The sequence below is a fragment of the Natrix helvetica genome (assembly GCF_964273705.1).
Source record: "Natrix helvetica genome assembly, chromosome: 4".
Lineage (NCBI taxonomy): Eukaryota > Metazoa > Chordata > Lepidosauria > Squamata > Natricidae > Natrix > Natrix helvetica.
In genome coordinates this window covers 158,859,563-159,147,920 of record NC_138550.1, presented here as the reverse complement: position 1 = coordinate 159,147,920, position 288,358 = coordinate 158,859,563, and positions in this window count along the sequence as shown.

The window sequence follows — 288,358 nt, the reverse complement described above, 5'->3', positions numbered from 1 at the left end:
GGATAACACTAGGTCAGTGAGCGCGGGACAGGTTGTATTTTCGGGGAAACACGGTACCTAGGCATTTTTTACATCGGGCGAGCCCGGGATCCTTGCAAGGGGAATGGGACTACGTGTGCAGGCGGCTCCTCAGCGCACAGCCTCAGATTAGCAGAGCCGCGATCCCCTTCCCCTGCACACATGGTCCCATTCCCCTCCTTCCTGAGGCAAGATGAAGGGGACCGCGGCTGCGCTGATTGAGGCTGGAGCTGAAGAAACTTCTCCATTTGGGCTGCGCCCCTGCGATCGGAGCAACCACGTGGTTTGATGACGTCACCAGCCTCACAAGTCATAAACGTCACTGCACGTCACTGGTATTAAACAAATACAGGAGTAACACCTGACCCTTTGTTTCAGCTAGAAAGGATAGCAAGTCTTGAGGCAGAAAGGTCGGCAGTTTGGCAGTTCAAATCCCTAGTCTCCTGCATGAGCAGGGGTTGGACTAGATGACCTCCAAGGTACCTGTTTATTTATTGTTTACTGACAAGTTCTCATTTGCTCATTGAGCACCAAACAAATGACAAGTACTGGGACAATTTTTTTGCATCAAAATGCATCGAGTACCAAATTCGAAGAGTTTAAAAGCAGTCTGGTGCAGAGGTACCACTATCTACTTAAACAGGCTCGGGTAATCTAGGTCTACCTTTAAAATACCTTTATTACAGTCTTTTACCAGCCTCTGAAGTAAAAAGTATAGTAAAAAAGAGAAATAGTTTTAACACAACAATTTGTTATCGGAGAAGGGGGGGGGGAAGTAATAGGACTATAAAACAACATATCTAATTAAAAGTTTTGCACAGTTGTATAACTTGGTGAGGATATTTGTTCATCTGATGTGTGAGTGTGGGGTTAGCATCCCTCAAAAAATAATAAACATAGAATTTATCTTTGTGGGCCCCATATTTGGAAATGAGTGATCAGAGAAGGTTTGAGGGCATCATAGAAAGGGTACCACAGGAGAACATGAAAGAGAGTTTACACACACACACACTCACACACGGATCCACAAGCTCAAAGTCTCTGCAAACATGAAGTCCCTTGAAATCTTCCTGCCAGTAATGGTGATGGGGAAGGCATCAAGCTTGGTGTTAGTGAATCACTTTGATGGTCTAGTAGTGAAGGCACCAGGCTACAAAATAGGATACTGTGAGTTCTAGTCCTACTACAGGGATGAAAGCTAGCTGGGTGACTTTAGGCCAATCACCAAGAGACAGTGAGTTCTAGTCCCAATTCAGGCATGAAAGCCAACTGGGTGACTTTAGGCCAATCAGCAGGAGACTGTGAGTTCTAGTCCCAACTTAAGCACAAAGCCAGCTGGGTAACTTTAAGTCAATTACCAGGAGACTGTGAGTTCTAGTCCCAATTTAGGCATGAGAGCCGGCTGGGTGACTTTGGGTCAGTCGCCCTCTGTCAACCCAACTCACATCTCAGAGTTGCTTTTGCGGAGAAAATAAGGGGAAGGAGCATTTGATATGTTTGCAGCCTTGAGTTGAGTATAAAAAAATAGAAGGTAGATAGATAGATAGATAGATGATAGATAGATAGATAGATAGATAGATAGATAGATAGATAGATAGATAGATAGATAGATAGATAGATGATAGATGATAGATGATAGATGAAAGATAGATAGATAGAAAGATAGATACATAGGTAGGTAGGTAGATAGAGATAGAGAGATAGAGAGATAGAGATAGAGATAGAGATAGAGATAGAGAGATAGAGAGATAGAGAGAGAGAGAGAGAGAGAGAGAGAGAGAGAGAGAGAGAGAGAGAGAGAGAGAGAGAGAGAGAGAGAGAGAGAGAGAGAGATACCCATACTAGACAACTTGCAGCTGTCTAATATTTGGCGGAATAGAAATTCTGATGCACCAGAGTTATAACTTTGGCAATCAGTATCCCCAATTCTGTCTTTTACTATTGATTCGGCCTTGTCCAGGAACAATTGGTCTAAATATTCAGGCACAAGACCACAACTGCAAAACTCTGCTATACAGATATGGTGCCAACGAGATTGGTAATTGTCTATCAGCAACAGGCCTGTAGGGCAAAACATGATTCAAAAACTTGAGCTTATAATCATAGTTCAGGCCTGAACTTTGATACTTGGCATGTTAGTTTCAAGCCTCAATACTGCATTGAAGGTACTAAACAAAGTCCTAAGAAAATTTGATGGAATGGCTTCAAGTTTGTGAATGGGTCAAGTTGAATCCCAATAGTTATGCAACTCTTCCTAAAACAATCCTGAGGTTATGTAGCTCTCTTAACAAAATTGGGATATAACCTAGTAGCTTCTAAGAAGCATTAAAATGGAAAAAGAATATTCTTTATGAAAGCAGCCTACAAAGGGTTGATTTTTCGAATTCTCTCAAGCCAAGGTCGCCTTATAATTCTTTCCCCTTTTTTTCCTTCTGATTTATTTCCAGGTGAAGCCTACGTGATGCTACAGCTGCCAAGCAGACCATTGCACAGGCGCTGTACGCGCCATGCATGTGCTCGGAAGCGCCGAAGGCTGTAAAGACAGGTAAGGAGCACGGGCGGACTGGAGTACCGTACCGGAACGGTACCCGGTGCTCTGAGCAGGCTCCGGTACACCCATACTGGGGCGTACCGCCTGCAATCCACCACTGAAGTGACCATATGCAGTCACTTGTGACTCAATTGGTGCCTGAATCTCATGCGGCACAGCTGTTCCAGGGAAGGAGAAGAAGGAAAGTTGAAGTACAAAGAGAAAGAAGTTCTCCTGAAGTGCCTTCTCTTCAATGTTGCCACCCTATGACAACAACAACAGAAATGAGAACACACAGATAGCACCCACATTCTGAAGCCAAAGTCTGCTCCCTCCAATAAACTTTGCTTAAAATGCTGCTGTTTATGCACGATACATTGATTTATTTTATGCCACCCACTCAAATGCAACGGAGCACGTTCTTTTGATTAAAGTTCTGCTAAAAAAAAAGAGAGTATAATTTTCTGCCGATGTGCCACAGCAGTTCACAGTGTACTTTCTTGACTACAATGGGGAAATAAAGAGATGAAATCCTTCACCGCCATTTACCCAATGTACTGAAATCTGTCTTTCCTTTCTCAGAACAATTCTTTTGTGAAAAGAATTTTGCTTCTGTTTCTGTAGCCTTTTCTTGGAGCTCTGAAGATTTTCTTTTGAATCTTATTTGTTAGTGTTAATTGTTGCAGCCAATGGAGAGTGATATTACTTGATTTAAAAAAAACTGGGCATGTCTATCTCTTGTTCTGAAACCTTTCCAGATGTTTGTACTTCCCAATCAGCAGACCTTAATATATGGAGTTATTGACTTATTAAACATGACTGTGATCTTGCATTAGTGTTCAATATTGGGGGAGGGGGGGTTCAGTTACCAAGGGGCATGGTGGGCTTGTGGTTAAGATACCTGATTTGTCAACTGGGAGTTTGGCAGTTCGAGACCAAGTACCACATATTGGGTGAGCTCTGTTCTTGCCCCAGCTCCTGCCAACCTAGCAGTTCATAAGCATGCAAATGCAAGTAGATAAATAGGTACCGTTTTGGTGGGAAGGTAACAGCCATTCCATGTGCCTCACCATCAGAGGTGGTATTTAGCAGGTTCTGACCAGTTCTGGAGAACCAGTTGCAGATATTTTGAGTAGTTTGGAGAACTGGTAAATACTACGTCTGACTGGCCCTGCCCCCATCTATTCTCTGCCTTCTGAGACCCAGCTGATTGAGAGGGTCTTCCCCTGCCACGCCCACCAAGTCACGCCCACCAAGCCACACCACACCCACCAAGCCACGCCCACAGAAACAGTAGTAGAAAAATTTGAATCCCACCATGATGCAAATGCAAATAGATAAATAGGTACCATTTTGGTGGAAAGTTAACAAGCATTCCATGTGCTTCAGCATATAGTCATGTCAGTCACATGACCTTGGAAGCCCCTTTGGACAATGCTGGCTAGGAAATGGAGAGGAGCAATACCTCCTAGAGTCAGACACAACTAGGCATAGGAAATCTTTACTTTTTTGACCTTGGAGTCCTAGTGGGTTGAACATGGGCCAGCAGTGTGCAGTAGCAGCAGCCAAAAAGGCTAACACAATCCTGGGCTGTATAAACAGAGGCATAGAATCAAGATCATGCGAACTATTATTACCGCTTGATAAAATCCTAGTAAGACCACACCTGGAATGCTGCAACCAATTTTGATCACCATGCTACAAAGAAAAAAGATGTTGAACCTTTGGGAAAAGTTCAGAAAAGAGCAAGCAAGATGATCATGGTCCTCGACGTACAGTACAACCGTTCATTTAGTGGCTGAAGTTACAATGATATTGAAAAAGATGATCAGCATTTTTCACCCTTACAACCTTTGCAGCATCCCCACGGTTGTGTGATTTACATTCAGATGCTTGACAGCTGACACACACTTAAGATGGTTACTGTGTCCCAGAATCATGTGGTCCCCTTTTGCAACCTTTTGACAAGCAAAATCAATGGGGACACCAGATTCACTTAACAACTGTATTACTAACTTAACAACAGCAGTAATACTAGTTCCGTAATGGCAAACCTGTGGCACGTGTGCCACAGGTGGCTTGCGGAGCCATATCCACTGGCACTGTTCGTTTCTGAATTTCAGGTTAGCTTTTGGGGCCCATTTTTCATCCTCCCCATGCTCCGGAGGTTTTCCTGAAGCCTGGGGAGGGCGGATACCCCATGGGGGAGTGATGCACACATGCGCAGGGGGCTGTGTGCACATCAGTAGTGGGTTGCAGGCGGGTACCGTTCCATTCCGGTGCTCTGGAGGGCTCACCCGCCAGCCCGAGCTCCTTATCTGTCCTTTAAAGCCTTTGGCGCTTCCACGCATGCTCATGGCATGTACAGCACCTGCGCGATGCTCCGATGAGCAGTTGGAGCATCGCCGACGCTTGCGGAAGCGTCGCTGGCAGCTACAACACATGCGCATGCCGGGCGCGTCCATGTGGGCGACGCCGGGCCCGTTCCAACTGTACCGGTTGGAACGAGATCCGGAACCCACCACTCATGCACATGTGCAGGTGGGTGGGGCTCATTGCATTGTGTGTGGGGGGGGCACGCACGTCCGCTATCATGCACACACAATTTTGGCATGTGTTTACAGAAAAGTTCACCATCACTGTTCACTTAACAAAAGTAATCAAATAAGGCAGAACTCACATACGTTTTGGGCTCAGTTGTGTTCATACATTGAGGACTGCCTGTACTATAGAAGAGAGTTAACCCAAAATTCTCTTCCAGGTTGGGAGAAATTTTGAAACCAAATTTTCTTTCGTCAAACTGAATGAAAACTGATTTTTTTAAAAAGACATGAGGTCCTTCCATATGGTACTGCTTTATATGCAAAAGGTGTTCGGCAATGAATTAAATCTTGCACGCATTTTATTAACGCAGAGAATCAGACCAGATTCATACACAGACTGGGTCAGGAGCAAACATATAGGTCCCACTAGGTGTATTATAGCTGGTCAGCCAGATGTTTAGTCTGGATCTGGCATTTTTATCCACCTATTGAGTTCTTCCCAAGGACCTGGCATAAGTAGATGTTGTTTCATAATGTTAAAGGTATTATTGCAGGGTGTAAGCAGTTCCAAGTAAAGCTGCCTTTTGAAATTGACTCATAGTGAGTTTGTCAATGCCAATGATGTTCAAGTGGTGCGCCAGATGTTTTGGGATTGCACCCAAGGTTATTTGGGTGCTATCTTTGCTTTCTTTTGCCACAATAGTCCTATTTTTATTTGCAAGCCTTTGCATTTTCTGATTTTCTCCAGTTCCTTCTCTTCTATTTTGCTACTACCTACTTCCGAGGGCTAAGAGAGAATGCCTGGTCCAAAGTCACACAGGTGGCTTCATGCCTAGGGTGAATGTAGAACTCATGGTCTCCTGTTTTCTAGACTGAGGTCTTGACTGTTACACCAAATTGGCTTTCTTAAACAGTTGGAGCCACTTGAAAATTCCAGAATTAGAATTTAAATTGATGGACAAAGCATTAAAAAAAAACCCCAGCAAAAATGGTTTTCCAAAAGTCAGCGTGAAAACTGGAAGGCAGACTCCATACTATTTGTCTACAGACCTAAACTACAGACCTATCAGTCTGACCTCAATACCAGGAAAGATTCTGGAAAAGATAATCAAGCAACAAATTAGTGAACATCTAGAAGTAAACAAAGTAATAGCCAAAAGCCAACATGGGTTTGTCAAAGACAAATCATGCCAGACTAATCTTATTGCATTCTTTGACAAAGTGACAAAATTAGTGGACCAGAGGAATGCCATCAATATAGTTTACTTGGACTTCAGTAAGGCATTTGATAAGGTAGATCATAACCTATTATTAGATAAAGTAAAAGAACATGGGTTAGACAGCACCAACACCAGATAGATTCGTAACTGGCTGACCAACCACACTCAACATGTAGTCCTCAATGGAACTGCATCTACATGGAGGGAAGTATGGAGTGGAGTACCCCAAGGCTCTGTTTTAGGCCCAGTACTCTTCAACATCTTCATCAATGATTTGGCTGAGGGAATAAATGGGGAACTCATCAAATTTGCAGATGACACCAAGCTGGCAGGAACAGCCAACACTCCAGAAGATAGGCTTAAGATACAGAAGGATCTTGACAAACTTGAACATTGGGCACTATCTAACAAAATGAAATTCAATGGTGAAAAGAGTAAGGTTCTACATTTAGGCAACAAAAACGAAATGCACAGGTACAGTATAGGTGGTACCTTGCTCAATAGTAGTAACTGTGAGAGGGATCTTGGAGTCCTAGTGGACAACCATTTAAATATGAGCCAGCAGTGTGCAGCAGCTGCCAAAAAAGCCAACACAGTTCTAGGCTGCATCAACAGAGGGATAGAATCAAGATCACGTGAAGTATTAATACCACTTTATAATACCTTGGTAAGGCCACACTTGGAATACTGCATTCAGTTTTGGTTACCATGATATAGAAAAGATGTGGAGACTTTAGAAAGAGTGCAGAGAAGAACAACAAAGATGATTAGGGGGCTGGAGACTAAAACACATGAAGAACGGTTGCAGGAACTGGGTATGTCTAGTTTAATAGAAAGAAGGACTAAGGGAGACATGACAGCAGTGTTCCAATATCTCAGGGGTTGCCACAAAGAAGAGGGAGTCAAACTATTCTTCAAGGCACCTGAGGGTAGAACAAGAAGCAATGGGTGGAAACTAATCAAGGAGAGAAGCAACTTAGAACTGAGGAGAAACTTCCTGACAGTTAGAACAATTAATCAGTGGAACAGCTTGCCTCCAGAAGTTGTGAATGCCCCAACACTGGAAGTCTTTAAGAAGATGTTGAATAGCCATTTGTCTATAATGGTATAAGGTTCCTGCCTAGGCAGGCGGTTGGACTAGAAGACCTCCAAAGTCCCTTCCAACTCTGCTATTGTATTGTATTGTATTGTCTGAAATGCTTCCTACCTTTTCAGGGTGTTGGACTATGTCAGGAGATTTAGTGGTTGGAACACTAAAGTCTACAATGGGCCAGAACACACAGTTGTGGTTGATTGGTTGGAGAGTGGTGATTGCTGAGGCAATCTATGCTCTGATTGGTTGCTGTTGGTGTAAAGGGGGAGTTTCCTTTTCCCCCATCTTTTTCTTCTGAGGTGGACGAATCCGGGCCATGATAGGCTGTGGAGTTAGCTTGTGGGCCGTCCCAGAGATGGCGCAAGACCACCCCCTGCTTTCCCAGACCAAGCCATGCCCACCCAGTCGGCTGTGATGACCAGGCCACACCCACACCAGCGCCCCAAGGGCAAACAAAATGACGCAGCCTGCGACGGGATGGAGGTTGATACTCCTTCTCTATATGCTGTTTGATTTATATCATAATGTTCCTCTGTTCCTGGCTATCTTGTCTGCTGTAAATACAAATGTTAAATAAATTTATTTATACAAAACTACAAGTTCGCGTCAGTGCCTCTGACTTCATTTGGGCAGCCTGCTGCACCATTCTCTGACAGACTAGAACAGGGGTCCCCCCACCTTTTGCACCTCAGGGACCTCTAAATTCATCATTTTAAATCCTGTGGATCACTAATATGACCTGCCTAATAGCCGGCTGGGTGGGCGTGGCTAGGTGGTCATGTGACTGGGTGGGTGTGGCCAACTCAATGTCACTCAAATCCCCTGACAGCCACTCCTCGCTTGCCCACTTGAGCTCCTTAGGGCCCCAACAGGAAGCAGTTGCTGGAGCTGCGAGAGTTGGCAAAACAGCTGGCTCAGTTCAAACTGGATCTGACCGAGAAGGAGGCTCAGCAGAAGCACCTCACTGAGGACTATAAGCATAGGCTTTCCAAGCAGAGGGAAGACCTGCGGGAGTGCAAGGCCACGTACCAGCGCCTGGAGGCTCAGCAGGCCGAGATGGTCAGCCAGTTCCAGGCCATGATGCAGTCGCACTGGAACGAGGCCCTCCAGCTCTTTGCCACCAGCGACGCTTCCCTCCTTCGCCCAAAGCCCCACACCAGGAGGCTGAAGTAGACCTCAAGTTGGAATTTCTGCCCTGATCTGACCCACACAAAAACACCCCAAAGGGGAGACTCTCTGCAGCAACACAAGCATTCATTGCACATATCCGGCCCAGGGGCCATAGTTTTGAGGACCCCTGATTTAGTGCAATATAAAAAATGCAAATAATTTTTCTGTGGACCACCAACATTTTCTCATGGACCACCAGTGGTCCACGGACCACCCGTTGGTGACCACTGGACTAGAAGACCTCCAAGATCTCTCACAACTCTGTTATTTTGTTCATTTGGAAGAGCAACACAGATGATTAGGGGACTGGAGGCTAAAACATATGAAGAATGGTTGCAGGAACTGGATATATCTAGTTTAATGAAAAGGAGGACTAGGGGAGCCATGATAGCAGTGTTCCAATATCTCAGGGGTTGCCACAAAGAAGAGGGAGTCAAACTATTCTTCAAGGCACCTGAGGGTAGAACAAGAAGCAATGGATGGAAACTAATCAAAGAGAGAAGCAACTTAGAATTGAGAAATTTCCTGACAGTTAGAACAATTGGTCAGTGGAACAACTTGCCTCCAGAAATTGTAAATGCTCCAACACTGGAAGTTTTTAAGAAGATGTTGGATAACCATTTGTTTGAAGTGTTTAGGGCTTCCTGCCTAGGCTGGAGGTTGGACTAGAAGACCTCCAAGGTCCCTTCCAACTCTGTTATTCTATTATATTTCCAGACCAAGTCAATTGCCCAGTATTGCTAATAGACCTGAATTTGAAAGTCACCATCTGTATCACACAGCAAAAACAGCAGGGATTGATAAAGTAAGCACGTCAACATCACGATAACTGCCTGGCCAAAGAGAACAAAGCATCCAGAAGCTAAATATAAAAATAAAAGGGAGACTCTTACTAATAGATTTTCCCTTCCACCTCGGTCTGAATAACTGATCGGCGATATGTACTCTATACACAAAAGTGCACACGGGCTGCTGCACGTATTTAGCAGAGACTGGCTTCATATCTGCTAGATAAGCCCCAGATTTATGAGAAGGATCAATCTTGCAGAAGGCTGTTTGGGTCCTCCTACACAATGAAATCTCCCGGCCTATCAGCTACAACTCCCTTTTGCTGTGTCTCCACGTCACTGGCCGATGCCGTAGCCTGAGGATGCTTCAGAATGGATGGCTTTATTTGGAATGAGATGAGCACGAGCCAGTAAAAAAACATTAATAATGTCTGAACTCCTGGGCAACGACCACCGGCTCCTTTCTTGAGTTCTCATTAGGTCCATGAGAGAATTTGTGGCTTGCAGAGAATCACCTGGGGGGTGGGGGGTGGGGGAGAGAAAGCTGCTGAAACTTACGATAGTCTAGTAGATAGTGCTTCGTGTATGGATTTTAAAAAAAAGATAATTCCAAGATTTCTATTACATTTCAGGATGATTGATTCAAGGGGGAGCTATTTATATGCTTATTTACTTGCTGACTCATCATTGTCGTCATCTTCTTCATCATGGAAAGACTGAATTCGACGGCTGTTTATTCATTCCTTCTTCATAGCTCTTTTCTTTTGTTTTTAGAGCCAGGGTCTCCAACCTTGGCAACTTGAAGACTTGTGGACTTCAATTCCCAGAATTCCTCAGCCAGCTTTTCTTTGCTGTCTGAGGAATTCTGGGAGTTGAAGTTCCAGAAGTCTTAAAAGTTGCCAAGGTTGGAAACCCCTGTTTTAAAGGTAAAGGTTCCCCTTGCACATGCATGCTAGTCGTTCCCGACCCTGGGGGGGGGGGGTGCTCATCTCTGTTTCAAAGCTGAAGAGCCAGCACCCGTCCGAAGAAGTCTCTGTGGCTATGGGGCCGGCATGATTAAACACCAAAGGTGCATGGAGCATTATTACCTTCCCACCAAAGGTGGTTCCTATTTTTCTACTTGCATTTCTACTTGCTTTTCAACTGCTAGGTTGGCAGAAGCTGGGACAAGTAATGAAAGCTCACTCCATTACGTGGTGCTAGGGATTCGAACGGCCGAACTGCCGATCTTCTGATCGATAAGCTCAGCGTCTTAGCCACTGAGCCACCATGTCCCTTTATCTTTGGCTTTTACAGTGTCTCAAAGATGTTTAGAGATTCAAAAGCAGGGAAGAAATTCTATGATCAGAAATTGCAGGTTAGGCTCTTGCTTGACTGTGATCCCATTTTGAGTCACAATAGTGTTGAGACTCCTTGTTCCTCTGCGTCAAGGATTTCCAACCGTAGCAACTTTAAGACTTGTGGACTTCAATTCCTAGAATAGCAATAGCACTTAGACTTATATACAGCACTATCTGGGTGGTTTACAGAGTCAGCCTCTTTCCCCTAACAATCCGAGTCCTCATTTTACTGACCTCGGGAGGATGGAAAGATGAGTCAACCTTGATCTGGTCAGTATTGAACTCCAGGCTGCGGGCAGAGTTAGCCTGCAACACTGCATTCTAACCACTGCACCACCAGGGCTTCCATGGGTGGCTGGGGAATTCTGGGAGTTGAAGTCCACAAATCTTAAAAGGTTAGACAACCTGGCTTTATGTAGAATATTTTCTTACGTGTCTTTGTCTACCATAGTTCCCACAAAAGTGGAAAAGGGCAGAGACAACCAACCCTGAATTTATTTGAACGACTTGTCAGCAGAAAGTGTATTGAGGACTCTCATTGAATTCCTTCGGGTCAGCAGTTATTTGAAAGCTTCCATGTTTTACAGAACACGATGCCATTCCTTGGCATGGAAGTAGAAGTAGAAGCTACCAGCAACCTGGTTTTATTTGAAGGAGGAGTAAATGAGTGCAGAGAGGGAAGTTGATTAATTACGTGCCATTGAATTGATATTGATTCTTGGTGACCATATGGATAGGTTTTCTCCATAATGATCATTCTAGCGCTAGCTTACCGAGGCTTAACTATAAGGCCTTCGTAAGACCACACTTACCACAATACTACTTCCAGTTCTGGTCACCACAATATAAAAAAGATGTTGAGACTCTGAAAAAAAGTGCAGAGAAAAGAAGACTAAGGAGCTGAAGGCCAAAACATATGAAGAACAATTACAGGAGCTGGTCTAGTCTAATGAAAAGAAGCACTGGGGGTGACATGATAGCAATGTTCCAATATATGAGGGGCTGCCACCAAGAAGAGGGGATCAATCTATTTTCCAAAGCATCAGAAGGCAAGACAAGAAGCAGCAATGGAAACTAATCAAGGAGAGAACTAACTTAGAAATAAGGAGACATTTCATGGCAATTAATCAGTGGAACGACTTGCCTTCAGAAGTTTCTGATTATTCCATCACCGGAGTGTTTTAAGAAGAGATTGGAGAACCATTTGTCTGAAATGGTATAGAGTCTCCTGCTTGAGCAGGGGGTTGGACTAGAAGACCTCCAAGGTCCCTTCCAAGTTTATTATTCTGTTAATTTGGTTCTTCAGATCTTCCAACAGTATACCTATCACAATTGCAATTGAGTCCTTTCTGCTGGTTGTTCTCTCCTTTCCTTCCATCTTTCCCACCATCAAAGCCTTTCCAGAGAGCTGAATCTTCACTTTATGTGTCCAAAGTAGGACAATTTGAGCCTGGTCATTGTGCCTTGAATGACAACTCTGGATTGATTAGTTCAATGAGCCATTGGTTTCTTTTCTTGACTGTCCATCATATTCCTTCCAGCACCAAAGTTGAAAAAAAACCAACACTTTTTTCTAGCCTCCTACTGTTCTGACTGAGACTTCCCAAGAGCATGAAGCAAACTCCTTGTCCTGACAAAAACCCCTTTTATTAATTTCCTGTGAATTCTGCTCATTCACAGCCAGCAAAGTCTTTCGAGAGAGGATTTACAGTCACAGACCTTATCTGGCTTGGAGAGTTGCCAGGCCGATAGCTGCAAAACTTGGCAAGGGGTCTTGGAGAGTCATGAACCAATTAAACGAACTAGTTGTCTCCTGCAAACTCCACTCCCATTTCGCTCCTCTTTTATTTCCTCTGGGAGGGGCCATTCATAATCCACCTGTGGCCTTATTCCCAAATTAACCCCTGTTCCTTAGCTGTTCCCTTCGTCTGGCAACTCTGCACATGCGCACACTAGGAACAGGCTCCAGCTATTCATGTGCCTCACTGATGTCTGCTTCTGAAGGCAGCTGATAACTGTCAGACGGCTCTGGCCCCCTCTCTGCCACCGACCCAGAGCCCTCATCAGAGCCTTCTCCAGACTCCAGGACTGGCCCATGTTCCTCCCCAACCTTCTCACTGTCCTAATCTGCTGCCAGTTGCGCTGGCTGCTGGTGGGCCATAACAGCTACTTCAATTTTGCTTCCATAGAACTAGGAATAGTGTTGCTTGCATGATACTGATCTCATAGGCAGATATCAATCAAAGGATTTTTAATAAAAGAATGAATGAATACCCAGTGTTTAATTGTGTCACAGCATCTTTATTTTATTATCACTGCTGTTATTTAGTGTAGCACTGTGACTGATATGTAGAAGGGAAACGTCTGATTTATAAAGATTAGAACATTAATTAAACTCTTATTGTTGCTATTAGTCAGGATGGTATCTTGAATATTAAACGGCCAGGAATTTTATCAAGAACAGACACGGATGGTTTTTAAGGGTGCTATTATCTCAATAACATGTAAGATAGCACTCCGCTGAATGGCGTTCAATCACTCTACTGCGAAAATACTTGAAAGACAGTTTGAAGCTCTTTGTCATGCCAATTTTGATTCACGTTTAAAATCCTTGAGAACAGATCAGATACTATCCAAGATAGCATTTTAATTAATTAAAGCATTAAGACGTGCAGGGGCTACTTTAAAAAAAATGTTGATCCAGTGGTTATGACAGGAATTAACAGACCAGTTTGTTGCTCAAGCTGGACATTGTGAGTTGAGAGAAAGTGACAAGTCCAAAGTCACTCAGCCTACTTTCATGCCAAGGCAGTGTGTATGTATATGTATATGTATATGTATATGTATATGTATATGTATATGTATATGTATATGTATATGTATATGTATATGTATATGTGTGAGTGTGTTGTGTCCCCCCCCCCCAGCGATCAGTGGAGCTGGTACACAAGTCGGACAGTGAGGAGGTTGGGGAGGAGCATGGGCCATTCCTGGAGACTGGGGAAGGCTCAGACGAGAGCTCTGTGTCAGAGGCAGAGATGGGGCCAAGGCCATCTGGCAGTGATCAGGTGCCTACAGAGCTAAACAGCAGTGAGGCAGAGGAAGAGCTGGAGTCTGTTCCCAGTGTGCACATGCGCATGCGCAGAGCTGCCAGAAGAAAAGAACAACTCAGAAATCAGGGCAGACTTGGGAGTAAAGTCACAGGTGGAAGGCCCCTCCCATAGGAAATAAAAGTGGAGCGAATAGGGACTGGGCTTTTGCAGGAAACAATTCCTTAGTTCGGTCATTAGATTCGTTTCAGGAGTGTGAAGATCTGTCTGTGAATCTCAGAGACTCTGCGCCCAGTTTTTCCTTGCACAGCACCTCATTTGGACAATATTTACATGGCAGCTTTCCAAGCTTAAGTCTGTAGTCATAAATATTCCTTTGAAAGACTGTTTGCCAGGCCTTGCTGAATGTGAATGAGAGGAATTCACATTCGTTTAATAAAAGGGGTTTTGTTGGGACCAGGACTCTGCCTCGTGCTTTTTGGGGAAGCGTAGGTCAAAACAATATGTCTATGTGTAAGTATGTTTTCTATCCTGCTCTATGCAGTGGAGAGTTGGTCTCTGACAGAAAGCTACTTGAAGAGACTAGAAGCATTTGAAATGGAGATTTACAGGTGGCTGTTACGTATAAGTTGGGTTGACAAAATCAGAAATGAGGTGGTGATAAGCCACCTGGGAAAGCAAAGAGAAATCATCAAAGCTATTAAAAAGCGAAAGCTGGAATATTTTGGACATGTGATGCAACACCCAGAAAAATATGGCATCCTTCACCTAATCCTCCAAGGAAAGATTGAAGGCAAATGAGATCCAGGCAGAAGGAGAACATTTCTTGGTCCAGGCAATGAAGTCCAGGCAGAAGAAGATTTTGGCTTCAAAATCTAAGGAACTGGTTTGGACAAAACTTAGCAGCACTTTTTCGTGTGGCTGTCAGGTGGCCGTTGATAAAAATAGGATTGCCAAAATGATTGCCGATGCCCAACGATGGATAAGAAGAAGAAGATGTTTTTGTGAGACGGTGGCTTCAGTGTCTCCTTGACTTGAAAAAAAAAGGTTATGCAAATAAGAAACTAATGTCGTAATCCCAAACATGCCAATTCAGAGATAAAAGCCATGATGTTGGATGTATTTTTAGAATCAAGTTGCTAAGCCTTTTCTCATTTGTGAGACATTTAATACAGAATTTATAAAAGAAGAAAACTGAAAGAAAGAGAACACAAGACTAGAGGTAGGTTCGGGCTGGATCGGGCAATCCAGTAGTGGGGGCAGCGGGAAGCTCCATCCACCCGTCTGGATGCTTTTGCGCATGCAAACCAGTAGTAAAAAAAAAAAAAAAAACCACCACTGCACAAGACATATACAGGCAGCCCTTGGCTTACGCCCATTTATTCTGCAACCGTTCGAAACTATCATTAATGAGAGATCCAACCTCAAACTAAGGAGAACAACGAGAAGAAATGAATCGGTGGAATTGCCTCCAGAAGCTGTGGATGTTCCAACACTGGAGATTCTCATGAAAAGATTTTAGATTAAGAAAAGAGTGGACTGGAATGGTATAGGGCAGTGATGGCGATCCTTTTTTTTCCTTGGGTGCCAAAAGCATGCATGTGTGTGCCGACACCCATGATATAATGCCCCCCACAGGCCCCACCCCTATGCAGGCATGTGTGACCCCCCACGCTCCCCCATACATATGTGTGTACAGCCCCCACTTTGGTGCTAGCAGGCCTCCCTGAAGCCTCCTGGCCCCCAAAACGGGGCATGGGGTGTGCCACATCCCCCCACCCCCCGTGCATGCACACATGACTAACATCACCCTGCGCATGAGCACGCATCTCCCAACAGACACCCAAAAATCAGCTGGCTGGCGGGAGGGGCACTGCACACGCATATGCCATGGAACTGACCTGGCGCCACCTCACTGCCAGTAGAGATGGCTCCGCACACCACCTGTAGCACGCATGCCATAGGTTCGCCATCATGGGTATAGGGTTTCCTGCCTGAGCAAGAGGTTGGACTAGAAGGTCCCTTCCAATCCTAATATTCTATGTTTATGTATTCATGGAGGTGGGGATGGATTAAAAAGTATATACACATAAATATGTGTGCATATATACATATACCCAGGCAATAAAGACAAAGACTCCTATTAAATAATATTGATCCCAGAGGTACTAATTGGAAATTAAATAATAATAAGGAAGTTATCCCAAGTTCAATCTCTGTCCTCCCCAGGACATCATGTCATCATCATCATCATTGATGATATTGCCTATTAAGAATGAAATCTAAGCAATGAAGATGGAAACTGACACAAGAACAGGTAATCCCTAACTTACAACCATTTTTTGGGTGGTGAACATTCAAAGTTATATTAGCACTTAAAACAGTGACTTATGACCGTTTTTCATGGCACCATCCCCATGGCTACGGGATCAAAATTCAGATGCTTGGCAACTGGCTCATATTTATGACCGTTGCAGTATTCCCGGGGTCATGGGACCCCCTTTTTATGACCTTTTGACAAGCAAAGGCACTGGGGAAGTCAGACTCACTTAACAACTGGGTTACTAACTTAAGAACTGCAGCAATTCACCTGACCATTATGAGAAGAAAGGTCGTAGAAATGGGTGGGTGGGGGAATCACTTAACAACTGTCTTGCTCAGCAGCAGACATTTTGAACTCAGTTGTGGTCGTAAATCGAGGACTACCTGTAGCCTACGTGCTGTAGCAGAAAAACACAGGAAGTAGTGGTTTTAGTAAAGAAAGAAGATATTGTCTTGAACATAAAGTCTATTTATAGCCAGGGAGGTTTTTCATTTCTCTCTCTCTCTCACTGATACATGCACCTATGCAGAGACCCCTATTCACCCACATAAGTGTGTGGGTTGTTGAGAATATAAAGAAAAAAATAGAGGTGTTTTTTGACAAAAAATATCTACCTAAAAAACCTAGAGATAAAGTTTCGGTTTTACTACTTTTATTTTCCACAGCTACGTATGGGACACATCTGGTGGCCAGAGACATTTTTGGAAATGAAGGCAGCACTGCATCCTGGCAGCTTTATAACATCCCTATTTATTGACATAATTTAACTAATATGTATTATTAAACAATATTTAGGGAGAGAAATCAGATGGGGCAGAAAACCTTATGCATTCCATAAATGAGCATCCTATTTGAGATACCTCACTTAAGGTAAAAGTAAAGGTTCCTTCACACATATGTGCTAGTCATTCCCGACTCTAGGGGATAGTGCTCATCTCCATTTCAAAGCCAAAGAGCTAGCGCTGTCTGAAGACATCCCCGTGGTCATGTGGCCGGCATGTCTAAATGCCAAAGGCGCATGGAACGCTGTTACCTTCCCACCAAAGGTGGTTCCTATTTTTGTACTTGCATTTTTTACATGCTTTCGAACTGCTAGGTTGGCAGAAGCTGGGACACGTCACGGGAGCTCACTCTGTTATGCGGCGCTCAGGATTCGAACCGTTGAACTGCCAACCTTCTGATCGACAAGCTCAGCGTCTTAGCCGCTGAGCCACCGCATCCCCTTATACCTCACTTAGAGACCTGCAAAAAAGGGAAGAATATGCTTTAGCCCAGGGGTGTCAAACTGGCAGCCCGTGGGCCTGATGTGTTATTCACAGGCCACGCCTGTGCTCCATGAATGGGAAAAACGTTGTAAAACGTCATGTGATGGCAACGTGATGCTGCAAATTTGACACCCGTGTTTTAGGACATCTAGAAGGTGATCAGAATAAAGCTCTGAGGTCTTGTTTTAACATCCCTTTTCTTCAGACACAGTAATTATATAATTTCAAGAATGGCACCATAATAGGTAACTGACACTTTATGGTAGTGGATCATAAAAGAATCTGTTTGGTCAATGAGTTAAGGCTAGAAAGCAGGAATCTGTGCGTTCTCATTTCACCCTAGGCATGAAAGTTAGCTGGGTGACTTTTGGCCAATCTCCAGGAGACTGTGAATTCTAGTCCCACCTTAGGCAGGAAAGATGGCTGGGTGACTTTGGGTCAATCACTAGGAGACTATGAATTCTAGTCCCACCTTAGGCATGACAGATGGCTGGGTGACTTTGGGTCAATCACTAGGAGACTGTAAGTTTTAGTCCCACCTTAGGCATGACAGATGGCTGGATGACTTTGGTTCAATCACCAGGAGACTGTAAGTTCTAGTCCCACCTTAGGCAGGAAAGATGGCTGGATGACTTTGGGTCAATCACCAGGAGACTGTAAGTTCTAGTGCAGCCCTAGGCATGAAAGGTGGCTGGGTGACTTTGGGTCAATCACTAGGAGACTATGAATTCTAGTCCAACCTTGGGCATGAAAGCCAGCAAGGGAATCTTGCACTAGTCACTCTTGGGCCAAGTCATTTTGCAGGGTTGTTGTGGCAAAAATAGGAGGAGGCAAATGTTTTGGATATGTTCACTATCTTATTTGTAAAAATGATAAAGGTAGGATGCCAACAAATATGAATGATGGAGAGTTCTCCCATTCTGTAGAAGTCTCTCAAGCGAAGTGAAGCATTTTCAGATCCAAATCCACTCCATTATATCTTCTTCCTGTTTACTTTATTGAGCAGGAGATACGACTTCCTATCCATGTGAATGAGCAGCAAATTTTCTCTGTTCATATTATAGTACCGTGATGGCGAGCCTATGGCACGCAAGCCGTCACCCCAGCTCAGCTACACTGCGCATACATGTGCACCTCCTGCCGGAGAGCTGATTTTTTGGGCTCTTCCGTGGGGGGTAGGGGGTGCAGGGTGCCCCCCTGTGGCTGCAAGGAGGCTTACTAGGCCTAAAACGGGGCTTGGGGGTCATGCACTGATGCACAGAGGGGCGAGGGAAGCACGGGGTGTGTTTGTCACGGACGCATGCAAGGGAGGGCGGGGCACACACGACCGTGTTGCACATGCATTGCATCATAGGTGCGGGCATGCTCACACAAGCTTTCGGCATGCGACAACAAAAAGGTTTGCCATCACTGTTATAGTCATTTGAAGAAAGCATTTCAATAAGAGTTCAGAGGGACCAGTAGTATAAGATTCTATCACATTCTGAGTCTATTTCAACATTCTTTGTTTCTATGAAAGAATGGAACATGTCCTCCTGCTGTTGTGACAACGAGGTTCATCTTGATGGGTTCGCAGAAGCTCAGAGAATATATGGATTCATTGTTTCTAACACAGTAAGCTGTAAATGCTGCCCAGCTTTTCAATAATTTTCAAATCATGTCGCCTCTCGCTTTTGATATTTAAATACACATTGACGATTGATTTTTTTTCAAAATGTAGCCCATCAATATAATTTATTGATGTGATCCTTAGCCAAGGTAGCTCTTCAACTTTCAGGAGCTTAAAACTGCCATTGCAAAATTAGAATTGCAAACACACTGATCATTGTTAACCATATTGGATGGTGAATCCCCAGTTTTATCTCAGTGTAATTAGAACAAAAATGTCCCGTGGTTTTTTAAAACATAACTTAGAAAACTGTCCTAAACAGTGCACTCAACATCTCCTGGAACACATGCAGGGGATCTCTGTGGTCATGTGGCTGGCATGACTAAATGCTGAAGGCACGTGGAATGCTGTTACCTTCCCATCAAAGGTGGTCCCTATTTTTCTACTTGCATCTTTACATGCTTTCAAACTGCTAGGTTGGCAGAAGCTGGGACAAGTAACGGGGGCTCACTCGGCGCTAAGGATTTGAACCACTGAACTGCCGACTTTTCTGATAGACAAGCTCAACATCTTAGCCACTGAGCCACTGCATCCCTCTGTTGTACATAATAAAATACAACAATTACACTCCGTAATATGGAAGTTACAGTTCTACGACTACAGTCTAAACTTGTGTTAATCTCTCCCCCCTTTTTTTCCAGTTCAGTACTTATCTTGGGATTGATTCCAATCAGTTTTAGACCAACTGCAATCTCAAGTCAGTTTTCACAAGCAACAAGAGAGCTCTCCTCTTCTTCTTGTGTTTAATCAATGAATTAATGCATACAGGGATATTTGCAATTCAGATGAAAGGAGGGGGGAAGTTGCTTTGCTTAACTTTTATTTTGATAGGGTGGAAGAGCAGGGCAGTGGGACATTAATCTCGTTAGAGATAGCATAATCTGTGTAATTTCTTTGGTCTCCCCTCATTGAATTACCTAATTATGCTTGATCCAGGAACAGAACAAAGGCTTTCACTTTCAATGAAATTTGACTAGTAAGAGAGAGAGATGGCAAACATACTTCATTGTACAGAGACTGAATACATTTATGTTAGAAGTGTTGAGTTGTTTATGTTACACCAAAGGAGGAGAAGGTTCATCTTCAGATTTACATTTAATTAAAAGCAATCTGGTAACACCTCTTCCGCCTATTTTAGAGGTGTTACCAGACTCCTTTTAATTAAATGTAAATATATGAGCTTGGTTATTTTCTTGTTTCATTACCATACTAGGTAACACCATCAGTGGTAGTAGGGTAGTGGGATGTGGTCTCATTTTATATTCTTATGCCTAAAGATATTTGCCCATGTAGTAGGGTTATTTTGCTATTATCCTTCTCATCTTCTCATTTCTCATCTTTTCTCATTTTCTCATCTTTTCTGTTAAATTCTCTTATTGATATCTTACAATTTATCAATTGTTATTTGTATCTTATGATTAATGATCGTCACTGTGAGTATGATCTATAACCTATCACTTGTTGTTTATATGTACACTGAGAGCTTATGCACCGGAGACAAATTCCTTATTTGTCCAATCAAACGGCCAATAAAGAATTCTCTTCTCTTCCCTTCCCTTCCCTTCCCTTCCCTTCCCTCCTCTCCTCTATCCTATCCTATCCTATCCTATCCTATCCCTGTTCTATTCTATTCTATTCGGCTCTATTCTATTCTACTCTACTCTACTCTACTCTACCCTACCCTACCCTACCCTACCCTATCCTATCCCTGTTCTATCTTATTCTATTCTATTCTATTCTATTCTATTCTACTCTACTCTACTCTACTCTACTCTACTCTATTCTATTCTATTCTAGTAACTTGTCCTGTCAGTGTTGGTAGGAGAGGTCTTGGTGGTTTCTTGATTCAGCTGTTGTTTATTGCTAACTGTTTTGGCAGTTCCTTGATTGGGTTATTGTTGTCTTCTTGATTTTGGCCTACTGTTAACCTTAGTCTTAATGATGATGTTACCTAGTCCATCTTCAAGTTATCCATTTTCAGCAGCTCTTCATAGTCACAAATTACATGTTAAAATCCCTTCCATTAAATTCCCAGGCTATTGTAAGGGGAAAAGAGAAATAAATGAATACAAACAATATTCAGGGCACTAGTCTCTTTTACTTAGAAGTGCCACCATTGATAAAATTGATTCTGGGAATTTGCATTGGACATAACCTTATCTCATAGGCTGGAGACTTCCCAACAACGTTTTTTTTTTGTAAGATTGCAATGAAAGTATAGATTTAATTGGAGACGAGTTAATCCTGCATGTTCCCTGACTTTCAAGACTTTCCCTTTTCTAAGAAGAGATGAAAGGTAGGAGGAGGAGAGGAGAGGAGAGGAAAGGAGAGGGAAATAAGAAAGGGGAAAGGAGAGGAAGACATGGAGGGAAAGTAAGAGTAGGAGAGAGGGTAGGAAGGGGAAGAAGAGAGGAAGAGTGGGGGAGAGGAAGGGGAAGAAGAAAAGGGAAAGGAAAGAAGAAAGTAGAGAAGAAGGAAGTGAGGGAGAAAAGGGAGCTAAAGCAGGGTTTGGTAAAACAAGATAGGTGTACAGGATGGTAGGTAAAGCAATCCTGATTACATATTTAAATCTTTTGATGGAGAAATGAATTTTTATAAATGATAAAGGATAACACACAATGTTAATAATAAGTATGAGAATGTATATTGGTGAATGTATGTATGAGATTTTTAAAAAACGTTTTTTCCAAAAAAAAAAAAAGATTTTCCCTTTTCCTAAATTTAGTGGGAATTGGGTTTAGAAACAAAATGGGTATGACCTGTAGCCATCCAGAGGTGACTGAATTTCAGTTTCATGGACCCAGCCAGTATCGATGCTACGTATGTATTGTAGCTATTATTATTACTATTTTTAATTTGTTACGGCTGCCCCGCTCCAGTGGGTAGTTTATCAAAACCAAATAAGCCTTTAAAGTAATTAAAAAAAATAAAACAAAACAGGACAGGCTGAACTTAAAAAAACAGCCATAACACTAAAAACACAGTAGGTCCCCCCGCTCCAACACATTAACCTTAAACCTAAGAAGAAAGTCAGATGTTAAGGACTTTCCAAAACTCCAGGAAAGCAGGTGTGATCCATATCTCTTAGGCAGAAGGGTGCCTGTCTACAGACTGGGGACAACCACCGAAGAAGACAATGTTTAATGGAAGGGACCTGGACAATACCTGTTCTGGTTAATGTAGAAGGATAGAAATGATGGGAGGTTTGGGGACACTCATATAACCAAGCCTTGCTCCATGAAGGAATTTATAGCACTTTGAATTGTACCCAGAAGCCAATTGGTAGCTAATGTATCAATGGAAATTGCCCATTGTTGTTTATACAGCTGCATTTTGAACATCGCTTCCACATCCTCTTCAATAGCAGATTCCTGCAGATCATATTCCAATAAAGGCAGTCTCCAATGTATGACCACAATTGAGCCCAACATTTCCATTGCCCTATTTTACCATCCCTTTCGCCACAGTTGTTAAGCGGCTCGCTGTAGTTGCTAAGCGAATTATACAGTCATTAAGCAAATCCGTGACTTTCCTTGTCGGACGTTCTCTGGGAATGTCACAAATGGTGATCACGTCACCCTGGGGCAGCGCAACTGTCATAAATAGATGCCACTTGCTAAGAGCCTGAATTTTGACCATGGGACCATGGGAATGCTGCAATGGTCATAGGTGTGGAGAAAGGCCGTAAGTTACTTTCTTTCAGTACTATTGTGACTTCGAATGCTCAAGATCCAGCTGTAGTCCAATTGTGAGATGACCAGGATACGAACGATCATCTGAAGCACCTCCTGGTTGAGGAAAGGGCACAGGTCCAGAGGTGGGATTCGGCCAGTTCAGACTGGTTCGGACGAACCAGTAGTTCCGATGATCAGCTGAGAATGAACCGGTTCGCTCCAACAATCAGGTGAGCCCGCCTGCCCATCCCTGCGCTCTATTGACCTATATTTCCTTTGTTTGATGCCCACTTGATAAACCTGGCAGAGTGGATTGCCGCATCTCAACTGTTTTACTCACCGGGGCTGCAGTAGAAGGTAAGTTTTGGGGCTGTTTTCAAACGCAAAGCGCATGCACAGAGAGCGCATTTCCACACGTGTGAGCTAAGTGCGTGCTCAGCAAATCGGTTGTTACACCAGTTGAATCCCACTACTGGGCACAACTGGTACACAACATGAATCCCTGCAAAAGTCCTCCTAGATTTAGCTGCCACTTGCTCTTCAAGTAGGAGCTGACAGTCCAGAACTACAAATTGTGTTCCAGTCTTGAAATGGGTTGGGAAGGTTGCTTTGCAGTTTGCAGTGGTACCCAGGACCAACAGGGCAACCTCCCAGAGTAGGTTAGAAATAAATGGAACAGAAGTTGCCTTCAGAACAGAGGGGGTATTCAGCAGCTTCTGACCAGTTCTGGACAACCGGTAGTGGAAATTTTGAGTACTTTGGAGAACCAGTAAATACCACCTCTGACTGCCCCTGCCTCCATCTACCGAGTCCCAGCTGATTGGGAGGAAATGGAGATTTTGCAGTAACCTTCCTCTGGAGTGGGGTGGGAATGGAGACTTTACAGTATCCTTACCCTGCCACGCCCACCAAGCCATGACCACAGAACTGGCAGTAAAAAAATATTGAATCCCACCACTGCTTCAGAAGTTGTGGGAGCTTCATCTTTTAAGAAGGGATTGGACTGCCATCTATCAGAAATGGTGTAAGGTCTTCTGCTTGGGTGAAGGGTTGGACTAGATGACCTACAAGGTCCCTTCCAACTCTGTTAATCTGTTAATTCCAACCCCGCCATCCCCCAAACAGGGTGCCATTTTAAGGAAAGCCAAGCTCTGTGTTATTATTGCACAAACTTTCCCAAATTAGATTGGGGAGGGAAAATACCAATGTACTGCCATTGATTTGCTGAATTGGTAGTTTTAAAAATGAATTTGAAGTTGATGAATTGTAAGAAGCCCTTGACTGATCAATGAACTATCTGGCATCTGCCCAGGGAATGTAAGCCTGTAGCCCAGCTCAAAATCCAGATGGAACAGGACATTCTGGACTGTCGTGGGGATTTTTGCTGCGTCATCGATTGTGGTTTTAGCTATCCTGACATTCTCTTCAGCTGCTTCTCGCCCTCATTTTTGCTGCTCCTGACAATATCCTACCATAGTTTATATCTTTGTTCCTTATCCATTGTGAAGATGAAGACATTACTATTGGGTTCAATTCAAGAAGGGGAACAAGCAACAGAGCAACTCCATCCACTGCCAGGACTCCAGTCAAATGCAGGCTTTTAAGGAAGAAAAGAGGAATGACATTTAATACTGTAGCTCTAGATAGATATGTTTTTCCCTTTTCCAGGCAGGAGAGAGAGGTGCACATAAGGGGGCGGGGGCAAGACAAGATACTGGAAAAATGCAGAGAGAAAGGCAGGAATCCAAAAGGAAAGGGCCTAAGGATTTGAGAAAAAAAACAATCACATTCACAGAGGTAGTTTTGAAGGAGAAAAAAAAAATCACTGTGTGAGCAAGCTAAGTTAAATATGTTTAAACAGAAGCTGAACAGCTCTTTTCCTGGGCCTTAAAGGTGCTCTTTCAGAAAGCAACAAGGCTGTTTTTCCTCTTAAGGAAGGAGGAGGAGGAGGAGGAGGAGGGTAAACCTCTAAGAGCTCTCAGGGAGAGTATTAACAACCAGATGACTGTGGATATTCTGTCATCCAGGCCTTGGTTGTCCCAGAGGTACTTTTTCAAAAGGCAACTGGACTTTTTCCATTTTTACTTAATACAATACAATATTAGAGTTGGAAGGGACCTTGGAGGTCTTCTAGTCCAACCCCCTGCCTAGGCAGGAAACCCTATATCGTTTCAGACAGACAGATCTTCTTAAAGACTTCCAGTGTTGGGGCATTCACAACTTCTGGAGCCAAGCTGTTCCACTGATTAATTGTTCTAACTGTCAGGAAGTTTCTCCTCAGTTCTAAGTTGCTTCTCTCCTTGATTAGTTTCCACCCATTGCTTCTTGTTCTACACTCAGGAGTCTTGGAGAATAGTTTGACTCCCTCTTCTTTGTGGCCTGAGATATTGGAACACTGCTATCATGTCTCCCCTAGTCCTTCTTTCTCTTAAGCTAAACATACCCAGTTCCTGCAACCGTTCTTCATATGTTTTAGTCTCCAGCCCCCTAATCATCTTTGTTGTTCTTCTCTGCACTCTTTCTAAAGTCTCCACATCTTTTCTATATCGTGGCAACCAAAACTGAATGCAGTATTCCAAGTGTGGCCTTACCAAGGCATTATAAAGTGGTATTAACACTTCACGTGATCTTGATTCTATCCCTCTGTTGATGCAGCCTAGGACTGTGTTGGCTTCTTTGGCAGCTGCTGCACACTGCTGGCTCATATTTAAATGGTTGTCCACTAGGACTCCAAGATCCCTTTCACAGTTACTACTACTGAGCAAGGTATCATCTATACTGTACCTGTGCATTCCGTTTTTGTTGCCTAAATGTAGAACCTTACTCTTTTCACCATTGAATTTCATTTTATTAGATAGTGCCCAGTGTTCAACTTGAAGAGGTTTCGCTTCTCATCCAAGAAGCTTCTTCAGTTCTGAGCTAAGCCTTCCATTGTCCCCACCATCCTGCCAGAACCAGTGAAGCTTCTTGGATGAGAAATAAAATGTCCCCTCCTCATTCTCCTCATTTTGAAAGAGCACCTTTGAGATAACTGTAACCTTGATGCAGAGGTGGGCTGATGCCAGTTCAGACCGATTTGGGCAAACCGGTAGTTCCAACCATTAGCTGGACACCCCCCCTCCCCGCCTCCGTGCTATCCCATGCTATATACCTCACTCTCTGGCTCGCTCACCCCGCCCCATCCATGTAGCCTAGTGGTTGCCCGCAACTCCCCAAGATAATGTGCTGGAAGCTGGGCACATGAAATCACCGTGTGTTTGAAACTGCCCGCAAGTACAAATGAATCCCTGTGTGATCGCGCTCATATTTTCGGTTCTAGTTAAATTATTTGAAGCCCACCTCTGCTTGGATGACGGAGAATCTCCACAGACTCTTAATTTGGGATGTCTTAATTTGTGTTCTTATACCAAGCGGGGTTTAAATAGCGTCTTCTGATTTCATAACTTTGTGAATTCCTGGGCTGAGATAGATCAGTATAATATTAGCAGCTCTAAGAGATAACAAAAACAAAATACCTCTAAAGTTATTGCCACCTAAGGATTCTGCATCATTCTGAAGGCAGCAAAGGTGGGGTCCTACTGGTTCGTCCCGGTTCGGCTGAGTAGCTGTTCTCTTGGCAGCGCTGTAGATGCTGCCATCTTATTTTTTGCTTCTGCGCATGCGCAGAAACAGTTTCTTTTAGTACTGTACATGGGCATAGTGCACATGAAGCCCTCACACAAAACATCCATGAGCAAGCCAGCAGTAGCAGTAGCCAGAACCCACCCCTGGAAGGCAGCCCAAACCTCTGGCATTCTCACAATCAGGCACAGCGGACAGAAACTCAACTTGGTTTGAGAATTAAACTAAAGATAAAGCATCTCCACTGGGTCTTATGTTTTCCTGAAAACACTGCGAAAAGAGAAGAGGAAAGAATTGTTAGCAGCAATGTAATAATGCACTCGGTGTCATATTGCCCTGCCAAAGCAATTTTTGGCAACTCGAATAGTAGTTGAACGCCGATCATCTTTCATTTATGCAAAATAATAATAAGAAGGAGCAATTTGCTCAACAGGCCATCAATTGTGTGTGACAACAGCTTCTGAAATTGATACCTCTGCTCCCTGTTATACCCAGACAGGGATCAATTCTAGTGCCAGCATTCTGAATCACTTGCCATATGCCAACAAAAGGCAGGGTGCTTATATGTGGTTTGAAGAGGAGGAGGAGGAGGAGGAGGAGGAGGAGGAGGAGGAGGTGGTGAATGAAAGCAAGGTTTCTAACTTGGAAGGAGTATGTTGAAGGCTGCAAATGACTCTCTTTTCCAAAACCAGTGTGGGCTCATAATTCCAGATGTGTTTCTTTGCTCGATGGTCATATTTTTATACTGGCATATTCAGCCAGGATGGAACGAGGGGTGAAATGCTACCAGTTTGGACCGGTTTGCCCGAACTGGTAGTAAAAATGCCACCGGTTTGCCCGAACCGGTAGTTTAAAAAAAATGCTTGTGTGAATTTGTGGATTTTTATTTGAAAGCTTCTAATTCAACTTCATTTAGCCCAAATTATTTCCAAGATGCAGGGTTTTTTTTAAACTTCAACTCTTTGGGATGTATTTTCAGATGCCTCCCTTGTCTGGAATAACTGAAGTTTTAATTATATTTTTCATACCAGAATCTAGAATTCTGTTTACAAAAGAGAAATCCCACTGCCACCCACTTTAAGAGAAAAAAATTGAAAATTGTGATAGGAACTTGGGGTGGGGGTGGGGGTGGGATAAGGTATGAGGTAAACCGAACAGGTATGCAGGAATATTGAATAATTTCTGTATCCAGAAAAAGCTGTATTCAATGTTTAAAATGAAACCTATTTTCACTGGTTAACAGGAACAAAGACTTAATAATACGTCTCCTTCACAATTATTTAAATAAGATGATGTAGCATATTTAATAATAAATTAATTCTTCTTCGCTCTTTAATTAATTTACTCTCAGGCTTACCACTAATGATCTAAGCAATAATAGATTATTAAGGAATGTTGCCTTTCCAACAGGGAAATGTGGAATTAGCAAAGGGATTCTTTTGCTAAATTCGTTAGACTTCTTTCAGTCAATAAATAATTATTGTTTTATTAGGGGAAAATACTTGTAGGGATTTATCTAAGTAAATATAACTGAAGTTAAAAATTTATGTCCATATTTTCAATCATGATTTTTTTTTCCGGTGGAGGATACGGTATTTTTCTCATTTCTGATAATGATAATCTTCAAATGTTGTTAGATGCGAGAGGCTGGAATAAGACTCTCAAAGTTCAACTTTGTTATTCCAAATGCAAATAAATAAATAACATTTGGATTGATGGGCCTTTGATCCATTTGACATTTCAAACCCAAACAGAACAGCTGTCTGCTGAGTTTCTTTAGAAAAAAATCAAAGTAATGAAGACTTTCCATTTAGTTCCTAGGTATGCAAGACTCCATGGGAATTTGCAAAATTCTCTTTCAATGAAGACAGTTGGAGCTGAGACGCTTTTATAATAGTGCCTGTTGCATCTTTTATTATTGATTTTCATCCTGCCTTCATGTTTCTTCCAACACTCAGGGATATTTATACCAGTAATTTTTTTTTAAAGAAAATAAGAGCATGGAACATAAATTAACTCTAGCAAGGCCAAGGAGCTGTTGACTTGATTTTCATACTTATAACTGTTGTAGCATCCCCTTGCTCACATGGCCATGTGATTACAATTCAGATAAGCAACTGGCATGTATCTATGATGGTTGCAATATCCCTGGGTCATGTTAGTGATTTTTTCTAAAAGGCAGCTGAACTTTGCTTTTCCTTGAAGATCTTTCACTTCTCATCCAAGAAGTTTCTTCAGGTCTTCAGTTCAGTTCAATTCAGAACCAAAGAAGATTCTTGGATGAGAAGTGAAGCATTTTCAAGGAAAAACGAAGCCCAGTGGCCTTTTGAAAAAGCATCTTTAGGACATCCTTGACCTGGATAACTGACAATCTCCATAGACATTCAGAAGAAGCTTCTTGTTGAGCCTCCACATCCTGCTTCCTCCTAAGAGCATCTCATTTTTCCCAGGATTAATTTCAGCTTCTTCTTCTCCCTCATTATTGAAATTAGGCGATATTGATTGCTTTCTAGTTAGAAAGTTGGGAGCAGTAGATTTGTATTATTTTTGTGTCCTGTTCATTTAAGGACACCTTCATTGAATAAAGATGGTAGTTGCAGGATCCAACCTGAAGATGGGCTCTAGCATGAGTCCAAAAGCTTGGAAGACAAAACCTCTGGTCCCAGTGACCCACCCAGATTGGATTCTGCAACATTATCTCGGGACGCTTACATTTGCCTTCATTTGCAATGATGGTCGTTATGAGTTAAAGATCTGGGCATTATCTAACAAAATGAAATTCAATGGTGAAAAGAGTAAGGTTCTACATTTAGGCAACAAAAATGAAATGCACAGGTACAGAATAAGTGGTACCTTAGTAGTAACTGTGAAAGGGATCTTGGAGTCCTAGTGGACAACCATTTAAATATGAGCCAGCAGTGTGCAGCAGCTGCCAAAAAAGCCAACACAGTTCTAGGCTGCATCAACAGAGGGATAGAATCAAGATCGCGTGAAGTGTTAATACCACTTTATAATACCTTGGTAAGGCCACACTTGGAATACTGCATTCAGTTCTGGTCACCACGATGTAGAAAAGATGTGGAGACTCTAGAAAGAGTGCAGAGAAGAGCAACAAAGATGATTAGGGGACTGGAGACTAAAACATATGAAGAATGGTTGCAGGAACTGGGTATGTTTAGCTTAAGAGAAAGAAGGACTAGGGGAGACATGATAGCAGTGTTCCAATATCTCAGGGGTTGCCACAAAGATGAGGGAGTCAAACTATTTTCCAAGGCACCTGAGGGCAGGACAAGAAGCAATGGGTGGAAATTAATCAAGGAGAGAAGCAACTTAGAACTGAGGAGAAACTTCCTGACAGTTAGAACAATTAATCAGTGGAACAACTTGCCTCCAGAAGTTGTGAATGCCCCAACACTGGAAGTCTTTAAGATGATGTTGGATAGCCATTTGTTTGAAACGGTATAGGGCTTCCTGCCTAGGCAGGGGGTTGGACTAGAAGACCTCCAAGGTCCCTTCCAACTCTGCTATTGTATTGTATTGTATTATATTGTATCTATTTTAGACCTTAAAAATAAAATGTGGATTGTTTGTGGTGGATATCAGGAATTAGAGGACTGGAGGTTAAAACATATGAAGAATGGTTGCAGGATCAGGGTATGGTCTGGCAGACATGAAATCCTCTTACCTTCGCTAGCAGTTCAGAACTGGGAGTGTGCACTTGCTTTGCTCGTGCACAGCACTTCTGTGCATGCGCAGAGTCTTCTGCGCACACGCAGAGTGTCTGTGATGATGTCTGGGCAGGTGGGAGGAGCCTGTCACCACTACTACTGGTTCGCCTGAACTGGGGTGAACCTGCAGAATTCTACCTCTGATGTCTAGTCTAACAAAAGGGATGAACTAGAGGTGACATGACAACAGTGTGCCACAAAGAAGCCCCTGAAAGACAAGAAGTAGGAAATGGAGACTAATCAAGGAGAATCTAGTCTAGAACTAAGGAGAAATTTCCTGATAGTTAGACCAATGAACTAGTGAATTTGAATTGAATTTGAATTTATTAGATTTGTTAGCCGCTCCCTCTCCACGAAGGGACTCGGGGCGGCGTACAATAAATAAAAACACATATTATACAATTAAAACATTTCATGGAGGAGGTGTCAAAATCGCATAGTACAATACATAGGAATAGTCATAATAAGATTAAAATTAAAATACCCCAATATAAAATTACAAATTTAAAAGATTGCCAGGAGGATAAAGATGAAACTATAATTGAGCCAGGCACTGCTTGCCTTTAAAAGTTGTGGATACTCCAACACTTGAGATTTTAAGGTATTGATTAGACAGACATTTGTCTGAAATGGTAAATGGTTTCCTGCTTGTGCATGGGGTTGGATTAACAGATCCCCAAGGTCCCTTCCTACTCCTGATAATCCAACGGTTCTGGAAAGTCCAGGTTGGTCAATCTTAGTTTGGAATCCTTCTCTTTTCTTTGCCTTGTATTACAAATGGATTAAAAATCACAGCTATCTTCTGATTATCTGCTGATATCTCAAAGTTGAAAGAGGCAAAATCCACAGAGAAACGATTGATGATACATTTTTCCAATTCAGTTGAGACCCTGAAGGAATTATCAGATTGCACTCAACATTTAAGCTCCAACTTAGTTACTTACTTACTAACTTGCTGTATCCAGGCATTCCCTATTTTTAAACACTCGAATATATTTTCACTTTACCTCCTAAACCTAGGAGCCAGGCCTGCATAATTTATAATTTTTGACAAAGGCTGACATTTCAAATCAATACTAATGCCAATACTAACGATTTGGGGTTGTAGGAAACTGCCTTAGCCCCCAGTCCTGTCATTGTTTCAACTAGCCCGATACTCTTTATATGAGGTGTAGATAATCTGATGTCCTTCAAATGTCTGGGACAACAGCTTCCATCACCTCTGACCATTAATTTGAGTATGCACAAGACCATGGGACATTGCAATGGCCATATAAATGCAGCCCAGTTACCAAGCAACTCCTGTGTTTTCCCGAAAATAAGACAGGGACTTATTTTCTTTTGACCCTCCAAAATAAGCGCTTGGGCTTGTTTTCGGGGAGGTCTTATCTTCAGGAAAACAGGGTATAATGTGATCGTGTGAGAATGGGAAAATGTCCAGCTCTTGAAACTCAAGCCTTACATATCTTTTGGGAAGTCCCAATCTCCAGGCCACAGACCAGCACCGTGCCACAGCCTGTTAAGAACTGGCCATGCAAGTGGCAGCGAGCACATGAGGTTTCATTTGTGCAACCACAGAATTAGGTCACATGCATGAACATCTCCCCACATCCCTGCTGCCATCATCACTTCTGCTGCTGGTCTGTGGAGCCAGAGAGGTTAGAGACCCCCTGATGTAAAAGATGAAAAGAAGTTGAGACTCTAGAAAGGTTGCAGAGAAGAGCAAGAAGGATAACTGAGGGGCTGGAGATGAAAACATATGAAGAACAATTGCAGGAATTGCATATGTCTAGGCTAGAGAAAAGAAGGACTAAGGGAGACATGATAGCAGTGTTCCAATATTTGAGGGCCTGCCACAGAGATTGGGGGGGGGGGGGGCGTCAACCTATTTGTCAAAACACCAGAAGGCAGGGCAAGAAACAACAGATAGAAACTAATCGAGGAGAGAAACAACCTAGAAGTAAGGAGAAAATCCCTCATAGTGAGAACAATCAAGCAGTGGAATAGCTTGCCTTCAGAAATTGTGGGGGCTTCATCGCTGGAGGCTTTGAAGAAGAGACTGGACAGTCATTTAGCTGAAATGGTATAGGGTGTCCTACTTGAGCAACGGGGTTGGACTAGAAGACCTCAAGATCCTTTCCAACTCTGTCATTCCATTTTATAGTGTCAGACCACAAAGACAGTCCCCGAAGATAATACATTATATGAATTATACTAAATATTTGAATTGGTTGCCTTTTCCTCCTAAACACTTCCTTACCTGTTTGTTGCGTGACCTTGGAACATTATACACTAGCATTTTATACAATACAATACAATAGCAGAGTTGGAAGGGACCTTGGAGGTCTTCTAGTCCAATCCCTGCCTAGGCAGGAAATCCTATACCGTTTCAGACAAATGGCTATCCAACATCTTCTTAAAGACTTCCAGTGTTGGGGCATTCACAACTTCTGGAGGCAAGCTGTTCCACTGATTAATTGTTCTAACTGTCAGGAAATTTCTCCTTAGTTCTAAGTTGCTTCTCTCCTTGATTAGTTTCCACCCATTGCTTCTTGTTCTACCCTCAGGTGCCTTGGAGAATAGTTTGACTCCCTCTTCTTTGTGGCAACCCCTGAGATATTGGAACACTGCTATCATGTCTCCCCTAGTCCTTCTTTCTCTTAAGCTAAACATACCCAGTTCCTGCAACCGTTCTTCATATGTTTTAGTCTCCGGTCCCCTAATCACTTTTGTTGCTCTTCTCTGCTCTCTTTCTAGAGTTTTCACATATTTTTTACATCGTGGCAACCAAAACTGAATGCAGTATTCCAAGTGTGGCCTTACCAATACTGCATTCAGTTTTTTCTTTGCAACAATAACAGAAAAAGTAATAGAACATGGCAATTGGCCTATGGCCATAATGGCGAACCTATGGCATGCGGGCTACATGGGGGACAAAGAGCCCTCTCTTCAGGCACGCGAGTGGTCACCCCAGCTCAGCTCCACCCCGTATGCGTGTGCACCTCCTGCCGGCCAGCTGGTTTTGGGGTCTCTGCCACGCATGTGGGGGGAGGGTGTGGAGCGCATGTTTGAGATGCACACACATGCACTGGGAGGCAGGGCGCATGCATGGCATCGTGCATGCAAGCCTGGGGACAGGGCACATGCAGGGCATACGCGTGGGGTAGGGGAGCATGCAAGGGGTAGCACACCCATGCGTCGGGCGCACATAGGGGTTCCCTGTGCATGTGTGTAGGGTCACATGTGCATGCATGGGGGGGTCCCCATTGTATAACCTTTTTGGGCACTGGGTGCCAAAAAGTTTAGCCATCACTGGCCTATGATTTTCATTTAAAGCTTCCTTCAGTTCTTACTCATCTGAAAGTTAGGGATGATCTGGAATTCAGGCAATGGCTTTATAAATCCCCAATTTTCATTTCAGCGACAGCGTGAAAATGGAAAGTTTTCTTAAGCTCCTGGCAAGGAATCCGGTTGGCTCTCAGCACCCACTCATTAGCTCCCATTAATGGTAATGGGAAGAGTGCTGCTCGCCCCTGGAAAGGGAGGATATCAAGCTCTCTGTTGATATATATTTATGAACGTAGATATGTTTATTCCTTTAGCTAATTTAAAACCCGTCCATCTGTAGTCTTAAATTTATTCATTAATGCCTGCAAATTGAAAGAGGCAACATGGAGCCAACATTAATTTAGAAGGAGCAATCTGATTATGCGATGAAATATGTCAGTCATAAGCTGCAAAATGAAGGCTGCAATTTCACTTCTCCTACCGTCGAGATTAGAAAGACACAAGCTGGGCTATTACTCCATTGAGATCAATGGTTTGCGGGGGGTTGGGGGAGGCAGGTAGAGAGACACAGGTTAAAAATTTATGGCACAATTATCAAGGGTGTTATTAATGTTGCCAGCTAGCCCCCACCCCCACCCCCAATTATCTACTATAGCCCTTTAGTAAAACAAATGACTTTCTTATGAAATTAAATTTATGGAACGATCACTGAGTATGGAGTAGAAGAAACACCTTGGCTTGCATATGGGGAGGAGGGTGTGAGGTCTTTGGTTTTTCTGGATCATCAAAGGCTGCCATATAAACTGTGATAAGAGTTCCATGAACCAGACAGCCCATTTCATGAGAAACAGAGGACAGCAACATGAGCCACGACCCAGGAAAAACGATATTTCAGTCTCTATAAATCTGTAAAGTGGGGGATCTTGGAATCTTAGGGGACAACCAGCTAAATATGAGCCAGCAGTGTGCAGTGGCAGCCAAAAAAGCCAATGCAATCCTAAATTGCATTAACAGAGGGATACAATCAAGATCGAGTGAGGTACTAATACAACTCTATAAAGCCCTAGTAAGACCACCTAGAGTACTGCATCTAGTTGTGGTCACCACGGTATAAAAAAGATGTTGAGACTGTAGAAAAAGTGCAGAGAAGAGCAACCAGGATGATTAGGGGACTGGAGGCAAAACATATGAGGAACGGTTGCAGGAACTGGGCATGGCTAGTCTAGTGAAGAGAAGGACCAGGGGAGGCATGACAGCAGTCTTCCAATATTTTAGGGGCTGCCACAGAGAGGAGGGGGATCCAGCTATTTTCCAAAGCACCTGAAGGCCAGACAAGGAATAATAGATGGACCAAGGGGAGATTCAACCTAGAAATAAGGAGGGATTTTCTGACAGTGAGAACAATCAAACAATGGAACAGAAGTTGCCTTTGGAAATTGTGGGAGCTCCATCACTTGAGACTTTCAAGAAGAGATTGGACTGCTGTTCGTCAGAAATGGTGTAGGGTCTTCTGCTTGAGTGGTTGGTTAGACTAGGTCAGTGGTGGGCAACCTTTTTTTTCAACTGAGCCAAATCTCGCCAAAACCACGATTGAAATTTATTTTGAGAGCCACATTTTTAAAACCGAAAATACATAGGATGGTACACTGTTTTTAGTTTCAATAAACTCTGGCATTTGAAGCATGCAAGTCTTAAAGCTGTCAAGTTGCAAGACCCTTGCACCCCTAACCCTTTAGAAAAAAAACCAGGGGCCTTCAAACCTGACAGCTTTAAGTCTTGTGGACTTCAACTCCCAGAATTCCTCCTCCAGTCATGTTGGCTCAGGAACTCTGGCATTGAAGCATGCAAGTCTTAAAGCTGTCAAGTTGCAAGACCCTTGCACCACTAACCCTTTAGAAAAAAAAACCCAGGGTCTTCAAACCTGACAGCTTGAAGACTTGTGGACTTCAACTCCCAGAATTCTGAGAATTGAAGTCCACCAAGGGCATCAATCATATTAGCCCAGGGATCTGCAAAATTGGCTCTTAAGACTGGTGGACTTCAACTCCCAGAATTCTGAGAATTGAAGTCCACCAGTCTTAAAACAGCCAACTTTGCAGACCTCTGTGTTAGCCCAAAGCCTGGCGCTGGGCGGGCCTTGCTCCCCCATTGGTGGAGCCCCAAGAAGCGAGGAGGGAGAAAAGGAGACGGAGGCCAAGGAGCTTCCCCCCCCCCCGCCCCCTCCCAGCAAAAATCTAACCGGGGAGCCGGGTGGGCAGTAGCAAATTAGCCGATCACGCCGCGTGGGCAGTAGCAAATTAACCGATCACGCGGAGTGATCGGCTAATTTGTTACTGCCCGCCCGGCTCCCCGGTTAGATTTTTGCTGGGAGGGGGCGGGGGGGAAGCTCCTTAGCCTCCGTTTCTTTTTCTGCCACCTCGCTTCTCGTCCCCGCCCGACTTCAGGATCCTCCCTAATCATTGTGGCTCGAAAAGAAAAAAGGGAAAGGGGCACTTGTTTTGAAGTGACCGAGAGGAGGGAGGGGAGCGGGCGCCCGGCACACAGAAGAGCCGCATTAAAATGTGTAAAGAGCCGCATGTGGCTCGCGAGCCACGGCTTGCCGACCACTGGACTAGGTGACCTATAAGGTTCCTTCCAACTCTGTTAATTTGTAATCTTTAGCTTCTAAAAAGCTTTGGCTTCCCATGTTTTTTGTCTGTAAAGGAAGGGTGGGAGAGATAGAAGAGAGTCCTTGGTGTCCTCTGAGCTTGGTTGTTTGCTTGCAGGCATTTTATTAGCCAACTGGGTAACATCATCAGTGTGAGTGAGTGTGAGGTTTCCTTCCTGTTTATGAACAGTATTTGTTCTGTCACTGTTGATGGGAGTGTGACCTTCTCCTTGCTCATTTCTTCTCTGAGGTATTAATAAGGTAAAGGTTCTCTTCACACATATGTGCTAGTCGTTCCTGACTCTAGGGGGCGGTGCTCATCTCCATTTCAAAGCCAAAGAGCCAGCACTTTCTGAAGACGTCTCTATGGTTATGTAGCCAGCATGACTAAACAGCAAAGCTGCACAGAATGCTATTACCTTCCCACCAAAGGTGGTTCCTATTTTTCTACTTGCATTTTTACGTGCTTTTGAACTGCTAAGTTGGCAAAAGCTGGGACAAGTAACCGGAGCTCACTCCATTATGTAGTGCTAGGGATTCGAACCACCAAACTGCCGACCTTTGGCTAAGCCTCTTAGCCACTGAGCCAACGCGTCCCTGAGGTATTAATAGTTGTTTGATTAACGTATTTCTTGGTAGGAAAGACCAAGCCAAAAGTTTGTTATGTCACGGTGGCGCAGTGGTTAGAGTGCAGTACTGCAGGCTACTTTTGCTGACTGCTGGCTGCCTGCATTTTAGCAGTTCAAACCAGATCAATTAAAGACGAGTGGTTACATTTACACAGCATGATAAACTTGGTTAGCTTTAATCTTGGTTCATTGTGGTTTAGCACACTCATTATTTAGTGTAATCTATAAATAACCTTTAAAGATTGTGTGGGTGGGTTTTTCCACATAGAGTACACAACAGCATCTTGTTTGGTTTGCATTTCTCCACCAAATTTGCTGAATACACTGCATTTTTATAGAAAGTTTATAGGAAAACTGCATGCATTTTAATAAAGCAGAATGAAGACCTTTCTGTAATGAAAGCCAGGCATTCGATGCACCAACTCACATCGTTTTTTTTTCCTTCTTGGTATCATATGTTTCAGAATTGTGTTCTGACACTGGATACATGTGCTAGGACTCTGGACTACGCCCTGCTACTGATTAACCATGTTTGTAGTTTAATTTAACAACATTGCACACCATGTTTAGAATAATAACCACATGCTCCCCTATTAAAAGAACTGTGTCAAGCAAACAGCCTGGTGGAGACCTTCGTTGGGAAAGCTACCGCTTCCTTACTGAAAGTGTGAGGGTTGTAAATACTAACAGCTGTGTAAACAAAGAATGCGGGTGTAGTTAAGCCATAGACGTTGACCACTTACATAAAGAACTTTGCGTCTCCCAAGATACAATATCCTGTGGTTTCCCTTTTCCCTAGCAGAGAAGACCACAATTCCTCAGACTGCAATGGTAAGATGGAGGTAGTTAACCTCCAACTTACGTCATGGTGATCACTGAAGTACTTGGGTATAATTAGTCTCATAGACACTGGTTGGAGGATATGCACAGAACCAGTTCCATTAAGATTTAGACTGTGTGTGTGTGTGTGTGTGTGTGTGTGTGTGTGTCAAACTCGATTTCATTGAGAGCCGCATTAGGGTTTTGTTTGATCTCGGAAGGGGCGTGGCCAGCTCAACATCACTTACGTTGGGAGTGCCTGTGCTCTGCCAGTTAAATGGACTCCCTCTTTTTCAGCTGCAATGGCCTCTTGTAACTCTCTGCCAGTGAAAGCAGAGCTGTGAGTGGACCTCACGAGCTCTGTTTTCACGGGCAGAGACACCGTGGGCCAGTCCGCTGTTTCCAGGGCAGTCCTGCAGGCCAGATCTAAGCACCTGTGGGCCGGATGTGGCCCACAGGCCTTGAGTTTGACACCCCTGATTTAGACTGACAATGGAGGATGAGTGGTTCCATGCATATAAGAAATCTATAGAATACAGAATGACGAAGCTGGAAGGGATCTTGGAGATCTTCTAATCCAAGCGCCTGATCAAGATCAAGATCAAGCAAGAGGAGCCCTACTATTCTGGCCAAATGGCTGTCCTTTCTCTTCTGTCCACCCTCCAGGTTTGTGGTTCCTTGGAAGCCAGGTCAGATGGAGCATGACCTGAGGCCCTAGAGATGATGATGGCGCTCCAAAATATACTGTATTTTTCGGAGTATAAGACGCACCAAGATTTGAAGAGGCAAATTAAAAAAAAAGGTTTTGCACTCTGTAGACCTCCCAAAAACAGGCCCATTTTTTGTCAAAAAAGGGCATGCATAGCCCTTAGGAGGCTTATAGAGTGCTCCTGGGTGCTGGGGGGGGGGGGGGGAAGGAGCAAAAAATGCCCCATTTTTTGCTCATTTCTGCCCTCCCCAGCCCCCGGGAGCCCACTGGAGGCTATGCATGGCCATTTTTGAAGGCAAAAATATGCTGTATTCAGTGTATAAGACGCACCCAGATTTTCATCCTCTTTTTTCAGGGAAAAAGGTGCGTCTTATACTCCGAAAAATATGGTAAGTACTAGAGATTCCTGCCTCCTGTATTTTAATTTTTGATGTGGTGGGTGATGACCATTAAATACCACAATTGGCATCAGGGGTGGATTCCAGCTTCTTCTACTGCCTGTTCACTCAGGGACACACTTCGGGCGCACACATGCTTGGTACACACTTGGCAAATAGGTAAAAAAATACTTCTGCACATGCACAGAATCAAAAAACAAGATGGCAGCACCATAGGCTCAATAGAACCAGTTTGGGGGTGGCGCGGCTGGCCAAATTTCTACCTGCTCAGCCGAACGGGTCCAAACCGGTAGGAACCCACCTCTGATTGGCATGTTACAGTCTTAACAATCATTAATTTTATTTCAATGTAAGTGAAACCAGCTAATTGCTCTGAGGGTTCTGTATAACCTGAATAAACAAATAAATATAAACAATGAATAAAATGGTAGCATCCTAACCCTTCTCTTTCCTTTGGGAAATGCATTTTCCTGATCTGAAAAAGTTTGTGCCCCTTGGCAGTTTAAAATTTGGGGGAAGCCAAGTTTTGTTCTTTAACCAGAAGGATTTGAAGTGGGTTTATCCCAAAATGTGCCACATCTAACAGGGCTAGTCAACAGGAAACATGCAGTGTAATTCTAAAGCAAGAAACAAACCAGGGTTATCTGTTCCAATGAACTGATTTGCGTCGCAGTACAGTACAGAAATGTCTCCCATCAAGAATCAAATGGCTATTGAACAGAAATGGACAAGGATGACTCTAGAGGTCAAAGGCAAAGGTGAGATAGAATACCACAAAATCTGGGACAAATGGTACCAACGGTTAGAAACGAGGGGAAAAGGTTGGGACAGAAAAACACAGATAAGTTAAGAATCGGAAAACATGGTATTAACATTGTACAATAGATAGGAATTGGATATGCATATGTACTGATAGTAACTATATAATGAAAGGAATTAATGGGTAGGTCATTTGATTGACTATACCAGGGGTGTCCAAACTTGGGAACTTTAAGACTTGTGGACTTCAACTCCCAGAATTCCCCAGCCAGCATGGGGAATTCTGGGAGTTGAAGTCCACAAGTCTTAAAGTTCCCAAGTCTGGACACCCCTGGACTATACGGACCTATGTAATGGATATAAACTGTTATTGTTGTAAGATCAAAAAACTCTACGCCAGAAATGTCACACTATGTCCAACGTTTTTGATGTTTACTTAATAAAGGCCTTTTTTTAATTAAAAAAAAAAGAATCAAATGGTTATTTTTTAAATGTAAAACAACAGAAGAGTCAACCATTCATGACCGCACATGTCGTTGGAGATTCTCATCCAGGTCATGGTTGTCCCAAAGGTACTTTGCAACTGAACTTTGTTTTTCCTCGAAGAGGTTTCACTTCTCATCCAGTGGTAAGATGCTGCCGGTTAAACAACCGGTTCGGTGAGAGTGCACTCTCATGTGACACATGATTGAGAAGAGCTAGAAAGCAAGAAATTAAGGACAGGATAGAACAGGGGCCAGCTGATCGGCGGAGCTACCGGTTCGCCTGAACTGGTCCGAACTGGCTGAATGCCACCTCTGTTCTCATCCAAGAATCTTCTTCAGTTCTGACTGATCTTCAGACCGAACTGAGGAGGCTTCTTGGATGGGAAGAGGAACATCTTCAAGGAAAATCAAAGTCCAGTTGCCTTTTGGAAAAAACCCTTATGACTGTGTTGGAAGAAATGTCCTTCTGGGTTCGGCTCCAAGTGGGGAAAAAGACACTGGAGACATGGAGGCTGCTTGGAAAGATGGTTTTAATGGTGGACAGGACCACATGGCTTGAGCCCTGAACAGAAAAGGGGATCACATGCTTCAATGTTGGTGGAGAAGAAGAGAAGGGAAGAGAAGAGCAGAAGAGAAGGGCTGAAGAAGGGCTTGCAGGGATTTTTATAATCTGTTCTGCCCCAACTATCTGTTTCCTGTTCCTGTGTAAGAAATGTATTCTGATTGGTTGTCAGACTCACATGGGCCCATGCAGGGACAACCCTCTAGGCTGTTTTGAATCCAGGTTTGATTGAGTTCAGATGCCATGTGGTCAGTTGAGTAAAGGCTTATTATCCTGCCTTAATCCCATCACAGCTGAAGGGGAGAACTCTTTATTATGTAAAGTGGACTAGCTTGGCCTTCTTAATGGCCCATTGACAAAGTGGGGATGGGCAGGAAGCTGCAGAAATTTAGTTTGTGTTTCTCCCTTTTTCACATCCAGGAAAATATAATATTCTGCCTTTTCAATATTTCCTAGGATATTTCATTTTTCTGGGAGAGGGCTAAGTGATAACTTCCTACAACTGTACACATTAAAAAGGGAGCCTTGTCTGTAATAAACGATAGTCTTTTTGCAGGGAGTGGCCTCCCAAGTCTTAAAGTCCACACTGGAGAAAACTATTAAGTCACCTTTCTTGTAAAACTATGCAATCACAGAAGTACGTAGGTTTTAAAAAGCAGGAAACTAGGCTCGCTTTTTTTTTTCTAATGATTTCTCTCAAACTGCCAGCATAAAAAATTGCGGCTCCATTGTGAAGTCCACAATGCAAAGAAATGCAGCCCCACTTAAAATCTTGTCCTCTGAATGTTGTGAGTTGTTACGGGAAGGGGACGGGTTTAAAATTAAAAAAAGAGACTATTTTTTCCCCAATGCATTTTTTTGACAACTGGATAGGCAAAGGTTCAGAAAAGCTACAGAAGATTCTCACAATTGCAAGGGAAATCAACAGCTCAGACAGACGTAGATAATTCTACAATACATTTGGCTCTTCATCATTCATTTAGCCAGGATGCCTAAAGGCTGTCGTAACATTGGCTTTTTTTTCCTATGGGGTGGGAGGGACAGTTATGTATCATTATCGAGCTGCTTGCGGCAAGGAATGCATTTTGCATTTTCTATTAGACTCTAGCGGGGGTTGGCGTGATAACTCAGGGGTTAAGATGCTGGGCTTGTTGGCTGGAAAGCCGGCAGCCCAGGTTTGAGACCTGAGCGCCGTGTGATGGCATGAGTTCCCATCTTCATCTCAGTTATTGCCCATCTAGCAGTTTGAAAGCATGAAAATGCAAGTAGATAAATAGGTACCACTTCAGCGGGAATGTAACAGCATTCTGTGATGTCATGCTGGTCACATGACCACAGAAATGTCTTCAGACAGAGCTGGCACAATAGCTTTGAAAGGGAGATGAGCACTACTTCCTATGACTAGCAGAATAAAATCTGCAGGAACCCCTTTACTTTACTTTTAGTAGAATATATAATATATAATCCATATTAGCAAGAAATTTCGAGGCAGTTCTGCAGTAAACAGCCTTTATTGGAAATTTACAAACGTGAATCTACAAATCCCTAAAAATACAATACAATAGCAGAGTCAGAATGGGCCTTGGAGGTCTTCTAGTCCAACCCCCTGCCTAGGCAGGAAACCCTATACCATTTCAGACAAATGGATGTCCAACATCTTCTTAAAGACTTCCAGTGTTGGGGCATTCACAACTTCTGGAGGCAAGCTGTTCCGCTGATTAATTGTTCTAACTGTCAGGAAATTTCTCCTTAGTTCTAAGTTGCTTCTCTCCTTGATTAGTTTCCATCCATTGCTCCTTGTTCTGCCCTCAGGTGCTTTGGAGAATGGCTTGACTCCCACTTCTTTGTGGCAACCCCTGAGATATTGGAACACTGCTATCATGTCTCCCCTAGTCCTTCTTTCTCTTAAGCTAGACATACGCAGTTCCTGCAACCGTTCTTCATATGTTTTAGTCTCCAGTCCCCTAATCATCTTTGTTGCTCTTCTCTGCACTCTTTCTAGAGTCTCCACATCTTTTTTACATCGTGGCGACCAAAACTGAATGCAGTATTCATTCATTCATTCATTCATTCATTCATTCATTCATTCATTCATTCATTCATTCATTCATGTTTATCTTGTTTTAGTTCCTGCTATACATGAAGCTTTAGAGTGCTAAGCCATGGGGATATGCTGGGACTTTTTGATGAATGGAATGTGAAAATATTAGCATTATGTTATACAGGATCTGAACCACAATCTCAGTTGAATAAATCTAATCTCATTTTAAACCTGGTTTCCTATTGATGACAAAAATGGAGAAGAATAATCGGCTGGACCGACAACAGTGGCCAATTTTGGCTTTGGATCCACCACCACAGTTGTTATACAGCCCTCAACAAAGCATCCTTAGAAATTGTAGTTCACCAATAAGAAAGGTTGTTCTTGCTTAATGTAGTACCCATTCTACAAGGTGGTTTACCCTGTGGCCTTGAACTCAGTTCTGATGAATATTGAGGGTTTACAATAAGACGAAGATACATTTTTGGTGTTATTTGTGACTATCTCAAGGACCAAGAAAGCAATGCAAGATCAGAAGATGAGGAGAGATCTGATCCATAGAATTGCCAAGAACCGGGTACAACTGAATGGATAACTTCAGCAACCTCATTATCTCAAGGACATCTCTACCTAAACCAGTCTTCTCAATCTTGGCAAAGATGCATGGACTTCAACTCCCAGAATTCTATTCTCAGAAATCGTTTTAGAATTCTGGAAGTTGAAGTCCACACATGTTAAGGTTGTCAAGGTCGGGAAACATTGATCCAAGTGATGGATCACAATTCATAGGACATTTTAGCTCAGAAGTAGAGAACTGTTTTGAAGTTCAACTCCTGTCATTTCTACTGGCCCAAGCAATATCAAGGGATTGAAGAACTGTCATTACAAACATCTGGAGGATACCAGGTAGCCTACCTTTATCCAATATGGAGTGGGAAAAAACCTATAGTTCATTGAGGTGACCATCATCAACAGGTACTCTGAAAATAGTGGGTCTTCCAAAAATGGCGCACTGAACAGCTAGGTGGTGGGGGTTTTTCTTCTTCTTACTGACAAACAGCTGATTCTACTTCCCAAGCTGGCTCTTAGGCAGTGCACTCCTCAGATTTCAATGGGAGCAACCAGGAATGACTCAAGATGACCCTCAGAAGACTGTGGACCTGTTGTGGTCCGCCAGCAGCCTGAGGAGTTGGCAGCAGAGTTGGACAGTGAGAAGGTTGGGGAGGAACATGGACCAATCCTGGAGTCTGGGGAAGGCTCTGATGAGGGTTCTGTGTCAGAGGCAGAGAGGGGGCCAGGGCCATCTGGGAGTTATGTGCTGCCTCCAGAGTCAGACATCAGCGAGGCAGAGGAACAGCTGGAGCTTGTTCCCAGTGCGTGCATACACAGAGCTACCAAAAGGCAAGAACAGTTAAGACAAAAGGGACAACTCGGGAGTAAGGCTTGGAGGTGATCGGCCCCTCCCATAGGACATAAAGGCATGTGAGCCTTTGCAGGAAGCAACTTTGTTCATGCTGGTCGGTTTACATTCTGAAGCTCCTGTCAGGCCTGTAGTTATGTTCTTTTTAGGATCTTTGGCCTGCCACACTTTCTTATAATTTTCTATGCTGTTTCAATAGTGTAGTAGTTGGGAGGGGGGGAATAGAAAGGAGTAGGATTGTAGAATGGATTGTTGACATTCTTTTGTAGAAGCCAAGGTCATCTTTTGTCTCAGCACCTCGACACCTGGCCGGAAGAAGATGGGTGTACATGGAAGATGATGATTGGAACATGTGATGGATTTGTGGGTGTGGGGAGAGATCATGAACTTTCAACTAGGTGAACTTACAGGATGTAATTCAGAGTTGAAATTTCCATAGCCGTGCTAAATTGCCTGCGGAATAAATTGGACCTTAAAGGATGTTTTGCCTTGGACAATGATTTATTTCTGCATGGTATTTAGAACCCTAACATTATTTCAACTCTCTACTTTAAAAATATTTCACTAGCTCCCTCCCCCTATCAAGGGGGAAGGGCTGGTGATGGAAGATCTGGTGATGGGGTCTCGGCATTCCCAATGCTGACCGGGACAGCGTAAATATCAGCGAAGAATTAATGAGAAGCTTTTGGTGATAAGAAGCTGAGTGCGGAACTTCAAAGGCAATGGAATGCTGCTTCCAGTTTAATTGCATCAGGAGGAATGCAGGAGGAGACACGACAAGACGAAGGAAGGTGGCAGAAATATTTCTTCAGCAAATTGTGAGTGCATGCTCCCCCTCCTTCCCCCCAGCTTGGAAACAAGGCTTGGAAAAAAAAAACACCCTTAGAACAGAGGTTTGGGCTCCTTCCAGACGGCAATAAATGAAATGGCTTTACACCCTGCAAATAGCTGGGAGAAAGATTCCCTTTCAAAATGGGAATTTCAAAGGAGGCAGGAAGAAGGGATTTTTCCAGCATCTGTCACTTGCAAGCCACCACAAATGGGGCTGCAACCAGTAGATGAAGCAAATTGGGCAGTAAATTGGGCTTTCCTCCCAGGACTTGGATGGAAGAGATGCTACTTACAAACTCCTTTGCCATCAGCATGGGGAAATGCTCCAAGCCAGCAGAGGGCACCTACTTGGCCCATAACTCCTCCAAGCCAGCAGGAGGGTCCTTGGCACGTAAAACCCCCTAGCCAGCCATCATTGGTTGAGCTGCAACCTGTGAAGCAGGCAACCCCGGGATGGGTCTTAACCCCAGGTCATGGATGGGAGGGATGCCAGCGGGCACCTGCCCTCCCTCAGCAGATGGCACCATGGCAGAAAGCTGGGCAGTGGCCAACCGAGGGATTGACCTCCCCACCGGTTCCAGTCTCCCCTGCAAGGCCAAAAAGGGTTCTTACCAGACCTTCCTACAGAGAAGAAATCTCCATGGAAGAAGGGATTACCAAACAGAGGCCTGCATTGTGGATGGCGGGAAAATGTGCGCCTGCAAGGCCCCAAGTGGTTCTTACCCCACCTTCCTACAGAGTAGCAATCACCAACATGGAAGAAGGGATTACCAAAGCCAGGCCTGCAAGATGGGAAGCGGGACAAGGTGCATCTGCAATGCCCCAAAAGGTTCTTACTCCACCTTCCTACAGAGAAGCAATCTCCACCATGGAAGAAGGGTTTACCAAGGGGGCAGCTGCAAGTTGGAGAGCAAGGCAGTGTGATGAAACGGTTCCTGAGTTTAGAGATGTAACTAGGTTCCATTCCTCGTGGGGCCCAATTAAATGCCACCATTGTTGTCAACTTGGCCACAGAGCATCAGAGTGCTTGGCTCCAGCCCCAATGCCACAAACGTGCGCACCAACCACCACGGCGGTAAAGAGAGGGTCCCAGATGCCACCACAGAAGAGTCATCTGGGCCAACAACCTCTGGAAGAGGACCCCCAACTTAAGGTGAGGAAGTGTCCTACCAAGGGGGAGGCCTCGGAAGAGTAAAAGGGCAGACATTCTCCGGAGGAGGATCCCCAACTTAAGGTGACAAAGAGTCCAACTAAGGGGGAGGCCTCGGAGGGGGAAAAGCCTAAACGACCTCTGGAAGAGGATCCCCAACTTATGGTGACGAAGAGTCCTACCAAGGGGGAGGCCTCGGAGGAGGGAATTGCCGAAGAACAAATGTGTGTACCAGTCGCAATGGTGGTAAAGAGAGGGCCCCAGATGCCAGCACAGAAAAGTCATCCGGGCCAACAGCCTCTGGAAGAGGATCCCCAACTTAAAGTGACGAAGTGTCCTACCAAGGGGGAGGTCTCGGAAGAGAAAAAGGGCAAACAATCTCCGGAGGAGGATCCCCAACTTAAGGTGACAAAGAGTCCAACTAAGGGGGAGGCCTCGGGGGGGGGGGGAATGCCCAACCGACCTCGGGAAGAGGATCCTCAACTTCAGGTGACGAAGAGTCCTACCAAGGGGGAGGCCTCGGAGGAGGAACAAGGCCAGCCGTGGATGATTGGATCCAAGAGCCGAGAACCTACAGCACCTGCAGCAGTGAGCCCGAAACGGCCATGGGAAGAGGTTGCAATGGACTTCATCATGGAACTCCCAGACAGCAGTGGGCATAAAGTAATTTGGACTGTTATTGATTTGTTTTCTAAGCAGGCACACTTCATTGCTTGCTCAGGATTGCCATCCGCAAACGAATTAGCGAAAATGTTTGTGAAACACATTTATCGCCTGCATGGAGTACCCAAGAGGATCATTTCAGACCGCGGAGCCCAGTTCACAGCTAAGTTCTGGAGAGAGGTCCTGAGATCTATTGGGTCCACACAAGAACTGAGCTCAGAGGTTCATCCCAGCATGAACGGCGCAGCAGAGGGAGCCAATGCGGTGGTGGAACAATACATCAGGTGTTTTGTGGACTATCAGCACGACAACTGGTCGGACTTGCTACCCTTCACCGAAGTGGTGTACAACGATGCGGTCCACAGCAGCAGAGGATTAGCGGGTTTCCAGATTACCAGTGGCATGGAAGTTGTTGCCATGCCTGAGTTGCCTAGAGAACCTCCTTCTTTCATGTCTTTGAGTGAATGGATGGACATGCTAAAGAAAGGATGGGAGAATACGAAGAAGGCTCTAGCAGTTGCGGCAGAAGCCTACCAGAAGCAAGATGATCAACATCGCTCACTCCTAAACCCCTACCGTGTGGGGGACAATGTTTTTGTATCTACCAAATACATAAGATTAGAAATGCTTAGCAAGGAATTGGGTCCAAAATTTCTAGGTCCATTCCCAATAGTGAAGATAGTTAACTCAGTTACAGTTCAACTCAGTCTAACCAGAAGTCTAGGGGAAATTGACCCAGAATTTCATTGTAGCTTGTTTAAACCAGTAATTGGGTCTAACAGAAGAGCATCCACCCAAGCTCAATCTCCTCCTGTAGTGATGGAAGGGGAAACACAATCTGAGGTGGAAAAAATTGTAGATTTCAGGCTGAATAGGGGTTGCTTACAGTACTTAGTGCATTGGAAGGGTTACCCTTGGTCTGAAGCTAATTGGGTGAACAGTGGGAACCTAAAAGTGGAGACGTTAGGAAAGCAAGTCAATGGGAAGTTTCCCGAGAAGTCAAGGGGTTCCCCTGGGTGGAGAAAAGGTGGTTAATTTTGTTATGTTAACTTTTATGTTATTCTCTTTGCAGGAAACGTTTTTCTTTTGAGGAGAGGCCGCCTGTCAGGCCTGTAGTTATGTTCTTTTTAGGATCTTTGGCCTGCCACACTTTCTTATAATTTTCTATGCTGTTTCAATAGTGTAGTAGTTGGGAGGGGGGAATAGAAAGGAGTAGGATTGTAGAATGGATTGTTGACATTCTTTTGTAGAAGCCAAGGTCATCTTTTGTCTCAGCACCTCGACACCTGGCCGGAAGAAGATGGGTGTACATGCCAGCGTGGAAGATGATGATTGGAACATGTGATGGATTTGTGGGTGTGGGGAGAGATCATGAACTTTCAACTAGGTGAACTTACAGGATGTAATTCAGAGTTGAAATTTCCATAGCCGTGCTAAATTGCCTGCGGAATAAATTGGACCTTAAAGGATGTTTTGCCTTGGACAATGATTTATTTCTGCATGGTATTTAGAACCCTAACAGCTCCATTCTGACTCTTTGCTCCGTGTGGCCTTGCCAAGATAATTGCCAATTAGGTCTTTGGCAGCATTTCAAGGAAGATAAAGGAGGGTGCTTATCAGCCTTATCCCAAAGGACTGTGGCAGACTTCTGTCAGACTCTTTACAAACTCTTTGTGACTCATTATGGGCTGTGAATGAATATAATCCACAGCCTTTGAAATAAAAAGAGAGTTTTGGGGGCTAAGCATGTACGTTTTACTGTATCAGGAAGCTTAGATAAGAACAGGACTTACCTGGGAAGAGGAATATTGATGGTTACAATTCTCAATAGGAGCAGAAGGGGCCTATTGAGGAGGCTCAGGTACCACTTGTTCTTTTAAGCAAAATGTCAGCTTCTCAGAGGAAGAATTTTGCACATTAATCCATAACGTAGGCTCTGAATTCTAAAGAAACTTTCCTTTTTTGAGTCTCCCCTCACCTGTTACATTAACAGCCTCCCTCCCTCCCTCCCTATCTCTTCTTTTTTTTACTTAGAGGAAATTTACCAGGTGTGCATTTAATAAATCAATTTCTGTGATAAAGTCAAGGATATTAAAAAAGAGAGAGAGAAAGGAGGAGGTCGGGAAGAGAAGAAAAAGCAAGTTCCTGGTTGCCAGTGAAATGGAAGTCATTCATTGTTCCTAAAGATCAGATCAGGGCTGAGAATCAGATGACTAAGCTACTTGGCCATGAATGAAATATTTGTTTTTACTACGCTGGGGGGGGGGGGGGAATCCTGGCACTCGGAGAAGAATCTGTAAATAAAATAAAGATGGAGGAAGCCGTTTTTGAACCTCTTCTCTGAAGGGCATTAACATTGACTTTCAGCAAGCGAAGAACTCCGAATACCGAGCACACCAACTTGAGCTAATAATAGATTTGACAAAAATAGGAGCAAAGATCATAGTTACCTCAGTACAGTGTGGTTACAATCACATGCCCGTTTCCTGACTGTAAATGGAATTGGAAGAGGGTATTCACATGTTTGAGAGAAATGTGGAAACAATTACGCCTGGCTACAGATATTGCCCTCTATTCCAAGTGGAAATTTCAGACATGGAGATCACAAACCCAACTTTTCATATACTAATCCAATATTAGAATTGGAAGGGAGCACTCAAACGTCCTGTTCACTCCAGAAAACTTGAACGTTGACTGTCTCTTGGAGGTGGTTTTTTAAAATATTTTTTTAGCAAAGGTCCAGAGACAGGCTGTTCCAACTACAACCTTCCAAAATTTAACTGAAACCTGTTTTTCTCTGCAAGCCACTGGTTCCTATCCGGCGCTGTAAAACAATACAGTGTTATGTAGAATCTGTGTCATATTTATTATTCTTCCTTGGATTCTGTGGGTTTTCCAAATTGTGTTTAAAAATACACATTTTTTTTTCTCTCGAGCCAGTCAAAATTCATTGCAGAATTTCAATTGTTTGAAGGCAGGTTATTTTTAGAAAATAATAATAATAGGGTTTTAGAGGGTTTATTTTGGACCTGGAATACTTTGTTCTACTGCCTCATCATGCTAGATAAATGGATTATTAAGCAATCAAGAACACAATTTCTTTTTCTCTTCTTCAGGTTAAATCTTAGGACTGAGGAACTCTTCAAGTGGGAACTTTGCTTGGTTGAAGGTTCAAGAGGACCATCTGCTCAAAACTGCTGGATGAAGCAGCCCTTTCACTTCGTAAAGTAAAGAGAACCATCTACAGGTAGTCCTCAACTTAGGACCACAGTTGAGCCCCAAATTTATGTTGTTAAGTGAGAAATGTGTTAAGTGGGCTTTGCCCCATTTTACGACTTTTCTTGCCATGTTTGTTAAGTGAATCACTGCAGTTGATAAAATTAAGACCAAGTGAGGTACTAATATCACTCTATAAAGCCTTAGTTAGACCACACCTAGAGTACTGCATCCAGTTTTGGTCACCACACTATAAAAAAATATGTTGATACTCTAGAAAAAGTGCAGAGAAGAGCAGCCAGGATGATTAGGAGGCTAAAACATATGAAGAATGGTTAGTGGGCATGGCTAGTCTAGTGAAGAGAAGGACCAGGGGAGACAGGATAGCAGTGTTCCAATATTTGAGGGGCTGCCACAGAGAGGAAGGGATCAAGCTATTTTCCAAGGCACTTGAAGGCCAGACAAGGAATAATGGATGGCAACTGAACAAGGAGAGATTCAACTTAGAAATAAAGAGAAATTTCCTAACAGTGAAAGCAATCAACCAATGGAACAGAAGTTGCCTTTGGAAGTTGTGGGAGCTTCATCACTGGAGGCTTTCAAGAAGAGACTGGACTGCAATCTGTCAGAAATGGTGTAGGGCCTCCTGCTTGGGTGGGGGGTTGGACTAGATGACCTATAAGGTCCCTTCCAACTCTTTTAATCTGTTAGTTTGTTAGTTGTTAAATCAGCAACATGGTTGTTATGTGATTTTCCCATTGACTTTGTGAGTCAGTTGTCAAGCATCCGAATGCAAATCAGATGATCATGGGGATACTATATTTGTACTGATGATGTTACCTAGTTTGGTAATGAAAGGTCTGCAGAAAAGCAACCAAGCTCAAAGAACACCAAGGATCCCACAGCTCAACCCCGACCTACAAATATTCTCTTCTATCAGTACAATTCAAGGTGTCAGTGGTCACCTTCAAGGTCCCTTAGGACATGGGTCCAGGTTACTTGAGAAATTGTTTGACCCCAATGGGATTGGCCCACTGTCCTCACTCCATCAGAAGTAGCATGTTCTGGATCCTGTTGGCCAAGGGATTGCAGATGGTGGGTCCAGGAGAAGAACCTTTTCTGCTGTGGCTTCCATCCTTTGGAAACTTATGCCCCTCAAGGTGAGGTCCCCACCCTTCTGGCTTTCTGAAAGGGCCTTAAAATCTGACTTTGCTACTTGGCCTGGGGTCCCGATTGGGACATCCCATTCGGACGTGGTTAATCAACTAGTATAAGATTTTACCTTCACTCCTTCTATGCATTGTTTTTTTTTAATCCTTTGATATTAATTTTAAGGTTTTGGCATTTATTTTTACTATGTACTTATGCATCAAATTAATTAACTAGCCATCTTCCTCACAGAAGGGCTAATGTCTGTGTTGTGGCCCACCAGCAGCCAGCAGATCTGGCAGCAGATTTGGACAGTGAAGAGGTTGGGAGGAACATGGGGAAGGCTCTGACGAGGGCTCTGCATTGGAGGCAGAGATGGGGCCAGGGTTGTATGACAGTTATCAGCTGCCTTTGGAGTCAGACATCAGTGAGGCAGATGAACAGCAGGAGCCTGTTCCCAGTGTGCACATGTGCAGAGTTGCCAGACGAAAGGAACAGGTAAGAAACCAGGATTGACTTGGGAGTAAGGCTACAGGTGGACGATGAATGGCCCCTCCCAGAGGAAATGAAAGAGGAGCGAAAGGGGAGGGGTGTTTGCAGGAGACAATTAGTTCATTCCTTTGTTCTTGCCAAGTATTGCGGCATCTGAAAGATATCGGCTTAGCCACTCTCCAAGCCTGATAAAAGTCAGTAACTGTGAACTATCTTGAAAGACTGTGGGCCAGGACTCTGTTGCAGAGGAATTCACTGTAAATTAAATAAAAGGCGTTTATTGGGATGAGGACTCAGCTTCTGGGGTGGGTTGCTGCCGGCATCACTGCTGGTTCGGTGCGCAAAAACTTTTGCTCCACGCACATGTGCATTTGCACCTAAAGTGACTGTGCATGCACAAAACAATAAAAAAGGAAAAAATACATTTCTTAAAAAAGAATTTTATTGATTTTTAAACATTTATGGGAAAGGGTAAGTGGATATACAAAAATTTTGGCAGCTCCATTATGCTAGAGGTAGAAATCTCTCCAAATCTCACAGCTTTTGCAGAAAAGAAAAAACAAAAGGTAAAAGATAAGCAGAAACATCGCCTTGTTATACATTGTATCAACCATGTGTTCAATCATCTCTTTTGCCACTTTCTAATATATCAGCAATTACAATGATATTTCAAATACATTTATTTTTGTAACCTGTGTCTTTTCAATATTGCTCCCTCCCCCCTGTCTTCAGGCGGAGCCGCAGCCCCTCCCTCCTTCATATCTTGTGTATTGTCACCTTTTTCACTACCTCTTATATTTTCGTCTTCTAGGAGGGCACTATGTTTTTTAATGAAGGCCTCTGCCTCCACAACTGTGTTAATTCTAATTCTGTTTCCCTCCCAGAAGATCAACATTCCTTCTGGCAATAACCATCTAAACCAAACTCCTTTATTATATAATTTCTTTGATAAGGAGGAATACTTCTTCCGCTTATCTCTCTTTTTTTTTTTGGAATTTGCTTAAGAATGGTAATTTCTTTGTCTTTATATTTTAGTGGTCCCCCCCTTTGGGCCCCTAGCACCTCATCCCTCGTGGTCTTCCTAAGAAATTTAACATGTACTTCCCTTGGAACATTATGTGTTCTACCATATGCTGAGTTGATCCTGTAAACCAGATCCATATCCCACCACAACTGTTCCTTATCTCTCTTAATATATTCTGCTAAGATTGTACTCATAATATCCTTAAGATCTTCATCTCCTGTCTCCAGTAGGTTCTGGAATCTGAGAAAAAAGGACATTCTTTCAAGTTCTATCTTTACCATAAAATTTTCCAATTCTCTATTCCCCTTCTGGACTGCCTTAACCTCCTCCCCCAGCCCGACCGCACCCTCCTCCAGCACACCAATTCTTTGTTTATTTTCTATTGTTTGCCGCTGTACACCTCTAAGCTCTTCTTTAAAATCTGCCACCTCTTTTTTCAACTCATTTTGTCCCTTCATAAGAGCCTGGAACATTTGTATAACAGATAAATCTTTTGAACTCTCTCCAGTCCCTTCTTGTTGTAAAAATGATGAATTTTTTGTCTGTTGAGTCATTGGGCTGGATGTAGAGAAGGTAGGTGCCGAGGCTGCCTTGCCTGAAGGTGGTTTTCTGGGCCCCATTTGTCTAAGTTCAGAGTTGACTGTAAATCTTTTGCAAAAGAAATGGTGTCTGTGGAGCATGCAGCTGGGTGAGTCCAAGAAGACAGGCAAGTCCAAAAGTGAAAGTTAATCCTCAATCACAGTTCCAAGCCAACAAAAAAGAAAATCAAATAATCCAAATCCAGAAAGACCACATAACAGGAGGAGCTCCAGGAGTCCTTCAGGGGGGAGTAGTAATATAAAGCCAGAAAATTCTTCAAAGGTAGTTTCAAAAGGCAAATTTCATTTATAAGTGAGAAGTAGAAGATGGAAGCAGGCCATCTTGGCTCCCCCTTTCACAAGGAACCAGGGAGCAGAACATCAAAAGTTTCCATAAAGTTTTTAAAACAGCTCAGCAATCACCTCTTGCAGTTGTGATATAAATCTTTCTCACATAGTTAGTGCAAGTGACTGATTCAACTTTTGCTCTCTCTCTCCATTCCGAGATTGAGAGATAACGCTTTACCCGAGGGGGGGTGAAAGAACCCCCCTCCAATCTTCCAACTTCAAATAGATTGAATCCACAACTTACAAAAAGCTGCTGCTCATCAGTTAAAGAGGCTTAGAGAGATTGGAGCAAACGTCTCACCTCCAGCACTTCAGCTGTTACTTCTGATTAATTGCTTCCTTCCGGAATCCATTCAGCGAAGGTGCAGGCAGCCGACTGCTGCGTTATGTACCCCCTCACTCCCCGGCTCCTGAGGCGAAGCTGGAAACCCCCCCATGGCTGCCGCCGATTCCAGGGGTTCCAGCAAGCCACCCTACAGCAGGTGGTCCCTCCGAGACCGCCTGTGCTCCTAAAAGGAGCCCACTGGAGAGGCGAACAGCGGACGCCCATCGTCCGTCGCCTTCAGAAACCAGAAGCGATCCCGAAAAGAAAACGGCTGCAATGAAAATTGTTCTGCGCATGGACAGAACTGAAAAACAAAATGGTGCGACTGGAGGAGAATCGGTTCAGAGGCATGGCAGTCCTGGGTCGCTGTCAGTTCCAGCGACCCAGGCCACTAAGTTACTACCTATTCGGCTGAACCGGGCCAAGCCGGTAGGAACACACCTCTGCTCGACTTCACACGACTAGGGAAACCTAAGTCAGAACAGTCTGATGGTTTTATGTTTCATCAGCACAATTGTTTTACTTTGTTATTTATGGTTTTGTAAAGCTGCCCAAAGTTTCTTGGTAGAGAGATGGGTGGCATACAAATATAGTAAATAAGTAAACAAACACTACATAAACAAATACCACTTTATAATGCCTTGGTAAGGCCACACTTGGAATACTGCATTCAGTTTTGGTCGCCACAATGTAAAAAAGAGTGGAGACTCTAGAAAGAGTGCAGAGAAGAGCAACAAAGATGATTAGGGGACTGGAGACTAAAACATATGAAGAACGGTTGCAGGAACTGGATATGTTTAGCTTAAGAGAAAGAAGAACTAGGGGAGACATGATAGCAGTGTTCCAATATCTCAGGGGTTGCCACAAAGAAGAGGGAGTCAAACTATTCTCCAAGGCACCTGAGGGTAGAACAAGAACCAATGGGTGGAAATTAATCAAGGAGAGAAGCAACTTAGAACTGAGGAGAAATTTCCTGACAGTTAGAACAATTAATCAGTGGAACAGCTTGCCTCCAGAAGTTGTGAATGCCCCAACACTGAAAGTCTTTAAGAAGATGTTGAATAGCCATTTGTCTGAAATGGTATAGGGTTTCCTGCCTAGGCAGGGGGTTGGACTAGAAGACCTCCAAGGTCCCTTTCAACTCTGCTATTGTATTGTATTGTATTGTATTGTATTGTATTGTATTGTATTGAATTGAATTGAATTGTATAAATTTGAGATAGTACCTTTGTGGAAGCATTGAAGAAATATCTAGATGAGCCAGCTAGTTTTGCTCTTTTTGTCTTGGCAAATTGCCTCTTCAAAGATCAGTACAACCCTCTTAATGAAGGAGCAGAAGTTCATAATAAATTAAGGAGTTGTGAAGCACCACTCATCCAGCGCAATGATAATCAAGCTTGGAGGTTGCATTATATAAAACATCCTTGTTTTCACCAACATTTTTAAGCAAACTAGTTTAGGGGCAGGGAAAACATCTGACTGTTTCAGTTATATTGAATTTGCCATGAAAGGTCTGAACGATAATGTTCCAGTTTTGATATTGTTTGGGACAAATCTCCTCTAATTCAGTTTCATTCTTCCTTTGTACCACATAAATAGTGCTCCTGATAGGTCAATAATCCATTTATTTAGCATGAAAGGTTGAAGAACAAGGTATTCCAAGTCAGAAATAAGTAAAAAGAACTCTATAAACCCCATTGTTGCTGTTGCTGTTGTTGTTGTTATCCATTAAACATGAATCTCAGCCAACTGAACATTCAAAAAATGCATTACAAATACCACTGACTGGTGCTAATGGTTGATACGGTTTGCTGCCAGCGTCCTAGGTATCAACCAAGGACCTTCTTAAACTATAAGATGTTCCAAGTAGCACAATTTTTTGCAGTTCCGCTGGTGTTATTGCAGGAAGCTGCAGTTTGTTGATATATCTTATAAAATTCTAGGACATGGTATTATTATTATTATTATTATTATTATTATTATTATTATTATTATTATTATTATTATTATTATTATTATTATTATTATTATTATTATTTGGTTATGAGGATATAAGTTGTTCCAAGTAGGGTAGTTTTTTGTAGAGTCAGAATGTTCAAGTCAGGTAAATTTAGAATTTTCAAACAGTGAGGTAGCCCTTTAGGTATTTCTCCAAGGGCTCCAATTACAATCGGAAAAACACACAATTTCTTTTTCCACAGTCGCTCAACTTCAATTTGCAAATCCCGGTACACTGTGATTTTTTTTCTTGCTTATTATTATTATTATTATTATTATTATTATTATTATTATTATTATTATTATTATTATTATTTACTTTATTCATTAAACATGACACTCAGCCAACTGAACATTCAAAAATGCATTACAAATACCAGTGACTGGTGCTAATGGTTGATACGGTTTGCTGCCAGCGCCTAGGTATCAACCAAGTACCTTCTTAAAATATATGATGTTCCGAGTAGCGCAGTTTTTTGCAGTTCCGCTGGTGTTATTGCAGGATGCTGCAATTTGTGGATGTATCTTGTAAAGTTCTTGGACATGTTGCCAAGTGCCCCGATGACAATGGGTATCACTGTTACATGCTTCATCCATCCATTGTAGTTTTGATGGCCAGGTTGCGATATTTCATTATTTTTTTCTAGTTCTTTTTCTTCGACTCTGGCATCTCCAGGAACAGCGATATCAATAAATTGTACATTTCGGCCCTCTATCTTGATATCTGGTGTGTTATGCTCCAAATGATGATCCGTTTGTATTCGAAAGTCCCACAAGATCTTCACCTTCTCATTTTCGATAACTTTTCCCACTTTATGTTCATTATTATTATTGTTGTTGTTGTTATTGTTGTTGTTGTTGTTGTTGTTGTTGTCAGCTTATTCTTGATTGCCTTCAGCATGTCCAGCTTTAATATCACAGAAACAATTAATCATGTTGATGTTGACTTTATGTTCCATTTCTCCTAGAGGGCATCATAACACGTCATTCCAAGGCCTGAATTGATGAACTCAAAAATCCAAGGCTACAGCTAAAATGTCACTTCTACAAAAACGTAGGTTTAGTTCTGCCCCATGCTTTGATGTCCCGCTAGGCAATCATTAGCTAATCTTGGTTAGCAAACATCCGATTCCTCTGTGACTAACCAGATGACAATTTTCCCTCGGCAACCAAGGATGTCAGGCTTCCGGCCAAATATTTTTCAGCTGAACTCATGAGCATAAGATGTCAAACATAAAGATTCTGGATGAGAAAAATAACCACAATGTCTCATATGACTGCTGGATCAAAGAGAAAGAGTTTTTGTAGAGTTATTTGAATCTTATTAGTGGACTGATAGCACATTTGCTGTAACTTCTGTATGACATAGTTAAGTCAATCCAAATTATTCTTTTCCATAAAACTACTAAGATGCATCGGTATATATTCCCGTTGATCCTGTGACTTGAAACGAACATTCTGTGTCCCTGTGATTTTTTTATAAAGAGGGGAAAGTATAGAAACACAGTACGCTCGTTTGTCTAATGTTCCAATTGAGAGGGGAGGGAGGGAGATTATATCTCTTGGATAAATCTTTCCATTCCTTTCCTTTTCTTCTTTCCCGTTTTTTCCACAATGTCAAAGTCTGCTTGCTCCTGCCAATGTTTCTAAATTCAGTGATTATTTCCCCTCTCCTCCTGCCCTCTCCAAATTCCTCATGAAATGTAAATCTGTCAACTTCAGTATGGCCAAATTCCAGCTTTCATGCAGATTCAGTAGGTGAAAATTCAGTAGACTCATCAAAATTTGGACAAAGTTTTCGTCCACTTTGATGTTCATCAGACGTTCTTTTTCTTCTTCTGTGTCTAGGTCAGTGGTGGCGTTCAGCCGGTTCAGACTGGTTCGGACAGGTTCTGGTGAACTGGTAGCGGACATTTTGAGTAGTTTCGGAGAACCAGCAAATACCACCTGTGGCTGGCCTCGCCCTCTGGTCCCTGCCGTTCCCTGTCCTATATTCCCTTGTTTTTTAGCTCAGCTGATTTGCATGGCAGAGCGGATTGCCGTGCTTCAGCTGAGCTAAAGAACAACTCAGCTCATCAGTGCTGACACCGAGGGTGGTCTTTGAGTGCTGCATGCACGCAAAGCACTCTCTCATAGAACCGGTAGGAAAAGATTTGGAATCCCACCTCTGGTCTAAGTCAAACTTTAAAATGCCAGAATGAAACCACCTTTTTGGTTTTGTTGTTGGCCAGAAGGAAATCATTATCAATACATGTTTCTAGTAGTAGCCGATATACCAGCAGATGAGCCGGGTGAGGTGCCCCACCAGCGGCCAATGTAGCTGGCAGCAGAGTCAGACAGTGAGGAGGTTGGGGAGGAGCATGGGCCAGTCCTGGAGTCTGGGGAAGGCTCTGATGAGGGCTCTGCACAGGAGGCAGAGATGGGGTCAGAGCCGTCTGACAGTTATCAGCTGCCTTCAGAGTCAGACATCAGTGAGGCAGAGGAACACCTGGAGCCTGTTCCCAGGGTGCGCATGTGCAGAGTTGCTAGATGAAGGGAACAGCTAAAGAACAGGGGTTCTTGGACGGTGAATGGCCCCTCCCATTGGGAATAAAAGAGGAGCGAGAGGAGAGGGGAATTTGCAGGAGACAATTAGTTCTCTTAATTGATTCGTGACTCTCTGAGACTCCTTACCAAGTTTTGCAGATATCGGCCTGTCAGCTCTCCTAGCCAGATAAGGTCTATGACTGTAAATCCTCCCTTTGATGGATGAGAGTTACTGACATTCATGTATTTAATTTCTTCTTCTTCTTCTTCTTCTTCTTCTTCTTCTTCTTCTTCTTCTTCTTCTTCTTCTTCTTCTTCTTCTTCTTCTTCTTCTCCTTCTCCTTCTCCTTCTCCTTCTCCTTCTTCTTCTTCTTCTTCTTCTTCTATTCCTCTTTTTCTTCCTCTTCCTCCTCCTCCTCTTCTTATTTCTCTTCCTCTTCCTCCTCCTCCTCTTCTTCTTCTTTCACTTCTTCTTCTTCTTCCTCCTCCTCCTCTTCTTCTTCCTCCTCTTCTTCTTCTTCTTCCTCCTCCTCTTCCTCTTCTTCTTCTTCTTCATTTTCTTCTTCTTCCTCCTCTTCTTCTTCCTCCTCCTCTTCCTGTTCCTCCTCCTCTTCTTCTTCCTCTTCTTCTCCATTGCCTATTCACTGCAGGATGAAAGCTTCTTCTGCATGATTCCAACCAATACAGTCCTGAGCTTTCTTATGCCAACTGGGCCTGAAATAGGTGCTGATATCATCGACCCATCTTGTTTTAGGTCTCTTTCATGGATATTTATTTATTTATTTATTTGCTTATTTATTTATTTATCCAATTTAGTAGATGCTATTTGACCACAGTCAGTCAGTCAGTTATTTAGTTAGTTAGTTGAAATTGTATGACCAGCCACTCACTCTCAATGACATCCAGAAACCATAGACCGAGTAAGGATAGTTATCGGTGAATTATCCATCACCCCAAAATGCAGAATTCCGATCTCACCCCTAAAACCAAACCGGTAGCACAAAACGACAGCCATTTGGGCAACAGATTAGCGATGATTCACAGCCTCCTTCCCAGAGTGGATTAAGTGTCTGACCTTGGGTATGAATTTTCTCCATCTGAGTATATCCCAGGCGCTAACCTGCCGTGCCTTCTGTTGTATTCTTATGTTGCTCCTCCGTGCATTACCTTCCTCTTCTCCCATGTCAAAGCTCAGGTCAACCTCCCCCTCTTTGACCCATCTCCAGGCTCCCATCAGCCTGGGGCTGGCAAGAAATGCCATCTGCTAAAATTGTTTAATTTAGACAAGTGTCTGTCCCTTGAAACCAAGTTTACGGGGATGGAGATCAAGAGCCGAGGCTGCAATTTGATTCCAGCCCTATCAGGGAAGACATTGGGCCAATCTGGTTCTGCTGCCAAATGCATCAGGCCCTGGGACGTCTGCCAGGGAAATCCAATAACGGTGCAGCAAGGAACGTGTGTTAATGGAATACCAGCTCCACATCCATATGTTCTGCATTGGCAGAACACACCTCTCTCTCCCCCACGCCCACTCCTCATGGTTGATGTTTCTAATTGATTACCAGAGCTAACTGTTCTTCAGAAGCAATTAATGTAAATAATTGGACTGAAGATGTTTTGAAAAACCGTATTTTTCGGAGTATAAGACACACCTTTTTCCCTCAAAAAAGTGGCTGAAAATCTGGGTGCGTCTTATACACTGAATACAGCATTTTGGCCTCCCAAAACCCCGCGTCCTTTAGCAAAATGGGCATGCAAAGCCTTTAGGGGACTTTCAGAGAGGCTTTCAAAAAATGGGCTGGTTTTTTTGCTCAATTTTGCCCCCCCCCCAACTCCTCAGGAGCACTGTATAAGCCCCCTAAAGGCTATCCATGCCCTTTTATTTTTTTACAAAAACGGGCCGTTTTTTGCTCATTTTGCCCTCCCCCCCAGAGCACTCTACAAACCTCCTAAAGGCTATTCACGCCCTTTTAAAAAAAACGGGCCCGTTTTCGCAAAAAATGGGCTGTTTTGGGGAGGTTTGCAGAGTGCAGAAGCTTTTTTAAAAAAAATTGCCTCTTCAAAACCTTGGTGCGTCTTATACTCCGGTGCGTCTTATACTCTGAAAAATATGGTATTTTCTTTCTTTTTAATGGAAAAGTTTTTTTTATTAAACATAATTTTAAACGTTGGACACAGGGTAAACCATCCTGGCAGAATCTTTGCAATACCTGCTGAGATATTGAGTTATACATTGTAGCCACCCTGTTGTTGTTGTTTTAACATTAGATCCAGACCGTATTTACAAAACAGAAAAAAAGGAACCTATTTCCAGCTATGTTGGTTTATGTTTATCTTGTACATTCTCACATTTATCATTTCATACATAATTCTTGGCTCATGTCTATTTTGTGCTTTCCCATTTATATTCCAACCATCGATAAAATTTATCCCAGATCTTATAATATTCTGATTCATCTTTATTCTTCAATTCCCACGTCAATTTATCCATTTCAGCGCAGATCAAGATTTCCCTAATTATTTCCCCTTCATTTAGAGTTTCCCTGTTTTTCCAATTTTGGGCAAAGACCATTCTTGCTGCTGTGATAATGTGTATAGTTAAAAAGATAACCCCCTGGTTGTATTTCTTGTTTATAATTCCCAAGAGAAATAGTTCCGGTGTGAATTCTATTTCCTCTTCGGTTATCTCTGTCAACCACTTTTGGATATTCTGCCAGTATATCTTGGCTTTTTGGCACGACCAACACATATGGTAGTACGTGCCTGGTTCTTGGTCACATTTCCAGCAGTTTGGCAACTTTGGAGTATTTTCTTAAGCATAAAAAAAAATGGATTCAGATTTTAATAGTGGCAGTGACTTGTTTTCCTTTCTTTGACCTGTGCTCCATTTGCTGTTGCTGGGTTTTGTTTTGTTTTTCCTACAGTGGTGGATAAAGTGCTCCATTTATTCTGTTAAGAGTGTCAGTGGGTTTTCTCATTCCTTGTCTCTGAACAACTTTGGTTTTTTAATATATATTCTTTAATTAATAAATAAATAAATAAATAAATAAATATATTCGAGTATAACGCGCACACGTGCATAACGCACCCCCTAATTTTCGATTAAAAATCGGTATAAAATTTTGTTTTATACAAAAAACGTTGTTGAACACGCGCGGCCATGATAAAAATCATTTATTGACAACGTAAACTGGTATAAACATTTTTTTTTTCCTTTGCCTTTCGCTGGGGCTGCCAGCGAGGCGAAGAAATGAAGAGGGGACGTTTTTTTTCCTTTTCCTTTCGCTGGGGCTGCCAGCGAGGCGAAGAAATGAAGAGGGGACGTTTGGGGAAGTCTGTGGTGGTTCTGATATCGGGGGGGAGGTCATTCCAGAGGGTTGGGCCCATCACAGAGAAGGCCCTACTCCTTGGCACCGCCCGCTGGCATTGCCTAGTGGACGGCACCTGGAGAAGCCCCTCCCTGTGAGAGCGGAGTGGCCGCAGGGATGTATGTGGGAGGATGCGATCCCGCAAATAACTAGGTCCTGTGCCATGGAGCGCTTTAAAGATGGTAATCAGGACCTTGAAACGCACCCGAAAAACCACAGGTAGCCAGTGCAGCTCGCGCAGGAGTGGTGTTACATGGGAGTATCTAGAGCTCCCCATGACAACCCGCGCGGCCACGTTCTGGACTAGCTGCAGTCTCCGGGCGCGTCCCAAGGGAAGCCCCATGTAGAGAGCGTTACAGTAGTCTAGGCGAGACGTCACCAGCGCATGAGTGACTGTGCATAGGGCATCCCGATCCAGAAGGGGGCGCAATTGGCGCACCAGGCAAACCTGGTGGAACGCCCCCCTTGCCACGGCTGCCACATGGTCATCCATTGACAGCCGGGTATCTAGGAGGACGCCCAAATTGTGCGCCCGTTCCACAGGGGGCAATTGCTCGCCCCCTATGGCCAGCGATGGGGTCAGCTGGCTGAACCGAGGCGCCGGTAGCCACAGCCACTCAGTCTTGGAGGGGTTGAGTTTGAGTCTGTTGTCCCCCATCCAGACCCTGACGGCTTCCAAACACCGGGACATCACTTCAACAGCCTCGTTGGGGTGGCTCGGGGTTGAAATGTACAGCTGAGTGTCGTCACCGTACAGATGGTATTCAACCCCAAAACCACGGATGATCTCACCCAGCGGCTTCACATATGTATTGAACAGAAGGGGCGAGAGGACCGACCCCTGCGGCACTCCACAAGAGAGTGGCCTCAGGGTCGATCCCTGTCCCCCCGTCAACACATATTGCATCCGGCCGGAGAGGTAGGAGCCGAACCACCACAACACGGTGCCTCCGACTCCCATCCCCTCCAGCCGGCGCAGTAGGATACCATGGTCGATGGTATCAAAAGCCGCTGAGAGGTCTAATAGGACCATGATAGAGGAATAACCTCTATCTCTGGCCCTCCAGAGATCATCGACCAACGCGACCAAGGCTGTCTCTGTGCTGTGTCCGGGTCGGAAGCCGGACTGGCGTGGGTCTAGATAGTCGGATTCATCAAGGTGATGTGGAAATTGCTGCGCCACCACATTCTCAACAACCTTTGCCAGAAAGGGAAGGTTGGAGACTGGACGATAATTAGCTAGCTCCATTGGGTCAAGCGAAGACCTCTTGAGTAAGGGCCTCACCACCGCCTCTTTCAAGGCAGATGGTAAGGATCCCTCCCCCAACGAGGCATTCACCAGGCCCAGAAGCCAGCCTCGTGTCACCTCCCAGGATGCCAGTACCAACCAGGAGGGACACGGGTCCAATGAACATGTGGTGGGTCGCAGACCTCCACGCAACCTGTCCAAATCCTCGGGGGCAACAGAGTCAAACTCCTCCCAGAGTGGATTCACAAGACTCGCTGTTGACGGTCTGTTCAGACCACTGGAGGGGGCCCATCCGCTTCGGATCTGAGCGACTTTGTTCTGTAGATATTCTCCAAACTCCTCTGCTCTTCCCTGTAAGGGTGCCCCCCGCGTCTCCTGAACCAGGAGGGAGCGAGTCACCCTAAACAGGGCGGCAGGGTGGTTATCCACAGAGGCAATAAGAGTGGCACAATGTCTACGTTTGGCTGCTCTCAATGCCACAAGGTAGGTCCGTAAATAGGCTCTTACCTGTGTTCGGTCAGACTCGGAGCGTGAGGACCTCCACCTGCTCTCTAGACGTCTTCTATGGCGCTTCATCACCCTGAGCTCCTCGGTATACCAAGGTTCCCGGGTGAGTCGCTGCCGTAGGAGAGGTCGCAAAGGTGCAACCCGGTCCAAGGCCCCAGCCGTTGCCCTATTCCAGGCGGCCACTAGGTCCTCTGACCGAGCGCGGGTCAGGGCTACAGGTAATGGCCCAAGCTCCGTCTGGAACCTATCTGGTTCCATCAGGCGCTTGGGGCGGTACCAGCTTGGATAAACTGGCTCCGCCTCCTCGCGGTGGAGGGTAGCGCCAGGGAAGTCTAGCCGGAGACATGAGTGATCTGACCATGACAGGGGGGTAATATCTAAATCCCCTATTCCCAGATCACTCGTCCACTGCTCAGATACAAAAACAAGGTCCAGTGTGTGACCACCTTCGTGTGTGGGGCCCTGAATTAGTTGGGTCAGGCCCATGGCTGTCATGGAAGCCATGAACTCCCGAGCTACCTCGGATGCTGCTCCCGTCGACGGCAGGTTGAAGTCCCCCATAACTAAAAGTTTGGGGATCTCCACCGCCGTCTCCGAGATCAGCTCGAGGAGCTCGGGCAGGGCTGCTGACGTATAGCGAGGAGCCAAGTATACAATCAGCAAACCCCACTGCCTCCCTGGGCCCCATTTCACACCAAGTGACTCACACCCGGATATCTGAGGAACAGTGAACTCCCTCGGCTCTAGACCATCCCGTATAACTACCGCCACCCCTCCACCCTTACCCAGGGCCCGAGGCTGATGGAATGCATGGAAACCTGGTGGGCACATTTCCACGAGGGGTAAACCACCCTCGCAACCCAACCAGGTCTCCGTTATTCCTGCAAGGTCCAGCTCCCCCTCAGAGATCAACTCATTAATGAGGGGGGCCTTGTTGGTTACGGACCTTGCATTGCAAAGCATCAGCCGCAGGCCCTGTCTCTGTAGTTCCCGACCACCTAGGTTGCGGGGGTTGGTACAAACGACCGGGCGTAGCCAGCAGCCACGGTCTCCCAACCGACCTTGTGATCTTCTCTTGTCCTCGCATCCCCCCCTCCCCGCGACCGTTGCAATAAAACAACCCTCTACTGGAATAGCTTGTTCCCTCACCCCCCCCCCCATTCCGCTCACTTCCCTCCTGGACTCACCTGTTCGTCTGGCACTGGCTTCCCTCCTGGCCTGGTTATCCCCCCCCCTTCCCAGAACCCCCTAAAAACAATATAAAACATTTAGCTAAAAAGCCCCTCAGCTTCCTCTTCTTCCACCTCTCGGGGTTCACAAACCCGTCATCAAGGCTGGCCCTTGAGAGAGCCAAGGGCCATACCTGCGAGAGAGGGGCCTCCCGCAGGCGGAGCAGGTCTGACCTCGAATAAATTAAAACGTTGTAATAGTCCCAGTAGGGTAGGGGTGCAGATGAGGCAAAGTTAGTAGTTAATAGAGTCTCAATGGAATGGAGGGTAGAAAGTTAATAAATAGAAGAGTCTCAATGGAGGGTAGGGGATATTCCAGTGTCCAGGTGGTACTTGGTGCTTAGAGGCAGGGGGGGGAGGGCAAGAAATGATTAGATATCCCAGGTGGTAGGGGGAAGTCAAAGGTAGCAAAAATGGTGGAGGATAGATGAAAGTTCAACTCAGCTGTTTCCAGATGGATACAGCCCCCCCGATGGATGGGGGGGGCATTCTTGGCCCAGCTGCTTAGCTCCCATTAGAGTCAGCAGGGCCCTGGAGGGGTATGGGAGCAGCCAGGAATGATAAAATATCCCAGGAGTCCCTGGCTGCGGCTCCCTCCCTTCGTCTGCCGTCGCAGCCATCTCCCTTTGATCCTCCGGCTGCCTCTGCCTCTGGCTGCTTCCCAGCCCTTCTCACCTATCAGCTGATTACTCCAGTGTCCTGTTGCGTCCCGTTGCTCCCCTTTAGCCCTTCGGTGTCTCTGGGGCCTCCGGAGCCTCTCACCCCCTCTTCCTTACTCCTCTTCTGGCTTTTCGGCTTTTTTTCGGCGTTTTCGGCGTTTTTGGCGCCAGCGCCATCTGCGCAATCGCACCACGCCATCGCCATTGCTCTCTCCATGCTGTTTACAGCCCTCCGAGCCTCTTTCCTCTCCGCTCTTCACTGACCACCCTGTCGGGCTAAAACCAGCCCGAAACATGCCTGGGTGGTCGGGCTGTCCAACTCTCGACCCCCTTCGATGGTATGGGGGCCGGCAGCAGTCCCTACCCGGTCGGGAGCTCCATGGTGTTCCTGGAGCTCAGAGGACGACCGCCATTCGTAGGAAGCTCCTCCTCCTCCACACAGCTTTCGTGCAGCAAACGCCCCTAAACCCACGAAGGCAAAAGGCCAGGGAGGACGTTTCGGATACGAAACTGGAAAAGCGATTCGGACTCGAACATGCAGTTCCAGAGCCACAGATTGGTGACCCCTGCCCTATATCATTTCAGACAAGTGGTGATCCAATCTTTTCTCAAAAACTTCCAGTGTTGGAGTATTTACAACTTCTGGAGGCAACTTGTTCCAGTTCTATCAGGAAATTTCTCCTTAGTTCTTAGGTTGTAACTCGAGGATTACCAGTGCTCGCCTCTGATCTCATGAGGACCCTTTGACAAGAACTGTATGTTGGACAAGCTGTGATTGTACAAGATAGCTAAGTGGGATGAATACCCTCCCTTTCACTATATAATTTTTTTATTCCAGCTTCTCTGACTTCATCCATTTACGTTAAATCTCCAGGGCAAACCACGTGACTTGATGCTTTTCCTTAGAATAAAAGCAGAGCAGTCAGAGAAGTTGTAAAGGGATAGAAAAGTGTAAAAAAAAAAAAAAGACAAGAGGAACAAGAGCAATAATAAAATTGGCTCAAATACATTATCCCAGATTAGCTGACTAGGATAGATTTTGCTCTATATTTGTCAAGGGTCCAATCTAGCAAAATGTAAACCTTTTTCCTCCATTAGTGTTAAGCCATTTTCAGAAACATTTGCTCGATTGGAACATATCCAAGGTGGCTGATAGAAAAGTCTGTTTTTTATTTTATTTTTTTATTTCCTAATTTGAAAGAAGGGAAGCTCCAGCAAATTCAAAGAACAAACCTCAAAGAAAATCAGTGCAAAGGCATTAGCTGGCACCATGGATTATTTTTTTCAAGGAAGGATGAAGGCACTGCAAATACACTTCCCTATAGCAGTTATTCACCACATGGTCGCCACGGTGTAAAAAAGATGTGGAGACTCTAGAAAGAGTGCAGAGAAGAGCAAAATAGATGATTAGGGGACTGGAGACTAAAACATATGAGGAACGGTTGCAGGAACTGGGTATGTCTAGTCTAATGAAAAGAAGGACTAGGGGAGACATGATAGCAGTGTTCCAATATCTCTAGGGTTGCCACAAAGAAGAGGGAGTCAAACTATTCTCCAAAGCACCTGAGGTCAAGACAAGAAGCAATGGGTGGAAACTAATCAAGGAGAAAAGCAACTTAGAACTAGGGATAAATTTCCAAACAGTAAGAACAATTAAGCAGTGGAACAACTTGCCTCCAGAAGTTATGGATGCTCCAAATACTGGAGGCTTTTAAGAAGAGATTGGACAATCACATGTCGGATAGGGTATAGGGTTTCCTGAGCAGGGGGTTGGACTAGAAGACCTCCACGGTCCCTTCCAGCTCTGTTCTTCTGTTAATCAGTGGTTTGGTATGATCTCATCATTCCAATGCATAAAGCCGGAAACTACATTGAGATATCAGCACTAGGAGAGCTATTCTCTGAGAACTAAGTAGGATTTTAATCCCTGAGACCAATCCCCCGCTCTCTTCCATTCTGATCCAGAATGATTATTTGTACAATTCTAACTGTTTATCTTTCAAAGAGAAATAAAGCTTCTTCCCTACATAAAAGGATATGCAGTTAAAAATATGTAAACATGACTTCCAATTTCTTATCGTCGATCAGGAGGAAATTCCTTTCTTCCCTTTTTATTTAACTGTGCAAAATCCCTATATAAGGAAGTCTGTAAACCACTTTTCATTTCCTAGGACAGGGATCATGTACCAAAGAAATGGGACAGGTTTGGCTGGAGTTGCATAAATGACTTCAACAATATTTAAATGCTCCAAGAACATTAAAAGTGACAGTGGGGTGTAGACAGCCTTTTGATCGTGTTTTCCCTCTATTTAAGAATAAATAAATAAAAAGCTAAAATGCCTGTGATTATAATCATTACAACTCTCTGTTTTATTTTTTTCCTGGAGTGGGAAGATACCAGGAGCTTCTGAGAGCAGGAAAAGAATAGAATTATAGGCCAAAATGTTATCTATATGTATATTATGTATCTTGCTCAGGGGTGGCATTCGCATACCTTCCCTACCGGTTTGCAAATGGGAGCACACATGCACTCGCTCGCTTCGCTCGCTTCGCTCTCATGTGCCCCATCTGCGCATGAGTTCAGCCTTTTGTGCATGCGCTTTGGCTGAAAAGGGGGGGGGGCTAAATGGGATGCGATAGAGCAAGGGTGAGTGGGTGGGTTTAAATGCCAATAAACATTGAAACAGTAAACATGTACAGTACAACAGATTACAGAGGAACAAATAGAGTACAAACCTGAACTCTTTCTGCTGGGAATAACCAAGAGGAAATATAGAAAGAAAATTAAATACATACTACCGTGTTTCCCTGAAAATAAGACAGGGTCTTATTTTCTTTTGACCCCGAAATAGGGGAGATCTTATTATTTTCGAGGTGCAGGAGGCGGCGAGTGTGGTCACCTTATGGCTGCTGCTGTGCTGCAATGTTTTCGGGGGGGCTTATTTTTGGGGGAGGGCATATTTTAGCATATGTGCTCAAAAGCCCAATTGGGCTTATTATCTGGGAATGTCTTATTTTGGGGGAAACAGGGTAATATACCATCTGACTACAGGCTAGAATAGTGTTTGCCCAATGCTGGAAACCAATTAATATTCTCCCAGACAAATTAGTGATTCAGAAAATTTTGGATTGTGCAGAAATGGACAAGTTAACACTAAAATTAAAGGATAAAGAAGAGTCTGAATATTATGAAATTTGGGATAATCGGTACAAATGGTTGCAAAACAGGAATAAAATTAATTCAGCCGAGAAATAATAGAGAAATGTATAGAACTGTAGAGAAATGTTTATAAATATAGAAGCGAAATAAGACTGATAGGTACAGGTATGATGACATAACAGTGTTGATGTAATGATTGTAAGATGTTATAGAAGGAAAAACACAATTTTAAAATCTGCTCCATCAGAAACAGTAAAAATTCATAATAATAGTAATAGGAGCCTTGGATGTAATTGCAAAATAACTGGGTATCCCTTGAACACCATCAGCATTGACAAATTCACCATCAGTCAGTTGCCAAAGGCAGCTTTACTTGGAACAGCTTACATTCTGTGCTGGTAGCTCCCATACAGTAAAGCATCGACCTCTTCCTAACCCATGTACTTGATAGGTGTGTAAAAATGCCAAATCCAATCTGAGAGTGCCATGAACCATAGTAACAATTTATAATTTAAAAGATGGAGAGGAAAGGGAGCAAGATGGGCACAGGGCAAGGTGGGGGTCTTGCCTCAATCCATCAGTCATCTCCAGCGAGAAGTACCCCTGTTGGGGTTCCCAGGCCGACCGGCAGAGCCAGGTTTTCAGGCCTCTATGGAAGCTCAGGAGGGTGGATACGAATCTCACCTTGGGGGTGGGGATGGGCAGGATGTTCCAAAGAACAGGGGCCAAGGCAGAAAAGGCTCTTCTCCTGGACACCACCAACTTCCTTTGGGAAAGCAAGTTGGGGGGTGCATGCATGTGTCCATGTGTGTGTGTTCCAGCATAACTCTGGAATGCCTGGACTGCTGAAATGAAAAGGACTGAATTATATCTATAGTGTCAAGTCACAGTAACTTTGACAGTGATAGTGTGCATTTTGGATTCAAGTTCTGTTAAGATACAGCCTGTTGTGCCTTAAAATGACTTCTACTGTACAGCACAGTGGAGTTGCCGTGGTAATGGCTTCACAATACTCCACAAGAGGGCTCCCTCTAATACAGGATTGGGATAAATGCATGCCTAGACAACGCAGGGTTATCAGCTAGTCTTTAATATAAAGACCTTTGCCAGCTCAAACATAAGCACACAACAATATGAAGATAATATTTGCAACCACAATGAAGGACCCAAAGGATTGAAAGTCAATCTCTTATTCAAAGGAATTGATCCAAAGTCAGCCATCACGCACCATCTTTTCAACAACCACATAAAGTCAAGCCAAGGGCTACATCAGATCTTCCTGGCAGTACAGTGTATTACAGGGAATAACATAGTGTTTTTAAAAGGCAGTTCTTGAAGTCTCCCTATGCTAAATTGTGTGCCTCAATATTTGTTTTCTTTTCCAAAAGGATAGTGAAAAAATAAAGAGGCATTTCAAACCACCTTGAAGTCAGTGATGTGCAATTTTCGTAGGAATAAAACAAGTAAATCATTGTTAATGGTTCCTTCGAGGTTGTGGGTTTTCCCTATTTTGCTTACACCACAGTTATATTTTTCTATTTTTACCACCATCTAGCTTTCAAGTCACCCCAGTTCTTCTTCCTTGTTAATTCATGCCCTGTGGATCTTTGCCGTGGAAATGCTGCCTTAGTATTTTCCGGTTTTCACACATTTCTGTGCATCCTAGTGCAAAATATATTATTTTGGTTATGAAAATAATCCTTTATGAGATTTAAAAAATGGAAAATCTGATAAGAGTTATGTGTGGGTCCCCCATTTCTGAACGCTTGGCACCTGGCCTGCAACTGAAGTCACATAATGATTATATAGAATAGAATAGAATAGAATAGAATAGAATAGAATAGAATAGAATAGAATAGAATAGAATAGAATAGAATAACAGAGTTGGAAGCGACCTTGGAGGTCTTCGAGTCCAACTCTCTGCTTAGGCAGGAAACCCTACATCACTTCAGATAAATGGTTATCCAATCTCTTCTTGAAAGTCTCCAGTCCTGGAGCATTCACAACTTCTGGAGGCAAGCTGTTCCACTGATTAATTGTTCTAACTGTCAGGAAAGTTCTCCTCAGTTCTAAGTTGTTTCTCTCCTTGATTAGTTTCCACCCATTGCTTCTTGCCCTACCCACATTTACAATGTGCCTAAAGGTTGAATCGTGGCAACTGGACCAAACTTTGTTAATCTGAAATGTTTCGGTGCTCATCCAAGCAACTATTTCACTCAGAGTGTAAAGTCTTACACTTAGGCAAGAAAAACCCAAAGTACACATATAGACTGGATGAAACAAGGCTCAATAGCAGTGACTGTGAGAAGGATCTTGGAATCTTAGAGGGACAACCACTTAAATATGAGCCAGCAGTGTGCGGCGGCAGCCCAAAAAAGCCGATGCAATCCTAAATTGCATTAACAGAGGGATACAATCAAGATCAAGTGGGGTACTAATATTACCCTATAAAGCCTCAGTAAGACCACACCTAGAATACTGCATCCAGTTTTGGTCACCACACTATAAAACAGATGTTGAGACTCTAGAAAGAGAGAAGAACAACCAGGATAATTAGGGGACTGGAGACTAAAACGTATGATGAACGGTTGCAGGAACTGGGCATGGCTAGTCTAGTGAAGATAGGGGAAGACATGATAGCAGTGTTCCTATAGTTGAGGGGTTGCCACAGAGAGGAGGGGGTCAAGCTATTTTCCAAAGGCCAGACAAGGAATTATGGATGGAAACTGATCAAGGAGAGATTCAACCTAGAAATAAGGAGACGTTTTCTGACAGTGAGAGCAATGAACCAATGAAACAGAAGTTGCCTTCGGAAGTTTTTGGAGCTTCATCACAGGAAACTGTCAAGAAGAGACTGGACTGCCATTTGTCAGAAATGGTGTAGGGTCTCCTGCTGGGGTGGGGGTTGGACTAGAAGATCTACAAGGTCCCTTCAAACTCTGTTAATCTAGTTAGGCAGAGAATCATTGGAATGAAATATACCAACTCTTGCCACACCAACTTCAGATATTGATTTAACAATCAGTTCAGTTTCAGTTTATTAAATTTATAAACCGCCCCCTCTCCCCGAGGGGACTCGGGGCGGTGTACAGACAGAAATAAAATATACAATAAACAACAAAAATACAAAACCCCAGACAAACAAATTAAACACAAAGTCTGTACAATAGTCATAAATTAACTAATGATTAAAACCAATTAAAATACCTCAGAATTTAAAATTTTAAAATACCGGCCAGGAAGGTCGGGATTAGATCATGATTGTAATTGTGATTGGGCCAGGCCAGCTAGTTGGAACAGGTGGGTCTTGAGTTTCTTACGGAAGGAGCGGAGATCAGCAGTAGTTCTAATATCGGGGGGGAGGTCGTTCCAGAGGGTTGGGCCCATCACAGAGAAGGCCCTACCCCTGGGCACCGCCCGCCGGCATTGCTTAGCGGATGGTACCCGGAGGAGTCCCTCTCTGTGAGAGCGAATTGGTCACAGGGATGTGTGGGGTAGGATGCGATCCCTCAAATAGCTAGGTCCTGAGCCATGGAGCGCTTTAAAGGTGATAATCAACACCAAAGATTGGTCCAGTTGCCATACTTCAACCTTTAGACGCCTTTGGCCTGGATGACTGAGTTTTTATTGACATATGATTTACAAAGTTTTTTTTTTGTTGGAAATCAGTGTTTATTTCCAGTTTCTGACAAAAAAAACATCCCATTCACTTTATGAGTGCCACTTTTTTTAATGACTGCTGCAGGATAAAAGGTTGTAAAATTGGGACAGTCCTGTGATGATCTATTTTATGACGGTCCAGCCTTAACTGCCAAACTCAATCACAGATGGGAGTCAAGGACTACCTGTAATAACAGCATCTTGACATTCTGTCAGTGCTGTTCTCTGTTTCACCTTATACCAAACAAAACCAAAGTAGGGTTATGTTGAGTTTCTTTCTCACACTTCCTTCTGTCCCAGAACTGAGAAACTTTTTTTCTGAAATGTCTCCTTTGATGGTTTCTTCCCTTTCCACTATGCAAGGTCAGGTTTACATGCTATTCCATTCTATTAAGTAAATGTAGCAATCAATCAATCAATCAATCAATCAATCAATCAATCAATCAGAATAGAGCTGGAAGGGATCTGGAGGTCTTCTAATCCAGCTCCCTGCTCAAGGAGAGCCTATATCATTTCAGACAAGTGACTGTCCAGTCTCCCCGTAAAAACCTCCAGTGATGAAGCACAACATCTGAAGGCAAGATGTTTCTCTGGTCAACTGTCCTCACTCTAAGGAAGTTTATCCTTAATTCCAGGTTGCTTCTCTCCCTGATTAGCTTCCATCCATTGTTTCTTGTCTTTGCTTCTGGTGCTTTGGAAAATAAGCAGCCCCCTCTTCTTTGCGGTAGCCTCTGAAACACTGGAACACTGCTATCATCTCACCCCAAGTCCTTTTCAATCAAGCTTTCCGACATCAATACATTTAGCAATAGCAATAGCACCTAGACTTATATACTTCATGGTGTTTTACAGTCCTCTCTAAACGGTTTACAGAGTCAGCCTATTTCCCCCAACAATCTAGCTCCTCATTTTACCCACCTTGGGAGGAAGGAAGGCTGAGTCAACCTTGAGATTGGTGGGATTCAAACTGCCAAATTGCAGTCAGCCGGCAGTCAGCAGGAGTAGCCTGCAGTACTGCACTCTAACCACTGCACTGTGTCACTGATTTATCCAGATTTAAGGTCAGTGTGTGGCATGAATTCATTCCAAATGTTGGTTTATTTTTATTTATTTATTGGATTTGTTCAAGCTGACTAGTCCCAAGAAGACTCTGACATGACTGAATGAAAGGACGGGCAACATTTCTGAAAGGCCTAAGCAGCTGCAGGGCAAGTAAGGGACAGTTACAATCTACAGGACGGTATCATTAAAATGTGCACATTAACTTACTAAATGCACCTGTTCCCTCGCTAACTGGCATTAAATGCCCAGAGGACATTACACGGACACTCTTTTTAAAAAGTTTTTATTTTATTTTTATCGTTACATACAGTTACAGGTATACCTTCACATAGTTATTGTTCTTATTTATATTTATCACTTTTACACATTTGTATTTCCATATAAAAAAGTTAAAATATACATTCTGGATTGCTTTGCTTACCATCCCATACACCTATTTTATGTCATCACCATCCTATTTTCCCTTTCTTTTCGCCCTCCCTCCCTTCTCTACTTTCTTCCTTCCTCCTCTTCTTTCCTTTTCCTTCTTCCCTTGCCTCTCTCCTACTCCTCTGTTCCTCTCCCCATCCTACCCTCTCCTTCTCTTTCTATCCCTTCCACCCTTCCTCTCCTTTCCTCTTTTTTCCTTCCCTCCCCTATCCTCTCTTCTCCTCTCCTCCTCTCTTCCTTTCCTTTTCTGTTGTTGGGGTTATCTCTTTTCCACTGTCAACTGGCACTCTTGAAGCCTCCATCTGCTGCCAAAATTCCCCATGCTGGCTGGGGAATTCTGGGAGTTGAAGTCCACAAGTTTGAAGTTGCCAAGGTTGGACGGCCCTGGTTTAAAGGAAGGGACGGAAGCAGCAGAGATGCTGGCAATTTTCTGGAAAGCCTGCTCTCTCCCACTTAAGTCCTTTCCCTTTTCCTATTTTATGCCTCATACCAGCAGTCTTAAAACAGTGCAAAAGTTGTTCAAACGTGCCCTGGAGAGGGTCCAGGGAAAATATTCAAGACATCACACTCCTTGTAGTATAACACTGTTGGAAGAAATATCCTTCTGGATTCAGTTCCAAGTGGGGGGAAAGACACTGTAAACATGGAGACTGCTTGGAAGGATGGTTTTAATGGTGGACAGGACCACATGGTTTGAGGTCCTGGGCAAAAAAGCACATGGGTGTGTGTGAGAGAGAGATTTATACCCTCTGTTGGGCTTTGAATTTGAGCTTGTATTCTGATTGGTTGTCAGTGCCTCCCATGGGGCCATGCAGGGGCAACTCTGTAGGCTGTCCTGAGTCCCAAGCTTGGTTGAGCCTTGGTGGGTGATGATGTAATGAAAGGGTTTTGGGATTCCTATTATGGCCTTGAAGCAGATAGATCTTTGTTATGCAGAATAGACTGGGCCAGGCCTTAATGGCCCATAGACAAAGGTGGGGAGGTTGTGTTTCTGCCTCCCTTTTAGGGAAAATATTCTGCCCTTTTTAATATTTCCTAAAAATATTTCATTTTCCTAGGAGAGGGGTGGGTGCTAACTTCCTTCAACACTTAAATCCAGGGTTTTTTTTTCATGTGGGTATGAAGCTACCTAAGTAATACAATACAATACAATACAATACAATACAATACAATACAATACAATACAATACAATAGTAGAGTTGGAAGGGACCTTGGAGGTCTTCTAGTCCAACCCCCTGCCTAGGCAGGAAACCCTATACCGTTTCAGACAAATAGCTATCCAACATCTTCTTGGTACTTTGGTACCATAAGGATGTCTTCAAAAAAGGAGAAGAGAGCAGAGGAGAGAAGAGAAGAGGGCAGGTTTTGTTTTAATTCCTGGCTGGGTGGAGTACACAGTGGATGAGGAAGTATGCCTAAAACAGCTGGAAGCCTTCGTTTATACGTACCTACAGCCAATATGCAAATCAACTTGATTTTCAGATCCTTTTTGCACTCTCCATGGCTGCTTTCAGCTTTTATGATCAACTAGATCTAACTTACCTGCTGACCAGAGTAAGAATAACATGTGTAACAGAGTTGGAAGGGACTCTGGAAGTTTTCTAGTCCAACCCCCTGCTCAAGCAGGAGAACCTATATCATTTTGGACAAATGATGATTAGGGAGCTGGAGGCTAATACATATGAAGAACGGTTGCTGGAATTGGGTATGTCTAGTTTGATTAAAAGAGGGACAAAGGGAGACATGATAGCCGTGTTCCAATATCTCAGGGGCTGCCACAAAGAAGAAGAAGCTATTCTCCAAAGCACCCCAGGGCAGGACAAGAAGCAATGGGTGGAAACTAAACAAGGAGAGAAGCAGCCTAGAACTAAGGAGAAATTTCCTGACAGAATGGCTAATCAGTGGAACAACTTGCCTTCATTTATTAAAACATTTTCAAATAAAGGACTGTATTGCCTTGCAAAAGAATATATAATACGAGGAACTACAAAAAAAAAGATTTAAAAGGTAAAAAAGAAGGGGAAAAAGAGGCTAGAGAAAAATTGGGTGGTGCAAACAAGAAGTTAAAAAAAGCTATAAAAAATAACTTCCTATTTTTTTTTTTTGATACAGATGCAAACATGAAATACAATTCACCTCTGAACTAAAGTAAACCACAGCACACAGTGCTTCTATGGCAAAAACATAATCAAATCTCAAGGTTAACATGTTATTTCTTTCAGTTTCAAACAAAAGTCCAAAAGTGGATTCCAAGCAGAAGTGAAGCTGTTAACATTTTTATAAGATTATCTAAACAAGATGACCTTTATTTTCATTTTTTTTCCGCCCTTGTGGGCACTCTGCACGCATTAAAACTGAAATTCTGTTGCCTGCTGTCAAAAGTGTACACACACACCACACACCTGTAGACGTACTACATACACACATATGTATATAATTACATCCTGGCATATAAATACATGCAAATATTAACCACTGTCCATTTTGAATAAAGAGTGGGAAGAGGAAGCTTTGAGAGTTCGCAAGGTTGATGCTGTACGGAACAAAACTGTGACTGAATCTGAATGTTCTGCTTCAGATAATACAAAGACCCCTCCCAGAAGGTAACAGGTTGTGAAGAGGATGTTGAGTGTCCCAGACAATCCCACAGAACCTTCTCCAGCATCACTTGTGTGCTGTGTCCAGGATGGAAGGGAGTGAGCTGCCAATAATCTTTTCCGCCGTCCTCACCACTCTGTCTGAAGCAGGAATGCTTCCAAACCAGACAGTAATGCAACATGACAGGAGGCTCTTGATCGCCCCTCTTATAGAAAGTGGTAAGGACAAGGGGAAGGAAGATTATCTGTAAGGACTAGGGGTGACATGATAGCAGTGTTCCAATATCTCAGGGGCTGCCACAAAGAAGAGGGATTCATTCAATTCACAACTCTCATTTCTATTGCACTTAATATGGGATTTCCTGGTCATCGGTAACCTCTGTGTGCAGCAGCTTCCAAAAAAGCCAACACCGTTCTAGGCTGCATCAACAGAGGGATGGAATCAAGATCACATGAAGTGTTAATACCACTTTAGAATGCCTTGGTAAGGCCACACTTGGAATACTGCATTCAGTTTTGGTTTCCATGATGTAAAAAAGACTCTAGAAAGACTGCCGAGAAGAGCAATGAAAATGATTAGGGGGCTGAAGGTTAAAACATATGAAGAACGGTGGCAGGAATTGGGTATGTCTAGTTTGATGAAAAGAAGAACTAGGGAGACATGATAGCAGCCTTCCAATATCTCAGAGGCTGCCACAAAGAAGAGAAGGTCAATCTATTCTCCAAAGCACCTGAGGGCAGGACAAGAAGCTAATGGGTGGAAACTAATTAAGGAGAGAAGCAACTTAGAACTGAGAAGAGATTTCCTGACAGAACAATTAATCAGTGGAATGGCTTGCCTCCAGAAGTTGTGAATGCCCCAATACTGGAAGTCTTTATGCAGATGTTGGATAACCATTTGTCTGAAGTGGTGTAGGGTTTCCTGCCTAGGGAGAGGGTTGGACTAGAAGACCTCCAAGGCCCCTTCCAACTCTGCTATCCTATTCTATTCTAATTTTAAAACTGTACTGGCAACAACCACATTATCTACAAACGCCACCTTTTCCCACCGTGAAGCTTTCACTTCTCTTTGCTTGGTACCATCACGCTCCCTCTGCTTAGAGAATCCACCAGGTTCAGCTTCTGTTACAGCTGGACCAGGAAAGAAGATCCCTCTGAATGAGTTTGATGGGGCCAGTTCCTCAATCTGAGGTCCTCCTAAGAAGAACAGTGTCAATCAAGCTATTTAAATATTAAAAGTCTTTTGTTACTCTTTGCATCTCAAGGAGGATGTGGGCTGAAAACACGTGGTTGACCTTCAAGGGTGCAATCGGAAGGTGCCCCCCCCTCTCACCAATTTGTTCTTAAAGCTGTTGGTTCCCAAAATACTTCACTATATTCAATGAGTTCTTAAAACAGTTTCCCTTCCCTTGTTGGTGAACATTGAAGTCTTCCTGTTATGCAGGCTTGTTGAGCTATCTTATTTATCTGGGCCAAGCCAGATGTGAACGATGCACAACTCCTTTATCTGAGGCAGACATTGGAGGGGAGATCAATTGGAGCATTGGTCTGTGAGTGACAACAATTTCCTTTCTTTGAAACTAAAGAAAGCGAACGTCATTTCTTTTGATCGTTTATCGCCAAGACCTCAAGTAAAATTTCATACAAAGCTCTCATTCCTACACCCACTGATTTAGGAATAAGATCTGCTGGGTTCAAGAAAAAACTTCCTTTAGCAATAGCAATAGCACTTAGACTTATATACTGCTTCATAGTGCTTTTACAGCCCTCTCTAAGTGGTTTACCTATTGCCCCCAGCAATCTGGGTCCTCAATTTATCCACCTCGGAAGGATGGAAGGCTGAGTCAGCCTTGAGCCAGTGAGATTTGAGCTGCCAAACTGCAGCTAGCAGTCAGCTGAAGTAGCCTGCAGTACTGCACTCTAACCACTGCACCACCTCAACCCTTCCTGTATGTATATTATGAATTAACCTGAATCTGAAAGCTTTCAGGTTTTCCCCAACCAAGTGAAAGTCCAAGTTCCTGTCCAGCAACCACATGTCCGTCACATCAAGCACCATCCCAACTGGAGACGCCTCCCAGTCACACCCCTCCAGGTGCAGGGTAAGATGTCCTTGACTCTCTGAGAAAGGAATGTTGTTATGACTATATATTTCCCATACTCCTTATAATCCCCATTCCCATTTTCCCACAGCATTGAATGTGGCAGGCCTGAAGGCCCAATGGAAAAGATGGCTTCCAGGCCTGACATATTATATAATGCATGAAGACATATGGTATCAATTAACTGAATTAATTAATGCTATCTTCTTGCTAAATAACATATTATTAAACTACACAGAGAGATCTGTGTACTATGGATGAACTCAGAATGCTATTTCATGCTTTTTAGAGTAGAGTCACAGTTTAGCTAGCAACTGCCTCCCTGCTGTTGGAAGAAATGTCCTCCTGGGTTCAGTTCCAAGTGGGGAAAAAGACCCTGGAAACATGGAGGCTGCTTGGAAAGATGGTTTAATGGTGGACAGGACCACATGGCTTGAGTTCCTGAACAGAAAAGGGGGATCACATGCTTCCAGATGTTGGGTGAAGAAGAAAAGAGACCGAGATGCTGAAAGTCCCTGGTTTTATGCCCTCTCTGGCCTTTGATCTTGATCTTGTATTCTGATTGGTTGTCAGACTCCCATGGAGTCATGCAGGGACAACTCTGTAGGCTGCGTTTTGAGTCCAAGTTTGGTTGAGCATTGCTTCTTCCCAAGTGCCCTGTGGTGAGATGGGTAAAGGGCTAATACTATCATGCCTTAATTCCCCCCTGGAGCTGAATGGGGGATATCTTTGTTATGTAGAATAGACTGGCCCAGGCTTTTTAATGGCCCATTGACAAAGGTGGAGACTATTAAGAGTGAGTCTATTTCCTGCCTAAAACATGTTTCTCCATTTCTTATCCCGGGAAATATAATATTCTGCCTTTTCAATATTCCCCAGGATATTACATTTTTCTAGGAGAGGGGTGGGTGGTAACTTCCTACACTATTTTCATCCAAAATGTTAAACTTGGTAATCTATGTGCCTGTTTGCCTCATCCCCCCCCCCCCCAATCTATTTGATTCTGATTCAATGAAGCGTGTGAATGCAGGAAATGAGCTAAGTTGGTTATTAAGTTAAATGGGTTGCGTGACTCCAACCTTTGGATTATGCCATTTAACATCACATCAATGTCTGGTCCTCACCTTCTTTGATTTGCATAGTTAAACAATTTTACCCACTCCAAAGACAAACTAATCTTCCGCTCAGTGTAATTCCAGGATCCTTTACATATTGCTGTGTAGTCTGTGCTAAAACACCTCCAGGAAATTAATCCATCTTCTCTCTAGGTAGGTTGGTTCATGGAAATGTCATACAATGAAGTTCCCTACAATCCACCCATTGCTTTATCCTGCTTTCTAGCTTCCCTTCATTGTCTAGTCCATGTTGTTTAACCTCTACCATTTTAAGCTCTGTTGACTTAACGCTGGCTGGGAAATTCTGAGAGTTGATATCCAAACACCTTAAAGTTGTGTAAGTTGAGAAGCATTGGTCTATCTGATAGGTCTTTGAAGAGACCTCAAGGCTCTGTTTTAGGCCCAGTACTCTTCAACATCTTCATCAATGATTTGAATGAGGGGATAGACGGGGAACTGAGTAAATTTGCAGATGAGAACAAGCTGTCAAGAATAGCCAACACTCCAGAACGTAGGCTTAAGATTCAGAGGGATGTTGACAGACTTGAACATTGGTGCATTAATAAAATGAAATTCAATGGTGAGAAAAGTAAGGTTCTACATTTAGGCAAGGAAAACCAAATGCACGGGTACAGTAAAGGTGGTACCTCACTCAATAGTAGTAACTGTGAGAGAGATCTTGGAGTCCTAGTGGATAATCACTTAAATCTGAGCCAGCAGTGTGCTACAGCTGCCAAAAAAGCCAACACAGTTCTAGGCTGCATCAACAGAGGGATAGAATCAAGATCACGTGAAGTGTTAATACCACTTTATAATGCCTTGGTAAGGCCACACTTGGAATACTGCATCCAGTTTTGGTCACCAAAAGAGCAAGTAAGATGATTAGGGGACTGGAGCTAAAATATATAAAGAATAGTTGCAGGAATTGGGTATGTCTAGTTTAATGAAAAGAAGGACTAGGGGAAACATGATAGCAATGTTCCAATATCTCAGGAGCTGCCACAAAGAAGAGGGAGTCAAGCTATTCTCCAAAGCACCTGAGGGCAGGACAAGAAGCAATGGGTGGAAACTAATCAAGGAGAGAATCAGCCTAGAACTAAAGAGAAATTTCCTGACCATTAGAACAATTAATCAGTGGAACCACTTGCCTCCAGAAGTTGTGAATGCTCCAACACTGGAAGTTTTGAAGAACAGATTGGACAATCATTTGCCTGAACTGGTACAGGATTTCCTACCTGAACAGGGGGTTGGACTAGAAGACCTTCAACCCTTCCAACTATTCTATCTATTCATGTCTTTCCTTATATTTGACCAGTCAAGCTCGCTGATCACTCAAGGCAATCATCCCCAACCTCATGAACTGTGGCCTTGACCATACTAGAAGGATATGATAGAGGATGAAATGCATTACGTTTGGAGATTGGGGAACATTTAGGACTTCAATAAAAGTCAAAGCCAGTTGACCTCAAAAAGAAGGGAGATAACAACAGTCCTGATTTAAGAAAAGGAGAACTGACCCACAGTACAAATTATTCAACTTTCATTGATCAAAGCTAATGATTTTTTCCAGATAGCAGAGCACCATGAAATATAATCCTTCTTCCACAAGGCATTTACTTCCTAGGTGACCTTTGGCCTGGCTTTGCACATTGATTGTTCTATGAGCCAATAGTCAAGCGTACATGTGAATATCTTTTTCCTATGGAGGAAATGTGTCCATCTCCCCAGGTGGCTTCAAGATACAACCGTTTCTATATTTTCACACAAAGCCGCCCAGGATTTTTTGTTGCATAGAAATTCAAGAGAATCCTGAACATGTTTAATGAGGGCTAAAAATAATGTGATGTTTATTGTATTCTGCTGAAAGCAAACTCCATGGGAGAATTTTTAAAGTTCATCCTTGCAGGGAACAATTTTGTTTCCCCTTTGCAAACTGAAATTCTGCAGAACATCCAAAGTACTCTTATCTTACTCCTCTCCCAGATTCCAACTAATGTAGCATTCTGTTTATAGGTTTTTTAGAGGGGAAAATGGCCTGCTGGTTTATATGCCCCATTTCAAAGCAACTTTTCAGATGATAGAGCCAACCACTGAAATGTGAACCATTTCCTTTGGGAGCTTCCCAGTCTGATAACACAAGGATCAGGGAATAATCCATTAACTCAGACTGGTAGCAAATCTAGCATATCAAACCTACTTTCTTTGCTGAATTCTTTGTCAAAGATGAGAAGACTGGATCCATAAATGTATTGATGTGAAAGACTTGGTTCTTAGAAGCACAGTCTGAATTAGCTACATCGGGGGTCCCCAAACCTTTTGACACTAGGCACCAGAAGACAATTTTTCTGCAGACCAGGGAGGAAGCATACAGCTTAGATCCTGAGCATGCACAGTTTTGCTCACCTCCAGCTATGAGGCTTGGCTCCTAACAGACCATGGACCGGTACCAGTCTGTAACTAGGGGGTTGGGGACCCCTGGCCTAGATGGTGAACTGCTCGCATGGGATGGGATACACCTGAGAAGAACGGTACAAATATATTCAGCCAAACCATAGACAGGTTGATTAAGGGGGTTCTAAATGTAATAGGATATACGGTGGGTCAGTGACTAAGATGCTGAGTTTGCCGATCAGAAGGTCGGCAGTTCAGTGGTTCGAATCCCTAGTGCTGCGTAATGGAGTGAGCTCCCGTTACTTGTCCCAGCTGCTGCCAAACTAGCAGTTGAAAAGCAGGTTAAAAATGCAAGTAGAAAAATAGGAACCACTTTGGTGGGAAGGTAACAGGGATCCATGCGCCTTCAGCATTTAATCATGCTACCTACATGACCACGGAGATATCTTCAGCTTAGAAACGGAGATGGGCATCGCCCCCTAGAGTCAGGAATGACTAGCAGGTATCTGCGGGGGAATCTTTACCTTTCAATGTATTCTTGCAAGAGATAGAAGTTTGTGCATGATAAGAAGCAAAAATGTTGCTGAAATAGGATTTCTTACGTATGCGTTGAATATATTGGCTCATAAAATTCATGGCTAATGCTCAGAAAGATGAGCTGGTGCTTTTAGTACAGATAGAAAGATACAATTTAATGAGTATAACAGAGTCCTGATGGCCTGAGTTTCTGAGGCCTGGGATAGAGCAGCTGAACGATATTATTTGTTTAAAGTGGACCAGTGCAATAGAAAGAAAGGAAGGCAGGGTGGTATTCACTTACTTTCCCTACTGGTTTGCAAATGTGAGCTCACATGGGTGTGCTTTGCTCACCTACGCTCCATTGACACATGCGCAGGGCCTTCCGTGCATCCACTTCGCTCGCGCACACGGCTTGCACGCATGTGTGCGGCTTAAAAACATGCCTAAATGGGATGGTATAGAACTAGGGTGGGTGGACGGGCCTACTACCAGTTCGAGGGGACTGGTCCAACCCAGCTGAATACCACTTCTGAAGGAAGGCTACACCGTATGCTAAGAATATCTATTTCTTCTATGAAGTTGGCAATCCTACAGAACAGAGGAACAAATTAATGCAATATTTGTTTGGGTCAAGGAGATGATATGGAATAGATGAAGCATGAAACTGAACCAACAGGAGATTTTAATTGCCCCAACTTCTGTTGGGAGGCAACTCTACCAAGCTTGATCCTTCCAGAAAATTCAAAGTTGCCTTGGTAGCAACTGTCAGCATTACAGGATAGGAAAAAATAATACCAGAAGGGTCACCTTTCCTTAACTTTCTAGGAACCCATATATAAAATTTGGTGGAGGAAGTAGCAAAAATATTAGAGGCAATGACCCCCATCTTGCTGGAATTTGCAATTTTCACCTCATCCATTTCCTACTAAAAATAAAGCATTTTAATCAAATCAAAGCTAGGATAAGTAGGTTGGTTGACAGGAATACAATAGCAGAGTTGGAAGGGACCTTGGAGGTCTTCTAGTCCAACCCCCTGCCTAAGCAGGAAACCTTATACCGTTTCAGACAAATAGCTATCCAACATCTTCTTAAAGACTTCCAGTGTTGGGGCATTCACAACTTCTGGAGGCAAGCTGTTGCACTGATTAATTGTTCTAACTGTCAGGAAATTCCTCCTCAGTTCTAAGTTGCTTCTCTCCTTGATTAATCTCCATCCATTGCTTCTTGTCCTGCCCTCAGGTGCTTTGGAGAATAGTTTGACTCCCTCCTCTTTGTGGCAACCCCTGAGATATTGGAACACTGCTATCATGTCTCCCCTGGTCCTTCTTTCTCTTAAGCTAAACATACCCAGTTCCTGCAACTATTCTTCATCTGTTTTAGTCTCCAATCCCCTAATCATCTTGGTTACTCTTCTCTGCACTCTTTCTAGAGTCTCCACATCTTTTTTTACATTGTGGTGACTTAAACTGGATGCAGTATTATAAGGAGAAGCTTAAGAAAGAAAGGGATTTTCATTTTAAAAAAAGGTATGGCAAATAATTTTATGAGAAAAAAAAATGAAGGTAGCATTATGTGACTACACTAGAAACAATGCATTTCTGGCAACAAGGAAGAACACATATAGGAAATGGAAAGAGGTCAGGTCACAGACCAAATCTGATGCCAGGAAAGCAAAACCTCAGAAGAAACCACAAAAAATATATATCTTTAAATACATTTTTTTAAAATAAAGAGAGAGAGAGAGATAGAAACCAATCAGCTGACTAGCTGTTAATGCATAGGGTAAGTGGTAGCAAAGAAAAGACCGCATTGTTCAAATCCCATTTTGACCCAACCTTCTCCAATTATGAAGCATGTCTCCCACCAGGAAACTATGAAAAAGGCAGATGGAATGTTGAGGCTAAGATTTAGGCAAACATGATGTGTTCATATTGATGTTTATATTTATATCTGTTATTTTTTACATGTTTGACAAAACAAAGAAATAAACAAACCAACAAACAAACAAAGACAGACAGACAGATAGGCAGACAGACAGATAACCAGATTGGTAACTGTACTTGTGAAAAGATTGTGGAATAGGCTTTGATCCCAGAGTTGAATATGAACCAGCATTGTGACGTGGCTCTTATAAAAACTGCAAATGGGAGTTTAGGCTGCATCATCAATAGAAATGTAATTTCCTTAACACAGGAAATGACCACTGCACTTCAGTTTGCTTTGGAAAGACTCCATGGGGAACATTATATTCACTTTAAGGCCCCATTCTTTTAAGAAGATGCACAAAAATTGGAACAAGTTCAGAGAAGAGCACGAGGATGAGCAGAGGACTAGAATCTCAATCCTGTAAAGAGAAATCCCTACGACCAATCCGCTCTCACAGAGAGGGACTTCTCCGGGTGCCGACCGCCAAACAGTGTCGGGGGGCGACACCCAGGAGCAGAGCCTTCTCTGTGATGGGCCCAGCCCTGTGGAATGACCTCCCCCGGGACATCAGGATTACTTCCGATCTCCGCTCCTTCCGTGTACAACTGAAAACCCACCTCTTCCAACTATCTGGCCTGGCTCAACCGTAATTTTCTCGTACTCCTCCTGACTGTCTGTTTTTTAACATTTTGAATTTGGACTGTACATGGGGTTTTGTAATTAGGGTATTTTAATGGTTTTTAATTGTCTATGTATTGTATCTGTTAACCTCCTCCGAACATGTGTGTCTTTGTACTTATGTATGTCATGGATTTATGTAAATGTTATATGTTTTTTACTCCATTGTACGCCGCCCCGAGTCCTTTTCGGAAAGGGAGCGGCTAATAAATTTAAATTATTATTATTATTATTATTAAATAGGAGAAGCTGTCTATGTTTAGTCTTGAGAACAGATGACTGGAGAGGACATGATCACACTCTTCAAATACCTGAATGGAAGTCACGTAGAAGAAAAGCAATTCCTCTCGCCTTCCAGAGGGACTGGCGTAGAAAAATGGAAGTTATGGGAAAGCCAGGCCTGACTGAATGAGAAAAAGCTTTCCTTGCAGTTAGGCCAAGGGGGAACAATGAGTCTGAGCTTGTCAGCTGGAAGGTTCGAGACCCAAGCACTGTGCAACAAGGTGAGCTCCCCTCCCCTGCTCCATCAACTCCACCTAGCAGTTCAAAAGCATGCAAAATGCAAGTAGATCAAAAGGTACCACTTAGGTGGGAAGGTAACAACGTTCTGTCAGCCCACCACACCATGCAGTCCAGGCTGCCATTCACTCGGGGGCCCTTATGGGAGGCAGAGTACCTGCATTCTGGTTGCACAGGAGCAGATGGGATTGTTCTACCACCACACACGACTCTCAGCTGATAGCGTGAACTGTTGTTCGGATTCGGGGCATGTACCTATGCATGGTGGCTTGTATGGTGGGACAAGCCTACATTCCATTTAAGCCTGCAGGAGCTGTTGGGGGCATACCAAGGGGGTAGGGAGGAGCCACGGGATCACTTAAATGGTGGAAGGAAGCACTCAGCAATAGCTCTGAATTCAATTCACTCTGGTGGTTCACTGGGTGATGGTTAGAACTGCCGGTGAGTCAAGGAGAAGAAGACAATCTACACTTTGAACTACGTGTTGGTTTGTTTATTCTTTGTTTGCCAAACCGGAACCTGACACGTTCCATGTGCCTTTGGTACACAGCTGTCATAAATTCGAGACTGTTGCCAAGCATCTGAATTCTGATCATATGACCATGGGGCTACTGCAGAGGTGGGTTGCTCCCAGTTCAGCCCGAATTGGGTGAACCAGTAGTGGCAGAGGCGGGAGGCTCCGCCCACCTGCTCGGACACCTCTGTGTGTGCGCAGAAGTGTTGCTCGTGTGGGCATGAGCAAACCAGCAGTAAAAAAAATAGAAACCCACCACTGGGCTACTGCAGAGGTCATAAGTGTGAAAAACGATCATAAGCCACTTTTTTTCAGTGCCGTTATAACTCTGAACGGTCACTACACAAAAGGTTCTAAGTCAAGGACTATCTGTATTTAATTTCATCCATCATAAAAATGAAGAGCCTACATTTTCAGGAGAAAAAAAAAAAGCTAGGAAGAAAAACGACATTGGTGAATAGGTCTAACAATAGATTGATTCATCCAAACTCTTCTATCAACGGATCCAACAGTTAGGTGTTCCAAAGATGGATTGTCCTGAGTATCCATTGCTGGGGGGACGCAAAGATAAAAGAAAATTGTCCCATATCTTGCTTGCTGATTTGCAGTTGTGTCCCATGGGCCATGCTAAGATTCAGGATTGGATTTCAAGATTTCTACACTAACCTGGATAATTGATCTGACTGAATAAGATTCCTCACCCACATTGGAAAAATAAGTCAATGGTTCCTATTTTCTTTAAAACAAGCACAAGATCTTCGGAACTTAAATGCGGATGCAAGCATATATAAAATATCACGGTTGGGCAATTTAGAAGTGATCTAGAAGTTCTGGATAAGGGATGTCCTGTGGACAACATCATCAAGATGGCTTTGAAACTCCAACCATATTTTTAGGCATGTTGCAGAACTTTCTATAGTCTCTTTATGTTTGTAGAAAGTTAGCACCTATCCCTCTCCTAAAAGAATGAAATAGTTTGGGAAATATTAAAAAGGCAGAACATTGTATCTCCCTGGATGAGAAATGGAGAAACATGGTTTTTTAGAGGGAGAAAGCAGCCCCTACCATTCTTAATTGCCCTCATCAGATGTCAGCACTTGAGATAAAGAGGTAGATAGCTCTATTCATAAGCAAATACCCTCAGCCAAGATCCAACACAGGAAAAAGCCATTAAGCCATAAAAGGGAATTGCCTAACACCCTTTCAGAACACAGGACTCTTCATTGCATCATCTCAGCAGTCCAAACTTCAAACAAACCTGGGAGCTCAGACAATCTATGGAGCCAGCTATGACCCTTACATAACCCCTACAACAACCAATAGAATACATGTTCTTGCATAGGAACAGGAAGCTCAAGTGCAAAACTCAGAGAAGGTATAAGCACCCCACTCTACTCCATGTGGTCAGCTACCCAGAAGAACCCATTTGCTCCTGCTTCATCATTAAACTTTCTTTCCAATCAGCCTCCATGTTTCCAGTGTCTTTCTCCCATCTTGGAACTGAACTAGATGGATATTTGTTCCCACATGTTCATCATCTTTATTGACCATACCCTATGGATCATGTCTGAACTTCAATACTATTCAGTCCTAGCCAGCAAACAGGAGGCATTATGGGAGTTGTAGTATCAAGCCTCTGAAATCTACCAGCCAGTCATTTCCAGCAGAGACAAAACACCGTCTGTAAGGATGTTTTCTGCCAAAAACAGATCAGGAGATCTTGATGATAACCTGAGAATAAGATCTTGGATCTCTGGATTCACCTGCTTGGGAAGATCTAATGCACAATCCCTTTTCAAATGACATGGAATACAAGTGAGATCTATGTTTCTCGGTATAAATTGTGCTGGGAGACTTGACTTATAGTACAGTGAACCTTTTCCCACGTGTTACGTTTTTTAAAATTTTTTTAGTTTGATTGCAAGTGCTGTTCTCCTTTAATCGCTACCACACTTCACACTTGTCTGTTTAAATAGCTCTCAATACTCAAATATTTTGCCAGAGTGTCAATGTAATTAATGCAAAAATAAACGGCATTTCTTCTAAGTGGCTGACATATGTTTATGAAATATTTGCCAGCACGATTCATCTCGGTACTTCCAGACAATTGAGCAATGACTCTGTTTCAGAATTTCTTGGACGAAATGCCATTTAAGTCATTAACAAGAAGGAGAAGGAAGAGAGGGAGGGAAAACGCAGGCTGTTCAACATATGGCATCGGGATGAAGCTTGCAAAACTATAGGACCTCATTGGGGAAGACTGCTTTTATAATAGAATATAGCTGGAAGGGACCTTGGAGGTCTTCTAGTCCAACTGCCTGCTCAAGCAGGAGACCCCGTACTATTTCAGACAAGTGGCTGCCCAGTCTCTTCTTAAAAACTTCCAGTGATGGAGCATTCACAACTTCTGAAGGCAAGCTGTTCCACTGGTTAATTGTTCTCACTGTTAGGAACTTTCTCCTTAATTCCAGGTTCTCTCCTTGATTCGTTTCCATTCATTGTTTCTTGTCCTTTGGTACTTTGGAAAATAAGTTGACCCTCCCTCTTCTTTGTGGCAGCTCCTCAAATATTGAAATAGTGCTATAAGGTCACTCCCTAGTCCTTCTTTTCTCTAGACTAGCCATACACAGTTCCTTCAACTGTTCTTCGTGTGTTTTTCTTTCCAGGCCTTTAATTATCTTAGTTCCTCTTCTCTGCACTTTTTCCAAACATCTTTTTTGTAACATGGGGACCAAAACTGGATGCTGTGTTCCAGGTGTGGTCTTACTGGGATTTTATAAAGCAGTACTAATACCTCAGTGGGATGCATTGGTTCAGTGGCTGAGACAGTGAGCTTGTCCATCAGAAGATCGGCAGTTCAGTGCTTCGAATCCCTAGCGCTGTGTAACGGAGTGAGCTCCCATTACTTCAGAGGTGGGTTGCTGCTGGTTCGGCCTGGATCCGGCAAATGGGTAGTAGCAGCGGCAGGAGGCTGTGCCCACCCACCCAGTTGCTTCTCCACAGAAGTGTTGCACACACCCCCGAACAAGTAGTAAAAAAATTGGTAACCTACCACTGCATTTCTTGTCCCAGCTTCTGCCAACCTAGCAATTCGAAAGCACGTAAAAAATGCAAGTAGAAAAATAGGGACCACTTTGGTGGGAAGGTAACAGTGCTCTGTGCACCTTTGGCATTTAGTCATGCCAGCCACATGACCATGGAGATGTCTTCAGACAGCACTGGCTCTTTGGCTTAGAAATGGAGATGAGCATTGCCCCCTAGAGTCAGGAACGACTAGCATGCATGTGAGGGGGGAACCTTTACCTTTAGTAGTACTTCACGTGATTTTGGATCTACGCCTCTGTTTATGCAACCAAGAATTGTATTGAACCGGAGAGCTTTTTCCAATGGCTCAAAGATGTGAAAATATGAGTTTTTTTTTCTTTTTCTTTAATGAAACTGAGTTGCCACAGCTGCACAGCCAGCAGAAATTTCACTCAAAAGAAAAAAACATCCTCCGTTCAATTTATGCTGGTGGTGCAGCCTTTAAAACGCTGCTGTAAACACTTCAGTGGATTCCTTTCTCCTTGACTGAGGAACGTGATGAAATGAGAGTTGCGTTGGGGGACCAGAAAGCACCAGAGGAGGCAACCAGCAAACGAAGCATCATGCATCAGAAAGTAAGTTGGCAAAACTGTCAATTTCAGGTTTTTCTCCATTTCTCATTTTTGTACACGTCAAATCTCAGGACATCGGCCAGATTCCCCCCTCCCCCGCTTGCCTTTCCATCTCCCAGTCATCTCACATTAATTTGACATTTGGGCATCTTTGATTCATGTTGTGTAGCCTCCAGATCATTTCCTGATCCTTGGAGACACTTAGACACTATGAGGAGGGGCTTGCTTACAGATTTGTGGGAGTTTAGGGAAGTGCCAGCCAATCTGTGTTTCTCCTTTTTGGCCAATGCATGAGCTCACAGTATGCTCAGCCAATCAGAGCACACTTTTTCCCCCATGCGTAAATCCAGAGCTCTTTCTTCTAAGAAATAAATGAAAAAAGGCAGCTCCAAGTCGGCAGGTTGGCAAGATTTGATCCCCTTAAAAATTATCATAAACCAGGATTATCAAGCTACTGCGTTTGCAATGGGGTAATTTTAGAAAGGTAGGGCTAAAATCAGGCTATTCAGAATAAGGCTTACCTCCCAATTCCGAAGGGCCAACATAAAGAGGAGAGGGTCAATTTATTTTCCAAAGCACTTGCAGGCAGGACAAGAAACCACGGATGGAAACTAATCAAGGAGAGAAGCAACCTGGAATTAAGGAGAAACTTCCTAACAGTGGGGACAATTAACCAGTGGAACAGAAGTTGCCTTCAGAAGTTGTGGGTGCTCCATCCCTGGAAATTTTTAAGAGCCACTTGTTTGGTATGGTAACGGGCAGGGGTGTCAAACTCAATTTCATTGAGGGCCAAATCAGGGCAGTGGTTGACCTCAGGAGGCTGGGGTGGGCATGGCCGACTGGGTGAGCATGGCCAGCTTGACCCCACTTTAGAGATGAGTTGCTGCTGGTTCAGCCCTGTTTGGCTGAACTGGTGGTGGAATTCAGGCCTGGGTCTCAGAACCGGCAGCGACCCAGGACTGACACCCCACCCCCAAACCGGTTCCCTCGCTGTCACTTCGGCGGCGCCATTTTGAATTTTAGTGACTGCATGTGCACAGTTCACTGTAAATTGTTCAGAACCGGCAGCAACCCATCCTGCACCAATCCACAAACTGCTGCCATATTTCCTCCTTGCACTGGGTAGACCAGGCTGAAGCAACGCGGGCTGGCCCCTTACGTTTTCCAGGATGGCCCCGTGGCCCAGATTTAACCACATCGAGGGTCGGATCCAGCCCATTGGCCTTATGTATGACACCCCTGGTATAGAGTCTCCTGCTTCAGCATGGGGCTGGACTAGAAAACCTCCAAAGTCCCTTCCAGCTCTACTCTATTCTGATTGAGTCCCAGCAGGCACCATGTGAAGTGCGAATCTTATTGAGGATTTTCCACTGCTGACGCGGTGATTCACAGTCTGGCACCTATGGGAGGGAGCTCACTACTCCCCATATTTGGGCATACAAGGGGTTGTAACACAAATACATACCTATTTCCCTGGCTCAGCTGATAAGGAGGAGAGCCTGCGACTTAGGGTTCAAATCCCAGTAAGGGTATGGCTAGCTGATGAGAGCTAAATAGCTTGAAATAGATCTATACTAGTCTCCCTTTATTTATTTATCGGCACAAATACAACACACACACACAAATTTTATATATATAATTTTATATATATATAATTATTTGAATAAACACAAACAAAATCATCTTCCATTACAAATTGTAGAAAGTGTCAATTGGTTACAAAGAACTTTTATGCTTCCCTTCCACAGTCATCACCTATGATTCATATCAAGTTATATATTTTACACCACATATATTTATATATATTGCTATCATCATACCTTATCCTTCATATGACTATAGTTGTTTTAACATCCCTTTATAACAAACATTCAAAATTTAAAAGAAAACCACATAGTGGCATTCCCTTATCTATTTTCAATATCATCCAACCACATTATACCTTCATAACACATTCAAAATAAAAATTAATTATGTTTAATAACAAAATTTTAGACCTCTTTTCTTAATCATTGTTTACAATTTATATCCAATTTCCCTTCTATCCTGTCAATACAAATTATTACATTATTACCATTATCAGTCATTTATTTAACAATAGTTTGACTAAGTTTAACTTACTTTTTCCCCTTTTTTCACCATCTAAATTTTTTTTATCGAATGTCCTCTTATCAAACCAATACATATATATGTATACATTGTTATCATTATCAATTATTTATCTAACCTTATCCATTAACACTACATTTTTAACATAATGCTCTAATTTTAAGGTCTAAATTTTATATCTCTTTTCTTAATCACTGTTTACCCCCTGCTCTAGCACATGCACGCACAAACCTCTCCCCCCTGGCGCATGTACACCCATCTCACGCATGTGTGGCAGAGACCCGAAAATCAGCTGGCCAGCGGGAGGCGCGCAGACATGCATGGTGGTGCTGAGCTGGGCGACAACTTGCATGCCTGGAGTCCTTGAAATGATGTCCTACTGATAAGAAATAAAGAAAAATGGAATTAATCACAACTGCAAGCATTTAGACACAGTGGCTTCTGCTGTCTGGGAGGTGCCTCTCAGTTGAAAAATGGACTTTCAGCTTACAACCAATTCCGTTGTATTTAAGTACAATGGCAATAAAGATTATATTTATACAATGCAATACAATACCAGAGTTGGAAGGGACCTTGGAGGTCTTCTAGTCCAACCCCTGCCTAGGCAGGAAATCCTATACTGTTTCAGACAAATGGCTATCCAACCTCTTCTTAAAGACTTCCAGTGTTGGGGCATTCACAACTTCTGGAGGGAAGCTGTTCCCCTGATTAATTGTTCTAACTCTCATAAAATTTATCCTCAGTTTTAAGTTGCTTCTCTCCTTGATTAGTTTCCACCCATTGCTTCTTTGCCCTCAGGTGCCTTGGATTATACTATGAAGGAACCCGGAGTTTCTTTCATTTTTCCAAATCTGTCCGTGTCGTTTGCTTTCAGGGTTTTGTTTTGCTTGTTTTACACATTTAATTTCTTCCATTCCTATACCAGCGTGAGATTTTATTTTTTTAATCAAAATTTGTTTGCATTTTGAGATACTTTTCATTAAATATGAATTTTTATAGTGCAGCGTATTTTTAAAATCTTCTCTTTATGAAGAGCTTCTTTATGCATTACTCTCCTGCCTATATGCATTTCTATGCAGATTTTTCTGCATATCTGATTAGCAAATTGAATAGCAAAGTATAACCTGCGCTTTGGATTGTATATTGCTTCAAAATAGAAATTTTTTGATTAAATGAAATCCCCTTCTCCCACGCCTAGATAGAACACCAACAGTGACAGATATGACATTCCCCCCCCCTCCGTTATTAAGAAGGGAGACAGCTGAATGGCATGTACAAATGGACACTTTTATTATTTAATTCTAAGGCTATTTTATTATTAAATTAAAAATGGTGATTATTGTCCCAAAAGAAATAGATAGTCTTAGTGAGCTAAAGGTGTGGAGTTTCAAATGGAGTTCAAAGAAAATCACCATGGGGTGTTGTTTGTTTGCTTGTTGCACAAATATGTACTTCTGCTAAAGCAGCAATGAGCATGACTTGATGGATGAGATAGGGAGAAATGCATTACCTCTGTGAGTTTTACAACTAAAGCAATACCGAGCTCATTGGTAGCCTCACACTGCAATGAACAAGGACATGCCGTACATTTAAGTTTGCGGCTACTAAGATTGTTGGATGAGCAGACACAAAAACAGCCAGGGAAGTGATTGAATCCTGGGAAATGGGCCTTAGTCAGCGGTGGGTTTCACATTTTGTTACCACCAGTTCGCCCCATGGATGCCCACTTGCTTTGCGAGCCTGCAGTATTGCATTCTAACCACTGCACTACCATGGCTCTTATATATAAGGATAAAAAGCAATGGATGGAAGCTCCTCAGAGGGAGATGCAACCTAGAAATAAGAAGGAATTTGCTGTCAGTGAGAATCAGTGGTGGGTTCCTACGGTTCGGACAGGTTCAGCCAAACCAGTAGTGGCTTGGTGGCCTGGGTCTTTGGAATTGGCAGCAACCCAGGCCTGCCATGCCCCCAAACCAGTTCTCCCGGCAGTGCCATAGGTGCCACCATCTTGTTTTACTTCTGCACATGCGCAGAGCAATATCTTTGTACTGCGCAAGCACATGCAGTGCACAATGCATCCCTGAGTGAACCGGCAGTAGCGGCTGCCGGAACCCACCCCTGGTGAGAATGATTAATCAATGGAACAGTTGCCTCTAGAAGTTGTAGGTGCTTCATCGCTGGAGGTTTTCAAGAAAAAGATTGGAGAACCCATACGTGCAGGATGGTATAAGGATTCCTGCTTGGGCAAGGGGTTGAACTAGAAGATCTCCAAGTTCCCCTCCAGCCCTTTGATTCTATGAAATCACAGCCCTGCCTCTTTTGTACACTGTAGATATGTGTTAGGAAAACCAGGTTATTGAGTTTGAGTTTGAGTTTATTAAATTTATAAGCCGCCCCCTCTCCCCGCAGGGACTAGGGGCGGTGTACAGACATCGCATATATAAAAACAACAAAGCACAACACAAAAACCCAGACAAACAACGTAAACATACAGTCTGTATATTAGCCCAAACTAATTAATAGTCAAAAACAATCTAAAACCAATTAAAACCCCAAAAATTAAAATTTAAAAAGCCATCCAGGAAGGTCAGTTATAGATGTTACTTATGATTACAAATGGGCCAGGCCGGCTAGTCGGAACAGGTGGGTCTTGAGTTTCTTACGGAAGGAGCGGAGATCAACAGTAGTTCTAATATCGGGGGGGATGTCGTTCCAGAGGGTTGGGCCCATCACAGAGAATTCACCACTATTGTAGTGGTGAAGGTACCAACTCAGAAACCAGACGACTGTGAGTTCTACTCCCAGCTTAGCCAGCTGGGTGATTTTGGGCCAGTTCTTTCTCTTAGCCTTAGGAAGAAATAATAGAAAACCACTTCCAAAATATTGTTAAGAAAACCAACCAAACAAACAAATATGTAAACTATGATGCCATCTTGCAGAGATCACTGATGGTTCCATTTGGGACAAACATAAATTATTTCTGCTTGAACTGAAGGCAATTTTTAAAATGTAACTTTCTGCCATTTCCTTTTTTTATAGTGTAGTGGACTTCAGTAGGCAAGAACCAGACCAGCATAGCTGCAACAGCATTTATTGGCTCAAAAGTGGAACTGAGAAACTTCAGGCAAATGCCTGTGTTTTATACTCTAGGCCAGGGGTGTCCAAACTTGGCAACTTTAAGACTTGTGGACTTCAACTCCCAGAATTCCCCAGCCAGCATTCTGGGAGTTGAAGTCCACAAGTCTTAAAGTTGCCAAGTTTGGACACCCCTGCTCTAGGCCCACAGGGCCTTAACCAATCATTGAACTAGAAAAAGCCCGCCCAAATATAAATGTTCTACATTTCCCTCCAAAACAATTGGGGTCATCTAAAGGTTAGTTTCACTTTAGCACAGTTAACAGTTAGAGTCATCTAAAGAAGAGGTGGTATTTAACCAGTTCTGACAGGTTCTGGAGAAACAGTAGAGGAAAATTTGAGTAGTTCGGAGAACCGGCAAACAGGCTGGCCCCGCCCCCCACTGCCTCCCAGATGATCTTCCTTTGTTGCCTTGAACAGGAGGATGGAGCTGGAAAGCAGGTTAGTGGGTGGGGTGGGGAGGGAATGGGGATTTTGCAGTATCCTTCCCCTGCCCACAGAACCGGTAGTAAAAAAAATGTGAATCCCACCACTGATCTAAAGGTTATTTTCACTTTACAATACAATATAATACAATAGTAGAGTTGGAAGGGACCTTGGAGGTCTTCTAGTCCAACCCCCTGCCTAGGCCGGAAACCCTATACTGTTTCAGACAGATGGCTATCCACTTTAGCATAGTTAACACAACTATATACATTCAATACATAACACCTTCTACCATCTCAAGCCACTCCATTCCCCAAATAATGAAATTTTTAACAGTAAGGAACAAAAGATTTTGTATATTAATATTGATTTGACTCCATGTATCTCCAGATATTGATGATCTTCTTTTGAAAGATTGTTTCAATATTAACAAGATCCCCTTTGTGTCAAATGCAGAATTTTAATCCAACAATGAAACCCAAGTTTTAAACTGAGTTATGTTTGGGCCTACAATTTCATAGAAACTCAGCTTTCTCCGCCTGTCCCAAATTTTAAAATTGCCATATTTTTCGGAGTATAAGGCGCACCGGAGTATAAGATGCACCAAGGTTTTGAAGAGGCAAATTAAAAAAAAAGTTTTTGCACTCTGCAAACTTCCCTAAACGGGCCTGTTTATTTTCCAAAAAAGCATGAATAGCCTTTAGGGGGCTTGCAGTGTGCTCCTGGGGGTCCCCCCCCCCAGAATGAGAAAAAATGTTTTTTTGTCAAAAAATTGCATGCATAGCCTTTAGGAGGCTTATAGAGTACTCCTGGGGGTTGGGGGGTGCAAATTTGAGCAAAAAAGGCCCGTTTTTCACTCATTTCTGCCTTCCCCAGCCCCCAGGAGCTCTCTGAAAGCCTTCTACAGGCTTGGCACTGCCATTTTGGTGAAGGGGCGGGGTTTGGGGGGGCAAAAAATGCTATATTCAGGGTATAAAACCCACCCTGATTTTCAGCCTCTTTATCGAGGGAAAAAGGTTTGTCTTATATTTCGAAAAATCCAGCAACCCTTTTTATTTTTACTTTGTATATATTTTTTTAAAACCACAATGCTTCCATTTGTATTTGATACTTTAATTTTGAGATCTTGCCCTGGTTGCTGTCTTTAAAAGAAAACTTAAATATAAACTTTTAATGTAATCAAATCTTAACATAATATTTTTTTATCTCTCTTGGGCCACTGAAGCAGAACGAAAGGTTCCTCCTGTCATATGGATTGAAAGACTATTCATTTTCTACAAGATGCTATCTCTCTACGGTTGTTTTCTATTTTTCCTCATGGAGTGACAAGATTCCCCTCAAAGTTACTGAAACAGCCTTTTCATTTTGAAGGTCACAATTCTTGACACCTCAGTTGCATAGCATAAACATCTCTTGTAGACTATGCAAAAGAATTCTGACAGGGAAAGCAGTGGTCAGTTTACTGAGTGTCTCATCCCTCATCAGCATCCTAACAGAATTATTTCTGATGTCTATTGATCACCTCTTTAGCTGGGCTTTTGTGAAAGGAAAGGAAATAAGGATGTCTAGCCAGACAATTCAATCTACCATGCTGTTGCCAATGTGGAAAGAAGAATATGGCGGAGGAGGTGCCATTTTTGAAAGCCTACTGAATAAACTTGTGGCATCCTGTTGTGGGCCACCAGACAGTGGGCAGGTTGGGAAGGAACATGGGCCAGTCTTGGAGTCTGGGGAAGGCTCTGACAAGGGCTCTGCATCAGAGGCACAGATGGGGCCAGGGCCATCTGATAGTTATCAGCTGCCTTGGGAGTCAGACATCAGTGAGGCAGAAAAACAGCTGGAGCCTGTTCCAGATGAAGGGAACAGTGCAGAGTTGCCAGATGAAGGGAACAGCTAAGGAACAAGGGTGTCAACTTCTAAAGCGTTGCCATAACTATTATAAGGTTGGCATTCAAGGGAGGATTCCATGCATACCTTTGGCCAGAGTTGGATCTCATATTTCTACAACTGAGTTCGTGAGTATGATCTATGATGCATGACAGAAAGGAGGAGATTATGGGGCAAAGTTCAAACGCAATTAAGCGAAAGCCAGTTTAGGCTCCACAGAAGTCCGTACCAAGATGTTAGTCCTAATAAATGAATGGGGTTTTTTTTAAACTTTGTCTCGAGGCTCATAAATTAATTAGGTCAGCTCTTGGGAACTTCACAGAGAGCCTAAACTGAACTTTAAAAAAATCTATCAAGATTTCTGGGTTTCCTGAATCCTGGGCTCCCCGAGCATTTCCCCAATATTTGGGTGCTTGGAGGGAAAATCAGGCAACCATGGCAGAAGGTGGATGATTGAGAGAAAGCCTGATTTCAACTGGAGGAAGTTGGCCAGCCCCCCTCCCCATCAGAGCTCCACGCTTCCACACTGTGAAGTCTTCCCCAGCAGCAAAAGCAAGAAAGGATGAGTACTTTTGGAAATTAACCCCTGTGACAGCTGAGGTAGAGTTCCCTTATCCCAATTCCCAGATACAGGGAATGGTTTCAAGCAAGCTGGTAAGGGTGGACTGGAGGTGGGACTGGAAACAAGTCAGGCTCCTAAAGCCCAGATGGAATCCCTAGGGAGTGCAAAAGAGCAACTGAGGGAGGATTTTGACCGAGCCACCCTTCATGTTGAGGGGCCATTATCCTGCCCAAAAGAGAGGGGAGGGTCACCTGATCCTGTTGAAGGGAGGAAATGCAGACTGGAATGCAGCCCCCCTCACCCACCCTTTTGGGAGAAGGAGCCCAAAACAGTAACCAGTGCCTCTCCCATGCAGCAGGCAGGCTGCCAAGAGTAGGCAACCCCCTCCCTCTCTCCGGACTAGGGGTGAAGAAGATGACCAGCCATATCAGGCACAAGCATACAGAGGCAGACAGGAGGTTGGAGGAGTAGGGCTGAATGACCCACTCCAATTCAGGGGAAAGTTTGACGGAGACTGAGACCAGCTAGCCCTATTCCTTGATTCAGCTGATATCCACCTAGAACACTATGGGCACCTTTACTCATCCCCCAAAGCCATGGTGAATACCATTGCACAGGGTCTAGAGGGAGAAGCAATGGAATGGCTAGCAGGCCTCCATAAGAGGAGAGCCCCCCAACTGCAAGACATAGATGACTTCTTGTAACTGCTAGAGGCCAGATTTGAGGAGATGGAGGAGGACCCATATGCAGAAGGGGAACTCAGCAACCTAAAGCAGAGAGGCCGCCCCATCAAAGAGCACATCTGTGAATTTAGGAGGGTCATAGGAAGGCTACCCCCTTTGCCAGAGCGGCTGCTGGTGCATTTTTTCAGAACAAGCCTGAACAAGCAAATTGCCCAGGTAACTGCATACTGCGACATCCCAAATCAACTCTCTGAGTGGTTCCGAGTAGCAAAAAAAGTCAACAGTGGGCTGCATGCCAATGACATGAGAAAGTAACTGGACACACAAGAGAGAGGTCAAACTGACATAAAACCACCCAGCTGGTGGGGTACCACAGCACCACAGCAGGCCCTGAGACCAGCCCTCCCTCAAAGTCCACTGAAATGCTACAGATGAGAGGAGATGGCAGCTGCATGCCCAACCCCAGCCCCAAAACCAAGGCCAGACCCACTGCCCAGGGCACGACCAGAACGAGGGCCCAAACGGACTACCAACACATCTGGGAAAGCCTTCCAGGTGCAGAGGCCCCTTGCCCCTCTGGCGAAAGTGGTGAAACCCCAGGCAACGACAACCAGTCGCCTGAATCATATGACATGGAGAATGTGGGAGAAAATGACCCAATGATGAGTGAATCAATTCACCCATTCCTTTTTCCAATATGCCTCACAGCCCCAAAAACAGGAAACCGGGGGATTTTCAAGCCCTAATAGACTCAGGCTGCACAAGGTGCTTGATCAACCTAACCACAGTCCTGAAACTGGGGATCAGACCAAAAAGACTGGCCCACCCGATCCAGTTCAAGCAGGTCGATGGGTCCCTAATGGGAGGAGCCTATGCCACCCACCTAACTGAACCAGTGAGGCCAGAACTAGCGGATCACTGGGAAGTAATTCGATTCATAATAACCCACAAAATGACAGACACAGTCATACTGGGACTTTCCTGACTAGACAAGTGGGGACCAACTATCTGGTGGCAAGGGGGTACCTGCAGACCTAGGATATCAAGGGGCCCCCAAACCCTCCCACACCAGCAAGCAGAAACACCACCCATGCTGGAAACCCCCCAAAAGAGCCCACAAGAACAACTGGCAACCACATCTGACAAAACCCCAGAGACCAAACTGATTCCGATGGAATATCAGGACCTCGCAGAAGTATTCAGTGCAATGTTCTGCCTCCCCACTGGGAGACAGACTGTGCCATCAAAATCATCCCCGGGACAAAACTACCCAAGCCCAAACCGTATGCCACGATGCCCCAGGAAATGCAAGAGATGTGCAAATACATAGACAAAAACCTAGCAAGGGGATTCATTGAGCCAGCCAAGCCACGGGTCACGGCACTAGTCCTCAAAGAAAAAAAAAGATGGAACTATGAGGTTGTCTGTGGACTTTCGAGGGATAAATGGTGTGTGTGTACCCAACCTATACCCCCTCCCCCTCATGAAGGACATGCTATCTCATCTGGCCAAGGGAAAAGTCTTCACCAAACTAGACCTCAGAGAAGCATACTACCGAGTATGTATCAGAGAGGGAGATGAGTGGAAAACAGCATTCAACTGCCCCCTAGGGAGCTTTCAATTCAAAGTGATGCCTTTCGGACTGCAGGGGGGCCCTGCGGTATTCTTGCAGTTAATAAACCAAGTGCTGCACGAGCACCTCTACAAGGGGGTCCACGTCTACCTAGATGACATCCTTATCTACACTGAGATCATGGACGACCACATATCCCTGTGTGCCAAGTACTGAAAAAACTTCTTGCAGCCAAACTGTATGCCAAGGTATCAAAATGCGAATTCCACCATGCACGGTTAGACTACCTGGGTTACCAAGTGTCAAATGAGGGAATAGAGATGGACCCAGCCAAAGTGCAAGCCGTCCTAAGCTGGCAACACCCTTGCACCTGGAGACAGCTACAAAGCTTTCTAGGGTTCACAAACTTCTACAGGCAATTTATCCCTTCCTTTGCAAAGATTGCCAAAACACTGACAGACCTCCTGAAGACAGGGAGCCCAAGAACGAAACCTCATCTGGGAAAACCCCTACAGTGGGACCTAACCTGCCAAAAGGCATTCAAAATACTAAAAGAAATGTTTGCAATGAGCCAGTGCTGAAGCATCCTGACCCTGAACAACTCTTCGTGATCCAGGCAGACGCCAGTGACATGGCAGTGGGAGCGGTGCTACTCCAAAGGAACAACCAAGGAAACTTACAACCCTGCACCTACACCTCCCACAAGCTCACAGACACTGAGAGACGATGGGCCGCATGGGAAAAGGAGGCATTTGCAGTGAGTTGGGCACTGCTAACCTGGAGACACCTGTTGGAAGAGAGCCAGAAACCGTTCGAAGTTTGAACTGACCACAAAAATCTGGAGGCGCTTAGGACCCCACGGAAACTATCACCCAAACAAGTTACCGGGCTCCGCAACAGCCATTCCAGGCGGGAGAGAAGGTTTACCTCTCCACAAAATATTTGAGATTAAAACTGCCTAACAAGAAACTGGGGGCAAAGTTTATGGGACCATCCCCCATAGTAAAGGTCATCAACCCAGTCACAGTGCAATTGAAACTACCTTGATTGTTGGGGAAGATACACCCAGCGTTTCATAGTAGCCTCTTGAAACCTGTGATTAGATCCACTCTGAGACCGAGCCCCCAAGCTCTATGGTCATTATGAAGTTCAATGAATCCTCAATTTGAGGTGGCACAGGAGACAACTCCAATACTTAATCAAATAAAAGGGCTACCCCTTATCAGAGGCATCTTGGGTAAAAAGTAGGAATATCCAGGCTGATCGTCTTATAGCAGAATTCCATGCAGAAAATCTAGGCAAGCCTGGGTGAGGAAAGCATCCCTAAATTATGTACCTGTACTCAAATCGTCTTGTGTCAAACAGATCGCTTTTGGGAAGTGAGGGGAGCCAGATGTCAACTTCTAAAGCGTTGCCATGACTATTATCAGGTTGGCATTCGAGGGAGGATTCCATGCATACCTTCAGCCAGAGTTGGATCTCATATTTCTACAACCGAGTTCGTGAATATCATCTATGACGCATGACAGAAAGGAGGAGATTGAGGAGTAAAGTTCAAACGCAATTAAGCGAAAGCCAGTTTAGGCTCCCTAGAAGTCCGTGCCAAGATGGTAGTCCTAATAAATGAATGGGGTTTTTTTGAACTTTGTCTCGAGGCTCGTAAATTAATTAGGTCAGCTCTTGGGAACTTCACAAAGGGTTGACTTGGGAGTAAGGCTACAGGTGGATGGTGAATGGCCCTTCCCATAGGGAATAAAAGAGGAGCGAAAGGGGAGGGGTGTTTGCAGGAGACAATTAGTTCATTCCTGCATTCTTGCCAAGTATTGCGGTGTCTAAAAGATATCGGCCTGGCCACTCTCCTGGCCTGATAAAGGCCGGTAATTGTGAACTATCTTGAAAGACTGTGAGCTGGGACTGTGAGCATACATCAGGACACATTTGGCTTACATTTACTCATTCTGCAACAGTTCAAAACTATCATTAACAAGATATCATTAACAAGACATCCAACCTCAAACTAAGGAAAACAGTGAGAACAAGTTAATCAGTGGAACAGCTTGTCTCCAGAAGTTGTGGGTGCTGGAGGTTTTTAAGATTCCTATAGAATGTGGTCTGAAAACAAAGCCAGAGAGGAATTATTCCCTAATTCTGGTTTTTATCCAACTTAGGTTATACCCATCTCACCCTCAGAATGACTCTAGATGGGACTAGGATAACCCGCTGCAGCTAACTCACAGGAGGAGCATGGCTAATTCAATGCCAATTGGCTGACAGGCTGCTGGGAGTCCCTAGCTCACCTTAGCTTCAAGGACTCTGGCTCACCCTAGCCTTGAGAAGATTCAAACCTAAAGCAATTCACTTGTCCCTCTAGAATTATCTCATGTTGAATTGTCCCGCAACAAGTTGGCCACAGTGAGTCAGCTGCAATGAGTTGTCCTATTTGTTCTGGATGGTTTATAGATAAAAGCATCAAAACCACATAAAAATGCACTAATTCAGTCTAATGAGAGCCAAATTTAAAAAAAAACCAAGATAGAATAAGTTAAAGGTAGGAGAAATGCCTTCAAGGCACTAACCACACCCAGGCTCATAGGCCTCACTCAAGTTGGCAGATCTTCATGTCCTTCAGGAGAAAATGGTCCTTTCACAACTCTGGGTTAAGGTCAATTAACCCAGTTGTATTAAGTTGCTTCCTCAAAGCAACCTTGTTTTGACTGGAACAAATTTGGAATTCTGAGAATATTCTATGGATTGTCTCTCAAAATGGCTACCCTGATGGACATGGACAGTTACAAAATGTCTCCTCAGCAGAAAATCAGCTTTCAACCGTCCCAGGACTTTTATTGATGGGAATAAATTCAGTGTTACAGGCCAGAATTTTGCTTTGCATAATATTGGCTCCTTTCCAGTGATGGGATTCAGCTGGTTTAGGGCAGTTCTGGTAAACTGGTCATTAAATTGCTGGCTGGCCCTGCCCCTTCCTTCCCTGCCCCTTCCAGGAGTCCCCACGTTCTCCTTTTGGCTCCTAGAAGGCTGCAGGAAGGCCTACTAGTCCCAAAACAGAACGTGGAGGGACATTCTCCCCGTGGCCCATTTTTTGTTCCCAGGGGGCTACAGGAGGCCTAGTGCTGCCTGCCACACTCTATGTCCATACCCACAATGGCCACACCCACCCAGTCTGTCATTAGGGCAGAGAACGATTATTAAATTATTTGAATCCCACCACTGCTCCTTCCCCTCCCCTCAATTAAAATAATATTTTTTAAAGGGACACAGAATGAATTAAGCATCCAGAATTGCATCTGGGAGAAAGGTGAAAAATCAAGATATGAAACTGAGGAGTTTAAAATAATGCAAAATAAAGGAAAATAGGCCTCCTTCTTTTGCACCGAACATGAAAGGGGGATGGGGCTGGATGATCTATACAGGAGGATGTTTCTGATATAGTTCAGTTTTCAGCTGGGGAATTTGATATACTGCAGAATGTAATGGCCACAGTTGAGGAAACATCCATGCTGCGGTCTTGCAAAATTGGCTTTGGAGCTATCGGATTTCAAGAGAGCAGCTGCGTTCCCCAGCTGAGCTGATTTATTTTTGGTGCAGCTTTGATGGGTATATTTTCCCCTATTGCAGGAGAGACAGATGTTTCATTTGCATTAGAGCGCTGAAGAGCATGCAGCTGAGATCTTCTACCATTAACAGATAGCCTTGCCTTACTCAACTCTTCAGTTCTGCAAGTGTCTTCAGTTAGCCCCAATGGCGGGAAAAGGATGAGATGCCTCCAGTAACATCACGATCCAAGCCCCCGCCTTCATGTCCTTGTAGCTTGACAACTGACCCAAGGACTTTTCATTATTTGTCCCCTTCTGACACACACAATCCCTGTGCAATGCAACAAAGTAATGGTAGTCTGGCAACTTAGCTCCTTCCTTTCCATATCCAGGTTCCAAAGCAGGTGGAAATGAAAACAATTATGGATTGGTTTACGATTGTTTTAAGGGGTCAGGGAATGGAAATGGTGATATGGAAGCAACCAAACATTTTAAAACATTTTGGATAAATTCATGAGAAATAATGCCTGATAAAAGTCATGACTATGTAGAGCAGGGGTGTCAAACTGGATCTCTTTGAGGGCTGGATCAGCATTGTAGTTCTCCTCTGTAAGCCGGCGGCTGGGGTGGGGCATGGGGAGAGGGAAGACGGATACCTCCTGCAGCACTCTGCCAGCCAAAAATGGGGTGCATGGCCCATTTTGGGGGCATTTTTGGCCTGTTTTTCAGCCCGCTTTGGGCCCATTTTTCAGCCTGTTTTGGGCCCATTTTTTGGCCCATTTTTGGCTGGCAGACTGCTGCAGGAGGCCATGGAAAGTAAAAACAAGATGCACCCCCCCCCCCACAGCCCATTTTAGCCACCAGAGGCACCACGGGCCAGTCCCTTCATATTTCCAGGTCTGTCCCGTGGGTTGTATTTAAACACCCTGCAGGCTGAATCCAGCCTGCCAGCCTTGTGTTTGATACTCCTGATGTAGAGGTTTGTTGACACATTGAATTAAGTTAAAATGTGGTTTGAGCATGCTGTGTGAAACCTGCCATCTTGGTTTTAAAGACATCAGGTATAGCTTAACATATACCAATATTTTTTATATATATATATATATATATATATATATATATATATATATATATATATATATATGTGTATGTGTGTGTGTGTGTGTGTGTGTGTGTGTGTGTGTGTGTGTGTGTGTGTGTGTGTGTGTGTGTGTGTGTGTGTGTGTGTGTGTGTGTGTGTGTGTGTGTGTGTTGTATTTGTACTGATAAATAAATAAAGGGATATCAGTACAAATACAACACAAATATAAAAAGGCAACAGTAAAAATAAAAATATGGTTTTCTGCCTGCATGGTCTTCTGTGATGAAGCCGAAGGACAGAAAGAGGGAGTGTGACCTTTCTCCCATATTTAGGCATACCAGGGGTTGTAACACAAATATATATAAATTTGTGTTGTATTTGTGCTGATAAAATAACACAAACACACACACACACACACACACACACACACACACACACACACACACACACATATATATATATATATATATATATATATATATATATATATATATATATATACACGGGCACACACACAACACACACACACACACACACACACACACACATTTTTAGCACAGACCATATATATATATGCTGGTTTTGTTGTATTCGGGTCTTTTCCCGTGTAGGATTGAGATTGTCTTTGCAACGTTTTGGCAAGATCTCACCTGCCATCTTCAAGCTTGGGCTTATGGCAGGTGAGATCTTGCTGAAATGTTGCAAAGACAATCTCAATCCTACACGGGAAAAGACCCGAATACAACAAAACCAGCATACCTACACCCGTGAAAATCTACGAAAACATATACATACATGTTAGATATTAACATATATCATAGCAAGTCTCCTCTCTGGTCCACCGCTAAGGCGGGAAACAGGTATCGCTCTGATTGGTCGAGAGGTGTACCCGATTCCTATAAAAGGGGAACCCTCTGGCCACAGAGCAAGCTGGATCACTACTACAACTAATAAAGAGCTGTTAAGTCACTTCGTGTCCGCAGTCTGTTCTCTCGTTGCCCGGATCTAACATTGGCGATGAAGGTGGGATCGAGAGACAGATAGGACGAAGAACGCTACTTCAGAACCTCCGGATTTGATCCAGACCAGGAATTCGGCAGAAATTCCGGCAGCCATCTCAGAACACCGCAGCACAGCAAATTCAAACGAGAGAAAATGGCGATGCACACTCCTCCAGCTCCATTCGACCCAATCGCTGATCATTGGGAATCATGCATGCTCAGGTTCGAGTGTTTTCTCGAAGCAAACGAATACACAGGAATACCGGACTCTCGAAAGAAAAATATATTCCTGAGCTACTGCGGCCGAGAAGTTTTCGAAACGGCCAGGGACCTCTCCGAACCAACCCCCATTCAGGCGGTATCATGGACGGCGTTGCAACAGACGTTGCAAACCCATTACGCGCCAAAACCTTCCCGCCACGTTTGTCACCAAGGATTCAACACGAGGAACCAGAAGGCTGGAGAATCTATCAACCAGTACGTTGCAGCTCTGCGAAAGGCAGCCACACATTGTGGATTCAGAGACCTGGATGAGCAAATTCTGGATCGACTCATATGCGGGTTGAGAGACATTTCCCTACAGAAACGGCTGTTGGCCAAAACCAATTTAAGCCTGCAGATTGCACTCGATGAGGCTAGAGCTTCAGAATCAGCGGAAAGATCAGCGGAAACAATACAGCGCGGGTTCAACACAAGCCAGCCAGCGCCAAGACACACCAGAGTACACTACGAGGACACAAATCCAGACTTCGAAGATCCCGAGTTCGAGGAAAGTCACCTGATGCGAAGCAGTCACGTGAGGCCTGGGGGGAGATCCGGATTCCGTTTGCCACCCTGCGCAAGCTGCGGAGGAAACCACCCCCGGTCTACCTGTCGTTTCAGGAACGTTGTATGTTCACATTGCGACAAACTTGGGCACATCGCATGAGTGTGCCGGAGCGAAGTCCCTGCCTCACGGCAGCCGCCTACGTACCGCCAACAGAAGCCCAACCCAGGGGCTTGGCGAAATCAAAAAGGGCGCCCAGAGAGAAATCCTCAAGTGTTTACCCAGAGAGACAACTCCCAAAGAGCTGAAAGGGCGTATTCCCAGAGAGATCATACACAAAGAGCTGAGAGAGCGTTCTACCAAGACGCTCAACGAGAGTATTTTCAGGATACAGATGCTGAGATAGAGTTGACCCAGAGAGAGGAGTTGCGAACGTATCTCACAACAATAAGTCAGGTCCGCACCAAGCGGCCTAAAAAGCTGAAAGTCACAGTCCTCTTGGAGGGCTCACCTTGCGAGCTGGAAGTTGACACAGGATCGTCCCTGACGATCATTTCATGGGCATCCATGAAACAGGCTATCCCTAGCCTCAAAAAGAGCCAACTACGCGCTCCAGACATCCTGCTACGAGACTACCAGGGGAACCGAGTCCCCATCGTGGGCCAAGGCACGTTCCAGATCCGTTTCAAGGACATCGTAGCCCAGCTGCCCGTGACCATCGCCAGCGCACCGTTACAAAACCTTCTAGGACTGGATTGGTTTGAATCCTTGGGGCTAGAAGTCACCGGAATCAACGCCGTGGAGAACAGCAGCGCTGAGCAGATTTTTAAGGAGTTCGAGGATGTGTTCAGCCCCGGTCTTGGTAAGTATGTGGGTAAACCAATCTCATTCAATTTAGACCCCAAAGTGGCGCCAATTCGACTTAAACCAAGACGAGTGCCTTTTGCACTCCACCCAAAAATAGATAAGGAGATAGATAAGTTAGTGGAGCAAGGAATCCTTGAGCCGGTGGATCACGCGCGCTGGGAAACTCCCATAGTGACCCCAGTCAAGCCAGACGGGTCAGTCCGCATCTGCGCGGACTATAAATGCACAATTAATGTCGTGCTACAACAAAGCGCATATCCTGTGCCAGTAGTACAACACTTATTGCACTCGTTGGGGCCAGGAAAGGTATTTGCTAAATTAGACATGGCACAAGCTTACCAGCAGTTGCCCGTAGATAGCGCCACAGCGGAGGCCCAAACTATAGTGACGCATAGAGGGGCATTCAAATGCAACAGGCTACAATTCGGTGTGAGCATTGCTCCAGGTCTGTTCCAGAGCGTCATGGAACGGCTGTTGCAAGGGATACCGGGAGTCGTCCCCTATTTCGACGACATCTTGGTATCCGCTGCAAACGAGGAGCAATTATTAAAAAGAGTCAGAACTGTTTTGGCCAGAATCAGGGAAAAGGGTCTCCGCCTCAAAAAGGAAAAATGTCAAATTAACGTGCCTAGCGTAGAATTCCTGGGTTATAGAATCGATGGTCAGGGAATACACCCCACTTCAAAGAAAATTAAGGCGATCCAGGACGCCCCCACACCACGAAATCAGACCGAGTTGCAGGTCTTCCTCGGACTACTTAACTTCTACAGCGTTTTTCTGAGACAGAAGGCGACCGTTGCTGAGCCACTACATCGACTACTCCAGAGGAACGCAACATGGAGATGGGGACGATCCGAAGCAGCAGCTTTTGCCGCAGTAAAGCGCCTGCTCACCACTGACTCGCTGCTAGTCCAATACAGCCAGACGCTGCCGCTGGTATTGACCTGCGATGCATCACCTTTTGGAGTTGGCGCAGTCCTTAGCCACAGGATGCCAAATGGAAACGAAGCACCCATCGCTTTCTACTCCAGGACTCTTTCATCGGCCGAGAGGAATTACAGTCAGATGGACAGGGAAGCGTTAGCTGCTGTAGCTGGAGTAAAACGTTTCCATGAATACCTTTACGGCCGCAACTTTGAACTGATTACGGATCACAAACCGCTGTTGGGACTTTTGGCGGGAAACCGCCCCACTCCAGTCTCCCTTTTTCCACGCATGACCAGGTGGACTGTTTTCCTGGCTGCGTACTCATACAAGTTAATTCATCGACTGGGCTCCACTTTAGGACACGCAGACGCACTCAGCCGTTGCCCATTACCGGACCTTTTGCCAGACCCCACTCCCGAAGTACCGGTACTGCTCATTGACTGTTTGGACTCAGGACCGGTTTCTTCCTGCGACGTTGCAAGGTTCTCCTCTAAAGACAATATAATAAAACAAGTGCAAACTTGGGTTTGGAGGGGGTGGCCGAAGGGAAACGTGGGCCCGGAATTCAAAGTGTTTTGGTCAAAACGGGATGAACTTTCAGTGTTACAAGGTTGTTTATTGTGGGGGGATCGAGTTGTCATTCCTTATGCATTACGTAGAAATGTGTTAGATGCATTACATGCTGGTCATCCGGGGATTGTTAGGATGAAGGCGTTAGCAAGAAGTTACGTTTGGTGGCCAAACATGGACAAAGAGATAGAGGAATGGGTGGCCACTTGCGATCCATGCCAGGAATCGAGGCCAGCACCCCCGGAAGCGCCCACCACAGAATGGGAAAAGCCTAAAGCACCCTGGTCGAGAATACACATCGACTTCGCAGGGCCAGTTCAAGGTCAGACCTTCCTCATAGTTGTGGATGCATACTCCAAATGGCTAGAAGTAGTCCTAATGACTTCAACCACGGCAGAGGCAGTCATTAAGGTTCTACGGCGACTTTTCGCCACTCATGGCCTGCCCAACCTCCTGGTCTCCGATAACGGGCCCCAGTTCACGGCCATGCAATTCGAAACGTATTTAGCTGGTCAGGGGATTCGGCATGCCCTCGTCGCTCCATTCCATCTGGCATCAAACGGACAGGCGGAAAGAATGGTGCGATCCGCAAAAGAGGCCCTCGCTAGGATGGGTCCAGGTGATTGGCAAACACGCATTGACCATTACCTATTAATTCAACACATTACCCCCAGCGCTACGACGGGTAGGAGCCCCGCTGAACTACTCATGGGCCGCCGTCTATGGTCTCACCTGGACCGTCTTCACCCGAATTATTCTGCCACAGCACCCCCAGACTCCACAAGCAAAATTCGGAGTTTTAGCATAGGGGAGTCGGTATACGCTCACAACTATGCAGGGGGGACATTGTGGATGCCGGCAAAGGTCATTGGCATCACGGGTCCACGATCGTATCTGCTAGAACTGGAAGACGGGCGAAACTGGAAGAGGCACATCGATCAACTACGAGGTCGCCTGGCGCACTCAGACCTTCGAACCGAGAGCGAGAGCTACCTGCCAATACAGAGTCAACCACTAGAAAGCCCCAACACAGAGAACTATGACACCTGCGAGCCCAGGACAGAACAAGGGGTCGAACGCAAAACGGAACAACGCCCGAGCAACGAAAGCCAGCAGATCCCCGAGCGCCAAAGCAACGAAAGCCTACAAACTCCCGAACGCGAAATAGAGAAGGAAACCGATCCTGCAACTACTTCCGATCAACCCGAACTGCGACGTTCCACTCGCGTAAGGCAAACACCAACATACCTTAGAGACTATGTAACAAACCGAAATGTGCCGTCTAAGAGGGGAGGGGTGTTAGATATTAACATATATCGTAGAAAGTCTCCTCTCTGGTCCGCCACTAAGGCGGGAAACAGGTATCGCTCTGATTGGTCGAGAGGCGTACCCGATTCCTATAAAAGGGGAACCCTCCGGCCACAGAGCAAGCTGGATCACTACTACAACTAATAAAGAGCTGTTAAGTCACTTCGTGTCCGCAGTCTGTTCTCTCGTTGCCCGGATCTAACAATACATACATACATACATACATACATACATACATACATACATACACGAGAAAGCTTACTATGGTTTAGAACAGAGACGTCCAACCTTGGCAACTTTAAGACATGTAGATTTCAGCTCCCAGAATTCCCCAGTTAGCCATGCTGGCTAGGGAATTCTGGGGGCTGAAGTCCACGGGTCTTAAAGTTGCCAAGGCTGGATGCCCCTACTTCAGAATAATATGCACACCATTTAAGTGTCTCGGCTATGCTTTTGTTTATCACTATTTGAGGAATATGATTTGGGACAACTCTATTGTGTTCTTATTTTGGTTTGTGATCTTTAGTGGCATGTAGAAAAAGAAAGCAAGATTTGGATTGCAACATTGCAACACCATTTTTATCAGTGTGATGCCAACCCCATCCTCATGTCCTTATTGATTGTATTCAACTAACTAAAGAAAAAGGAATAAAATAGCACAGACCAATAAATTTGGATCTCACTAGTATACTGATAGCATCCAGCTAGAAGTCTAACATTCTTCCCCAGCAGTCTCATAGTGCAAACACGGAAGACTGACTAAATCTCTGAGGGACACCATCCAATAGCTCCCATTTCCAGAAGCAGCTGCCTCCTCATGAGAAGATCTCCAAAACTGCCCGCTTGATGGTTTTGAAAGCTGTTGGGAAATGAAGATGAACCAAGCAAATGACACTTTTCCCGGCAATCAACAATTTAAGCAATACAGCAACTTGAAGTCGTGAAGTCTGTACGATACAGCCAATGCTTGTTATGGCTGAGAAATGCCTTGCTGCAGAAGACAATTAAAACACCCTAACATGAGTCATTTTAAATGAAGTCTGGATGAAACACTAGCTACAACTGGCTGAAATCTGAAAAGGCAGCGAATAAAGGAATATCATGATCTGAATTTCAGATAAGGAGGAATTTTTCAAGGAGTTATTTATTTTTTTCAATTCTCCTGGGGTACAATTGTATCTACCTGTGGGAGACAAAAAAGTACAAAACACACAAAAAAAAGAGAAACCTGAGAAATTTGTTAGATGGATCTAAACTGCTGTGCTGCAGGAAGTCCTCCATATATTAAATATGATTATCCGAGTCTCTTGCTTCTTAGGTGAAAGCAAGGGGAATGAAACAGCTGTTACTCTGCCTATCGTATACATGCAATAACTTAATTGTCTTCCTTAACAAGGTTGATTGATATTTCTTTCCATTGTTTTGTAAACTCTGCTTAAAGCAAAGCAAAGATTCAACTGGAGTCTCAGTTGGGGTCTAGGACAACTCACTGCAGCCAACTCACCATGGCCAACTCGCTGCAACCAATTCAACGCAGCCAACTTGCTGTGACATGACTCACTGTGGGACAAGACTTACACACTAATATTGAAGAAATGGTGGAATCAAATCATTAAGGAAAGGATGCAAAAGGAGGGACAAAATGAAATGTGAAGGACCAAAATTAAAATAATGAGCTGGTGGCGAGTTAGCCACAGTGAGTTGTCTCACGGCAAGTTGGCCACGGTGGGTTGACTGCAGTAAGATGGCCATGGTAACTTGGCAATAACAACAGACTTATATACCATTTTACAATGCTTTATAGTCCTCTCTAAGTGGTGTACAGAGTCAGCCTATTGCCCCCAACAATCTGGGTCCTCATTTTACTGACCTTGGAAGGATGGAAGGCTGAGTCAACCTTGAGCCGGTGAGAATTGAACTGACAAATTGCAGGCAACCGGCAGTCAGCAGAAGTAGCCTGCAGTACTGCATTCTAACCACTGTGCCACCGTGGCAACAGCAAGTTGGCCATGGTGACTTGGCCATGGCACATTGTCCCATTCTGCCTCAGTTGTTCACATTCTTTAGAAAGGAAAACTGGATTCTGTAGGGGAAACAAAAAACAGATACAGGTAGTCCTCAACTTACAACTACACTTGGGACCAGAATTTCTATTTCTAAGCAAGACAGTTGTTAAGTGACTCATGCTTGAATTTATAAACTTTTTGCCATAATCGGTAAGCAAATATTACGGCTGTGAATTGAATGTAGTCATTCAACGAATCCAGCTTCCCACATTGAATTTGCTTGTTGGAAGCCAGCTGGGAAGATCACAAATGACTTCCTCCTGCGAAACAGATTTTTCTTTTCCTACCTTACACTTGGTTGATTGACAGTATCTTAAAATATTATCTTACTGTGGATATTGTTGTGTGAAGCATGCAGCAAAAAACCAACAACAAAACACTATACATGATAAAGCAGTTTTTTTCTTTAAAAGAAATCAGTGGAAAATTCACAAAATATCTGATAGCTCTAACAAAATGTTTACAAGCCAAGGAAGAGCTGAATGTGAACTTAAACATATCTAACATGTCTTCAAGAAAAGCTCATTTTCTTCTTGACTTGTTAACTCCAATACCTAAGGGGTTGCCATAAATAAGAGGGGGTCAGCTATTCTCCAAAGCATCAGAGGATGCAGAAGATGTAGACAGGAACCTTAGTTGCATCTTGGTTTCTTTTAAAGAGAAAGATATAGGGCTAAAACAGCAGGGATGCCAGAAGCAATGGCTCTGTCAGGCCTGGAGGCCATCTTTTGATTGGGCCTTCAGGTCTGCCACAGTTAATGCTGTGGGAAAATTGGAAGGGGAATTATATGGAGTATGGGTGATATATAGTTATAATAACATTCCTTTCTCAGAGAATCAAGGACATCTTGCCCTGCACCAGAGGTGGGTTGCTCCCGGTTTGGCCCAGTTCAGCTGAACCAATAATGGTGGAGGTGGGAGACTCCGTCCACCCACTTGGATGCTTCTGGACATGCTAACCTACAAGTGAACCAGTAGTAAACTGGTTAGCAACCCACCACTGCTCTGGAGGCATCTCCAGTTGGGAAGGTTCCTGATTGGACCATGTGATGGACATATGGGTGCTGGGGAGGGACTTAGACCTTCATTTGGGGGGGGGAACCTGGAAGCTTTTGGATTTGGGTTTTCTCAGATGTGCCAATATGACATCTCTAATAAAATGTGAGGAAACTCAAGCCTCGGAGTCTTCTTTTGTTGGGGGGTGTTATTTGGAACCCTGACAGGCTCCTTCTTGAGGCCTGGCAGAGCACCAGGTTGGGGGGGGGGGCAGTAATAAGATGGTTGACTTTGGAGAGGACTTCCTGACATTTTAGAGTGGGACTTGAAGGAAGGAACAAAGGAACTGTAGAGTTAAGTGGAAGTGGGTCAAAAAGGATCTGGTAACAGCATTGTTGCCCTTAAGGAGCAGAGGGGTCACAAAGAAGACACCGGAGAAAAAAGATCTATCATATCTTCTCTCTCTCTCTATTCATCCACTCATTCATTATAACCACAACCAGGCAGTGATGAATAATTTAAGGCTCCACGTTACACTTCAGAACCAGAATTTGTCCTATCTTCCTTCTCAGAGCTGAAGAGCAACAAAGATGATTAGGGGACTGAGGGCTAAAACATAGGAAGAAAGGTTGCAGGAACTGGGTATGTCTAGCTTAAGAGAAAGAAGGACTAGGGGAGACATGATAGCAGTGTTCCAGTATCTCAGGGGTTGCCACAAAGAAGAGGGAGTCAAACTATTCTCCAAGGCACCTGAGGGTAGAACAAGAAGCAATGGGTGGAAACTAATCAAGGAGAGAAGCAACTTAGAACTGAGGAGAAATTTCCTGACAGTTAGAACAATTAATCAGTGGAACAGCTTGCCTCCAGAAGTTGTGAATGCCCCAACACTGGAAGTCTTTAAGAAGATGTTGGATAGCCATTTGTCTGAAACGGTATAGGGTTTCCTGCCTAGGCAGGGGGTTGGACTAGAAGACCTCCAAGGTCCCTTCCAACTCTGCTATTGTATTGTATTGTATTGTATTATTGAATTCTCATTCAGCCAATTCTGACAGGTTCTGGTGAACCGGTAGCAGAAATTTTGAGTAGTTCGGAGAACCAGCAAATACCACTTCTGGCTGGCCCCACCCCCAATCTATTCACTGCCTCCCAAGTCCCAGCTGATTGGCTGGGGCATCTTTTGTTGCCCTGCACAGGAGAACAGAGCTAGAAAGTAGGTTGGTGAGGTGGGGAGGGAATGGGATTTTGCAGTACCGTTCCCCTGCCACGCCCACAAAGCCACGCCCACAAAGCCATGCCCACCAAACCATCCTCACCAAGCCATGCCCACCAAGCCACGCCCACAGTAAAAAAATTGAATTCCACCACTGCTCCTTCCTTCTTCTTTCTTCTCCTGCTACTCTAAATAAATTCTCCAGGTAAATTAATATCATGGTTTCTCATATTTGAATTTGATATCTACTGAAGTGAACTTGAAAAGTAAAGATATTGCCCATAATTCCTCTGAAACATCAACTGCAGATAGAGGTTCCTGTCTCAGACAGATCAGATATAGCTCCAATCACTTACTTTATGGCCATGCTCGCCATCCCCCTCTGATCTCAATTTTTTTTATTTTATTTGAAGCAGTGGAAAGGTTATTTATCCTTATTTCTGGAAACCGTAGTTTCTTTCTCCATCTCTCCACAATGTGTTTCCACAATGAAGTCATGAGGTTGGCTAAGCAAAGAGAACATTTTTGGCAAAGGAAATCCATGACTGACTAGGAATATATAATCCCAAATCTTCCTAGTCCCAATCCAGCACAGTAACCACTAGGTCACACTGCTTAATCTTTCTTGCGGGATTAAGCTAACCAACTGGGGAAAGATTTCTCATCTATCGCTTCATTCTAGTGTTTAAAGAATACCATACAATTTTTAAAAAATTAAGAAAGTCTTAAATCAGGTATATGAATATAGATGATGGGGTTTTCTAAACTGAACAAATCTCGGTCATACCCGAAGGGCACATATTTTCAGCTAGAGAAAATATATGCAAAAATGACCTTCACTGGATCTTTTCGTTTAAAAAAATTCAAATCCTTTTGGAAACATTATGAAATAAGGAAAATGCTGATGTAGGGAATCTTGGGTGCTGTAGTCGACACATTTTTAACTAAATGGAGGAAAACACAAAGGACATATAACACACCTGATGACACAGCTTTAGCCATGTGTGTATGTTTGTGTGTGCACGTTCATTCCTGGATTTCCTTTTTGGCAGCCACTTAACTTCAAAGGAGGAAGTTCTTGGTCTTCTCTAAGCTTGGTGGCTTGCTTCCAGATGTTTTCATCACTGCTAGTGATGATGTTACCTAGTTGGGTAATGAAACAACCAATCCCGGAGAACTTCACATTCAACCTTGAGCTAAAGATACACAAATTGCCCCTGTAATTATGTAGGACAGATGGGGAGGAAGCCTAACCACCAGATTTCAAGAACACAAGTCAACAGCCAGACACGGAGGCTTGAACTCATTGGTAACCTTACATTGCGATGAACAAGGACATACATTCAATTTCACAGCTACTGAGATTGTTGGCCGAGCAGGTTCAAAAACAGCCAGGGAAATGATTGAACTTTGTGAAACAACCTCTTGTCAGTCAACAGGAGGTATGATTGGCCACCAGCTTATTAGGTCCTTAGGAGCTAAGGATTTGGCAGCACAAAGAAACGATAGCTAATTGACGGCCATCAATACATCAATCAACCAATAGGAAGCCACCACATAAATACAATTCATAGTATAGTCCAAAGCACATGTTCCAGTAAAAAGAACTTCCCTGAGGATTCCCCACTATCCTGAAGAAGCTTCTTGGATGAGAAGTAAAACATCTTCAAAGAAAAAACCAGAAAGCCCAGTTGCCTCCTGAAAAAGCATCTTTGGGACAGCCATGACCTGGATGACAGAGAATCTCTATAGACTTTTAGCTATACAATTTGGGATGAACACCCTTTGAATGGAGTGGGAGTAGGAATGGATTCCCTGAGGAAAAGTTGCAGACTACAGGAACCAGGAGCCCCACTCAGGTGATCCTGAGGACACAGATAAACCTCCAAGTGCTTCAATGACTCTCTAAAACAGGGGTGTCCAAATTTGGGAACTTTAAGACTTGTGGACTTCAACTCCCAGAATTCTGGGAGTTGAAGTCCACAAGTCTTAAAGTTCCCAAGTTTGGACACCCCTGCTCTAAAAGGATGCAAATGCCAAGCTGTCTGCAAGGAATATAAATCCTTCCATTCCCTACCATCCAGTCAGAGCCAAAGAAGCTTCACGGATGAGAAGCGAAATGTCTTCGAAGGAAAAAACAAGAAAATCCAGTTGCCTCCTGAAAAGAACACCTTTGGAACAACCAGGACCTGGATGACTGAGGATCTCCACAGACATTCTCAGAGGATGGGCTCCAACACAAGTCCAAAAACTCAGAAGATACTCTGATCCTGGTGACTGACCCAGATTGTGTTTTATAGATATTATCCTCAATCGAAGATCGAATGATGTCTATTCTTAAACCAGAAAGCAAAGAATACGGTTCGCCAGGCTAGCTACTTTTCTTAATCTTGGCCACCAGTGATCTGGAGTTTATATCTGAGTGATGAAGTGGTTGTGATTCTAACCTACAACCTATCTATCTTCCCAATCTCTTATGACAGACCATTCCTGCTGGGACCAATGACAATTATTACTTTAGCATTAGCTACAAGGAGTAGCCTGGACATTGCAAAGCCAATAATGGATGGTTATTTCAGGTACCAATAATTGATTATTTATTAAGGTAAAGGTTCCCCTCACACATATGTGCTAGTCATTCCCGACTCTAGGGGGCGGTGCTTATCTCCGTTTCAAAGCCAAAGAGCCAGTGCTGTCCGAAGACGTCTCCGTCAGAGTTGGTATTGAGCAGGTTCTGACCAGTTCTGGAGAACTGGTAGCAGATATTTTGAGTAGTTCACAGAACTGGTAAATACAACATCTGATTGGCCCTACCCCCATCTATTCTCTGCCTCCCGAGTCCCAGCTGATCAGGAGGAAATTGGGATTTTGCATTAAACTTCCCCTGGAGTGGGGAGGGAATGGAGATTTTACAGTATCCTTCCCCTGCCACGCCCACCAAGCCATGCCCACAGAACTGGTAGTAAAAATAAATAAATCCTACCACTGGTCTCCATGGTCATGTGGCCAGCATGACTAAATGCCAAAGGTGCACAGAACGCTATTACCTTCCCACCAAAAGTGGTTCCTAGTTTTCTACTTGCATTTTGACGTGCTTTCAAACTGCTAAGTTGGCAGAAGCTGGGACAAGTAACGGGAGCTCACTCTGTTACACGGCTCTAGGGATTCGAACCACCGAACTGCCGACCTTTCTGATTGTCAAGATCAGTGTCTTAGCCTCTGAGCTACTGCGTCCCTTGATTATTTATTAGAGCCTGTCATTTTATTATATAAGAAACATACTTGCATACAGAACGTTTCCCTCCTAGCTGTGTGCTATTATTCTGCTTAGAACCCCATCAATGATTTTTTTTTAACTTGTTATGTATCCGATAGAAAAAATGAATGGCACCATCTTGTTACTGCAATCCCTAAACCCCAAACAAAGCATTCTCCTCTACAACCCCTCAGGCGAGGTTTTAACCTCCCAAAGGCCATAGCACATATGAATATGCTTTTCATTCTGCAGGCAAAAAATAAATAAATAAAAAAACCCCACTTGTGCCTCTGAAATAAAATATTGCCGCGATTAAGGCTCAAACAGCTCAGCTGCAATTTGAAATCCAGCAGGGAGCAGTGATTCCATAATGCACAGCATTAAAACTGTCGTTTCTTCCTCTCTGTCTCCTAGCTAGCATCTTTTCAGCGCTACTTTGGCTTTTTGAACAGATACCTGACCTTTCAAAATAAAGACATAAATCTCCTGGCATAGTTCAGTTTTTCCCACCGAAGGACAGGCCCACATGTTTCAACCAAGTCCGCCTGACATTTAAAAGGTGTTTGGATGCTACAGCTGGTTTTCTTAACTGTGTTATATGGAGTGAACTATGCTTGGCTAAGTGGATACAAAGTCTTAGGCTACAAAACCATAAAATGGTTTATGGACCTCATGGCTACATTTATGCAACTCCTGGACCTGAAACCAATGGAATATTGTTTGTTTAGCATGCCATGTCCGATTCAACTGGTGAATTAGGTTCACACATCACTTTAAGCCACAGTATATATTCTTTGGTTTGGGCTTAGCATTGCATGTGAATACTAGAAACTGTCTCTTCATCTACAAATAAGGATTGGTTTATAATTATGTAATCAATAAATCTATGTTTACTAAGTACCATTCTTATGTTCAATGTCTTTCTGTGTGCATTAGTTCATTAAATCAAGCTTCACTGCAAGTTGATAGACCTCCAAGGTCCCTTCCAACTCTGTTGTATTGTTACAGTGGTTCGGAGAACCGGCAAATAGGCTGGCCCCGCCTCTGCTGCCTGCCACCCTCCCAGCTGATCTTCTTTTGTTGCCCTGAACCAGAGAACGGAGCTGGAAAGCAAGTTAGTGGCGTTGGGAAGGAATGGGCTTTTTGCAGTAATCTTCCCCCAGGAGTGGGGAGGGATTGAGGGTTTTGCAGTATCCTTCCCCTGTCAAGCCCACCAAGCCACGCCCATAAATCCATGCCATGTCCACTAATCCACACCCATAGAACAGATAGTAAAAAAAATTGAAACCCACCAATGGAGTGAACTATGTTTGGCTAGGTTGATATGAAGTGCTTGGCTATAAAACCATGATTTACGGACCTCATGGCTACATTTATGCAACTCCTGGACCTGAAACCAATTAAATATTGTTTGTTTAGCATGCCATGTCCGATTCAGTTGGTGAATTAGGTTCACATATCCCTTTAAGCCACAGTATATATTCTTTGGTTTGGGCTTAGCATTGTATGTGAATACTAGAAACTGTCTCTTCATCTACAAATAAGGATTGGTTTATAATTATGTAATCAATAAATCTATGTTTACTAAGTACCATTCTTATGTTCAATGTCTTTCTGTGTGCATTAGTTCATTAAATCAAGCTTCACTGCAAGTTGATAGAAGATAGAGAAGATAAATTAGATAGATACCGGAGAGAGAGAGAGAGAGAGAGAGAGAGAGAGAGAGAGAGAGAGAGAGAGAGAGAGAGAGAGAGAGAGAGAGAGAGAAGAAGAAGAAGAAGAAGAAGAAGAAGAAGAAGAAGAAGAAGAAGAAGAAGAAGAAGAAGAAGAAGAAGAAGAAGAATAATAATAATAATAAAGACAAACATACATAAGAACAAAGACATATACATGTGCATGGAGGAGGTAGACTAATGAATGAAAACAATTAAAAAACACAATTTAAAATCCCATTGAATAAAATTACCAAATTAAAAACCAGTCAGGAGTGATATGAGGTTATGGTTGAGCCAGGCCAGCTATTTGGAATAGGTGGGTCTTGAGCTTTACACGGAAGGAGCGGAGGTCAGTGGTGGTCCTAATATCCGGAGGGAGGTCATTCCACAGGGCTGGGCCCGCCACAGAGAAGGCTCTGCTCCTAGGCGCCGCCCCTCGGCACTGTCTGGTAGATAGATAGATTGATAGATGATAGATAGATAGATAGATAGATAGATAGATAGATAGATAGATAGATAGATAGATAGATAGATAGATAGATATGGATGGACAGATGGACAGACAGACAGACAGACTAGGTAGACTACGTAGTCTAGGTAGTCTAGATAGTTTAGATAGATTAGATAGATATTCTGCAAATCTATTTTGTTCTGGATTATTATTGGTCAGAGGTGTTAGGTACTGGTGCGATTAAGCACTAGCAATGAACCCCAGGTCGAGGTTATAACAGAGCAACCCTGTAAAGTATACGCAACGTGCGATAGATAAAGCAACCACACTGAATAATGGATAGTAAAGTAACAAAATAAACTTTACTTTTTGAAGAATATAGCAAAATCCATAAACACAGCCAAAAAGTCATACACAGAAAAAACAGTCCAATACTACTAAGATAACTTGGATACAAGTAGCAAATAACTTACACACAGTAAGCAGTAGCAACAGTAGTAACAGTTAGACAGCAGTTATCATACATCAATCAAGAGAGAGAGAGAGCAACAACATCAGCTGCAATTTAAATGCTGTAATCTACAAATTAGCAGAGCTCCTCTCTTAAAGATACATAACATGCCTTGTGCAATATATTGTCTACCCAACTTGTTGGTTACACCCTAACATTCTCCCCTTTGGGTAGATCAATATATCCACTCACAATGTAAGATGATAACCTTCACATGATGAGGTATGTTTCACTGAACTTTGTGCCTTAGTGAAGTTGTCTGCTAAATTGTCTTCAGTTGAACAATATTCCAACTTTATCAGGCCATCCTTAATGCTTTGTCGAACATTAAGATACCTCAAATCAGTATACTTCGATCTCATCTTAATAGCTAAACTAGTCGCCATTTTTATTGCTGCCTGATTATCTTCATAAACAGTAAAAGGTTCATTGATACTTAATCCCATATCTATAAGCAACTGCTTATAATATATCAGCTCAGTACATGTCAACGACAAACATGAAAACTCAGCTTCCATTGTGGATAAGCTTATGTGTTTCTGTCGTATCGACTTCCATCCAATCAGTACACTACCTAGCATAAAGGCTATGCCGGAAGTTGACTTCCTATTATCTATAGCAGCTGCAAAATTCGCATCAGCATACAGAGTCAAAACTAAATCCCTATTCGGTTCTAAATATAATGCATAGTGGATAGTTTTCTTCAAATAACGCAGCACACGCTTTGCTGCTTGCCAATGCCTCTCTGAAGGACTATCATTGAATCTAGCCAGTTGGTTCACACTAAATGATATATCTGGTCTAGACCAATTACTTAGGTACATTAGGCTACCTATCAAAGATTGATAGATTCCCTTATCAAAACCAGTACCCTCAGTAACCTCAGGTTTAAACTCCAATGCCATTGGTGTCTTTGCAGTCTTACATAGCTCCATGCTATATTTCTTAAGTAAATGATTAATTTTACCAGCCTGCGACAGCTTAAAACCTTTACTGGTTCTAACCACGTCTAAGCCCAGATAATGCTTAATTTCACCCAAATTCCGGATTTTAAATTTACTCTCTAATTGTGAAACAATGTCAATAGCTTCCTGCTCAGACCTAGTAATAATAGCTATATCGTCCGTGAACAAAAGCAACAACGAGATCAAACCATTTTTCACCCGTCTAAATAAACAAGGATCAGCCAAACCTGGAATAAATCCCATAGCTTTTAGTTCATTTACTATACATCTGTTCCACTCAAAACCGGACTGTTTTAAACCATAAAGGCTCTTTTTAAGTCTCCAACAACCAGTCTGGCCATTAGAATCCACACCTGGTGGCATCTTCATATAAATGGTATGCTGCAATGGAGCATGCAGATACGCTGTTTCAACATCAATATGGGTAACATTACACCGATACTTAGCAGCCCACACCAATGCTGCCCTCAACGTAGAGGCCTTCAAGCTCGGAGCAAAAACCTCATCGTAATCCCTCTCAGTTTGGGAAAACCCTTGAGCAACTAAACGAGCCTTATAAATAGCATTGCCAGCAGCATCGTTTTTAATTTTAAACACCCATCTACAGCCAATTGCACTCTCCCCTGAAGGGAGCCTAGCTTCTTCATAAACCTTCAATTCCTGTAAGGATTTCAACTCCTTCTCCATAGCTGTTTTCCACAATTTCTTTTCCTTTTCAGGATACAGCCTTAACTCTGCAAAACTAGAAGGTTCTATGCTAACTTGCAATACTACACTGGCTTGGTATCTGTCGGGTGGATGCCTGTCCCTAGTAGACCTCCTAGGCAATACAGGACTTGCAGAATCATCCTGTTCCACCTCACGAGTAGATTCTACATCTACATCTTCCTCCCTTTTCAGGGTAATAGATGGACCATCCTGATTCTCTAACTGCTCATTTGGTGTATCATGATTAACCAAACGATCAACATCTATATCATCACAAACCTTGTGAAACTCTTGTTCTAGCTTCTCCCAACCAACATGTTCTGAAAATTTAGCACTAGCACTGTGCATAATTCTCCGAGTTCCAGGTTCACAGAACCTAAACGATCTATGATTGGAATTGTACCCAACAAAAACCATCTTCCTAGCTCTGCTTTGATCCTTCCGTCTAGTTTGTGAGGGAATATGCACCCAAGCAGGGACACCAAATGTGTGTAAATAACTCAAATCAGGCTTCCTACCATGCCAAAGAGTATAAGGAATCTTACCAGTAGTTGAGTTAACTACTATGTTCAGAATATGGTTTGCACACATTATAGCCTCACCCCAAAGCTTTTCTGACAAACCAGAATTGTTAGATATTAGCATATATCGGGATAAGTCTTCCCTCAGGTCCGCTCCTACAGCGGGAAACAGGTATTCCTCTGATTGGTCAATGGGCGTGCCTCATCCCTATAAAAGGGGAACCCTCCGACCACAGAATAAGCTGGATCACTACTATTACTAATAAAGAGCTGTTAAGTCACGTCGTGTCCGCAGTCTGTCTCTCGTTGCCCAGATCTAACATTGGCGACGAAGGTGGGATTGAGAGACAGATAGGACGAAGAACGCTACTTCAAGAATCTCCGGATTTGATCCAGCCCAGGAATTCGGCAGAAATTCCGGCAGCCATCTCAGATCACCGCAGCGCGGCAAATTCAAACTGAGAAGATGGCGATGCATGCTCCCCCCGCTCCTTTCGACCCAGCAACCGACGAATGGGAAGCCTTCATGATTCGCTTCGAGTGTTTCCTCGAAGCAAATGAGTACACGGGGATCACCGATGCAAGAAAGAAAAATATCTTCCTCGGCTACTGCGGAAAGGAAGTCTTCAATACGGCCAGAGACCTCACCGCGCCTACTCCAATACAAGCAGTACCATGGGCGACGCTGAAACAAGCCTTGGAAACACATTACGCGCCAAAACCGTCCCGCCATGTCAGCCGCAAAGAGTTCAACATGAGGACTCAAAAGGCGGGAGAATCCATTAACCAATTTGTTGCAGCTCTACGAAGAATAGCAGCCCACTGTGAATACAGGGATTTGGAAGAGCATATCTTAGAGCAATTCATCTGTGGGGTAAGAGACATTTCGTTGCAAAAGAAACTGTTAGCCAACCCGAATCTAACCCTACAGTCAGCATTGAACAAAGCAAGAGCGTCGGAATCAGCGGAGAAATCAGCAGTGACCATACAACGAAGGGTCAACGAAACCCAGCCAGCACCGAGACAAACCAGAGTCCACTACGAAGACGCAAGCCCCGACTACGTGGATCCCGAGTTCGAGGACAGTCACCTAATGCAGAGCAGTCACTGGAGGCCTGGGGGGAAACCCGGATCCCGTTTGCCGCCCTGCGCAAGCTGCGGAGGGAATCACCCCAGGTCTACTTGCAGGTTCAGGAACGTTGTTTGTTCGCACTGCAACAAACTTGGGCACATCGCACGAGTGTGCCGGAGCGGAGTCCCTGCCTCACGGCAGCCACCCATGTACCGCCAACAGAAGCCCAACCCAGGGGCTTGGCGAAATCAAAAAGGGCGCCCAGAGAAAAATCCACAAGTGTTTACCCAGAGAGAAACTCCCCAAAGAGCTGAACGAGCGTATTCCCAGAGAGATTACTCACAAGAAAGTGAGCGAGCGTATCCCCAGAGAGAATTCACACAGAGAGCCGAAAGAGCGTTCTACCAAGACGCTCAACGAGAGTATTTTCAGGATATAGACGATGAGATAGAGTTGACCCAGAGAGAGGAGTTGCGAACGTATCTCACCACGATACATCAGGTCCGCCCTAAGCGGCCCAAAAGGCTGAAAGTCACAGTCCTCTTGGAGGGCTCACCCTGCGAGCTGGAGGTTGACACAGGATCAACCCTGACGATCATTTCATGGGCATCCATGAAACAGGCCATTCCCAGCCTCAGAAAGAGCCAACTGCGCGCTCCTGACGTCCTGCTACGAGACTACCAGGGGAACCAAGTCCCCATCGTGGGCCAAGGCACATTCCACATCCAGTTTAAGGACATCGAAGCCCAGCTGCCCGTGACCATCTCCAGCGCGCCATTGCAGAACCTCCTGGGGCTTGATTGGTTTGAAGCCCTGGGATTAGAAGTCACCGGAATCAACGCCGTGAGAAACAGCAGCGCTGAAAAGATCTTTAAGGAGTTCGAGGATGTGTTCAGCTCCGGTCTTGGTAAGTATGTGGGCAAACCAATATCGTTCAATTTAGATCCAAATGTGGCGCCAATCCGGCTTAAACCGAGACGAGTGCCTTTTGCACTCCGCCCAAAAATAGATAAAGAGATAGATAAGTTAGTGGAACAAGGAATCCTGGAGCCGGTAGATCACGCGCGTTGGGAGACACCTATCGTGACCCCAGTTAAGTCAGACGGATCAGTCCGCTTGTGCGCAGACTATAAATGCACAATTAATGTCGCGCTACAACAGAGCGCATATCCGGTGCCCGTAGTACAGCACCTATTGCACTCATTGGGGCCAGGAAAAGTTTTCGCTAAATTAGATATGGCACAAGCTTACCAGCAACTGCCAGTAGATAGCGCCACAGCGGAGGCCCAGACTATAGTGACGCACAGAGGAGCGTTTAAATGCAACCGGCTACAATTCGGCGTAAGTATTGCTCCAGGATTGTTCCAGAGCGTCATGGAACGACTGTTGCAAGGGATACCGGGAGTCGTCCCATATTTTGACGATATCTTGGTGTCCGCTGCAAACGAGGAGCAACTAAACAAAAGAGTCAGATCGGTTTTGGCCAGAATCAGAGAGAAGGGTCTCCGCCTGAAAAAAGAAAAATGCCAAATTAACGTGCCTAGCGTAGAATTCCTGGGTTATAGAATTGATGGTCAGGGAATTCACCCCACTGAAAAGAAAATTAAGGCGATCCAGGACGCCCCCACACCACGAAATCAAACCGAGTTGCAGGCCTTCCTCGGACTACTTAATTTCTACAGCGTTTTTCTGAGACAGAAGGCGACCGTTGCTGAGCCACTACACCGTCTACTCCAGAGGAACGCACCATGGAGATGGGGACGAGCAGAAGCTGCAGCATTCGCCGGGGTAAAGCGCCTGCTCACCACTGACTCACTACTTGTACAATACAGTCAGACCCTCCCGCTGGTATTGACCTGCGACGCATCGCCGTTCGGGGTTGGAGCAGTCCTCAGCCACAGGATGCCCGACGGGAAAGAAGCACCCATTGCTTTCTACTCCAGAACTCTTTCATCGGCCGAAAGGAACTACAGCCAAATGGACAGAGAAGCATTGGCTGCCGTTGCAGGTGTGAAACGTTTCCATGAATACCTCTACGGCCGCGATTTTGAACTCATTACTGATCACAAACCGCTGTTAGGACTTTTGGCGGGAAATCGCCCCACTCCGGTCTCCCTTTCTCCACGTATGACCAGGTGGACTGTTTTCCTGGCTGCGTACTCTTACAAGTTAATTCATCGACCGGGCTCCACTCTAGGGCACGCAGATGCGCTCAGCCGTTGCCCATTACCAGACATTTTGCCAGACCCCACTCCAGAAGTACCGGTATTGCTCATTGACTGTTTGGATTCGGGACCGGTTTCTTCTTACGACGTTGCAAGGTTCTCCTCGAAGGACAATTTAATAAAACAAGTGCAAACTTGGGTATGGAGGGGGTGGCCAAAGGGAAATGTGGGCCCGGAATTCAAAATGTTTTGGTCTAAACGGGACGAACTCTCCGTGTTACAGGGATGTTTGTTGTGGGGGGATCGAGTTGTTATTCCTTTTGCGCTACGAAAAAAGGTATTGAATGCTTTACATATGGGGCATCCGGGGATCGTGAGAATGAAAGCGTTAGCGAGAAGTTATGTGTGGTGGCCCAATATGGACAAAGAAATAGAGGAGTGGGTGGCCACTTGCGATCCATGCCAGGAGTCGAGACCAGCACCCCCGGAAGCGCCCGCCACAGAATGGGAGAAACCCAAGGCACCCTGGTCACGCATTCATATTGATTTTGCAGGGCCATTCCAGGGTCAAACCTTCCTCATAGTTGTAGATGCTTATTCTAAATGGTTGGATGTAGTCCTAATGACATCAACCACGGCAGAGGCAGTTATAAAGGTTCTTAGGCGGCTTTTCGCCACCCATGGTCTACCAGATCTGTTAGTATCGGACAACGGGCCCCAATTCACGGCCATGCAGTTCGAAACATTTTTAGCAGGGTTGGGAATCAGACACGCCCTCATCGCGCCATTCCATCCAGCGTCCAATGGTCAGGCAGAAAGAATGGTGCGGTTCGCGAAAGAGGCCCTCGCCAGGATGGGCCCGGGGGATTGGCAAACACGCATTGACCATTACCTCCTCATTCAACACATTACCCCGAGCGCAACGACGGGTAGAAGCCCCGCTGAACTACTAATGGGTCGCCGCCTACGATCTCACCTGGACAGGCTCCACCCGAATTATTCTACCTCGGCTCCCCCAGACTCTACAAGTAAGGTCAGATCTTTTAGAGAAGGAGACACTGTTTATGCTCAAAATTACACAGGGGGGACATTGTGGATACCGGCAAGGGTCATTGGCATCATGGGCCCTCGATCGTATTTGTTAGAGCTTGAAGATGGGCGGAATTGGAGAAGGCACATCGATCAGCTTCGAGGTCGCCTAGCACACTCCAACTTAAGGGATGAGGGCGAAAGTTTCCTGTCCACAGAAAGACAACCGCAGGGAAACTTCATCCCAGGAAACGACGACACCGGCGAGCTAAGCGGGGGACAGGACATCACGCACGCAGCTGAGCAACCCCCCGTCATCACAGCCGCTGAGCAAACCCCCGTCATCGCAGCCGAACAAGATACCAGGGAAAAGAGCATCGAAAACGCAAGACCTCCAGAAACAGAAAAAGCACCCGATCCTGCAACTACTTCAACCCAACAGGAAACCAATCCTGCAAGTACTTCAACACAACCTGAACTCCGACGTTCCTCCCGAGCAAGACAAACACCCACCTACCTAAAGGACTATGTCACCTACCGCAACGTCCCATCTAGGAGGGGAGGGGTGTTAGATATTAGCATATATCGGGATAAGTCTTCCCTCAGGTCCGCTCCTACAGCGGGAAACAGGTATTCCTCTGATTGGTCAATGGGCGTGCCTCATCCCTATAAAAGGGGAACCCTCCGACCACAGAATAAGCTGGATCACTACTATTACTAATAAAGAGCTGTTAAGTCACGTCGTGTCCGCAGTCTGTCTCTCGTTGCCCAGATCTAACAAGAATCAACCAGCATAGTTCTGGTCATTGCCTGCAATGATTGACCACGTCTTTCATTAAATGAATTATGTTCTGGCCTGTAGGGGGCAGAACGCCTATGTTCTATACCAGCATTCTCTAACATTGATGTAAACCTATGATTAGTGAATTCAGACCCATTATCAGTGACTAGGCAAAGTACTTTTTTATCCATCTTACGTTCAACAAACTTTAACCATTTAGTAAAATGTTGGAAAGTTTCTGCCTTTGATTTCATTACATAACAGAAACCATACCTAGAATAATGGTCCATAATGCTGAGTATATAGCAGGCACCTCCTAAGCTAGGTTTCTTAGGGCCAATTAGGTCTGCAAACACTACATCCAGTGGTTTAGATGTCTTGAATCCTTGAAACCGGTTTGCAGGGGTAACCTTACTTTTAGCCTGGTTACAGGCATTACAGTTAAGATATTTTGAACAAGGTTTCAAATTGATTCCATTAGATAGAATAACAGTTTGACGTACCATTTTAAAATTTACATGGCCTAAACGTCTATGAAGTAGATGTATACAGTTATCATGGGGCTGTTTATTCTTATAACCAGGTTCAGAACTCGCAATATTTAAAGAGTTCTCATGTAGAATAAATAAATTATTCTCCAAATTGGCAATAACACTATTACCTTCCTTTTCAATAATGCATCTATCATTCTTAAATGTTACTGTAAACCCACATTTCACAAGGTCTTTTACAGATAATAGGTTAAATTTCATTTTAGGTACATATAACATTTCCAATTTTTCATTAATACATGGACAATAAGCTGTACCTTCACCTGAAGCCTTAATTTTCCAACCATTTGCTAAGGAAATGTGCTGTTTGCTAGCCTTCATAGTAACAAACCTTTCTTTAACCTTAGTTATAGAATGGGATGCGCCACTGTCAACCACCCAGAAACTATGGTTTACAGCCTTATCTACCTTAGCTACAGTTACAGTAACATTGTTGCTTTTTCTTTTACTATTAGCAACACTCCTTTTCTTGCTATTTTTACAGTTCTTAGCAATATGCCCCTTACCACCACAAGAATAACATTTCTTAACAAAATTTACAGTTGAAAACTGTGTTTCTTCTTGTGATTGATTGTCTCTGAACTGAACTCTATCCTCTCTTCGTCTGGACTCTTCAAGCAATCTCCCGGTAACCTCAGATAATGTCAGTTCATCTCGTGAAAGAACTTCCAATGAGGAAACAAAAGAGTCGTAGCTTTCATCAAGCGATGATAGAATAATATACACCTGTTGAAGCTCAGAAAAAATCAACTCTTTTTCTTGCAAATCCTGCAAAGTTTTCTTCATGAAGTCTAAATGAGCCAACATGTCACTACCTTTTTGCAAACGGGCTCTAAACAGTTTCTGTGTGAGATGAATATGAGCACCCACACTGTCCCGAACATAAATTCTCCGCAATGTGTTCCAACACCTAGCAGCAGACTCTTGGCCACGAATATGGACCAGTTGCTGGTCATTCAGTGTTAGTCCAATAATGCAGAGAGCTCTCTCATTGTCCCTGTTAAACTGCGCAATCTTCTTCGCATCCTCATTATCAGCAGGATCCCAATCTGTAACATCTGGTGGGTTCTGAACCACAAACCACAGTCCTTCTCTACGCAGAAGTAGGGAACACTTCAAGGACCAGGAAACATAGTTGGTTCCATCAAACCGGGTAATCATGGAGAGTGCAGCAGACTGTTCTTGTGCCATATTCACAAAAATAAACTATCCAAAAAGTGGTGCTTAAAAAAAAATTATGGTTAAGGCAGGGCATCTGGGCCCATAACCAATGTTAGGTACTGGTGCGATTAAGCACTAGCAATGAACCCCAGGTCGAGGTTATAACAGAGCAACCCTGTAAAGTATACGCAACGTGCGATAGATAAAGCAACCACACTGAATAATGGATAGTAAAGTAACAAAATAAACTTTACTTTTTGAAGAATATAGCAAAATCCATAAACACAGCCAAAAAGTCATACACAGAAAAAACAGTCCAATACTACTAAGATAACTTGGATACAAGTAGCAAATAACTTACACACAGTAAGTAGTAGCAACAGTAGTAACAGTTAGACAGCAGTTATCATACATCAATCAAGAGAGAGAGAGAGAGAGAGAGCAACAACATCAGCTGCAATTTAAATGCTGTAATCTACTAATTAGCAGAGCTCCTCTCTTAAAGATACATAACATGCCTTGTGCAATATATTGTCTACCCAACTTGTTGGTTACACCCTAACAAGAGGTTGGTCAGGGAAGGAGACATTCTAGAGGGGAGGCACTAACTAAATGTTTTTTTTTCTTTTAACTTTTCTGTTCTTTCTTCTCTTCTAGTTCAAAGAAGAACCGATAGAGTCATATTGATTTCCATATTTTCCTAAATTTCAAGATCATCAACTTTAGCCTGATTTCAAAACTGCTTTGAAGAGAGTCAGGAATAAAAATGATACTGGCCTGAAAAATTCACTCAAAGAAGAAATGACGCCTATTTTTCATATCCAATTGAAACTTTTCCATATGTTACACAAAAGATCCATATTTTCTGCTCATCCTGACTAATTTGACCACTACCAATTCATTCAATTCACAACCCTCATTTCTATTGCACTTAATATGGAATTTCCTGGTCATCGGTAACCTCTGTGTGCAGCAGCTGCCAAAAAAGCCAACACCGTTCTAGGCTGCATCAACAGAGGGATAGAATCAAGATCACATGAAGTGTTAATACCACTTTAGAATGCCTTGGAAAGGCCACATTTGGAATACTGCATCCAGTTTTGGTCACCACGATGTAAAAAAGATATTGAAATTCTAGAAAGAGTGCCAAGAAGAGCAATGAAGATGATTAGGGGACTGGAGGCTAAAATATATGAAGAACGGTTGCAGGAATTGGGTATGTCCAGTTTGAAGAAAAGAAGAACTAGGGAGACATGATAGCAGTGTTCCAATATCTCAGAGGCTGCCACAAAGAAGAGAAAGTCAATCTATTCTCCAAAGCACCTGATGGTAGAACAAGAAGCAATAGGTGGAAATTAATAAAGGAGAGAAGCAACTTAGAACTAAGGAGAAATTTCCTGACAGTTAGAACAATTTATCAGTAGAACAACTTGCCTCCAGAAGTTGTGAATGCTCCAACACTGGGAGTTTTTCAGAAGACGTTGGATAACCATTTATCTGAAGTGGTGTAGGGTTTCCTGCCTAGGCAGGGGGTTGGACTAGAAGACCTCCAAGGTCCCTTCCAACTCTACTATTGTATTGTATTGTGTTGTATTGAAGTGGTGTAGGGTTTCCTACCTAAGCAGAGGGTTGGACTAGAAGACCTCCAAGGCCTCTTCCAACTCTATTATTATATTCTAAGCTGATGTTCTCCAGAGCTCCATTCCATTCAAGAAGCAGTCTTCAGTACTTCTGGTTGGCTGCAATGCCTGGGACCCTTCTCCAAATCAAAGGCGGTTGCTGGCCTGAATAGCCACTGTATCCTAGCCTGCGTAACCAAGTTGGATTCTTGGTTGTTGTTGCCCTGTAAAAGATCCCACAATGATTCATTAGATGTGACTGGATGTGATACCTAAAACAGAAATGCTAATTGATGACTTGCCAAGATTTGATCATGATTTGCAACTCATTAGTCTCTGAAACAATGCATACATAGAGGCTCCTGCTTGAGCAGGAGGTTGGATTAGAAGACCTTCAAGGTCCTTTCCAACTCTGTTGTATTGTTACAGGGGTGGTATTGGCTTACTTTCCCTACCGGTTTGCAAATGTGAGCACGCGCCCCGTCCACGCATGCTTCGCTTGCAGACGCACCATCCAGACATGGGCTTGGCCATCTGTGCATGCGCTTTGATCACACACATGGCTTGCATGCATGTGCATGGCTTGAAAACGTGCCTAAATAGGATGGCATAGAGCTGGGTTGGATGGGTGGGCCCACCTGCGATTTCCACTACCGGTTCAAGCGAACCGGTCTGAACCGGCCCGAACTGGCTGAATACCACTTCTAATTGTTACTGTGCATTTGGTTCTCAATCTCCATGCCATGAAGTACAAATGAAGCCTATCAGATTGCATCAAATCAACTTTCCTTGTATGGATGCTGTGGGGAGCCAGCCACCCCTCCCTAGAAAAATGAAATATTTTGAGGAATATTTTAAAAAGGCAGGATAAAATATTTCCCCTCAAAGAGAAATAAATTTTAAAAAAAATCTTAAGGGAGACAGAAACTCAGAACCTCAGCTCCCTGCCCCAATCAGATATTTGGTGCACATTAAGAAAGCCCGGGCCAGCCTGTCTACAAAAGAAAAGACCTTCAGCTCAGGGGTGAAGGGATTAAGACATGACCCTTCAGGACCCACTAAGACACAGAGCTCACTGCATTGCATGATCTCCTAAGGACATTGCATCCCCCTCAGAAACTTCAACCAAACTTGGCTCACACAACCTATAGAGCCGGCTATGACCCTACGCAACCCTTACATGGCCCCATGGGAGTCTGACAACAGCCAATAGAATACATGTTCTTGCACAGGAACAGGAAGCTGAAATGCAAAGCCCAAAGAAAGTATAACCTCCCCTCCCTCAACTCCATGTGGTCAGTTTTAAGTTCTGAGGCAATAAATATGAGGAGGCTGCTGGACCATTAACTATTTATTAGATAACAACTCCTGACAGAACAGAACAACAACAGCCCCGGCTGACAGCTATTTATATGGATAGCTGTCAGATGGGAAACCAACAGAAGAACAGCAATTCTCCCGCCGAAAGGCAGGAGCGGATGGACCAATCAGGGACGACCGGGACAGTGCCACCTGCTGGTGGATGCCCTCGGTACATAACAGTCAGCTGCATCAGAACCCATGTGGTTCTGCTTCATCATTAAACCATCTTTCCAATTGGCTTCCAGCCTCCATTTTGTCTCCGGTGCCTTTCTCCCAGCTTGGAACTGAACCAGACAGATATTTCTTCCAACAACGCTGAAGGGATAAAGCCAGGGAAAGAGTTGGGAACCTTGGCCATCACTTTGAGTTATTTAGTGAAACAAAGAAAATGGGGGTGGTGGGGAGAGAAATAAATCCTTTGTAAAATAGGTCTGAGCCGTGAAAGTATCATCCATCTTGGCTGCCCATCATCTCCAGCAGAAGGCCAGTGCTAACAAGTTCAGAAGACTGAAAGGAAAAAATGAGTTGGTACCCTAAGGGTTCTGCAGGGTAAATATCAGCTGTTTTCCATTTGACAAGCAGCAAAGAGGATGCTGATGATGTTGATAGTTTCCCTTTAAGGTAACCTTTGCTGATGAATCAATGCTGTGACTCTACAGCTGGGCCCCCAGAGGGAATAACTGGTGTCTTTTCACAAAGTGAAAAGTGAAATGCCAGCTTGTAGGCTGGAAAGGTTTGGCAAGAATGCTAAAAAAAACCCAATTAGAAATAGAAATAAAATAACAGAGTTGGAAGGAACCTTGGAGGTCTTCTAGTCCAAGATCCTGCTTAGGCAGGAAACCCTACATCACTTCAGACAAATGGTTATCCAAGCTCTTCTTAAAACTTCCAGTGTTGGAGCATTCACAAGTTCTGGAGGCAAGTGGTTCCACTGATTAATTGTTTTAATTGCCAGGAAATTTCTCATTTCTAGGTTATTTTTCTCCTTGATTAGTTTCTACCCATTGCTTCTTGTTCTACCCTCTGTTTGGAGAAACAGACTGAAGTGAGACAAGAGGAAAGGAAGGAAGGAAGGAAGGAAGGAAGGAAGGAAGGAAGGAAGGAAGGAAGGAAGGAAGGAAGGAAGGAAGGAAGGAAGGAGACAGGGAGGGAGGAAAGGGAAAAAGAGAGAGGAGAGACAGAAGAGAAAGAGAAAGAAGAGAAAAGAGAGAGAGAGAAAGAAGAGAAAGAGAAGAAGGAGGAAGGGAGGGAGGGAGGAAATAAAGCGAGGAAATAAAGCAAGGAAATAGGAAGAAAAAGGAAGGAAGGAAGGAAGGTAAGTGATGGAAGAAAGTGAGAAAAAGAGAAGAGAGAAAGGTGAAAGAGAAAAAGAGAGGAGAGAAAATGTGAAAGGAGAGAAAGTGTAAGGAGAGAAAGAAGAGAAGGAGAGAAGGAAGGAAGAAAGCAAAGGAAGGAAGGATGGTTGTATTATCTGAATGAAGTTCATATTATTTATGCATGCAAAGACACATGCTTTGATTACCCTTTCCCCCTTAATTTTTAGATAAAAGGTGATTATGAACAGTATAATTGCAATCTCACTTTACTCACTATATTTATATCCCACCTTTCTATTAAAAAGAGCACCTGTGGCTAATATATACTAGAATGTTTAAAAGTACAGCTGTTACGCATTTTTTTTTACTTTTCATTGATCCCAAATGGAAAGCATTCGGCTGCATTTGATAAAAGCAGCAATCCCTTTTACTAGTATCCTTTAAAAATGATGTGACCCCCCTCCCACCCTTCCAGAACATTATTAGAGCAGTTTACAGTAAAAACATCTAAACGTATTAATATCCAAAAACTGCTAAAAACAGCAGATCGATAGAAGGAGCATAAATGTTGTTTACATTTCAATAAATCTGGTCAATAAATGTTTATCAGCTTTTTAAAAAAAATGTGGCATCGGAAAGATCTCCATGAGGATCTTTCCAAAAAGCAAATTCCTGAGATCTGTCCCAAAAATCTGTTGCCACAATAAAATTATCTGGATACTATTTTATGAAGCAATACTTAGCTGATGTAAGGATAAGGTAAAGGTTCCCCTCGCACATATGTGCTAGTTGTTCCTGACTCTAGGGGGCAGTGCTCATCTCCATTTCAAAGCCGAAGAGCCAGCACTGTCTGAAGATGTCTCCATGATCATGTGGCCAGCATGATTAAGCGCCGAAGGAGCATGGAACGCTGTTACCTTCCCACCAAAGGTGGTTCCTATTTTTTCTACTTGCATTTTTACGTGCTTTCGAACTGCTAGGTTGGCAGAAGCTGGGACAAGTAATGGGAGCTCACTCCGTTACGCGGTGCTAGGGATTCGAACCACCGAACTGCTGACCTTTCAGATTGACAAGCTCAGCGTCTTAGACTCTGAGCCACCTTGTCCCTGTTGTTTGAAAGATAAGTCAATTCTTTTTTTATGATGTCTAGCATTCTAAAAGAAAAATTGGGAACCTCCTCAGGGCTGCTCTAACCCTTTGGAACGACATCTTTCTTGGAGAAGCTCTTAAACCTCTAGAGAGCTTTTTAATTATTTTTAATCTATATGCCATTGTTAGTTTTGGCTCTTCTCTATCCCAAAGATTTCAAGAAAATGTTGAACAGCCGGAGAAATAGAGAAAGAAATTGATTATCTCCTTCTCTAAACTCCACATCAACTGGAATTGGTCATCCTGGAAGGAGAACAACAGAACCGAGTTGGAAGGAACCTTAGAGATCTTCTACTGTAGTCCAACCTCCTGCTTAGGCAGGAAATCCTGCACCACTTCAGATAAATTGCTGTCCAATTTCTTAAAAACTCCCAGTGTTGGAGGATTCACAACCTCCGGAGGAAAGTTGTTCCACTGATTAATTGTTCTCACTGTCAGGAAATTTCTCCTTAGTTCTAAGTTGCTTCTCTCCTTGATTAGTTTCCACCCATTGCTTCTTGTTCTACCCTCAGGTGCCTTGGAGAATAGCTTGACTCCCTCTTCTTTGTGGCAACCCCTGAGATATTGGAACACTGCTATCATGTCTCCCCTAGTCCTTCTTTCTCTTAAGCTAAACATACCCAGTTCCTGCAACCGTTCTTCATGTGTTTTAGTCTCCAGTCCCCTAATCATCTTCGTTGTTCTTCTCTGCATTCTTTCTAGAGTCTCAACATCTTTTTTACATTGTGGTGACTAAAACTGGATGCAGTATTCCAAGTGTGGCCTTACCCAGGAATTATAAAGTGGTAATAATACTTCACATGATCTTGATTCTATCCCTCTTTTCATGCAGCCTCGAGAAGAACTACTGAAGGACAGTGTCTCCATGAGAAAGCAATTCAATTTGGAAGAGATAAAAGAAAACTAGGCCACCAAAGAACACGGTGGTTGGAGACCATCAAATCTGATACCAACCGGAGCATAGAAAAACTCAAAGAAGTAATGCAAGATTGGAAGATGTGGTGAGACCCATCCCATAGAATCACCAAGAGTTGGACATGACTTCATGGATAAGATCATCATTAGTGTCTCCATTCTCCAATCCTTGAAGGTATCCCACAACAATACCATGATAGGGTACCGAATGTATTCTGGACTGTCGGCTGCCAGACCCTCCACCAGCCAAATCACATGAGGAGGAGACATGGGAGTCAGGGTCAGCATCAAGGCAACCTGAGAGACTTTCCCTCAGTCTGTGCTGAGCTTGAGGAATAGATGACAGGCAGGGAAATCCCCCCTTCCCCATTTTCCTCCGGTGAGCCAAAAAGCCTCCCATTCGCCTCCCCAAAAGAGGGAAAAAGCAAAGCAGCCGGCCACGGAGCTGCCAGCTTCAGGGAAGCAGCCCCAAAACCAGAAGCACTGCACCCAGAAAGAGAAGGGCAAAAGCGGTATTTGCACTGCCCCAAGGGTTCAGCGGGCTGCAGTGAGGCCAAAAAGGCAAGGCAAGGCAAACGGCATTGCCCTTCCTTGCCTCGCCTTGCCTCGCCTCGCCTCGCCTCGCCTCGCCTCCCTGCCCCTCACCTTGCCTCCTCTCATCTTTTTTGCCTTGCCTCGCCTTGCCTTGCCTTGCCTTGCCTCGACTCAACCCAACTCAACTTGACTTGACTCATCTTTTTGACTTTGCCTCGCCTTGCCTCGCCTTGCTTCGCCTTGCCTCGCCTTGCCTCGCCTTGCCTCGCCTTGCCTCGCCTCGCCTTGCCTCGCCTTGCCTCGCCTCGCCTCGCCTCGCCTCGCCTCGCCTTGCCTCGCCTCGCCTCGCCTCGCCTTGCCTTGCCTTGCCTCGCCTTGCCTCGCCTTGCCTCCCTGCCCCTCACCTTGCCTCCCCTCATCTTTTTTGCCTCGCCTTGCCTCGCCTTGCCTCGCCTTGCCTCGCCTCGCCTCGCCTCGCCTCGCCTCGCCTTGCCTTGCCTTGCCTCGCCTTGCCTCGCCTTGCCTCCCTGCCCCTCACCTTGCCTCCCCTCATCTTTTTTGCCTCGCCTTGCCTCGCCTTGCCTCGCCTTGCCTCGCCTTGCCTCGCCTTGCCTCGCCTTGCCTCGCCTTGCCTCGCCTCGCCTCGCCTCGCCTCGCCTTGCCTTGCCTTGCCTTGCCTCACATTGCCTTTTTGGCCTTTTTGGCCTTTTTGGCCTTTTTGGCCTTTTTGGCCTTTTTGGCCTTTTTGATCTTTATGGCCGTTTTTGCCATTTTCGCCTTTTGCTCTTTTTGCGCCATTTGCACATCCCCCCTCCTGCGCTGCCACTCATGCTGGCCATGCTCATCCCCCTGTGCTTATTTTCAGGGTAGGGGTAATATTAGACCCACCCCAAAGAAATTAGGGTTGGGCTTATTATTGGGATGGGTCATGTTTTCAGAGAAACACAGTAATAAAGGAGGGATACAAATAAAAAACAATAAACTAAAATAAAAATGAAATGAGAGAAGCAAAAAATATTGTGCATTTTCAGTACAAAGGAATCAGGATGATTTATCCTACGTAGATAGTAGCTGATGCAAAATGTATTTGCTTCTCATCATTATTAAGCCGTTTGGTGAAATCTATATGCATTCTTTTGAATTATTTGCTTATATTCTCTTGGATCTTCCAACAACACTAAGGCCAGTTTTCTTCCTAACAGAAAAAAAAATTGTATTTGTGTTGGTGGGGAAAGACCAATATGGAAAAAAAAGGTTGTTATGATCCCAAGAATTATCAGAAAAGACGTCACATCAATGAGTCAGCAAGACAGGAGATCAAAGGTGCGTCAGGAGTCAAGGAAAACAAATGCAATGAATTTCTAATGAGTCCTATTCATGATGCCAGCTGTTTTCTCTGCGATGAGAACATATCGGATCCCTAACATAACCTTTCCAGAAGACTGAAATGACACACTTTGCTTCTATGTGCTCTGGTGACTGGCCCCAAAATAGTTCTTGGTGTTGATATTGTTATAGTGCATCCCAGACTCAATCTAGGGGTGTTCTTTTTTAAAAAATAGTTTTAAATTTTATTTACAAACATGTAAAATACACATACGCAAAACTTAGACTTACACCACATTTGCACAATACAATACGAACAGGACATTCCTCTTCTTTCTAATAGAAACTGCCAACCAATATTGCTCACCTTATATTGTTTCCCCTTCTATTATATTTCATTTGTATTTCACCATTCTTAACCCTCTTATCTTACTCCTCTGTCTGCTATATTGGCTGATTACCTCTAGTAAGTTTAAACCACTTGGATCCACATATATATATATGTTTGTGTGTGTGTGTATGTGTGTGTGTGTGTGTGTGTGTGTGTGTGTGTGTTAATTCTCCTTAACTACTATTTTTGGGCTTTGTTGTCTTCCTTCATTGATCCTTGTTTCTTTCCTGCATCCACCTATACCATTTATCCCATACATGGTAGTATTCTGTTTCTTCTTTTCCCTGGATTTCTTTTGTTAATTTGTCCGTTTCAGCACAGTCCATAACCTTTCTTATTATTTCATCTTCGTTTGGAATTAATTTGTTTTTCCATTTCTGGTCAAAGGCAATCCTTGCCGCTGTAATTATCTGTAATATTAAATACTGAATTTCTTTTTTATATTTCACAATCATTATTCCTAATTTAAAAAACCTTCAGGTTTCCATTCTATTTTAACACCTGTTATTACCTCTAGCCACTTTTTGATCCTTTTCCAACATTTTTTAGCCTCCTCACAGGTCCACCATAAGTGGTAGTATGTTCCATGTATTGATTCACATTTCCAGCATTTTGGGGAGGTATTTGTTGAGATTTTAGCTAACCTTGTTGGTGCCAACAAGGTGTGTTCTAATTAATCACCAAGTACAAAATTAATGCCCAAATAATCAAGCCCTTTTCTTCCTTATTATATTTTTTTCGGTCAGTCCTTCAAAGTGGGATTAAACTAAGAAAGATGTGCCTTATAAATCTGGACTGCTTTTATTGGAACATCTATAGCAGGGGTATTAAACTGATGACCCATGGGTCAGATGCATAATGTGCAGGCCACGCCCATCCCGGCTCCTCAAAGGCAAAAAACGTCACAATATGTCATGTGATGCGATAGAGTTTGACACCCATGATCTATGGCAATACAGCCTTGTCAATCTTAATATGCCCCTCCCTCTATTTATCATTACATGAACCAAGGAGGGGCTTGTCTGAGATGCTTAGTCATATTACTTTCTTCACCTGGGCTCAATCCTCTCTTATCTGACTATTGTCTTCGTAGTTGTTCTTCATCTTTCAAATCCATTCCCTCTTTCCTCTCATTTTTCTCCTTTTCAAAAATGAGATGGAGAGGGAGAGGGGGGAAAAGAGAGGGAGATGGGGATTAGAGGTACGTAGAGATGATAGAGATGGAGATGGAGATGGAGATAGAGATGGATGGATGGATGGATGGATGGATGGAGATAGATAGATAGATAGATAGATAGATAGATAGATAGATAGATAGATAGATAGATAGATAGATAGATAGATAGATGATTGATGGAGAGAGAGAGAGAAATGATAGAGAAAGAGTGGGAGCGGGACAGGGGAGGGAGGAGATGGACATTATTGATAGAGGTAGAGATTAGTGATATAGATAGAAATGATAGAGATGGAGTTGGAGATGGGCATAGAGATGATAGAGAAAAATAAAGATGAGCTAGAGATAGAGCTAGGGATAGGGATAGAGAGGTTAGGGATAGAGGCAATGGAGATGATAGAGGTGGAAATTATAGAGATGATAGAGATTGAGATTAGAGATAGATAGATAGATAGATAGATAGATAGATAGATAGATGATAGATAGATAGATAGATAGATAGATAGATAGATAGATAGATAGATAGATAGATAGATACATACATACATACATACATTTTGATATTGATATATACACACACCCATGGGTTGCACCAGTTGCCAGCAGGCTTCCAAAATTACTTCAAAAGCAATATGGGTTGAATCCTTGTTACCTTTGGGACTGCCTACTCCTGATAGAGCCTCGGAAGGTAACACTGCATATACAACCCAAAAGGATCAAAGGGACAGGGATAAAGATCCATAAGATGACTCCGAGGTCATGATACCCCTGTTCACTCCAGGAAGGGGATGAACGTGGTACTTGTATAGCTCCTTTGAATGGAGGGTCCTCATTAGCTGACAGAGATGGAGGAAGACATGGTTTTACTTGTGATGTTATTCTAATTTCACTTTTTTCCCCTGGGTTTCCTATTGTAAGCTGCCTAGCATCCAATGAGTAAGCGTCTAATCATTACTGTCGGATTAAATGACCACAATAAACCATTTGGTATTACTAATTCTTTACAAAGTGTACATTTCACTGCTATTTCTTGGAATTCCCCTTTCCTCCTGCTGTTTTCCTTATCCAATGCTGGCCTGCATTCCAACAGATTGAAGCTCTGATCAGAAATGCTGAGAACTTCATAACCCTGTGTGGCCAAAGTGCCTTCTGGATAACCTATGTCTCCTGTAGCCATTAGTCCTTGTCCTCATTTCTCTTAACTTCATTTCCCCCTTTTTGACGTTCTTAGGCTGGATTCCCATGACATAGGGATTCCCAAGCCCTGTTTTGATCTGTACTAGCATGTACAAACTTGGGTTTTCTCTGCCTCACCTACATGTCTATGGAGATTCTCAGTCATCCAGATCATGGTTGTCCCAAAGGTGTTTGTTTTTTTTCCCCAAAAGGCAACTGGACTTTTTTTTTCTTTGAAGACATTTTGCTTCAACTCCAAGAAGTTTTTTCAGTTCTGACTGAATGGTGGAAGATGGAAAGATTTATATTCCTTGCCATCTTCTGGTCTTTAGCACTCATTCCGAGATTCATCGAGGCCACTTGGGGGTTTATCTGTGTCCAACAACTCTCAGAAAGAGGGCTAACGAGCAGATGACTACAAGGAATATAAATTTGGCACACACGTCGAACCGGTAGTAATGCCAGCAGGAACCTACCCCTGATGCGCGGGGTGAACCATTGGTAACAAAATGTGAAACCCACCCCTGAACTGCAGTGTATCAGCCTCTGCTTTGCTTACTTGCTATCGGCTGCCATAGAAATGGGGAGGATAGGGGCAAGGTATTTGGGATGGGAATAAATGATACAGGAGGTGATATGGACAAGGGAGTTTTCTTCTCACCATCTTCTGTGCATGCTGGTGGCCGGTGTCTGGACCTCGTCAAGGTCAACTGTCCTGCATACCAACATGATGTTGCCTTTTGGAGATAAAATCCACAAGAAACCTAAGGGAGTTGAAGATTGGACACTGGGGTGGGGTCATTGGAGGGAGGGGGCTGGGTATCATTTGATATGTACTTGTTTGCGCCTTTCTGGCTCAGATCTTGCTTTACTTTCATTGCTATCTTTTCATAACCAGTAAAAGTATTTTAATTCCATAAACCATGGAGTTGGGAGTTTTCTTTCTTGGTTATTGATGGACACGCCTGACACAGTGATTCACTTAACAACAGTGGCAAGGAAAGTCGCAAATTGAGGCAAGACTCCCCTAATAATGGTCTGGCTTAGCAGCAGAAATGTGGGTTCGACTGTGGTTATAAGTCAAGGACAGGCTGTACCATATCTCACTCTATGGAGTGAGTGAGCTGTTCGCTTTCATTGCCTCACACAGTCAATCGTAAGAGGAAGCAGGAATCCAGCTCAGGGCTTATGCATTTGCTCGGCTCAGTCTCCTGCTTGGCTCTCACATGACTTATCAAAACAAACCAGCTGATTGTGTTTGGCTTTAATAGACCATTACCCTAGGGTGAGCTCATGCTGAATCACTACACAACCCAAGTGTCCAATGAGCTTTCTCTCCGCTCAAATATCAAGAGGCATTTTTTGCTCATTCATGACTGCTGGCCTGACCAAAGCCAAATTGTGCATTCCTGATGATCAGCTACCAGAAGCAGGAGTGGGGGGGGGGGGAGGGACCCTCCCGCATAGTTTTCGCTCTGCTGGGAAATAGTTTCCTCTTAGTCATATCCTCTCCATCAAAGGCATCACAAGTTCTTTTCCAGGAGGAAATTAACCATTAAGTATGGCCAAAGAGCTCTCGACTCTTTTTTTTTTTGACCAGCTTCAAAAAAAGAATAAAAAAAATAAAAAGGAATCGCTTGCCATCTCTGTCCACCTCATTTATTCAAGGAAAATCATGAAAACCGCGAATGTGGTGGACAAAAGCATGACCTGGGCAGATGGTGGGAGAAACAGTCAGATAGCCAAAGCAGTGAATAGAGCAACAGCTGGCAATGGGATCGTCAATGAGACAAATGCCCTAAGGATTGTTTAAGGATGAATCGACTCATTGGTTTGTCCAGCCCTGTTTATTTTTCCCTTCTTCTTCTTCTTCTTCTGGCTGGCCCTAGCTCATTAACATCACGAGCAAAATTCTCGTGCTGGACCTTCTCAACTATTTATTTTATTTATTAGAATTTTTACCCTGCCTTTATTAATTTAAAAAGTAACTCAAACATACTTAATATTCTTTCCTCTTCCTATGCTCCCTACAAAAACCATCCCAAACAATGACTGACCCAAAGTTTTTCAGCTGACTTTTCATCCCTAAGGTGTGACTGACGCCTGGTGATTGGTCCAAATTCACCCAGTCAGCTTTCATGCCTAAGGCGGGACTAGAACTCACAATCTCCTGGTGATTCGCCCAAAGTCACCCAGCCAGCTTTCATGCCTAAGGCGGGACTAGAACTCACTGTCTCCTGGTGATTGGCCCAAAGTCACCCAGACAGCTTTCATGCCAAGGGGTGGGGGGTAGAATTCTCCTGGTAATTGGCCCAAAATCATCCACCCGCCTATCAGGCTTCTTCTCATTTCTAGGCCAGCACCTTAACCCCTGGGCTAAACTGGATCTTTAAAAAATGGTTGTAAGCAGAGATGTTTAGGATTCAACCACTGACCTTCCTCTCGTGCACATTGTCAAGGAAGCGCAGCTTAGGAATTAAGGGTATTAATCCAGAGGTGGGTTCCTACCGGTTCAGTCCTGTTTGGCCGAGTAAGTAGTAACTCAGCTGGCCACGCCCCCAAACTGTTTCTATTGGAGGTGCCATAGGTGGCGCCATAGGCAGTGCCATCTTGTTTTTTGCTTTGGCACATCCACAGAAACATTTTTTACTACTGTGCATGCACGCATTGCATGCATCAAGCACCAGTGTGCCTGAAGCGCATCCCTGAGTGAACCAGCAGTAACAAAAGCCAGAAGCCACCCCTGATATTATCACTGGAACACAGCTTGCCTTTGGAAGTTGTGGGGGGTTTTCATCACTTGAGACTTTCAAGAAGAGATTGAGGATGAGATTGTTATCTACAACTAAGCTTTGTTTTACATTTCTTGACATTAATGGGAGGATCCTGTGTGTCTACACTTAGCATGCACGCTCCCTGTTTGGTGTCTCTTGCTTGTTGTGGCCCACCAGCAACAGAGTGAGGAGGTTGGGGAGGAACATGAACCAGTCCTGGGGGTTGAGGAAATCTCAGACGAGGGCTCTGCATCAGAGGCAGAGAGGGAGTTAGACAGCAGTGCGGCAGAAGAACAGCTGGAGCTTGTTCCCAGTGTACGTATGCACAGAGCTGCCAGAAGAGGAGAACAACTAAGAAAGCAGGGTCAACTTGGGAGTAAAGCCACACCTTGGAGCAGTGGTGGGTTTCAAAATTTTTTAGAACCTCTTCTGTAGCTGTGGCCTGCTTTGTGGGAGTGGTTTGCTGGCCATGTGACTGAGTGGGAGTGGCTTGCCAGTCATGTGACTGGTGGGCGTGGCCAACTTGTAAAATGTGGTGAAACTCACTTAACAACGCTCTTGCTTAGCAACCAAAATGTTGGCTCAGAAACTCTGGCATTTGAAGCACGCAAGTCTTAAAGCTGTCAAGTTACAAGACCCTTGCACCCCTAACCCTTTAGGAAAAAAAAGCCCCAGGGGTGTTCAAACTTGACAGCTTTAAGACTTGTGGGCTTCAACTCCCAGAATTCCTCCTCTGGCTCTTCATCTTGATGATGTGCGGACGGGCGGGGGGAGGGAGCTGGAACCGGTTCTAAATGGCACTGTAGATTTGTGGAACCTCTTCTATCAAAGAGGTTACAACTGGCAGGAACCCACCCCTGCCTTGGAGGTGATTGGCCCCTTCCAGACGAAACAAAAGACGAACGAATGGGCTTTTGTAGGAAACAATTCATTCATTTGGTCCAGAAAGTTCTTTTTTTTTTTTTTTTTGTAATAAAATTTTATTGGTTTTTCAAAATTTATAGGGAAAAGGGTAAATGGACAGGTATACAAATTTTGGCAGTTGCAAAGTGTGTGAGGCCCCCCTCCCTCCATACCCATAGCGTACATTTATATATAATGCATTAGTATATAATTGATTATAATCAGCATATTAGTTCTATTATTAAATTCAATCAAATTAAACATTACAATATAAAGTCCAAATATAATTCCATTTTCACTTTCGGTCAATTTATAATAATATGATTTTCATATTTATTTCTGTGATCTGAGTCTTCTTGCTATTGCCCCATCTCCCTCCACTGGCAGAGCTCTGGCCCCTCCCGTGTCCTGCGTGTCCGTTGTAGTGTCTGGTGGTTTCTCTAGGAGTGTTTTATTTTTTTCCATAAAGGCCTGCGCCTCTATGGGTGAATTAATTCTGATTCTTGTCTCCTCCCAGAATATCAGCATACCTTCAGGCATCAACCATCTAAACCACACCCCTTTCTGGTATAATTTATTCGCTAATTGCGAATAATTTTTTCTTTTTTCTCTAATCTTCTTAGGGATCTGCTTCAGAATGGTTATCTCCATATCATGATATGTCAATGCTTGCCCCCTTTGTACACCCAGAATTTCATCTCTTGTGGTTTTTCTAAGGAATTTAATGTGAACCTCCCTGGGTAAATTGTGTGTTCTAGCATAAGCTGAGTTCACTCTATAAACCAGATCTATATCCCACCCCATCTGTTGTTTTTCTTTGTGTGTATAGTCAGCCAGAATGTTTGTCATGATGTCCCTTATATTTTCCCCATCTTCTTCTATAACATTTTGAAATCTAAGATAATAGGACATTCTCTCAAATTCTAATTTCATCTGTTGGATGTCAAGATCTTTGTTCCCTTTCTGCACGGCTTCCACCCCCCCCCTCACCTCCTCCACCCCCCCTTCCACAAGATTCAGTCTTTGTGAGTTCTTATATATTTGGGCTTGATTTTCTTTAATTTCATCTTTCATTTCCCTTAACTGTTTCTTGATTTCCTCCTGGCCCTGTAGAATTTGTTGAAGCATTTGTTGAAAGTCCATCTCTGTAGTCTTATGTTGCATCAGTTCTGTTATCTTTGACTGTGTGGCTGGACTGGATGTTGCGGATGTTGGAGCAGAAGTGGCAAAGCCAGGTTTTCCAGGAGGGGGTCTTTTAGATGCCATCCTTTATAACGTTAAAAGTTCAGTCCAAATATGAAGTAAGCAATTAGAAAAGAAGGGTAGCCAGGTGAATCCGGGAGCAGAATAACCAGGCAGAAGAGAATCTCTCCAATAAGTCTGGCAATAGATAGAAAATTTCCCCTAGAAGGTTAAAAAAAATACCAATCCACAAGAGGTTCCTCTGGGAGACACGGAGACAAAGACCGGAAGCCTGAATTTTAAAGGTGGAGTCAGGTTTCAGAGTTCATAAAGACAACGGAAGTGTGCCATCTTGCCCTGCCAGTTTTGGGCACAGAGGCGTAACAAAGTTTTAGAAAGTTCCAAAAGTCCTCAAATCATTGTAATATGTAAAATTAAATTGAAAAGAAAATCATCTCAGCCTAAGTGAGGCTTCATTCGTTGGCTCTCCCCCCTCCTCCTTCCCCGGGGGCTGAGAGCAAAATTGTTTCTTGCCGCTTGTCCAAGGGGGGGGGGGAAACCCCCCTCCCTCCAGCCGCACCTCCAAAATGCTCCGAAAGTTGTTTTAAAGTTTTAAAAGCTGAATCAAATCTTCATGCAAAGTAAGGGATGAAGAGAGAGGCAACCTCACCGCACCGCAGCTGCTTCCTTCAATTGTAGCATTCTCCAGTCGGCTTGTAGCGAGGCGCGAGGCGTGGAAACGCGATGCGCCCTCCGAGCTTGCTCCCCGGTGCCTTGGGCGCGCGAGAGAGCCCCCGCCGGCTGCCGCCGCTGCAGGAGACCTCCGCGATGCCGCCCCTCCGGCAGGACCCCTCTGCGGGGTGTCCTGTGCCCCCCAAGGAGTGGGGAAGCCCACCGGGGAGCCGGAGCGGGCAAAGAGCTGCCCGTCGCCGCCGCCGCCGGAACCGGAACTCCGGTCCAGAAAGTTCTAATTGTAATTATAAGAGACTCTGTGTCAAGATTTGCTTTGCCCTGTGTTTGGAAACTAGTTATCTGGCAGCACTCTAAACGAGATAAGGTGCGTGTGGATAAACATTCCTCGGAAAGACTGTTTGCTAAAGCCTTGCTGACTGTGAATGAAAGGAATCCACAGTCGTGTAAATAAAAGATGTTTTGTCAGGATCAAGATTTTGCTTCTTGCTTTCTAAGGAAGCCTGGGTCAGAACATTGCTTTTACTAGCGCACCAAAGTATAGACTGCAGAAAAAAATCCGGAAGGGCATGCCAGGAGCATCAAAGTAGCTGAGTGAATGTCGGGATATAGCACAGGAAGAAAAGAAACAAAAAAACAAACATGGAAATAGACTAACCCACCATTAATAAAACCATACATAAGCTTGATCGTCCTTTCGTCCTTCGTGCCAATCTAGGGCTTGTCACTAACAGGCTGCAATTTAATACTGATTATCATTTGAGGATTTTTATTATTATCGCTAAACTTGCATATACCAATAAAGCAAGCCAGAGAGTGCAAATGCTATTGTGAAGGATAAATAAGAGGTAAAAAGTCTGAATAAGGGTTGGTTCCTACAAAAACCCATTACAAATTTGCTGACTTTGTATTTCATTTGCATTCCAGCCCTGTCTCCCCCCCCCCCTTAGAAAGGAGATTTGCAGCCAATGCATCTTAATGATGTTGCATATTTGCATATTATGCATCCATAATATCAAGAGTATCCTTTTTTTTCAACAAACAAGCAAAAATCTTTGGGAAAAACTACTGCAGGAGCAGCAGTAAATGATCTCTACGTCTTGCTGTTTAAATGCACTTCTTTTAAATATAGGAAAATAACCATAACCTCCGTAAAGAGATTTAGGATTAAGGAATGGTCGAAATACTTTTTTAAAAAAACCATTTAATAAAAGGTGATGGAACGTTATATTTAAATATTAAAAACCAGCACAGTTTTGGATGGCGGTCAAGTTTTCCTTGTGTTGGATTAGCAAAGGGAAAGGAAAGAGGAAAGGGGAAAAAAATCACTTTTGAGTGAGTAACCTGGGATGTTTTTCAATTAATTTTTACACCGTGCACTATGCATATCTGATGTTTACTGGGCCAATGCAAGAAAGGGAGTTAAATCTTCTGCCCTAAGGAAATTAAAATAGACATTTCAAGGAAAAAACAAGATTGCACTGGGAGAATGGAGTCCTATAAATGTTGCAAATATTGTGTGTGTGTGTGGGGGGGTTATTCTTCACCAACAGTGTAATCACTTTGCTTGCAAGTTCAATATTTCCAGTGTTGGAAAGGAGGATTAACTTTTGGGAATGCTCAGTTAATTTAGTATACTGAATATTATCTATCTATCATCTATCATCTATCTATCTATCTATCTATCTATCTATCTATCTATCTATCTATCTATCTATCTATCATCTATCTATCTATCTATCTATATATCTATCTATCATCTATCATCTATCATCTATCTATCTATCTATCTATCTATCTATCTATCTATCTATCATCTATCTATCTATCTATCATCTATCTATCTATCTATCTATCATCTATCTATCTATCTATCTATCTATCTATCTATCTATCTATCATCTATCTATCTATCTATCTATCTATCTATCATCTATCTATCTATCTATCTATCTATCTATCTATCTATCTATCTATCTATCTATCTATCTATCTATCTATTTATCTACCTACCTACCTACCTACCAACCAACCAACCAACTGTGAGTTACTCCCAGTTTGGACTGGTTCAGGAGAACCAGTAGGGTAATTGGCCGTGGGTCACCGAACCGGTAGTGATGGCTGGCTGGCCATGCCCCCAAACCAGCTCGCTCCAATGCTTGCCCTGCCTCATCTTCACCACATGCATCCACACAACTGCCTCCTAGTGCCTACACACAGGTAAGCAGCTTCATAACCACCACCTCCTAAGTAGGACCGAGCCTCCCCATCTCCTCAATGCACAGAGAAGGGAGGCAGCAATTTCATTTGCTGCCTGCAAGCTGGGGGGGTGGGGCTGCATAGCCAAGTGAGCATGCCAGGTTCTGCCAGCTGCCTCTAATCTGCAGTTTACTCATGAGCAAGTTTACTCATGAGCAGGGTACTCGGCAGGCGGCAGGTTCCTGGCTGGCTTACTCAGCTGCTGCTCACAGGCAGTGAACAAAACCACACACTCTTCAGACCCTCCAGCTCTCCTACATTCAGCTTGGTGCGGCTCGGGTTGCTGCTTTCTTTGGCCTCTTTAAAAAAAAGTTTTACAGCATATTTTATTTCTTATCTCCAATCTGAAACATACATTTGCCAAACCACGCCCACAAAATAAACCATACCCACAGAACCAGTAGTAATTTTTTTTGAAACCCCTGCTACCTACCTACCTACCTACCTACCTACCTACCTACCTATCATCGATCGGTCTGTCTGTCTGTCTGTCCGTCCGTCCGTCCGTCCATCCATCCATCCATCCATCCATCCATCCATCCATCCATCCATCCATCCATCTTTGTCCATCCATCCAGGGGTGGGCTTCAACAATTGCAGCAATGGATTCCCTGTACTATTGATGGGTGGGTGTGGCCATGGTGGGCATGGCCTAGTTGGCTTCCTGCACCATGGAGGGGCATTTTTCACCCTCCTCGGGCTCTGAAGGCTTTCCTTGAGCCTCCAGGAGGGTGAAAACTGCTTTTCCCGGGCTCTGGAGGCCCTACAAAGGCCAAAACAGGCCTTTTTCTGGACTTCTAGAACTTCTGGTAGGCCCGTTTTTTGCCCTCCTCAAGCTTCCACGTGGGCCCTGCACAAACCTGGCATGATAAATGGGCTGCATGGAGGGCAGAAGTGGAATGGGAGGGGTGGGGTGGGAGTGGCCAAGGGCAGCATTTGGGGGTTCACCAAACTGGGCAAAATCCTAGCTAGAGGATCGCCCCAATCCATGCGAACCTCCAGCAGCCCATCCATGCATCCATGCATCCATGCATCCATGCATCCATGCATCCCTGCATCCATGCATCCATGCATCCATGCATCATCCATGCATCCGTGCATCCGTGCATCCATGCATCCATGCATCCATGCATCCATGCATCCATGCATCCATGCATCCATGCATCCATGCATCCATGCCTCTTTTATCCATCATCTATCTATCCTATCTAGCCTTTCTATCTATTATCTATCTATTGATTGATCAATACCATCCATCTATTCCTTGATCCATTCATCATATCCCAGTAAAGGCCTCAGGCTTAGGTTCTGGAGAAACCATTGGATCAGATCTCCTTTCCCTACAGAAATTCAGAAAACATGTTCACCGAACTTCTCTGCCCACAAAAAAGCTGAAAGCACACTACCTGTTGGAAGCCACAATATGGATATCATGTTGCAAACCCAACCTTGTTGTTCCCTATCTTTGGATGCAATCCTTCCATCTCTGGATGGAAAACATGTAACATTATATCACTTCTTCTTTCCCTTGTCCATCCCCACATGACAGACATCTGGAGAAACAAAAATAATGCCTGTGTTCTGACCTAGGCTTCCCAGAAGACTCCTCATCCTGATAAAATTCCTCTCCAGCAAAGTCCGGGCCAACAGTCTTTCAAGAGATTTCACGACTACAGACCTTTATCAGGCTTGGAGAGTTGCCAAACTCTGATATCTTCCAAACCTCATGCTGTAGCAGACTTGTCAAGAAGTCAGGAACAGATCTTCTCCCCAATGAATTGAACTAATTGTCTCCTGCAAACTCCCCTCCCCCTTTGCTCCTCTTTATTCCCTATGGGAGGAGCCATTCATCATCCACCTGTGGCTTTAGTCCCAAGTTGACTCTTGTTCCTTAGCTCTTCCCTTCTCCTGGCAGCTCTATGCATTGGCACACCGGGAACAGGCTCCAGCTGTTCTTCTGCCCCACTGATGTCCAACTCCAAAGATAGCTGATAATTGTCAGATGGCCCTGGCACCCTCTCTGTCTCTGACACAGAGCCCTCATCAAAGCCTTCCCCAGACTCCAGGACTGGCCCATGCTCCTCCCCAACCTCCTCACTATCCGAATCTGCTGCCAGATCCACTGGCCACAGAGGGGGGGGCACAACAGTCTGTTCTGCTGGTCAGTGTCGACAATGAGCAATATTGGGTTAGCTATAGTACAACTGGAATAAAACAGAAGCTACACACATTTCTGATCTGCTTTTCAGACTGCGCTCCCTTACACATCAGCAATGGGCAATCAATGGTATTCAAACTCACGAAATCTTTGACTAAAATTCATAAACAAGTTAATTGTGTGTATTGAATTGGAAATGAATAATGCAATCGTCCTATGTTATGTCTGCTCAGAAGCAAAACTCACTTAATTCAAATGAGCTGTAACACCTCTTGTTAATGTGTGTTATACTACCTGAACTGCCCTTAAGCTTCAGGGCTTGCTCTCCTAGTCATGTTAGTGTGTTCTTCCAGTCGTGGACCCAACAAAAAAAGTATGTTGGCATATTTTGTGCTGCCCTGTCAACCAGGTTGTAATCTGTCTCTGGAATAAGGTAGACAATTGCTGCTGTTCTTGAAGATTTAATGTAGGCTGATAGGGAAAGGAGATCATCCAATGTGTAGGTGTCACATAGTTAGTTAGTTAGTTAGTTAGTTAGTTAGTTAGTCAGTCAGTTAGTTGGTTAGTTAATTTGTCGCTCATGTACAAAATAACAGGAATAAGAATAAACATGAATAAGAACACAGGAAATGAGTACAAATAAATAGGAACAGTGGGACAGGGATGTTAGGTATGGCGGTGCACTTATGCATGCCCCTACTGACCTCTTAGGAATGGGGTGAGGTCGACAGTAGACAGTTTAAGTTAAAGTTATGGGGGTTTGAGGATGTAACACATAATTGGAAGATGTCACCAGGACCCAGGAGGTTGCAATCAAAACTGGACAGATTTGAAGACTAGGCCTACATCAGGACAAAAGGCAAAACATGACTTCTCGTGTTGGCATGAAGACAATGTGATGGGGATATGTCCTTGGAAAATGGTTAGAGAGGCAATCTCAGAGACATATCTTGAATATGGAGATGGCAAAGTTGGGGGATCTGTTGCTCTTTAGGTGTTCTTAAGATCTAGTTCCCATCAACCACAAGGACCAGAAGCAGGCATCAGTGTGACATGGGTGAAATCTATCAACATCTGGAAATGCTAAGTCTCTGATTCCTGATAGAAAGAGCTATTTTCATTAAGATGTGCAGGCTATGAAAGTACCTACTTGTCTACTGACGAAGGTGTTGGACGTCAATCAAGAAAGCCCATGTACAAGTCCATTCTTCACCAGGGAAGCTCAGTAGGAGACTTTGGGTCAGTCGTGGTCAGATTTATGGGAGGGAGATTGAAAGACAGGGCTCTTTATACAGCGTCCTAGGAGGAAACGTGTGATGTAGATCCAATAAGTACATACACTCATACCCTAGTTCTGGGATTCAAAATTGTTTACTACCAGTTCTGGGGTGTGGCTTTGTTGGTGTGGGTTTGTGGGCATGGCTCTGTGGGTGTGGCATGACTTTGTGGGTGTGGATTTGTGGCCATAGCAAGGGAAGGATACTGCAAAATCCGCATTCCCTCCCGACTCCAGGGGAAGGATACTGCAAAATCTCAATTCCCACCCCAACCCACTAAACCTATTTTCCAGCTCTGTTCTCCTGTTCAGGGCAACAAAAGAAGATCAGCTGGGACGCAGCAGGGGCGTGGCCAGCCTATTTGCCAGTTCTCCGAACTACTCAAAATTTCCACTATCAGAACCTGTCAAAACTGGCTGAATACCACCTCTGTCATACCCTGTTGAAAAGCTTGCATATGAAAAGATGAAACTCCCTCATAGGAGAACAGGGTTCTGTAGTGGTAATAATTCTTTTATTGTACCCAGAAGTATTTGTGGGTGTCTACCAAACAATGAAAAGCTGCGTTGTGTCTTTGGTGTACAAGCTCCAAACTTTGGGTCAACGCATCATGATGTCACGTGGACATCACAGGGAGGGGCGGAGCTGTATTGTGACAATGCAATAGTGCTTTCGTCTTTCTGACTGCAGCCTTTGATCCTGCAGATGTATCTGCTGTTGCAGCAACATTACACGAAGGACTAAGAAGTGCATGTAAAAGAGCCGCCTCCGATATATAGATCGACGTAGGATGTAGTCAGTGTGATATGCATATTCAGCCATCAAAAAAAAGTTGGCATCTGAGAGTCTTCCAAGTGAATTCTCAGCTTAGAACTGAAGAAAGGGATTGTAGGAAACTGGTTTAAGTTTTCTCACATCTACTAATCTATCCATGCTATCTTGTCTGTCTGTCTGTCTGTGGGTCTGTCTGTCTTTCTTTCTTCCTGCCTGCCTGCCTACCTGCCTGCCTGCTTGCCTGCCTATCTGTCTATCATCTTTCATCTACTGGCTGTTTATATCTGTTTGTTTGTCTATCTGTCCATCCATCCATGCATCCATCCATGCATCCATCCATGCATCCATCCATGCATCCATCCATGCATCCATCCATGCATCCATCCATGCATCCATCCATGCATCCATCCATGCATCCATCTATCCATCCATCCATCCATCCATCCATCCATCCATCCATCCAACCCTAACCCATCTCAAGGTTGACTCAGCCTTCCATCCTTCCAAGGTCAGTAAAATGAGGACCCAGATTATTGGGGGCAATATGCTGACTCTGTAAACCACTTAGAGAGGGCTGTAAAGCACTGAGAAGTGGTATATAAGTCTAAGTGCTATTGCTATCTATATCATCTATCCCTGTGTATCTGTCTATCTCTAAAACCTATCTATCTATCCTACCATCTTTCTATCATCTCAAATACAAAACCAGGGGAATTTTGCAGAGCATCTCTCTCTCTTACTCTTTTTTTTTAATTGGTTCCAAAACACAAATGTTTCATTCAAAGGAGTAGGCTGGGTTATTTTTTTTTCTGAGAATGTCTGCCTTAAACTGCCCAATTCTGGATTTGTTTTATAAGCCTTGCTCATCTGTAGGTCCCAAGATCCAATTCTGGATGTCACAGTAATTGTTCCAGCACACCAGAACAAATCTTCTTGACCTATCACTCTGGCACTGGAAAGAGCTGAGATGTTTATTAAAACACACACACACACACACACACACACGAACGAGAGGATGCTAAATGTATCAGGATATGATAGTTATGAAACTGTTGCCCAATAAGATAACATTCTTTCCCATTCACAAGGGACCTTTTGTATATTTTAGGCTTGTTTCCAAAGTTCTGATGCATATCTATAGACAAATATTTGGGATTCATTGCAATTTTTAATATGCTCATTCAAAAGGCACCAGTCCTTGGCTGTCACTTGACTGTCACATGTTTTTGGGTGGTGGGTGGGTGGGATGGGAATTAGATACCTACTCCTTTCTTAAAGTAACAGTTGGGCAAGGAATTCAGCCAATTACCATACAGTAGGCATTGTCCAAACTTTCATTTTTACAGTTAATCAAAAATTGTTGGTGTAGAAGTATCATATTTTTCAGAGTATAAGACGCACCTTTCCCCCCCCCCTAAAAGAGGGAGAAAATTTGGGTGCGTCTTATACACTGAATGTAGCCCCACCCACCCACCATGCCCCACCCTTTGGCCTCTGCCTCCCAGCAATTTATCTCCTTGCAGCAAACAGGGAAAATAGGGTTTGCGGAGGCTGCAATAGGCTATAGCAATTCCTGCAGCCTAAAACAGCTGATGATCAGGAGGGTGCTTAAACTGAAAGTGAAACTTGCTGTTTGCTCCACAAGGCAAATTGCTAGGAGGCGGAGGCAGATTTTTTTCCCCTTGTGCTGATCAGGCTGTTTGCTGCAAGAAGGTAAGTCAATAACTATAAATGCCCATAGAATGTTCAAATTATTAGACTTATTTCTTAAAGACTGGTTTATTATTGTTCTAGATAGCTTAACAAAATGAAGAAGCTTTTTCAAATAAATGATTGATCTGAAGAGGCCCAGTACTATTATATCTTCTTTTAAATAATACTGCATTCAGTTTTGGTCACCACGATGTAGAAAAGAAAGAGTGCAGAGAAGAGCAACAAAGATGATTAGGGGACTGGAGACTAAAACATATGAAGAACGGTTGCAGGAACTGGGTATGTTTAGCTTAAGAGAAAGAAGGACTAGGGGAGACATGATAGCAGTGTTCCAATATCTCAGGGGTTGCCACAAAGAAGAGGGAGCCAAGCTATTCTCCAAAGCACCTGAGGGTAGAACAAGAAGCAATGGGTGGAAACTAATCAAGGAGAGAAGCAACTTGGAACCGAGGAGAAATTTCCTGACAGTTAGAACAATTAATCAGTGGAACATCTTGCCTCCAGAAGTTGTGAATGCCCCAACACTGGAAGTCTTTGAGAAGATGTTGGATAGCCATTTGTCTGAAATGGTATAGGGTTTCCTGCCTAGGCAGGGGGTTGGACTAGAAGACCTCTAAGGTCCCTTCCAACTCTGCTATTGTATTGTAAATAGCAGAGAATAACTATACTTCCAGAAAGCACATCCATTTTAACAGCATCTGTAGAAGTATAGTCTGAAATGTAACACTACAAACAGTGTATATTGTCTGTACTGTTTGCTGTTTGTTGCAAGGAGGCAAATTGCTGTGAGGCAGAACCAGATCTTTTCCCCTTGTTTTCCTCCCCAAAAGCTAGGTGTGTCTCATATTTCGGAGTGTCTTGTACTCCAAAAAATATGGTAGTCCTCCACTTACAAGCATTTGTTTAGTGACCATTCAAAGTCACAATGACACTGGAAAAGAGATTCCTGTTTTTCATACTTATGAATGTTTCAGCATCCCTGTGGTCACCAGAGGTGGGTTTCACATAATTTTGCCACCGCTTTGCCGCACACTGAAAATGTGCATGTGCGCCTTCTGCGCATGTCTGTGGCCTCCGTGCATGCACTTTGCTCATGCGTGCATCTTGCACGCATGTGCATGGTTTAGAAAATGAGGCTAAATAGGACAGCATTGCACCGGGGCGGGTGGCGGCCACTTGCAGGTCGCCACTACTGGTTTTCCTGAACCAGTCCAAACTGGCTGAATCCCACCACTGGTGGTTACGTGATCAAAATTTGGGTGCCTGGCAACTGTCATGTATTTTTGTCAGTTGCAATGTCCCAAGGATCATGGGGTGCCCTTTTGTGACCTTCTCACAAGTGAAGTGATTGTGGGGAAGCCAGATTCACTTAACAACCGTGTCACTAACTTAACCACTGTGGTGATTCACTTAACAACTGTGGCAAGAAAGGTCATATAACTGGGCAAAACTCACTTAACAGCTGCCTTGCTTAGCAGGGGAATTTGGGGTCTCCATTGTGGTCGTAAGCCAAGGACAATCAGTAATTTCCTATCATTTTAAAAACATGGTATTTGACGTAGCCTCACCTGTAGCAGGATTCCTTCCAAAACTATTAAGAATGCTCTTTGTCTTCAGCACTAAAAGATTCCCCATCCCAGTGCAGTGATTAGGAGATTAAAGAGTTTAAAAGAGACCAGAGCTGAAATTCCTGCTTTAAAGATAACTGGGTGATTTCAGTTCTGAACTGAAGAAGCTTTTTGGATGAGAAGCGAAACATCTTCAAGGAAAAACAAAGAAAGTCCAACAGCCTCTTGGGGAAAAAAGCACCACCTTTTCATTTGCAGGCTTTTGAACTGCTAGGTTGGCCAGTCTGCCAACTCATTCTGTCTCAGGGCATTTGGGGAGGGGGGGATTCGAACTGCTAGGTCATTGATGGTGAACCTATGGCACGTGTGCCACAAGTGGCACGCGGAGCCATTTGTCAGGGCACATGAGGCGCTGCCCTGTCAGCTGGCCAGCGTGCATGCACGTGCTGGCCAGCTGAGTTCACCTTTTTAAAAGCCTTCCCCAGGCTCCAAAGGCTTTATAGGAGCCTGGGGAGGGTGAAAAGAGCCTCCCCCGCCCCCCGGGAGGCTTCAGGCACCATCCGGAGGCTTCCCTGCCGCCTTCAGAGCGCTTAAAACCACCCTCCGAGCAAACCGGAAGTGACTTCCGGGTTGCTCGGAGGGTCGTTTTAAGCGTTCCGGAGGCTTCAAGGACCGTCCGGAGGCTTCCCTGACACCTTCGGAGCGCTTAAAATGACCATCTGAGCAAACCGGAAGTCACTTCCAGTTTGCTCGGAGGGTGGTTTTAAGCATTCTGAAGGCTTCGGGGAAGCCTCCGGACAGTCCCTGAAGCCTCTGGAGTGCCTCCGGGGGGGCGGGGGAGGCTCTTTTCGCCCTCCCCAGGCTCCTATAAAGCCTATGGAGCCTGGGGAGGGCGAAAAAAGCATGTAAAAATGGTGGGGGGGGTCGCGCGTTGTGCACGCATGCGCACTGTGGGGGGGGGGTCGTGTGTTGCATTATGGGTGCGGCACGCCCGCACACGACCCCCCTGCGCTCCCCCCCTTGTGGCATGCGAGACAAAAAAGGTTCGCCATCGCTGTGCTAGGCTGTTGACTTTTCACAGTCCAATACTCAGCATCTTAACCACTGAGCCTCCACGTCCCTTTTATTTTATTTTTTTTATTTTATTTTTTTAATTAAACAAAAAACACACACAAAAACATTCTTCATTACATCTTCCAGAAAGCATGTCGATTGGTTACAATTAAATTTCGTGCGTTACTACAATCATTCTTTATATTTCATTCATATTGAATTGTACATTTTAAATCAAAAATCTTTATACCATCAATATACCATCATTCTCATTTAACTATATTTGTTTAAACGTGCTTTTGTCTAGAATCACTTATATTTATATTATAATAAATCTAGACAAAAATTTATTGCTAGAATTTATAAGTACCCCGGAGAGATTACATCTTTATAACAAAATCTAAAGAACAACAAAAAAAAATATTAATAAAATTAGTAAATCTTTTCCCCAGGTCCCATATTATAGTTCTCCACGTCCCTTTTAATAAATAAATCAATTCACTGTCCCTGTTATCACTTCACTCATGTTATCAGTGAAAGGATAGCAGGAGCAGTAAACCAAAGATAAATACATCACCTCTCTCCCAACAGACTGACTCCAATCAAACTTAGTGGAGAGCTGAAAGTCTGGTAAATGAAGCCATCTTCTAAAAGGAGGAAACTTTACATACCTGTGGTGACAAGGGATTCGAAAGCATGGCGCCAAAACCGAGAAGGCCTAGCGCAGGGATGGAGAACCTCTTCGGCACCAAAAAGTTTGCGTGGAAATGTTGCACGCATGCCCTCATCAGGGCTGCACTCCGGAAAAGCTGAACTTTCAGATTTTAGTGTGCATGCGTGTCTGACGATCAGCTGGCGTGCAGAGGCTGGTTTTCTGCACTGCCATGCGCCAGTGGTGGGTTCCAGATCCCGTTGCAACTGGTACATTGCAACAGGACCGGGTGTCCACCACTTGCATGCGTGCAGTGCGCACATGCTTACCCACCGCCCGTGACGCTCCAGCTGCTCTGTGGAGCGTCGCGCAGCCACTGTGTGCGCAAATGTCCTGGTTGGGTCAAATACATGTAAGGAGAGCCGGTGGGCGGATGGGGCCCTCTGGAGCACCATACCGGAACGGTACCTGGTGCTCCCAGCAGGCACCGGTACACCTGTAGCGGGGCGTAGCAGTCGTAACCCACCGCTGCCGTGCGCAGGAAGGACAGCTGATCATCGCGCATGCATGTGAGCCAGAAACCCGGAGGACAAACTGGCAAAACCATGCGTGCCAGGCAACATGGCTTCACATGCCACTTTGGGCACACCTGACATAGCTTCAGCATCACAGGCCGAGCACCTTAAGATTTTACATATGCATTTATTTATTTATTGAAAACATTTATATGGCCACCCAGCATTGGTTGAATGATGGGCAGCTTATATCAATAGAGGCACAAACTAAACCAATAAATGAATTCTGCTCTGTCTTATTTGCACTCCAGAGAGAGAGAGAGAGAGAGTAGAGGGAGGCTTAATGGGCGTGATGAAAGTGTTGGAAACAAGCAAGAGACTGGACTTAATATAAAGTCATAGACTGATATTATATTCTGCAGACAGGGAAGATAGAAACCAGGAGGAGTTTGACCCTGTTGTCATCGAAGATTTGGACAGGTTGCGCGGGCGACTGCGGGCCACCACATGTTTACTGGACCCGTGTCCCTCCTGGTTGGTGCTGGCCTCCTGGGAGGGCTCACGAGGCTGGCTACTGGGACTGGTGAACGCTTCGTTGGGGGAGGGCCTGATGCCGGCCGCCTTGAAAGAGGCGGTGGTCAGGCCCCTGCTCAAGAAGCCTTCTCTGGACCCAAAGGAGCTAGCAAATTATCGTCCTGTCTCCAACCTTCCTTTTTTAGCGAAGGTTGTTGAGAGTGTGGTGGCTCAGCAGTTTCCGCGCCACCTGGAGGAAGCTGATTATCTAGACCCGCGCCAGTCCGGCTTCCGACCCGGTCACAGCACGGAGACAGCCTTGGTCGCGTTGGTGGATGATCTCTGGAGGGCAAAGGATGGGGGTTGTTCCTCCATCCTTGTCCTATTAGATCTCTCGGCGGCCTTCGATACCATCGACCATGGTACCCTATTGCGCCGGCTGGAGGGGTTGGGGGTTGGAGGCACCGTGCTACGGTGGTTCCGCTCCTACCTCTCTGGCCGGACGCAATGTGTGTTGACGGGGGAGCAGAGGTCGACCGCAAGGCCCCTCATTTCTGGGGTCCCTCAGGGGTCGATCCTCTCGCCTCTCCTGTTCAACATATATATGAAGCCGCTGGGCGAGATCATCCGTGGTTTTGGGGTGAGTTACCATCTGTACGCTGATGATACTCAGTTGTACATTTCCACCCCAAACCACCCCAATGAGGCTGTCGAAGTGATGGCCCGGTGTCTGGAAGCCGTACGGGTCTGGATGGATGACAACAGGCTCAGGCTCAACCCCTCCAAGACAGAGTGGCTGTGGTTCCCGGCTTCCCGATTCAATCAGCATACTCCATCGCTGACCATCGGGGATGAGCAATTAGCCCCGGTGGAAGGGGCGCGCAACTTGGGCGTCCTCCTTGATGATCGGCTGACCTTAGAAGATCACGTGGCGGCCGTGGCAAGGGGGGTGTTCCACCAGGTTCGCCTGGTGCGCCAGTTGCGGCCCCTTTTGGACCGGGAGGCCTTGCGCACAGTCACTCACGCGCTGGTGACGTCCCGCCTGGACTACTGTAACGCTCTCTACATGGGGCTCCCCTTGAGGTGCGCCCGGAGACTGCAGTTGGTCCAGAATGCAGCCGCGCGGGTTATTATGGGGAGATCGAGATTCTCCCATATAACACCTATCCTGCGCGAGCTGCACTGGCTTCCTGTGGCCTACCGGGTGCGCTTCAAGGTACTGGTTACCATCTTCAAAGCGCTCCATGGCACAGGGCCCAGTTACCTGCGGGATCGCGTCCTGCCCCATACATCCCTGCGACCCATTCGCTCACACAGAGAGGGGCTACTCCGGGTGCCGTCCTCTAGAGAGTGCCAGAGGGCGGTGCCCAGGAGTAGGGCCTTCTCTGTGGTGGGCCCTACCCTTTGGAATGACCTCCCCCCAGACATCCGGACAACAACCGACCTTCGCTCCTTCCGTATGAAGCTGAAGACCTACCTGTTTTGTCAAGCCGGCCTGGCATAACGTTACAATCTTGCCACCCCAGGTCATTTTATAATGGGAAATTTTGTTTTTTAAAGTTTTTAGAGTTTAATATTTTTGGGGTTTTAAATTTTGTAAGTATGCTTATTTATGGACTTATTTTTACCTCCTCTGCACGATATATGGTGCTATCTTGATTATTGCTCTGTACGTCGCCCCGAGTCCCTGTGGGGAGAGGGGGCGACTAATAAGTTCAATAAAATAAATAATAAATAAATAAATAAAATCCATCAGAATGAATCTTTTCATTGGTACCCATCTTCTCCGCTGCGTGCAAATTGTCATTCTTATAACCTGGCCAATTTTGTGCGGGTACCAGTAAGAGATTCTGGTTGCAAGGGTTTGCAGACTGAAATATTTAACATCTTGTTTCTTACTATATTTTTGCTTGATTCCCCTTTGTTAGTTTTATTATCTCTTTGCTGTTTCAGCCCCGGATGCAACGTTTCAGCTGAAAGCATCTACAATCAATCTGGTTACCCTAGTCTGAAAGGAAGCAGCCATCGAGTAATTAATACTTGCAAAAAGGGCGATTGGAGCAGGAGGGCAGCTCAGGCAGAATCCCAAATGTATCCCCAGCAACTGAATCTGCACAGGGCATCTTTACACGACCTGGACGTAGTCTGAAAAAGTTGCAAATGATTCTGTTTTTGTTCCCGAACTCGGCTGAATAATAGAGAAACGTGACAGGTTAATTTTCCTGAAAAGTGATGAAAACACCAACCTGCACGGGGGCTGCATTAATTGTGCTGCAAAGGCATTTGCCATTCGGGTTCCTTTTTGTCATCCAAGTTGTTGTTGTTGTGGCTGTTTTTTTTTTTTCCAGGGCTGCCGATCGCAGCATTTTCAGCCACGTCCAGTTGATCTTGTGGGAAATTAAGCTGCGGTAAGATTCCAGAGACATTCGAGTCTAGACTGCAATATTGATCATGGAGTAAACAAGGAGGATGGCAGGGGAAAGTGGCGTCAGTGTACACAATTGCATCTACTCAATAGAAATGTGACCTTTCGGAAATAGAAATGAGACACTTGCTTATAAGTATCCTTACAATATCTCTTCCCCAAACAGGTAGAGATCGGCTGTTAGGAACAGGATTTAAGATACAGGAATCAGCTATTCATTAATGAAGTTCTCCATTGGGGAGGGAGAAAAGGCTTTGAGCATCTTCCAGTTCATTCTCTCCTTTTTCCGAAGTGTGAATGCTTCCTGAAACCCAGGGAAATTTTTTGGGGTTCCCTCTTAGCAGAATAACAAAGTTGGAAGACACCTTGGAGATCTTCTAGTCCCTTTGCTCAAGCAGGAGATCCTGTACCTGGGACGGCTTACCTTTTCGGCACGGAGTGCCAAAACTGGAGCGTGTGTGCCAGTGGTGGGATTCAAAAATGATTACTATCGGTTCTGTGAGCGTGGCTTGGTGGGCGTGGCAGGGGAAGAATACTATAAAATCTCCATTCCCTCCCCACTCCAGGGAAAGGATACTGCAAAATCCCCATGGGGACGGGGCCAGTCAGAGGTGGCATTTACTGTATTTTTCAGAGTATAAGACGCACCGGAGTATAAGACGCACTAAGATTTTGAAGAGGCAAATTAAAAAAAAAGTTTTTGCACTCTGCAGACGTCTCAAAAGCGGTCTCTTTTTTGCAAAAACTGGCCCATTTTTTGTCAAAAAAGGGGCAGGCATAGCCTTTAGGAGGCATGTAGAGTGCTCCTGGGGGCTGCCCCACCCAAAAAAAAATGAGCAAAAAAAAAAGGCATGCATTATAAAATGCTCCTGGGGGCTGGGGGGGTAAAAATGGCCCATTTTTGCTCATTTGTGCCCTCCCCAGCCCCCAGGAGCACTCTGGAAGCCTCCTAAAGGCTATACACAGCCATTTTTGCAAAGGGGGCAGGGTTTCAGGAGGCCAAAAATGCTGTATTCAGTGTATAAGATGCACCCAGATTTTCAGCCTCTCTTTTGAGGGAAAAAGGTGTGTCTTATACTCGGAAAAATACGGTACTGGTTCTCCGAACTACTCAAAATTTCTGCTACCGGTTCTCCAGAACTGGTCAGAACCTGCTGAATACTACCTCTGGCGTGTGTGTGCCAGCCCACTGTTTTTCTGGGTTCTGTCGCAAACTTGGAAGAGAGCAGCTGTCCAGTGTGCATGCGCGCTGGACTAGCTGTCCATCAGACGTGTGCGGCAGAACCCTGAAGGGCAGCTGGCGATGGGACACATGCCCACAGAAAGGGCTCTTCATGCCTCCTCTGGCACATGTGCCATACGTTCACCCTCGCGATCCTATACCATTTCAGACCAATGGCTGTCCAATTTCTTCTGAAAGCCTTCCAGCATGGGACCACTCACACAACTACACATAACATGCTAAGCTAAGGTTGGGTAATTTGTGATTCAGTGTGTTGTGGATACCTGAAACCAGGGCAAGAAGCAATGGATGGAAACTACTGTAGGAGCAATCCAATCTGGAAATAAGGAGAAATTTCCTGGCAGGGGAGACATGACAGCAGTGTTCCAATATCTCAGGGGTTGCCACAAAGAAGAGGGAGTCAAACTATTCTCCAAGGCACCTGAGGGGAGAACAAGAAGCAATGGGTGGAAACTAATCAAGGAGAAAAGCAACTTAGAACTGAGGAGAAATTTCCTGACAGTTAGAACAATTAATCAGTGGAACAGAAATTGCCTCCAGAAGTTGTGAATGCCCCAACACTGGAAGTCCTTAAGAAGATGTTGGATAGCTATTTGTCTGGAACGGTATAGGGTTTCCTGCCTAGGCAGGGGGTTGGACTAGAAGACCTCCAAGATCCCATCCAACTGCTATTGTATTGTATTGTATTGTATTAGAACAATTAAATCAGTGGAATAACTTGCATTCAGAAGTTGGGGGTGCTTCATCACTGGGCATTTTAAAGAAGAAATTACACAGCCTTTTGTCTTGTATATGATAGGGTCTCCTGTTTGAGCAGGGGGTTGGACTAGAAGGCCATCAAGACCTAGAAAAAAAAGGCTCCTTCTTGTTATTCTCTTCTGCAGGTTTATTCAGTACATGAATTTTTTCATTGGTTACCCCAGAGGTGGTATTCAGCCAGTTCTGACTGGTTCTAGTGAACCGGTAGTGGAAATATTGAGTACCGTATTTTTGGAGTATAAGACGGACCTTTTCCTCCCCTAAAAGGGTGTGGAAATGTTGGTGCGTCTTACACACCGAATACAGTCATTTTTCGTCTCCCGAAGCCCCACCCCCACATTCTATTTTTGTGAAAAACAGGCCGTTTTTCACAAAAAGGGAGCCTTTTTTGCCTTCCCTCAGCCTCCAGCAACACTCTCAGGCTTCAGTGGGGCTGGGGCAAAGCAGAAACAAGGGCATTTTGCCTTGCCCCAGCTGTGCTGAAGCCTGCAGAGTCCTGCTGGGGGCTGAGGGAAGACAAAAACTTTTTTTTCTTACTTACCTCTTTGAAATCTTGGTGTGTCTTATATACCGGTGCATCTTATAGTCGGAAAAATATGGTAGTTCAGAGAACTGGCAAATACTACCTCTGGCTGGCCCCACCCCATCTATTCTCTACCTCCCAAATCCCAGCTGATGGGCTGGCTCTTCTTCTGTTGCCTTGAACAGGAGAACGGAGCTGGAAAGCAAGTTAGTGGGATAGGGAGGGAATGGGGATTTTACAGGACACTTGCCCTGGAGTGGGCTGGAAATGGAGATTTTGCAGTATCCTTCTGCTGCTACACCCATCAAAGCAAGCCATGCCCACCAAGCCAAATCACGCCCACCAAGCCACACCCACAGAACTAGTAGTTTTAAAAAATTGAATCCCACCACTGGGTTACCCTAATGGCTTTGCAACTATTATGGAGTTCAAAAACCTAGTAATCTCCATATTAGATTATAGCAGTGATACTGTTTTTACCTGAAATTGCCTTTGAAGGAAATTCAGAAAGTGTGGATGGTAAAACCGGCAGTAAGGTAGCTTGTAATCCGTGGTTATTTTAGGGCTGTATAACTTCAGTTCATAAACAGACTAATTTTTTTAAAGCTTTCTAACCGTCATGATCAAGGATTTTGAGTAGCGCACTGTCTAAAACATCTTCTTAGGACTGCTGTAAAGATTATCAGCGTCAAAGAATCGATTCTGGAGATCATCTTATCCAACTTCCGGCCTAATACAGAAAGTCATTACCTGTCTATTATTTTGAGCTACAACCTACGGAGAAAATGTATTTTCTTACCAGGAAATGTCATATACCGTATTTTACAGACTATAAGATGCACCAGTGTATAAGACACACCAAGATATCGAAGAGGTAAGTAGGGAAAAAAAGTTTTTGTCCTCCCCAGCCCCCAGCAGCACTCTGCAGGCTTCAGCAGGGCTGAGGGAAGGCAAAAATGCCCCTGTTTTGGTGAAAAACGGCCAATTTTTCACCAAAACTGGGGCATTTTTGCCTTTCCCCAGCTCTGCTGAAGCCTGCAGAGAGCTTCTGGGGGGTGGGGGAATACAAAAAAGCCCCAGTTTTTGTGAGAAATGGCCCATTTTTCACCCGTTTTTCACAAAAATAGGATGGGAGGGGCAGGGCTTTGGGAGATCAAAAATGGCTGTATTTGGTATATAAGACACAACAACATTTCCAAGCTCTTTTTTGGGGGGGGGGAAGGTGCATCTTATACTCTGAAAAATACGGTATGTACAACACAATGAGGGTTTTTCCCCCTTTTTTAAAGTGATTAAAAAGTTTGCTGCTTTATCGTCCGAAAGGTGCTTTTTTCAGGAGGCAATTGGACTTTCTTGTTTTTTCTTTGTAAGATGTTTTGCTTCTCATCCAAGAAGCTTCTTCAGCTCTGACTGAAGAATGGAAAGATTTATATTCCTTGCAGACAGCTGGTCATTTGCATCCTTTTAGAGGGTCATTGAAGCACTTGGAGGTTTATCTGTGTCCTCGGGGTCACCTGAGTTAGTGCTCCTGGTTCCTGTAGTCTGCAATTTTTCCCTCTGGGAATCCGTTTCTACTCTCACACCATTCCAAGGGTCTTCATCCCAAATTGTATAGCTAAAAGTCTGTAGAGATTCTCAGTCATCCAGGTCATGGTTGTCCCAAAGGGGCTTTTTTCAGGAGGCAACCGGACTTTTTTGTTTTCTCCTTCGAAGATGTTTCGCTTCTCATCCAAGAAGCTTCTTCAGCTCAGACAGGATAGTGGGGAGCTTGAGCTGCTGCTTCATATTTAGGCCAGGTTTCTCCAATGTGGAGTTTGGCAGGGCACATAAAACAAGGAGCAAGGTTTTAAGCCATAGCTGCCATCTTGACTCTTTCAACACAAACAAACACGCATCTGCCCATGGGAATAAAGAAAGCCAGAGTGCTGTAATGTGGACAGTGTTAAGTTAGGAAACACTGATTTAATCAGGGAAAGTTAAGAAGGGCATTCCCCTACGGTGGTCCGGAGGGCCTACCTGCCCACTCGAGCTCCTTACCTGTATTTGAGCTCTTCGGCTCTTCTGCGCACGCGCACGGAGTATACAGCACCTGCACAATGCTCTGCCGAGCAGTTGGAGCATCGGGGAGGCATTGTGGTGATCAGGATGCATTGTGCGCTGGGCGCATGCCTGTGGGAGATACTGGACCCTATTGCACCGTACTGGTTACAATGGGATCCAGAACCCACCACTGGTGCGCATGTATGTATGAAATAGAAAGAGAGAGAGAGGGAGAGAGAAGAGAAAGGAGAGAGAGAGAGAGAGAGGAAGGAAGGAAGGAAGGAAGGAAGGAAGGAAGGAAGGAAGGAAGGAAGGAAGGGGATAGAGGAGTAAGGGTAAGGGTAAGGGTAGGAAAGGAAAGGAAAGTTCACTAACAACAGGAACATAATATAGTGTATAGGCTTTTATGTCTGGCATCAGTGATGAACTGATTAGCTTTAGGTTCAGATAGTTGTGGTCAAGTTTTCTGTTGTCTTGATGTTTCACCAGCAACGGTAGCTGGCATCTTCGGAGGCAGAGACAAGGGTTGCGGGAGGCCATGGCAACCAAAAACAGAGCTCGGGAGCCTGTTTTCACTGGCAGGATGCTCGGACCACCACAGATGCCCCCAACAGGGGTGACGTCGAGCTGGCCATGCTCCCCTGCCCCCCCCAGGTCAAACACAACCCTGATGTGGCCCTCAATGAAATTGAGTTTGACACCCCTGTTCTAGACTCTCTCTGCTTTCTCAAGTAGCTACGCCTGGAGGAGTCATAGTAGCTGAGTCACCAATGGCAATTATTTTAATCAACCAGGGATATTAACTGATCAATTAATTCAATGAACCGTTTCATATCTAGTTTTCAAACATATGCCACTTCCCCGGTATATTTCAGAATGCAGAATAACAAAAGTTGGGAGGAACCTTGGAGGTCTTCTTATCCAACCCACTGCTCAAGCAGGAGACAATATACCATTCCAGACAAAGGCTCATCCCATCTCTTCTTTAAAAAATCTCCAGTGATGGAGCACTCACACCTGTTCCCCTGATTAATTGTTCTTTCTGACAGGAAATGTCTCCTTCATTTTACCTTGGCTCTCTCTTTGATATGCTTCCATCTGTTACTTCTTGTATTGCCCTCAGGTGCTTTGGTGAACAGGTTGACCCCCTCTTCTCCGTGACAACCCTCAAATATTGGAAGACGGCTCTTATATCACTCCTAGTCTTTCTCTTCGTTAGACTAGACATACCCAATTCCTGCAACTGTTCATCATAGGTTTTAGCCAGTGGTGGGATTCCGCCAGTTTGGACTAGTTCGGGCGAACCGGTAGCTCCAACAATCAGCTGGGGAGTGAACCGGTTCTCCCCGATGATCAGGTGCCCCCCTGTGCCCCCCCTGCGCTTTACTTACCTATATCCTCTCAGCTGATTCTCGTGGCAGAGCAGATTGCCGCGTCTCAGCTATGTTACTCCCCAGAAGTAACGTGGAAAGTAAGTTTTGTTAAAACTGGGCATGTGCGCAGAGCACACGTGCGCCAAAGCACATAATCACCAAACCGGTTGTTTAACTGGCAGGATCCAACCACTGGTTTTAGCCTTTAGTTCCTTAATCACTTTTGTTTCTCTTCTCTGCACTCTTTCTGGAGTTTTAGCATATATTTTTTTGCTATCGTGATGACCAAAACTGGATGCAGCATTCCAAGTATGATCTCAGCAGAGCAGTGGAAAGCAGTAGAACACTCATATTCATAATTTTAACCATTCTCTCCGGGAAGTGTTCCTGACTGCATGGCTGGACCACAGAGCCTCATCACAACTTCATAAAAAAAAATAGTCATTTCGTTTGAGAAATAATCTCCCATGGGCTCCAATGAGCAAGAATAGGGTAGTGTCAGGGTTCCAAGTAGCATCTATAAGTAAATCAGAGTCTGAGGCAAAGTATTGCTCAAAGTTCCAATTTATTAAGAGAGCCATGTTGGCACATCTGGGAAAACCTGAATCTGAAAGCTTCCCAGTTTTCCCCACCTAGTTGAAAGTTCAGGATCTTGCCCCACACACCCAGCAGTCCATCCCATGGTCCAATCTCCCACTGCCATTCTGGCAGTTCCACCCATCCAGTTCCGGTTAGGTGCAGAGGTGCAAAGACAAAGGATGACCTTGGCTTTCTAGAAAGAATTTTGTTATGGCTACATATCATTTAACTCCATACAATCCCCCCTCCCATTTTCCCACAATACAAAATGCATAGTAGAATAATAGAAAGTGTGGCAGGCCAAAGATCCAAAAGAAAAGATGGCTGCAGGCCTGACAGGTAAGGTCTTCTTTGAACCCCGTTGGTGATTAGCCTTTTCTTCTCTTGGATGAGAGAAAGTAAACTTTATTGCCAGTTTTTTTTAACTTTTCTTCTTTTCCAGGGTTTCCAGGAAAAATGTCTTCTTCGGGACAATTGTTTTCAACTTGTTCCACCACCCACCCCAAATAATCATCACAAAGGCTTGACTGCGCCCTTGATTATTATTTAATTCCATTCTTTTTCTACGAGTAAGTTCATGAGATAATTTCTTCTACATAGTAGAGTATCTGGAAGTCAAACTATTTGCTCATGCATTTCCTATACTACGTGGTGCAGACCATTACATAAGTCTTCTCAGGTCTTGGCAAATTGTTCTCTCCCCTACAGAAGGGAGATTAGAGTTACAATCTCCAAACTTGACTGGCTATGGAATTCTGGGAGCTGAAGTCCACAAGTCTTAAAACTGCCAATTTTAGAGACCACAGATCAATGGTAAGCAACAGGACTCTACAAAGATTCAACTATACTTTTTTTCAATGACCTTTCAGATCAAATAACTGCCAAATTCTATTTGTTAAACCAACAAATAGTTAGTTGTTGGTTGGTTTAACAAATTGGATGCTTTTGGATCAACTAGGCACATCATATGTGCAAATCAAATACCCAATTTTTTGCATGTGGCCATGCACTACCTGCATTTTAACTTCTTATTTCTAAGTGTATACTATTGTTCAGAAACATAGTTTCTTCTGTGCTGACAATGTCTTGAATATGTTGTGAAAGGCACTCCTCAACTTACAACTATTCATACCATTCAAAATTATGTAGTTCAAAAAGTGACTTACAACTGGCGCTCACACTCACACCTGTTGGTCAGGTGCAGGGGTGGGTTCTGGATTCTTTTACTGCCTGTTTGCTCAGGGATGTGCTTTGTGCATGCACTTTATGTGCTTTATGCGCATATGTGCAGTAGTGGAAAAAGTGCTTCTGTGCATGCAAGGAAGCAAAAAACAAGACAGCGCCGCCTATGGTGCCACTGATAGAACCAGTTCAGGGGTATGGGCAGCCGAGTTACTACTTATTCGGCCGAACCAGTCTGAACCAGTAGGAAACCACCTGTGGTCAGGTGGTCCAAATTTGAGCACTTGGCCACCAACATGTATTTATGACCGTTGCAGCATCCCAGGGTCATGTGATCATAATTTGTATTCTTCCCAACAGGCTTCCAACAAGCCTTCCCCCATTGATTCCAAAATCAATGGGGGAAGTCAGATTCACTTAACAGCCATGTGATTTAGTTAACAACTGCAGTAATTCGCTTAACACTGATGGGGGGGAAAAGTGACATCATCAAACACAATTCACTTAGCAATCATGTTGGTTACAAAATGAAATTCTGTCCCATTTGTGATTGTTAAGTCAAGGACTAACTGTATATTTCTTGCATATCTTGGAGGGTACCTGAACCTTAGTTTCTGTTCCTAGAGATCTCCCAAAATTATCGAATTGAATTAGATAAGGAGTGGGATACAATACAATACAATACAATACAATACAATACAATACAATACAATACAATACAATACAATACAATAGCAGAGTTGGAAGGGACCTTGGAGGCCTTCTAGTCCAACCCCCTGCCTAGGCAGGAAACCCTATACTGTTTCAGGCAAATGGCTATCCAACATCTTCTTAAAGACTTCCAGTGTTGGGGCATTCACAACTTCTGGAGGCAAGCTGTTCCACTGATTAATTGTTCTAACTGTCAGGAAATTTCTCTTCAGTTCTAAGTTGCTTCTCTCCTTGATTAGGATGATTAAATACACAAATGAAAGGTGATCTTATTTCTTGTATTTAATTAATAGACATGCAGGCAGATTTAATGTTTATTTCTACCTCCCCCCCCCCCAAATCCATTTTGGGGTGTACCTCCCAGCCAGTTCCTTGAAAAGCCCTGGTGGTGCAGAGGTTAGAATGAAGTATTGCAGGCTAATTCTGCCCACTGCTAGCATTTCGTTCCCGACCGGCTCAAGGTTGATTCAGCCTTCCATCCTCCCAAAGTCGGTAAAATGAGGACCCAGATTGTTGGGGGTGATATGCTGACTCTGTAAACTGTTTGGGGAGTGTTCTAAACCACTATGAAGACGTACCCTGTTTCCTTGAAAATAAGACTTTCCTGGATAATAAATCCAATTAGACTTTTGAGTGCATGCACTAAAATAAGCCCTCCCCTGAAAATAAGCCCTCCCCGAAAATTTTGCAACACATCAGCAGCCATGAGGTGACCACACTCGCCACCTCCTGCACCTCACAAATAATAACACTTCCCTGAAAATAAGGCCACGTGCTTATTTCAGGGGTGAAAAGAAAATAAGATCCTGTCTTATTTTTGTGGAAACACGGGGTATAAGTCTAAGTGCTATTACTATTGCTAAAACAAAGTAGGGTACTCATTTTGGAAGAAGAACAAACTTAGAAAAAACATCACAACTGCATCTCCTACCTTGATCAATAAAGCTAGAAGAGGGATAGCTTTAAAGTTCCACATATAATAATCTGCTAAGAAATTCTGAAACAGCAAAATAGGTAAGAAATTGTTGTTGTTGTTGTTGTTGTTAGTTACAAAGTGGTGTCCGACCCATCGTGACCCCATGGTCAATGTTACTCCAGGCCTTCCTCTCCTCTACCATCCTCTGGAGTCCATTTAAGCTCACACCGATTGCTTCAGTGACTCCATCCAGTCACCTCCTTTTCTGTCGTCCCCTTCTTCTTTTGCCCTCCATCTTTCCCAGCATTAGGCTCTTCTCCAGGGAGTCCTTCCTTCTCATTAGGTGGCCAAAGTATTTGAGTTTCCTCTTCAGGATCTGGCCTTCTAAAGAGCAGTCAGGGTTGATCTCCTCTAGGACTGACCGCTTGGATCGCCTTGCAGTGCAAGGGACTCGCAGGAGTCTTCTCCAGCACCAGAGTTCAAAGGCCTCAATTCTTTGGTGCTCAGCTTTCCTTATGGTCCAACTTTCACACCCATACATTGCAATTGGAAAAATCATAGCCTTGACTATATGCACAGTTTTGTTGGCAGGGTGATGTCTCTGCTTTTCAGTATGCTGCCTAGATTTGCCATAGCTTTCCTCCCCAGGAGCAAGCCTCTTAATTTCTTGGCTGCAATCCCCCTCTGCGGTGATCTTAGAGCCCAGGAAAATAAAATCTGTCACTCCCTCCACTTCTTCTCCATCTATTTCTACGTAAGAAATAGAAAGCACAAGTCAGAGTGAGAAAGGTTTGTGATTGCAGCGCTCAGAAACAAACAAACAAAAATTGCACCGATCCCTATCTCGGTCGCTTTGTTTGTCTCTATTGCCTCCATCCAGTGTCATCTCAAATTCAATCATTTTTGTTTATCAACTGATACATACGGACTATAAGTGCTTTTCAGATGTCACTAAAGGCCTCCTGGACACTATATTGACACCATGTGTCATAAGGATACAAGGACAAGGGTGGAACTTAAGTCCAACTTTTTTTTTCTGAAAAGATCCATGTTTTAAACCGAATTGAGCTACAGTGTGCAATCTGCAGAGCCCCTTAAGGGAGAGATCAGGTCCCTTATCACACCAGCTTTTTAAGGCAGAATGGGGGGAATAGACAAAGCTGATATTTCCATACAATCCTATTTGCTCAAGGATCCATATAAAATAATGGTTTGAAGCAGCACCATAAAGTTCATGATTTCACAGGGGTCATTTCTAAAGGCGGCATAATGAGGTCACCCAACCTATCAGATTAATTTAGTAACTTGCCCGGCAGTGGTTTATGGTAATTTGGACAATAATTCTTTTTCTTTCCGATTTGCCATGCCACTGGATATGGGAAGCTCAGACATCTCACAGCTTTGAAAGGCGTTCTTCTGAAAGCCCATTTAGACTGAAACAAAGGAAGAATCGTTCTTTATGCTCTGTGAGGTAAGCAGCTTCAAAATCAACAAATAAACAAAGCATCAAATTCAGAATTAGAATCAGAAAAGAGCTAGAAGACCTTGGGTGTCTTCTAGTCCAGCCCCCTGCTCTAGCAGGAGATCCTATACCATTTCAGACAATTATCCAATCTCTTCTTAAAATCCTCCAGTGATGAAGCCACCCACAACTTCTGAAGGCAACTTCTGTTCCACCAGTTAATTGTCCTCATTGTTAGGAAGCTTCTCCTCAATTCCAGGTTGCTTCTCTCCTTGATTAGTTTCCACCCATTGTTTCTTGTCCTGCCCTCAGGTGCTTTGGGAAATAAATTGACCCCCTCCTCTTTGCGGCAGCCTCTCAAATACTGGAATACTGCCACCATGTCCCCCCTAGTCCTTCTTTTTGCTAGATTAACCAAACCCAAATTCTGCAACTGTTCTTCACTGCCTTTGATCTTCTTAGTTGCTCTTCTTTGCACTTTTTTTTCAAAGTCTCAACCTCTCTTTTGTAATGTGGTGACCAAAACAGGATATATTCCGTAATGCAGGGGTGTCAAACTAAATTTCATTGAGGGACGCATCAAGACTGTGGTTGACCTCGGGGGGCTGGGTGGGCATGGCCAACTGGGTGGCTGGGACCACCTTGACGTCACTCCCCAAACTGCTGGCATGTTTCCTCTTTGCATTAGGTAGACTGTGCCGAAACTACGGTGGCCTGATCTTTGCTCTTCGCACTGGATAGACCAGGAAAGCCCCATAGGCCAGATCTGACCATATCGTGGGCCGCATCCAGCCCACACGCATTGAGTTTGACACCCCTGCCCTAACACTTTGTTCCCTAATTCCTTGTCTAAATTCCCTAATACTTTGGCGGGTCCAGTGTAATGCTCAATGGAATTTGTTTTGTTGATGGAGGAAAGTATGGTGATGATCTTCAGGTTTTCTCATTACGCTTCTGGAAGATGCTTGAGAAAGATGAAAGAAATGAGAAGAAGAGGACGACCAGCAGCAAAGTGGATGAGCTTGATAAGAGCTTCAGCACCAGGACATCTGAAGGACCAAGTTGGGACAGTTCATTCTGGAGAAGTTCACTCAATATGGTTGCTCAAAGTTGACCTTGGTGACATAATCATTATAGTCATTACAGAGGATCCAGACGATGGCAGCTAATATGATAAGGTAAAGGTTCCCCTTGCACATACAGTATATGCTAGTCGTTCTGACTCTAGGGGGCGGAGCTCATCTCTGTGTCAAAGCCGAAGAGCCAACACTGTCCGAAGATGTCTCCATGGTCATGTGGCCGGCATGACTAAATGCCAACAGCACACAGAACGCTGTTACCTTGTCACCAAAGGTGGTCCCTATTTTTCTACTTGTATTTTTACGTGCTTTTGAGCTGCTAGGTTGGCAGAAGCTGGGACAAGTAACGGGAGCTCACTCCGTGACGCAGCGCTAGGGATTCGAACCGCCGAACTGCCGACCTTTCTGATCGACAAGCTCAGCATCTTAGTCCTTGAGCCACTGCCTCCCTGGAAAGCAATTAGGCAGGTGCATATTGGATTATTGTATCAATGTGGAAAATCAAGCCAATTCACTTTGATGCTTTGAATCAAAGCTGTTGAATGTGGCCAGGTGCTGTTACTTGTTGAGGTAGAAAAACAATGAAAGCGAGAGCTCCACCTTTATCGTGGTTCTCTAAAAGGTGCCAATGGGCACCATTAGAGGTTCTGTGTAAGAGTTCAAAGGAATTGCTTCTTACGCAGACACAGAAGACGTATCTAATGTCCTTTGAAGCCAAAGGTGTGCTGGTACATTCATCTACCAGAGCCAGGCAAGACTACACAATGGTAGACACAGCTGCAACAGTAATTAAAGCAGAAGAACCAGTGGCAATAATCAATGGCTCAGAAAAGAAGTAGCTGGCCTTGAAGAAAATGAGATTGCAAAGGAGGTCCGAGAGGGTTGCGAAGGCAGACGGCTGAGTTATTGTGCCAATAGACAGGAGTAGAGAGGAGTTGTTATTAAGTGAATGAGCTCTGCTTGGCATCACAAATGACACTGCTTCCATTGGTCATCATTGGGCTTTTTGCCATGTCTGCGTACTTTTGCAAGCACACCAAGAGACTCCTAAAAATGAAGTACCTTTTGCGATTTTTATATCATACAAATCAGGCTGAAATCTGGCTTTGCCATTGACAGTTTTGATGGCCTTTATCTGATCACCTTTGGAAGGTTTTCGTGAGGTTTGGTGTCCGTGTGCCAGTCATGGGATTCACTTCCCTTTCCTACCGGTTTGCAAACGGGAGCCACATGCCACCTTTGCTACATGTGCACCACTTTCTATGCATGCATAGATGGCCGTGCATTCTGTTGGGGCAGGTGGGCAGAGCCTCCCGCAGCCGCTGCTACCACTTTGCCTGAACCGGAGAGAACCGGCTGAATACCATCTCTGACGTGTACGCACACACACCTTGTAGGAAATGTTCCTGCAAAGATGCCATTGTGACTCCAAGGGATACAAGGGAGACTGTGGAAAACACGGGTGTCATGGCCTCATCGTATGAATGCGGCAAGTGATGGACCTACAACAATGTCACAATGCATGTGTGCATGATGGCTTAAGGATGTACAAATTATCATTATGATGTAACAAAATGAAATTCAATGTACAATGTTACACTTAGGCTTACACTTATGCAAGAAAAAGGACGTATACAGACTGGGTGAAAACAGGCTTAATAGCAGTAACTATGAGAGGGATCGTGGAGCCTTAGTGGCCAACCAGCTCAGGGGTGAGTTCTGGCTGGCTTTACTGCCGGTTTGCTTGTGCGCATGTTTTGCGCATGAGCACGCATGTGCAGTTAGATTAAAATTGTTCTGCGCATGCGCAGAACTTAAAAACAAGATGGTTGTGCCGATGGTGCCGACCGGAGAACCAGTTCGGGAGCATAGCAGGCCTGGGCCATTGCCGGTTCCAGCGACCCACTCCGCCATACCACTACCGATTCAGCCGAACTGGGCTGAACAGGTAGGAACCCACCTCCGAACCAGCTAAAAATGAGCCAGCAGTGTGCAGCGGCAGCCAAAAAAGCCAATGCAATCCTAAACTGGATTAACAGAGAGATTCAATCAAGATCAAGTGACTAATAGAACTCTATAAAGTTTTAGTAAGACCACGCCTGAAGTACTTCATCCAGTTTTGGTCACCATGCTATAAAAAAGATGTTGAGACTCTAGAAAAAGTGTAGAGAAGAGCAACTAGGATGATTAGAGGACTGGAGACTAAAATATATGAGGAACAGTTACAGGAACTGGGCATGGCTAGTCTAGTGAAGAGAAGGACCAAGGGAGACATGAGAGCAGTGTTCCAATATTTGAGGGACTGCCAAAGAGAGGAGGGGGGTCAAGCTATTTTCCAAAACACCTGAAGGCCAGACAAGGAATAATGGATGGAAACTGGATGGAAAGGACAGATTCAAACTAGAAATAAGGATAAATTTTCTGACAGTGAGAACAATCAATCAATGGAACAAAAATTGCCTTGGGAAGTTATGCCTTCATCACTGGAGGCTTTCAGGAAGAGATTGGACTGCCATTTGTCGGAAATGGTGTGGGGTCGGGGGGTTGGACTAGATGACCTCCAAGGTCCCTTCCAGCTCTTTTAATTTAATGATGTAACTGTTGCTCATTAAGGATGCCTACAAACTCAGTCCTGTCCTCCCAATGCACACAAGATAGACTCTGCATCCCAATAATGTTCTCCGCATGGATTCTTCTTAAGTCTTCATCCTGTGTCCTCCGGCAGCTGATAAATCATTCTGTGGCTGGAGAAAGTAGACAGGGAGGAGTAAGGCGAGCCATGCTGCCGATGACAAGAATGTGTCACCAATTGTCTTTCTTGCTCCACTGCCCTTTGTACTGAAAGATCCGTGTGACCTTTGGTGGCATTTGTGAGTGGCCGTTTCCTCTTGACGTCCCCTCGTTTCTATTGATTTCTGCAAAGGATTAATCTAAACAGGCCACGTAATTTATGTAAAATGTGCAGGTAATTAAATCCCCCTTCCACCAAAGGTCACAAGTAGAATATTGAAGTTATTCTATTTTCCTCCCTAAAGAGAAAGAAGATGAAAGTTTGTTTTATTTTTTGGAAAAAAAAAGTTTGGGCCATCATCTCAGCTCGGATTGGAGCAGTCTCATGAGGGTTAAATAAGTGCTTAAAAGCTGGGTAGAGCCCCAGGTGACTTGGATAGGATGGATAAGCAAATGTGTGTGTCAAAATGATGCAGGAAACTTTCTGCTTCCATTGGGGGGAAGGGTGGGCTCCTGGGGGTTTACACTGGTTTGGGCAATCCTCTAGCTAGGATTCGGCCCAGTTCAGTGAACCCCCAAATGCCACCCTTGGCTGGCCATGCCCACCCTGCCCCACCCCTCCCAATGTACTCCACCCCTTCCAGGAGTCTCTGCACAGCCTGTTCCTCAGGTAAATGCAGGACCCATGCAGAGGCCCAGGGAGGGGGGGAAATGGCCCTACTGGAGGTCCCAGAGGTCCAGAAACAGGCCTGTTTCCAGCCTCTGGAGGGTCTCCAGAGCTGTGGGGAAAGTAGTTTTCGTCCTCCCAGAGGCTCAAGGAAAGCCTCCAGAGCCTGGGGAGGGTGAAAAAAACCCTTGCCATTGTTCAGGAAGCTGACTAGGCCGTGCCCACCATGGCCACGCCCACCTAGCAATAGGGCAACGGACCCATTGCTGCAATTTTTGAAGCCCACCCCTGATTGGAGGGCTGCTTTCTCTGTTGCTGAGGGAGAGTTGTCAGTGAGAGATAGCTTTGTGGGCCATAGACCACCATTTTGAATTTGGAAACAATAAGGTGCCCCCTTTTTTTTTTTTTTTACAAAATGGCTGTCATCGACGGCTCAACACCATCACTAGCTCCCTAGGATGGTTCACTTTCTCCAAATTGTTATTAATTTTTTATTGGTTTTCTTTTCTATTCTGTACAGACGGGTAGTGACCATGGCATGAGGCTCCGCCCACCCATCCAGACGCTTCTGCGCATGAGCAGAACCGTTGCGTGCGAGCACAAGCGAACTGGTAGTAAACCAGTTAGCAACCCACCACTGATCTGTATGGTTTCAGTACATACTTGAGAGAGAAAGAACAATGTTAAACAGAAAGGGAGAAGGAAGGAAGGAAGGAAGGAAGGAAGGAAGGAAGGAAGGAAGGAAGGAAGGAAGGAAGGAAGGAAGGAAGGAAGGAAGGAAGGAAGAAAGGAAGGAAGGAGAATGGAAGGAAAGAAGGCAGGCAGGCAGGAAGGAAGGAAAATGGAGGGAAAATGGAAGGAAAGAAGGCAGGCAGGCAGGCAGGAAAGAAGGAAAGAAGGCAGGCAGGCAGGAGAGCAGGAACGAAGTAAGGAAAATGGAAGGAAAGAAGGCAGGCAGACAGGAAGGAAGAAAGGAAAATGGAAAGAAAGAAAGAAGGAAGGAAGGAAAATGGAAAGAAAGAAAGAAGGAAGGAAGGAAAATGGAAGGAAACAAGGCAGGCAGGCAGGCAGGCAGGCAGGCAGGCAGGCAGGCAGGCAGGCAGGCAGGCAGGAAGGAAGGAAGGAAGGAAGGAAGGAAGGAAGGAAGGAAGGAAGGAAGGAAGGAAGGAAGGAAAATGGAAGGAAGGGAGGCAGGCAGGCAAGAAGGAAGGGAGGGAGGGAGGGAGGGAGGGAGGGAGGGAGGGAGGGAGGAAGGAAGGAAGGAAGGAAGGAAGGAAGGAAGGAAGGAAGGAAGGAAGGAAGGAAGGAAGGAAGGAAGGAAATAGCCAAGTTCATATGCAAGGCGAAATCCTGATTAAAAATTACACCACAACATGCTTTCTCTGCCTGAGCATGAAACGATCATAATGAATCACTACATAAATAATACATGCTAAAATGCTTCCATGCACCATCAATATTGACCTTGCTTAATTATTGATAAGAAGAATATGCTCCCTGGAAACTCTGCTGAGAGGCATCCTTCTGCTTTTCCCCAGTTGGGTGTGAGTTGTTGTCTTTCGGCAGTAATTAGAAAAGAAAGAAAAAAAAAGTCTGTGTCCCCATTCATTAAAATTCTAGGTTGAAGAGCAGAATTCTCTAAGACTCAATCCCGATCCTGCCTTGCTTGAGAAATAGGATGCGTGTATTGCAACTAAGGAGGATGGGAATAGATGGAATGAAAGGTCTACAGGAGCTTTCCCCAGTATGATGCCATTTAATTGTGTTGGATTTCAACTCTCATCTCACCTGAATGTTGCCAGGTGAGAAAGTGTGATATAATGGAGATAGGTAGCCTGCAGTTCATGAATTGTCCTGCAGTTTCTAAAACGTCTTTAGGAACTGTGGAAGTTCTGGTGTATGTTGGATGAGAAGACAGCAGACCAATCAGAGAGAAAAGAGGTGTCTGTGTAGGTAGCCTTCCACTTACAACCATAATTGAGCCCACAATTTTGGTTGTAAGGCATGATGGTTGTTAAGTGGTCACCATGTGACCAGGTTTGATTTTACGACTTCATTAAGCAAACACAGCAGTTGGAAAGCAAATGCTGCGGTCATTAAGCAATGGCTGTGGTCATTAAATGATCCAATTATTCTGTTGTGGCCTGTCTGCCGCCGGCCCTCCAGCAGCCAAATCAGATCAGGTGGCGTGGGAGTCAGGGTCAGCATCAAGGCAACCTGAAAGCTCCGAAGAGGGACTGGAGCAGTCAGAGATTGAGACAGAGGCGGAACCTGGACCAACCATCAGCCCTCAGATGGAGAATCAACAGCCCCCAGGTTTGGAGGTGGCTGATGAGGAAGAGGCGGAACAGCTGGGTCCAGTGCCTGATGCACGGATGTGCAAAAGGCAGAAGAGAGGAGAGCAGTGGAAATCTATGGGCTGATCCTTGGGATGGAAGAGCCACTGCTGCTAGCAAAGCCCCACCCTAGCTCTGGGGATAAAAGGCAAATCTGTCACTCTGTCACTCTTTCAGCACAAGCAATGAAACTGGGTTTCTTGTCAGATTATATAAATTGACTTGTTCAGACAAGGGGGAAGGGAGAGAAGGAGGGAGTTAAGGAAAGAGAGAGAGAGACAGAGAGAGACAGAGAAAGAAAAGGAAAGAAAGAAAGAAAGAAAAAGAAAGAAAGAAAAAAAGAAAGAAAGAAAGAAGGAAGGAAGGAAGGAAAGAGAGGGAAGAAAGAAAGGGAGAGAGAGAAGGAGAAAGAAAGAAAGAAAAAGAAAGAAAAGAAAAAGAAAAGCTATGAGCTACTTTGGTAGAAACAAAAAGACAACAGTGTAATTGTTGATAGAGGAGGAGGAAGCGAGAACACGAGGATCTTAAAGGCAGGGACCAGGCAAGAAAGAGATGCCTGTTCACTGGAACAATGCCGCCTTTAATCCCAGATACCGTTTACAGGATGTTTCATCAGCCAAGCACCTGCTCTGCTAAGCAATTACAGGCACAAAAATAGTCCGCCTCAACCAGGTGAAACCTGGCTCTGGCTCTCTCTCTCCTCACAATGCTTTTGGCCCTGTTCCTAAAGCTCAGTTCTGATTCCAAACAGAATCGGGTTTCCCTCGCAAAGGATCTCCACCGACTGCCTTCCAACCATGGGTGGCTTTCCTGAAGAGATCCATACACGATGCTCCAAGTAGTTCCACGATGAGTGAAGGAGGAAAGATGGAAAATCTGGACCAGTTTGGACCAATGGCAGGCTTCGGGATCTGTAGAGGAAAAACAATAATTCCCACTCTCCTTTTTCCCCTCTAAGGACTGTGTTTATTTAGAACATCCGAGTCAATAGTTCGCAAAATGCTTTAACCTTTAAAGATAAAGGTAAAGGTTCCCCTCACACATATGTGCTAGTTGTTCCCGATTGTAGGGGGCGGTGCTCATCTCCGTTTCAAAGCCGAAGAGCCAGAGCTGTCCGAAGACATCTCCGTGGTCATGTAGTCAGCATGACTAAACGCCAAAGGCACATGGAATGCTGTTACCTTCTCACCAAAGGTGGTTCCTATTTTTCTACTTGCATTTTTACATGCTTCTGAACTGCTAGGTTGGGAAAAACTGGGACAAGTAACAGGAGCTCACTCCGTTATGCGGTACTAGGGATTCGAACTGCTGAACTGCCAACCTTCTGATCCACAAACTTGGCTTCTTAGCCACTAAGACACCCTGTCCCTGCTTTAAACCTTACGGTGGTCCATATCTGGAAGATTATCATGTCTCGTTTCTCTGGACTGAATTTTGAAAATTTCATAGGATGATATGAAATCAACTTAAGGACAATAAACCTACAATTATTAGCAGTGTAGCCTAAACTTAAAAGTCATCTTAGTAAAGGGAAACAATTCCAAAGATTGAACATATTCCCTCAAGTAAGAGAAAAAGCAGAGCGGTAAGGCTCCTTGGAGGTCGTCTAGTCCAACCCCTTGCTCAAGCAGAAGACTTTACACAAGGGGTCTCTAATCTCTGGGCCTATTTGCAACTGGGTGGTATGAGTGGTGGGCATGCAGCTCAACTTCTGTAGATCAAGCGGCACATGCATGGGGGACAGCCCACCACTTGCGTTTCCCGGTTCCCCTCTCCTCTCCCCCAGCCAGGCCGCCAAGCCTTATGCTCTACACCATTCCAGACAAATGGCTGTGCATTCTCTTCTTTAAAAATTTCAGTGATGGAGCACTCACAAAGGAAAGCCATTCTACTGATTAATTGTTCTCACTGTCAGGAAATTTCTCCTTAATTCTAGTTTGGATCTCTCCTTCATTAGTTTCCATCCATTAAGAAAAGTCTTCTTCTTTCCCCTTTAAGTTTGCCCACACATACACTGCACATTCTCTCTCTCTCTCTCTCTCTCTCTCTCTCTCTCTCTCTCTCTCTCTCCCTCCCTCCCTCCCTCCCTCCCTCCCCCCCTCTCTCTGTCAAGCCGGCCTCCCTCAGCAACCAAGAAAGAAACCCCTTAACTCCATTTTGCAGAATTAGGAGTCTTTTACTGGTTATGAAAAGATAGCAGCTAAGCAAAGCAAGATCTGAGGCAAAAGCGTGTGAAATCATACATATCAATATGTGACCAGCCCCCTCCCCCTGGTAACCCTCATCCCACTGTCCAATCTGCAAATCCCCCAGGTGTCATGTGGTTTTCATCTTCAAGGAGCATCATCAGGTTGGTATGCAGGACGGTTGGCCTTGACCAACACCAAGCACTAATCTCCAGCATGCACAGTGGACGGTGAGACCAAAACTCTCTTTTTACAATCTCTCCTGTACTTAAACTTCCCCTCCCAAATACCAGCCCCCCCTCCCCGTTTCAATGGCAGCCGAAAGCAAATAGCGAAACAGAGACTGACACTCTCTCCCCTCTCCCTCTCTCCCTCCCTATCCCTCTCTCTTATCTATCTAGCTATCTAGCTATCTAGCTATCATCTATCTATCTATCTATCTATCTATCATCTACTGGATGTCCATATCTGTTCATCTGTCACTCTGTCTGTCTGTCTGTCTGTCTGTCTGTCTGTCTGTCTGTCTATCTATCTATCTATCTATCTATCTATCTATCTATCTATCTATCTATCTATCTATCTATATCTATCTATCTTCTCTGTCTCATGCACATACATTGTTTATATCTGTGTGTGTGTGTGTGTGTGTGTGTGTCTGCCTGCCTGCCTGCCTGCCTGCCTGCCTGCCTATCTATCTATCTATCTATCTATCTATCTATCTATCTATCTATCTATCTATCTATCTATCTATCTATCTATCATCTACTGGCTGTCTATATCTGTTTGTCTGTCTGTCTGTCTATCTATCTATCTATCTATCCATCCATCTATCTATCTATCTATGATCGATCGATCTATCTATCTAATTTTTTTTCTCATACACATATATAGTTCATATCTGTCTGTCTCTGTCTGTCTGTCTATCTACCTCTATCATTATCTAGCATCTCCCTCTTTTGACTACAAGCCCACATTGGCACAAAGTGAGCAAATCCAAACGAGTCCAAATTCACTTCCGACTCCCGAACTGCATGTCCATCTGAACCACAATTGCAACCAACTCTTACTGAACGTTCTCCAGGATGCCTGATCTTCGCAAAGGAAATTTTTGTGTTCAATTAACCTCCTTTTTTGAGATAACACGAAACTAATTTCCTGCTGTTTAAAGCAACCCTTCCCCCGGTTTGCCAGGACGGGACATCCAAACTCATTACTCCAGAGGTCGCATAAATAATTAATATCATTTTCATCCACTTCCTTTAATAAAGGGTTACTAGAACAGGATCTGCTGTTCATTATTCCATCAACCTCAACGTTGCACTTGAACTCAATCGACCAACTCATAAAGGCTTGAGATGCAAAAAATCCCACCCCCTCCAAACCCGAGATAAATTAAACTGATTTATCTACGCTCACACACATAAAATGTTTTTTTACTTGAAACCGAGTTGCTCCCATCTAAAAATAATATACTTGCCTCTTCAAAAGGATTAATCCTGCTATTTTGAAGTTGTGATTCCCCCCCCCCCCCCATGTAAGCTTTGCATAAGGACACGGTGGCTCAGTGGCTAAGATGCTGAGCTTGTCAGTCAGAAAGGTCGGCAGTTTGACGGTTCAAATCCCTAGCGCCACGTAACGGAGTGAGCTCCCATTACTTGTCCCAGCCTCTGCCAATCTAGCAGTTCGAAAGCATGAAAAAATGCAAGTAGAAAAATAGGACCCACCTTTGGTGGGAAGGTAACAGTGTTCCATGTGCCTTTGGTGTTGAGTCATGCCGGCCACATGACCACGGAGATGTCTTCGGACAGCGCTGGCTCTTTGGCTTTGAAACAGAGATGAGTTGGGAACAACTAGCACATATGTGCGAGGGGAACCTTTACCTTTTACCTAAGCTTTGGTAAATACAGGTCCTAATGACCCAATATTTTCCATATAGGTCTCTCTTTGGGTATTGAGATTGATTTTTCCACCAAAAAGGATATCTATAATTCAGTGAGATCAAATAACCCTCAAGAAAAAGAAATGGATTCCGAGATTCCTTATTACAGACGGTGGCCAAGGTGAAGAGAAAAAGTGAATGATAAACGCAAATTGTGGAAAGTTACATCCGTCTTTCCCCGACAATTTCTCCCAAACTCAAAAGATGCTCTTGCAGAAGAAATGTGGTCAAACTCCAGCCAATTCATTTAAAATAACCCGATAAGGCAGCTTCTCCAAATGTAAACCGTCTTTGGAGTCCTGCAGGTCAAATCTTGCTGACATACCTATTCCCTTTTATATTTAGCATGTCTGTTTGACATCTATAAATCACAATCTGTTCCAGAGTCAGCACCTGGAAGCTGTCCAAGAGATTAGACTACATTTCTCTCTATCTACTGCTTCCTATTACGCAGTTGATTTGATTCTAATATTGTACATCTGGTGATAACCATGTGTAGAATCTGTTTGGGTTGCTTGAAACAGGTGCTGACAAAAACAAGAGTTTCCTTTTGCAGGCATCTGTTAAGCTATTGCCTGCATTTTTTTTAACCCATCCAAACTTCCCCGTAATTCCAGTTTTCTCTATATATCGAATGTACGTATATGCATTTCTAATGTATACATTTAAATCACCTATGGACAAGTGGTCCTTTACATATGATTACAGATTACAGATTAACAGAATTGAAAGGTACTTTGTAGGTCATCTAGTCCAACCCCCTGCCCAAGCAGGAGACCCTGCACCATTTCCGACAATTGGCAGTCCAGTCTCTTCTTGAAAGCCTCCAGTGATGAAGCTCCCACAACTTCCGAAGGCAACTTCTGTTCCATGGGTTGATTGTTCTCACTCTCTGAAAATTTTTTCCTTACATCTAGGTTGAAACTGGATGAAAAAGGGATCCATATATGAACCAAATGGAAGTGGGATCTTCTCCTAATCTACTAGTCTTCTCCAGAATGGGATAGCCCCATTGGGGGCCTCATGATGGTTGGCAGAGCTGGGGTTTAAGTCCCTTCCTGAAGACCAAGAGGATGGGGACCGATCTCACCTTGAGAGGCACAGCGTTTGAGGGAGCAAGAGCCACAGTAGATAAGGCTCCATTCTGGATCCCACCAGCTAGAATTCTTTGGCCAAAGAGGTCCTCAGCATGCCCCTTCTCTTGGAACAAATGAAGCATAGGAGTCTATAACTACTGCTAGACAGGACAGGATAGGACAGCAGGACAGGACAGAACAGAAGAATAGAAGAATAGAGCAGGAAGGGATCTGAGAGGTCTAGCAGGAGACCCTATATCATCTCAGACAAGTGACTCTCCAGTCTCTTCTTAAAAACATCCAGTGATGAAGCACCCACAACTTCTGAAGGCAAGCAATTCCACAGGTTAATTGTCCTCACTGTTAGGAAGTTTCCCCTTAATTTCAGGTTGCCTCTCTCCTTGATTAGTTTCCATCCATTGTTTCTTGTCTTGCCCTCTGGTGCTTTGGAGAATAATTTTACTCTTTCTTCTTTGTGGTAGCCGTTCAAATATTGGAACACTGCTACCATCTCACCTCTAATTCTTCTTTTCTCTAGACTAGTCAAATCCAAATCCTGCAACCATTCTTCATATGTATTAGTCTCCAGGCCTTAGAACGGCTATACTATCAGAATTACAAATCTGAGTAGCTTATTATTACGGGTAGTATTCAGTGTATGAGCACGATTGACCCCAAAATGTATGCATTTAAGCAAGACATTTATTGAGTTTTGCTTCATTTTACAACCTTTTTTGCCACCGTTGTTAAATGAATCACCATGCTTATTAAATTAGTTCTGAAGTTGTGAAGTGAATCTTGCTTCCCCATTGACTTGGCTTGTCCGAAGTTTGCAAAACGTGATCACATGACCCTGGGACACGGCCACCGTCATACATGTGAGTCAACTGCCAAGCATTTGGATTTTTATCCCGTGACTATGGGGATGTGGCAATGGTTGTAAGTGTGAAAAATAGTCATCAGTCACTTTTTTCAGTGTCATCGTAACTTTGAACGGTCACCAAATGGATTGTTGTAAGTCCAGGACTCTCTGTATTCTTATTATTAATAACGAATGGAATTATTTGCCTTCAGAAGTTGCTGGTGCTCCCTCGCTAGAGACTTTCAAAAAGAGACAGGACAACCATTTGGAAGAAATGTCCATCTGGATTCAGTTCCAAGTGGGGAGAAAGACACAGGAAACATGGAAACTGCTTGGAAAGATGATTTAATGGTGGGCAGGACCACATGGTTTGAGATCCTGGGCATAAGAAAAAGCACATGGGTGGGATATGTGTGTGTGTGTGTGTGTGTATGTGTGTTGCATTTGTGCTGATAAAAAATAAAGGGAGACTAGTATAGATCTATTTCAAGCTATTTAGCTCTCATCAGCTAGCCATACCCTTACTGGGATTTGAACCTAGCTGATGAGAGCTAAATAGCTTGAAATAGATCTATACTAGTCTCCCTTTATTTATTTATATACACACACACCCTCTCTATTCTGATTGGTTGTCAGACTCCCTTGGGGCCATGCAGGAGTAACTTTGTAGTGTCTTGACTCCCAAGCTTGGTTGAAACTTGCTGGGTGATGTAATCTTACCAGGTGCCATGTGGTGAGTTCTGTTGCTAGATAGATAGAGGGCTAATCCTACCTTTGTTGGATCTTGGGTGAGGGCATTTGCTTATGAATAGACCTAACTATCTCTTTATTTCTTAAGTGAGGACATCTGCTGTGGGCTATTGAGGAGGGTGGGGGCTACTAAGAGCGAGTCTGCTTCCTGAACTAAAAAAAACATGTTTCTCCATTTCTCATCCAGGAAAATATAATATTCTGACTTTTTAATATTTCCTAGAATATTTCATTCTCCTAGGAGAGGGGTGGGTGCTAACTTCCTACAGTCTGAAATGGTAGAAGGTCTCCTGGTTGAGCAGGGGGTTGGACTAGAAGACCTCCAAGGTTCCTTCCAACTCTACCATTCTATGTTCCCCTCACTTTTTCTTTGCGGGAATTAGCAAGGGATTTGTCTGAGATATTTTTCTCAAATTTGTTTCTTTATCTGGGTTCAGCCCTCGCTTATCTAACTGTTAGCAATTCTTCCTCCTGCCTTTTTAGTCTGTTCTCTCTGCCCTCTTCACTGGGTGACTGGGAATGATAGTTCAGAATGTATACTTGATCTTCTCAGGCCATTCATGCTCTTTTGCAGTACCAAGCCTCACAAGAAGGAACATGGATTTCTTCATATCTCTAGCCCTCACATTTGTCCTTTGAGGATGAATCCTTGTTTACATTCTCTGCATTCCTGCTCTCTCATTCAGATAAGTCTAAATAGGAAACTTATCTGAATGGGGGACTCGCCCAGATAGCAGTGCATAAAAATCAGAACATTAACTTGATTTCCTCTGAGCAATTAGCTTAGACATTCGACTATTCACTTACAGCACAGAAAAATGAGGGGAAAGTATAATCAAGAACCAATTTGAACCCATCTGCCTCTCATCAAAATTGAATTTTCTGATCGCTACAGCACAGAGGTCTATGAAAGGGAAAAAAATGGAGCACAATTGGGCATCTAGAACAGGGGTATCAAACTCAAGGCCCGTGAGGCACTTAGATCTGGCCCGCGAGGCCAGGGGTGAAATTCAACAGGTTCTGATAGGTTCTGAAGAACCGGTAGTGGAAATTTTGAGTAGTTTGGAGAACCGGAAAATGCCACCTCTAGCTGGCCTCAGAGTGGGGTGGGAATGGAGATTTTGCAGTATCCTTCCCCTGCCACGTCCACCAAGCCATGCCCACAGAACTGTAGTAAAAAAATTTGAATTTCACCACTGCGCAGCGCCACCCTGGAAAGAGTGAAGGACTGGCCGACGGGCCTCTGCCAGCGAAAATAGGCTCCCAAGATCCATTTTCACTGGCAGAGGGTTACAGGAGGCCATCGCAGCAGAAACGGAACTCGGAAGCCGGTTTTTGCTGGCAGAGCACTTGGGCTGCCACAGGTGCCCCTGACATAAATGACATTGAGCAGACCACGCCCACTCTGGCCACACCCAGGGTGGTAGTCACTTACTTTCCCTACCAGTTCGCGAATGTGAGCGTGTGCACATGCATAGCCTTCCACATATGCGCTTTTGGCGAAAAAAGGGGCCAAAATGGGATGCCATATAGCTGGGATGGATGGACAGGGCCACCTGAGATTTCCACTACTGGTTCAGGCGAACTAGTCCAAACTGGTAGAACACTACCTCTGGCCACACCCACCCCAGCTCCAATCTGAGGTCAAACACAACCCTGAGGCGGCTCTCAATAAAATCTAGTTTGACACCCCTGATATGTATTTGAAAAATAATAAACACATTCAGCTTTAGTGATGATCCTTTGCCGTTCTATCCAGTTAAACAATGTTTCTTCCTTCTTTATGCAGAAACAGTTTTTTCTCCTCCTGCGCTCCTTCTGCTAAACACCGAATTCCCACAGTACTGTTTTATATCTAAGTATATTTACCCATGCGATATGGCTGTAGTAGTAGTAGTAGTAGTATTATCCTTCTTGTCTTCTCTACTACCCCCTCTTATTGGTATCATTATTACGATGATTATTATTCTCCTGTTGCTTTGAATATACATTGAGAGTTTTTGCACCGGAGACAAATTTCTTGTGAGTCTAGTCACACTTAGTTAAGTACAGGCAGTCCTCGACTTACAACAGTTTTCTTAATGACCGTTCAAAGTTACAACAGCACTGAAAAAGGTGACATATGACTGTTTTTCACAGTTACGACCTTCCCAGCAGCCCCATAATCATGAAATCAAAATTCAGACTGACTTATGGTTCATACTTATGGCCATTGCTATGTCCAAAGGTCTTGTGATCCCCTCTTGCAACCTTCTGACAATGAAAGGCAATGGGGAAATCAGATTCACTTAACGATCAGGTTACTATCTTATCCACCGCAGTGATTCACTTAACAACTGTGGCAAGAAAGGTCCTAAAATGGGGCAAAACTCACTTAATGAATGTCTCACTTATCAACAGAAATTTTGGGCTCATTAGTGGTCATAAGTCAAAAACTACCTCTCTTCTCTTCTTCTCTTCCCTTTGGTATAGGACTCAAGATCCTGCTTGATCAGGGGATTGGACTACAATACAGCGAAGGTCCCTTTCAACTCTTCTCTTCTATTCCGCTCCATTCCATTCCATTCTATTCTCAATAAATTTTCTATTCTATTCCATTCCATTCCATTTCATTCCATTCCATTCTCAATAAATTTTCTATTCTATTCTATTCCTTTTTCTATTCTATTCTGCTCTGTTCTGTTCTATTCTTATTCCATTCCATTCTAAATATTTTTTTTTAATTCTATTCTATTCTGTTTTCAGTCATTCAGTTTTGATAGGTTAATTTCTACTTTTAAAAGCAGCACTGGACTATTGGGAGAGATTTGATTTTTGAAGCAGGACCTGCAGAAAGCTGCCCAAGTGACTCCGTGTTCTCTTTCAAAAGACACCGGTGTGCAATTTTCATGCCTTAAGGCTGGCATTTAAGAATAGGAGCTCCTCGGCAGCAATCAATGATTTTCAAGATGGTTTTAGATAAATCACATTTATACTTTCTTCTCACCCAGAGGGGGATCTTGGTAGCACTGGCTCAAAGGCAGAAATGTCATGTTACATAATTGCTTTCAGAAAGGAGGGTCTGCCTTGAATTTCCCTGGGATGTTAAGTAGTTTTCCAGTGGACATAACATTTCGATACAGACATGAGGGAAGGGGAGGGAGGGGAGGGGAGGGGAGGAGAAGAGAAAGGAGGGGAGAGGAGGGGAGGCAGGGGAAGGGAAGAGAACAGAAGGGAAGGGAAGGGAGGGGTGGGGAAGGGAGAGGATTGGATTGGATTGGAGAGGAGAGGAGAGCAAGGCAGGGGAGGGGAGGATAGGACTGAGAAATAGAATATAAAATGAAAGTTAGACACAAATGCAAAGTTCTTCACTCACAAAAAAAGGATTCGCTTGGGGGGGGGAGGGAATTGAAATTGTAATTAATTGCAACTCGCCCATGAATCAGCAGTGTGTGACAGCTGTAAAGGAAGCCTCTGCAGAGAATCTGGAATAGATTCAGAGAATGGCAAACAGGATGATCAGGGGAGTTGGAAGGGCTTACAAAGAGACATTGAAGGGCACGAGTGTGTTTAGCCTTCAGGAAAGATGACTAAGGAGGGATATGATAGCATTCTTCAAATACCTGATAGGATGTCACATGGAGTAAGGTCAAGAGCTGGTGTCTCTGTGTGTGTGTGTGAGAGAGAGAGTGTGTGTGTGTGTGTGTGTGTTTGTTCTCTGGATTGCAGGCAGGGATTTAAAATACAAGTCATTTTGTCACAGCCCATAAAATCCATATCTTTAAATTTAGTTTCGGAATAGAAACAAAATATAGGAATTTTTTCTCTCTCTGCCCCTGACTGCAGTTGCACCCAAGCTCTTTTGAATGTTCAGCAGAAATATCAGGAAAGGAAGGAAGGAAGGAAAGGAGGGAAGGAAGTATGGCAGAAAAAAGGAAGGAGGGAAAATAGAAAGGGAGGAGGGAGGGAAGGAAGGAAGAAAGGAAGAAAGGAAGGAGGAGAGATTGAAGGAAGGAAGGAGAGAGGGAGGGAGGAAGGGAAGGGAGGAAGGAAGAAGAAGAGGGAAGGTGGAAAGGGAATGAGAGAAGGAATAAAAAAGGAAAAAAGGAAGGAAACAAAATGGGAAGAGGGAAGGGAGGGAGGGAGGGAGGGAGGAAAAAAGAAAGAGAAAGGAGGAAAGAATGAATGAATGAATGAAGGAAGGAAGGAAGGAAGGAAGGAGAAGAGAGAAGGCAGAAAGGGAAGGAGAGAAGGAATAAAAAAGGAAGGAGACAAAATAGGAAAGGGGAAGGAAGGAAAGGATGAAGGAAGGAAAGGATGGAGGGAGAGAAGGAAGGAAGGAAGAAAGGAAAGAAGAAAGAAAAAAAGAAAGAAAGAAAGAAAGAAAGAAAGAAAGAAGAGGGAAGGCAGAAAGGGAAGGAGAAGAGGAATAAAAAAGGAAAAAAGGAAGGAGAGGAAGGAGAAAGTGAGAAGGGAGGGAAAAGAGAAAGGCAGGAGAGAATGGAGGGTGGGAGGAGGAAAGAATAGAGGGAGGAAGGAGTTGCTAATGGATTTATTTATCATATCTCTCTATGTATATCTATCTATCTATCTATCTATCTATCTATCTATCTATCTATCTATCTATCTATCTATTCATCTCTCTCTCTCTCTCTCTCTCTCTCTCTCTCTCTCTCTCTCTCTCTCTCTCTCTCTCTCTCTCTCTCTCTCTGACTGACTGTCTGTCCATATATTTGAGGTGAAGCTGAGTCCCTTTTTCCATACACCCCCAAAGCTCCCATCGTTGCGGCTGTCCTGCCACCCGGATGCCCCGGAAGCCCCTTCCCCTGCTGAGTGCAGGTGGGGAAGCGGATGGTTTTGCCGTCAACGCTGAGCCTTGTCGTGTCAGGGAGAGGGGACAACGGCCTTCAGCCAGCCAGCCATCTGGAGAAGTGGAAATGCCATGCCAGAGAACGGGAAGGACAAGATGTTACTGAGGACATGTCGCCTTCTCCCCCACAAGCCAGTGGAGGCAGAAGACAGAGGCCAGCTTGCCTCCCTATTAATATTTCATCCAGCCAGCTGGTCCTGCGGGAAGCCGCTGGTCCTAATGAACTTCAGCTTGATTTTTTTCTTCTTCTTTTCCCCCCCTATTAGCTTAGGGATGTGATCAGGTTGAGGAAGACAACTGAATGGAAGACTTCAATGCCTCACCCTCTTTGGGCCTCTCCTGCAGGCTTGGCTTTCATCAGCCCAAGAGGTCAACCCTTCACATCTGGCAGAAAAGTGGCCCCAGGAGGTTTTGTAACCCCACCCCCTACACACACACACACACACACACACACACACCAACAATTTGCTTCAGTTGGGCTTGGAAAAGGCTGCTGCACCCTCAGCAGCTTCTGCTGACATCCCGAGTCAAGGCAGAGGAGAGATAAGGGGTGTTGGGGAGGGGGAGGTAGAAAGAGAGGAGGGGGGCGGTAGCAGGCAGGAAACGATTGCCCGGAGATTGAGCAATGGCAACAGAGGAGGTCTGACACAATGAATGCGAATCACTTCTGGCGCTCAACCAGGCTGATGTAAGGCAGCGCAAGGTTGGTCACTTGGCATCAGTCATCCGGCGGGACTGTCTGTCTGTGTGTGTGTATGTGTGTTTGCCATCTCCTTTGGAAATGCACAGCACTTTAGAATAAAGATTGGCTCAGGCTGGAGCTTGGCATTCAGTGATGGCGTTTGGCAATCCTCCACCCCGTTTCTGAGCAGAGAAAATCCGGGGAGGAGGAAAAGAAGGAGATGGAGATGGAGGAGGAGGAGGAAAGAAGGAGGAGGAGATAGACAAGGAGAAAGAGATAGAGGAAGAGGAGGAGGAGGAGGAAGAGGAGAAGATAGACAAGGAGAAGGAGGAAGAAGAGGAGGAAGAGGAGATAGACAAGGAGGAAGAGGAGGGGGAGATAGACAAGAAGGAGATAGAAAAGGAGGAAGAGGAGGGCGAGGAGGGGAGACAACGGGGAGGAGAAGGAGAAGAAAACATACAAGGAAGAGGAGATAGATAAATAGGTAGGTAGGTAGGTAGGTAGGTAGGTAGAGAGAGAGAGAGAGAGAGAGAGAGAGAGAGAGAGAGAGAGAGAGAGAGAGAGAGATAGATAAGGAAGGGGAGGGGGAGAAGACAATGGGGAAGAGAAGGAGAAGAAGATAGACAAGGAGGAAGAGGAGGGGAAGGAGACAATGAGGAGGAGGAGGAGGAGGAGGAGGAGGAGGAGGAGGAGGAGGAGGAGGAGAAGAAGAAGAAGAAGAAGAAGAAGAAGAAGAAGAAGAAGAAGAAGAAGAAGAAGAAGAAGAAGAAGAAGAAGAACAACAACAACAACAACAACAACAACAACAACAACAACAACAACATAGACAAGGAGGAGGACTCTCCTTTTAGCAGGGATGGCAATCCTGCTTGTGAAAAGCACCCAGGAGATAAGGGGGGCCTCTAAACCCCCAGATCCTCCCTTGAATTGAGGGTGGAAGAACCACCAGCTGCCCATCCCTGGGCAAGGACTCTTCCGTGGAAGGCAGGAGGACATTCAGAAATTGCTCAGAGCTCCCAGTAAGAGCTAAATAAGAATGCCATATCTATCCAGGGGGGACATTATCACCATTCTCTTTTTCTTTGGAAGCAGCGTTCAAAGACAAATTTGCCTCCAGCTGAATGAGAACCAGTAGAAAAACAGAGAAGAGGATTGTTCTGCCTGGCAATGTTAGCTCCTTTTTTTCCCTGCCCACCATCAGTAGGATGGGGATGGCTAGTCTTGGGTCAGACTATTACTCAATTCTAGGCTGGCTAGGTTGTTTTTCTAGCGACAACAGGCAGCCTCCTCTGCCTATCTATCATTCTCCAGACGTCCTGGGCAAGAAATCAATGAGACTGGACCCTTTAGCTTCAATCTGATTTCACTTGGCCAAAGATTTCTCCCTCTGGTAGCACAACCCCACCCTTGGAAGAGAACTGGTAACTCAGGGACTGACCACCAGTGTGTTCACCCACCTCGCTCCTGGGATTCACCAGGCTTCCTGATTAAAAAGCCAAAGCATAATTAGGAGGATGGTTAGGTGGCAAACTAGATTACCAGCATCCTCCTTATGCCTTTCCTTTTATTTATTTATTTATTTAGTTTGTCAAGCATGTACGAGATAACAGGGATAAGTATAAACATGGACATGGACACAGGAAATGGGTAGGAATAAATGGGGACAATAGGACAGGGACGGTAGGCACGCTGGTACGCTTATGCATGCCCCCTTACAGACCTCTTAGGAAAGGGGTGAGGTCCACGCTAGACAATTTAAGGTTAAAGTTACGGGGGTTTGAGGATGTAACAGCAGAGGCGGGTAGTGCATTCCAGGCGTTGACCACTGTGTTGCTGAAGTCATATTTTCTGCAATTGAGTTTGGAGAGACTTGTATCTATTGTTTGTTGTATTATTGCAGTTGAAGCTGAAGAAGTCATTGACAGGTAGGACATTGTAGCAGACAATTTTGTGTACTGTGCTTAGGTCAGACGGTAGGCGGCATTGTTCTAGGTTGTCCAAGCCCAAAATTTCAAGCCTGGTGGCATAAGAGATTCTATTGTGAGCAGAGGAGCAGAGGACTCTTCTCGTGAAATACCTCTGGACCTGCTCAATTGTATTAATGTCCAATAAACAGTGCGGATTCCAGGCAGGTGAGCTGTATTCGAGAATTGGTCTGGCAAAGGTTTTGTATGCCCTAGTTAGCAATACAATATTACCAGAGAAGAAGCTTCGCAGAATTACGTTAACAATTCTTAATGTCTTTTTTGCAATGCTGTTACAGTGAGCTCTTGGGCTTAGATCATTTGAGATGATCACAAAGGTTTCAGAGAGGAGTAGAAAAGGTCCAGGGTGATTAATTTGTCTCCTGACAAATAAGCATTTTGTGAACAGCTGTACCCAACAAGACAGCTCTTCTGTGAGCAGTTGGGTCTCACCCGTGAGTACACCCAACACAGGCTTTCAAAATCTGAGAGGTACACCAGCCAAGATTACCGTATTTTTCGGAGTATAAGAAGCACCTTTTTCCTCCAAAACAAGAGGGTGAAAACCTGGATGTGTCTTATACTTCGGTGCGACTTATAGTCCGATAAATATGGTACTTCGGTGTAATCTGTTTTAGCATCTCCAGGTTTCATTGTATGAGATCCAGCTACATTGGCCTGGAATATTAACAATCTTTTAGATTTCCCCCTACTATGGTTCTTAGAAAATCTAAAAGATCATTACAGATAGTCCCCAAAGGGGCTTTTTCAGGAGGCAACTGGACTTTCAATTTTGGTTTAGTAGCTAGCAATTTTTCTGCAGGAAAGTTTGGGATGTTTCAGGATGCAGCCAAGGCAGGTCACCAAATGCATGATTAAGGTATGTAACATATATTGCATTTACTAGATGGCAGAGGCAAAAATCTCTAGGAGAAGAGCAAGCAGAGCCTTGGGGGGGGGGGGAGTTAAGCATGTCATCAGCTTAGAATCTTTATGTTGCCACAGATGGTCCAAGCCCAACCCCTTTTGAATTCCATTGACCCTTATCCGGCACCAATTCAGTACTGAACTTTAGTTGACTAGATTCTTGTGTATAGGTTTGAACAATAAATTGTTGAACTGCAACTTAACGTATAGTCCTGATGCTTTGTGCCTGTCAAAATCATAGCACTGATTTCTTTTTAGCAATAGCAATAGCGCTTAGGCTTATTTTTCTTTTTCTTCGAAGACGTTTCTCATCCAAGAAGCTCCTTCAGCTCTGACCGGATAGTGGGGAATGGAAAGAGCATCCAGTCAGAGCTGAAGAAGCTTAAGAGAAAGAAGTTTAGCTTAAGAGAAAGAAGGACTAGGGGAGACATGATAGCAGTGTTCCAATATCTCAGGGGTTGCCACAAAGAAGAGGGAGTCAATCTATTCTCCAAGGCACCTGAGGGTAGAACAAGAAGCAATGGGTGGAAACTAATCAAGGAGAGAAGCAACTTAGAACTGAGGAGAAATTTCCTGACAGTTAGAACAATTAATCAGTGGAACAGAAGTTGCCTCCAGAAGTTGTGAATGCCCCAACACTGGAAGTCTTTAAGAAGATGTTGGATCGCTATTTGTCTGAAACGGTATAGGGTTTCCTGCCTAGGCAGGGGGTTGGACTAGAAGACCTCCAAGGTCCCTTCCAACTCTACTATTATTGTATAGAATGGCATAGGGTCTCCTGCTTGAGCAGGGGTTGGACTAGATGACCTACAAGATCCCTTCCAACGCTGTTATTCTGTAAGCTTCCAGTGTCCTCCTGAAAAAAGCACCTTTGGGACAACCCTGACCTGGATGACTGAGAACCTCTACGGATCATGACAGACAGTCTTCCACTTACAACTATTCATTTAGGGACCGTTTAAAGTTACAGCATCACTGAAAAAAGTTATCATTTTTTGAGGTTAGGACCATTGCAGCATCCTCATGGCCGTGTGGTCAAAATCCAGACACTTGGTAACTGGCTCATATTTATGAGGACTGCAATATTTCAGGGTCGTGCGATCGCCTTTTGCGACTTCCTTTGCCAGCAAAGTCAACGGGGAAGCCAGATTCATTTTTAACAGCCATGTTTCTAATTCAACAATGGTTCATTTAACAATGGGGGGCAGGAAAGGTCATAAAATGGGGCGAAACTCACCTAACAACGGTCTCACTTAACAACGTAAATTTTGAACTCAGTTGTGGTCATGAGTCAAGGACTACCTGTATTAATATTCAAAATAGTTAATAGTTAAAAATAGGAGCCTTGTAAACTGAAAAATGTATAACGGAATGGAATGGAATAGAATAGAATAGAATAGAATAGAATAGAATAGAATAGAATAGAATAGAATAGAATAGAATAGAATAGAATAACAGAGTTGGAAAGGACCTTGGAGGTCTTCTAGTCCAGCCCTCTGCTTAGGCAGGGAATCTTACACCACTTCCAACCTCCTCTTCAAAACCCCGCCAGGATAACCTGTTTCTGTTTCAAATGGAGATTATTCAGTGAGAACCATTGAGGCATGATATAGTAGACCAAGGTGTCCAATTTTTTTTTCAAACTGAATACCACCCTTAACTTTTTGGCAAGGTATTGGGAGTTGGGTTCCAAAATGTTAATAGCTAGAACCATGGTAAATAAACCCCAGCCAATTTTATTTATGCTTTATTTAAATGAAATTAAATACAGCTAATGTAATTTCTATCATATAGAATAGAATAACAGAGTTGGAAGAGACCTTAGATGTCTTCTAGTCCAACCCCCTGCTTAGGCAGGAAACCCTACACCACTTCAGACAAATGGTTATCTAATCTTTTCTTTAAAATGTCCAGTGTTGGGGCATTCACAACTTCTGGAGGCAAGTTGTTCCACTGATTAATTGTTCTCGCTGTCAGTAAATTTCTCCTTAATTCTAAGTTGCTTCTCTCCTGGATTAGTTTCCACCCATTGCTTCTTGTCCTGCCTTTTGGTACTTTGCAAAATAGGATGACCCCCTCTTCTTTGTGGCAGCCATTCAAATATTGGAAGACTGTTATCATGTCACTACTAGTCCTTCTTTTCATTAAACTAGACATACCCAATTCCTGCAACCGTTCTTCATATGTTTTAGTCTCCAGTCTCCTAATCACCTTTGTTGCTCTTCTCTGCACTCTTTCTAGAGTCTCCACATCTTTTCTACATAGTGGTGACCAAAACTGAATGCAGTATTCCAAGTGTGGCCTTACCAAGGCATTATAAAGTGGTATTAACATTTAATGTGATCTTGATTCTATCCCTCTGTTTATGCAGCCTAGAACTGTGTTGGCTTTTTTGGCAGCTGCTGCACACGGCTGGCTCATATTTAAATGGTTGTCCACTAAGACTCCAAGATCCCTCTTATAGTTATTCCATTAAGTGAGGTTCCATATATACATGTACCTGTTTTTCTTGCCTAAATGTAGAACCTTAATTTTCCACCATTTCATTTTGTTAGATAGTGCCCAATGTTCTGTCAAGATCCTTTTGTATCTTAAGCCTGGAGTGTTGGCTATTCCAGCCAGCATGGTGTCATCTGTAGATTTGATGACTTTCCCCCTCTATCCCCTCGTCCAAATCATTGATGAAGTGTATGAGTAAAGATAGCCAAGCATTAGCATCGCAACGATGTGCTCTTCCAATTGTATGCAAAGAACGATGTGCGTTAAGGAAAATAATAATAATGGGTGAAGAATAGCCAGATTCTCTACATTCCAATTGCTTATTTCCAACAAAATATGTCTCTTTCCTTGCTTTATGCTACAAGTCATTTTTATCCTGTAAACAGCTGCCAAAATAAACAGAAATGAGGGCAGGATACATCCTTGTCTCACTTTTGTATTTACTTAAAAGTTAATTAGAAATAAAACAAAACACAAGGCAGGAAGCACAAGGCGGTTTCAGAAAATGGTTAGCTCATCCTCACATCCCCTAAGCCAGGGGTGTCCAAACTTGAGAACTTTAAGACTTGTGGACTTCAACTCCCAGAATTCCCCAGCCAGCTGGCTGGGGAATTCTGGGAGTTGAAGTCCACAAGTCTTAAAGTTCTCAAGTTTGGACACCCCTGCCCTAAGCAGAGCGCAGACTTCCCCTGGTATCTGGTTTTTTGTACATCAGGTTCTCGTGGCTTTGCTTTTGTCTCCTTCCCGATCACAGCAGATGCCACCTTAAAGTTGTCTCGAGCAGTTCCTGTTTTAGAGCAGGGTTTCTCCTCATCTCCCAAGGTAGACTTGCTGTGGACATCAACTGGTATACTTCATCAATGATGTGGTGGATCAACCACTCGTTGACCATGTTACACTGCTTCAAGCACAATCGAGCAAGTCCAGAGGTACCATATTTTTCAGAGTATAAGACGCACCTTTTTCCCTCAAAAAAGAGGCTGAAACTCTGGGTGTGTCTTATACACTCAATACTGCATTTTTTGCCTCCCCAAACCCCCTTCACCAAAGTGGCACGCATAACCTCTAGGAGGCTTTCAGAGTTCTCCTGGGGGCTGGGGAGGGCAGAAATGAGCAAAAAATGGGCTGCTTTTTGCTCAATTTTGCCCCCTCCTGCCCCCAGGAGCACTCTACAAGCCTCTTAAAGGCTATTCATGCCCTTTTTTTGAAGAAAAAATTGCCCGTTTTTGTGAAAAACGGGCCATTTTGGGGAGGTTTGCAGAGTGCAAAAACTTTTTTTTAATTTACCTCTTCAAAACCTTATTACTCTGAAAAATACAGTATTTCACGAGAAGAGTCTTCCACTCCTCTGCTCACAATAGAATTCCCTTATGCCACTAGACTTGAACTTTTGATTCTAGGCTAATTCCTCTTTTAATTCTGCCCCCAGGTCCTGCCACGCCTTCTCCTTTTCTTTCCAAGGCAAAGAATGCATTTTAAACTCCCATCATTTGGCTGTATCTTGAAACATGATCCCCCAGAGGGAAGTGTTGCAATGTCACACGAGTTGTTTCTCCAATCAACTCTACAAATCCAAATGATTCTACCATCAGAAAGATTGGTCATCTGATTTAATTGATTTGGTTGATTTAATTCAAAAACACCTCCCTCAAATTGCCTTCAAGTTCAATTTTCAAATAAAAGCTTTGCATGGCACTAGTTCTTGAATTAGAATTAGTCCATTTTTATTCATAGCCTTCTAATATCCAATTGCCAACTGCTAATATTAACATAACATTTCAACCGGCTGCCCATATTTAGCCGCCATCATTATTATGGAACATGAGATACGAGCTCATTATTAGTATGTTTGCTCTTACTCCAGACAGTGTAACTTAATTCTAACGTTTCTTTTTATCATTCCTCCATTCGTTTTCATTAGCTGCAGCATTTCAAACAGCTGACCAAGATTATCTTGAGAGCTATTCCCTTCCCAAGGACAAGACTAATTGTGAAAGAAAGTCATAAAATACTCCAATCTAGTTTTAAAAGTGTCCTTCTGTTGTCTTCATTTCCTTGAAACATCATAAGGCGTGCTCTTTTAAACATTACAGCTGCTTCTTAAGAAAAAGTGAACCATTTGTTTTTTAAACAATAGAAACTTCTTTCAGCGGTGGCTTGACCATGGAGATTTTGAAGAAATTTTATTCACTTATGAGAATTCCTCCCTCCCCCCTCCCTCATCCCATTGTTCTTCCTTCCTTCCTTCATCCCACCCTCCCTCCCTTCCTTCCTCATCCCATTGTCCTTCCTTCATTCCCTATCCCATTGTTCCTCCTCCCTCCCTCCCTCCCTCCTTCCCTTCCTCATCCCATTGTTCTTCCTCCCTTCCTTCCCCATCTCATTGTTCATCCTCCCTCCCTCCCTTCCTTCCCCATCCCATTGTTCATCCTCCCTCCCTCCCTCCCTCCCTTCCTTCCCCATCCCATTGTTCTTCCTCCCTTCCTTCCCCATCCCATTGTTCCCCCTCCCTCCCTCCCTTCCTCATCCCATTGTTCTTCCTCCCTTCCTTCCCCATCTCATTGTTCATCCTCCCTCCCTCCCTTCCTCCCTCATCCCATTGTTCTTCCTTCCTTCCTTCCCTCCCCCCTCCCTCCCTTGAAAAGGTTCAAAAGATTATGTGAAACCAGCCTTTTAACCTTTGTTATGCTTAGAAGATGGATTGATCTCTGCAAAGGGCAAACACAGCATGTTGAATTAGAGGCAGAATGTCTGCAGGGTATGGTTCAAAAAATGTCAAGATGGCAGTCACAATGGGAACATAGCAAAAAATGTCATTGACAGGTTGATGGCCAACTCCATCCCAACCAACATTAAGCTGGTTGTGCAAAATTCCTCAAAGTTTATCCTGGAAGGAATGTGTTGGAGGATTAATTCCAGGCTTAAAAGACACTGGAGAAAGTCTATGCTCTGGCGGTTCAAGTCGTACCACCGCAGGATGGAGTGAGCTCCTGTCACTTGCCTCAGCTCCAGCCAACCTAGCTGTTTGGAAGCCAGTAAATGCAGGTAGATAAATAGGTATCACTTCAGTGGGAAGGTAATAGCTTTGCATGCTTCGCCATATGTTTTGCGCTGCAGTGTGATGTGATGTTGGCCGTGGAAACATCTTTGGACAGTGCTGGCTCAGTGGCTTCATGAAATTGAGATTAGCATCACCCCCTAAAGTTGGCTATGACTAGCAGAGTAAAACCCACAGGGAGTTACTCCTTTACCTTATCCTGCAGGTATAACTCTTTACCTGGTGCTGTATCACGTCATTGGAGATCTGGCAGGTTCAAGAGGAGAGAATTAAACTTTAGTGGGAAGGTAATAGCTTTGCATGCTTCACCATATGTTTGAGACCTCCCACTGTCTCAAAACCAGAATCGTTCCTGAAAAACAATGCGCAGAGGGCAGAGGACAAACCCTCAACAGCCCAAAATAGCCAAAGCTGATAGGTCTGAGTCATCAACTAGATAGCAATAGCACTTAGACTTATATACCACTTCATAGTGCTCTTCAGCCCTCTCTAAGTGGTTTACAGAGTCAGCCTATCGCCCCCAACAATCTGGCTCCTCACTTTACCCACCTCGGAAGGATGGAAGGATAAATCAACCTTCAGCCTGGAGAGATTCGATCTGCCAAACTGCTGGCAGCCGGTGATCAGCAGAAGTAGCCTGCAGTACTGCCCTCTAACCACTGCGCCACTGCAGCTCATATCATTATCAGATCATATCAGATCATTGACAGAAGGTGCTAGTTCATGGCCATGAGCAAAAGAAAATTGTCAGATGAGGGGAAACGTTCCTTTTCAAAATGGAAAAAGCTAAATATGTCTTTGTGCTACCTCACTGAGGCGGAAGAAGAAATGATGGCAACCTCAGGAGGCCATGACCTCTGAAAGTGGTCACCAAGGTACCTTCAGGTTATGAATGTGAGCATCACCCCCACGTGTCTTGTCCACAGAAATTCATTCATGTGTTTCCTGTGAAATGAAGAGGAAAGCTGTGGGTTGAAACAGGAAGCAGAATGTTTTTGGCATTTCAAAGTCAGGCTGTACCCTTATTTATATTTATATATATGAGGTGAGGTGAGGTGGCGCAGTGGTTGGAGAGCAGTACTGCTTCTGCTGCTTCTGCTGACTGCCGGCTGACTGCAATTTGGCAGTTTGAATCTCACCAGGTTCATGGTTGACTCAGCCTTCCATCCTTCCGAGGTGGGTAAAACGAGGACCCAGATTGTTGGGGGCGAGAGGCTGACTCTGTAAACCGCTTTGAGAGAGCTGTAAAAGCCCTGTGTGTCAGCGTTCCAAATACCATGCAAAAGTAAATCAGAGTCCAGAACAGAATCATCCTTAAAGTTCCAATTTAATAATACAGGCATGTTGGCATTGTGCTATAAAATTCCAACTCTGATTTACATCCTGAGAGTTCACCCAGTTGAAAGTTCATGATCTATCCCCACACCCCATAATCCATCACATGTTCCAATCATCATCTTCCACGCTGGCATATACAACCCTCTGCTTCCGGTTGGGTGTCGAGGTGCAGAGACAAAAGATGACCTTGAGCTTCTAGGAAGAATCAAAACAATACATTCCACAATTCTACTCCTTTCTATTCCCCCCTCCCAACTACCACACTAATGAAACACATAGGAGATTATAAGAAAGTGTGGCAGGCCAAAGATTCTTAAAGGAATCTCTGCAGGCCTGACACTGTGAAGCAGTATATAAGTCTATGTCAGGGGTGTCCAAACTTGGGAACTTTAAGACTTGTGGACTTCAACTCCCAGAATTCCCCAGCCAGCCATGCTGGCTAGGGAATTCTGGGAGTTGGTCCACAAGTCTTAAAGTTCTCAAGTTTGGACACCCCTGGTCTATGTGCTATTCTTATTGCTATTTTCTTAGCAGCGTAACTTTGTCGACCCTTGTCAGATCCATTTCTCAGATGACTGAAAAATGACTACAGGTAGTCCTTGACTTACAATAGTTCATTTAGTTGCCAATCAAAGTTACAACAGCATTGAAAAAAGGGACTTATGGCCATTTTTCAACAGTTACAACATTTCTTGCTACCCCATGATCATGGAGTCAAAATTCAGATGCTTGGCAACTGGTTCATAATGATGACCATTGTAGTGTCCCAGAGTCCTGTGATCACCTCTTTCAATCTTTTGACAAGCGATGTTGTTCTAACCTAGGCTGCCCCAGCAGCACGAAGCGAGTCCTCATCCCAAAAAAACCCTTTTATTTCATTTACGGCGAATTCCTCTGCAGAAATGTCTTTCCTCTCCCACAGTCTTTCAAGATAATTCACAATTACCGACCTTTATCAGGCTTGGAGAGTGGCCAGGCTGATATCTTTCAGATGCTGCAATACTTGGCAAGAGTGCAGGAATGAACTAATTGTCTCAAACACCCCTCCCCTTTTGTTCCTCTTTTATTCCCTATAGGAAGGGGCCAATCACCGTCCACCTGTGGCCTTACTCCCAAGTCAACCCTTGTTCCTTAGCTGTTCCCTTCATCTGGCACACTGGGAGGACGCTTGAGCTGTTCTTCTGTCCCATTGATATCAGACTCTGAAGGTAGCTGATAACTGGCATATAGCTCTGGCCCCCTCTCTGCCTCTGACATAGAGCCCTCATCAGAGCCACCTGTGGCCTTACTCCCAAGTCAACCCTTGTTCCTTAGCTGTTCCCTTCATCTGGCACACTGGGAAGACGCTCGAGCTGTTCTTCTGCCCCATTGATATCAGACTCCGAAGGTAGCTGATAACTGGCATATAGCTCTGGCCTCCTCTCTGCCTCTGACATAGAGCCCTCATCAGAGCCTTCCCCAGACTCCAGGACTGGCCCATCTTCCTCCCCAATCTCCTCACTGTCCGGATCTGCTGCCAGCTCTGCTGGCCACAACAGATGTTAATGGGGAATCAACAACCCAGGTTTCCAACTTATCAACTGCAGTGATTCGCTTAAAGACTATGGCAAGAAAGGTCATAAAATGGATCAAAACTCCCTTAACAAATGTCTCACTTAACAACCGAAATTTTGGGCTCAATGGTGGCCATCAGTTGAGGGCTACCTGCAATTTGTGGTTACCATGCCAAGCATCTGCAGCCATTGTATCAAGAGTCACCTGCTTCCAATTTCAAAACCAGAGGTGGCATTCAGCAGGTTCAGTTTTGGAGAACCGGTAGCAGAAATTTTGAGTAGTTTGGAGAACTAATAAATGCCACCTCTGACTGGCCCCGCCCCCATCTATTCTCTGCCTCCTGAGTCCCAGCTGATCGGGAGGAAATGGGATTTTGCAGTAGCCTTCCTCTGCCATGCTGATCAAGCCACACCTACCAAGTCATGCCCATCAAGCCATGCCATACCCGCCAAGCCACGCCCACAGAACCTGTAGTAAAAAAAATTGAATCTACCACTGTCCAAAACATACCAATAGCTCAAACTCCAATTGTGCTCATGGACTCCAATGTAGCCCCTCTAAAATCTATTGAACTCGCAAGCTGCCAAGGTCAAGCATCTTCTCCCTTATTGTCTCCAACCAGATTCTCTTTCAGCCCTCCCGTTTCTCTTTTCCTGCTCGTGTCGCTTCTTGTTTCTCTTTATTGCAAATTGTATTAATGAGGGAGATGATAGTTATTTAATATCCCCTTCTGAAAAAGGCACTCATCCAAAGCACACGAGGCCTTGAAATAATTAGGAAGATATAATTGGGACCATTACGAAGGGCATGAAATTAACTGTAGCTAAATTAACTCCTTTCCCTCAAACAAGCATAAAGGAGGAGGCAAGAAGAGAATACATCTTTCTCATACTAATTGAAAGGGCAGCCACTTCAATTTGCCAAACTCCTGGCTCCTGATCTTCAGGAGGACTTTTCAACCAGCCTCTGTAGCTTTTGTCAGCTGCAGGGAGAAAAGTTGTTGGGTCTATGAACAATAAAAAGGACACACACACACGCGCATACCGTATTTTTCGGAGTATAAGATGCTCCAAAGTATAAGAGGCACCTAGCTTTTGGGGAGGAAAACAGGGGGGGGGGAAGCTGCTTCTGCTTCCCAGCAATTTGCCTCCTTGCAACAAACAGCAAACAATACAGACAATATACACTGTTTGTAGTGTTACATTTCAGACATTACTTGCACAGATGCTGTTCAAATGGGTGTGCTTTCTGGAAGTATAGTTATTCTCCGCTATTTAAAAGAAGATACAATAGCACTGGGCCTCTTCAGATCAAGCATTTATTTCAAAAAGCTACTTCATTTTGGTTAAGCTGCCTAGGACAATAATAACGCAGTCTTTAAAAAATAAGTTTAATAATTTGAACATTCTGTAGGCATTTATAGTTATTGACTTACCTTCTTGCAGCAAACAGCCTGATTAGCACAAGAAAAAAAATCTGCTTCTGCCTCCCAGCAATTTCCCTCATGGAGCAAACAGCAAGTTTCACTTTCAATCTCCCGATCATCAGCTGTTTCAGGCTGCAGGGATTGCCATAGCCTATTGCTGCCTCCACAAGCCCCATTTTCCCTGTTTGTTGCAAGGAAGTAAATTGCTTTGGGGCAGAGGCCAAAGCGTGGGGGATGGTGGGTGGGTGGCGCTACATTCAGTGCATAAGACGCACCCAAATTTTCACCTTCTTTTAGGGGGGGGAGATGTGTCTTATACTCTGAAAAATATGCTAAGTGTGTGTGTGTGTTTGTGTGTGTGCTAGGTCTGTGTGTGTGTGCATGTGTGTGTGCATGCAGATTAACAGAGTTGGAAGGGACCTTGGAGGACATCTCTACCTAGTTCCCTATTTCTCAGAAACTTCCAGATGGGTGTGTAGTTGACATTAAAGGTAAAGGTTTCACTGTCCAGTCATGTCCAACTCTAATGAGCAGTGCTCATATGTGTTTCTTGGCCAAGAGATCCAAGACATTCACCGTGGTCATGTGGGATGTATGGCAATATGCCAAAGGTGCATGGAATGCTGTTACCTTCCCACCTAAGTGGTACCTATTGATCTACTCGAGTACAAAAATTGGCTTGAAACTCAACATTAAGAAAAACTAAGATCGTGGCATTTGGCCCTCTCAATTCCTGGCAAATAGATGGGGAAGAAATGGAGGTAATGACAGATTTTATTTTCCTAGGCTCCAAGATCACTGCAGATGGGGACTGTAGCCAAGAAATTAAGAGATGCTTGCTCCTGGGGAGGAAAGCTATGGCAAATCTAGACAGCATACTAAAAAGCAGGGACATCACCTTGACAACAAAAGTACGTATAGTCAAGACTATGGTTTTCCCAGTTGCAATGGATGGCTGTGAAAGTTGGACCATAAGGAAGGCTGAGCACCAAAGAATTCAGGGCTTTGAACTCTGGAGCTGGAGAAGACTCCTGCGAGTCCCTTGGACTGCAAGGCGATCCAACCGGTCAGTCCTAGAGGAAATCAACCCTGACTGCTCTTTAGAAGGCCAGATCCTGGAGATGAAACTCAAATACTTTGCCCACCTAATGAGAAGGAAGGACTCACTGGAGAAGAGCCGGATGCTGGGAAAAATGAAGGGCAAAAGAAGAATGGGGAGACACAGAATGACGTGGCTGGATAGAGTCACCTAAGCAGTAGGCATGAGCTTAAATGGACTCCAGGGGATGGTAGAGGACAGGAAGGCCTGGAGGAACATTGTTCATTGGGTCGTGATGGGTTGGATATGACTTTGCAACTAACAACAACAACAATGAAGCTACTTACATTTGCATGCATTCAAGCTGCTAGGTGGGCAGGAACTGTGGCAGGAACGGGAGGCTTACCTGTTACGTGACGCTCAGGTCTCAAACCTAGTCTGTCAGCTTTCCAGCTGACAAGCTCAGCATCTTTAACCACTCAACCATTGTGCCCTCCATGTAGTTGACACTACAAATGCCAAAACATTCCAAGCAGGTTCAGTGACTTTCCGCCTACATTCCAAAACTGAAACTTGCAATTACTTCAATCGCAAAAAAATTGTAGCTTAGTCCTTATTCTTTTTTCTACCTCTGCTGCTCTGGCGGAAGGGCTTTACAAATTGGTCAAACAAATCCAATTACCTGCAATTTTCACACTGCCTTGAAGTGAGCATTTAGCTTAATAGCAATGGGAGATGTCTAATATGGATTCCGCAGAAGCTATGGGGATATTTTTTTTTTCTGGAGGAAGTTGAAAGGAAACGCTTTTCAAGAAAACTGACAGCTTTCTAAATCTGTGTTTTCCACTCTACTTTCCACAAGATGTTTATGCTGAAAAATAACCTGTGGAAACCTTCCAAAAAAAAATTGAAGATGCTTTCTAAATTAAATGGGTTATGAGGAAATGTACGGATGGGTAAGAGCTTCCAAGAAGGGTGAGGGGGGGGAGATGCATATAAGAGCTCAAAATCCATTTCTTTTAATTTCTGATTTTAAGCGGGTAAAGCTTGCACTCAATTATTTGTAAAAATAATAAAGGCAGGATACAAATAAATAAAAAACATTAAATATTAACCCTGTAAGCAATTCATGATGAGGCAAAGACTTAAAAATTACATTAATGACCCTGTTTTGGGATTTGCCCTTAAGTTCAGAGGTTCCCTTGTTATGCATTTCTTTGCAACCTCACCTAGGCAGCAAAAATAGATTTTATTCTTTGATGATATAGAAAGCTGTTTTCTGCTTAACAGGATAACAGAATAGCAGAGTTGGAAGGGACCTTAGAGGTCTTCTAGTCCAACCCTCTGCTTAAGCAAGAGACCCTATCACATTTCGGACAAATGGTTGTCCAATCTCTTCTTAAAAATCTCCAGAGTTGGAGCACCCACTACAGGGGTGTCCAAACTTGGCAACTTTAAGACTTGTGGACTTCAACTCCCAGAATTCCCCAGCCAGCAGAGCTGGCTGGCGAATTCTGGGAGATGAAGTCCACAAGTCTTAAAGTTGCCAAGTTTGGACACCCCTGACACACTACTTCTGGAGGCAAGTTGTTCCACTGATCGTTTTCTCTGTCAGGAATTTTCTCCTTGGTTCTGTGTTGCTTCTCTCCTTCAGAGCTGAAGAATCTTCTTGCATGAGAAGCAAAATGTCTTCAAAGAAAAGTCCAGTTGCCTCTTGAAAAAGCACTTTTGGGACAACTGTAACATGGATGATTGAGAATCTCCATAGACACTCTCTCCATCCATTGCTTCTGTCTTCTGGTGCTTTGGAGAATAGGTTGCCCAACTCTTCTTTGAGGCAGCTATTTAGATGTTGGAACACTATTATCATGTCTCCCCTGGTCCTTCTTTTTATTAACACTTTTTATTTATTAGACATACCTAATCCCTGCAACCATTCTTCATATGTTATAGCCTCCAGTCCTCTAATCGTCTTTGTTTCTCTTCTCTGCACTCTTTCTAGTCTTGGTCAGATGATTTGTTCTTCTTGTTCAGAGCTGTCTAGGCTGAATCAGCTCCCTAATATATTAGAAGATCATATTTAGACCATCCTTTCTCCTCAAAAAGGATGGATGCAGCCATGGGAGGTCACTATCCTCCTAGAACCTTACTCTTTTCACCATTGAATTTCATTTTATTAGATAGTGTCCAAACTTGAACATTGGGCACTATCTAATAAAATGAAATTCAATGGTGAAAAGAGTAAGGTTCTACATTTAGGCAACAAAAATGGAATGCACAGGTACAGTATAGGTGGTACCTTGCTCAGTAGTAGTAACTGTGAAAGGGATCTTGGAGTTCTAGTGGACAACCATTTAAATATGAGCCAGCAGTGTGCAGAAGCTGCCAAAAAAGCCAACACAGTTCTAGGCTGCATCAACAGAGGGATAGAATCAAGATCACGTGAAGTGTTGATGCCGCTTTATAATGCCTTGGTGAGGCCACACTTGGAATACTGCATTCAGTTCTGGTCGCCACGATGTAAAAAAGATGTGGAGACTCTAGAAAGAGTGCAGAGAAGAGCAACCAAGATGATTAGGGGACTGGAGACTAAAACATATGAAGAACGGTTGCAGGAACTGGGTATGTTTAGCTTAAGAGAAAGAAGGACTAGGGGAGACATGATAGCAGTGTTCCAATATCTCAGGGGTTGCCACAAAGAAGAGGGAGTCAAACTATTTTCCAAGGCACCTGAGGGTAGAACAAGAAGCAATGGGTGAAAACTAATCAAGGAGAGAAGCAACTTAGAACTGAGGAGAAATTTCCTGACAGTTAGAACAATTAATCAGTGGAACAGTTTGCCTCCAGAAGTTGTGAATGCCCCAACACTGGAAGTCTTTAAGAAGATGTTGGATAGCCATTTGTCTGAAACGGTATAGGGTTTCCTGCCTAGGCAGGGGGTTGGACTAGAAGACCTCCAAGGTCCCTTCCAACTCTACTATTGTATTGTATTGTATTGTATTGTATTGTATTGTATTGTATTGTATTGTATTGTATTGTATTGTATTGTATTGTATTGTATTGTATTGTATTGTATTAGAAGAATGAAATATCTTGAGGAATATTAAAAAGGGCATATTATTATATTTCTCCAAAGGGAGAAATGGAAAACACATGGGGGGGGGGGCGGGTTAGAGGGAGAAAGCTACCTGCCACTTTTCTTAATAGCCCCAGAAGATACTGCAGGAAGCTTTTAGAAATGCAGATTTGGTACTCCATTCAAGGCAGGATATTTTGAAACAAAGGCACAATGCTACGAATAGAAGCAGCAGAAACAACCCAAGAGCCAAAACAGGATAAAAGCCATTAAGCCTCAATAGGAATTACCCAACACCCCTTCAGAACACAAGCTCCTTCATTCCATCACCCCAGCAAACTTCAACGAAACCTGGGAGCTCAAACAATCTATAGAGCCAGCGATGACCCCTACATAACCCCTACAACAACCAATAGAATGCATGTTCTTGCACAGGAACAGGAAGCTCAAGTACAAAGCCCAAGAGAAGGTATAAAAAAAACCCCAAATCTCAACTCCATGTGGTCAGCTGCCCAGAAGAACCCACCTGCTTCTGCTTCATCATTAAATCATCTTTCCAATCAGCCTCCATGTTTCCAGTGTCTTTCTCCCGGCTTGGAAGTGAATCAGATGGATAGTTCTTCCCATGCAGCATAGAACATTAAATCAAACTCCTGTCAGAAGCACTGAGGGGCTTCTGAGTTGAAAAGGCTTTGTTGTTGACATCACAGTTGCCTGGGGACACCCATTTAGGGGCTCCTTTCAGATCTCCAGAGAAGATACAGAAATGGAAACCCACCAGTGGGATCCATTCTCTGCCTCCCCACTCTGGTGGATCAGATTTAATCGAAGGGTGAGATCCAGCAGATTCTGACAGGTTCTGGAGATCAGGTAGCAGAAATTTTGAGTAGTTCAGAGAACCAGCAAATGCCACCTCTGGCTGGCCCCGCCCCCATCTATTATCTGTCTCCTGAGTCCTAACTGATATGGGAGGGAATGGGGATTTTTCAGTATCCTTCCCCTGGAATGGGCTGGGAATGGAAATGTTGCAGTATCCTTCCCATGCCATGTCTACCAAGCCATGCCCACCAAGCCACGCCCACAGAACCAGTAGTAAAAAAAATTGAATTCATCACTGGTTTAATCCCTACCAATTTACAAATCACAGACAGTAGAGGGTGATTTGCTACAGTAACTAAACATCTTGGATCCTCACAAGAACACTCTAGTTTCAGTATTTTTAAAAAAATACCATCCCTAAGAGAAGATAACCTATTCAGCCTGCATGGCAATGCCATCAAATCTAAAATATATTGCAATCTCAACTAGCTGGCTGCTGATAAGAATAATTCTGGAGGGAGAATATATACATGTGAAATATGAAATATGAAATATGAAATACAAAATACGAAATACAAAATACGAAATACGAAATACGAAATAATATATATATAGTATGTATTGTGTCACAACCCCTGGTATGCCCAAATATGGAAGGGAACACACTGCTTCCCTTTTCTGTCTTTCGGCTCACTCCAGGAGACCATCCAGGCAGAAAATCATATTTTTAATGTTGCATTTGTTACATTTGTGTTGTATTTGTGCTGATAAATAAAGGGAGACTAGTATAGATCTATTTCAAGCAATTTAGCTCTCATCAGCTAGCCGTTCAAATCCCAGTAAGGGTATGGCTAGTTGATGAGAGCTAAATAGCTTGAAATAGATCTATACTAGTCTCCCTTTATTTATTTATCAGCACAAATACAACACACGCACACACACACACACACACACACATTTGTTTGTTGCGTTTGGAAGGTTAACCACTCGTATTGATTTTTCTGATGGTTCTATTACCATGATACTTCAGCTAAAAACCTCTATAATTCAGAACAGCTTTGGGAATATAAACAATTACACACTATTTTCCTCCTTGACACATTTTACATCTCTGCTTCTGTGGCTACAAAGTCACTGCCAATCCATCCAGAAAAGGGGGTGGAGGTGGGCTTTATACACAGAGCATCTCCCTGATATCTTAGGGACATATTTGTCAACTGTCAAAAACACACTTCAGGGTAGAGTATAGTTCGCAGCCCATCAACCATTCTTCAGTGCTTGAGTCAACAAAACCTTGGGGCATCAGTGGATTGTGAAGCTTTGTTCACAAATGAGTGAGTCTTGGGGGTGGGGACCGGAGTCGGATGCACTTTGTGCAAACCTTAGTAAGGCCACACCTGCAATACTGCATCCGGTTTTGGTCACCACATTATAAAAAAAAGATGTTCAGACTTTGGGGGAAAGTGCAGAGAAGCGCAACTAAGACAATTAAAGGCCTGGAGATTAAAACCGGAGCTGGTATTCAGCCAGTTCTGAATGGTTCTGGAGAACCGGTAGTGGAAATTTTGAGTAGTTTGGAAAACCAGAAAACAGGCTGGCCCCGCCCCACTGCCTCCCTGCCTCCCGGCTGATCTTCTTTCATTGCCCTGAACAGGAGAACGGAGCTGGAAAGCAGTGGGGTGGGGAGGGAATGGAGATTTTTCAGTATCCTTCCCCTGCCACGCCTACAAAGCCACGCCCACAGAATCAGTACTGCCAAAAATTGAATCCCACCACTGATTAAAACATGCGAAGAGCAATTGCAGAAACTGATCATGGCTAGTCTAGAGAAAAGAAGGACTAAGGGTGACATGATATCAGTATTCCAATATTTGAAGGGCTGTCACAAAGATGAAGTGGGGGAGGGGGTCAGGTCAATTTATTTTCCAAAGGACCAGAAGGCAGGACAAGAAACTATGGCTGGAAACTAATCAAGGAGAGAAGCAACCTGGAGTTAAAAAGAAACTTCCCGACAGTTGGAACAATTAGCCAGTGGAACAGCTTGCCTTCGGACATTGTATGTGCTCCATCACTTGAAGCTTTTAAGTAGAGACTGCACAGCCACCTGTCTGAAATGGTATAGGGCAGAGGTCGGCAACCTTAAACACTCAAAGAGTCACAAAAGTCCTAACTGGAAACCCCTGTTCAATTCTGGAGCTGACCGGAAGTCCAGTTTCCCCATCATAGAGTCTCCTCCTAGCACAGCATTCTTTTTCCTCTACCTGTCCTAACCGAAAGCCCTATCAATTGTGGAGCTGACTGGAAAACCCACCCCTTGCCATAGAGTCTGCTCTTGGTACTCCTTGCTTCCCACCCCCCTCCTTCCCTAAACGGAAGCTCCTCTTGAAATTGCGGTGCCAACTGGCGACAGGGAGCCGCAGCAGAGGGATGAAAGAGCCACATGCGGCTCCAGAAATGTGGGTTGCTGATCCCCAGGTATATAGCACAGGGTGTTTAGATCTGGCCCACGGGGCTGCTTGGAAACAATGAAGGATCGGCCCACAGTGCCTCTGCCAGTGAAAGCAGAGCTCAAGAGAGCTGCGGGAGGCCCTCCCGAGCCCTATGACAGAGGGTTGCAGGAGGCCATCGCAGGTGAAAACGGAGCTCTGGAGCCTGTTTTTGCTGGCAGAGCGCTTGAGCCACCACAGGTGCCCCTGAAACAAGTGATGTTGAGCTAGTCATGCCCACCCCAGCCCCGAGGCCAAACACAACCTCGACGTGGTCTCAATGAAATCAAGTTTGACACCCCTGGTATAGGGTCTCCTGCCTGAGCAGTGGGTTGGACTAGAAGACCTCCAAGGTCCCTTCCAGCTCTATTCTGATTGAAGTGGGAAATGGCATTGATTGAGCCTGCCAAAGGGAGCTTCCAGAGTTAGATTTAGTTCTCTCTGCTGGCTGAACTCATCGCCCGGACCAGCTGTGTCATGCAAACTGCTCTTGGAGAGAACTAACCCACCCAAGATCAAAGATGACAGTTTGTGAAAAGCCCCAGTTTTTCCATTCCCGCGTTCACCACCCTGGGCCTGCATGGGCAGAAATAGACAGGAGAGGATAGAATCCCCTCCAATCCTTTTTTACACTGATGCCAGCTGAGATTACACTAACATCGGATGATGTTTATTGGCTTGCAGAAACAGTCAGGGAGAAGGGCAAGCGACAGGTAGCAACAGAGTTTCCGGTGCCTTCCTGGAGGGCTGTGAAAATAGGGACAGATCCAGCCATCTCATTTGGCGCATTCTTAACTTCCGATGTTGGGACAGCTGCCTTTAAGAAGAGATGGCTGAGACAGGTGTGTGCTATGAAATGGGCTGGCTGCAGGCAGAGAGGCTGTGAATTATGGTGGGGTCCTCCGTCACATATACTGTTGAAACTTGCTGTTGTGCTGCTGTCAGAGTCAGACATCAGTGAGGCAGACGAACAGCTGGAGCCTGTTCCCAGTGTGTGCATGTGCAGAACTGCCAGACCAAGAGAACAGCTAAAGAACAGAGGTCGACTTGGGAGTAAGTCCACAGGTGGACAATGAATGGCCCCTCCCAGAGGAAATAAAAGAGGAGCGAAAGGGGAGTGGATTTTTCAACACACAATTAGTTCTCTTAATTGGTTCGTGACTCTCCAAGACTCCTTGCCAAGTTTTGCAGATATCAATGCCTGTCAGCTCTCCAAGCCAGATAAGGTCTGTGACTGTAAATCCTCCCTTGAAAGACTTTGCTGGATGTGAATGAGCAGAATTCACAGTATATTAATAAAAGGGGTTTTTGTCGGGACAAGGAGTTTGCTTCATGCTCTTGGGAAGCCTCAGTTAGAACACATGCATGTATGCAGCTTGGAGGCTGAAATAGCTGTAGTAGCCATAGCAATAGTACTTAGACTTATATACCGATTCACAGTGCTTTTACAGGCCTCGCTGTACAATTTACAGAATCAGCACATTGCCCCCAACAATCTGGGTCCTCATTTTACTTACCTCGGAAGGATAGTAGGCTGAGTCAGCCTTGAGCCTGGTGAGATTTGAACTGCCAAATTGCAGGCAGTCGGCAGAAACAGCCTGCATTAAGGCATTCTAACCACTGCGCCACTACGGCTCATAATGCAGTCCTTGGGCTTGTTTTCTTGGTAGTTCTCAAATTACATCAGTAATTGAGTCCAAAATTACAGTTGAATGTCCTTACGGTCCTTAAGCGAGAGTGTTCTTGGTGGTTCTCACCAACCTTGACAGGGCAAGCCGCTTGTATATAAACATAGAGCTCTCCCTTCCAGCACTGATGATGTTACCTAGTTGGGTAATGAAATGTCTGTAAAAAAAAAAAAAAGAACCAAGCTCAGAGAGCATCCAAGACCACACATTTCAATCCTGAGCTACAAATATTCCCTTCTATTGGTCCTTCTATTCTGCCTTGTTTTTCGCTCCTTTTTGGATGGTTTTGCTGGATGGATAGAGGAAGAATGAGTGTATATGCACCCTTGTATGAGTAGGAATTATTTATATATCAAATGAATGCTTTGTATATGCAGATGAGCAGTGGTGAAATCTAATCCCGCACCCCCCACCAGTTCAGTGGGTGCGGCTTGGTGATGGGGGGTGTCATGTGACTAGGTGGGTGTGGCCAACTTTTTCTCACTTTCAGCTATTTTTTTAAAGCTTTTTAAAGCATTTTCCCCTGCCGCTTCACCCAAACCATCGGGGGGGGGGGGGGAAATGCTTTAAAAAGCAGGAAAATAGCTTCTGACGATCGCGCGACTCACAGCTGAGTTGCTTCTCTCCTGGATTAGTTTCCATCCATTGCTTCTTGTCCTGCCCTCAGGTGCTTTGGAGCAGGGGTCACCAACCTTTCAGACCTCAGGGACCACTAAATTCATAAATTTAAATCCCGCGGAGCACTAATATGAATTTTTAAAAAAGATAAATAGTATTTAGTGCAATATAAAAAAGGCAAATAATTTTTTCTGCAGACCACCAAAATTTTCTCGTAGACCAACCATTTGTTGACTGCCGTTTGACTCCCTCTTCTTTGTGGCAGCCCCTGAGATATTGGAACACTGCTATCATGTCTCCCCTAGTCCTTCTTTCTCTTAAGCTAAACATACCCAGTTCCTGCAACCGTTCTTCATATGTTTTAGTCTCCAGTCCCCTAACCATCTTTGTTGCTCTTCTCTGCACTCTTTCTAGAGTCTCCACATCTTTTTTACATCGTGATGACCAAAACTGAATGTAGTAAATGGCTATCCAACATCTTCTTAAAGACTTCCAGTGTTGGAGCATTCACAACTTCTGGAGGCAAGTTGTTCCACTGATTAATTCTTCTAACTGTCAGGAAATTTCTCCTCAGTTCTAAGTTGCTTCTCTCCTTGATTAGTTTCCACCCATTGCTTCTTGTTCTACCCTCAGGTGCCTTGGAGAATAGTTTGACTCCCTCTTCTTTGTGGCAGCCCCTGAGATATTGGAACACTGCTATCCTGTCTCCCCTAGTCCTTCTTTCTCTTAAGCTAAACATACCCAGTTCCTGCAACCGTTCTTCATATGTTTTAGTCTCCAGTCCCCTAATCATCTTTGTTGCTCTTCTCTGCACTCTTTCTAGAGTCTCCACATCTTTTCTACATCGTGATGACCAAAACTGAATGTAGTAAATGGCTATCCAACATCTTCTTAAAGACTTCCAGTGTTGGAGCATTCACAACTTCTGGAGGCAAGTTGTTCCACTGATTAATTCTTCTAACTGTCAGGAAATTTCTCCTCAGTTCTAAGTTGCTTCTCTCCTTGATTAGTTTTCACCCATTGCTTCTTGTTCTACCCTCAGATGCCTTGGAGAATAGTTTGACTCCCTCTTCTTTGTGGCAGCCCCTGAGATATTGGAACACTGCTATCATGTCTCCCCTAGTCCTTCTTTCTATTAAACTAGACATACCCAGTTCCTGCAACCGTTCTTCATATGTTTTAGCCTCCAGTCCCCTAACCATCTTTGTTGCTCTTCTCTGCACTCTTTCTAGAGTCTCCACATCTTTTTTACATCGTGGTGACTAAAACTGAATGTAGTAAATGGCTATCCAACATCTTCTTAAAGACTTCCAGTGTTGGAGCATTCACAACTTCTGGAGGCAAGTTGTTCCACTGATTAATTCTTCTAACTGTCAGGAAATTTCTCCTCAGTTCTAAATTGCTTCTCTCCTTGATTAGTTTCCACCCATTGCTTCTTGTTCTGTCCTCAGGTGCCTTGGAGAATAGTTTGACTCCCTCTTCTTTGTGGCAACCCCTGAGATATTGGAGCACTGCTATCATGTCTCCCCTAGTCCTTCTTTCTCTTAAGCTAAACATACCCAGTTCCTGCAACCGTTCTTCATATGTTTTAGCCTCCAGTCCCCTTCAAATGAAGTGAACCATTGTTAGAAGGAGTCTCAAAACCTGAAGAACAACTGGAGAAGAACGTTGGCTATGCGCAAATCTAAAATCTGAACTATTTGCTGTCCTTTCAGAACCGCTAGATTAGAAAATGTGGTTTATATTGTCTCCCCCTTCTACTTCTTTGTGTTCTGCCTTGGTCTTTGGTCTCGTCTGACTTCATTCCAGCATTTTACACTTGGGTGAGTCAAATCTAGAAGTTTTTCTTGGCTATGTGTGCGAACCGGACTAATTTGCACAATTTCCCCATTAACTGTTAAGTGCTGGTGTATCTAAATGTTGAAGATTCCGCATGGCTATTAAATGTTTTAAGATACTATTAAAGACTTAATAGCTAGCTGTGAATTTAAAATGTTTAAAGCAAATGCCGGTGGTTTGCTATGTTTTGTTTTCTTTAATGTAATGAGAGATAGAATCTTTCTCTCTTTCTTTCTTCTTTTTTTGGTCTGGTTAATTGATGACTGACTTAACTTACAGGTTTGCGGGGCAGATCAGTGAGATGTCTGCCAACAACAGCTTCCTCGTCATGGTATTTTCCCCTGCAAAATACAATTTCAGGGAAAATAGTGGCTGCATTCCAGAGAGAGTTTTTCAAGGCAAGCTATGACCGGAATTGAGCGTGGCAATTATGGTCATCAGTAGTGACAGTCATAAAGTGGATCATCATAGGACAGGACTTGATTTCACGACCTTTTTTTTTTTGCCATGGTCATTAAATGAATGCTGTGCTCATTAAGCAAACCCCTTGCTCTCTATGATGTGCCACTCCAGTTTCTAGAAAATGCATCGTAAATCACATTATAAAGTAATAAAGGAGGGTGACAATGTAATAGAGTAAATAAATAAATACCTTTAGGTGATGGAGGTTCTTTTGTGGTACCCAAAAGGATGCTGCCCAATCAGACTTTTACCATCATGGTGAAGCCTAATCTAAAGTTGGAAGCTCCATAGGATGACCGTACTTTCATCCTTAAGGACAACTTGTATTGCCCACCCAAGAGGTACCAGGTTGTGGGAGGCTGGCATAGAAAATACTGAATTTAAAAGAACTAATTATTGCAGACAAGGTCCTATGATCCAGCGGTGGGTTCCAGCTTCTGTTACTGCCTGTTTGCTCAGGGGCACACTGCTCACATGCTCATTTGATGCAAGCTATGCGTGCGTGTGCAGTAGTAAAAAAACTGCTTCTGCACATGCGCAAAAGCAAAAAACAAGATGGCACCACCATAGGCGCCACCGATAGAATCAATTCGGGGCCGTAGCTGGCCGAGTTACTACCTACTCAGCTGAACCAATCCAAACCGGTAGGAAACCACCTCTGCTATGATCCATGCATGTGTTAGAATGTACTGGGGAATGAGAGGAGGGAGGGGGTATTTCCGAGAGAGAACAAAGCAGTGGTGGGATTCAGCCAGTTTGCACTGGTTCAGGCAAACCGGTTGTTAAATCCCTCCCCCCTAGGTCCATCAAAGAGGATCCTGGGCACTGGGCTGCAATGGAGAAATGGGAAAGAGAGCATCCGGTGTGAGGGAAGGAGGAGGCAACTTTCCTTCTTTCTTCTCCCTGCTCCTCCTCCTTCCCTCATGCCGGCCACTCCATTTCCCATTTCTCCATTGCAACACAGTGCCCAGGATCCACTTTGATAACAGGGTATGTGTGTAATTGAACAACTGGTTCGCCCAAGGTCAGGTTGGCTGTCACAAGAGGCAAGTGTGGCAGAGCTGGGGGAATGGGGATGGGGATGGGCCACGCCACCTATGGCAGCCAACCTGACCCTGGGTGAACTGGTTGTTAAATTATTTGAATCCCACCACTGGAGCAAAGTGACAGCGGAGTTTGGAATGTCTGGTGGGTGGGAAGTGAGCAAAGTCAGATCCCCAGACCCCGCTAGCAATTCACAGAATCTACCTACAGTTATGTAGAGCAGTGAGTCTCAACCTATGGTCCACAATCTGCAAATCTGTCCACAGAGAGTCTGTGAAGGCTTGAATAAATGTTATGATTTAAATCTTGGGTTAAGTCCTGGGGGTCCCTGGCTGTGGTCTGTGGCAACCAAAAGGTACTTAAACGGGATCCATGATGAAGAAAAGGTTGAGAAACACCAAGCCAGCGTGGTGCAGTGGTTAGAATGCAGTAACTGCAAGCTACTTCTACTGACTGCCGGCTGCCTGCAATTTGGCAGTTCGAATCTCACCAGGTCAAGGTTGACTCAGCCTCCCATCCTTTTGAGGTGGGTAAAATGAGGACCCAGATTGTTGGGGGCAATATGCTGACTCTGTGAACCGCTTAGAGAGGGCTGTGAAGCACTGTGAAGCAGTATACAAGTCTAAATGCTATTGCTATACAGAGAATTGCTTTAGTCTGGCAAGATTCTTTCTGAAGGCGAACAACAAAGAAACCACTCAGATGGATCTCCACATGTCACTCTTTGGCTCTTTCAGCCTGACAATGCACAATCTTATCTGTAAATGCTTTGTGCAAATTTCGATGCAATCACATATCCCTCCCTTCTCCCCTCTGTGCTTCATTGACGCTTAAATCATATCCTATATAAGCTTCCTTCAAATAGAAGACTATTTGAGTTCACTTCTAAGTACACTTCCATAGGATTAGGTTGTATGTCATTCGGAAAAAACTACCACTCAGCAACTCCATATGTTTCTTCCAAACACCAGATACCATGAACAAAGCTGTAATATGCAATAGCTATATAATGAAATGCTTTCTGAAGACACCATAATAAAGCCTTAAAGTTGTTTTATATGCCAACTGTTGTAAAATGGTAATAGCGCTTGGCCATTTCGTTTGATGACTCTACTGCAGAATTATAAAAGTGCCATATAAGCGTAGCCTTGTTATAATTTTGAAGATAAGACCTCTCTAAAACACCAGTTCTACACAAAGTACTTTCTGCTCCCAGATTCTTATTTTCATTTGTCAGGAAATCTTTACGTGAAATACAGCAGAATACATTTCAATCAATACCTGTTAAGAAAGCACACACCTATTAAAAGGCAAAAGAAACTTGCAGGAACAATGTAATATGGGAAAAGCATTTAAAAAAAGCCATTGGAAGAATGCATTTCTGCCCTTGAAATCAATAATAAATATGAGTAATGTAATTATCTCCACCCATTTTGGGCTAACAATTCTAAAACAGGGAAGTAGGGGGGACATATTGGATTTTCTAATTGCAAAGGTAAAGAATTTGAGCAAATTTGCAAGGAGCGTATGCCAACTCTAAGCATACTTTTGAAGTTATTCATGCCTGTAGAATATATCTGATCCATAAAGGGAAATGCGTACATAGCATCTTTTATGTGCAATGGATTAGGTCTTCTTAAATTAGCTAAATGTATATTTTGATATATATTAAGATATACTTCGTTTTCTAAAGCGACTTCCAGATAAAATGATTGAAAATGTGAAATTGAAATGCTTACTTTTACTAAAGCAAGGAGAGGAATATCTATGTATCCAAATTTCCAATGTTGCATAAATTCCAATTTTTATTGATCCTAGATAATGGTTGGAAGTAATGGGAAGTGAAGGCTGGCAAATTCTAGGAAAACATGTTTTCTCTTGAAATATTTGTTTTTATTTCAATGGACAATTGGGCTGAAAAGAGTGACCAAATCTGGTCCACCAAGTCCTATTATAATCACTGGCCAGAGCTGGCTCACAGCTGGCTCAGTCTATCTATCTATCTCTATGTCTGTCTGTCTGTCTGTCTGTCTGTCTGTCTGTCTGTCTGTCTATCTATCTATCTCCATCCATCCATCCATCCATCCATCCATCTTTGTCCAGGGGTGGGCTTCAACAATTGCAGCAACGGATTCCTTGTCCTATTGATTGGTGGGCGTGGCCACGGTGGGCATGGCCTAGTTGGCCTCCTGCACCATGAGGGGCATCCCTCTATCCATCTGTCCATCTGTCCATCTATCCATCTGTCCATCTATCCATCTATACATCTATCTCTAGCTGTCTGTCTCTCTATCTATCTATCTATCTATCTATCTATCTATCTATCTATCTATCTCTATTATCTATCTATATCTGTCTATATCCTATCTATCTATCTATCTATCTATCTATCTATCTATCTATCATCTATCTATCTATCTGTTAGATATTAGCATATATCGCTGTAAGTCTCCACTCTGGTCCGCCGCTAGGGCGGGAACTTGGGATCGTTCTGATTGGTCGAGAGGCGTACCCGATCCCTATAAAAGGGGAATCCTCAGACCACACACCAAGCTGGATCACTATTACTACTAATAAAGAGCTGTTAAGTCACTATGTGTCCGGAGTCTGTTCTCTTGTTGCCCGAATCTAACACTGGCGACGAAGGTGGGATTGAGAGACAGATAGGACGAAGAAGCTACCTCCAGAATCCAAGGATTTGATCCAGCCTAGGAATTCGGCAGAAATTCCGGCAGCCATCTCAGCGCGGCAAATTCAAACGCAGACAAGATGGCGATGCACACTCCTCCAGCTCCATTCGACCCCATCGCCGATCATTGGGAATCCTACATGCTCAGGTTCGAGTGTTTCCTCGAGGCAAACGATTACACAGGAGTACCGGACTCTCGAAAGAAGAATATATTCTTGAGTTACTGCGGCCGAGAGGTTTTCGAAATGGCCAGGGACCTCTCAGAGCCAACCCCCATTCAGGCGGTAACATGGACGGCGTTGAAACAGACGTTGCAAACACATTACGCGCCAAAACCTTCCCGCCACGTTTGCCGCCAAGGATTCAACACGAGGAACCAGAAGGCGGGAGAATCCATCAACCAGTACGTTGCAGCTCTACGGAAGGCAGCCACACATTGTGGATTCGGGGATCTGGACGAGCAAATCCTGGATCGCCTCATATGCGGGTTGAGAGACATCTCTCTACAGAAACAGTTGTTGGCCAAACCCAACTTAAGCCTACAGATTGCACTCGATGAGGCGAGAGCTTCTGAATCGGCGGACAGATCATCCAAGACCATACAACGCGGATACAGCGCGATCCAGACTGGAGCCAGACACGCCAGAGTACATTATGAAGACACCGATCAAGAGGTCGAGGACAGCGAGTTCGAAGACAGCCATCGTATGCGGAGCAGTCACACAAGACCGGTGGGGAAACCCGAATTCCGTTTGCCACCATGTGCAAGTTGCGGAGGGAACCACCCCCGGTCTACCTGTCGTTTCAGAAACGTTGTTTGCTCGCATTGCGACAAACTTGGGCACATCGCACGAGTGTGCCGGAGCGAAGTCCCTGCCTCACGAAGGCAGCCTCCAATGTACCGCCAACAGAAGCCCAACCCAGGGGCTTGGCGAAAAAACAAAGGGCGCCCAGAGAGAGAACCGAGGGAGTTAGCCGAGAGAGAATACACACAAAGAGCTGAAAGGGCGTATTACCAGAGAGCCGAGAGAGAGTATTCCCAGGATACCGATGAGGAGAGAGAGTTGACCCAGAGAGAACCAATGCGAACCTATCTCACAACGATAGGTCAGGTCCGCACCAAGCGGCCTAAAAAGCTGAAAATCACTGTCCTCCTGGAGGACTCCCCTTGTGAGCTGGAAGTTGACACAGGATCGTCCCTGACGATCATTTCATGGTCCGCCATGAAAAAGGCAATCCCTAGCCTTAAGAAGCGCCAACTGCGAACACCAGACATCCTGCTACGTGACTACCAGGGAAACAGGGTTCCCATCGTGGGTCAAGGCACGTTCCTGGTGCAGTTCAAGGACATCATAGCCCAGCTGCCTGTGACCGTTGCCAGCGCGCCATTACAGAGCCTCCTGGGACTGGATTGGTTTGAAGCCCTAGGGCTAGAAGTCACCGGAATCAATGCCGTGGAGAACAGCAGCGCTGAACAGATTTTTAAGGAGTTCGAGGATGTGTTCAGCCCTGGTCTTGGTAAGTATGTGGGTAAACCTATATCATTCAATCTAGACCCCAACGTGGCGCCAATCCGACTCAAACCAAGAAGAGTGCCTTTTGCGCTCCGTCCCAAAATTGATAAGGAAATAGATAAGCTCGTAGAACAAGGGATCCTCGAGCCGGTGGATCGCGCGCGCTGGGAAACCCCCATCGTGACCCCAGTTAAACCAGATGGGTCAGTCCGCATCTGTGCGGACTATAAATGCACAATTAATGTCGCCCTACAACAAAGCGCATATCCTGTGCCAGTAGTCCAACACCTATTGCACTCGTTGGGGCCAGGAAAAATATTTGCGAAGTTAGACATGGCACAAGCGTATCAGCAGCTGCCTGTGGATAGCGCCACGGCGGAGGCCCAAACTATAGTGACGCATAGGGGTGCTTTCAAATGCAACCGGCTACAATTCGGTGTAAGCATCACTTCCGGTCTGTTCCAGAGCGTCATGGAACGGCTTTTGCAGGGAATACCAGGAGTCGTCCCTTATTTTGACGACATCTTGGTGTCAGCTGCAAACGAGGAGCAACTACTAAAAAGAGTTAGAACTGTTTTGGCCAGAATTAGAGAAAAGGGTCTCCGCCTTAAAAAGGAAAAATGCCAAATTAATGTGCCTAGCGTAGAATTCCTGGGGTATAGAATCGATGGATTGGGCATACACCCAACATCGAAGAAAATTAAGGTGATCCAGGACACCCCCACACCACAAAATCAGACCGAGTTGCAGGCATTCCCCGGGCTTCTTAACTTCTACAGCGTTTTTCTAAGACAGAAAGCCACCGTTGCTGAGCCGTTACATCGACTCCTCCCAAAGAACGCGAAATGGACATGGGGACGCCCCGAGGCAGCAGCTTTTGCCGCAGTCAAGCGCCTGCTCACGACCTACTTGTTACTCGTCCAATACAGCCAAACTCTACCACTGGTATTGACCTGCGATGCATCTCCTTTCGGCGTCGGCGCAGTTCTCAGCCACAGAATGCCAAACGGAAACGAAGCACCCATAGCATTCTACTCAAGGACTTTATCATCGGCTGAAAGAAACTACAGCCAAATGGACAGGGAAGCGTTAGCCGCTGTGGCTGGAGTCAAACGTTTCCACAAGTATCTCTACGGCCGCAATTTCAAACTCATTATGGACCACAAACCACTGCTGGGTCTCTTGGCGGGAAACCGCCCCACACCGGTCTCACTCTCCCCACGCATGACCAGGTGGACTGTTTTCCTGGCTGCGTATTCCTACAAACTGATACATCGACCGGGATCCACACTAGGACACGCAGATGCGCTCAGCCGTTGCCCACTCCCAGAACTATTAACAGACCCCACCCCCAAGGTACCGGTTTTATTGATTGACTGTTTGGACTCAGCACCGGTTTCTTCTTTGGACGTTGCTAGATTCTCTACTAAGGACAATGTAATTAGACAAGTACAAACTTGGGTATGGAGGGGGTGGCCAAAGGGAAATGTGGAATCTGAATTCAAACTGTTCTGGTTGAAACGCGATGAACTGTCGGTCTTACAAGGTTGTTTATTGTGGGGGGATCGAGTTGTTGTTCCATATGCATTGCGGAGAAATGTTTTAGAAGCGTTACATGTTGGGCATCCGGGGATCGTAAGGATGAAAGCGTTAGCTAGGAGTTACGTTTGGTGGCCAAACATGGACAAAGAGATAGAGGAATGGGTGGCCACTTGTGATCCGTGCCAAGAGTCTAGACCAGCACCCCCTGAAGCGCCCGCCACAGAATGGGACAAACCAAAAGCACCCTGGTCGCGAATACACATTGATTTCGCAGGACCAGCCCAGGGACAAACGTTTCTAATAGTTGTGGATGCATACTCCAAATGGTTGGAAGTAGTCCTAATGACTTCAATCACGGCAGAGGCAGTCATTAAGGTACTACGGCGACTTTTCGCCACTCATGGCCTGCCCGACCTCCTGGTCTCCAATAACGGGCCCCAGTTCATGGCCATGCAATTCGAAACATATCTAGCTGGTCAGGGAATTCGGCATGCCCTTGTCGCGCCATTCCATCCAGCCTCGAACGGACAGGTGGAGAGAATGGTGCGATCTGCAAAAGAGGCCCTCGCTAGGATGGGCCCAGGTGATTGGCAAACACGTATTGATCATTACCTTCTAATCCAGCATATTACCCCCAGCACCACGACGGGTAGGAGCCCCGCTGAACTCCTCATGGGCCGCCGTCTACGGTCTCACCTGGACCGACTTCACCCAAATTACTCTGCCACATCACCCCCAGACTCTACAAGCAAAATTCGGAGTTTTAGCATAGGGGATTCAGTATACGCCCACAACTATGCAGGGGGAACACTGTGGATGCCGGCAAGGGTAATCGGTATCACGGGTCCACGATCATACTTGCTGGAACTAGAAGATGGTAGGAATTGGAAAAGGCACATAGACCAACTCCGGGGTCACCTGGCGCACTCAAACCTGCGATCCGCTAACGAGGACTATATACCGTCGGAAAGTCAGCAACCCGAGAGCCCAAACACAGAGGATTACAGCACCCTGGAGCCCAGAGTGGAACCGGAGATCAACGACGGATCGGGGCAGCATCCGAGCGAGGAAAGCTTTCCAACCCCCGACTGCGAAACGGAACAAGCAGAACAAGCCGATCTCACACCCACTCCAACTCAACCCGAACTCCGACGATCCACCCGTGTAAGACAGAAACCGACGTACTTAAAGGACTTTGTCACTAACAGGAACACTCCGTCTAAGAAGGGAGGGGTGTTAGATATTAGCATATATCGCTGTAAGTCTCCACTCTGGTCCGCCGCTAGGGCGGGAACTTGGGATCGTTCTGATTGGTCGAGAGGCGTACCCAATCCCTATAAAAGGGGAATCCTCAGACCACACACCAAGCTGGATCACTATTACTACTAATAAAGAGCTGTTAAGTCACTACGTGTCCGGAGTCTGTTCTCTCGTTGCCCGAATCTAACACTATCTATCTATCATCTATCTATCTATCTATCTATCTATCTATCATCTATCTATCTATCTATCTATCTATCTATCTATCTATCTATCTATCATCATTATCTATCTATCTATCTATCTATCTATCTATCTATCTATCTATCTATCTATCTATCTATCGCTATATCTATTTATTTAGTTTTCACAGCCACCCATCTCAGTTGGAAAACCTTCTTCAAGATCAAGATTTGCAAATTCTTAGAACTTAGAGGATAGAATACCAGAATTGGAAGGGACCTTGCAGGTCTTCTACTCCAACCTCTGCTTGAGCAGGGGACCTTATGGTGTTTCAGACAAATGGCTGTCCACCCTCTCCCCTGCCAGGTAACTATGGGTCATGAAAAGGAATCTGGATCACTGACTATTAATGCTAATGGAAGTAACAAAGTAAGTACTAAAATTCATAAAATGGACAATAGTCAACAGATGCTATATTAAATAGAAGAATGGTCTTGCACAAGCAACCTTCAAAGAAAAATTTAAATTGGGGAACAGAATGATAAATTCTACACTTAAAAATGGATTTTCGTTGGGCGGTCCTAAGTTTCTTTGCACTCAGAGATTTCAACGGAGCATTCCCGACTCACATTTTCGCCAAGAGCTGCTGTTATTATAGCACCAGTTACACCAAATATTTCAAGCGATAAATATTAGTGGATGTCTTTCAGGAGCTTACATCCTTTAAAATTTAGAAAAATCTGTAAAAATTGAGGGTGTGGGAAGATATATGCAGCTCTAATGATGATCTTACTTCCCCACCCCCCACAAAAAAGGGGTAAAACGCCACACTTTTGAAGATGGAAACGCAAGGAAGAGATGTTTAATGAGGTGGTTTCTGAATTTCACGACCCTTTGCTGTACAGATGCACAATGACAGAAAGTTGGCATGATACCATTTCAAACTATAAGGAACAAGAACTTCACTTCCCCAGTTGGAATCTCTTTTATATAATAAAGGAATTCAGATTGCTGGGCTGTAAAAAAAACAAAAAAGGAACCAGCATGGTGACTACAGCCCAGAGATCAGAAAGCATTATAGCACTTGGAAGAACTACAATGTCCAGCATGAATAACATCTGGAAGAGTAAAGATACTAGCTTACCAGCCAAATGTAGATTAGCCAATGCAATATTTTCCCCCCTCAATTGCTACTTAGGACTGCGAAAAGTGGACTCGGAAAAAGGCAGAAGAATGGATGTCTTCAAATTATGGTACTGAAGATGATTACTATGCATCCCATGGACTGCAAAAATCACAAAGAAGTCCTAGACCAGTGGTTCTCAACCTGTGGGTCAGGACCCCTTTGGGGGTCAAATGACCCTTTCACAGGGGTCGCCTAAGACCATCGGAAAACACATATTTTCGATGGTCTTAGGAACCGAGACACCAATTTTATGGTTGGGAGTCACCACAACATGAGGAACTGTATAAAAGGGTCACGGCATTGGGAAGGTTGAGAACCACTGTCCTAGACCAATGTTGGCGAACCTTTTCAGCACCAAGTGCTGAAACAGGAGCATAGGCGCATGCCAGAAATTGGAAGACCAGGTAGTCAGTGCGCATGCGCGTGCCGGGTGGCTGTACTTGTGGTTTCTGGTGTGCGCATGCACACTGCCCACCTGGTCTTCTGGTTTCTGGCACACATGCATGATGGGTCTGGTGGGCGGGGCCAGCCAGGATTGGGATTTAGGGGTTCTCCAAACTGCACAGAATCTTAGCTAGAGGTTCTCTCGAATCCCTGAGAACCCCCAGCAGCCCACCCGTGAACTTATGCCACGTATTAAAGCTGTTGGATCCTACCACTCTTTCAGCTAAGCCTTTATCTTACATACGTGTCGCTCAGACCAACTGTTCAAATCTAACATTCCTGAGCTTGCCAATTACAAACTTTGTGCCTTGGCGAATGTCGTATTTTCCAAAGCTGTGGACTTGTTTGGTTGCCACTGTTAATAGCCAGGAGCCATAATTCAGGGTTAATTACCCATGGTTTTTCTGAACCTGTTTCTGTTTCAAATGGAGATTATTCAGTGAGAACCATTGAGGCATGATATAGTAGACCAAGGTGTCCAATTTTTTTTTCAGACTGAAGGCCACCCTTAACTTTTTGGCAAGGTATTGGGAGTTGGGTTCCAAAATGTTAATAGCTAGAACCATGGTAAATAAACCCCAGCCAATTTTATTTATGCTTTATTTAAATGAAATTAAATACAGCTAATGTAATTTATATCATATAGAATAGAATAACAGAGTTGGAAGGGACCTTGGAAGTCTTCTAGTCCAACCCCCTGCTTAGGCAGGAAACCCTACACCACTTCAAATGGTTATCTAATCTTTTCTTTAAAACGTTCAGTGTTGGGGCATTCACAACTTTCTGGAGGCAAGTTGTTCCACTTATTAATTGTTCTAACTGTCAGGAAATTTCTCCTCAGTTCTAAGTTGCTTCTCTCCTTGATTAGTTTTCACCCATTGCTTCTTGTTCTACCCTCAGATGCCTTGGAAAATAGTTTGACTCCCTCTTCTTTGTGGCAACCCCTGAGATATTGGAACACTGCTATCATGTCTCCCCTAGTCCTTCTTTCTCTTAAGCTAAACATACCCAGTTCCTGCAACCGGTCTTCATATGTTTTAGTCTCCGGTCCCCTAATCATCTTTGTTGCTCTTCTCTGCACTCTTTCTAGAGTCTCCACATCTTTTTTACATCATGGCAACCAAAGCTGGATGCAGTATTCCAAGTGTGGTCTTACTAAGGCATTGTAAAGTGGTACTAACACTTCATGTGATCTTGATTCTATCTTTATGCAGAATGATATCTTTAATCATTCTGCCCCTCCACTACATTAAATATATATTATATTATATTATATTATATTATATTATATTATATTATACAATGCATTATGCACTACATTAAATATATACTTTGGTAGCAACTTTATCTCTTGAAGCTCCAATGAGCTTCATTGAAGGCTTTTGGCTGCAAGGTTTGGTGTGCACCAACTGATCTTCACTTAGATCTCACTAGCTGGAAAAGGATGACCCTGCCATCAGTAAACATGTCACTTTATAACAATTTTAAAGGAATAATAGAGTTGGAAGGAACCTTGGAGGTCTTCTAGTCCAATCCCCTGCTCAGGCAGGAAACTCTATACCAAATAAATCAGAGGTGGGTTGCTCCCCGTTTGACCCAGTTCGGCTGAACCGGTAATGGTGGTTGCAGAAGGCAGTACCCACCCTCCCAGATGCTTTTGCACATGCGCACAAGCGTCTTGCGCACGGGAGAGAGAGCGTGTGCACATGAGTAAAGCCAGTAGAAACCCACCGCTGAAACAAATGGTTGTCCAATCTCTTTTCAACAATCCTCCAGTGATGGAGCACCTTCTCAACAACCTTCTGAACAGCTTCTGGAGAGGGTTCTCCTGATTAATTGTTCTCACTGTCAGGAAACATCTCCTTAGTTCCAGGTTGGATCACGCCTTGATTAGTTTCCATCCATTGCTTCTCAGGTACTTTATAGACTAGGTTGACCAGGGGAGATATGATAGCAGTGTTCCAATATTTGAGGGGCTGCCACAGAGAGGAGGGGGGGGTCAACCTGTTTTCCAAAACACCTGAAGGCCAGTCAAAGAATAATGGATGGAAACTGATCAAGGAGAGATTCAACCTAGAAATAAGGAGAAATTTTCTGACAGGGAGAACCATCAACTAATGGCCTTCAGAAGTTGTGGGAGCTTCATCACTGGAAGAAGAAACTTGGACCGTCATCTGTCAGAAATGGTGTAGGGTCTCCTGCTTGGGCAAGGGATTGGATTAGATGACCTACAAGGTCCCTTCCAACTCCATCAGTCTGCTAATCTGACTCCCTATTCTTTTTGCAGAAAAGAAGAGAGGGGTTTACTACAGTTTGGGAGAAGATTTGGAAGGAATCAGCTGCACGAGTTTGCCAAGATGTTGATTCAAGAGAAAAGATGTTTATACAGAACTGGGGAGCTACAACTGAAGAAACATAAGTAATCTATCCAGATTGGTCCATTTTAGTTAATACTAGCTGATAAACCGGCGTTGCCCGGATATGTATTTATCCCAATCCTGTATTAGAGGGCGCCCCCTTGTGAAGTACTGTGAAGCCGTTACCATGGCAATTCCACTGTGCTGTACAGTAGAAGCCATTTTAAGGCACAACAGGCTGTATCTTAACAGAACTTGTGTCCAAAATGCACACTATCACTGTCAAAAGTACTGTGACTTGACACTATAGTTTTAATTCAGTCCTTTTCATTTTAGCAGCCCAGGCGTTCCAGAGTTATGCTGGAAGACACACACACACACACACACACACACGGACACACACAGACACACACCCCGAGGGGTGTTAGGGGTGTCTTACCCCCACAGTATTTGTTTCCATGGAGTAAGTCATCTGTGTAGCAAGTTTGGTTGAAATTGCTCGAGGGGTTCCAGAGTTATGTTGGAACACACACACACACACACACACACAAACAAAAACAGAAAGAGAGAGAGAGAGAGAGAGAGGGATTTATATACCCTGTTTCCCCGAAAACAAGACCTCCCTGGATAATAAGCCCAATCAGGCTTTTGAGTGCATGCGCTAAAAAAGCCCTCCCCTGAAAATAAGCCCTCCCCAAAAATATTGCAACACAGCAGCAGCCATGAGGTGACCACCCTCGCTGCCTCCTGCACCTCAAAAACAATAAGACCTCCCCGAAAATGAGGTCAAGTGCTTATTTCAGGGGTCAAAAGAAAAGAAGACCCTGTCTTATTTTCAGGGAAACACAGTATATAGATTGTAGGTGATGGAGCAGGAAACACAATTGCCCATTTGCTGGATACACCCCACACAAATGAACAGTCCATGCTGAAAATATATGGGTGGGAGAAGAAGAAAGCTAAGGGGTATCTACAGTACACCCAGCCACCGGCACACATGATGTGACATAAACATACCCATATATATTTCATTTCCTCGGAATGAATGGGTTTCTGAATGTCACTTGCTTTATAAAAGCTGGCATGGCTGGAGAAGTGATTGACCTTTTTGTAGGGAAGAGAAATGACTTATCAGTAAATTTAATAGCTTTCATTTGTAGCTGTTTTATGGGGCAGGAAGTCATCTTCTGTCTCTTATCCTAGCGTTCCTTCTCATCCTTTTTTTTTATTTGTTTGTTTGCAAGGCGGTAATGAAAAACTCCAACTCTGCCAACATGAATCTAATAAGGGGAACAGTGTGAAACTTGACTTGTTGATGAAGTTAGCGGCTGTTTACACAGCTGCTAGTTTAGGAAAATATCATTTTTCACGAGCTTTGCCATCAAAGAAGCCTTAGCAATGGGGTTTATTTCCCCCCCTCCCTTTATCTGTAAGGATAACGGTCTTAATTAGAATGCCACAATAATGAAGCGGGCCATTGGGATGGGTTTGTTGCTAAGTGGAACAAAATCTTCCCTTTCGTTTTCTTAAGAGGGAACCTCTCAAAATACCCCTACATAGCAGTGTTGATTTTTCAATTTTCAACGAAAAGATGGGAGAAGGGGAATACGTTGCATTATTACAAAATTGGAAATAGCAAAATGGAACCGGAGTAAATTTCACTGAGAATCAGGAAGGGAAGGGGGCTGCGGCCCCAGGAGAGGGGCAATTTCCAAGGGGAATATTAAAAAAAGAAAAAAAAGAAAGGCAAAGTAAAACGTATTGAAGTGAATATCGTCGTAATGTACGTCTATAATTTCCCAAAAGGAAAATGTGCTTCAACCCCAAATAATGACGCTGAAGGGGTTCACGGTGAAAAATAAACTTATTGATGAAGAGGCTGATTGAGGAGAGGAAGCGTGATCGAGAAGCTCTCAAAAGTGGAAGATGGGGTGGAACGACCAAATATTTTTATGAACATGCCTATGGTGTGTCTTTATCTAGGTGGATTGCCTTATGTAGGATACGTCTTTTAGAATGTACTCTGTATGTCTGCATGTGGGTGAGAATCAGATTAATATAGTGGTTACAGCACCAGGCTAGAAACTGGGAGACGGTGAGTTGTAGCCCTGCTTTAGGCATGAAAGCTGGCTGGGAGACTTTGGACCAATCAGCTGGAGACAGTGAGTTCTAGGCCCGCCTTAGACATGAATGTTGGCTGGGTGACTTTGGGCCAATCAGCAGGAGAGTGTGAGTTCTAGTCCCGCCTTAGACATGAAAACTGGCTGGGTGACTTTGGGCCAATCACCAGGAGAGTGTGAGTTCTAGTCCCACCTTAGACATGAAAGCTGGATGGGTGACTTTGGGCCAATCACCAGGAGAGTGTGAGTTCTAGTCCCGCCTTAGGCATGAAAGCTGGCTGGGCGACTTTGGGCGAATCATCAGGAGAGTGTGACTTCTAGTCCCGCCTCAGGCATGAAAGCTGGCTGGGTGACTTTGGGCCAATCACCAGGAGAGTGTGAGTTCTAGTCCCGCCTTAGGCATGAAAGCTGGCTGGGTGACTTTGGGCCAATCACCAGAAGAGTGTGAGTTCTAGTCCCGCTTTAGCCATGAAAGCTGGCTGGGCGACTTTGGGCCAATCACCAGGAGAGTGTGAGTTTTAGTCCCGCCTTAGGCATGAAAGTTGGCTGGGCGACTTTGGGCGAATCACCAGGAGAGTGTGACTTCTAGTCCCGCCTTAGACATGAAAGCTGGCTGGGTGACTTTGGGCCAATTACCAGGAGAGTGTGACTTCTAGTTCCGCCTTAGACATGAAAGCTGGCTGGGTGACTTTGGGCGAATCACCAGGTGATTGTGAGTTCTAGTCCCAGTTTAGGCATGAAACTGTCTGGAAGACTTTGGGCCAGTCAGTCTCTCTCAGCCCTTGAAACAAGACAAGGGAAAACCAGTTCCAAAAATATTGCCAAGAAAATAGCAAATACTCCACATATTCACCAAGAGTCAAGACTGGTTCAAAAGACCAATTTAAAAGGAGTACAGGTAATCCTTGACTTACAACCATTCATTTAGTGAGCATTCAAAATAATAACAGCACTGGAAAAAAGTTATTTATGAGAAATGGTGGGATCCTACATGTTTAACAACCAGTTTGGTGATTGTGTGCTTTGTGTGCACAGTTTTGAGAAAAAAGTACCTTCTGCGTTACTGCTGCGGAGGAAAACAGCTGAGGCACAGCTATCTGCTCTGCCATGTAACTCAGCTGAGAAGATATACCGTATTTTTCAGAGTATAAGGCGCACCTTTTTCCCTCAAAAAAGAAGGTGAAAATCTGGGTGCGTCTTATACACTGAATACAGCATCTTTTGCCTCTCAAGACTCCGCCTCTTCATCAAAATGGCTGTGAATAGCCTTATGGAGGCTTTCAGAGAGCTCCTGGGGGCTGGGGAGGGCAGAAATGAGCAAAAAATGGGCCTTTTTTGCTCAATTTTGCCTTTCTTCCCACCTCCCCAGCCTCCAGGAGCACTCTACAAGCCTCCTAAAGGCTATTCATGCCCTTTTTGGGGAAAAAAATAATAAAAATGGGCTGTTTTGGGGAGGTTTGCAGAGTGCAAAAATTTTTCTTTATTTTTGCCTCTTCAAAACCTTGGTGCATCTTATACTCCGGTGCATCTTATACTCTGAAAATTACAGTAGGTGAGTTAAGCACAGTCCACTTCATCGTCAGAGAGAACTGGTTCACTCCCAGCTGATGGTTGTAGCTACCGGTTCGTCTGAACCAATCTGAACCTGTAGAATCCCACCCCTGCTTATGACCATTTTTCACATAACTATTGCAGCATCCCCTTGGTCCAGTGATCAAAATTTGGACACCTAGCAATGAGCATATACTGGTAGTCCTTGACCTCTGACCACAATTGATTCTGAAATTTCTGTTATTAAGTGAGACATTTGTTAAGTTGTGTGTTATCCCATTTTACAACCCTTCTTGTCACAGCCGTTAAGTGAATTGGGCTTCCCCCTTGACTTTGCTTGTCAAAAGGTTGCAAAAGAGGATCACCTGACTTTTGGACACAGCAATGGTCATAAGTATGAACCAGTTGCCAAGCATCTGAAATTTGATCGTGTGACCACGGGGATGCTACAAAGGTTGTAACCGTGAAAAATGGTCATAAGTCACTTTTTTTCCCATGATGTAACTTTGAACTGTCACTAAATGAACTGTTATAAATCAAGGACTACCTGTATTTATGACAGTTGTACTGTCCTGGGGTCATGTGCAGGGGTGGGATTCAGCCAGTTTGGACCGGTTTGGGTGAACCGGATGTTAATTTTACATCTGGTTCACCAAACCAGTAGTTGCAAGGACTGGCTGCCCACCCCATCCCGTCCCTCCCCTCCCAGGAGTCTCCATGTAGCCCATTTTGAATGCCAGGTTAGTGCAAGGCCCACATGGAGACTCTGGGAGTGTGAAAAATGGGCCTCCCGGAAGTTCCGGAAGTCTGGAAACAGGCCCGTTTCCAGCCTCCGGAGGGCCTCCGGAGCCTGGGGGAGGCTGTTTTCACCCTCCTGGAGGCTTAAGGAAAGATTCTGTAGCCTGCGGAGGGAAAAAACACCCCCCTCATGGTGCAGGAGGCCAATTAGGCCACGCCCACCACGCCCACGCCCACCCAGCAACAGGGCAGAGAACCGGCTGCTAAAATCTTTGAATTCCATCCCTGGTCATGTGATCACCATTTGTAATCTTCTCAGCGGGCTTCCAAAAAGCAAAGTCAATGGAGAAAGCTATACAAATTTGCAAAGCGAACAACCAAAATATTAGATTGTCACACTCTAATTCAATGCCAACAAACAGCACTCCCATAAACATCCAACTGCGCAAACTATCCTTATTTCATGAGGACTGGAATGACAAATAGACTACCTAAATTGCTTCTCTGTTGTCTCTGGTTTGATCTCATGGCTCTCATCCATCAATGAGCAGGTCAAAGAGAGCCAGAGATCAGTGCATCCCCATCCAAGGATCTCATTTTACATTCTAAGCCAGAACTCAGTGCGACCGATCGGCTATGCAAATTGGTTGGCAACTTCATAGGCTCCAAGAGGCAGTTCAAGTTTAATCCAGTCCTTGGTTGGATGCCATTCTGAGCTGTGTTCAGCTTCTCAGATCCAAAACTGTGCAACCTTGAAGGAGACCAGAACAGACACATTTAGGGTCACCAGAAGCCAGCATCCAATATTGTAATGTGTGTATCTGTGTACACACCTTTTCCGAGCCTCTCATAAATGAAGATTAGGAATTGGCTTGAAGATCAGGCTCAACTATTGGTAACTGAATGAAAAAAGAAGGAAAGGGGACAGTAGAATAGGGTAGAGTAGGGTAGGTGTAGGGTGTTGTGTGTAGGGGAGAGGGGAGGGGAGGGGAGGAAAGGAAAGGAAATAGCAATCTGCTGAATTATCATGTAACAAGCACAACTTTACTTATACCCTTTAATACTTATTTTTAGAAATCTAAAAGCAAGAATTACAGACCATTAAAGAAACCTGTGGCTGCTTCATGGGCATTTTTTTCTGCCCATTCATAAGAATTTCCAACCTCCTGGAAGTGTACAATGTCCTCCTTTCCTTAAAAACTGGACAGAGAACTGAGAAATAGGGTTTCCAATGATGCAACTAAGGATGGATCTCAGGCAAAAATCTAGAGCAGGGTTTCTCAACAACTTTAAGATGTGTGGACTTTATGGCTGGCTGGGGAATTCTGGGAGTTGATGTCCACAGGTCTTCGAATTGCAGAAGTTGAGAAACGTGGTCTGCACTACAGCTTCAGTTTAAGAGTCTTCCCAGTAGATCCCAACAGATAGGCTGTTACTGATAACAGTGACAAAGAGATCCAGTAGGTATAATTCATATAACATGTTTAGGATTACCATGATACATGAAGCGCTAAATAACTACACAGGCCAGGAAAGTGCTTGCATTGTCTGTCTGTCTGTCTGCCTGTCTGTCTGTCTGCCTGCCTGCCTGCCTCTCTCTCTCTCTCTCTCTCTCTTTATGAGAAGATAGCAGCTAAGCAAAGCAAGATCTGAGGCAAAAGCGCATGAAAGCATACATATCAATACTGTCCCAATCCAGAAGGACAGGAGTGGTTTGTTTCACTTCCTAAAATAGGAAGCTTAAAATGCAATCATAAAACAACGAAGGAGGCAAAAGAGATGCTTCTGCTGAAAATTTAAGGAACTTCCCTGTCAAATTTGTGAATAGTTTGGCTCCTCGGATTAACAAAGTTGGAAGGGACCTTGGAGATCTTCTAGTCCAAAGCCCTGCTGGGGTAGAAAATGGTTGTCCAAGCTCTTCTTTAAAACTTGCAGTGTTGGAGCACCCACAACTTCTGGAGAAAAGTCGTTCCACTGATTAATTGTTCTCACTGTAAGGAAAGTCCTACTTAGTTCTAGTTTGGATCTCTCCTTGATTACTTTCCATCCATTGCTTCTTGTCCTGTCTTCTCCTTGTCAAGGGCTTTGCTAAGAGTTGCTAAATGGATATTGAAAGACCCATGGAGCTCCCGAGTTGTGGACTTCTCACCCTGGCTGAGAGTGACCCACCACAAAGCTCTTTAGATGGCCTTATTCTAATCTCCACCAGTTGCTCTGGAACTAAAATTGCAAAGAAAAGCTGTACAAAATTCTAAACCAAGGCTGGAAGCTGTTCTGAGATGCTTGAATGGGGATGGCCATGTATCCTTATCAATAAAGAGGAATATTTGTAGGGTTCAGGGTTGAAATAAGGGGTCTTTAGTGCTCTCTGAGATGGATTGTTTTCTGGCAGATGTTTCATTACCCAAACTAGGGAACATCAACAGACATTTGCAGAAACATCTGCAAGGAAACAACCAAGCTCAGAGAGCACTGAAGATCCCTTTATAGATCACTAGCTGGAGACCCGTGCTTCATGACGAAACTATGTGATCAGGCTATGCAGGAGGAGTTTGGTTCACAATCCATTGCCTCAGTGGTGGTCGGTGATTGAAACACATAAGGTAATATCGCCTTGAGTCCGAGAGCAGTTCCATAGGTGGAAGGCATAGACATTTTGATGATGTACCGACATTTAGTACTGTAAGGAGCCCCAGACCACTCCTGAGTGAAGGAGTGGAACGTCTGCCAGTTTGAACTGAGGTAACGAAATGTGAGACTTCCTTTCAAGTGGGGAGGGGGAATAGAATGTCTAATTCCTTAGCATCAGAGCATGTTAATATAAAGCAACCGGCAGTTGGAACAGAGTTCTTTTCAGGTGGGGAGGGGGAGTAGAACTCCTTAGCATCAGAGCGTGTTAATTACTGTATAAAAAATACTAATGATCTGATGGCCATTTCAAAAAATCCTTTCTTAGCAGGCACCTAGACGCCAAGAGGAATGCACATGCCAAATTTCAAGTTTGTAGGCTTTACGGTTCTGGAGATTTTGTGAAGAGTGAGTGGTATTTGCCTTTTATATATATATAGATAGATTTTTTTAAAAAAAATCTTTCTGGAAATAAATACAAAGAGAGCCAAAGGATGACCAACCTATTTTGAAGGCAGATTCTCTCTCTCTCACACACACACACACACGCCACAGAGAGTGGGGGGCATGGATCGACAAACTCATAGCCATTTGATTTGGCAATAATTCTCATTTCCTCTCATGAATATTTTATTGAAACCTAGAATTAATCACACTGACACAAGACTTCCTCGTCTGCAGTTCTCATTATCTGCCACAAAAGCATTTTCTCTCCACCTTAATATCTCTATTTTTTTTTTTAAAAAAAAAGAGGGCCTCCCTGAAGCTGGCTAGTATCTTCATGATTAATAGGTCTGACTCTCTGTGAAAGGATGCGGTGTGACTCTACCACGTGAAAACGGACAAAAGAAGTTCTTGGCTTCTTCCATTTAAAAGATGCTGATTAAAGAAAGGAAGTCAGGTTGCTCCCTGTTTAAAAGCAGCTGTGCGTCATTAATAACTTTACGAGACATTGGTTGAATTATCCACTATGGTCGATTTCATTATTGGAAATGTCCCCGGACTGTATAAACAGGAAAACGAACCAAGGAGTGCATTTTTCCTCAGAATAGCAGGAGGCAAAAGGCAGTAGGGTTTCCCGCTGGAAAATTTAGAGGTGAGGAGTCCAATAAGATGATTTGAAGTTATTAGGAAATCTCATGGGCGCACGGACAAAATAAATAGAATAGGAATAGGACGATGGTGGGATTCAAATAATTTAACAATCAGTTCTCTGCAGAGACGGGTTGCTGCCAATTCGGTCTGGATCGGCTGAATCGGTAGTAGCGGTGGCAAGAGGCTCCGCCCACCCGTCTGGGCGCTTCTGTGCATGCACAGAAACATTGCATGTGTGAATGAGTGCGCACAGGAGCGCTCCCAAACTGGTAGTAAAAGGATTAGCAACCCACCTCTTGTTGCATGCCCTAATGATTTCTTCCAACAACTGGATCATCAAACTGCTCAGAAAGTTAACAACCGGTTCTCCCAAAGTGGTGTGAACTGGCTGAATCCCACCACTGGAATAGGCATAGGCATAGGCATAGGCATAGGCATAGGCATAGGCATAGGCATAGGCATAGGCATAGGCATGGCTAGAATAGAATAGAATAGAATAGAATAGAATAGAATAGAATAGAATAACAGAGTTGGAAGGGATCTTGGAAGTGTTCTAGTCCAACCCCATGCATAGGCAGGAAACCCTACACTCGTGATGGTGAACCTGTGGCATGCATGCCAGAGGTGGTATGCAGAGCCCCCTCTGTGAGCACATGTGCAATTGCTAGCTGCTCTTCTGGTTTCCGGTGCTGGTCTTCATGGACACCAGAGTGTTGGAAAACCAGTCCATTTTTGGGGCCATTTATGGGCTGTTTTTGGGGCCACAAATGGCCTGAAATGGCTCCTCAAATTCCCAAAATCAGCCAAATAACAGGCATGCGTGCACCGGCCAGCTGGTCTTTGGGTTTCCGATGCTCCAGCGCATGCACATGCATGCACATTCCAGTTTGGCCACTCAGTGCCAAAAAGATTCACCATCATTGCCCTATACCATTTCAGACAAATGGTTGTCCAGTCTCTCCTTAAGAGTTGGAGCATTCACAACTTCTGGAGGCAAGTTGTTCCATTGGTTAATAATTGTTCTTTCAGGATATTTAGTCCTAGGTTGGATCTCTCCTTGATTAGTTTCCACCCATTGCTTCTTGTCCTTCCCTCAGGTGCTTTGGAGAATAGTTTGACTCCCTCTTCTTTGTGGCAACCCCTGAGATATTGGAACACTGCTATCATGTCTCCCCTAGTCCTTCTTTCTATTAAACTAGACAGACCCAGTTCTTCATATGTTTTAGCCTCCAGTCCCCTAATCACCTTTGTTGCTCTTCTCTTTCTAGAGTCTCCATATCTTTTATGTACATCGCGGTGACCAAAACTGCATGCAGTATTCCAAGGGTGGCCTTCGCAAGCATGGTCGCTGATGACTCTACTCTGATAGCAGGGATGGGATCCTACCGGTTTAACAACCGGTTTGCTGAGCATACGCTTCGCTGCTGGCAGTCGGCAGAATTAGCCTGCAATACTGCCACTGTGCCATCATGGCTCTTTTATCCATGATAGAAAAAGGCTCCCGTTTCCCAGTATTTTAATCCCTTCTTCTAATTTGAATTTCCCAATATTTCTGCATGCGTGCCTTTTCCGACAGTTATTCATGCTTATTTGGGTCTGAGAAATATTTGGAGGATGCCTACTTGAAATAAAACGCTAGTGGATTGCCACGTGCATTAAGGAAACATCGTTGTAAGTGAAAATGTAAGGCAGATTAAAGGCGGTTTGGCACAAAGTGGCTGAATTATTGCACAGCTATTATGAATGCTTGATTCTGTCTAGAAAGCCTCTTCAAGGGAACTGCAGTGAGCTGGAAAAAAAATAGCAATGTTTATTTCAACTGCAGATGGCTCTAATTTCATAATATTGTACCTTTTGGATAGATCAGCAAAGTATGTTCTGATAGCTTCTTTTAGCAATGTTATTATCACTGCTATCTGGTGTTAGACTGTCTTTGGGGGATTCAATACACCATTCAGGATTATGATGTTTGTTCATATCTGGGAGTCAATCACATCCAATACAAAGGCAAGTTGATTGGATTCAGCTCTGATTTCAGACTAATATTCAGAAGTCTTAAGCTCCATTCTTGTCTATCTGACATGGGGAAAGCACAAATGGACATTGATTTTCAGTTCTCACCAGGAGAGGAAGGAATTTGAAGCCACAACAGAGGTGTACACCGTACCAGATGGCACAGAAAAAGGATACCATGGATGTTGAGATACATTCCTTTAAAAGAGGATTCCCTGCACTCAGTCATTCAGTCCCTGGTCATCTCGCAGTTGGACTATTGCAATGCACTCTACATGGGGCTACCCTTGAAGAGCATCTGGAAGCTACAATTGGTGCAGAATGCGGAAGCGCGGGCAGTTTTGGGGGTTCCAAAAATGGCCCCTGTAGTACTGTTGGAAGGAATGTCCTTCTGAGTTCAGTTCCAAGTGGGGAAAAAGACACTGAAAACATGGAGACTGTTTGGAAAGAATGGTTTTAATGGCGGACAGAATCACATGCTTCAAGATCTTCGGTGAAGAAAAAAAAGGGAAGAGATGCTGAGAGTGCCGGAGTTTTATACCCTCTCTGGGCTTTTAAATTTAAGCATGGATTCTGATTGGTTGTCAGACTCCCATGGAGCCATGCAGGGGCAACTCTTTAGGCTGTCCTGAGTCCTAGGCTTGATTGACTCTTGCTGGGTGGTGATGTAATAAAAGGGCTTTGGGCAATTCCTACTATGACTCTGCCTGAAGGAGGTAGATCTTTCTTATGTAGAATAGACTGGCTCAGGCCTTAATGGCCCATTGACAAAGGTTGGGTGGGGGTGAGTTTCTACCTCCCTTTTAGGGGAAATATTCTGCTCTTACTTCCTAAAGTATCTCATTTTCCTAGAAGGATGGGTGCTAACTTCCTACAACAGCACTGCTCCACGAGCTTCATTGGTTGCCAATCTGCTGCCAGGTGCAATTCAAGGTGTTGGTGATCGCCTTTCAAGCCTTTCATTGCATGGGTCTACTTAAGGGACCATCTCATCCCACTGGGATTGGCCAATCACACTTGTGCCAGGAGAGAAGACAGGTTGTTGGTCCGTCAGTTTGATTTTTCTGGATGGCGGAGTCCAGGAAGAGGGCCTTCTCTGCATACCAGTGGTGGGTTCCTACCGGTTCAGACTGGTTCAGCTGAACCGGTAGTGATTTGACATCCTGGGTCGCTGCCAGTTCCAGCCACACCCCCAAACCAGTTCTCCTATGGCGCCACCATCTTGTTTTTAGCTTCTGTGCATGCGCAGAACAATTTTTATTACACTCCGCATATGCACGCAGCACGCATCAAGCACGCTCACGAGCAAACCGGCAGTAGTGCCTGCTGGAACCCGCCCCTGGAACATATGCATATGCCAGATGAAGGGTACAGCTAAACAACAAGGGTCAACTATCAGAGGAAATAAAAGAGGAGCGAAAGGGGAGTGGCGTTTGCAGGAGACAATTAGTTGGCTTAATTGTTTTGTGACTCTCCAAAACTCCTTGCCAAGTTTTGCAGATATCGGCCTGTCAGCTCTCCAAGCCAGATAAGGTCTATGACTGTAAATCATCCCCTGAAGGACTTTGCTGGATGTGAATGAGCAGAATTCACAGTAAATTAATAAAAGGGGTTTTTGTCAGGACAAGAGTTTGCTTCATGCTCTTGGGAAGCCTCGGTCAAAACACCCCAAAGGGGAAATAACACAATGGAGGTAGTTGATTGAGTAACAACAAACCCCACCTCCACCCACTCTGCCCCTGCCCTCTTCACGTGTCCTTGATTTTAATATTTGGTTTTAATGTCCCAAAGGTGCTTTTTCAAGAGGCAACTGGTTATTCCTAGAAGACATTTTGTTTCTTCAGTTTTGAAGAAGCTTCTTGGATCAGAAGCAAAACGTCTTCTAGGAAAAACCAGAAATTCCAGTTGCCTCTTGAAAAAGCACCTTTAGGACAGCCATGAACCGGATGAGAGAGAATCTCCATAGACTTTGGTTTTAATTTATTTAGATTTTAATGTATACAAATATTTTATGTCTGCAAGCCACCCAGAGTTACCTGATGGGTCAGATGGGCAGCCGATCAATTTTATAAACTAAACTAAACTAAAAATAATAATATCTTATCATATAATTAATATCATATCATATAATTTTAATGTCTACAGTTGCAAATGCTGCAATAGTGACCAGCCATATTCCAGGGTAGTCAATAACCCTGGGATTTTCTATTAGTGTCCCAAACTCCAATCCAAAATCTACCCAGATCCAACACTGCTGTAGAACGGGTATGTCAAGTTTCAGACAAATAAATGACAATTACTTGTTTGTTGGGAACGATGCTGCCTATTCATGAACTCACGGCTGCTCCTTACCTTGATAGCTAGATTAGAACTGTAAGAGATAACACTAGAGAGTTTTCCTCATAACATACTTAAAGTAAAGAATTCAATGGGTCCACGTAATAGAGTTCAGAAAAGATAATTGCACAGCTACTCAAAGCAAAAGGCAGAGCAGTCATGTAAGACGTTTAAGGTTATACTCTTATTTGTTTGTTTGTTAAGGAGGACCCAGATTGTTGGGGCAATAGGCTGACTCTGTACACTGTTTAGACAGGGCTGTAAAAGCACTGTGAAGCGGTATATAAGTCTAAGTGCTATTGCTATTATTGGGTTTTTATCCTGCCTTTCTTACTTTATAAATAACACAAGGAGACGAACACATGTAATATTCTTCCCTTCTCCTATTTCCCCCACAAAAACACCCCTATGAGGTGGGTTAGGTTGAGAGAGAGAGTATGTGGCTCAAAAGTCACCCACCAGCTTCCATACCTAAGGTAGGATTAGAACTCACAGTTTCCCGTCCCAAAGTCCCCCCCCCACCAGCTAGTTTTCATGCCTGAGCCAGAAGTAGAACTCACAACTGGGTATCCTAGATGAAGCCAACTTCAAAAATGCAAAAATTCCAGGAAGCTTGGCATTCAGACAAATTGCCATCAATGGACACAGAGGTAAGCAGCATTTACACACCGGTCCAAAGAGACATCAAAAAGTTAAGAAGGAAACAAAAAGAATACACCCTCTTCATTAACCAAAATCCAGATACGCAGGGATTAACACCAGACACCCAGTGGTGGGATTCAAATATTTTTACTACTGGTTCTGTGGGCGTGGCTTGGTGGACATGGCATTGCTTGGCAGGCATAATGATGGGAGTGGCAGGGGAAGGATACTGTAAAATCTCCATTCCCTCCCCACTCCAGGGGAAGGATATTGCAAGATCCCCATTCCCTCCCAATCAGCTGGGACTCGGGAGGCAGAGAATAGATGGGGGCGGGGCCAGCCAGAGATGGTATTTACCGGTTCTCTGAACTACTCAAATTTTCCGCTACCAGTTCTCCAGAACTGGTGAGAACCTGCTGAACACCCCCTCTGCAGACACCAGACAAACAATCAAATAGATAGCAAAACCCTGATCAAGGAATTACTAAGGAGAAAAACCACACCCCACTAACACTGACAGGGCAAAAGAGAGCAAACCCCACACTCACTAGCACCGATGATGTTACCCAGTCTGGTAATGAAATGTCTACAACCAAACAACCAAGTTCAGAGGGAATCAAGGATGCCACAGCAGATACGTTCCAGTGGTGGGAAATTTGTGTACATTTGTGTGAGAAATAGTCAGGGAGAGATTGGGACAGAATCATAGGGGTAGGGAAAAAATTGGGACGTCCATCCAAAAATAGGACCATTCCAGTTGTCCAGTGATGGAGCCCTTATATCTCCAGGAGACAGGTTGTTCCACCACTTCCTAACTCTCATGGTCTGCAATTTTAAAAAACGTTTATCTCATCTTTTGGGGTTTTGTGCCAGAGAAGAACAGCAATCATAGATGTTCATCCTCTGTAAGAGGAAGAGGGTTTGAATACTGCAAATAAATGGCTTGAAGGCTACTAAAGTCCTTGGTACTCTGGGCATTGCTAAGCTTTGAAAAATCAGGATCTACAGTATACATTTGGTACCTTGTTTCACCTGTATGTGGTACCGGCAATAGTAGTAACTATGAGAGGGATCTTGGAGTCCTAGTGGACTAATAGATGATTAGGGGACTGGAGACTAAAACATATGAAGAACAGTTGCAGGAATTGGGTATCTCTAGTTTAATGAAAAGAAGGACTAGGGGAGACATAATAGCAGTCTTCCAATATCTCAGGGGTTGCCACAAGGAAGAGGGAGTCAAACTATTCTCCAAGGCACCTGAGGGTAGAACAAGAAGCAATGGGTGGAAACTAATGAAGGAGAGAAGCAACTTAGAACTGAGGAGAAACTTCCTGACAGTTAGAACAAGTAATCAGTGGAACAGCTTGCCTCCAGAAGTTGTGAATGCCCCAACACTGGAAGTCTTTAAGAAGATGTTGGATAGCCATTTGTCTGAAACGGTATAGGGTTTCCTGCCTAGGCAAGGGGTTGGAATAGAAGACCTCCAAGGTCCCTTCCAACTCTGTTATTCTATTCTATTCTATTCTATTCTATTCTATTCTATTCTATTCTATTCTATTCTATTCTATTCTATTCTATTCTATTCTACAATAATACCGGCAAAGCTAAACATAAAGGAAACAGTATGTCTAGGTAGGAAGCAGTGCTGGTTAACACAGACCATGTTGTGAATTTGGAACCCTTCCAAATCTTCAAGAATTTGCATTTTCCAAGGTTGCGTTGCTCTGCCACCCAGCATTGCTTATCTTAAAAATCAGGAGACCATGTTGAAAGATTATTCTCACAACCTGAGAGGCCAGGTAATTCCTGATCCCTTTCTTCCACATCTCTTTCTTCCTAGAAATTTATTTTGAGGACTAGGAACTTGGAAAGAGGGGAAAGTTAGCCCTACTTTGAAGTGGTTAAGAAAAAAATCAGGGCAATTTTAGTTTCTTCTGTCTTTGCTTCTTCTGTTTTTTTCCCCAAGAGGAAGAGAAAAAGAGAAAGAAATGTGTGGATCACGTTTTCTGATCTTGCTTTGCCTCTTTCACATTTCACTAAAAGCCCAATAAAGATTGGGCTTTTGTAAACAGTTTCCTCTTGAGCACACCATCCCAGGAGCTGGTAAGTTATTGCTCCCTCAAAAGGTCACAGCTCTTAAAATGCATTCCACTTTCTTAGGTTATGGAGATATTTTCAAAAGTAGAAAAAACCTGGATCATTAGGGGGAAGGAGGAGGGGGGAGGAGGAAGAGGAGGAGGAGGAAGAATAAGAATAAGAATAAAGGGAAGAGGAAGGAGGAGGAGGAGGAGGAGGAGGAGGAGGAGGAGGAGGAGGAGGAGGAGGAGGAGGAGAAGGAGAAGAAGAAGAAGAAGAAGAAGAAGAAGAAGAAGAAGAAGAAGAAGAAGAAGAAGAAGAAGAAGAAGAAGAAGAAGAAGAAGAAGATGAAGATGATTGTAGCATTTTAGAAAACATTTAGAAAGCATTTTAGAAATGAACATCCACAGAATACCACATTTACTGCATCCCAGGATGAATCTATTGGCAAGGGCAAAGCATCTGAAACAGGGGATTCAGGGAAAAGCTTCACTCTAGGTTTTAGGAGAATCAAATATTTACCACCAAACCACTTGGTTAAAAAAGTATCAAAAGAACTTCAGTGTTTTCTTCCCTAGCTTTATACTGCAAACTGTAATCAAGCTTTTGAAGAAAGCTAAATAGAGATATTCTCTCTCTCTCTCTCTCTCTCTCTCTCTCTCTCTCTCTCTCTCTCTCTCTCTCCCTCCCTCCCTCCCTCCCTCCCTCCCTCTCTCTCTCTCTCTCTCTCTCTCTCTCTCTCAGAATAGAGCTGGAAAAAACTTTGGAGGTTTTCTAGTCCAGCTATACCAGTGATGGCTAATCTTTTTTGGTTCAGGTGCCAACAGCATGCATGGGTGTGTCCACATCCATGATTCAATCCCCCCCTGCATGCGCGTATATGTGCACGACCCCTGCTTTCTAGCTAATATAAATTGCGTGCCACAGCTGACCATCAGAAATACCGGTTCGCCCAAACCAGTAGCAATTTTTTACTACCAGTTTAGATGAACTGTTAGCTTTTTTTTTACTACTGGTTCATCCAAACTGGTAACATTTCACCCCTGTACTTAGCCCTGTGAATCAGCAAGTCTTGAAAACCAACAGAATTTGTTTTTCCTTAAGCCACTTTTGCTTAAAGGAGATTTTTTTTAAATCATTCTTATCAGGCTGTATTCTGGTGAAACTGAAGTCAATGAGCTTAGATTACACCATGTTCTTGCAGTGGGTTCATATTCTCCTTTTCGATTGCAGAGAGATTGTTCAAAGCCCCCCCCCCCCGGGGGTGGGGCGGGGGGGCACTTTCTCTGAATGTCAAAGAGTGCAAAGCATTAAACTGCCAATTTTATGTCTTTTAAGAAATGCACAAAATCTGCTCTCGTACAATTGGAACTGTACTGTGTCTCACTTGTTATGTAAGGATAAGTTCCTGACTGGTGCAAATTTGGAAGGAATTAGCTTAGGTTTAAAAGCCTTCCAGAACGTCCATCCAATATGGGTGGCTAGGGATTCAGAGGAAGGGGGGGAAGCCAGCTCATCTCGTTGAAAAACTGCACACTTTACACAATTTTTGATTTGGCGAAAGATTACGACTATACAGATTAAACATTCTGCTTTGCCAGTAAGCAGTTTGTATTTTTATTTTGTTTTATTTTTGTCTCAGTAAACAAAGGTTCCAGAATAACCACAGGAAAATGCAGAAGGCTGCGTGGTGGTTGATATTTGGGACACATGTTCACACAAAATGACCACTAAGCTTCTTATTCTGCTTCAGAAACCAGACCTAACAATTTCACGGTTTTCTACGATTTCGTAAAACAATGCTGCGTCAGACAAAAATCTTATCGCTGCAGTGGTCGAATGTAGATGTTTGGGGAAATTACAGAAAGGGCTTGGTGTTTGGATTCGGCTGAGCGGCTTAAATTATTTCCCTGCCATAACTAATCAAATCTTCTCTTCCTTGAATAGACACATTGTGAGTTTCGCTTTCTCGGTCACAGCCAAGCCCGATGGGATGTTAGAAACTGTATTTTGATCACTATAAATCAGCCCTCTTCTAGCATGTCATAAATGTTCAGAGGCTTCTGCCTTCTGGAAGACTATAATGTTAATTATTCCCTCTTCAAATTCCAGTCATGGTTTGCAGGAGTCATGCATGATGCTTTAATGGCTCAAGATCGCTTGCATTGTTCACTCATGGCGAGAAAGTGGTACTTGGTTAAAAGACAATTCCGTGGTGGGAATGGAAGAAAAAGGGCAGGTTTTGGAAGAGATATTTCCACTTTCTCCCCAGAACTTTTCCTCCAGGAATTAAAGCAAAACCTATCTTCCTTTCCTAGCCCAACTGTCACAGGCATTCATTCTAACCATAATCTCCAGATTGCAATAATAAGCCATCATCCTAAAAAAAAGTTGATATGTTTCTTCTGGCTTCTGTTTTAAGTTCTGGTTTTGTTTTGCAAATAATGAAGAAAGCGAAATTGGCAATTGGTTGGCAACTATTTTAAGTAGCTCTGGTATTTTTTCACTTCTGATATCATGGTTTACGAATGCTTTATGTTCAAACCATGCCCAATTGTGGGGATAATGGACTGGTTCCAACAATATAGTAATAGCAATAGCACTTAGACTTATATACCACTTCATAGTGCTTTTATAGTCCTCTCTAAGCAGTTTACAGAGTCAGCGTATTGCCCCCAACAATCTGGGTCCTCATTTTACCAACCTGGGAAGGATGAACAGCTGAGTCAACCTTCAGCCGCTGAGAATCAAACTCCTGGAGTTCAACAACAACAACCCTGTTAGGTTAGTTAGCTGAGAGAGAGTGACTAGCCAAAATCGCACAACAAGCTTTCATGGCTAAGGTGGGACTTGAACTCACAGTCTCCTGGTGATTGGTCCAAAGCCTATTTTCATTCCTAAAGTGGGACTAGAACTCACAGTCTAGTGGTTGGCCCAAAATTACCACTTGCTTTCATTCTAAGGCGGAACTGAAACTGGAATGATTGGCCCAAAGTCACCCAGTCACCTTTCATTGCTAAGGTGGGATTAGAACTCACAGTCTCCTGATGATTGGTCCAAAGTTACTCAATTCAATTCAATTTCAATTTATTTGATTTCTAGACCGCCCCCTCTCCCCAAAGGGACTCGGGGCGGTGTACAGGCACCAAATTAAAAAACCGTACACATAAGTGTTATGTATTGACAAGCCTGGCCAGCAGAGGGCGTTCAGGGAAGCCTCTCTGATTGGTCCAGGCGCGCACTCCAGCCGGCAGGAGAATTGGTTAAATTCTATTGGTTCGCCGTCTGACAGCTGCAAGTATAAATAGCTGTCAGACGGCTCTTGTTTGTTTGTTCCTGTCGGCTTGTTGAAACCAATAAACGTGTTGTTAATACAGACGCCTCAGTCTCCTCAGTGCGAGATTTAACACTGGCGACGAGGACGGGCGACACGGATCCTCACGTAGTGCCTCCAATGGCCACTAATGCCATTTTCTCGCCATTCCGGCCAGAGGCTGAAGCATGGGATGCATTTTTGGAATGCTTCGAATGCTTCCTCATAGCCCATGATCTCACCAGCCTCTCACTCGATCGCAAACGAGGCATTTTCTTAAACTACTGCAGCCCAGAAATGTTTGCCACAGCGAGGGCCCTTTCTTTGCCTGATCCAGCCCACACAGTACCGTGGGATGAGCTGCTCCTCAGACTGAAGCACCACTACGAGCCCGCTCCATCTCGTTTTGCCCGACGCCAATACTTTCACCGCTGCATCCAAAAAGAAGGACAGACGATCGCTCAGTACGTTGCTGACCTCCGCGCGGAGGCTATTCACTGTGAATTCAACGACCTCGACGAGGCGTTGCTTGAACAATTTATCTACGGCCTCCGCGATGTCAAACTTCATCGCCGCATATTAGCCCGACCTGAGCTCACTTTAAAAATTGCGGTCGATGATGCCCGGGCTTACGAAATGGCTGATCAGTCCACCCCGGACTTCAGCCACCTTACTCAGCCTCTGCACGCTGCCTACGCTGCGCCCTCAAACTATGCTCAGTCTGTGGCTACCTCGTTTCGCACCGATGTCAAACAGACAATTGATCGCCTTCAATCGCTCTCTACCAAGGACGGCTGTCCCTGCCTCAGCTGCGGCGGCCGCCACCTCCGCTCAAATTGCCGTTTCAGAGCCGCTCTTTGCCACCAATGCGGCAAAAAAGGCCACCTCGCTGCCGTCTGCCGTTCTACACTCTCTGACCATCGCACTCAACCGCCATTGCCTCAGCTGCCCCACAATCCGGCTCACTTACCAGCACGACGCCAGAATTCCCTCTCCGTCGGCGACCCTGCTGCAGCATTCCCAGAATGGCTAGTTGACTCGGCCTCTTCCTCTATGGAGGGCCGAGGTAAGCTTCACCTCCCTATCTTAATTGAGGGAGTTCCGACCTCTATGGAAGTGGACACAGGATCAGCATGATCCATTATGTCCTGGGACACCTTCCACTCTTTGCTGCCAGCTTTCCGCCGCCAATGCCTAGCTCCCCCAGACTTAACAATAAGAATAAATACCATTAAAATCAAATTAAACCTTAACCCCTGTACAAATTATAAAAATTAAAACTCGGCCTAAAGCCAACCCATAAAATTTAAAAATCCCGACTGAGGTGGGAGAGCTGGGATTAGGCCAGGCCGGCTAAATTGAACAGGTGGGTTTTAAGCTTCTTACGGAAGGAGCGGAGGTCCGTGATTATTCTAATATCGGGGGGAAGGTCATTCCAGAGGGTTGGGCCCATCACAGAGAAGGCCCTTCCCCTGGGCGTCGCCCGCTGGCACAGCCTAGTGGACGGCACCCTGAGGAGTCCCTCTCTGTGTGAGCAGATCGGTCGCAGGGATGAATGGGGCAGGATACGATCCCGCAAATACCTAGGTCCTGTGCCATGGAGTGCTTTAAAGATGATAGTCAGCACCTTGAAACGCACCCGAAAAGCTACAGGTAGACAGTGCAGCCCGTGCAGGAGAGGTGTTACGTGGGAGTACCTAGCGACTCCCGAAACTGCCCGCGCGGCCACATTCTGAACCAACTGCAGCCTTCGGGTGCATCTCAAGGGGAGCCCCATGTAGAGAGTGTTACAGTAGTCCAGCCGGGACATCACAAGCGCATGGGTGACTGTGCGGAGGGCGTTCCGGTCCAGTAGGGGATGCAATTGGCGCACCAGGCGAACCTGGTGAAACGCCCCCCTTGCCACGGCTGTCACATGGTCGTCCATTGACAGCCGGGCATCTAGGAGGACGCCCAAATTGCGTACCCGATCCACGGGGGACAGAAGTGGGACTAAATACTGCCTATTTTCATTCCTAAAGTGGGACTAGAACTCACAGTCTAGTGCAGTGTCTCTCAAACTTGGCGACTTTAAGTCCTGTGGACTTCAACTCCCAGAATTCCCCAGCCAGCTATGCTGGCTGGGGGATTCTGGGAGTTGAAGTCCACAGGACTTAAAGTCGCCAAGTTTGAGAGACACTGGTCTAGTGGTTGGCCCAAAGTTACCACTTGCTTTCATTCTAAGGCGGAACTGAAACTGGAATGATTGGCCCAAAGTCACCCAGTCACCTTTCATGACTAAGGTGGGACTAGAACTCACAGTCTCCTGATGATTGGTCCAAAGTTACTTCCTGGTTTTCATTCCTAAAGTGGGACTAAAACTCACCATCTCCTGCTTTCAAGCTGGATGCCTTAACCACTAGATCAAACTGGCTCTCCCATTGCCTTCAACTAGGAATAATTTTTTTTAATTTTATTTTCCAGCCTATTTTACAGCTCTAGGATGTCTTTGTGGTCTCTTTTCCAAATACTAAACAGTCCTGATGGTTTAGCATTTTTTAATCAACAAAGACTGGTTTTTCGGCTGTGATCCACCCATTATTTATGGAAATTCATCCCCAGAAACCTTGTTGTCTCCCTATTAGCATTATTTTAGTGCCAGATAAAAAAAATCTTTTCGTTTCACAGGGCTTTTTCTCTGATTTTTAATTGCCTTTTAATTCAAATTGACTTAATGTTTGAATGTCCAACCTTTGCACCTGCCTCGTTGATATAGAATTTTTATTCTTCGTTTTAGTTCTGTTTTTATTCAGTTTCGTTTTGTTTTTTAATAGCGCCTTTTACTTCTAAACTGCTCCGGGAGCTTGGGTGGTTGACTCAAACTTGAAATGATATATAAATAAACAAACCGAGAAATCAAGGGGAATGAATCTGAATTGGCAAAGGAAAAAAATATTCTTGCATTCCAAAAAGCGGGGAAATAGACGGTCCCGGGAATTACAGGCAAGTCAGCTTAAATTCAATGCTGGGCAAACTTCTGAAACAGATAATTAAGCAGTCATGTTTGCAAGGTTTTAGAAAAACATCTTTCTTGCCAAAACCCACCCCTGTTTCCAGATATCTCTAAGCAGTTTACAGAGTCAGCATCTTGCCCCCCAACAATCTAGGTTCCTCATTTTACCAACCTCGGAAGGATGGAAGGCTAAGTCAATCTTGAGCCTGGTGAGATTTGAACTGCCAAATTTCAGGCAGCTGGCAGGCAGCAGAAGTAGCCTGTAGTACTGCACTCTAACCACTGCGCCACCACGGCTCAGTACAAATGCTATTGGGATCAATACACCTGTGGTTTTACACTGTTCCCATTGCCAGCATCGAGACAGTTTTATTCTTCTTTTATTGACACGTTCTATAGAACATAATGAAAGTTTCCTTTTTTATGTTCTCCTCTCAGATAAGGAACAATTTATTACATGTAATGTTTCCAGATTCTGCCTGGCAGCAATTAATTTCCATAGAGAGAACTGAAAATTCCTCTTTTATCTTTTTAATTTATTTTTACCATTATATCCTTTCATAACTTTTAGAGTCAACCTCCTTTTTAGTTAATAAACAGTATTAATATTTTTTAAAAGAAATATAAAGATATTGCAATGTGTTAATATTAGAGTGCTGTTAGCATTCCTAGTTTTTTTTTTGCTCTCTATTATCCCCTATAAGCTTAGTATTATTACTGAAATGACTATAATCTTTTCAGATTTTCACCTTATATTTGGTCTATGATCATAATAAAGACTTGATTTGATCTCAGTAAAACATCCAACAGCATTCCCCAAGAAATCCAAGTACAGATGATAGAGAAATATGGGCATCCATCCATTTGAGGGATACAGAATTGCATAAGTGTTGCTAAGCAATGAAGGTGTGGTCACCTGATCATGGGGAGGGGCGATCATCAGAACTTCAGAGCCCAATCAAGAGGTTATAATTTTGGTATTAAGTTGAGGACTTACGGGTTCTTTAATTCTGTTCTTTCTCTTTTCCCTCACTTTACCAAAGCAGTTAGTCTTTAAAGCTTCTTATTTGAAAACAAAGATAAAAAAATAAATGCTACCTTGCATTGGCAGAAATTTCCATCTGGTTCAGTTTCCAAGCTGGGAGAAAGACACCGGAAACATGGAGGCTGATTGGAAAGATGGTTTAATGGTGAAGCAGAAGCACATGGGTGATTCTGGGCAGCTGACCACATGGAGTTGAGAGTGGTGGGTATTTATACCTCCTCTTGGGCTTTGCACTTGAGTTTCCTGTGCAAGAACATGTGTTCTGTTGGCTGATGTCAGACTCCCAGAGTGCCATGCACAAATCCTAGGAGTTTGTCTAAGCTAAGCGTGGTTGAAGTTTAAGGTGATGCAACCAAGGGCCTTGTTGGGCAATTCCTATTATGGCTTAATGGCTTTGTCCTGGTTTGGATCTTGAGTGAGGGCTAGTCCTACCATTCTGCCTTTGTTTCAAAATATCCTGTCTTGAATGGATTTCTGCCTGCAGTATTTTACCTATGAATAGAGCCAACCATCTCTTTATCGCTTAAGCGCTGACATCTGCTGAGGGCTATTAAGAAAGGTGGGGGCTGCTTTCAAAGAGCATGTTTCTCCTTTATGGAAATATAATATCCTGCCTTTTTAATATTTCTCAAAATATTTCATTCTTCTAGGAGGGGGTGGATGCTAACGTTCTACATTTGGATCCTGCAATAAGAAAAGCAATTCTCCATCACCCCATGCAAAAGGAAAACAATTGCTTGGACTCCCCTACGGAGTGTGTTTCTTTCTTATTGCTTGCAAAAATTCCAAGCTGTTCCTAAGTGGGAGAGCTGAAAAGACATCAAGAATAACCCTAGGTGAAAATAAAACGTTATTGTGAATCTATGCTTAATCTAGTTAAAACCTTCCAAGCTAGAGCAGCAGTGTTTGTTAGCTGGAGATAATGGCACAATTTAAACAGCAGAAAGAAAATTTAAATCTGCAAAAGATATTCTCAGAAATACAGAAATTATCAAACACATATGAGAGGATAGAGAAGAAGTTGGAAGACTTAGAGTATTTAACAGTAAAATATAATGAAGAAGCTGGAGATGTTTATCAAATGGAAAAAGTGGTGGTTAAAATCCTAAAAAATCGAAGAGGAAAATGAATACAAAGAAATTAAAATGTCTGATATTTATGGTGATTGGTTTGTCTCTGAAAATGGAAAGAGTGGAATACTGAAAGAGGAATTAAATGGAGGGGAAATCTACCCCAGAAGGCAACATACAGAAGAAGAAAAAACAAAAGAATTTATGGATTTAAAGAGAGAAATTTTATTAGCAATATCATTGATAACACTACCAACAATCAAAGATAAGATGATTAAGGAAAAAGAAGAAGGGCATCGAAATTACATGAGAGATTTTATAAGCAAGGAGTTGCTAAGAGGAGTCCATACAAAGTTGATTAAGGAGATGATGGACTGACACACAAATGGCAGAAGATATGAGACTGTTTTGCTACTGGAGAGATACAGGTTGATAGATGGAAGAGTATAATTTAAAACTAGCTAAACTTAGTGAAATTTAGTGATAATAGATATAGTTAAATAAATAATTGATAATGATAATAATGTATACAATGTGTAGTGTTATGATAAGTAATAATTGGATATGAATATTGAATGGTACCTATGAAAGGAAGATTAGAAATTATTTTGGATTATATATAAAGGTTAATAAAAAAGAACTAAGTTAGATACAGTTAAGTCTTGATTATTAGGGGGAAAATGTTATGCAGGATATAGTTAAATAAAGGAGGGATAATGATAACAACGTATATACAGGTATGGGTACAGCATAAGGAAACTCGATGTAAATTGTAAACAGTAATTTGAAAAGGAGGATTAGAAAATTTTGTTATTAAATATTATGGATGTTTAGCCAGAATAGGACATAAGGATCCATTGTTATTGGAGGATTTTAGAAATAGTAAATGAAATGCCAGTATGTGGTTATGTATTAAATCTTGGTATATTTTATGATGAAGGACGTTTAAACAATTATAGTCAAATGAAAATGGAGGTATGATGATGGTAACATGTATAAATATCTGAGTTAAAATACTTGAGTTCATATGAATTATGTTTGTTGACTGTGGAATAGATGCACGAAAGCCTTTTTGTAGCCAACTGATACACTTTCTACAGTATGTAAAGAAGGATGTGTTGTGTTTGTTTTGAAAATAAAAAAAAAATATATTTTTTAAAAAAGACATCACCTTTCCCCTTAGAAGACCCAAAGCTTGGAAGTTCAGAGATGGAGTGATAGAAAACTCTTGCAAATAGATCTGTGACATTGTAATAGCAGAAACAAATAATGGCGGTCTTACTTTTACTGCATTTTCAAGTGCATCACAGCTGCGCCAAAAAATCCCTCCGCACACCTCCCACCCACACCTCATTTCTTAGACTCACAAAGTTCTGGAGCTGCTCTTAAACCATCATCACTTTTTTTTCTATTGAAGTTTCTGATACAGGTAGTCCTCAGCTAACAACCCCAATTGAGCCAAAAATTTCTGCTGCTCAGCAAAACAGTTGTTAAGTGAATTTCACCCCATTTTTCAACCTTTCTTGCTACGGTTGTTAAGTGATTCAGCGTAACTACACGGTTGTTAAGTAAACCTGGTTTCCCCAATGACACTGCAACCATGGAAACCAGGGGTGGGTTCCGGCTGCTGCTACTGCTGGTTCGCTCAGGGACGTGCCACGCCCCCTGCATGCGCAGAAGCAAAAAACAAGGTGGCAGTGCCTACGGCGCTGCGGAGAGAACCGGTTCGGGGGCGTGGCAGGCCAAGTAACTACCTACTCAGCTGAACCAGGCCAAACCGGTAGGAACCCACCTCTGGTCGTAACTATGAGTATGTTGCCAAGAGTCTGAATTTTGTTCACATGGCCGTGGGGCTACTGCAATGGTCGTAAGTGTGAAAAAAGTCATGTCACTCTTTTTGAGTGCCACGGTAGCTTCGAACAGCAGTAAATGAACTGTTGTAAGATGAGGACTAACTGCGTTGTCACCCTGTGAAAAGAGAATTAAAAAAGGAATGCTGCAGCAGGAAAAGCAATAACAATCAGGCCTAGTACCTTGAGCAGAATTGCCTGGCCTCTCCCTCCTTGTGATTTTTAAACAACTCAGGATCCCACAGCTTATGCAAAGCGGCTGGCAGTGGGAGCGAGGAGCACCAGCTGCAGAAAATCAACTTGTCAAGCTTTGAGTTGTTATTAGGATTCAAAGCAATTCCGTGGCTTTCACGCTGTTGCTCCCCTGGGACCTTCCTTTGATCCCCTGTGGCGCTGCCAGAGGAGAAAGCAAGGAGCTCGTGATGTCATGGGGAGCCTTCCTTTCCAAGCTATTTCAACAGCAAACCTCTGCAAAGGATGCGGGCTTCACTAATTGGAAATTGCATCCTGTCGGTGATTTCATTTCTTTGCCGTTATTCAAACATTTTGTTAATTATTGATAAATAACACTGATGAAGAGGGAAGCAGCGAGGGTTGATAGCAGTAGCACTTAGACTTATATACTGCTTCACAGGGGCTGAGACACTGAGCTTGTCAATCAGAAAGGTTGGCAATTCGGCGGTTTGAATCCCTAGCGCCACATAACGGTGCGAGCTCCCGTTACTTGTCCCAGCTTCTGCCAATCTAGCAGTTCGAAAGAATGTAAAAATGCAAGTAGAAAAATAGGAATCATCTTTGGTGGGAAGGTAACAATGTTCCGTGCATCTTTGGTGTTTAGTCATGCTGGCCACATGACCACAGAGACATCTTTGGACAGCGCTGGCTCTTCAGTTTTGAAACAGAGATGAGCACCGCCCCCTAGAATTGGGAACGACTAGCACATATGTGTGAGGGGAACCTTTACCTTTACCACTTCACAGTGCTTTACAGCCCTTTCTAAGCAGTTTACAGAGTCAATGTATTGCCCCCAACAATCTGGGTCCTCATTTCATTGACCTCAGAAGACTGGAAGGCTGAGTCAACCGTGACCTGGTGAGAATCAAGCTGTCAAACTTCAGGTAGCCAGCAATCAGCAGAAGCAGCCTTGGATGAGGCCAGGGCATCAGAATCGGCCGTCAAGTCCACAGAGACACTGCAGCGTCAAAACACTCCACAAGACGCACGGAAAAATACATGTGTTCACCGTGAGGCTGCAGAGACCGAGAACTCTGAAGGCGAAGAAGATGACAGCTGCCACATGCGCAGTAGCTGCGCCTAGCCGGCGCGTAAATTCAAACAACAATTCCCACCTTGTGCTAGCTGCTGAGGACATCATGCCCGATCGGCTTGCCATTTCCGCGACGCTACCTGCCAGCACTGTGAGCGAAAAGGGTACATCGGCAAGGTGTGCAGAAGCGAGCACCCCACGACGACCTGGAAGCCAAGAAGCCGAAGTAACCGCCAGCAGAGGCCCAACCAAGGGGCATGGCAGAAGCCACCACAGTGCTCAGAGGGCAATGCCAGAATCACCGACTACATCTCAATCAGCCAAGTCCGCACTAGGCGGCCAAAAAAGCTGAAGGTCACAGTCCTCATCGAGGGCTCTCCATGCGAGATGGAGATCAACACAGGGTCATCACTGACCATCATGCCATGGTCTAAGCTCAAGCAGGCTATCCCTAGCCTGAAGAAGCAGCATCTACGCACCCCTGACATCTGCCTTCACAATTATCGGGGGAACCGAGTCCCCATCGTGGGCCAGGGCTCCTTCCAGGTGCAATTCAAGAAGTACAGCAGCCAACTCCCAGTGACGATGGTCAGCGGTGACCTGCAGAGCCTCCTGGGGCTTTACTGGTTCGAAGCCCTGGGCCTAGAAGTGACTGGTATCAACACCTTGAAAGACGAAAGCGCTGAAGTGATTTATAAGGAGTTTGAGGATGTCTTCGGCACTGGTCTGGGTAAGTATGTGGGGACTCTAATCTCCTTTAATTTGGACCCCAACAAAGCCCCATAAGGTTAAAGCCCAGGAGAGTACCTTTCGATCTCCACCCCAAATAGATCTGGAAATTGACACGCTCGTAGGCCAGGGAATCCTAGAGCCAATTGATCACACATGCTGGGAGACCCCTACAGTGACACCTGTCAAATCTGACGAGTCTGTCCGCATCTGCGCAGACTACAAATGCACATTCAATAAAGCGTTACGACTAAGTGCTTACCCTGCACCAATTGTACAGCACCTATTACATTCATTAGGGCCCGGCAAAGTATTCGCTAAATTGGACATGGCACAGGCATACCAACAATTGCCTGTAGATGGTGCTACGGTGGAGGTCCAAACCATTGTGACACACAGGGGTGCATTCAAATGTCACCACCTTCAATTTGGTATTAGTATCGCCCCTGGACTGTTCCAAAGCATCATGGAATGGTTTTTGCAGGTGATACCAGGAGTCGTCCCCTATTTCTATGACATCTTGGTATCAGCTGCAAATGGGGCACAATTATTCAAACGTGTACGAACTGTTTTGGCTCGAATTAGAGACAAAGACCTCTGTCTCAAGAAAGAAAAATGCCAAATTAACGTTCCAAGGGTTGAATTCCTAGGGTACCTAATCGACGGCTCTGGGATTCATCTGACCTCAAAAAAAATTAAAGCAATCCAGGATACCCCTACACCTCACAATCAAACCAAGCTACAGGGGTTCCTCAGGCTCCTTAATTTCTACAGCATCTTTCTTAAACAGAAAGCCACCATTGCTGAGCCCTTACACCATCTCCTGGCTAAGAACGTAAAGTGGTCCTGGGGCAGAGCCGAAGCCACTGCATTTGCTGTGGTAAAAAGACTTCTCTCGGCAGACACTTTCCTGGTGCAGTACAGCCAGACCCTGCCACAGGTGTTGACCTGCGATGCTTCACCATTCGGTGTCGGAGCTGTCCTCAGCCACCGCATGCCCAATGGAACTGAGGCTTCAATAGCCTTTTACTCTAGAATCTTGTCCGCTGCCGAGCAGAACTACAGCCAGCTGGACAGTGAGGCTTTGGCTGCAGTGGCCGGAGTAAAAAGGTTCCATGAGTACCTATATGGCCATGGTTTTGAACTCATTACAGACCACAAACTGCTACTGGGCTTGCTGGCTGGGGACCGACCTACTCCTGTGTCGTTATCATCACGGATAACCAGATGGACCATCTTCCTTGCTGCCATCTCATCCACCAACCAGGCTCCACTTTGGGACACGCCGACATCTTGAGCCGCTGCCCGCTGCCAGAACCTTGCTACCCTACCCCTGAAATGCCAGTCCTTCTCATTGACTGCCTAGAGAGTGGTCCTGTCTCATCCAGTGACGTTGCCGTCACTCTGCCAAGGACTCCACCATCAAACAAATTTTGAACTGGGTGTGGAGGGGGTGGCCCAAGGGGCCTGTTGGGTCTGAATTCAAAATGTACCATTGTAAACATGACGAGTTATCTGTTGTAAATGACTGTTTGCTGTGGGGGAACCGGGTTGTTGTTCCACCCAAACTGTGCATTGCAGTATTAGAGGCTTTACGCATAGGGCATCCTGGAATTGTCAGGATGAAATCTTTGGCTAGGAGTTACGTATGGTGGCCTAACATGGACAGGGAGATTGAAGAATGGGTGGCTACCTGCACACCATGACAGGAGTCCAGACCAGCTCCCCCAGAGGCACCCATTAAGGAATGGGAGCGACCTCAAGCACCGTGGTCTAGGGTGCACATTGATTTTGCTGGCCCAGTTCATGGCCAGACATTTCTCGTAGTTGTGGACACCTACTCAAAATGGCTAGTGGTAGTCCTGATGACCTCCACTACGGCAGAAGCGGTCATCAAGGTACTACAGAGATTTTTCTCCACATAGGGCCTGCCCAACGTCTTGGTCTCTGACAACGGGCCCCAATTCATGGCCTTGCAATTCGAGACCTTCTTAGCAGCACAGGGAATCAGGCATGCCCTGGTCGCACCATTCCATCCGGCCTCCAATGGTCAGGTGGAGAGAATGATGAGATCTGCAAAAGAGGCCCTCTCTAGGATGAGCCCGGGAGATTGGCAAACACAGGTTGATCATTATCTGCTAATCCAAGATATCACACCCAGTACCACTACTTCAGGTAGCCAGCAATCAGCCCCTCTGGGCTTCTCATGGGTTACTGGCTAAGGTCCCACTTAGACCGGCTACACCCAAACTATTCTGCCGCAGTGCGCCCTGACTCCACAAGCAAAATTCAAAACTTTAGGGTAGGGGATTCGGTTTATGCCCACAACTATGCCAGGGGAACTCTGTGGATTCCTGCCACAGTGATAGGCATAACCGTCCTCACTCTTATCTTGTAGAGCTCGAGGACGGTCGGAATTGGAGAAGGCACGTTGAACAACTCCGTGGCCGCCTCTCCAGCTCCACTCTTAGACAACCAGAGTAATTCCTGCATGGGTTAGCCAAAGCCCTACCCAAAGGGAACAATACACCACTCCTTCCACAGGCAGCTCAAGCCCGAGGGTACCGGGGAACTTATCTGGTTGTGTTGCAGGTCCGCAGCAAGCTCCTAACGAACCGGCTCTAGAAGCTCCAGTTGCGGACTGTGAAAGGTTCCAAGAGTTTCCACCAAGCGGAGCTGCAGAGCAAACAGGTCTGTCTGACCTGCTCAAAGAACACCCTCCGACTGAACTGCGCAGGTCAGGCAGAGCTACCCAAAAGCCCGCCTATCTGCGTGACTGTTGTTTCTCTGTGTCATATAATATATCTTGGTATATGCATAATTTTGTATGTATTTATTTTGCCATGTTTATATGGTGTATATTGGAGGTGGTGACCCTTTGAGAGATTAGTGTATATTCAAAGTGACAATAAAGTTATTTTTCTATTCTATTTTCTATTCCCATTCCCTTCCCATTGTTCTGTTCTGTTCTGTTCTATTCTATTTTATTCCATTCCATATTTTCTTTTCTTTTCTTTTCTTTTCTTTTCTATTCTATTCCATTTTCTTTTCTTTTCTATTCCATTTCATGCTTTCCTTTCTTTTCTTCTCTATTTTTTTCTATTCTATTCTATTCCATTCCATTCCATTCTTTCTGTTCTATTCTGTTCTGTTCTGTTCTATTCTATTCCATTCCATTCTTTCTGTTCTGTTCTCTTCTATTCCATTCCATTCTTTCTGTTCTGTTCTGTTCTATTCCATTCCATTCCATTCTTTCTGTTCTGTTCTATTCTGTTCCATTCCACATTTTCTTTTCTTTTCTATTCCATTTCCTGTTTTCTTTTCTTTTCTTTTCTATTCTTTTCTATTCTATTCCATTCCATTCCATGAGTTGAAATCACCAGGTGGCTTTGTTGCTGAGGTGGAGCTAGAACTCACAGTCTCCTGGTGATTGACCTAAAGTCACCCAGTTTCTAGCCTGCTGCCTTAACTACTAGAACTGGCTGTGTTTATCTTCTTTATCTGGTTCAAGTGATTTTTTTTCCTTAGTTAGCTTATCAGCTTGTCTCCTTCTTGTCTGCCTTCCTGAAAAGATCTTTTAGACAAGATTCCTGGATTTTTATCTTTTCAGCTTAGGCGTCCACTTCATCTTTAATTATACAAGATTCAACCTTGTCTTACATGGTATGATTGAAGTTCCACCTGTCTTTTACGGACACCAGTAATGGTATCCTCTTTTCTTCACTACCGGTTCGGTAGCGGGAGCATTCATGCGCAGAAGGTCTGTGATGACGTCTGGGTAGGTGGGCGGAGCCTCACACCGCCACCACTACCAGTTCTCCCAAACCGGTGCTAACCGGCAGAATACCATCTCTGATAGATAGCTTCAATCACATCATCACAGCCATGGTGATCATTGAATTTTTGGACCCCACCCTGCAGAAACCTTTGATTAAGATATCACCGTCACAATAATCTGCTGTGTTGAAGTACTGGATCTTTTTTAAAAAAACAACAACCTTGTGGTGGCTTGCTGTGAGTTGCTTAGAACTTACTGAAATTTGGTGGCCAAGAAGCTTTGATGAATAGAATGCTAAATAAAAATGTTAAAAACAGTGGAACGACTTCCGCTCTGATTTTACAACGCGCAGTCTCCATATTTGCACACTTGACGGAAACATTCATAACTTTATTTCTTTTCAAAGATACTTAGCCGATTACAATATACATGACAGCAATACATATGAAGTGGACTCTTCCAGAAATTCCTGAGTGTGAAATAAGCACCAGGTTAATATTGTTTTCTAAGATCTAATACTCCTCATCGTTCAGGGAATCAGGGCCAGCTGCCCCTTTCAGGGACCTTTGTCACATCTACAGGTCTTGGATAAAAGTAACCAAGCATGCAAGCAAGAATGTGTGCACCCTTCTCACTCACGCGCCTAGTGACCCCTCTGTGCAAAAGGTTGCCTAGACTGGGGAATGTGAAATTGCACATTTATAAGTAGCTTGCTTCAAAAGCAAAGGGGGTTTATAGCAACACAAGGCGCAATAGACAATCAATATTCTATTATTTTGTGGACTGACTCACGCTCCAATCATATAGCCATTGTCTCTCCAATTCCACAGGGCTACTTAAATATTATCTTTACTGCGTGGCAAGGAAGGTGCTCAGAGCCATCTTCTTGGGGGAATTTCTGTGCCTATTGTCTCACCTTTTCATTTATTTTAATGCCTATTCTCCCATCTTTTTAGGAACAAGGATCGGCGTTTGATCTGAGAAATACAATATGAATTTAGAGAGATGTGAAGAGAAAGGAACAGTGAAAAGGGGGTAACTTTGGATGCAGGATGCAGGTGGGATTCAGCCAGTTCGGACTGGTTTGGGTGAATTGGTAGCTCCGACGATCAGCTGAGAGCAAACCAGTTCGCTCCAATGATCAGGTGGGCCCGTCCGCCCTTGTGCTCTACTTACCTATATCCTCTCAGCCGATTAGCATGGCAGAACAGATTGCCGCACCTCACCTGTGTTACTCCCCAAGAAGTAATGTGGAAGGTAAGTTTGGGTAAAATTGAGCATGCACGTAAAGCATGAAAAATGCGATCAACAAACTGGTTGTTAAATCAGCAGGATCCCATGACTGTGTGGATGGATATGAACCAGTAAAGGTAAAGTTTCCCCCCACACATATGTGCTAGTCACTCCTGACTCTAGGGGGGCGGTGCTCACCTCCGTTTCAAAGCCGAAGAGCCAGCGCTGTCCGAAGATGTCTCCGTGGTCATGTGGCCGGCATGACTAAACGCCGAAGGTGCACAGAACACTGATACCTTCCCACCAAAGGTGGTTCCTATTTTTCTACTTGCATTTTTTACATGCTTTCGAACTGCTAGGTTGCAGAAGCTGGGACAAGTAATGGGAGCTCACTCCGTTACTTGACCCTAGGGATTCGAACTGCCAAACTGACAACCTTCCCACCAAAGGTGGTTCCTATTTTTCTATTTGCATTTTTACATGCTTTCGAACTGCTAGGTTGGAGGAAGCTGGGAGAAGGAATGGGAGCTCACTCCGTTATGCAACGCTAGGGATTCAAACCACTGAACTGCCGATCTTTCTGATCAACAAGCTCAGCATCTTAGCCACTGAGCCACCGTGTCCCATCTATGAACCAGAAGAGGCATATAAAATTTGATTATTAACGTATTGTATCAAATAAAATGAATGCATATCATTGATAGCCATCATCTAGCCAAAGGGAGCTTTTAAGATTTTTATGTTATTTATTTATCATGTTCAGAAACCATCTCTTTCCCTTCCAGAGTTTCTCTTGTTGTTCAGACATGGGGTTCTATGTCAGGCTGGGCCATTTGTTGAATAAGATCTCCAAAGTCTGATGCCAGCATCTTTTTTTTTTTTTTGCAAAAGTGGTCCAGCTCTAATGAGTCTTCCTGATAAATTAGTTATGAAAGGCACCAGTAGCTAATTTGTCAGGATTGGAATTGACTTCGTTGAGCTTTGGTGGCTGACATGAATAATTAACCAACATAGCACTGAACCTGCCTTGCGAGACAACTTGGCATAAAGCTTTGCTATTGATTCTTAGATTATTGGGTTTCAGGGACTGAAGGCAGGAGGGTAGACCTGGCCTAGCCGTAAAAATTAAAATGAGATCAAAGGAGGAAGTTGATGGGACTCGGGTTTCAAGGACCTGGAACTAGCTGTGACAATCTCACAGGATTACTTGTTCCGTTCATACATTATTGATGGTGGAGAGACATGAGAGTTCTCCTCCTTTCTCCACTTAATCCTTCCAGTAATACATCTAAGGAGGTAGAGGAGGATGAGAGAGAGTGAGTAGTCCCGAGTTACTCTGTAGGCTCCATGGTTCTTCCCAGATTTTAGATGTAAGTGAAAACGTATGAAGAATGGTGGCAAGAATTGGATAGCGAAAAGAAGGACCTGGGGAGTGGGGGAGAGACATGATAGCAGTGTTCCAATATTTGAGGGGCTGCCACAAAGAGGAGGGGGTCAACCCAGTGGTAAAATTCAAAAAAAAATTACTACTGGTTCTGTGGGCATGGCTTGGCGAGCTTGGCAGGGGAAAGATACTGCAGAATCTCCATTCCCTCCCCACTCCTGGGGGAAGGTTACTGCAAAGTCCCTATTCCCTCCCCACTCCAGGGGAAGGTTACTGCAAAAGCTCCATTCCCTCCCCACTCCTGGGGGAAGGATACTGCAAAATCCCTATTCACTCCTTGGGGAAGGATATTGCAAAATCTCCATTGCCTCCCCACTCCTGGGGGAAGGTTACTGCAAAAGCTCCATTCCCTCCCCACTCCTGGGGGAAGGATACTGCAAAATCCCCATTCCCTTTCCACTTCTGGGGGAAGGATACTGCAAAATCCCTATTCACTCCTTGGGGAAGGATATTGCAAAATCTCCATTGCCTCCCCACTCCTGGGGGAAGGTTACTGCAAAAGCTCCATTCCCTCCGCACTCCTGGGGGAAGGTTACTGCAAAATCCCCATTCCCTTTCGACTCCTGGGGGAAGGATACTGCAAAATCCCTATTCACTCCTGGGGGAAGGATATTGCAAAATCTCCATTGCCTCCCCACTCCTGGGGGAAGGTTACTGCAAAAGCTCCATTCCCTCCGCACTCCTGGGGGAAGGATACTGCAAAATCCCCATTCCCTTTCCACTCCTGGGGGAAGGATACTGCAAAATCCCTATTCACTCCTTGGGGAAGGATATTGCAAAATCTCCATTGCCTCCCCACTCCTGGGGGAAGGTTACTGCAAAAGCTCCATTCCCTCCGCACTCCTGGGGGAAGGTTACTGCAAAATCACCATTCCCTTTCCACTCCAGGGGAAGGATACTGCAAAATCACCATTCCCTCCCCACTCCTTGGGGAAGGATATTGCAAAACCTCCATTGCCTCCCCACTCCTGGGGGAAGGTTACTGCAAAATCTCCATTCCCTTCCCACTCCAGTGGAAGGATACTGCAAAATCCCTATTCCTTCCCCACTCCTTGGGGAAGGATATTGCAAAATCTACATTCCCACCCCACTCCGGGGGAAGGATACTGCAAAATCTCCATTTCCACCCCACTCTGGGGCCAGCCAGAGGTGGTATTTGCTGGTTCTCTGAACTTCTCAAAATTTCCACTACCGGTTCTCCAGAACCTGTCAGAACCTGCTGAATTTCACCCCTGGGTCAACCTATTTTCCAAAGAACCAGAAAGAAAAGCAATGGATGGAAACTAATCAAGGAGAGAAGCAACCTGGAATTAAAGAGAGACTTCCTAACAGTGAGAACAATTAAGCAATGGAATGCCTTGCCTTCAGAAGTTGTGGGTGCTTCACTGGAGTCTTTTAAGAGACCAGACAGTTGAATTTTAGCAACTTTAACAACACGAAAAGAAACTCGATCCGAACCCTAAAAAAGAATAACAGATCAGAGAATATATTTCACGAGTACTGAGCTTTTTGTCGGAAGGAAAAAGTTTGGAAAACTTGTTCTCCAGTTTTGGTACAGGTAGTCCTCAACTTATGACTAAAATTGGGTGAGTTGCACCTGATTTAATTTTTTGCAACAATTAAGCAAGTCACCACACTTGTTGAGTGAATCACATGGTCATGAAGGAACTCCAGGTTCCCCTCTTGACTTTCGTTGCCAGAAACCAGCTGGGGAGGTTGCAAAGGATGATCACGTGACCCCTGGATGCGGCAATCATTGTAAATACATGCTGGTTGCCAAGCTCCCAAATTTTGAGCATGTGAGCATGGAGATGCTGCCACAGTTTTAGGTGCAAGTAACAGTCATTAGCCTTTCTTTTTCCAGTGCCTATTCAACTTCGCTAAAGCAATGGCTGCAGGTCAAGGACCAACTCTACATTGCCAGGATGAAGGTAGAAGCTTTTCATGTCATGGGACACACTGATCCATATAACTGGTCATGCTTCAAAGGTTGAACCTGAGACCTGATTCAGAAAAAGTCCTCTACTACTGTGCTACATTTTAGTTACCGTATGACGCACCGGAGTGTAAGACGCACCAAGATTTTTTTAATAAGAATTTTATTAGTTTTTTTATAAGAATTTTATTAGTTTTTCAAGATTTTGAAGAGGCAAATTAAAAAAAAAGTTTTTGTACTCTCCAAAACGGCCCGTTTTTCATAAAAATGGGCCATTTTTGTCAGAAAAAAGGGCATGCATAGCCTTTAGGAGCTTATAGAGTGCTCCTGGGAACTGGAGGGGCAAAAAAGGGCCTTTTTTCCACTCATTTCTGCCCTCTCCAGCCCCCAGAAGCACTCTGGAAGCCTCCTAAAGGCAATGCATGGCCATTTTGGTGAAAGGGCGGGGTTTCAGGAAGCAAAAAATGCTGTATTCAGTGTATAAGACGCACTCAGACTTTCAGCCTCTTTTTTGAGGGAAAAAGGTGCAGTCTTATACTCCGAAAAATACAGTAGTTAGTTTAATTTAGTTTACTTTATTGTCATTGCACATGGTACAATGGAATTAAATGCTGTCTTCAGTGTACATTATGACTATAAAAATAAAAAAAATCACATGCATCCTTTACATCCTATATAATTGAAATTGAAAACCCGATATCATGAGATTCAATATAGTTACTGCTCTTGGATAGAAGCTTTTTTTCCAGCCTATTTGTCCTTGTTTTTATTATCCTGTACCGTCTGCCAGATGGTAATAGTTTAAAAAAAAGGGTGCCCAAGATGAGATGGATCTTGAAGGATGTTTTGAACTTTCTTAAGGCAGCGGGAGCTATAAAGCTCTTCCAAAGAGGGGAGAAGGCAACCCATGATCCTCTGGGCCATGGTGTTAACCCTCTGGAGTGCTGTCCTATCTGCCACTATGCAGTTGGCAAACCATACACAGGTGCAGTAAGTTAAGATATTATCTATGGTGCAGCGGTAGAAGGTCACCAGCAGTTTTTCATTCAGTTGTTGTTTCCTGAGAAGCCTCAGGTAGTATCATCTCTGCTGGGCCCTTTTGACCAGGGCTGCAATGTGAACGCCCCAGGTCAGGTCCTCTTTTTAAAAAAATCCTTGTATTTTACGTGCAATCCCCACATTTCAACACCAGCCCTCAAGAGATGCTCTATGTTCTGCTTGGAGGATATCATGTCATTGTGGTCCCGAAGGGTGACTGAGAATCTCCATAGACTTTTAGCCATGCACTTTGGGATGAACACCCTTCAAAAGGGGCAGGAGTATGAACGGATTTCCAGGAAAGAAAATATTGCAGACTACAGGAACCATTTGCAGTTTAGTTTGAGATGCAGACAACACAGACTCATCCCCAACAGCCTGCACCTGTTCTCAGATGGTCTAGGCCAGACCTGGTGGGAACAAAGGGAGCTAGGACACAAACGCAAATGTTGCAAAAAACCTCTACTTTAATTCCCACAAACAGTCCGGAGCCTCCGACAAGTAGGTAATAAGTTCCTTGTAAAGTCAGTGCTGGGAGTGTCTACCTCTGAGTGCCTTTGTCAGGGTTCCAAACAGCATCCAAAATTAAATCAGAGTCCAAGACAAAGTATTGCTCAAAGTTCCAATTTATTAAGAGTGCCACGTTGCCACATCTGGGAAAACCTGAATCTGAAAGCTTCCCGGTTTCCCCCACCTAGTTGAAAGTTCCCATCACATGGTCCAATCTCCCACTGCCATGCTGGCAGTTCCACCCACCCAATCCCGGTCAGGTGCAGTGGTGCAGAAACAAAGAATGACCTTGGCTTTCTAGAAAGAAGTTTGTTATGGCTACAACGCATCTCACTCCTTACAATCCCCCCCTCCCATTTTCCTACAATGGAAAATGCATAGCAGAATAATAGAAAGTGTGGCAGGCCAAAGATCCAAAAGAAAAGATGGCTGCAGGCCTGACAGCCTTTTCAAGTCTTTGTGCCCCACCCCCTGACTCACACCCTCTAGTAACCACAATCCAGCATTGGGCAGCATATGTCCGGCTGCCAACTCCCATCTGGTGGCAAAGTCCTCTTCGACATCCAGGATGGCCCAGCGGGGCAGCACATTGGTGCTGTGGAGGTCACCAGGATCAATCAGCTGTGTGGCATGGCCTCGATGTTTGGGATGGTCCATTGGGTGACGTGTGGCTGCAGTGGAAGGCTGCTGGGACCGGTCAGCTGCGCGGCACAAATTCACCAGGAAACACTGTGGCTGGGTGGTGTCATCAAAGATGGACCTGCCGCTGCCCTGCTCATCGCCTCCCCCTCTCCCCCGATATGGTGAGCCCGGGGCCAGGGCTCAACATCTGTCTTCAACAGGGAAAGGACACAAGGCAGAAAAACATCTTTTTTTTAATTAAAATTTTCAATAAATTTTACAATTATCACCCCTTCCCTCTTCCTGCCCTCCCTCCCCCCGACCTCCCAGAGCAAAGTACAGGGTATAAACATTTAACAACCATACGCTAAGATAAGCTAACTAATTTTAACCTATTACTATACTTGTGCTTTAACTCCCCCTGCAGAAAAACATCTTGTACTCAAGAAAGCTACACATCCATTTGCACCACTCAGGTGACCCTGAGGACACAAATAAAGCTCCAAGTGACCTCAATGACCCTCTAAAAGGATGCAACTGACTAGCTGTCTGCAAGGAATATATATCCTTCCATTCTTCAGTCAGAGCTGAAGAAGCTTCTTGGATGAGAAGCAAAAGGTCTTCAAAGAAAAAACAAGAAAGACCAGTTGCCTCCTGAAAAAACACCTTTGGGACAACCATGACCAAGATGGCTGAGAATTTCCATAGACTGCTGGAAGAGCAACGACCTAAGTCCTTGACTTGTGACTCCAATTGGGAGCATGAGCAATTTGTGTTGCTAAGTTTTGAGTTCTATGATCTTTTGTGATCATGGTTGTTAAGTAAAACAGTGCATTTGTTAAGTGAATCACAGTCATTAAGCAAATCTGGCTTCTGCTATTGACTTTGCTTGTTGGAAGTTGCCAGGAAAGATCACAAATGGTCATCACACAATCCCAGGGTGCTGAAACCATGGTAAATCCATACTAGTGGCCAAGTGCCCGAATCTTGACCATGTGACCATGAGGATGTTGCGATGGTCAGCTGTAGGATCAGTTGTAAGTCACTTAAAGACTGTAGAGATTCTCAGTCATCCAGGTCATGGTTGTCCCAGAGGGGCTTTTTTTTCAGGAGGCAACTGGACTTTCTTGCTTTTGCTTTTGAAGAGGTTTCGCTTCTCAGTCCAAGAAGGTTCTTCAGCTCTGACAGGATAGGAATGAAAGGATTTATATTCCTTTGCATCCTTTTAGAGGGTCATTGAGGCCACTTGGAGGTTTACCTGTGTCTTCAGGGTCACCTGAGTGGCACTCCTGGTTTCTGTAGTCTGCAGTTCTTTTTCCTCTGGAAATCCATTCCTTATTCCCACACCATTCAAAGGGTCTTCATCCCAAATTGTATAGCTCAAAAGTCAATAGAGATTCTCAGTCATCCAAGTCATAGTTGACCCAAAGGTGCTTTTTTCAGGAGGCAACTGGACTTTCTTGTTGTTGTTTTACTTTCTTTTTGTAAGTCACTTCTTTCAATGGTGTCGTAAGTTGAAACGTTTGTGAAATGAATGGTTGTAATTCAAGGGCTACCTGTGCTATGGAATAAACTGTCCTCAGCGTGAAAATAAGTAGACCATGGAACCAGAGACAAAACAGAGAAGAACTGAAAACAATTTTAGAGAGAGGGAAGCAAGTGGAAAATCTCTCTGTGCTTTCGGGGTTTGGTTTTCCTGGGGAAAACGTCTCTTCTGCCTCTTTGTTATAGATTGTTCATATTTCACAGCTGTCATGAAATTTCCATGTTTTCTGATAAAATTCCGGTGGGCTCCAATAAATTTCCCATGATTGGCAAATTATGCAGGTGATGTATTTGCCCCTTTGACAGAGAGTGAATTAAACAATTCATCTTCCCTTGATGTACTGCAATCTACACAGCCATCAACTCGGCATCATTTTGATTCCAGACGGGGAACCTCTCCCCCGAGAGAGAGAAAACGTGAGCATAAATTGGTCTCGGGCGAGGGAGGAGCGGAGGAGGGTTCTGGCGGAGAGGGAGAGAATGGGGAGCAAAGTTGGGGGAAATGTCATTGAAATTTGAATTCATTATTCCTTCAAAAGGGCTGCATTCTGAACTGACTTTTTTTTAAAAGGCAGGAGAGATACGAAGGCCTTTGATCAGGGGTGAAATTCAGCAGGTTCTGACAGGTTTTGGAGAACTGGTAGTGGAAATGTTGAGTAGTTCGAAGAACAGGCAAAGGCTACCTCTAGCTGGCCCCAGAATGGGGAGGGAATGGAGCAGTGGTGGGTTGCAGGCGGTACACCCCAGTACGAGCGTACCGGAGCCAATCCGGAGCACCAGATACCACTCCAGTATGGTGCTCCGGAGGGCCCACCTGCCGGCCCTCACTTCTTACCGTCCTATTACGTCTTTACCGCTTCCATGCACAGCACGTACAGCGCCTGCGTGATGCTCCGCTGAGCAGCTGTAGCATTGCGGAGGCTCACAGAAGCGCCAAGACGCATGTGCATGCTGCGCTTGTCCACATGGACGCCGGCAAGCCCGTTCCAACCGTACCGGTTGGAACAAAATCCGCAACCTGCCACTGGAATGGAGATTTTGCAGTATCCTTCCCCTGGAATAGGGTGGGAATGGAGATTTTGCAATATCCTTTCCCTGCCACGCCCACCTAGCTACACCCACAGAACCTGTAGTAAAAAAAAATGCATTCCACCACTGATGATGATAGTGATGATAGGAGGAGGGGAAGGGAAAACACAGAGGAAACCTAAAGATGGGTGGGGCACCAAAGAACAAAAACACACAGAAATTTAGAGAAAGTGACAGGGTGGACATTGGTCAAAGACGCGAAGAACGACAAAAAGATTCTTCTTTAAATGTGTCCAAAATAAAAGGAAGACAAAGAATCAGTATCATAACTGTTCAGTGAAGATAGCAAATGGCTGATGAAAAACAGCCAATCGAAAACAATACCTACAGCTTGAATATAGGTTAAATTGTGGATTCCTTGGTGCTCTCTGAGCTTGGTTATTTGCTTTTGGGTGACTCAATACTCAACTAGCAGGGGTGAAATTCAGCAGGTTCTGGAGAACCAGTAGCGGAAATTTTGAGTAGTTCAGAGAACCGTCAAATACCACCTCTGCCTGGTCCCAGAGTGGGGTGGGAATGGGGATTTTGCAGTATCCTTCCCCTGCCACGCCCACCAAGTCACGCCCACAGAACCAGTAGTAAACATTTTTTAATTTCACCACTGCCTTCGAGGTTTGATACATTTTAACCAGCTTTGGAGGGGAACAAACAAGTTAACAACGTTGTAAAACTAGGCGTTGCAAATAATAAGTTTCAATTCATGAATTGGCTCGAAAATGCAACACTAGGCAAATGTTCCCTTCCAATGTCAATGGAACCATGTTTGCCCTTAAATGCTGGTAGTCCTCGAGTTACAACCATTTGTTTAGTGAAGTTACAACGGCACTGAAAAAAACTGACTTATGACCATCGGTCACACAAGTGTTGCAGCCTCCCCATGATCACATGATCAAAATTCAGATACTTGGCCACTGGTTCATATTTATGACCATTGCAATGTCCCTGGGTCATGTGGTCACCTTTTATGCCCATTTCAGACAAATGGTTGTCCAGTCTCTTCTTTAAAACCTCCAGGGTGGGAGCATCCATAACTTCTGGGGGCAAGCCATTCCACTGATTAATTGTTCTTACTGCCAGGAAATTTCCCCTTAGTTCTGGGTTGGTTCTCTCCTTGATTAGTTTCCACCCATTGCTTCTTGTCCTGCCTTCAGGTGCTTTGGAGAATAGGTTGACTGCCTCTACTTTATAATGCCTTGGGAAGGCCACACTTGGAATACGGCATTTGGTTTTGGTCGCCACGATGTAAAAAAGATGTTGAGATTCTAAAAAGAGTGCAACTTTCTAGAGAAGATTCTAGAGAAGAGCAACAAAGATGATATGGGGACTAGAGGCTAAAACATATGAAGAACGGTTGCTGGAGTTGCATATGTCTACTTTAATGTAAAGAAGGACTAAGGGATGACATGATAGCAGTCTTCCTGTATCTCAGGGGTTGCTACAAAGAAGAGGGAGTCAAGCTATTCTCCAAAGCACCCGAGAACAAGAAGCAATGGGTAGAAACTAATCAAGGAGAGAAGCAACTTAGAACTGAGGAGAAATTTCCTGACAGTTAGAACAATTAATCAGTGGAACAGCTTGCCTCCAGAAGTTGTGAATGCCCCAACACAGGAAGTCTTTAAGAAGATGTTGGATAGCAATTTCTCTAAAGTGGTGTAGGATTTGCTGCCTAAGCTGGGGGTTGGACTAGAAGACCTCTAAGGTCCCTTACAACTCTGTTATTCTATTCTACTTTGGGGCAGCCCCTTAGATTTTGGAACACTGCTATCATGTCACTCCTAGATTGGTCAACCGTTTATGTGAAATCGTATAGGGTCTTTTGCTGGAGCAAGGGATTGGACTGGGTCCCTTCCAACTCTATTATTCTATGTTCTAATTTCCGGCTTGCTGGAGTGTCTGCAGAATCTATACCCAATGGACACCCCTCCCAACAGCTACTTCTGATTCAGTATTTCTGTTGGTTCCTCCCTCAGAAAAATTTCCTTCGCCGCCCTTGGAGAGAATTCAGAAAAGTTATGATGGAGGAAGAGTGGAGGAAATAGGTCAGGCCGAAGAAGCATAACAAGATGAACCACTCAAGGAAGAGTTGAAAAGTTCAGTTATTCTAAGCACAGTCTAGACAAATGCGAGCTTTGGCATTTGTGTTAACGGAGGGAGAGAGGGTGGGCTTCTCCCCCTTCCCCGCCCTCATCATTGCCATAATAAAACTCAACCTTTTCCAGAAAGCCAGGAAAGTCTGGGCTTGCCTTTTAAATACTTTGTGAGGCTTGTAACGGAATAACGCGCGTGAGGGGAACGTCAAGGGAGGCGATATGGGCCTTCGGCAAATCCTATCAGAAGTCGGATTTTTCCGCGGTCTCTTTCAGACCATCACTTCAGACAGTCCTCTACTTGCAACAGTTCATTTAGTGACTGTTCAAAGTTAATTAAAACGGCACTGAAAAAAAGGTTACTTACGACCATTTTTCACACTTATGATCTCACGGTCATGTGATTTATGTTCCGATGCTTGGCAACTGACACACATTCGTGATGGTTGCAGTGTCCCAGGATCGTGTGATCCAGAGGTGGGCTGCTCCGAGTTCTCCCGGGTTCGGCCAATCCTCTAGCAAAGAATCTGTGTGGTTCGGCGAACCCCCAAATCCCACTCCTGGCTGCCCCCTCTCCCCCGGAGTCTTTATGTCACCTGTTTTGCATGCCAGGTAACTGCAGGGCAGTGATAGGTTGCCAATTTTTTTACCACCGGTTCGGGTGTGCTCTCATGCGCGCTCATGCTCAGAAGCGTCTAGGTGGGTCGGCTGAGCCTCCTGTCGCCGCTACTACCGGTTCACCCAATCCAGACCGAACCAAGAGCAACCCATCTCTGGTGCAGGACCCATGTGGAGGCATGGGGAGGGTGAAAAATGGGCCTCCCTGAGGCTCCGGAAGCCGAGAAATGGGCTTGTTTCTGACATATAAAGAGCATCCAGAGCCCGAGGAGGGTGAAAACATCCCCATGGTGCAGGAGACCGACTAGGCCACACCCACCATGGACACGCCCACCCAGCAACCATTGCTAAAAAATTTAAATCCCACCCCTGGTGTGATTCCCTTTTGCGACCTTCTGTCAAGCAAAGCAAATGGGGAAGCCAGATTCACTTAACAACCGTATGGCTAATTTAACTACTTCAGTGATTCACTCAACCACCGTGACAAGAAAGGTCATAAAAATGGGACAAAACTACTGTCTCGCTTAGCGACAGAACTTTGGGGCACAATTGTGGTCATACGTCAAGGAATACCTTCACCTGCATGGCTTTCTGCTTCATTGTAGCTGCAGCCTGAGCAACACCCGAGCTCCAGGCCTGGCGGAGTGCAAACTATGGTCGCTGCCGCCTGCTCCAAAGCCACAAAGTGAGCCGAGGAAGAGTGGGGCCCTTGGCTGCAAGGTTGCCTGGCGCCATGGGCAGGGCTGGGGCTAGCAAGTGTGCGCCGGAAGCATCTCCAAGCACCTGGAGAGATAGAATTCCCAGCCCTCGCTGGCTCAGGCTGTGGTTAAGGGGCCAAGAAGCCATGAGGTGACTGGGGAAGGAAAGGGCTGCCTCCTGTACTGGCCACGGCTTCACTAGGCCCACTATTTTACAAATATTTTTTTTAATTCATATTAGTGGTCCGCGGGAGTTACAATTATGAAGTTAATGGTCCCTGAGGTCCGAAAGTCGCAGTCTTGGCAGTCGCTGCTTTAGTCAATCCACCTCTTAGCGATCCCATAGAGCAGGGGTGTCCAAAGTTGGGAACTTTAAGACTTGTGGACTTCAACTCCCAGAATTCCCCAGCCAGCTGGCCGGCTGGGGAATTCTGGGAATTGAAGTCCACAAGTCTTAAAGTTCCCAAGTTTGGATACCCCTGCCATAGAGGGATTTTCTCCATGACAATCTCTTCCCAAAGTGGCCCTTCAGGTCTTCCAATGAGGCACCTAACGCCACTGGAACTGACTTCATCCACGTTGCCGCTGGTTGTCCTCTTCTCTTTCCTTCTACCTTTCTTCTCAAGGTAGTTCGACCTTCCTTCTACGTTTCCCAGCAGTGGTGGGATTCAAAAAAAAGTTTTCTACCAGTTCTATGGGCATGGCTTGGTGGGCGTGGCTCGGTGGGTGTGGCAGGGGAAGGACACTGTAAAATCTCCATCTCCTCCCAATCAGCTGGGATTCAAGAGTCAGAGAATAGATGGGGGCAGGGCCAGTCAGAGGTGGTATTTACTGGTATTTACTCCAAACTACTCCAAACTTTCTCTACTGGTTCTCCAGAACTGGTCAGAACCTGCTGAATGCCACCTCTGATTTCCAACCAACTTCTCTAGAGAGTTCAGCCTTCTCATAATGGGTCTGAAGAAGGTTTATTTGAACTTGGCCATTTTGTAACGCCAGAATCCAAACTAGAGCATCCCTGAACAATGGCTTCTACCTTTTACTGGCTTCTACGTCTTTTTCCAGTCATATATCCCTGATCTACCACAGATGAGGAGGAAGGGAATAAATTATTTGGTTTCATAGCGAAGGTGGACTAGAATTTGCAGTCTCCTGGTGATTGGCCCAAAGTTGGCCAGCCAGCTTTCATGCCTAAGGTGGGTCTAGAACTCACAGTCTCCTGGTGATTCTCCCAAAGTCACCAAGCCAGCTTTCATACCTAAGGTGGGATTAGAACTCACTGTCTCCTGGTGATTGGCCCAAAGTCACCCAGACAGCTTTCATGCCTAAGGCAGGTCTAGAACTTACAGTCTCCTGGTGATTCGCCCAAAGTCGCCCAGCCAGCTTTCATGCCTAAAGCGGGTCTAGAACTCACAGTCTCCTGGTGATTCACCCAAAATCGGCCAGCCAGCTTTCATACCTAAGGTGGGTCTAGAACTCACAGTCTCCTGGTGATTCGCCCAAAGTCAGCCAGCCAGCTTTCATGCCTAAGGTGGGACTAGAACTCACAGTCTCCTGGTGATTCTCCCAAAGTCACCCAGCCAGCTCTCATGCCTAAGGTGGTCTAGAACTCACGGTCTCCTGGTGATTCCCCCAAAGTCGGCCAGCAAGCTTTCATACCTAAGGCGGCTCTAGAACTCACAGTCTCCTGGTGATTCGCCCAAAGTCGGGCCAGCCAGCTTTCATGCCTAAGGCGGGTCTAGAACTCACAGTCTCCTGGTGATTCCCCCAAAGTCACCCAGCCAGCTTTCATGCCTAAGGCGGGTCTAGAACTTACAGTCTCCTGGTGATTCGCCCAAAGTCACCCAGCCAGCTTTCATGCCTAAGGTGGGTCTAGAACTCACAGTCTCCTGGTGATTCGCCCAAAGTCAGCCAGCCAGCTTTCATGCCTAAGGTGGGACTAGAACTCACAGTATCCTGGTGATTCTCCCAAAGTCACCCAGCCAGCTCTCATGCCTAAGGCGGTCTAGAACTCACGGTCTCCTGGTGATTCCCCCAAAGTCGGCCAGCCAGCTTTCATACCTAAGGCGGGTCTAGAACTCACACTCTCCTGGTGATTCTCCCAAAGTCACCCAGCCAGCTTTCATACCTAAGGTGGGACTAGAACTCACAGTCTCCTGGTGATTGCTACAAAATCGCCCAGGCATGTTCCATAACTAACGTGGGACTAGAATAGGTAAGGAACAACAAAGTAAATTACTTAGAACTAAGTCTGCATGTCTTGCTTGATTTCTGGAGACTATTGCAATGATGTAATTGAAATCCAGCTTTTATTTTTAGAAATGTGTGTAAAAACATGCAAAGTTTAGATCACACAGGTACATCTATATCATACCTTAACTTTTTTGACCTTGTGGACATTCCTACCTCTATCTATTTCTCATTTGGACTCTTAATTAAATGAGTCTCTGCATTTAACAGTCAGTTTAACTTCCTATTTCTCTCTTGTGCTTTTCTCTTTTGCAGAGATAGCTTAGGCAGAAGCAAGATTTTCCTACCTTAAGTGTTTCTCAATAAACCCGCATTTTGCTTCAAAGAAAATGTCTGCCAGCATCCACAGATAGCTAATAAAGCTCATATTTTGCATGTTTTCCTTTTCTCTCTCCTTTTTTAAATTTCCTCTTTAAAATGCGATCGGTTGCTTCTTCATTATCAGGTATCCTTTTTCTGCACTTTGCACGTCTGTCTATAGAGATTCTCAGTCATCCAGGTCATGGTTGTCCCAAAGGTGCTTTTTCAAAAGGCAACTGAGTTTTCTTGGTTTTTCCTTGAAGACGTTTTGCTTCTCCTCCAAGAAGCTTCTCAGGTCAGTTCAGAACCGAAGAAGCTTCTTGGATGCGAAGCAAAATGTCTTCAAGGGTGAAACAAAGAAAATCCAGATGCCTTTTGAAAAAGCACTTTTGGGACACTCTGCAAAGGCTTAGGACAGTGATGGCGAACCTATGGCATGCGTGCCACAGGTAGCACGCGGAGCCATTTGTCAGGGCACGCGAGGCGCTGCCCTGAGTTCACCCTTTTTTAAAACCATTTTTCACCCTCCCCAGGCTCCATAGGCTTTATAGGAGCCTGGGGAGGGCGAAAAGAGCCTCCCCCCCCCCCCCCCCGGAGGCCCTCCGGAAGCTTCATGAGCTTCCCTGATGCCTTCGGAATGCTCAAAATGACCCTCCGAGCAAACCGGAAGTCACTTCCTGTTTGCTCAGAGGATCATTTTGAGCGCTCCGAAGGCTTCAGAGACCATCCAGAGGCATCAGGGAAGCCTCCGGATGGTCCCTGAAGCCTTGGAGCACTCAAAACGATCCTCTGAGCAAACCAGAAGTGACTTCCGGTTTGCTTGGAGGGTCGTTTTGAGCGCTCCGAAGGCTTCAGGGACCATCCGGAGGCTTCCCTGACACCTCCAGAGGGTGTCCAGGGAGGGCGGGGAAGGCTGTTTTCGCCCTCCCCAGGCTCCTATGAAGCCTCTGGAGCCTGGGGAGGGCGAAAAAAGCATGTAAAAATGGGGGTCGCGCCTGTAGTGCACGCACGTGCACTGGGGGGGTCGCGCATTGCATTATGGGTGCGGCACGCCCGCACACGACCCCCCTCCGCTCCTCTCACTTATGGCACGCGAGCCAAAAAAGGTTCACCATCGCTGGCTTAGGAGCATATCCTCCAAAAAGGTGTCTGCTGAATTCAGATCTCCTGATGTACAACATATGTAGTAAAAGATCTGAAGAAAAATCAGAGTAATATTTGAAACATTGGAAAATGTTTGATTTTTCAAGTAACACCAATATGCATTTTGATGACTGGAATCCAGGATTAAGTCATGTTCATTATACAACCAACTAAAATGGATGGAAGTAGGTATCATGGAACAATATTAGAATCATAGAGTGGGAAAGGACCTTGGAGGTCTTCTAGTCCAACCCCTTTGCTCGAGCAAGAGAACTATACCATTTCAGACAAATGATTGTCCAGTCTCTTTTTGACAGCTTCTTGTGATGGAGCACCCACAATTTCTGAAGGCAAGCTATGCCATTGGTTGATGGCTCTCACCGTTAGGAAATTTCTCTTTTGTTCTAGGTTGCTTCTCTCCTTGGTTAGTTTCATAGATAGATAGATAGATAGATAGATAGATAGATAGATAGATAGATGGATGGATGGATGGATGGATGGATGGATGGATGGATGGATGGTGGGTGGGGTGGGGTGGGGTGGGTGGGTTGGGCGGGTGGATGGATGGATAGATAGATAGATGGATAGATGGATAGATGGGTAGATGGGTAGATGGGTAGATGGATAGATGGATAGATGGATAGATGGATAGATGGATAGATGGATAGATGGATAGATGGATAGATAGATGATCAGATGGATGGATGGATGGATGGATGGATGGATGGATGGATGGATGGATAGGTGGATAGGTGGATAGGTGGATAGGTGGATAGGTGGATAGGTGGATAGGTGGATAGGTGGATAGGTGGATAGGTGGATAGGTGGATAGGTGGATAGGTGGATAGGTGGATAGATAGATGATCAGATGGATGGATGGATGGATGGATGGAGAGAGAGAGAGAGAGAGAGAGAGAGAGGTGGATAGGTGGATAGGTGAATAGGTGGATAGGTGGATAGGTGGATAGGTGAACAGATGGATGATCAGATGGATGGATGGATGGATGGATGGATGGATAGATAGATAGATTGATAGATTTATTGATTAGCCCATAGGCAATATCAAAATACAGAGATTACAGATTAGCCCATAGGCAATATCAAAATACAGAGTTCCAAACACAAATTATTAATAAAATCCTATAAAAACAATTCAAAATGAAATTGGAGTAAAATACAATCATTTGGTATATGGATAAAGGGAAGTAAGATAAAATTAGATTTCAGTATCACTCCTACAATCTACTCCAATCAGTCCCCACATAGGCTGAATTTAACTGAAGCATTTTAATTAAGTACTGTGCCATATTAAAGGTTGTTTTTGGATTCTGGCCGCACATAAAGTATGTTGTTTTAATATGAGATAGTTTCTTAGTTAGTTTAGGTTTTCATCTTAATTATTTTAACTGCTAGAGAAATCACTCAAGTGTCGCTTAAAGAATCATCCTCATGGAATTATAACCTGGGTGAGATAGTACAATTTCTTGTGAATGCATGTTTTGTTTTTGTAATTTTATTTATGGTTTTTTCCCCCTTTCAACATATTTAGTGAACAGTATGTTGTCTGGGTTAATTTGCTCTATACAAAATCAAGAATAGTATCAAGAATAGTATTATTTAAATAGACATCATAATAGACTTTTTATTTTCTTTCTTTTTTGCTTCTAAGTTTTACATATGCCTTGTAATTATGATATATATTTTTATAAAGAGTTTTATTATTTTTTAGTTATGAGAATAAACATTCCATCTTTCCTTATGCAGTTTGTCGTCTGGGTACAAACATCTCTGTGCAACATCGTTCCTCTTTTGCCACATCTTTCACATTCATATTAACACGATTTCCCTAAGTTTTGTATTATACTATATTGAGCATTTAAACGTTATGGAACTCTCCATTTTTCTTCTTAATATCTTGTAGTAATAATATCATATCAACATTAAACATCATTATTCTCATCATACACATACTAACAGTTTTCATCTTATTTATATCTCTATCTAAGTGTATTTTTTTTTAGCTTTCTTCATTTCCAAACTCCTTTTCTTTTCTCCCACCATTAGTAAAATACTTCCCAAATCATATAATATTCAGTTTGCTCTTTCTCCTTAATTGCTAATGTTAATCTGTTCATTTCTGCACATTCTAATATTTTCCTTATCACCTTCTCATCAATAGGAATCTCTACACTTTTTCAATCTTGTGCAAATACAATTCTAACAGCGGTTAATACATGAATGATTAAACATACATTCTCTTTATTATAAGTTTCAGGTAGAATTCCTAGAAATGTTTCAGGCTTTAACTCAATATATTGTTGATAATCTCTTCCAACCATTCTTTAATTTTGGGGGGAAACACTACCATGTGTCTTGTTAACGGTAGTGTTTTACCACATTCTGCTTTCTGTCTCTTATTTCTAACCTCGAATGCAACCATTCCCATATTAAAAAGCATTGTGAATGCATGTTGAATGGAGCTAGTTCCCTCCCCCCACTAGAACAACCACATCGTTTAAAAAGAGGATGAAGTACACCTGTTTGGGTCTCATCCTCTTCCCATTCTTCTAAACCAAAGCCAGACTTTTAGCAGCAATGAAAAGATGGTCAGTACAGCTAGAAAAAAAAATGGACGACCATCAAAGGCCAATGAAACAGGGAGGAATTTTCCTCCCTGAAAAGAAAGTCATTGAATGAAGAATGGTGATTCCGCACTAAATTTCAAAGCCAACCTCAGCTGTGTCAAAAGAGGAGAGTTCACGTAGGGCCCCATCAAGCAATTCTTTTCTCCGCCCTATAAGAGACAATCAATCCTGGGAGCTTTCAGGCTGGCTGTAAGCCGGTCCTTTTGTTCAGTCATAAATAATCCAGGGACCCATGTCGGGATACTTTGTAGGGGAGGGGTGAAGGTGGGCAGCCGGAGCGATGCTTTCATTCGAGGAGGTGAAAACAACGCCCATTCATCCTCCTGCCAGCCTTCCTGCCCAACAACGCGTGTCCTCGAACTGAGCTCCCAACAGAGATGTCAAGCGGGTCAGTTGATGGACGGCTGGGAGAAAATGAGCATCTTCCTTTGCTTTCGGTGGGACCCAATGACCGGAAACAGACTTGAAGGACTGCAATCATCTTTGCAACAATGGACACTGAAATCCCCTAGAAGGGAGAGCAGGGCTACCAATCTTCCAAACAAAATCATAATGGTGTCAATTAAAGCAAGGCCGAGCCATTGAAATATGGACCTTGGGATCTCTGGAAACCCTCGGCAGGGATCCTCCTAAAATTTCCACTTAATTGCAGTTTTTAACTGGATGGAACACCAACAATGCACGGGACGTAACCCTGCTAACAATACTTAGTGGGGGTTGAATTTAGACCGAAGGAAATTTAAACTTTGGTCCTAGTAGGATCTAATTTTTTTTCCTCACCCTTGGCTGTCCTATTGAGGATGACACCCGATAAGCCAAGGAGTAAATAAAGCAATAGAGTTCGCAGGTCCAAAAGATTACATCTAGTTAAGGAATGGAAGCAGATGGGGCAGCATTTTGCAGAGTAAACCATAAGGAACATTATTTTAGATTCACAGAAAATGCAGGAAAGCAGGAACAAAACAAGCCCAAGGAAAGAATTAACAAGCAGATAAGCCAAAGTCCAAAGCAAAACAAATTGCACAAGTAGTCCTCAACTTGTGGCCATAATTGAGTCCAAAATTTATGTCGCTAAGCAAGACAGTTTTAAAGTGAATTTTACCCCATTTTACGACCTTTCTGGCATTACTTGTTAAGTGAATCACTGCGGTTGTTAAGTTAGTAACACAGTTGTTAAATGAATCTGACTTCCTCATTGCCTTTGTCTGAAAGAAGGTCTCAAAAGGGGATCATGTGATCCCTTGACACTGCAATGGTCATAAATATGAACCACTTGCCAAGTATTCAAATTTTGATCATGTGACCATGGGAATGTTGCAATGGTCGCAAGTGTGAAAAACAGTCACAAGTCACTTTTTTTAGTGACGTTGTTGTTAGATCGGGCACGCTCAGACTTCAGAATAACAAACAGCTCTTTATTAGCACAAGTTAACTATGTACAATCCAGCGAAGGTTCAGTCTGGCAGCAGTCCTTTCATAGGGAGCTGTCAGACCCTTCGACCAATCAGATTGAATCTCTGTTCCCGCCGGAACAGAGGACCTTGGTGTAAACTATTACCCATGTTTCTGGTATCTAACACTCCTCCCCTCTTAGATGGGCTCAACCGACTTGTGACGTAGTCACGCAGGTAGGCTGGCTTTCTGGTGGCTCGCCCAGACCTGCGCAATTCAGTTGGTGGGTGTTCTTCAGTCAGGTCAGACGGATCTGTTGTCTCCGCAGCTTCACCTGGTGGAAGCTCCTAGAACTTTGCACAGGCCACGGCTGGACTTTCTGGAGCCGGTTCACTCAGAACTCGCTGTGGGCCTGCAACACTTACAGATAAGTGACCCGGTACCTTTGGGATTGAGTTATCTGTGGAAGGAGTGAATTCGTGCTCCTTTGGATAGGGCTTTGGCTAACTCGTACAGGAGTTACCTCTGGTTGCCTAAGACTGGAGTTGGAGATGCGGCCACAGAGTTGGTCAATGTGCCGTCTCCAAGTTCAACCGTCCTCGAGCTCTAATAGGTAAGAGCGAGGCCCAGTGATGCCTATTACTGTGGCAGGAATCGCAGTCTCGAACACCTCTGGTCCACAGTAGCTCAGGAACATGTTCTTTTTCCGGCCTTCAGAAAGGCCCATGAGGTCGTTGGCTTTGAGAAAGCAATTGAACCTCATCATATAGGATTCCCAGTGCTCGGTGGCTGGGTTGTATGGAATCAGTGGGGTGTGCGTTGTCATCTTGTGTTCCTGAGCGCGTTTGAATTTGCCGCTCAAAAATGGCTGCTCGATGCCACGCCAAGCTCTGGGCTGGATTGACTTGCTGGATTGTCATGCTCTTTTTGTCTGCCTAATTGCCTTCGTATCCCACCTTCGTTGCCAGTGTTAGGTCAGGTGAATGAAGGCACGCTCAGGCTTCAGAGTAACAAACAGCTCTTTATTAGCACAAGTTAACTATGTACAATCCAGTGAAGGTTCAGCCTGACAGCAACCTTTTTATAGGGAGCTGTCAGACCCTTCGACCAATCAGATTGAATCTCTGTTCCTGCCAGAACAGAGTACCTTAGTGTAAACCATTACCCATGTTTCTGGTATCTAACAGTTGTAACTGGTCACTAAATGAACTGTTGTAAGAGGAAGATACCTGTATTCTTTTATCCTATTTTTGATAAATCAGAAGTGATATGTTACTTTATCTCATCGCGGTGCTTATTTCCTTTCCTAATCTAACTCTGAATAGCAGGAGGTGGGGTTTTTTTTTGTTCCTGTCCTCAGAAGTTGTAGAAAACATTTTACAAGTCTTGTCTGGCTGATTAATGTAAGGGAGAACATTTGGAAAAGATAAGCAAGTTAATAAGCCCATCTGGGGAACAATTTCACCACTCCTCTGCTACATTTTTGCCTATCACATATTAGCAGCCAAAGGCTAATCATGCTTTGCATAATCCTAAAATTCTTTAAAGCTGGGTAGGTGTTCCCCGGAATGAAAATTCACATTCCAACCACATCAACCTGACTTTGCATTTTTTCACCCATCTACTATACACCCACTTCCCAATTCTGTTATTCTATTTTATTCCATTCCATTCTATTCCATCCCTTCCCATTCTCAATAAATATTCTATTCTATTCTGTTCTATTTCACACAGCCCAGCCCTGGAAGGCGACTTTGGTAGATCGTGTGGGATGCTACACTATCACAATTTGCTTAGCTAAACAATGTAGTGCACAGGTCTGGCAGATATAACCTCCATGGTGTTTTTGCTTTTTTTAAAATCTTACTAAGCGCATTTGGGTGGTAGGGAGAAACTCCAGGAAACTAGCTAGTTTTGAACGAGGGAATCAGTGTTGATTAGCTGGCATTTTTCACAGGTCAACTATTGGAAGTGAATTCCAATGCAGTCTTCGAGACATCTGAGGACTGTGGGATCCTTGATGCTCTCTGGACTTGGTTCTTTTCTTGCAGACATTTTAATTACCCAACTAAGTAACATCCTATGAGAACCTAATGCTGGGAAAGATTGAGAGCAAAAGAAGAAGGGGACGACAGAGAATGAGGTGACTGGATGGAGTCACTGAAGCAGCAGGCGTGAGCTTAAATGGACTCCAAGGGACGGTGGAGGACAGGAAGGCCTAGAGGAATGTTGTCCATGGGGTCGCGATGGGTCAGACACGACTTCTCAACTAACAACAACATGTAACATCACCAGAAGGCAAGACAAGAAACAATGGATGGAAGCTAATCAAGGAGAGAAGCAACCTAGAATTAAGGCGAAATTTCCAACGGGAAAATGGAAAGGCTTCCCTTTAGAAGCTTGTGGGTGGTCCATCCATGGAGGTTTTTAAGAAGAGACGGGACAGTCACTGGTCTGAAATGGTATAGGCTTTCCCGCTTGAACAGGGAATTGGACTAGAAGACCTCCAAGGTCCCTTCCAACTCTGATATTCTGAAATTAGAAAGGAGTGAGAGTCGCTTTCCTTTTAGTGGCTTGTCTTTTCAGTAATGGTGGGAGTGTTCTTAGTGGTTTCTTGATTAGGCTGTTGTTTACTGTTAGCTTGTATTTTTGAGTTGGTAGTTCCTTAATTGGGGCATTTCTTTACTTCTTGATTGTTAGTCTAGTGTTAATCTTGGTGTTAATCTCTGCTCATCTGTTGGTAAAGAGTTGTTTTGGTCTCTTTGTTTCCTTTTTGGGGTTTTGACTGTGTCTTTTGAATAGTATGGAGAGGACTTTGGGAGATGAGACAAAAGGGTAAGACTCAAAGTTGGGTTTACAGGAACTTTTTTCAAGTAGAATCAATGATGAAGGGCCAAAGGTCACCTTTTCATATTTCTTCATCTCTATAGCCTCCACTTCATTCAGGAAAGTGTGTCATTGGATGGAAACTAATCAAGGAGAAAACCAATCCAGAACTAAGGAGAAATGTCTTGACAGTTAAAACAATTGATCAGTGGAACAACTTGCCTCCAGAAGTTGTGAATGCTCCAACACTGGAAGTCTTTAAGAAGAGATTGGTCAACCATTTGTTTGAATGGTATAGAGTTTCCTGCCTGAGAAGGAGATTGGACTAGAAGACCTCCAAGGTCCCTTCCAACTCTGTCATTCTGTTCCTCATGACCACACTTTTGGAATTAAATTTAGTTTAATAGTAACAGAGTTGGAAGGGAACTTGGAGGTCATCTAGTCCAACCTCCTGCTCATGCAAGAGACCTATACTAGGGATTTGAACCGCTGAACTGCCGACCTTTCTGATTGAAAAAATCAGTGTCTTAGTCACTCAGCCACCTAACCAGAGACACTCTTCTCCAGATGCATTTCCTGCAAATTTCACTTCATCCTTTCTCCCCTCCCCCTCTCCCCCCAAAAAGCAAGCATGCCCACTTTTAGAAATAAAACCAAACATTTAAAGGATTGTAGTTGGGAAATCCCAACGGTGATGTCTATTTAGACCTGGCATGTTTCCTATTTCGTGGTAATCTAACCATGCTGTAAAAATTCAACCTGCTTTATGAAAAGTTAAATGATTACTACGAGGCCCATGATTGTCCATGGATGTAAGTGGAGCTGTTCTATTTTTATCCTCCTCTGTTTCAGTTATAATTTTGGCCCTGCCCTTAAACGATTCCCCATTCAGAGGCCAGCTATTTTGAGAATGAACTCTGTATGCATTTGCTTTCTAATGTACTTCAAAAGTGGCTGGAGGACAATGTCAACAAACCCCTCCCACTCCTTACTGCCAAGAAGGAAAAGCATTCCATGCAATATTGGTTGGAAACAGGTTATTATTATTTTTTTATCAATGGCCTGTACAATTGCACTGTTTTCCTAATTACTTTCGGGATTAATAATTAAACAGAAAGGCCATTTCTCTGCCGGACAGCCCTTTTTATTGAAATGCATAAGGAACAGGTGATAAATTAATAAATTATAATATCTAACTGGCTAGTCCTGCTGAAATAATGCTAAGTGCTGGAGCAATCTGTTTGTTGTCGAGAATAAGGAGGGAAGAAATGCAGCATGGATTTAGCACTTCGATCATTTAAATATCTCTTCAATCGATACCTTTTTTACAACTACGTTCACACTCTTGATGCCATTGCAATTGGAAATACAATGAAAGTTATTTGCAAGAGGAAAAGAAGAAAAAGTGATACAGGTAGTCCTCGACTTACCAGATTCGAGCACTTCCGAATGTGGTGACACAAACTTGAGGTGCATGTAGTTATCAAATGTTTAAAACCACCTCTCTCCCTCAGAGAGGGAATCTGGGTGGTATACAAGCAAAACATTAAAAACTACCTGCTAATTTTTTTTTTTAAAGGCAGACAATGTTAAAAATTAATGGACTGATGGGGCAAAAATGTTTCTACAGGTAACCTGGCCCCATGCCATGCATGGGTGGGCTGCTGGAGGTTCGCAGGGGTTCCGGAGAACCTCTAGCTAAGATTCTATGCAGTTTGGAGAACCCCAAACTTCAATCCTGATATTGGCAGATGTGCCATTATGACATCTCTAATAAAATGGAAATTTGAGGAACCTCAAGCCTCAGAGTTTTCTTTGGTTAGGGGTGTTACTTGGAACCCTGACAACTATCACTATTCCTCTAATCTTCATGAATGAAAGAATAGCTTAGAATACAAAATAATAGAGTTGGACTGGGCCTGGGAGGTCTTCTAGTCCAACCTGCTGCTCATTCCAGACAAATGGCTGTTGAGTCTCTTCTTTTTTTAAAAAAAAAAAACCTCCAGCAATGGAGCATCCACAACTTCTAGAGATAAACCATTCTACCGATTAACTCTTTGCACTGTCAGGAAATTTCTAGTAGGTTTTAGGTTGGATGTCTCTTTGATAAGCTTCCGTTACTTCTTGTTCTGCCCTCAAGTGCTTTGCAGAATAAGTTGTCCCTCTCTTCTTTGTGGCAGCCCCTCAACTATGGGAAGATTGCTATCATGTCACCTTTAATCCTTCTGTTCTGATCTAGGCTTCCCTAACAGCACGAAGCCGAGTCCTCGTCCCAATAAACTCCTCTTATTTAATTTACAGTGAATTCCTCTCCAGCAAAGTCTTTCCTCTCCCATAGTCTTGCAAGATAGTTCACAATTACCGACCTTTATCAGGCTTGGAGAGTGGCCATGCCGATATCTCTCAGACACCACAATACTTGGCAAGAATGCAGGAATGAACCAATTGTCTCCTGCAAACACACACACCCTTTTGCTCCTTTTTTATTTCCTATGGAATGAGCCATTCATCATCCACCTGTGGCCTTACTCCCAAGTCTACCCTTGTTCCTTAGCTGTTCCCTTCATCTGGCAACTCTGCGCATGCGCACACTGGGAACAGGCTCCAGCTGTTCGTCTGCCTCACTGATGTCTGACTCCGAAGGCAGCTGATAACTGGCATATGGCTCTGGCCCCCTCCCTGCCTCCAACATGAAGCCCTCATCAGAGCCTTCCCCAGACTCCAGGACTGACCCATGTTCCTCCCCAACCTCCTCACTGTCCGAATCTGCTGCCACCTCTGTTGGCCATTGGCAGGCCACACCACCTTCTCTCTTTTTGGTAGATTAAACATAGCCAGTTCTTGCAATTGTTGTTCATATATTTTAGCGCCCCAGCGCCCTAATCATCTTTTTTTCCACACTTCTCTGCACTCTTCTGATGGAACATTCTTTGCCTTTGTCGAAAATTCTAATGCTACTTTAACCATTATATGTGGTTTTAGGCTTCCTGAGCATCAAAACACTGTTCTTGTTCCCAAAGGTCATCATTTTAGGGAGTGCCGTGTTATTTGTTCAGGCGCTATTGTTTAAACAGGAACTTTAATTCCAACAAGGCCATCAGTTGTGAGGACTATCAATCAAATTTTATTTACGGTCACAGGCCAAAATTATGTATAAAACATCAACTACAGATGTGTAATAACTAAAGAGAAAGCTGCTTTCTGACATGGAACAGTCTATCAGAATTTAATCATACTTGGAGTTTTCTTATGGTGACCATGATTGAACGTTATTTTTGCTACCTTTTGGGAGGTTTCTAAGGATTTATTAGCTAACGGGGGGGGGAGTATATTTTCTTCCACGTTACAGTTGAAGCAATTTAAAAGAAGAAATGATATTAATTTGAAAACATGTGTTTGGTAAAATGGACAATTCAGCAGAACATCCAATATCGACATCGTTCTTCATGCGGGGACAGATTCTGTCCTAGAAAGGGGAGGTAGCCATTGATTGATTGATTAAATGTCATCAGGTTGTTATCGACTCTTAGCAACCACATGGAGAGATTTTCTCCATGACAATCTGTCCCTATCTTGGTCCTTTGGGTTTTCCAATAGTGCACTCATCGCCACTGTAACTGAGTCCATCTATCTTACGGCTGCTTGTCTTCTTCTTCTTCTTCTTCTCTTTCCTTCCACCTTTCCCAGCAAGATGTCTTAGGAGCTGGTTCTATACATAATGGGCCTGAAGTAGGATAATTTGAGCCTAGTCATCTGTGCCTCAAGCAAGAACTGTGGGTTGATTTATTTGATGATTCATTGGTTGGTTTTCTTGACTGTCCATGTTGGGTCTATGCTACAGCCAACTCGCCATGGCCAATTTGCTGTATGACTAACTTGCTACAGCCAATTTGCTGTGGCCAACTCACTGCAACCAACTTGCCCCAGGGCAAGAGTTACACTACTATCAAAGAAATAGTGGAAAATGGGTTGGATTTGAAGAACTCCAAGGTCCCTTCCAACTCTGTTATTCTATTCTATTCCATTCCATTCCATTCTATTCATTAAAGAAAGGATGCCAATAGGAGGCACAAAATGAAATGTGAATGACAAAAATTAAAATAATGTTTTAAGTATTTTAAATAATTAAATTGAATTGTTGCATTGTTCTGCAACGAGTTGGCCATGGCGAATTGGCCATGCCAAGTTGTCCATGGTGAGTTGTCCCATTGTTAATCTCAGGAGTCTTCCAAAGCATTCTTTGGAAGCTCTTCTCCTCTCAAAGGTACTTTCTCAAAAGGCAACTGGACTTCCTTTGTTTTTGCTTGAAAACATTTCTCTTCTCATCCAAGGAGCTTCTTCAGTTTTGAATGAATGGCGGAGGGTGGAAGGATTTACATTCCTTGCAGTCATCTGGTCGCTAGCACTCTCTCTCTGAGAATCATTGAGGCCATTTGGAGGTTTACCTGTGCCCTTGGCATCACCTGAACGATGCAAATGAGTGTAGAACAGTGGTTCTCAACCTGTGGGTCGGGACCCCGTTGGGGGTCGAACGACCCTTTCAAAGGGGTCGCCTAAGATCATCGGAAAACACATATTTTCAAAAAAAATACGGAAAACATAAAACGATTTTATGGTTGGGGGTCACCACAACATGAGGAACTGTATTAAAGGGTTGGGGCATTAGGAAGGTTGAGAACCACTAGTGTAGAACCTTCTTGGAACCGCTGAAAGGACTGTGTTGTAAACAGGAGATATGTGGTGTCCTATTCCTCTCCCTTTCTTGAGAGAGGGCTGTTCATTTTTAATGTAGATGGCCTCTTCGACCCCTCTTTCAAACCAGCAGTCCTCTCTGTCCAAAATGTCTAAGTATCCACATTCTGGACAGAGAGGACCACTAGTTTGAAAGATACATTAAGATTGAACATCCCTCTCTCAACAGAGGACAAGAGATAGGAAGAAGTACCTTTGGGACAACCATGACCTGGATGTCTGAGAAATCTCCATAGATATTTACTCTTCTGCCAGGGGTGGGTTCTGGCTTCTGTTACTGCTGGTTCACACTCTTGATATGTGTTATGCACGCATGCACAGTAGTAAAAAAAATTGCTTCTGCACATGCTTAGAAGCAAAAAACAAGATGGTGGCACCTATGGTGCCACTGATAGAACCGGTTCGGGGGCGTAGCCAGCCGTGTTACTACCTACTCAACCAAACCTGTCTGAACCGGTAGGAACCCACCTCTGTCTTCTGCTTCTTCAAAGTCCAAACTTGAGTTCAAGTGTGTGTCACAGGGAAACACCGTTTCTTGCACCATCTTGATCTTTGTCGTCATAGACACATCGCAGCGTCTGGCATTTGCCATACCAGAAACAGAATACGTAGGAATTATGTTTCAATCCTGAAATCTTGGAAAGAGCAAGAAAAAAAAATTCTCTGGTGTTACGTGGACTACTGTATGTCCTTAAAACCTACTAGACCTCGTGAATTCTTGGAGAGAATTCTTGGAAAAGTTTCTATTCTGGAGGCTTAGGGGAAAAAAATTCTTCCCATTAGAGAGCCAAGTCTGACTGACCCCGAAGGGAATCCAACAATTTCTGGGTTTAATTAATTTATGGAACTCATGTCTAAAAATGCGGTAGTACTTCCAAATTAGAGGGATTTAGAAAAGAAAGATTTTTTTTTAAAAAAAATCAGTTTATGGAGAATGGACTTCTTAGTTACTGTGACCAATAGAACAAATACAAACAGCTAGTATACAGTAGCCTTCCAATTAGCCATTGGATTGAGTGCATGGAAATATTTTTAATGTGCTAATAATATTCAGATGTGATTATAGATAGTCCTCAGCTCATAACCATTTATTTACAAACAATTTGAAGTTACAATGGCACTGAAGTGACTTACAGCCAGGTGATTTGCCTAACAACTGTGGCAAAAAAAAGGGGGGGTTGTAAAATCAGACACATTTTAAGACTTGTGGACTTCAACTCCCAGAATTCCCCAGCCAGCATGGCTGGCTGGGGAATTCTGGAAGTTGAAGTCCACAAGTCTTAAAAGTTCCCAGGTTTGGACACCCCTGGCCTAGATGGTTCACTGCAACTTGTAAAGTTGCAGTATTAAAAAAGGCATCATAATAGGGAGAAATCCAGTGGTAAGTAGATCCATTCTGCAGCTGGAACTTTCTGTGGTTGCTTTTCCGTCTCTAATGTTTGTAGGCATGTGAACTGTCCCCCAAGCTGCCATCTTCCCTCTGTCCCCCATTTCCATTACTTTATTCAAGCAGTGGGTTTAGAAATATACGCACCCCTGCTTTCCTCAACCTCCCATTTCTAAGCCAATTTTGCGGCCT